Genomic DNA, 244,556 nt, shown 5'->3' with positions numbered 1-244,556 from the left:
ATAGGCTTCTTCAGGTGAAAGGGTTACTAAACTTTCAGTGTCCCTGAATGCAGCTGATCATGGTCCCTACCAGTATGAACATCAGGAAACAAATAACCTAGTTTCAGTTATCTTGCAGGAGTAATTTGCTGTTGTCCCTTATTCACTTGAAAACATACCAACACTAATGTATAGTATAACTTACTGAGCTATTATTTGGTGTTACCCATATTTCTAATGAAAGACTTGGGAATGAATTCATCCATATTGGGTTTTAAAAGATTAATAATCTCTTAGATGCACATTTCTATTAGTGATATTTCTTACTGCATGATTGTACAGACAGGCGATGTTACAAGGCATAGGTAATCCACTCTTCATGCTGAATCTCCTTACTGCATTGATTAGCCCTCTAGTAACTTCCCTTCCAAGCAGATAAAATTGTATATGGAACTAAATTACCTTTTTAAGAGCTGTATTCCTTCAGCCAAAGAACTACTTACTTCCTGAGGGGCTAACTGTTGTTAATGGTCATGCAACAGGCACAAAACATGCATATATGTCTAATCGCTACTGTGTTTGAATCAGGTACTGAACTAGGAGGAAGTAACAATAGCATGTGCTTACTTATTAGCCTGCAAAGACCTGGCAGGTAATAATAACCGGATGAGGACTTTCAGCTACTCCAGCCTGGCTTGGATTTGAGCCAGCTACCTAAAGGTGTACTTATATAATACCTGTAGTGGTTTATCCTCAGGTTACAAAGTGTGAATGCTATTCCGAGTACCAGTCACACTTGTTGGGGAGCTAGCACTAGGGAAACAACACAATCACATTTTTCACTCTCTAAACATATTACCTTCTTGATGTGCTTCCTACTTGCTGTGCTGCCATGCCTATATGTGGATTATCAGTGTTAAATAAGCAGTGGTTAGCTACTTGCCCTCCAAAATGTACCATGCTGTTAATGTCAAATCTGATTTACTTGAAAAATATTCTTGCCCAAGTGGCCACAGGGGGGCAGCATTACCTTTACAAAGAAATTACTATTTAATTGCCTCAATAAAGAACAGAAATGAATATTTGCATCTCTGTGCTTCACAGTCCCCCTTCACACCTCCCAAGAAAGACTTCAGAAACATGTGTCAGCCTGTTCTTTCATTCCAAGTCTATTTTGTGAGCATAATCTCTGCCGTGAAATGCAGTACATGGAATTTAGAGTTTTGCAATGACCAGCTTGCTAGATTCTCTGTCATTTGAATGAGTTTGACTGTATGGATTCTATCAATTTTCCCCCTTCTGTAACTTCATTTATTGTATTTTGAGGGGAGAGTTGAGAGATTTTATTTTAAAAGGAACAGGGTATTTTTTAAACAAAATGCTAAGTCACTGGAGGAGGATTAAATGGGAATTGTTTTTAAAAAGAAAACAACAAAAAACATAAGCGATGCATAACAATACAACATCAGATAAAATTGCTTGCAGAAAATCATAGAGATGGAAGAGACTTCTTCCAGTCTTCTCTTCAGTCCTTGAAAGTTCTTAAACACAATAGCTTGCCTGCTTTTGCAATTTTTGCAGTAATTGCTCAGTACTAATGTAATTTTACTCTTGGCAAGGTCTGGTTTGGTGAAAAATTGAGCAAATGAGTTATAATTACTGCATTTGGGTGATAATTTTAAGACACTTTTAGGCTCACAGCATCTTATGATCAGTATTACATTAGAGTAATTGCGCAATTAGTACTAAACTTCTGCCCACCTGTCAGCTTTTGCTAAGACAGATTTAAAGATAGGACTATGATTATGGAGTATTTGCTATTTGGTAGCAAGCTGCTGTTTTTTTTACATATTAGTAAAAGGAATGTTAGCAAGATTAGTCTGTCAAAAGCTTTTTGCTAATGCCTGTATTTGAAATCCATGTTTTTGTGATTTTCGGATAGGATGGGAAGGGGTAAAGAGCAAAATCCTTGTCTCCAAGCTGGGAAAACTATTTTGAGGATATCTTGAATCACACGGAGAAATAGATAAATTAGGTCACTAAATCTAACAAAGAATATGTCAGGGGGATTTGATGCTCCCAGGAATTAGGAATAGAATACAGAACCTATTTTCCTAAGAACATAAGAATGGCCTACTAGATCATACTAATGGTCCATCTAGTTCAGTATCCTGTCTTCTGACAGGGGCTGGTGCCAGATGCTTCAGAGGGAATGAGAACAGGGCAACTTATTGAGTGACCCATCCCTTGTTATCCAGTCTCCGCTTCTAGCAGAGGTTTAGGGACACCCAAAGCCTGGGGCTGTGTCACTAACCATCTTGGCTAAGAGCCATTGGGAGACTTGTCCTTCATGAACTTATTTAATTTTGAACTCTGGTTTATACGTTTGGCCTCACAACACCCGCTGGCAATGAGTTCCACAGGCTAATTGTGCATTATGTGAAGTATTTCCTTTTGTTGTTTTAAACCTGTTAACTTCATTGGGTGACCTTTGGTTCTGGTGTTATGTGAAGTGGTAAATAACACTTTCTCCAGACTGTTAATGGGTTTATAACTATAATATCCACCCTTAGTTCTCTCTTTTCTAAATTGAACAATCCCAGTCTTTTTAATAAAAAGAAAAGGAGTACTTGTGGCACCTTAGTGACTAACCAATTTATTTGAGCATAAGCTTTCGTGAGCTACAGTTCACTTCATCCGGTGAAGTGAGCTGTAGCTCATGAAAGCTTATGCTCAAATAAATTGGTTAGTCACTAAGGTGCCACAAGTACTCCTTTTCTTTTTGCAAATACAGACTAACATGGCTGTTACTCTGAAACCAGTCTTTTTAATCTTGTATGGAAGCTGTTCCTCTAATACCTCTAATAATTTTTGTCCTTTTCTGTACTTTATCCTATTCTAATATCTTTTCTGAGATGAGGTGACCAGAACTGCACACAGTATTCAAGGTGTGGGTTTACCATGGATTTATTTAGTAGCATTATGGTATTTTGTTTTATCTATTCCTTTACTAATGGTTCCTAACATTCTGTTAGCTTTTTTGACTGCTGCTGCACACTGAGCAGATATTTTCAGAGAAGTATCCACAATGATTCCAATCTCTTTCTTGAGTGGTAACAGCTAGACCTGTCATTTTGCATGTCTAGTTGGGATTATGTTTTCCAGTGTGGATTACCTTGGTTTTATCAACATTGAATTTCACCTCCCATTTTGTCAGCCAGTTTTATAATATCCCTTTGGAACTCTTCGCAGTCAGCTTTGGACTTCACTATCTTGAATAATTTTGTATCATCTGCAAACTTTGCCCCCTCACTGCTTACCCCTTTTTCAAAACCATTTATGAGTATGTTGAACAGCACCGGTCCCCGTTCAGATCCTTGGGGGGGACACTGCTATTTACCTCTCAACCTTTTTTTAATCAGTAAACTAGTTTTGCTAGAAAAGTCACAGAAAGTGACTACAGTCAAAGCAAATTCTTTTAAAGTCTGGAGTAATACTTGGAAATTTGTTTACAATATTTGCCCAGCTCTACTTATACTTTTAAGGAAGTTGGTGGTTATTTAGCATGGTTGGAATTTTCAGAGCAGTGTGGAAGTTCTATCACACTACACTCATCCATTGTAGAGGGAGTTGTGTGGTTAAAATTCTGCAGAAAGCTTTGAAAATCTCACCCCACATCGTATGTTTTCCCAAAACAAATCTGAATAATTCTTTAAGATAGGCAGTTTTCAGGTTGGGGACTGAAATATTTTCTAACCCATTTACCTTTGGCCTGTTACCAAGCATGTGATGTTTCAGCGCCAAAGGAAAATTTCTGAGAAATTCACAAGTGAGTGAAAACAAAATGCAAGCGAAAATTCTGAAAGTTTGCACTTACTGTTGTTACAAGTGACACCTGGTATGACCAGAACAGAAAGATCCCAGAACAGCGTCATTCTCTCATTCAGTTTTCCGCTTTTTGAACTTGTTAGCAGTTTGAGTATTGACAGCTTCACTAGTTTCCCTGTGTAGTGAGTTAGCTTGTCATTTTTGCCCCGTACTATCAGTTGTTTGTGAGAGTCTCTCCCGCTGCTACAGTGCAGAGGGAAAAGCATTTTAAAAAATAGGAAAATGTGACTGTCAAACCCGCAAGGGTTTTGGAGGGGCATAAGGGTATTGATAGACCTGAAACTACTTCAAGCTAGAGCTGGCCAAAAACCAGAACATATTTTCAGCACTCCCCCTCCACCCTCAATTGCCCTTTTGCTCGAAGGTAGAGCTGGTCAAAAATTAACCCCTTTTTAGAGTCTAACTCTAAGTTGACTGTGTTTCTTTCAGGTGGGTTTCAATTAGTAGAAAGAAAGTGATGAGAGTGAGCAAAGGAAAATTTAGGTCACAATGAGGTCAATTGGACCAGAACTAGGGAACACAGTTCTCACTGAGGGAGTTATTCATGTTTGGACCAGACAAAACCCTTAGGAATGCACTACGTGGGGCAGCTTCGCATTGACAAGGGCTGATGATCTAATTGGACTTTTCTATCTCAATTCTAATGGGAGATAACACGAAGGGTGAGGAGTGTGCATGTGTGTTCCACCTTTTAAACAAACTCTTCTAGTAGGAGCTTGTGGGTCAGCTAAGTGACCTAGCAGTTGTGCTTTGCATTGTCATGTGGGAGAACTTAGGTCCTCAGCCTTGGAACCTAAGGCTTTGCTGTGCTGAGGTGTAAAGTATGCTGCTCTGACAACATGATGAGATCTAAAATAGCAGATTTCCCCCCTGGGATACACTCTTGGGGGCTGTGGACAGATTCAGTGTAAATTAGAGCAGTACCGAGGCTGCTCTAATTTACATTGGGCTCTGACTCCAGCCCAGAACATAGGAGGTGCAAAGGTAGCTTAAAGTTGAGAATCTGGCCTTGGAGCTAAGGGTAGCACAGCCCTCAGTTATAGAGAACATTGTTTGCATTCTGGATCCAAGTAGTCTCTTGCACTCCAAAGCAGCAGAAGGTATGTCAATCCCTGAAGCCAGATCTAAGTGCAGTGCTGGATCCTCTTCCCTCACTCTGGGGCCCAGGACTTGGGACTGTTCTGCAGATCCACCAGGTGAATCCCAAGGGGGCTTTTCCCCTGGCAGACTTGCTGTGGCAGCAAGAATTCTGCCCCTTGTGCCTGGAGCCATCTTGTGATAAGATGGTTTGGGTAGCAGGGAACGCTGGCCAGGAGGCAACCTACTTGGGGATTTTCCCTACAGCCACATTCCACCCCTTCCAGCAGCGGTGGCTGGGATTTAGGATCAACATCTCCACCTAGCAAGCTGGGCTAACCCAGACCCCTGAGGGCTATGAGCTGCCCCAGCTTTTTGTACTAGGAAGTAGCTCCCCTCCATGAGAGCCAGGGGGCAGCAAGGCCCGGCCCTGCTCCAAGGCTTCCCCTTCAGCGCGCTGCACGCCAGCAGCAGACCCCTTTTACAGACGGGGAAGATGAGGCCGAAGGCGGTTGCGCTACTTGCCCCCGAGCGAGTCAGTGGCAAAACTGGGCCGCTGAGAGCCCAGCAGCAGCCCTCCTCCCCGGCCGGGGCAGGAAAGGGTTAAGCTCTCCTCCTCCTCCTCTCTTCCCCCCGGTGTACGGCTTCCCCCAGGTAGGCGTGTGGCAGCCGGGAAGGGTGATGTCATGGCAGGGCGGGGGGACCCCAGCCCGTCCGCGGCTGCTCCCGCGGCTGGCAGCTGAGCGGGGGAAGCCCCTGCCTGGGAGCAGCGCGGGGCGAAGATGCAGCCGGGCGCCGGAGGCCGATGGCCGGACCTCGGGGGGTGAGAAGGCGCCGCGGGGCCGCGCATCGCTCAGCGGCGACCTGCCAGCTCCGCTCCGGGCAGCAGCGCAGGGGGCGGGAGAAACCCGGCTGCGGCAGCCGGGATCCGCTGCTCTTGCAAAGGCGCCAGGTTGGCTCCTCCGGGGTCTCTGCGTGAGCCGCGGGGGAGAGGCCCCAGGGGCAGGGGCTTGCCCTCGGCTCTGATTCCAGCGGCCTGCCGCTGGGAAGCTCCGCCCGCTGCAGGTCGTATTTCGGGGAGCGCCAGGGGCGCTTTGGTTATTAGCATCTGCTTGGAGAACGTTATGGTGGGGTAGATGGGGAAAAAAAAAGGCTGGAAGTCTGTCGCTCACCCCTTGAGATAATGCCCCCTCTTGGCCGCCGAGGAAGGGGGTTGAAGGGTTCACGTTTTCCTGGAGGGTGCGGCGGGGCTCTCCGCGCCAAGCACAGAGCCAGCTCAGACCTGGGGGAATGCAGGCTTCTTGTCTGAGCCCCTGATAGGGGATGGGGCCAGGGCCTGAAATTCTGAACTCTCCAGACCTGGCGGGCAGACCCGGGGCTCTAGTTCAGCAGCGCCTCTCTTACCTCTGTTCCTGTGTTCCAGGTGCCCCAGAGCAGTTTCCAGCCAAGAGTTAGAGCAGGGGTCGGCAACCTTTCAGAAGTGGTGTGCCAAGTCTTCATTTATTTACCTTGATTTATGGTTTTGCGTGCCAGTAATACATTTTAACGTTTTTAGAAGGCCTCCCTCTATAAGTCTGTATTATATAGCTGAACTATTGTTGTCTGTAAAGTAAATAAGTAAAGTTTAAGAAGCTTCATTTAAAATTAAATTAAAATGCAGATCTTATCAGTTTAGTGTGAGTCTTGTCCTTGCTTTCCCTTGCTGAGTTTTCCAATGTCTGTAAATACATTATCTTCTTTTGGGAGAGAGAGGTTCCCTTCATCCAGGCAGGCTGCGGTCTGGCAAGGGGCCGGCGGCCGAGCCCCGGTCTGGCAAGGGGCCGGCGGCCGAGCCCCGGTCTGGCAAGGGGCCGGCGGCCGAGCCCCGGTCTGGCAAGGGGCCGGCGGCCGAGCCCCGGTCTGGCAAGGGGCCGGCGGCCGAGCCCCGGTCTGGCAAGGGGCCGGCGGCCGAGCCCCCGGCTGGCAAGGGGCCGGCGGCCGAGCCCCCGGCTGGCAAGGGGCCGGCGGCCGAGCCCCCGGCTGGCAAGGGGCCGGCGGCCGAGCCCCCGGCTGGCAAGGGGCCGGCGGCCGAGCCCCCGGCTGGCAAGGGGCCGGCGGCCGAGCCCCCGGCTGGCAAGGGGCCGGCGGCCGAGCCCCCGGCTGGCAAGGGGCCGGCGGCCGAGCCCCCGGCTGGCAAGGGGCCGGCGGCCGAGCCCCCGGCTGGCAGCGGGCTGAGCGGGGCCAGTGGCCAGAACCACAGGCTGGCAACAGAGTGCCTCTAAAAATCAGCTCGCCATAGGTTGCCGACCTCTGAGTTAGAAGGGTGGCAGCCCAGTAACTAGGCAGGCAAAGGTGAGAACCGTTTTGCCCTCAGCCGGCTGCTTGCAGCCATGAATGTCAGAGGGTATGCTACAGCCTGGATATTGAGGTTCTCCCCTGGGCTCTTTTTGGGAAGTGCAGTAGGAACGTTGTTTGAAAGGAAACTTTTCTTTTCCAAAGGATTAAATTCCTGGATGCAACTCTGGTGTTAATCACTAGCCTCTTTCCAGTTAACGCCTGATTTCAGATTCCCCTTTTTCTCCTAAGCCCTTCTCTTCAGGCTGCGTCTCTCGCCAAGTGACTGGGATGTCCCTGGCAGGGGAGCCAAAAATTAATAATGGAAAAGAAACCTGCCCAGAAGACTCAAAATCCCCATCTGGGGGAATTCTGGGAGGAAGGAGGCTGTGATAAGTCTGCAGATAAAGCTGAATTAAAACTGCAGAATCTCATCGAGCCTTTGCCTTTTTTCATAGGTGACTGAGGAAATGGCAGCAACAGCAGGAGGTTGAAGTCAAGCCTGGGACTGCTAAATCCTTATGCTGTCTGTATTCTCCTTGGAACAAAGGCTCTGCCCCCTCCTACTGGGTGTGATGCTGTGTCCCTGGCCTCTCTCAGCTGGGGTGCTCACTTTAGGAAACATTATCCTGCTGGAGGATGGCTATGGATGGAGTTGTTCCACGGACCGATAAGGTGAGTAGGAACTGGCAAGCTGGATTCAGGAGAATACAGGTTACATGCAGTCCTGTCATCAGGCAGAATGTGTCTGATCAAAGCATGGAGCAGTCTAAGAGTTGAAGCACAGGAGGAGGAATGATGTGGTGGGGAGCTAGTAAGTGGATGATTTCACTCCACAGAGGTAGAACAGACAATGCCCCCTAGCAATTCTCTCTGGCTAGTCCAGCAGCAGCAGCAGCAGTGACAGGGTCTAGAGAGGGCTGTGTCCAACCTTACGTCGCTGGAGTGTGTGTGAACATGACTTAGGGCATCTGAGGGTTAGAAATAAAGGGAAAACTGACAGAATCCTGGAGAGAATACAAATCTTTAAAAAAAAAATGCATTTACCCATATGGACAGTATAGTTTCATTATTCCAGACTCAGCCAATTTCCCTGAGCTGTGAGTGAGCATGTGTGTATAGTAGTAGATAGATAGATAGAACTAGATAGTTCTTGAGTCATGCAGCAAAATAAATAGTAGGAGGTTGTTAAATTGTTGGTACTTCTGGCACTGCTACACACCCATGGAATTCCCAGGCCTTCTGTTTTGGCTCAATCTGATGTTTGTGTGGGCTTGTATTTTGGAGCAGTGGAAGGGAGCTCTATGTGAATAAAAGCCCTGGAGACTGAAATCCTCTGTCTGCAAGAGAGATGCAAGATGGGCAACAGTTGTGCAAGTTTCCTCCACACCAACATGCTTCATACTTGACACAGGACCCGCTGGAGATGGAGTTTGGTCTCTGTGGCTCATTCAAACCCCTAGTTATCTCTGCTAACACTGCAAGCTAGAGAGGCAATTATTATCTGTTTTAGGTTAACTTTCCTTTTGCATGTGTATGTTATAGACCTGAGATACCATATTCTGGGTTGTGTGTGTGTTTGTCTGTGTGTCTGATGGAATGAAAGAGAACTTTCAACAGCATCCAGGTGGAACATGCCTCAACAGGACCACTCCCAACACCCTTTTACTCCCCAAGCTTCCTCACCTTGCTAGTGCACAGAACATACTCTGAAATGCTGGCTTTCTCTAAGAGGTAGGAGGAATTTTGTATTGTAAATAAGACATGTACAGCGTTAAACCCAAGTAGAAGGGAACATGGGAATTGTGACCATAAAGAAATGGCCTGTCTCCCAAAGATGAGATAATCTCAAATAGATGGGAAATAATGTTGCGAGAACGCTATACAATCATATTTATTACTACTCATTTTATGTTTCAACACATACAAGAGCACCTATCTTAAAACACTAGAGCTCCCCACCTCTGAAAGCCAGGCCACCTGTGCTTTACATGGTAAATCTAAAACCGAACCAAAACCCACCATTCACAGGATTCTTTAATTAAAAAAAGAAGCAATAAACTTGAATTTGATTGGTTGGTGTTTTGTGTACTTTGCAATGGAGAGAATGGTGATATAGGTTGTTGCTGCTTTGTTTCTCTATTTAAGAATTCTTATGAGCTCTGTTTTTGTTTTCATATTTTAAATACTCTGTGAAGCACCTACTGCCTGATTTTCAAGAGGCAGGCTTATGGTTTGCACATGTCCTTACTTTGTAACTAATTTTCCATTCTAGAAAGAGAGCAAGGGTTACTCCTGTGAGTAAAGTTACTTATGTGCAAAAGTGTTTCTGGAATTGGGGCTTATGTCTGCAGACGTGCAGCTGGATCTGTGCAGGTGAATGCTTATGACTGTGTGAAGTTCTACTCAAGTCAGTGGGGCTGTGCAAAGACCCCAGGGACAGCCCATTAGGTCTGTCTTATAGGATTGGGGCCTAATTGCCCCAACAAGGGTCTCTGCAAGGTTTGAAAGTAACAAGGATGTGAGAACATCCATAAAAGTGACTCTTACCAACTACTTTAGGTTTTGTGGGTTTGGCTGTTTTGATAGTGATGTATTTTTCATGATTAAAAAAAAAAGTAAGTGAAAAGAGACTTGGTCCCCTGCAGTGTTTACAGTACAAGCACCAGGAGCACTGAGAAAACCAGAAGGTAAAGCTAACTAAACAGCCAGTGGATAGGAAGGAAGGTCCAGTGATTAGGTGCTAGTCTTGGACTTGGGCTCAAGTTCCTGTTCCTTTCCAGAATTCCCGAGTGGCCTTAACCTGTCTGTGCCTTAGTTTCCCAGTTGTAAAATGAGGATAATGGGACTGCCCTACCTCACAGGGTGTTTAATAAATATATTGTATGTTGTGAGGTGCTCAGCTAGAACAATAAGGGGAACATATAATACCTATCTCTATAGCACTTTCCATCGGTAGGGCTCAAGGCCCTTTGCAAAGGACATCAGTACCCTTGTCCCTATTTTACAGATGGGGGAAACTGAGGCACAGAGCAGTGAAATGACTTGCTCAAGGTCACCCAGCAGACCAGTGGTGGAGCCAGGAATAGAACTCTGAGTCTCAGTTGAGTGGACTGCACTCCACAGTACCACAGATAAAGTAGTGTCCCTGTCCAAACTGAGAGAAATGGAAATAAGGAGAAAGCAGCACAGTAAAGCAAACAGATCTAAAGAAGCATTGCCAGGTGTTTTTCACTAACACAGAGAAGAACGATTGCTGAATATCTGTTTTTCATCTTGCTAGTGCCCCTTTAATCAAGTGGTAATCTCCAGTCGTGGGCCATGGATCCGAAGAATGCTAAGCACAGGAGGAAGCTGTCTTTTACCCCAGGTCAGAATGATAAGGTCCTATGTTTTGACCCTGTAGTTCGAGGTGAAGAAGGTCTCTGTGGCTTTTTCTGCATGAGGTGCAATGCATCTAATCCTGAAGAAGAGCTCGACTGTGCATTAATAGCAGATGAGTGTCCACCCGCCTCAGAAGAACTTTTCCCTGAACGGACAATAAAAATCAAACCCATGAGAGTCTTGAAGCATCATCTGAGTGCTATCATCTTCACTGAGGATTGTGTCTGGTGCAGAGGGAGCATTGTTATTGGGAATGGACTTCCCAGCAGTGCTAACATATTCATCTTTAATGGCCCTGCTCATCTGAAACGCAGACCCGGAGGTGAATGGGAGAGAAGAGATAATCCAGCCTGGCAGGTTGAACACCACAGACCAGAACTGAAGAGAGACCGATGCATTCTGCCCTGTGAGAGCAATGGAGCCAGAAAATACATATGTTCTCATACCCGCCCAGACCCCGAGGAAGTGGAGACATGGCCCTGCTGTGTGGTGAGTTCATCTTGACTTGTTTGCTGTCTTTGGGGCATATGCTCAAACAGGGCCAAGACATTCAAAAGTGACTGGTGATTTGGGGGGCCGCTTCCATCATTGGTGCCTACCTTAAGATGCCTGAAAGGGGGCCTGGTTTTCAGAGAGCAAGTGTTGAGCACTTTCTGAAACTCAGGCCCCTCCAACATGTCTCAGGAGGGGCACCCAAAATCATTAGCCACTTTTGAATCTCTCTGTCTATTCTGGGTTTCTTAGTTTCAGGCCTGTGAAGCTGCACAGCTCAACCTCTGTGTATGGAGTTGAGACTTTATAGCCTGGACTATTCTTGTATACAGAGGTCCTACAGCATGCAGGGAATTAACTCCCTGCTTAGACCTCACAGAGGTGTACAGGGTGGAATAATGAGGCACATCTGGGGACTGAAGGCCCAGTCAGGCTCTTGGAGGGTTTGCAGGAAACACTATTAAAAACAAACCAACCCCTAAATAATGGGAAGGGAGCCCTGTGCCCAGCTGTTACAGGGTTGGGCTCTACCCCGCCTGGTGTTTTCTGGGAATGCAAAACCACTTTTTTGTTTTATCATAACTAAAAGCCTGTGGAACAGAACTTGATGCTGACTTTGGGCCTGTTCTTTCGCTGCTGAGCCAGCTGCTCCACTGCAATTCTCCCCCTTATTCTAACAGTTGTTCCACTTTGGGGGCTGTGGGGAAGAGGCTTGTTCTGCTGCAGCATGGGTATGTAATAGCACAATAAAACTCGGTGCTGAGTCGGTCAATGGCTAGGGTCTCAAAATGACCATTGTTCCCTTTGCCTAACCTTTTCCCTGTTTATTACTCTAAGTTAATGATCATTTTAGTTGAATGATCAGCTGTATTCCTTTGCTCTAGAGAACTATCTGTCTTTACTAGTTTCTGCCTTTCCTGGGCCCATCTCTGTGGAATCTGAGCACCTAGTGAACAGAGTGGCCCTATTTTTTTCTATTTACAAAAGATGCTGTAGACTCTGTGTAAGCCAGAGTTGGATTGGTTGGGCAACGTGAAGAAAATGGATACCCCAAACTAAACTGAGTTCTATTTGACACCTGCCACTGCTTATGCCATGCAGTAATTTGGATCGAGCTCTATTATACACTCAGGCAGAACAAGTGGTTACCCAGGGGCTGCAAAGTGAGGCCTACTTCGGGTGACCAGATAGCAAGTGTGAAAAATGGGGACAGAGGGTGAGGGGTAATAGGAGACTATATAAAACAAAGCGCAGAATAGTGTGACTGTCCCTATAAAATCGGGACATCTGGTCACCCTACATCTGCAGGATAGAGCAAGAGGCTAGAAACTGGCAGATATAGGTGATAGCCCCAGATCTGCTGGATATGTAAAGCTCCCTGGCTCTTGTTGCTTATTACTGTGGTACTTTGTACTGTGGTAGTTTGTTTACATGAGCTAACTGGAGGGAGTAATTTACTGCATCTGATATGGCTGGGAAAGGCTGATAAGAAGCCAGGAGCTCCCTGATCTGATTCACCTGCAGGATAGCCAGCTCCTATGCTCTTCCCCCATGAAGCATGTCCTGTGGCAGGTGTTTGTGGGCTCTTTGAAGCCCTGTTATGCCTCTGAGCAGAGAGTCTGGAATGAGAAGGCTGTGTCTCCTGGGACAAGCATTTTCTTGTTGTAATGTGCGTGTTTCACAGTCTCAGGAACAGGAGCCAACTTCTCCACATGTGGGATTTCTCAGTGCTCTTGAATGCTCTGCTGCTCTGTGCACCGCACAAGGGCTGAGCTTTCATTTATGTGGTGCAAAGGGTTGGTGTCAGCTGATGGCCCAAGGTATCCCTAGGCTGAAGAAATGTGTCGGCTATGGATTAAACACCATCTCCAAGGAACAGCATTAGACTCGCATGTGAGCCTCCAACCTGTAGTGGTTCACCATTTTTTCACATGCGGGTCACCATTGTTTGTGGCCTTAATGGCATGTGAGGCCCTTTGCAGACACTCTGATGATAAGGGCTCTGCCTCAAAGGGCTTACAGTTTGAAAGTGTGTAAATATGCAGGGAGGAAACAGCAGAGAGTGTGGTAAAGATGAGTGGGAAGAGAATGTGAAAGAGGCTGTTACCCATGCAGCATGTGTGGAGCGAAAGCAAAAGTCACGTTAATAATGTATTACATATCCCGCATCACTGTGGTTATTGCTTCCAGCTGATCTCTAGTTAAACATTTCCCTCTCTGCATTTACCTAGAGCAAATGGCTTCAACTAGTATTTTCAGCTCCCTTAAACAGCCCGAAGTTGCTACCTTTTATGATTTATATTGTAGTTGTGCCCCATTGTGCTAAGTGCTGTACAAACACATAAGTGTCAGTCCCAGGCCTAGAGAGCTTATGACTCTACTACCTGCTGCCACCAGGGATGAGAGCAGGGGAGGGCAGCAGCAGGTAGGAAAGAGGAGGGCATTCAGACCCTCACTGTCTTGCTGCTTTTTGTCTCCTTCCTTCATGTGAACTGGAAAGCACTTTACTTGCCCAGTCCTGAGACTGAAGTTCTGTTTCTCCTGTGGTAACTGATGCTACCACTCCCACCTAAGGCTGAGCAGGGGACTGTGTTGATGCCATCGACTTCTGCAAGAGGTATGCAGAAACTGAAGTTCAGATCTCAGCAGGAACTGCTGAATTTCTCTTATGTTGTAATTACTGGTTCCTTTCAAGCCTGGAACCTTCATATTGTGTTACTGTCTGGGGATTATAAACCGATGGCGTAATCATTTATACAGCACGCTCATTTAAAACCTCCCTCTCCCCACAATTCAGTCCCTCTTTAAGGAGACAAACAAAGGCAGCCAAGAAAGCTGGGATGTGGTTGCTGCATATTTTCTTTCTCAGGGCTTCTGAATTCTTTGTAGTGACGGAAACAGAAGCCCTCAACAATGCAGGCTTGCAATCAGCAAAGTAACCCTTGTGGCCTGGCATCCTGCCTGCTCTCTCTGTGGGAGATTCCTGGGGAAGAGGCACCCTGTGAGGAATAGGGACCAGGCGAGTGTGTTATGGGGTGCAGAAATTTTCTCATTCATGGCAGCTGGGCTTGCATTTATCAGCCTGGGGGTGCTTTTATGATTTTAAAGTGGAAAGGATTTCTTTTCTTTTCTTTTTTTGTCAAGAGCTTTATAACTTGACTTTGAAAATTTGGTTTTGGATGAAACTTTGCTGGTGAATTTGAAACCCAGAAACAAGGGGTTTTTTAATCTAATTTTCATTAGAATCCTTTTGAGTGCTTGGAGGAAGGCAAGGCAAAGCAAATAAAGACCCCATATAACCCAGCATTGTTCTGGGTTTGGAGCAACATTGCTGTTTCAATCTCAAAACAATCAGAGTAAAGGTTCCTCTCTCAAAAAATAAAATAAAAAATTCTGTGGTCCATTTTCTTCCTCTAACTTTAGTTCTTGTTTTACTTTAGACTAGGGAGGTTGCATGGACAAAGCCAGCCCAGCCCTTTTCCAGGGTATCTGGGAGTCATTGCATTTCTAAATACAGCCACCGAGTGGCAGCATGTTCCCATCAGATAGTGCCCAGTGGCCTTCCTGCCAGCATACCCTCTAGTAAGGAAATACTGTACTCCTCTTGTGTCCTATAGAAACCATCTGAGTTGTGCGGGGGAGGGGGCATGGCTAAAGAATTTTCTGTAAATAATGCTTGTATAAAAAGAATCTGATTTCTGCAGCTCCCGCAGACTTTTCTTCTATTTCCAAAGGGTGTGAGCAGCAATGCAAATGGCCCAAATTCAGCTCTGGTGTAACTATTGACATCAGTGGAATTGGGTCCACTTACACAAGAGCTGGATTCTGCCTGACGTGTTCCTGCAGGCTTCCCGTCACCTAGAAGCTTGCATCATTCTTATAAACATCTCTGGCAATGACTGGATTTCTCATGAATATGCCAGGCTGTTGAAGGAAGCTATGAATTATGTGGGGTCATTTCAGATACCTTTTGTGATGCCCCTGAAAGCAAGAGGCTGCTAGCAATGATGGCAAGAAAAGCAGAGTGGTGAGCAGGTGTCATAAAAGTTTCATGTCTCTACTCCTAGGATGCTACACCTCAGTCCTGACCTGCAGGCCCCTGCTATGTCCTGGATCTGGCATTTCATGCAACTTTGCTGGTGTGCCTCACTTGTGACCTGCAGTCCTCTGTTACCCCAGTCCTGTGTTGCTCTTGCTAAATTATTTATTAATTAATATTCCATCCCACATGACCAAAAGCTCCTCAAGTTTTCAAGCATTGAGATAGGATAGCGATTATGTGTGGGTAATTCATGATGCACAGATTAAACTCCCAAAATCCTGGCCTAGCCTATAGTGAGCTCAGTAGATCTGACATGGATTCTCTGGATGCAGACTGCTCACTGTTAGTTAATTCAAAATCCTGCTCAGGGACATGGCTGGGATCTTCCCAGGACATTAGAACTATGTGTTAAAATGTACAGGTAGATTGATAATGTTTATTTCATGTCTTTTGCTCATGAAAGCTGGAAAGACAAAAGTCTCTCTGTTCCCTGTGTATTTTGTAGCAGATGAGAATGCTTTGGCCATCAGAGGCATATGTGGCCAAGCACTAGCAGGGACGAGCCATCATGTAGTTGACTAACTGGATTCTGTGCACTGTGCGGGTGTTTCCTGTGTTTATGGCCCTTTGTGACACACTAACCTTTCCTGGATCATTCTCAGCAGCCCTGCCAGATGTCCACGTTTTGCTGGCGTGATTTGAGTTTCCCAGCGATCTCCTGTTTTTTCTGTTTTGTGAAAGCTCTGAAGAAGCAGCTGTAGCTGCAGAGCTGTGCAGGAGAAGATCCAATAGAAAATTGGAATGGGCACAAAGGGAGTTTGTACCTTTATTAAGTGTACTCCCTGGGGCAGAGCTTTTATTTAAAGCCTTGGTGTTTGGGATGGTCATTCTAGAGGTGCGGATTGCAGGACAGAGTTAAGTCATGCCCTAGGATTGGGTCTGTCATTGGGCTGTAAATAGCGCAGGACTTTCTCTATATGTTTGCCATGTGAGATATGCTGCTATTGCTAATAATAAAAGATTCTAATAATTCTTTGCCCTTCTATGGTGCTGCTCTGCTAAGGATTTCCTAGCACCTGATAAACATTAACTAAGCCTCTCAACACACTCCTGTGCAAGTTATATTATCCCTGTTTTTAAGGCAAGCAGGTGAAAAAAAATCACCTGTCTATGCCATATTGCCCCGTTCTGCTGCTTTCTGCTGCATAAACTGTGTGTGTTCTATATTTGTTTTTTCATTTTTTTTAAAGTGCTGGCTTATTAATTTTTAGCATGATCAGTTTTGTCTTCCTGATTTTGCTGAAGGTCTCATTTGGATGCGGATAGGGAGTTGCCACAGGTCTCTACTGATAGCTGTGGGGACTGAATCTTTAACAAAGAGAGCTTTTCTTCCAACTGTTTGTCAGGTGTTCTAGTTAAAGGGGTTTCAAGAAAACAAACTCACGCCAAAGTGAGACTGCGTAACACAACAAAAGTAAAATCTACGTGCCTTTTCCATCCATTAGGATTCACATCCTTGTTATCTGGTATTACAAACCTACCTAGTTTTCCAGCCATCCATAGAGTCCTTCAGAAAAAGATTGGTCAGCAAAAACTGAATTTTATAATGCTTAAAAAAAGTCGACACCAAAACCCAAGCTACTTTGAGATCTGTCCTCCATCATGAAGGAGCATATTTGTCAAGTCCCTTTCAAATGTGGACAAACAGGCACATGCAGAGATCAAGTGACTTGATCAAGGTCACATAGTGAATCAGTGGTAGAGCTGGGAGTAGAACTCCTGAGTCCTGAATTCAGGTGTCCTCCTTTAATTACTTGGTAATGCAGCCTGCCTATTACCTGGGTCTTCATACAGGTCATTTGGAACAGACTAAAAGAGCTGTGAGGGACACATAAGAAGCTGTGACTCAGTTGGGCTGAGAATACAAAGTTGCTCTGACATGAAAAGAAACCAGGGCAGGTTGCTGGGTTAACGGTTATTAAGCACCCACAAAAGCCTTTATTTATTTATTTTTAGTTAGAAACTTTAAAAAAAATGATGTTCTCTCCTGTCCTATAGGAAAGCCCATTATCACAAGGTGTGTGACTGTCAGGGTTATGGAATGAGCTGGTTGGATTCTGAATATTCTTACGGGCATTGTCCAGGTATTAGAGTAGGGGCTGGGAGTCAGGAGACCTCAGCTTGAGTCTCAACTCTGCCATTGACTTAGGTATTAAATGACCATATTTCCAAGATCAAAAGCGGGGACATTCTTGTGGAAAAAATTTTTGGGGTCAGAAAATAGTCATTCAAAACACAAAGTACACTTTTTTTCTATAATGTGTGTGGGTGTCACTCCTGCCAGCTTCTGACTCCATAGTGACACATGCATATTTCTGAGTGGAGGATTTTTTTCCCAGTAACTTAGTATTTTCAGTGAGCTTATCATAAAATGCTGAACAAGTTGGCATTAACGTTCATGCTGAGCAAAAGAACAGCTGTGGGAGTGTCTTTGCTCACTCGACACTGTCCATCACCCTTCATGCTTATATCAATAGACTGTTTGTTCTTGCTAAACACAGAGCTAATTCTACATAGTATAGCAATGTGTCTGGAACAAACATTTGGTAGTTACTTTAAACAAAAAGTTTTGATTGATGAAATGAAAATCCTGAAAGACGTTCCTGGGACATCATTTGAAAACCCGGGCTTCTCCTAGAAATGGGAGATATGATCACTTTACTTATGTGCAACTTTGGCCACTGTTAAATCTTCAAAATTTCTCTTCATTTCGCATCTCTCTGTAAATCAGGCCTTGGATGTCTTGAATTGGGCACTCAAAAACAGGGCACCGTAATTAGTGGATGTTGGTGAAGACTGAGATTTTTTTAATTTCTCTTCCTCAGTTTCCCCATATTTACATTGAATAAAACCTTCCCCTACCACACAGGGGTGAGGAGTGTGAAGCTTCAGTTCACAGATGTTTGCAGAGCACTTTGAGATCCTAGCTGAAAAGGGCAAGTTGCAATAGGAAAACAAGTTGTTAATACTGTTGGCTATTTTGTAAGTCTATGTATCCTTTGGTATGTATGGCATGTACTGTTGGGGCTATTTAAGCCATGTGAGCTAGGGACTTATCAAAATAAAGGAAGACTAAATAGAGACCTGTAAAAAAGATATGGTTCTTGCCCCTCTGTCAGAGAGCAATATGCCACTGAATACACGCTGATGTGCCTATCCCTGCTGGCTGCTGGTGTCTGTCTTCCATCTCCATCCCTTTCTCCTGCCTTTCAGCCCTGTGCTGATCTGATTGAAAGCAGAGATTGCTTGTGAATGAGCGTGAACCCTGAGCCCCTGCTACACCTGCTGTTGTCCTGTAAGGATTGAGTCACTGTAACTTAAAGGCGGCTTGTGTAAAGGTTAGTGCAGGAAGGTTCGGGGACCTTGTCTCTCCATGCTGGGGGAGGCTGGGGTCCGATTACCCATAAATTAGATGAATATTTTTGCTACTGTGCTCCACTGATAGGGAGCTGTGTTTGTGGCTTGATGGGCAAGTGAAAGGTCTATCCGAGGTTCTTGTTGGCTCAGATGCCATTCTTGTGGGTTGTCTGCTGGTTGGACATGCACCAAGTTCTGGCTGGACATGCTGTGTTGGGGAAAATGTTAATTAAAATCAAAAGTAATCGCCCCCACCCCCTCCCTGGCATGTGTGTACAAAGTGGTTATTGCAGTTGATTGAAATATTGGGGTTATTTGTTGGGGAAGTCTGGGGCATCAGCAAATGAGATTCTGGGGGTGGTGACTTTTGCGGGGCGGGGGGACAAAGCAATTGTTCTGTGCCTGGCGCTAGCTCAGATGCTGAGAGGAGAGTGCAAAAGTTATTGCTAACTCTTCCAGTAAATTCCCTCAGATCTATAGCTTCCCTAATGACTGTCCAGATCAGTGGGCAGCCGGGAGCTTAGTTTAATGTCTCACCTGGCAAGAGCTGTAACACTTTCCACCCCTTCATATGACTGTCTTGTGGCTGCATGGAAGATGTTAGCATATATGATATAAATAAAGACTGGACCTTCCTTTGACCCTTGGGGGTGCCCGCTGGGCAAAAGCCAGGCCATTGATATGTACTGTATTCAGTCTATTTTCTACAGTGGTTCAGAGAAGCTGATGGTTCACACAGATGGTTCAGTGAAGCTGTTTTCACCCCTCACGTCACTCTCCCTGTATGCCGTACAGTGGAAGCAGAAATTAGTGAGCCACATCTCTGCAGAAGTCTTGTAGTGAGAGCCATGTGGCGTCTATGCCACCCCTCAGAAAATGCAGGACAGTAGAATTAATGCAGCACAATACATATCATGACCTTAGTGGAAGTTTTCTGTATTTACTTGCCATATTTTTTTCTGCAAGGGCCGGGGAAGAAGGTGTTTCAAACTAAGGGGACTATATTTTTCAGAATCAAAAACCCTGATTTTTTTTTGGTGACTTTTTTTTTTTAGAGTTGCAAAATACTCCTAAAAAGAGAGCAATCTACATTTTTAATTGCTGGACATATCGATCACTCATTTAAATGTATAACAACTCTATTGATATCACATTGTCTTTCTACATGCCGCACAGTGAAAACTCTGGTCATTTAAGCCTGAATCTGTAGTCCTAACTGATGCAAAACTCCCATTGTTGAATTCTATGGGTTTCCTGACTAATGGCTACGGGATTGTGTCTTACAGAACTCCATGAAATAAAGCAAGAAGGACTTATATAGTTTAGTATGAGTATTATTTATTTCGTAGCCTCATAAATAGTGTCTTTACTCTAAACTTGACAGATTTCTTTATAACTCCAATAGTCAGTTTCTTGATGGGTTTTAGCCAGCTGACCAGCACGCCACACTTCAATGAGGACTAGTCATTTGGCAAGTTTTGGCTTGAGAAAGTTCAGGCTTTTTTTCCCCTTTTAGTTATTTGTGCTAATTAAAGAAAATCTGTGTCTTTCATGAGAAAAGACTCTTAATTTTTTCTGCTGTAAAAAGGTTTGTTTTGGGGTTGGGTATTTTTTTCACAGCTTTGAATGCTTCAGACAGGGGGAATAGACTTTGCTTAACCTTTCCAAATGAGTTCTCTTTTTGGTTGAGCTCTAGGGTGGAAAATTTCAGTGTAAAGGGAGAATGTTGTTGGCATTTGAAACTGGAGATGATATGGGAATTGCCAATGCTATAAACAAATAGTGAGTGAGAGCATAGTGCTTTGCTCTTTGTTTAGCTCCATCTGTGTGAGCCTTAAAAAAATGGGGTTACTTGGTTGTAATTGGGGGCAAAGTCCCCTGGACTTTTCCTATTCAGCCTTCTGATTGTGAAGGATTATAAAGATTAAATCCTCTGTCCCAGAGGCTTGCATCTAACGTGAACTAGCCTGAGCCAGAAAAGTGGTTCTCTTTACCACAGGAGCTGACATGTGGAGGTTAAGTAATTGTCTATTTACATGTAACGTTCCCAGCAAGAGATGCTTTTCTTTGTAGAATTTGGTTTCCACTTGCAGGAATACTGGTGCCCTGAGGCACACACGTGTCTCCAACAACCCCCTTGTGCTGAACAGCACATGAAAAAGCATGCTGCAGAGAGCTGCCTGGGTTCGTAAACAGCGCCTGACTCAAGCAAGTCAGAATCTGTATGGGAGAAACAGAAAGTTTTGGGTTATTGAGAGCAATTACATAATGCTCTTGGCTCCTGATGCTACAGAACAACCTGATGGCAGTAATACTTAGTTTTCTTATTTGAAATATAAAACAAACCCTGGGTGACCAGTGCTCAGAAGGGATTGGATTTAGTACCAGATGTGTGGAGAGACGGTGCTCCGGAGCTGTTCTAATGCATGCTAATCTCTCTGCTGTTCCAGAGCACCTCTGCTAGTGCACCTCAGTCTGATCTTCAGCACCGGCTGCTGTTCCAGTCATGGGCTCTGCCCCCTTTCCCTGCAAGCACATCTTGCAGCTCTGCTAACATGCCTTAGTCCTGACCTCCAGCGCCCTCTGCTCTTCCAGAACGTGATCTTACGCGGTGGTAGTTTTTGAAGCAAGTCCCTTTTTGAACATTGTATTTCTTTCACCCTGCTGCCATTTCCAGCAGTCCAGCACAAAGGGCTGTTTTGTGGAACGGTGGCAGAATAAAGAACTGGGTTATTTGCTGGATGAATTAAATGTGACCTATTGACAGAGCCAGAATATTTTCCCTTGTTTTGGTCATAGTATGAGTTCATTTGGCATATTAATAGGCTGCCCATCATCCTTCAAAACAGGAATGGAAACTACCCCTATTGGAAATAGCTTCCTTTGCCACTTAATGGCCTTTCTCATTGTCCTCCTGTCAAATTAAGCTGTTTTGGTTTAGGCCCTCGTATAAGCAATTGTTGTCGTATTGAGCATGTCAGGGCTGTTTCTTTATCAATTATCATCTTACTGCGTCTCTTTCAGTGTCTCCTCTTTTCCTCAAGGAATTACCAGGTAGTGATGACCTAGTGTAGCCAGTCGCTTCCTGAGGTACTGGGCTACCAACCCTGCTGAAAGGAAAGTACTAGAAGTGTCATTTAGGCTATGGACAAATGGTGGTGGTAGCAGCTCGTGCTAGCTCTGCAGCAGAAGCCTAGAGCCCCTTTCTAGAGTATGAGGGACAAATCCCAAGAAATTACACTTTTATTAGCGAGAAATTGTTGTTGTTATAAGCAAAAGCTGCCAGTTACGCTCAGTAGCCATTTGTAAGGTATTTGTGTCAATTGCTGTAATGCAGTGGTTTTCAACCTTTTTTCATTTGCGGATCCCTAGAACATTTTGAATGGAGGAGCGGTACCCTTTGTAAATTCAACCTGTGGTATGCGGACCCCTTCCACAGGTGTCTAAGGCTGAAAACTGACTGAACAGAGTTCAGCTACAAATGTTGCAGGTGCTTGGCACAGTATTTGATGCAGTGTGAGAGAGGGTGCTACACTGTGGGCTTCTGTGGTAACGACAACACTTCCGGTTTTGACCTGTAGGTGGGGATATTCACATACTTTTTGATTGATCAGAAAACCAGAATGCCCTTTCTGGGATCTGAAACTTAATTTTCATAGTCATCTTTTGAGGACCCCATAGACAGACATAGTCTGCCCCCCCCCATGCCCTCAGGGATTTGCAGACCCCAGGCTGAAAACCACTGCTGCAGTGTAATACTGGAGGCTGCCAGGAAATGGTGGTAGTGTGTCTGAGGTTTATTTTAAGGAAGGACTCTATAGGAGAGAAGCATTAGAGAGCAAAGTGGAGGAACCAGGGAACTATAAAGCGTGTTGGACACAGGTTTGGTAAACATTGCCTCTCCTTGTGAAATCTAAAATTCACCTTCTTAAACCTCTGTGCTGTATGGAAATGGCCTGATACGAAGCCTAGGGGATGACGGGACCTTTCCAAAGTGAGAGGGGTTTGTGCTGATTTACTGATGAAAAGGAAAATGGAAGGAAAATGGGTCAAAGTCAGCCATGGAGTGTGTGGACTGTCTGCTCTTTCCATGTGTCTGGGGTGGGAAGAAACCTCATGCCTCTGGCTATTTGACCCCTCACCCTTAGAAGATGGGTAGGCATCTCCTCCAAAGGTCTGAACAAGCAGAGCTGGGCTGGGAGGAAACCTGGCATGTTTTGGCTCCATTCTGTCGGCAGTTTCACAAATCTCTGCCAGGAACAATTGGGTGTGTTAGACTCATTGGCTAAATCTGCTTGGCACTGAAAAAAAAAATGGGGAAAATGAGAATAAAAAGTAATCAGAGTGACCATGATATGGAGGGAATACTGGGGGGAGACTGAAGAATTCTGAGCCCAAATTCAAGACAATTTTATCCACTGTTTCTTTCCCTCAGCAAGGCAAAGCCCAAGCATTTCATATAACCCTGAGCAGATCTGGCTTGAGTGTATGCTTAATGGAGATGCCAGGTTGAGTTGTGACCCCTTGAAGGCACAGCGCACCCAGTTGTGTTCCTGCTGGAGGGCTTGTTAGTATGCAGTACGGCTCCGCACTTCTCACTGAGGCGCTAATGATGCGTGGGTATGAAACCTCACCCATGTTGTGGATCTGCAGGGGAGGGAGGAATTGAGATACATGCTTAAAGATGCCAAGGATGCGTTCTGTGGTTCAGCTCCTTACTCTCACTGGCTCTCAAGGGAGCTGAGGTTCCTGTGTTGCCAGATTTAACTCTTTGGACAGCCACTATCCTTTCTGCAGAAATGCTCCCAAATTATATTGCACGCCACAGAACGTCCTGGCTATCCAAGTCTATGGGAATGGAGAGTATACTCTGTTCCACTCTCCATCCAAGGCTCTTGGACGCTCTGCTACTGGGCGAGGGAAGTTGATTCCAAGAAGCCAATTAGAAAATCTTTCGTTAGTGGCTGTGACTCGGTGTTCTGAATTTGATGGGGCAGCACAGCACATGCGCCCATCATGCTCCTGTGTAGGCAGTGGCAGCGAGGAAGTAGGCTGTTGGCTGGATCATCAGATTGTGGTGGACCAGATGATCCAAGAACATTTGTGGCCAGCACAGTCTGAGCACACTGAGTCACTCGCAATCACATAACTGCACCGTGCAGGGTGGCTGTGCCCAAGATGGCTGGAAGCAGATGCTGAAACAGGAAGAATTTAAGTTTTCTCATGTCCCAGTGGGTTTTACATGGATCATCCACCCCAACGCCGCTTGCTTCCATCAAGGTGGAGGGGAGCCTTCATTGGTTTGGACAGCATTGTGGATCTCCAGTCCGGAAGGTCATGGAAACTGACTACCCCCGATCTGCTCATTATTCTGTGACTTGCTATTGCTGAGAGCAGCATTTCTGGGATGTTGAAATCCCTCCTGGAAATGCTAGTTTCAGGGAATAAGAAAAGAAGTACTTGTGGCACCTTATAGACTAACCAATTTATTTGAGCATAAGCTTTCGTGAGCTACAGGGAATGCCATTCACGCTGTCAGCTCGTGCTCCTGACTCGCTGTTAGATATTGGGGGCACAGATACAGCGTCAGGGAGAGAAGGTGGAAACTCCGAGTTGGCAGGGACTCTGGCTCTCTTTGCTATCCAGCCCTCTCAGCTCTGAGAGGCTTTTTGTCATTATACAGGTGACCTTGTGCAAAATGAGTTTGGTGGCTCAGTCTATGTCCCAGTGCACAGGTGCCCCCTTGGAGAGGGGAAGAGGGAGTAGCCCATGGAAGCTGAACTGCCCTTTTGCCCTTAAAGTTGCTTCCTACAGGGCAAGGGTGTAGGGGAAACTGGCGTTGCTGCTGCCTATGCTAGACCTGGTTAAACAGAGGTCACTGGCCTCCACGGCTGGCAATCCAGCACCTTCCAGTCCACACTGAAATGCACACTGAGATTGTCCACCGCCGCTAAAAACCAGCCCCACCCCATTTCATTTGCTGCTGCCTGTCCTAGCGGCACATGGCAAAGTCATCCCTTTGGTCCACTCTTTCCAGTTTATCAGGTATGTTCAAAGAGCACCCCCTGCTGTTTCCCAGAGAGGATCTGGCACAGAGGGAAGACACAGTGATCCAGTGCAGAAGGAGTTAAATGCTGTCACTCGAGAGGCATTTTCTCTAGAAATGGGTAGCATTTCTTGTGGGCAGCAGGTTTCATGCTCCTTCTTTCCCCCCCACTGCCTTGTGCCCTCCATTGCTCTGCTTCCAGTGCTGCGGCACCAGCATATCAATTCAGCCCTATTAAAATAAAAGGGTTACTGTTCCCTCTATGCTAATGGGCTGAGTGCCTGCTCCACAAGTAGCCACTCTCTGCCTGACCTCTGGGAAATGTCTGTGTGCAGCAGAAAGTGGAAAATCACTGCATGTGAATGACTTGCTGGAGCTGCTATGGAGGAACACTGAGCCCAATGTTCACACTCCTTCAGCCACTCCATGTTCCCCAACAGCACTGGAGCTGGTCCTCAGGAGAAGCCTCAGCAGCAGCAGCAGCTGCAGCTGTCAGCCTTGACAGCCCTGGACTGCGGCTGGAAGGCTGCCAGCCTGTGATTTGTTATTAATACCCTGCCTGAACACTGTGGAGCAATGGCAGTGATAATAATAGCCCATCAATGGGACAGGAATAGCTTGCTGGAGGCAGGCCTGCTTGGAGGCAACATCAGATCTTACAGTTGGTGAGCTGTTGCAAGAATATGCTGTACCCGTCAACAAAAAATAGCACTCAACAGCATGAGCAGGGCAGAAAGGGGTGATATGTTTACTTGCAGTATATGATACAGCCACTAGGTGTCTCTTTGTGCTGTATAGAGTTCTAGATAGGGTGTGGTCCCTGGTAAATGTGGGGACAAAGCTGGAAGTAGAGCTGTGTGGGAACATGTGGATTTGAGTCCACAGTCTGTAGTTTTCTTTAAGGCTTCCCATGTAAGATGGTCTCTGATTCCATCTGAGCCTTAAGGTGCTACTGAAATACAAATAATAGTATTCTTCACCATCACCAGTAGATACCATGGTAACAGGGATTGCAATAGAAATACCATAGATGGTTAGATGAGTGAGGTAAAAAGGTCTTCATGTGCTGGCATCATTTATTGGGAAGTACCCACCAGTAGAGGTGGTACTTACAAACTTCAGCCAATCATCTGCTTCTGTTGCCATGCTTTCAACAGACCTAACATTTGGGCCCCACAGTATCTGAGAGTGCCATTATTATTTGCTGAGAATCCCCCAATTTGAAAGATTGGGGGATTCCCCCAACTGGACAGGATTTGACTGTCCCAAATTCAGCATGGGACTTTCAGGGGTCTCCTGTCTGAATGCTTTGGGGGTGATGTAAGTTTTCCAGATACAAAATTGACTAGATGTACAGGTGGGTATTTGCCTCTGACTTCTGTATTCCTGCTGCTGCTCACTGAGAATGAGTGGGCTTGGGGATTGGAGCAGGAAAATGACTTAAACCCGCCTATGAAACTAGCAAAAACTAAAAGGTTGGATCTTGCCTCCTCTTTTGAAGTGTATGCTGCGGGCGGGACCTGTCCCCTTCCTCTTAAAGCTGCATGTCTCTCCCTCTTCCATGAAGGAGTTTTTTGCCCTCCCTGGGGAGAGAGGCAGTGTCACTTGGTCACTGTTAATTTGCAGCTGCCGTTTTGCTTTCCAGCTGACATTTTGCATGTGTTAACTAGAAAGCCACCATTAATAAACATCTTGGTGGCACTTTGTCATCTAAATGTAGTGCAGCCATTAACTCCAATTAAAAGAGGGACAAGGCCAAGAGAGAAACAGGGTAGGAGCCAGCACAGAATTGTCCCTGCTCTCAGGGAAGTGTTGTCCCCATGGAAAACTAGCTCAGCCCTGTCAATCTGAGAAAAATAAATTATGGTGAATATGCTGCTTGTAGCAGCGACCATACTGTAGAGTGTGTGTTCCTCAAGCACAGGTGCACACGCTCCTTTGCCCATCTCCCCCCCAACTCTTCTAATGCACCTGACCTGCAGCATACCCTACGAGTCCAGTCCTAGGCTCCCCACCCAGCTCTGCCCATGAACTTCACTGCTGTTCTAGAGCATCCCCTGCTACTAAGTGCTCTGCGGTGAATGGGTGACTAACCCCTCAAAATTGCTCCTATTCTGACAACAAAGCAGTCTGGCTTGAATAATGATGATTGTTCGAATGAGCCAGGAGGGGCAAGAGATTCACCTGTGAATTTTAAAAGCCTGATGCCACAGCCCTGAATGGGCTTTGAGTGATTTGGAAATAGGCATGCTTCCTGCCTCCTCCCTCACCAAAGAAAAATGCTTGAGAGTCACCAGTATAAAAACTCCAGCCCTTGAGGCAGGGCTATATGGACCATGAAGCCTAGAACCTTTCAGGGTATGTCTGCACAGTCTGCGGCAATGAGCCCCCAAGCCTGGGTCAGCAGACGTTGTGGCTTGGGCTCTGACCTTATGTTGGGGAGTGGGCTTCAGAGCCTGAGCTGCAAATTAAAAGTACTGTCTCCGCAGTTATTTTTAGCATGGCATACCAGCCCCAACCTGTTGACCTGGCGGGAAGGCTCACTGCCCTGGGGTGCTGCTGGCTCTGTACATGTACCCAGAGATTCCCACTGTTGGCCTGTGAATTTAGCTCCCATTTGTGACCCATGCATGTGAATGGTGCCTGTGCAGAACAGCCTGGGGCTGCTGTGTTGGGCAAAGAGCAGGCCCCTGCCCATGAAAACAAAGCATCTTCTCATCTGTGGAGATGTGGAATAAAATAAAGGGACAAAATGTGCGGGAGAGTAGTGGGGGCAGCAGGCTGAGACACTGATGGACTGGGGCTTCACAGTGCATTTGAACGACCATGTGGCTGATACTCAGGGACTGCTGGGCTCCAGCCCCCCTCCGGTGATTGATACCATGTGGGGCCATTGAGGGGCTGTAATAAGAGGATCCTGGAAGAGTCTCCCCTCTCCACCCCCAATAAAAAAATAAATGTAAACACCTACTTTATTCAGAAGAGTAAGGGATGAGGAAGCCTGGAAAATAGACTGCAGGGAGCAAGATGGTGCTACACTCCCCCTACCTCAGGATGGACTCTGAGAGTTAACAGGGCTTTTCTGCCTCTCACACGTAGCGTTGCGACTGGTGCGCAGATGCAGAGATGAGCTCTCATGCATCTCGGCGTGTCCTTGTGTTTCAGTCTCTGTGGCCCATTCAGACTGTGGTCTCTGCTGCTTCTGCGGACAAAGGCCAATTAGTGCAGAGCCGGGAGGGTGGGTTTTGTTAGTTTCTTTGCTACTTTTCTTGGCGCTGCTCTTGTTCTTGTTCCTCAGCATGAGCGATGATTTCAGGGTTGTCATGGTGCCCAGGGCAGCAGCAGTCTCCATAGCACTCATCCAGACAAAGCAAAAGGAGTCTGAAGGGAGTCCGTGAGGAGAAAGCAGCTGGCTGAAGCGCTTTAGAGCCAATTTCCCAACAAATCCCTACCAGCTCCAGGGCTAGGACAGGAGTAGTCTGCCTTATATTACTTTCCCACCCCCCTAGCTATCTGGTCCCCTAGTGATCAACAGCACTCTTGGGCATTTGGCAGAGGTTTCAGATGCTGCATGCAGCTTCCACTGGGGTTTTAAAATGTAGACAGAATCTTGTTCACACAGAGAGTTGGGTAAACTGCTTGCACCAAACAGCCTGGGTCCTGATCCTGCTGTGAGTTCCATGTGGGCCTGTACATGTGGAGCTCATTGTGGAACTGGGGCCTCTGTTGGCAAATTCGTCCGCGTTTCTGCTTGGGAATCATTTGTCAATAGACTTTTTATATTGTTTAATGATTGGTCCGTTGTTTGTTGAACTATGTCTCGGACAATGGGTGGCTCCCAACCTATTCACCAAGACCATTGCTTCATGGGTTTGCTGTTCAGAGTTTCTGATGTGATTGGGCATGTACGTCACAAGATGGTGTTTCTTCTCCCATGTTCACAGGGAGGCTTGTAGTGCAAATGCCTGTTTGCACAGTTATGTGAAAGCAGTCCCCGTCTGGAGTTGTCACTGGAATGCTGCCTCGCTCTTTGTAGTGAGGGCCAGGACCTGGTTGCATCAACTTCTGTGCGATCAAAACCCCGCTTGCTATGGGGCAGGCTGGAGTCCACAGTGGGACTGATTTGGTTCAGGATCACGCGCTCCATCACCTTGTAAGGGGTGCTCAAGAGGGATGTTGGCCTATAACTAGAAGGGTGCTCTGCATGTTTTCCAGGCTTTTCTCCACACATGGGGGATTTCACCAGTCTCCAGGATGAAAAGCTTCGTTATCAGTTTCCATGCCAGTGGACCCAGGTGATATGGGAACTCAGGACAGATACGATCTTTTCCCACTGCTTTTCCCAGTTCTGCCTCAACCTCCTTACTTGTGAATGGTGCACTGGAGTGCATGGTACTGGTAGTGCTTTAATCGATTTGGCAGCAGCATATGACACAGTCTGGAAGGACGGTCTGCTACTGAAACTGGCCAAAGTGATCCCCTGTGTGCGGCTTCTCAGGCTGCTGAACACCATGCTTAGTGGCCGAAGGATGTGTGTATATCTCGGGGGTCTAACCAGCAAGCCATGACTTTGAGTCATGGGCTACCACGGGCTCTGTACTTGCTCCAACACCCTTCAATGTATACACAAGCGATATGCCTGAAATGATAGTGCAGAAGTTTGCATATGCTGATGATTTGGCACTTGCAACTCAGGCCTATAGCTTTAGAAAACTTGCAGTAACCCTTACATCTGACCTGAAGATCATGGAGGGGTACTTTCAAAAGCGGCAGCTGAGAGTCCTAATCTGAGCAAATTTGTAGTCTGTACTTCCCATCTGGACAACAGAATCGCACAAAACACTCTAACTGTCCAAGTTTTGTGGTGGAAACAGTGTGTTATGACCCAAAGCCAATATATCTCATTGTTGTTCTTGAGCGCATCCAGACTTTTCGTGATCACCTCAAGAAAGTAGCCTCTAAAGCGAAGACTTGCATCAACATTATTCAAAAGTTAGCAGGAAGAAGCTGGGGATCAACTGGCCTGGCGCTATGACCCTGGTTCACTCAGCTACAGAGTACTGTGCACCAGTGTGGACAAGAAGCTTTGGCTAGGCAGCTGAATCAGATCATGTGAATCATCGCAGGAACTTTAAAATAAACACCTCTGCCATGGCTTTCTGTGTTAGTAAACACCGAACCTCCAGCTGTCTGATGCGATACAGCCACAGCATGAGAACTTAAAGGTGCCAAAAGCTGCCCAGACCTTCCCATCTGGCAGGTTATGGATGGCAAACCCCAACAGTGCCTGAAATCTCACAAACCACTATGGACCACACGAGACCACTTCATGTCTCTGGATCCAACCAAGGAAGGGCAAAGCATCTGGACCTCATCTACCATTCCAAACAATCGCATTATCACTGATCCAACAAGCTATCCTCCCAGTTTTGACCTGCCGTGCAGACTTGGGACCACACTGAACTGAATCTGAACAACCCATGGAAGATGCGGCTACTTGATGCACATGTAGAAAGTCCAAGACTTCCCTTTGTGTGACTGTGGTGAGAACATCCAAGCCATCGAACACATCATAACGTGGTGCCCCACATATGGATTCAAAGGTTAATTGGATGATAGCCACAGTATCACCAGGGAGGCTTTGAAATGGCTTACGGACCTACAGCTGCATCTATAGACTGTTGCTCTGCAGATGCCATACATGTGAGAGAGACAAATACGTGCATGAGTGTTCATGGCAGTCTTTCAGTGAACTTCCTTGTGAACAAATGCCTGCTCACACAAACATCTGCAGAAAGTGAATAAGAAGCTGTGAATAATGTCCAAGCAAGTTCTTGGATTGCATTTGTTTTTTCCTACGATATTCACCCAGCTCTGGTAACAATCACAAGCTTGCTTTGCTGCTGCCAAAGGTACTGCTGAGCAACTGAATTCCTCCGTGTGCTATGGAGCCTTTGCTGCAATTGGCAAATTTGAGTTTAGAGACGGTGTGGGGTGAGGGTAAAGGAGATCAATAATGAAAAGGTTAACCTAGGGTGCTGTTTACCCCTTTCTGGAGGAAATATTGAAAGCCCTTGTGTGGGGCTGATGAGCTAAGAAAGGAGGGTGGGAGTTGGATCGAAAATCTCAACCTTGTGGGGTTTGGATTTCCAATGCCCTGTGTTTGTCTTTGACACTGAAGGTCTCATTTCTTATGCTTTGTAGTTCCTTCTTTCTCTACCCTTGCGCTCTCTGGCTGCCTGGGGCTGGGAATGTGGAATGCTGAATGGTGCATTAAAGAGACAGGAAGGAAAGCCCATGTCTTTTTAAAACTCATAATGTCCGGGGAATTTCAATCGGCATCCAAGCCTATTTCTAGCCAACAGAATAACGGTGCAGGGTTTGAATCTTCCGTCCCGCCTCCCTGGGCACTGCTTCCTCCTTCTGTCCCTCCCTCTCTCCCTGTACAGCAGCTTCTCTCCTGGCTGAATCTCTCTGCCCAGCAGCTCTGTGCTGTGAGGAGCCACTTATGGATCTGACGGGAAGGGTTCTCCCCAGGGCTGGGGGTACTCCATGTTATAGCTGAGTGTGCAAGGGGGCTGGCCCACAGACTTCCCCTGCCCTGCCCATCATGCCATTATTGGATTTTTTCTGGGCTTGCTTCAAAAAAGCAAAGGTAAGAAACTGTCCATTTAAATCTTGTCCAGGCTTTCAGACTCCCTGTCAGCTGCCAGGAAAGAGGTCTGAAGGGATGGGTGGGGGGTGTCTGGCAGTGCCTGAGTTTGGGTATTGGTGTGCTCCCAGGACATCTGTACGTGTGTACACACACATACACTATATGAGTCAATGCGGATACAGTACACACAGATGCATATATGTGTGCTATGTGGAGAGAGACATGCACTGTAGCCAAATTTTCAAAAGTGCTTAGCACTCAACAGCTTCTGCAGAGAAGAATGAGAGGTGCTGGATGCTGACTGTATGTGGATAGATGCAGATATTCCACACACAGCCATGTGCAATTTATGGATTACATGCATGTGTGGGTACTCTATGCAGGCATGCATCCACTGTATGGATAGATCCAGGTATTCAGGCATATGTACAGACACACTCACATTCAGGAATTAAAATTCAGGAATTGATTTGCATGACAAGTCATACATGGAGATCTCTGTCATAGACAGGTCCGATCTGCCTACGACTTGGCTTTATCCCACCCATGTCCACTCCTGATTTGGTAGCAGATGCTATGAAGCGTGATCCCACTTCTGCGGTCTCCTTTCTCTCTGGAGTAGGCAAACTTTTTCCTCAGTTTTTTTTAATGGAAAAACCTTGGATAATTTCTGATAGTTGGACGAGATCTTTTTCTTGCCCATCCTCTGATTTTGGATATTGCTGTAGAAAATTACTCAGTCTCTCTCTTTCCTGTGTCACATTGGTTGCAGTCACTCACACTCCCTCCACCCCTAGGGAGATCCCAAATAAACACACTCTTTATGGACAGAGTCAGAGTCACACATACACTCTTTACAGTGCAGACATTTGTGAATCATTTCCTGATGCAAACCCTAAGTTGCCCCCTTGGAACAGGTGAAGACACACTCAGTGTTTGTGTGCTCAGCTCCCTCTTCTGAGAACCTGTGACTTTGAATTCCCCTATGTCTTCTTTATACTGTGCCAATATTCTATAGTTTTGTTTTCTTCCTCTAAGTCCTGTCTGAGGAGCACCTCATGTTTTCAGTAAACAGCTGGGTGGATGGCACAGAAGGAAGTTTAGGGGCACGGCCCCAGGCCATGTGTGCCACAACTGTTAGGGCCAGAATCAGATTTGGGACACGAAGGTATAAATCTGGTATAATTCAGTGACTACAATTAGAATTACGCTGGAGTAGCTGATGCCACAATCTGGCCCCTTAGTTTTTAATTTCCTGTGGCAACATTTCTTATGACGGGTAGCAGTTTTGGTTGGGTTTAGTTCTTCATCTGTCTCTTTAACACAGCTTTCTCTTCCCAAGTGTGCCATTGTGGTGCTAGACACGCTGTATTGTTGCCTGTGCAATAGAATGACAGGTCTGTCTGAGAGGTGATGGGGATACTGTCGGCGCAGGTTACAGAGGCTTCCAAACTGATTGTGGGATATACTAAAATCCTTTCCAGCCAGTACCTTATAGCAGGTAGAGCCTATGTCAAGATAAAATACACCCGCTACACATACTGCCTATGGGGCAGTTAGCGGAGTTGAAGATAACAATGATCTTTGTAGAATTCATTAATGATATTTTACAATGCCCCTCTGCCATATACATTGGCCAAACCGGACAGTCTCTACACAAAAGGATAAACGGACGCAAATCAGACATCAAGATTTATAACATTCAAAAACCAGTAGGAGAGCACTTCAGTCTCCCTGGACACTCAATAACAGACTTAAAAGTGGCAATTCTTCCCCCGACAAAAAAACCCCTTCAAAAACAGACTCCGACGAGAAACTGCAGAACTGGAATTAATTTGCAAACTGGACACCATCAAATTAGGCCGGAATAAAGACTGGGAGTGGATGGGTCACTACAAAAACTAATTTCCCCCGCTGATACTTACACCTTCTTGTCAACTGTTTGAAATGGGCCATCTTGATTACATTGTCCTCATTAGCACTACAAAAGTGATTTTCCCCCCTCCCTTGGTATTCACCCCTTCTTGTCAACTGTTGAGAATAGCCCACTTCCACCTTAATTGAATTGGGTCGTTAGCACTGACCCCCCAACTTGGTAAGGCAACTCCCATCTTTTCATGTGCTGTGTATTTATACGTGCCTCTGTATTTTCCACTCCATGCATCTGATGAAGTGGGTTTTAGCCCACGAAAGCTTATGCCCAAATAAATGTGTTAGTCTCTAAGGTGCCACAAGGACTCCTCATTGTTTTGAAAATTTCTTAGTCCTCCAAAGGGCTCTACAGGCACTCATTAATCCTGTAGTGCTAAGTAGTAGTATCCCATTTCACAGATTGAAAAACTGAGGCTTAATGAAGCAAAGTGGTTTCTCCTATGACCACACATTGGGCTTGTGCTGGAGCTGGTTGTTCTTGGGCTCTCAGCTTGCATTCAGTTCAGTAGAAACATGTTTCTCCTAAATATCAAATCAGAAATAATATAAACAGCATTAGTAGAAGCCTTCCCATGCCAACAACCTATGGGAATGTTCTTCTGTCTTCCTTAGAGGAACAAGATGCCATATCGCTTCATCCTTTTATTGCAGAGTTCAGCTGTAATAGCACATCAAAGGCCCAATCCTGTACAATGCTGAGCTACTTATGAGTAAGCTACTTGTACTGTTTGGTCACCTGAGTTGCAGGTATTGTTTTTGCTTTGATTGGAGGAATCCTGATCTCACATCGCACTTTCATGACCGCTGAACCCTTCTGGTGTGCCTGTTTGTGCAAATATTCGCACAAGTATTTGCATCACAGTCTCTTTCTGCAGGCATTTGTGAAAACCACACTTCACTTGCCTGAGTGTTGGCAACAGTTGAGTTAGAGGGACCACGATTACCATCAAATGAATTCGCTTTATCTGGAGAGTGTTCTCAGATTCTCTCTTTCTGCCTTTTCACAGCTGTAGGGAGTGGTTGATATTTTAAATATAAACCAACCTAGGCTTTTGGGGACCACCCAATGTGGTCTAACCACTAATTTATATGGGTCTGTTTCATTACTGTGCTGATCTCTTGCTGGCCTCTGAAACTTCATTACCTGTCAGGAACCTGAGTGTAGGCACATGCCCTGGCTTCACAGGAGGCAGAGCAGGACTCTGGGAAACCTGTGACCTAGGAATTTCTTTAGATAAAACCATTAGTTCAGGGGTGGCCAATATGAGCCTGAGAATGAGCCAGAATTTACCAATGTACATTGCCAAAGAGCCACAGTTATACATCAGCAGCCCCCCATCAGCTCCCCTGCCCCAGCGCCCACTGGCAGCTGCTGATCAGCACCTCGCCCTCCCTCCGGATCAGCTGTTCTGTGGCATGCAGGAGGCTCTGGGGGGGGGGGGGGGGGGAGGGGAGGAGCAAGGGCATAGCAGGCTGAGGGGAAGGGACAGGAAGGAGTGGAGTGGGGCAAGGCCTGTGGCAGAGCCAGGTGTAGAGCAGTGAGCACCCCCCGGCACATTGGAAAGTTGGTACCTGTAGCTCCAGCCCCGGAATCCGTGTCGGTACAAGGAGCAGCATATTAACTTCTGAAGAGCTGCCTGTGGCTCTGGAGCCACAGGCTGGCCACCCCTGCCCTAACAGGTGTAAGTAGAACTCCTTCCACTGCCTCTGCAGGGTGTATATTGGGAGGTGGACCAGAATTTCCCAAACAGGGAATTTATCCAGGACCCTGGGGTCAACACACCACTTCTTAGCTCCACCCTTCAATTTGATGTTGTGATGATAAATGAGCCCCTCTGCCTGAGGGTGATGCTTTTGGATGCTTCCTTGCTAGTTCAGCCCTTGAGGTTTGTGTTGAACTGGAGTGGCACAAAGCCTGTCAACAAAGAGGTTAGGATTTGTGAAGGGATCAGTATTAGACACTGCAAGTGCCTACTCCCAAACTCAAGACCTGTACGTCCACTTTGGCTGTGTTTTCCTGTCCTCGGGTGCTATCTCAACTTCCTTTCACCCCTTGCAGGGGATAACCCTGGGGCAGGGGGGTTCTCTTTTCTTTCCCCCGCCTCCATCTTTGCCCTCCTTGGGTTCACAGCCACTCGAGTCCTCTTCTCTCGCCTGTCCCCATTTTAATCACTTCCCTACCCCACAACAATAAATAAGACTTGATTTGCTACAAGCTTCAATCTAAAAATACTGAGCAAACCCTTAAAATTTAGAAGCCTGGCCGTTCCCAGGAGATGGTAGTGGGGTAAGTGCTGTTCCTGGGCCGGGCCATTGCTGCGGGCTCCTTACAGGGCAGGAGAAGGGGAGGCCAGTTCTGGGAACAGCTGTGCTTTCAGAAAGCAGAAGGGACAGAGGACACCACCTCTTGCTCAATATTTCCAACAGGAATCGCTGAGGGTCTGGGACAGGCAGTAGGGCTGAGGCTCTCTTGGTTTCATCTCATTCTCCCTGGTCCCAGGAGTCATTTGTGCTGTGTTTTTTCTAACAAGTAACCAAGCAACAGAAGAATCCCTAGAAATCCACTGACATGGAAAAAATGCACTGGGTTCGAAGGATAGAATTGTAATCCCCATTGTGTTGAGAGATGGAGCAGGAGCTGGTTGGAAGATTGCAGGAGAAGCCAGGGAACATTTGGAAGAGGGATCCTCCCAAGGTTGGAATAGCTTAATGCTTATTAGATCCTAAGGGACTGCTGTTCCCTTTTCATTGCTGTACGCTGTTCAGCCAACTACTATGCCATGCCCAGAGCTGGCTGCATTTCAGTGGGGGGTGCTAAGTGGTGTGTGTGTGTGTTTGGCTGGCTGGCTGAAGCTTGCAGGATCCTTTGAGATGAAAGCTATAGATGCCCCAGTGCTTTAACAAAGCATCCGAACCTTTTCAGCTTTGACTTTCGTTAATTCCTCTGTACTGCTACAGCAATGATGCTGCTTCTGCTTGGGCTTTTCCTGGCAGTGCAGGATTGGACAGAGGTACACAGGCTAGCGACAGCAAAGCTTGTCCCATTTCTCACCTGTGAGGGAAGGATTCAGAAATCCCGCATAAATCCAAGGACCCAGCTCTGAATGCCAGTGGGCACAGCCCTTTTCTGGAGACCCAGTGATAACCCCAAGCTCCCTGCCTCCACATCACTGTACTTTCTTGAATTTGCTGAGCCCAGCTCTTGCTGCGAGCAACACAGCAGAAATGAAGGGGTTAAGCACCTCTTCCTGTGTGCTATCCCCAAGCCCCCGGTGCCCCAGACAGGAAGAAGGGTCCCTGCTGGTTTGTGGGAAAGTCAGACTCACCAGAATGTAACATTCCTAACATTATCCCCAAGGCCCTGCAAGCACATCTGGTGTGATTTGGCCTGGGCCTCCTACTGTGATGAAGTAGCGGGGTGAGGGGGACGGGGAGGGGGCATGTGAGAATATGTGGGGACCCTAAAGGGACTGGGTAGGGGTGGGCTTTGGTGCCTCCTGGCTCGAGCCTTCCAACCCAGTCGAAGGAATGGTCATTGGGGATCACTATTTCTCTCTCATACCTTAGGGCAGTGTCATGGGTTCCCCTACCCCCTACATGCAGTACCGTGGGCAGTGCCATAGGTTCCCCTCTCCTCTCCCCTGTACCTGCAGCACTCCCACCCATCGGTCCCCCGGCCATGCCCTGTGCCTGGGGTATCTCAGGCAGAGCCATGCCATTTTGGGTCATCTCTTTTTTGTTCTGATGAGATTTAGTTACATTTATTTTTGCCTGCAGGAAGCCTCTAGCAATGAAAGGGGAGCAAGTCCTGGGCTCTTTGTGCCAGTGCCGGGGGCATCCGCCCAGCAGCGCTGGGGGGGATGTGAGAAAGCAGCATGCTGCACTCGCTCACGGCGGGCCCCTTCATCATCAAAGAGGCTGCTGCATTTCTAACAAAGCGGAGAGAACGGAATGCAGGCAAAGCCTCTCCAAGAACTGAGCCCAGCAAAGGAGGCTGGGCTGTGTTTTCCTTTCTTTGCTATTATATTTTTTATCCCTGGCTTTTTGTGCTTGGAACGTCCATTCTGCCTGCCACTTCCTGAGCCTGCTAATGTGATTAAAATGTGGCCATCCCCTGCTCACCGACTCCTGCTTGCGCAGTTGCCTGGGCCTCGGGAGACGGGCCCTGTGAGAGGCCTAACTTTTCCTCTGTGGCAGTAGGGGCCAGTCTACACTGGGCACATTTTATAACCACTCTGAAAGCCAGTGGGAGCCCTAGTGTAGACCACCTGGTTGAAGGTGGCCTGACCACTTTTTACTGAAATGGTTCAAGACCACCTAAAAGGTCCAGTCAGAATCAGATGTGTGAGTATGTGGGGGAAGAGAGACCCAAAATCCCCAGGGGAGATTTTGTCCAACACAGACACTCATGAAGACAAGGCCCCTTCCCCAAAGAGCTGGCAGCCCAAATAAATCAGAACATGGGAAGACCGTGGTCTGCTAAGGATTTTCTCACTCTCCCGGCTCGGCTTCCCCATCCGCTGGCCTCTGCAGCACAATCCTCATCCTGTGCTGGTGACCTTGGCCTGGAAACAATCAGGACATCAGCTTCGGCTTTGGTTTGGGTGTGTGAGAACTTTTGAAGTGCTCACAAAAGCTGCCAAGTGATGGTCTTGGAGGCTGATGTTCTGCGTTCAGCCCCAGGACAGGAAGAGTACGAGCAGTGGCTGGGCAAGCACCTCTTGCCATGACACTCCTCAGCCGGACTCTGAGAGCTGGAAGGGAGCTCAGCCTCTGTGGCTCATTCATTCTTTGGCCTCCGTGCTGAATCTACCAGTGAGGGAGTCAGTGTCAATTGTGCTGCTGTTTCTTGGTGCAGTGGACAAGTGTCCACAACGATCTGGGCTGAGGCCCAACAAACTCTTTTTAGACCGTCCCTCAAACCGCCATCAGATAGCAATAAATATTACAACATTTAGTTCTTCCCTGTGGGATCCATGAGAGGAGGGAAGGTGGGCTGGGGGAGAGTGAGAGTGGGGACTTGGTTAGTTCTGTTTGAGGGCCCCTGGTTTGATGCCAGTGGAGTTAGTCCAAAGCTGAGCATTTGGAGTCAGGGATTAATTGAGTCCCAGGGCTCTAGCTGTGTTGAAATTTCCTTACAGTGAAAACTGGAAGGGAAAAGGGCTCCTTAAATAGCTCAGTCCAAGTGTGCAAAGCTTGGTGGCTCAGTAGGCAAATACACAAGATTGTTCTTCATTCCATTCCAGGTGTTTCTTACTCATTTAGCACAGAGGGGTTTGGCATGGACATTGCAGCCTTTTCCCATGTGGGGTGACCCTGGTTCAGCTCCCAGGGAAGAGATGTAATGCAATGGCTCCCAGGCACTGCTTTCTGCCCAACACCAGTATTTCAGGCTTTGGGACTGCTACTCTAGCAGGCTACCATTCTTCCCAAGTTTGTCCCATGGGACTAACTTGTGCATCACGCAGTGTGGTGACATTCTGATCCAAAGCTAGGGTCAGAGTTGACAGAGGGGAGAGATATGAATCATATTTGAAGTGCTGCCTCCATGTGGTTCATCTGGTGACTGGTATCTCAGCCTGTGGCCATGGATTATTAATCCCTGCCTACCAGCAAATCAGAGCCAATCTGTGAGCGTGCCCTGGAATAAGAGCTCCTCCTGTCAGGAGGTGACTAAGATGCCGTGGAATGAGGGACCAGGGTGGGGGAGTCACTTGAGGATCCATGTATATTAATATATATTAATATATTGATATCTGGCTCAAGTGGCTAACCCCATCTTGGGGTCTGGAGTACAGAGAATGGGCCTTTCGCAGAGCCTGTGTGAGTGCAATGTCCACTCGGGTGCTGGGCACCAAAAGCCCTGGCAGGAGGAGCAGGAAAAAACAGGCAGTGTCTCTGATTGGATAGTCACATTTTCAGGGAGCAGGTGGAGGTTGCAAAGGCAGCATGCAGGAGAGAATCTGTCTGCAGCAGCGCTGGGGAGGATGGGAGATTTGCAGAGCCCTGCAAGCTGCAGCATGAGCACAGCTGCATACAGCATGGCTCACAAGCGGCACCCAGAGGCCGGAGAGACTCAGAGCAGATGAGGCTTGTCTCTTAGTTCAGAGCAATAAACCACATCCTTCCTCTTTTCTTTCACTCCCTGGCTCCCAATCTAAAGGTCTCTGTCTATTTGTCTTTCCATCCTAGGGCTAGCTTACCTCAGAAAGGCTTTTGCTGGTAGCTGTAGCCCCCTAGTGGAGACTCTGCTTGTATTGGCCAAAGGAGTTATTTTGCTGATACAGTTAAGCTGGCATAGCTATGTCAGGGGGTTGACTGACACTTCTAACTGACACAGCTATGCTGGAAAAACTTGGTAGCATACACCTGGCCGTAGAATCGGGGTTGAAAAGAATCTCCAATACAAGGGTCCACTTCCCAAATCGTTTCCCCCCTGCTGCTCCCCTCTGTTTTGCAAGTCTCTTCATTTGCTTTCTCTGTGTGGCTCATTCATCTCTAAGTCCAGCTCCAGGCCCCTTGCTGCTGCTTTTCCATGGGGGGGGGAGGAGAGGGGTCCATGCGGTGATGGAAACACTCTTAGTGGAAGTTTTGCAGGCAAATCCCATTGTAATTTTCAGACATGAAATTGAACACAATGTTTCTGAAGTCCCAAATCAGGTGTGTTCTATTCTCTATAGTTCTCCCAATGTATTGTGCCCTGTTTATTTTTGACTAATGCACTACAGTCAGTGGAATTACCCATCACTGTGAAATATCTGTCCTGTCCCTCATATTGTTCTCATTGGCTTGAGAAGGAAAATGATGCTTCCATCCCCAGTGTTTCTCCCCTTTAATGATGAATGTGTTGAGCATCCCCTATGCGCTTGACTCCACAACGCATGGAGGGGAGGTAGTCATTGGCCTCGGGGACCGATATCTCCTCCTCCCCTTCTGAAATTCAGTTCCTTTTGCGTTTGCCTGCTGAAATGATTCTGCTCTATATGGAATGTTGCCTTCTGCAATTTGTTCTCCTTCATGTGCTGGCATCTCCAGTCTGCGCTCAGATCTTGTGGGCGTTTGTTACCTGCCATAGCAAAAGCCAGTTAATGAAATCCTGCTTCTATTACAGCACCTCCTTGGGGTTCCTTTCCTTAGCTTACTTCCCCCAAACACCACTTAATTCCATCATGTAGACTAAGTTGATAATCTGATCCAAGCTGCCATCTTCTGGGAGAGCTTTAGTTGGGTTTGTGATGAAGACACAGAAATTTTAGGGGTTCATGACCAGGAATATAAGAGATTGTAAAGTGATTTATTTTTCTTTTGTTTTGTTTTTACAGTGTTTCACATTACTAGAGGATAAAAGGGACCCAGGTAAGTGGAGATGGCATGTTCTGTTTTTATCAGCAAGAATATATTCATTGTCACCTCTAGATCTGTGTTTTAGTGACGGAGCTACCAGGATATATGCAGAGGCATATAATCATGGGTGTCCTTCCCTTTCCAAGGGAGTGACTTGGGGTATTGCTGGGTTTTCAGTCTCCTTGCAAGTCTCCAGTTTCCCTTCCAAGCTCTTTCCTCCGCTCCCTTTGTCTGTTTCCCCACTTGCTTCTGTGCCTTAGGATAGTGAACCAGATTTGAAGGTTCTGTTATAAAGGTGACATGTCATCTCAAGCACAAAGCACTATGGGGGTGCTAGAGAACCTGTGTGCATCAGCGTCCCTTCTTGTTATCCCAAACTGTGCCTGTCCCTTCCCACCCGCCTAGGCCCTGCACCCCATGCCCTCCCTAAGATAAAAGATTGGTTTGCCTATAAATTTGCTTTAATTGTCAGCAAAGTGGGTGTAATCCCTTCCATTTTGTGCAAGGGGAAATCCTGATTTTAGAAGCAGGAATGGAGAAGTGGCCACCCTCTCTTATTTGTACTGCTGTATCTGCCGACACACACAGAACTATTTTGAAGTGTTAACTCTGCCTTGGTCAGCAAATGTGTGCTCCTCTTTCTTTCCCTTCTCGCTGTTCTCCGGTTCTGTTTTTGTTGGAGAGATGCTGGGTGAACATACTCCCTCAGTTCACAGTGTGCAGCATCAGTGGAAACTTCCTCACTCTGGCATTGGAGTGACTGCGTGTGGCAAACTGCATGGGGTGGTGATCAGAGGTCAGAAGCTGTGAACCTGAAGCCAGGACCCCTAAATTCTGTTTGTGGCTCTGCCACTGATTCCCTGTATGAACTAGGACAAGTCACTTTGCTTTGAGCTTCAAGTTCCCCATCTGAATAATGCGTTTGGCAAGGATGAATTCGTTATAATGTGTTTTGAGGCCCTTGGATGGACGGCACTAGAGAGGGGCCAAATATTCAGTGTTAGTTTGTATTGTCATTCCCAGGGTCCTGATGTGAGGAAGACACTGACAGACCAGAGGGGATTCTGAAATGGATAACAAATGATGATTAAGGAATTGGAGTTAGCAACCTACTGTATAAGGAAAAGGAGACGTGTTCATTTTGGGATTTTCCTGTTTGGGCTGGGTGAAGAGGGGGTGATTGAACCAGTGTCACTGGGAACCTTTGGAGTGGCCAGTTTAAAACCCTGGCTTAGTGCAAACCCGAGTTCTCATAATGAGGCCTTGATTGGGCTATCCTAGAGGAAGGGGGAGAGTCACAGATTCTAGGCTCTGTCTGCTTTGGGGGGACTTACAAAGGCATCTTAAGAGGCATTAGCTCCTCTCTGCTGCTTCTGTTGCCTTTGCCGAAGCAATGGCCAGGAAGCAGCTGTTATCAGTGTGAGCTTACAGTCGATGTTTGCTTCCATTTGCACCAGTGGGCATCCCGGCTATCTCTAGTATGAATAATGCATTGCTTCCCAGGTAATGGGAGACGCGTGCCTCTTCTCATAGTTAGGGCTTTTTGCCTCTTCTCATAGTTAGGGCTTTAAGATATTGAGTTTGTTTACAAGAGCTTTGCCTTGCCCAAGTGCTGCGCAGATACTAATGAATTTTTGTTCAGTGATTGATAGACTAGGCTTAGTGAGGGGCCCTATTGCATTGCCGCTGTCCACTCCCCATTCTGCTGTGTGCACCTTAACCTGCCTTTGGGCTTGGACTGTGCAGGAGCACAAGCAGCCTGCAGAGCTGAAAGGTGGCTAGAGCATGCTAGCTGAGACTCCTGAGGAGTTAGGGCTTGATCCTGCCAGATACTGAGCACCCTCACCTCCTTCGACTTAAATGGGAGTTGGCAATGCCCAGCACCTCATGGGAAGTCCTCAGCACCTTAAAGGCTGAGGGCCTCACCCTGATAAACTAATACTGCAGCCCAAAAATATTGAGAACCATCATTCAAGGCCTAATCCTGCATTCCTTGCACGCCCAAAATTCCTCTGGAGTCACTGGCATCTTTGGGTGTGCAAGGAGTTAGCAGCTCAGGCTAAAGGCCTGTAATGCGCCGTGCTGATAGATAGCAGGCGTGAAGAAATGCACTGCGATCACACTCCGCACTGATTTTAAAGTCCACTGATGCAGAGGAACAGCCCAGCGGTCAGTAGCTCTGTGGCTGAGATGTACATTGATTCGTTTTGTTATCATACCTGCTTCTTTTACCTTGCCAGGTTTGTGATTAAAAAAATCTCTCTTTTGTGACATGAGGGTGTTTGGCTGTATCTGCCCTCATGATAGTTGTATCTGTAATTCTCCACTGGTGCAGCTGGGAGCAAGGTTGAGTGCAGACAAGGTATGGGAGTTTTACCGTCAAGTCCTCCAAACCTGCTAGGGTGAAAACACCTGCCCCTTATCTGCAGCTTCCACCTTTGCTCCCACCTATAGAACTGTGCTGAGGGAAAATGACAGTTCAGGGATTTTTCTGGGAATAGATGTAGCTGTTGGCTCTGGCTGCATGGTGTGTTGTAAGCCCCCTGCAGCATGGGAATTCCGAGAACAAGGCTGGCGTGCACCCGCTCCTTGCCTTGTGGTTTCCTGAGACGAGGTCAGTTTTAGCAGCCCTGTAAATAGTTACAGGGGCCCTGAAGCATCCTAAAGCCACATTCTCTCCTCTTTTCTTTACACAGAAAAGGTCAAGAGAAATGCCTTTATATAATTATCCATGGGCAGCAACAGAAAAGGGGAGGGGGAGGAAGGAGCTCACTGATGACTGGAGTCTGTTCCAGAGTGAAACAGGAAACACATTACTGTTGCTAGCTCATGGTATATGGGTGGGGATCTCCAAGGTAGTTTTCATAACTGGAGGGCAATGACCTTGCTTGTTTTTCAGCCACTAAAAGATTAGATTTAGCTCTGAGCCCTAGCCGGTGAAAAGCTCCTGGTAACAAGGGTGCTTTGTGAAGGGGACTGGAGAGTAATCCTGGGTGGTCTCTATTCACCCTTTCACTGGGGAGATTAACAACATGAATCTTGAGAGCTTGTTAATGAAGGTTAAAGAGCCATGTGTGCAAGTGAAAGGGCCAGCGAGATATTTTGCCCCGCAAACAAATCACATCCACAATTAAGACTTTTGGGGGAGGGGAAAGAGGATACTGGTATTTCTTGGTTAAAGACATCTATAGTATCAGGGCTTCCTGGCAAATATGTAGTTAAACTAGAAAAGCACTACTTTTAATTTCACAGTCCTTCAGCTCTACACCTTCCCTGCCATCTCTACACATGCGGGGACATTGGAGCTATTTGGTCACCTGGAGCTGGCCACTAGAGGGACACTAATGAGGAGCTGCACAAAGTCTTTGGCTCAGAACACAGGATTAATAAAATCTCTTTCTTAGATAAGTGGTTCTTTATTTTTGTATTCGAGAATTTGCATGTGTGTTGTTTGCAATTATATGGACTGATTGAAGCCATGGTTGGTTATTTCTGTATCATTCACTCCACATCTTGTCTGCAGACAGGTATCAAATATCAAAGGGCAAGGTTAATGAAAGAAACATTGAAATCTGGCCCGTTAAAATGTAGGCTTGTGGATTTATGTCCTATATATTTACCAGAACGATACAGGTACCACTGCTGATATTTCCGGAAAGAAGAGTCAGAGTGGTGAAGCCCAGGCAGAAACCCCATGGGTTTAAGAAGACCCTGGCAATAGTAGTTCAGTCAATGTGGCAACCACAGTTACAAGAGAAGTTCCCTCCTCTGAAGAGCTTTTAATTTAATTAGAGATCCTGCCTGAACATTGGGAGAGATGGGATCTGTATCCAAACTTTGTAGCTCAGGCCCATCTGTAAATCTTAGTAGGTGTGTATGGTAGATAGGACAGCAGTTCAGAGCAAGAGGTTATGAAGGTTTTGTGGGTGAGTACAGTGTTAGAGACCTCATGAAAGAGGTAGGATTTCAAGAGGTGAGAGGCCGCTTGCTGGAGTGGGGAGGTTGTTCCATGTTTATGCCTTGTAGCTGAATAGGAAAGTGCCTGTCCTAGTCCTTCCATCCTCTGCAGAGCATGGTCACAATACTTTCTTCTCCATAATCCTGTCCATTGTCCCCTGGGAAACTACCTGGATTGACTTTCTGGGCCATTTCCTGTTCCACAACAAAAACAGTCCTCAAATTCCTTTTAAAACCCTACCTATTAACGTGCAGGATCTGAGATCAGCTGGTCATGCTGCAGTGACCCCTCTAACTGACCTCCTGTTCTGTGGAATTCCCATTGTTGTTGTTTCACAGAATAGCTGGATATGACATGATCAAAGCCCTCTGTCAGTAATGAAAATCTGTATTTTTTCCCATCTCTTTGAGGAGGGGAGGGGTTCAAGTGTCTGTGGCTCATACAATCTGGGGCCACTCTGCTAAGACTGTCCCTGCCCCTGATGGCAATCAATGCTTATTGTGATGGTGGTTTTTGTCCATTCAGAACTGAATTGAAACTCCCACTAAATTTCACACAGGCCACCAAACAGCCATTGCTACTAACCTGCCTATATAGGATCCAGAGAGATGAAACATTCCAGATATCTGTGCTAATCCCCTGAGCTCCCCAGAAAACTGGCATAATTTTATCCTGAGACTGAAATAGCTAGAACCATTCACTAACTGCCAGGATATTAGCTAAACAGAGGGGAAACCTCAGTCGTTCTGCTATGGACCCTCCCATCCCCAGACACTATTAATTAAGCCTACTGCCTCTTTGCTCCATCCCATTGGCTCCCGTCTTTCCCAGTAGAGAGTTCTCCCTCTCTCCCTTCCCTTTTGCTGTGTTCCCACCTTACACGGCAGCTCTGCCCTGTTTCTCGCACACAAAACGTGAGTACTCCCTGGCACCAAGCCTATCCTTTCAGACAGATTCTGTTCAAGGACTGAGGCTACATTTTCATAGGTGTCCTACCCCTTCACTTCCTTAATGACATTAACCAAACTTTCCATCTATTGTTCTGAGCAAAACAAGAAGGAAAGAATTACACACAGGCCACACTCTAAATACAAATACATCTATATAATGTTCGTCCAAGAAACGAGGCTTGAGAGCATTCGCTACAGGGAGGGTAATTCCTACCTGCCCTCTGCCATATTGGGGTCCAGGAAGTGGGCGGGCAAAGCCCGCCCACTGCTACAGAATCCCCCTCCAGCCTAAGGCGGGGGTTCACAGGACCTGGAAAACCAAATAATTATGGGGGACAACTAATGAATAACAGGGACAGGAGTGCAGTCAAAGGGTCAAACGAAGGGAACCAGATGAATGGCAAGAAATAGGAACCCCAGTACAGCTTGCTGAGTGGCTGATGACAAGGTGAGGTCTAACAATAATGACTTTTAAACAAAAAAATGATATCAAGCAACAGTGATTCTCCAAAGTGGGCTACCTCAGCAGAGCTCTCTGAGATAACACACATGGGGAATAGGTCAGTATGCAGTGTTTGGAGTTCCAAAATAACTCAATGAAAATGTTAGCTATCTATCATCACAGCTGGGTTACGCTCGCTTTATATTTATACATGAGCTTTCTGGAGTTGTTTTCTGTAGGTTCCAGCCTTCTGGCTCAGGGATCTGGACCTTCTATTTTTGTCCCAGACCAAGTCTGCATTCACTCCCCGGGCTGCGGCATTGTGCATTTGTTTAATTGTGTTACTGGGTTGAGTTGTCTGAAGAGAATGGTTGGGATTTGGTCTGAGTCACTGGTTGAACAGGAAGCGCCGAATAGATTGTGTTTGGGCACTGGTCTCAAGTAACTGGGAAAAGAAAGCAGTTTCTCTCTCTCTCAAAAGTTGTATTTTTAGTGCTCCCATTGCTATTGACCTACACACAGACTGAATGCAACTGGGTGATGGTTGAAGTGGGCCAGCATGGGTTGTGACTGGGCATTAGTTTAGCTGTGAAAAGAATGGAATTTGCATATTGAGACATGCTGAAAGGGCCACAGCAAAAGCTCATGGTGGCAGCAAGGTTTGCATGTAGCTGTAATGGGATGGTAAGCAATTCCACAAAAAAAGGGTTAAATCTCATTCTGACTGTCTGAGTGCCTTTGACCACTAAGCCAAGGCAACAACTGAACGGAAATGTCGCAAAAGGCGAAGTCAACTGGAAAGAGCCAACAAACTCATTACACGTGGGGATGGGAAACATGTGAAATGATGACCAGTTTCCATTTGGACTTTTGAACAATTTTTTTTAAAAATAGTGGAAAATACAGTCATCAGTCTGGGTTCCAATTGCAGAGGTAGGGAAAAAATGAGCTGAATGTGATTATTAGTGGTTTTGATGCTGCTGTTTGACTTGACATGTGATGAAAGGGAATCTCAATTCTCCTTCCTCTTCTCTCTTTCTCTCTCTTTCTCTTTCAATCTGTGTGGTCAGCCTTGTGCTCGGCTGATGAGTCATTCTGAAGCTCTGGTACCTTTTGTTAAAAAAGAAACTTCCAGACCCCTCTGTTGTGTCTCAGGCAGATTTGAAACAAGACCCTCCTGGTAAGGCTGTTTGCTCCCCCACCTGTCTTGGGCACTTTCTAACTGAAGATCTTTAAGTCTTTCTGGCTGTGTGACTGGAGTGGGGCCTCTGAGGATTTTCTGCTTTTGTTTTGTGGGGGGAAGTCACCGCTTTTTAAGTGGCCCCTTTCCTGTACCACTACAATGCCCAGCATGAAACTGCATCAGCGGAGGCTATGATCAAACAGCTGGAAAACGGGAGTGATTAGTTCAAATGCCTTAAGGAGGTAAATCCTTACTTTCTAAGTAAGAATATATGCATTAAAAATTGCCGTGCCAAGGTAGGGTGACCAGATGTCCTGTTTTTATAGGGACAGTCCTGATATTAGGGGCTTTGTCTTATATAAGCTCCTATTACTCCCCACTCCCCCCGTCCCAATTTTTCACACTTGCTGTCTGGTCACCCTATGCCAAGGCAATTTGAAAGCAAACAGGTGGCCTTTGCTTTCTTTCCTTAGGGTACGTCTTCACTACCCACCGGCTCCGCGGGCAGTGATTGATCTATCGGGGATCGATTTATCGTGTCTCATCTAGACGCGATAAATCGATCCCCAAATCGACGCCTGTACTCCACCTCGGCAGGAGGAGTAAGTGGACTTGACGGGGGAGCCGCCGTGGTCGACTCGCCACCGTGAGGACGGCCAGGTAACTCGAACTAAGATACTTCGACTTCAGCTGCGCGAATAGCTTAGCGGAAGTTGCATATCTTAGTTTGAACTACTCCATAGTGTAGCCCAGGCCTTAGATTCGTTCTGGATCTGGAGACAGTCTCCCCTCAATGGTAGGATCTTTGGAAATCCCTCTTTCTGCCCCAAAAGGAGACTCTGCGATTGTTTCTGAACTTCTAAGCACTTTCTGTTTGGTTCAGTTTATCCATGACCATTTAATTCCGCCCCCCCCCCCCCCTTGTGCAAGGTAGTTTGGTGCTGGAGACTCTGCAATTGAACCATTCGGTCCAGTTCATGATTTATAAACTCTGATAGTTTATGCCTGTCTTCCAGGGATGTTTTTATCCATGTGGGTTTTATATGTTGCTCAACTAAAATACAATTTCAAAGCTGATCTTGGAAACACGCATTTCCACGCTGCAGTTTCCATAACTCTGAATGGTCACCCAGAGGCAGATATCATTATACTGCCACTCTCAGCAGGAGTTGCCATCTCATGGTCCTGAGTGGGACTGAGGGAATGTAGCTCCCATATGAAGTCATCGGGCGTGGAGGATTTTCCAAGGCAGTTATACGGGGAGGGGTTAAATAAAAGTGTTTCTTTACTACAATTTTGAACATCTCCTGTTTGTCACCTGGCCCCTTTTAGGCCCTTAGGAGAAAGCCACAGCACAAGCAAACATAACTGAATAAAACAATCCTCATATCCATCCACCCTTTCCAGGCTAGTCCAAAAGGCAGCTTTCTGCATTCATATGGTCCTGATGCCACAGTGACTAACTCCCATGAAACAAACCAAAACTATATCATAAAAGCTGTTGCTTAGAGCAATTTGGCCACAGACATCAACTTTCCCCATAGATGGTCCCTTAGAAACTAACTCTCAGAAGCAAGAAGCATCTCCAGCTTGTTATGAAATGCCCAACTGTTTCTTGTGCAGTCATTTCTTTCTCTTCCTACCATAAACCTTCTCTGGAGTAGAGTTACTGGATTGTGGAGTTGAACTGCAGTTCCAATCCCTTGTTTTGGTTCCCACATCCTTCTGGGGTTTTAACTTCAGACTTGAAAGTTCTTCTGTGTCCTGCAGCTGACAATGTGCTGATCCCACTTTTAACACCTGATCCTATCAAACACCCTGGGATATTCTTTGTGGGACAGAATTAGAAGAATCATCACCAGGGAATGGGATTTTTCCTTGTGTTGGCCAGAATACAAATTGTTTACAAGAAGAGAGTGTGGGGAATAATTAGGCAACAAGGCCCCAATTGTCTGATACCAAAGGAATTGCTTCTTTATGTTCAATACATGGATTGTTTTTTTTTTTTCCCAAGGCTGCAAAGCCGTGATTCAAGGAAACAGGAAAGAAATTGCAGGCTAGAAAGTACACTAGTATGTACATCCTCTGGACAGCTTGTGTGAGACCAAAAGGACCATAAGACAAATGTGAGTGCATTTCTTTACTTGCATGAAATGAGAATTAAAGGAATGCACTGAAAGGCAAAGAAATTGAGCTGTGCCTATGTTTTTCTATGGTAAGAGCGTCTACAAATAATCTGCATTAAACATGCAAAAGAAACATTATGCCTCCTCTTTGGACACTGTTACTGGATCCATTCCTACTTCTGCCTGGGGAGATCGCTACAGTCTTGGCCTGCCGGTATGCAAGAGGCCGGTGGGTGCTTTGTAATACGGTAGTGCATGTGCCTAGAGCAGTGCTTTTCAATCTGTGGTCTGTGGGCCCTGGGGGTCTACAGACTATGTCTAAGATTTCCAAAGGGGTCTGCACCTCCATTTGAAATTTTTTAGGGGTCTGCAAATGAAAAAAGGTTGAAAACCACTGATCTAGAGTTATTCAGAACATTCTAATAAGATCAAAGAAAAGCAGACATTGTTAAAGTCTAGTCCAACCAGGTCTGCTCCACCAGCTTGTCAACAAAGGTATTCTGCAGTCCAATCTTAAATGTCCTGAGTGCTAAGGCTCCCACTCCTTTCCTTGGGAGATGGTTCAGTGGCCTAAGAGAGCTACGTGTTTCCTGGTATTCAGAGCGATATTAGTGTATGTCTTCACTGCAAAAATAGGTTGGATTTTAACTTGGGTTAGCTAACTCAGATTAAAATAGCAGTGAAAACACGGCAACTCTTCTTTTAATATGGTTTAGCAGCTTGAGTTCAAACCGACGGTGGAGACGGGTTGGGCTAGAGTTGCTAACCTGAGTTAAAAGACGAGTTACTGTGTCTTAATGGTTGTGTTAATCTGAGTTACCTAACTGAGGCAAGGTAACCCAAGTTAAAAACACACTTTTTTCCCTTTCAGTGGAGATGTACTCAGAGAAGCTAAAATGCTGTTGAATACACTTTGAGACAGATGGGATAATAAGAGAAATAACCTGTAAGTCACAGAGTTCTGGTGGCCCCATGATATATGCTCTAGGCTGTCATTTGGGAAACTTGGATTTGACTCCTGATCTTGCTTAGCACACTGACCTGGCAGGAGCTGAGATGATGCAGAAGCAGCATACTTTGCCTATGGGCCCTGACCCCATTTCATTGTTCTGTGAGCCCCTCACCCATGTAAGGACCTATCTTGAAAGGATGTGAAAGTTTTTCTTGGCTGCAGCAGGCACATGACTGCAATGTGGGAGCATGAGGAATTGGGGAAGCACAGCAGAGAACACTGAGGGCTGTGACTAGACGGGAAGGCTCCTCCCCATCAAAAACCCCTGTCACTGGTAAGATCCTGTAATGAAGAAGCAGCACCATCAACAATGAACTTAAGCCTACAGGAAAAAAGCAACTGGTTGCATGTTAGAAGTGATGAGGGACTTGGAGAGGGACCAAGTGATGGGAAGGAAAATTAAAAGGACATGGGCCTTGAAGTGCAGCTCTGAGTGTGTGTTATAGAGACTGGGCAGAGTTGTGTTTTTATATATATAAATATATATAAAATATATGTGTATTTATATATATAAATTTTGACTCATAATATCAATATTTGTAAGCATTTTTTTCTAATGTAAAGGTTCACCAGTGTGGGAAATGATGGGAGGGCTAGACAGTAATTATTTACTAACAGTCCAGGTTGAGATTCAAAAAGTGAAAGCTTTTAGAACTGTTAAAACACCAGTTGTTGACATCACGTCAAAATCTGCCAAGTGCCCTTAACATCCCACTGGGATAAGTTTTCAAGCAGCCTGTTTCTGGCTTTGCCGATGCGTGAGTTTTGAGTGTGATTGATGGACGTGTGTCTGTGGGTGTGGTTGGTGAAATGACATTTCCCCCTATTTACTGATGACAATGCAAGGTCTAGGGGCTGGCAGCGCACGGTCCCCCGAGAACCCCAGCTGGGAGCCCGGGCTCGGTCCCCAGAGCCCGGGGGGTACCTGCGGTTGCTCTCCAGGGCTATGCCCTGGGCTTAGTTTCCCGCGGGTGCGGACCGGCGCTCTGAAGCCGGCACAAGCAGGCGAGGCCCCGCGGGGCGCTGGGGGCGGTGCAGGGGATGGAGGATACCCCGGAAGGGGCTTTGCTGGAGGCGGGAGCCGAGGGATGCTGGAGCCCCTGGGCTGCGGGAAGGGCGAGGCGCCACGGGGATGGGCTGGCAGAAGAAGGCGGCGGCCCTGGGCCCGGGGAGATCCGGCGCCCGGCCATGCCCCATCCGCAGCCTCCGGGCGGGCCCTGGGGGTGAGCCCCAGCCGCGGGGCGGGGGCTGCCGGCGGCGGAGCCGGGGCAGAGCGTGGGCAGGAGCAGGGGAAAGGCCGGCTCGCCCTGCCCGCGCCGCGCTCTGCCCGCGGCGCCCATGGGGAGTCCGGACCGGCTGCGGGCCGAGCCCGGGCGCCCCCCGCCCTGGAGCAAACGGTCCTTCAAGCTCCGCTTCCAGCGCGCCGCGGCGCCCTGCACCTGGAGGCGGTGGGGCCTGAAAGGGGGCGGCCGAGAGCTGGGGCCAGGTGAGCAGAGGAGCTCCGCTCGCCCCTCCGTCCGTCCGTCCCTCTGTCTGTCTGTCCCTCGGCAGTGCCTGGCCTGCCGCTGCCTCACTGCCTTCCCCTGTCTGTCTCTCCGTCCTCCCCCCGCCCCAGGGTCTGTCTTCCCTTGTCTGACTGTCCTGCCCCAGGATCTCTCTTCCCTTTTCTGTCTGTCCTTCCCCCCGCCCCAGGATCTGCCTTCCCTTGTCTGTCTGCCTTCCCCTGCCTCACTGCCTTCCCCTGCCTGTCTGTCTGTCCTTCCCCCTGCCCCATGATCTGCCTAACCCTGTCTGTCCTCCCCCCTTCCCCAGGATCTGTGTTCCCTTTTCTGTCTGTCCTTCCCTCTGCCCCTTGATCTGCCTGATCCTGTCTGTCCTTCCTCTGCCCCAGGATCTTCCTGACACTGCCTCAGTGCCTTGCCCTGTCTGTTCCTCTCCCTGCCCCATGATCTGTCTTCCCCATCTGTCTGTCCTTCCCCCGCCCCAGTGCCTGTCCCTATATGGCTCAATCAATGTCTGTCCTTCCTTCTGTCCTAAGAGTAAGAGGACCTTTGTCCGTCTATCACTTTCCTGTACCTGTGTGTCCTTTCAGTGTCTGTTCATCCCTCTGTCTCTCACTCAGCATCTGCCCTTCCTTCTTCTTTCCTAGGATCTCTGTCCCCCTTTCACTCTTTTTGCCTTATTGGTGTCTGCCCTTTTCTCTGTCCCTGTGTCTGCAAGCAGCCCTGCAGTGTGACAGGGACTGGAGGTTATGTGGGCTGTTCCCTTCTCTCAGTGCCACGTGTCCGATCTGGGCACTCTCCACGTTTCCATATGTTTTAGATCTGAAGAGAGTGGGAGGCAGCAGGGGGAGGAAAATCAAAAGAAAAGTCCCAGACTTTCCAGGGATTGGGGGGTGGGGGGATGCATGTGGACACTGAGCTATGGTTTGGTTTTAAATCCCTCTTGGGAGCTGATGTTGCTAAAGCACTCCCTGTCCTAAAACAGCCTGTAATCTGGGAGCTGTTCACGTTTGGGAAGTAACAGATTTAACCTTGTGCTTGGGGTGGAGGGATTTCAGACCATTGTTCGGTTTTAAATATATTTAGATCCAGAAGAAACCTCTAGCAACTAGCTGTCAGGCTGACAAATCCATTGCGATGTAGTATGAGTCTAAGCTATAAAGTATTATGGAATGATGGCAGCTGCTCTGGAATGAAGGCGGAATGGCGTGTTTATAATAAGTTGGGCTTTTGGCACCTGGACCCCCATTCTAAAATCCCTTCCCTCCCTCCCCCCGCAAAAGAAATCATATGAGCCTCAAAGTTCCTATGTTACATCTGGGCCGAATGTAGGGGCTTTCTCGCAAACCTGAAGTGACTCAGGTGAATGGTTTCTGAATTATGGCTCCATAAAAATCGAGGTTTCGGTTCGAAAGTCTTCTGACGTCTCTGTTACTGCCGTGCATCAAATCAGAGGAAAGAAGAGAGACAGACTTCAGCAGAGATCACAAGTCCAGGACCAACATTTAATTGATTAATGGCAAATGATCAAACTTGCTAACATTCCCGTTAGGATTGTCGCTTGGGAACTTAGGCTCCAGTGGGCTCACAGACGGGTGGTTGGAATCAACACTCATTAGAATAGCCTGGACATTGTGGGCAAATTCAGGGGTGGAGTTAGAGTGGGAGGCATTGTGCACATTACACAACATCCTCCCAATGGAGATCTGATGATCTGGGGAGAAGGCGTGGGGGAGACTCAGATGTGCAGACCTCTGGAGGGTGGTATATGGGGGAAGAGGGCATGCAGACATGGCAGGTGGGTTTGTAGCTTAGAGGTATGGAGAGGCTGCAAGAGGTTTAGGGCTTAGAAGCCGTTTTAATGGTGCTGGGTTGAAAAAACAGGCTGATCTGTAAAAGAGAGAGGGCAGTGTATAGCAGGGTGTCTCTGAGACTTTGGTCTGAATTAGCTCAAATTTGGTGACTTTCTGGGCACACTGCAAAAGATAGGGTCTCTGAAGAAGGCTGAGGTTGTGTTTCCAGGATGATTAAGGGCGTGGGTGGTTGGCAGTCTGAGTTCCTGTGGAAATGATTTTAATGCTGCTGAGGTTTAATTTAATTGTATTTATTATGTGATTAATTACATCAGGGCACCTAGGTGTCTTTATTATTTGAAACCCAAATAAAATAAAAATACTAGCCCTGCTTAGCTTTTCAGGTTTTGGGGCAGGGCCAGTGTTTTTTGTTACATGTTATCCTCCCTTCTCTATACAACATATCACTCATGGATCATCGGGGGGAAGTTCTTGCAAAACATTTTGATTTTGTCAAATCAGAGTTTTCTGATAGAAAACTGTTCCGCTGGAAATGTTTGCTCCAGTTATAACTATCCACTGTACCCCTACTGAGTTTGCTATCTTGGTACCCTTCCTATAAGCATTGTATTTTGGGTATAGCTTTTCACCCAGTGAAAAACATTCTTGTAGAATACTTGATTCCTTTCCCCCGCATATATCCTGTTAGTGTATTTGTAGATGACTACGTCTCCCCTTAGTCTCTCTTTTCTAGACCGGATGCATTGTGAGATACATCATTTAGCTACCAGGATTTTCACTTCTGACAGGGAGTGTAATCAATGAATTTAGTTCACAAATTTTTACGTGTAAAGTATTTTTAAATTTTAATTATTTTTTTTAAAAAGCAAAACTTTTCATGAACAATTGTCAACATTATCAATATTTTCTGAAATGTTTTGTGACATTTTTTATCTAGCTTTTTTCAACCTTTTAAAATAATTTTTAACTTTGTGTTAGAAGTCCATTTTTTAGTCAGACATACCAACCCGCAGTTTTGGAAAACAAATTTTGATAATGATTTTGAACATTATTTGAATAAAAGTGTTGATAAAAATATATAGATGAAAAAAATAAGGGAAATTTTTTCAAAAGCCAGACAAGAATATTGATCCATGTTGACTTCTGTGCAATGGGAAAACTTTGAATTTTTTCTCAACATCTTTTTTTCCCCCTCGGTTTCTCAACTTAGTGAAGAGTCTGTGACTAGTACCTGCCCCACAGCCCCGAGGGAGAGTGAGTGACTTGTGGTGCTATCAAATGACCCCTCAGGAATGGCATAGACATGATTTGGAGGAGATTGAATACAACTTTCCTTACCTGGAAGGAAATGTTAGGTTGCCAGGGGAAAGGAGAAACAAAGGAAGGAGAATAAAGGGATCCTAAAGAAACTTGCCATTGAAATAACCAACTCTGTAAAATTGTGTGTGGACCCTGAAAGGATGTTTCCATTAATCTCTTGTGTGTCACAGGCCCAACCCTCAGAGGTGTGTCAAATGCCCAGAATGAAGGACGCGGCTATGGTCAGCAGAGAATGCAGCATGACGTGCTGTGGGCTAGGTTTCTTTGACAGGCCTTGAAGTTTCCTGCAACTTCCAGACTTGGCATTTCGGATCTCAATCATTTTTTAGTGCTAGGACTTCATCTCAGTGTGCTGGATGATGACACTGCGGTGTGAGGGCCACCTTTGCTGGTGAAGAGAGAGAGCTCAGAGGGGTAGGAGTATGTTCTGGAATGACCTGGCACTGGTGCTCCAGGGCTCAGTATGTCCATCCTTATTGAGGATATGGTATTCAGAAGCCGTCGCTGCTCCCAAGCCAGACAGACCCCGTTCAAAGATTTTTGTGGGATTAGCCAATATCTTGTCTGCTTTGTGGCTATGCCTTTTTGTTTATCTTGGTAAACATGGACTCTGCTCCCTGACCATAGCCCAGGTTTGAAAAACACTGCCTTAGACTTGCAAACGACCCCCCACTATCTTGGGAACAATACACCAGTCTCAGCCTACCTCCCTCCCAATGTTCCCCCTCTTTATCATGCCCCAGGTGGGCTTCTTTTGTGGTCACCTGATTGCAAAGCACAATAACCACTTCCCACACCAGGCTATTTTGGCTGGTCAGCTGCAGTCCGGTTGATACTGCAGGGCCCAGAGAGGTCTGAGATACTTGCTTCTTCATCATCCCCTTGCCTCTGGTGGTCCCTTTGGACTACTTGTGGCATGCAATTTCAGGGCCAGCTCACACTGAATTCAGTAGTAACCTCCCTTCCCCTTGATTTGAACAGGAGCAGGATCAAGCACTCTGGCTTTTGAAACAGATGAGTTTGGGGTGGCTGAGCTGGTTGCTTCCTGTCTCTGTTCAGTAGCTTGTCCCCCTTGCAGTGGCTGGAGACATTTGACTCTGGTTCAGCAGTGGCTGAATAATCCAGATTCCTTGGCTGAATTCCTGCTGTTTCGCTGAGATCTGTGGCTGCTGTTTCAATTGCCCTGTGCACTGGGAAAGACACAGGACCCTTGTTACATGAAATCAAATCCTATGAATGATGCTGTTGTATGTCTGTCTCTTCCCCCCGCCCACTCCTTTGGAAACTGGGGAATTAATTCTTGTCTTGACTAATTCCTGATGGAAGCAAATGGATGGGATCAAAATGCAAGTAGCTGGGATTTCCAACATATTAAGACATGGCAGTGAGAGCTCAATGAAATACCCATCACCTGATGCCATCAAAATACCCTTGGCTTGGTAAGAGCGTAACTAGGCCTGCCTGGTGTATTTCTGCAGTTGTCAATACTGCTGAAGAATGAAACTGGTGCCTATTGAATTGAGATAGAATGGACCAAATTTATGCCTGGTTCCTGGAATCCTCTGGGATAGATTTGGGCCAACACTTTCAAAGAAACAGCAGTAAATATTCCTTTCTTTTTCTGTTATTTGCTTTAGGGTCTGTGTTTGTGTCTTTGCTGTCTGGACAGCTTGTGAGGATCCTAGTGGCAATACATCCATGCCCAGCATGTGAGATCCTTGCGGTCGCAAAGTCTAATTCTTGCCCTTCTTTCCTTTGCTTTTGGGGAAGGAAATGTTACATCATTATTCTACAAAGCCAATGCGTATTGCAAAAACAAATCACTGTTGTGTGCTCTGAAAGCCACCTGTATCTGAAGGATGTAAACCTCAAGGAGAAAGAGCAATCGTAAGGGGTGCCCAAGAGGTATGGCTACATTAGAAATGCTACAGTTGCAACTGTGCCACTGTAGCTCTGTAGTGTAGACACGTACGACACCAATGGAAGGGGTTCTTCCATTGCTGTAGTAAATCCACCCTTCCGAGAGGCAGTATCTAGGGGTGTCTATGCTGGTGCTTAGTTTGGCTTCATTACGTCACACAGGGTGTAAATGTTTTCATTGCCCTTAAATTAAGGTGACCTAATTTAGTAGTGTAGACCAGCCCTAAGGAAAAGGAAATGTAGGCTTTTCCTGACATTGAGATTTCTTAGGACTGGTCTCTGCTATAGAGTTACGTCAATCTAACTGTAAGCGTCTACACTAAAACATAGCTTCCACCCATTTAACTCGCCCACTAAACCAATCTAATAACTCCATCTCCACGAGACGTGTAGGGCTTAAGTCTATGTAGTTAAGGCAACGTGTATCAGTGTAGGCAGTGCGTGGCTTACATCGGGTGTTGCTGCTTTTCAGAAACTGTCCCACAGTGCCCCACACTGGCAGTTAAACTGGTGCAAGCTCTCCTGGTGAGGACGTGCACTGCCGACACAAGGAGTGTAGCGTGGATGTGTAAAACCAATTAAATTGCTGTGGTGGCTGTAGGTTGACATAACTTAGGTCGGCTTAATTTTGAAGTGTAGACTTGCCCTAAATTGTGGAGTAGTTTCTCAAGGGAAGCAAGGAAGCTCCAACATGTGAGCCATATAAAAGCTAGAGAGGAAGCATGATATGGTGTAATAGGGCAGGTTTCTCAACCTGTGGGTCGCAACCAAAACTGGGTTGCCAGAATGTGTCAGAGTATTGTGTGGGAGGCCTGGGGGGAGAGGGTGGAAAAGGAGGTTGGGCCCTGCCCCCAGGATGTGCGAGGACTTCGGTGGTGGGTTCAGAGCCTGCCCTGGACTCTGCTCACAGCATTGGCTCCTGTGGCTCCGGTCCCATGGGGCTGGTTGGGCTTAGCATCCTGCTCCAGGTATTAGAACCTGTGCATGGGGTCACATCACCACTCAGGTTTGTCCCAGCTGCCCCTTTGTCATAATGCTGTGAGCTAGCCGGGCCAAATTTGAGTGAGTGGAGTGGAGTGGGGACAGAAACTGCCACTATGATTATGTTAATGTGCATATTAGACAGCATGGGTAAGATATATTTCATACGCCAGATGTTGGGTTTTGCACTAACATCATTTACTGGGTGGTGACGGGCCTCCAAGGTTTGCAAATGGGCCCTGAGCCCCAAACATTTGAGAACTGCTGTGTTAGGGGACTGGCTGAGGCTGAGGAAAGCTGGCTCTTTCACTGACTTTCTGTGTAACCTGTGGCATGTCACTTAACCTCTTTGCCTCTGTTTTCTCTTCTGTGTGATGGGGCTGTTGATACTGACCAACTTTCCAGGAGAATGAATTAATGTTTGCCCAGAGCTTTGAACTCCTCAAAAGGAAGGTGAGGTAGAAGTGCAGAATGTTACTGTTGTAAAACTAGCCTGGATGAAGCTTGTCCTTCTCCACCCCCGGCAATGTCTACCAGTGCAGCACAGACCTGAGAGTCTGATGAGAGAGAGAAGCAGGGGAATGTATGTAGGGGAAGAACTTCCATGTGTATTCATATGCCTGCTAGATATGGACAAGATTAGGACTGTGGCTATCAGTTAATTTCACATGAAAATATCAGGATCCCATTACCAAGTCCCTTGGTCCAAATATCCCCTCTGTAGTAGACTGTACTTTTAAGAGCCCCAGTAACTTTGTGTGTGATATCAAACCAGGCTCATTGCTCTCTTCGCTTATGAACAGTACCCCTGTTACCTGACTATTTGGCTACTTACATTTATCTGTGTGTCCGTTGCAATACAGACACATCCCTCTTGCTGTAACAAATGTCCCAGCCGTACTGCCATTGGCAGGTGTGGCGTGACGCATGTACATGGTGGTCACCTATAGTCCAGGTCCAGGGGTACTTGCAGCTTTGTTTGGGTGTCTTTGGCTTTATTGGAGATGCGCAAAAGTCCAAAGAATCACCACAATCAAAATTGGCGTCAGGGATTTTTGTAAATAAAAGCCAGCTTCAGCAAGGCTTGTGACTGGGACTATGGTGTGCAGTGGGGAGGGAGAAGGGTGAGATGTATGTTTGTGGCTGCAAATTAAGCAAGTTCCTAACAACTTCTCAGCAGTCAGATGCCTGAGGGGAAAGAAACAAATAGGGCACTTATTTGAAGGGAGAGGGGGGTCCAGCCTTAACAAGCAGTTGAGCCCTGATGCAGCTGTGCTTCCCTAGTGCTTGTGTTGACAACAGAGATTGTCTTGAAAACCTCTTTGTTCTGTGTTGGTAGCAAAATGTGAATGATAAACAGGAACAGTTGCATTACTTACCTAGTAAGCTAAGACCAAACATACATAGGTACATGGAACAGCTTAGCCCAGAACACCCACTTCTGGTTTTCTCATTCCCCCTGGCCAAGTTGTATATATACACCTGACTGAACATTTTGTAGTGTGTTTTGGTTTTGTCCCCATAATTGCAGGAGGAAAGGAGCCAGATAATGACAGTCCCAGGATTGGTGGGTGGTTTGTTTGTCGCAGACGCGTTCGTTTTGTTTTTGTTTAAAAGGGTGAGTGGCCAGATGGAGTGAAGATATGTTTCCCATGAATCTTCAGTTGTTTGTTTTGTTGATTTGTTTGTTTTGACATTTGTGTTTGTCAACTGGAAGGGAGACTGCATAGTGGGGTTCAAGGTGCAGGATATGTCTATCCTCCTTTGAATACAGCTTGTCTTTAATCATATGGAAGCTGAAGGGCAATCATCAGTAGAAACTGTACAGAAACCCAGCAGCAGACCTTTCTGCAATGTTCAGATGATTTTGACAGTGGTTAGAACACAGGAGTGGGAGTCAGGACGCCTTCATTCTACTCCTGCCTCTGCTGCTACTGACTTACTGTGTGGCTTTGGGTAAATCACTTGCCCCCTCAGTTTCCCCATCTGTAAAGTGGAGATAACAACACTGATCTACCTCCTAGAGAAGCTGGCAGCCTCAAATAATAATATTTGTAAAGTGCTGTGAGATCCTTAGTTGGAAAGTGTTTGTTTCGAAAACATTTTCTTGATTTCTCCAGGCATCTGATTATCTCTCTAGTCCTGCATGTAAGAGTTCTAAACACCTAGCCAGGACAGAGGAAATACCCTGCTAATGTTCATCATTCAGGATCATTTCTACACATAGAGAGATCGCCCCACACTGCAAGAGGGATCAGGAGGATGGGGCCTTCCTGCTCATTATAGTTTACATAGCTGACAGGTTGCTGCTAACTGGTCGTGTAAATGCCTTTGGCCTCCCTCAGTGGAGTAGCACTTTGGCAGTGGCTGCAGATTCATTTCTGACCTGAGCAGGCTGTTGTTGCACAATGATAGGGTCCCTGAGGGGATCTTGGCTTTCCTGTGAGAACATCAGCTGTTCTGTAACTTTTCATTAGGAATCTGGAGATTTCTCAGCCTGGTGCCCACCCTCACCTGACCACTCCATTTTATTAGTAACAGAGAGGGGCTCAAGTCACAGGATTAATTCCTAGATTCAGATTTGGAAGCCCCCCCTCTCACCTCAGAGCTCAGGGGTGTTTGAGTCTGGGGCTTTAGTCTGGCCAGCTGTATAATTCCAATCCCGATCTGGGTGTGGATTGTGAGCCAGCCCAAAGTTTAGGGGAGCCTGGACCCAGGGTTCTGATCCAAGCCTGTCTTTAATAATTACTGGTGCTCTGCATTTCACTAATGCCATTCTCCAAAGGATCTCAAAATGCTTTTAAAATATTACCTAAGCCTCACAGCTCCCTGGGAAGTAGGTCAGTGTGTCTGTCCCCATTTTACAGATGGGAAGCTGAGGCACAGAAAACTGAGATGACTTATCCAAGGCTACACAAAGAGTCAGTGGCAGATTTGGGGATCAATCATTAGTGTCTGATTTGCAGTCCCCTGCTCTTACCGCTACATCAAAACTGTGACAGTTGAGGGGAAGGCAACCCTCTTTAAACCCCACCATTTGCACCTTGTCCCTGCACAACCTGCCCATGGTAATGAGATATTGCTAACCACTGGTGCTGCCTCCTCAGTGTGAGGTCTGTAAACCCCAGCTGTGCTCTGGGTGCAGGGTATGGAGGTTAGCTGGGGTTGGTTGGTGATGAGGCAGAAAGCAAACTAGAATCCAGCCTGCTGTGCTGCAGTGTGAGCAGCAGGAGCTAGTTCCCCAAAAACGGTTTTACCCTCAGGCCTTTGACATGCGGTATGCTGTGTACACACTAATCTTTGCAAATGGACTCAGAATTTCACCAGGTCCGGCTGTACCTGTACAGCTGCCTGCATCCGAATGCGTTCAGTCTGTGGCGTGTCTCTCAGCCCCACAAGCCTTTCGGAGAATCAGAGACTGGCAGGCTCTGTTAGGTCCCGTCTAGTCCATCTTCTCTGAAGCCGGAGCTAGATTATTCCTTAGACCTTGTCTACACTACAGGTGACTTTGGTATAACGTACATCGCTCGGGGGTGTGAATAATCCACACCCCGAGTGACGTAGGTTAAACCGACCTATGTGCTGGTGTGGACCGTGCCATGTGGGCGGGAGAGCTTCTCCCGCCAACATAGCTACTGCCTCTTGCGGAGGCAGGAGTTATGAAGCCGATAGGAGAGCTCTCTCCCGTCTTCTTAGTGCGGCTCCACCACAAGAGCTATAGGTGCTGTAATGGAGGTGTAGCCTTTTGCTAGAGCTTTGTCCTGTCTAGCTTTGACTACCCCAAGCTACGAGGTTCCCACCCCTCCCCCAGGAGACGATTCCACAGTCTTATGGCCCCTCCGGGACATTTTGCCTGGTATTCAGCCTAAAATGTCCTTTGTTCAATGGCACCTATCGCTTCTAGTGAGGGCCCATGGACCACTCTAAACAATTGCTCTCCCTCCTTGCTATTTACACCCTCCAAATTCACATTGATCTTTATGGTACTCAGCCCCACTCCTTTGCTGCTGCTGCTGACCCACGTTTGCTCTTTCTTTTCTTTTTCTCTCGTCCCCACCACTCCACCCCTTCCCTTCCTCCCTGCCGGTCTGTCCACCATGTCTGTGCCCAACACAGCACTTCCCTCTTCTGGGGAGCTGAAGGAATTCCAGCCATGTGCATTGTTGAGCCCCCGTCCCCGTGTGTGCTTACAAGCACACTGGCCTCCTTGTCTGAACAGCAGTGCTGGCCAAGGCAGGGCCCTGGGGCTTGCCGCCGCTCCTCAGTAATGTGCTATGAACTATTAATATCTCCCTATGCGTGAGGCTTCTCAATGCCGCCCATTCATCAGTCAGGCTGGGAGGAGCATGTGGTGCACACTGTTTCCCCCTCTTTCTCCTCCCAGCATCTTGCCTCAGTAGCATCCCGGAGGTCGGCCTTTTTCAGTACAAACAGGAGTGGGTGTGTGTTGAACTGGCTGGTTTGGCGCCTCCCCCCCTTGCTTCCTTTTTATAGTTCAGTGTCTCAGAGATATTTCCTGCCCCTCCGCCCCCTTTGGTCCCTTTTTGAATGAGGACATGAGCGGAAAATGTTTGAAATCCTCCTCCGTGCTGAGCACTTTTTCCATTGGAGTTCGGAGCCGCTGGGCTCCTGGTGCTATTTGGATAGGAGAGTCCCAGCTTCCCCCACGGCCCCAGAGGGAGGGGTGTGTGATGGCTGTTTCCAGAGCAATGTCTGTTGGGCAGCTAAAGTCACTTGGCCTTTGGGGTTGGCAGGCCCCGGAGCTGATGGGAGCAGGTGCCCATTTCAGCGCTCTTGTAGCTGGAGCTCATCAGGGCTTGGTAAGCTAACCCAAAAGGGCAGCCTGTCATGGGGGATGGTGTGTGTAAACCCTGCCCCTGGTGCATGTTGTGAGTATAGGAGTCAAATGCTGGTCAGCCATCCCCTAGTCCATCTCTGACATTCCACTGTCCTGCGACTTGGGATGCTGTGTGCGGTGCGGCTCTGAACTCTGAGTGGCAGCCAGGAACTCCTGAGTTCTAGACCTGGCTCTGGTCCTCCAACTCATGTTATATGGGAAAAGCAAATCCCTTAGTATTCAGAGAGGGAGGATGATCTTGTGGTTAAAGCACAGGGCTGGGAGCCAGGAGATCTGTGCTCTAATCCAAGCTCTGCTGCTAATTAGTTGTGTGGCCTTCACCTGGGAGTCTCTGTCTTTACCTAGTCATCTGAGCTGGGGGATGGATTCCCTGTGGTTTTGCCACTGTCTGGGCACCTGTTTCTGCAGCATGTCATGGTGTGGAATTGCTGTGGCTGTCAGTGACCCTGGAAATGTAACAGCTGGTCTCCGCTATTTGTGCAGGCTCTGCTCACACACCTTGCACCAACTTGCTGTGCTGAACTGGGTGGCTGGGCATCTTGTTAGGGCCTCTTGGAGATTTGTTAATAGGAGCATGCTGTAGAGTTTGGGTGAATAAGAGTCTTGTTTTCTGAGCAGGAAAAGGCCTTTGTGGAAGAACCTTATAAAGGGCTCACTGCTGACCTTGGATATGGGGACAGAGCCAGTGCTGTGTATTGCCCGCTGGCATGTCTGATTAGCTCAGGTCTTTAGTGATGACCACACCGAAGTCATTGCAAGCACTGGGTGTGTCACTTCAATCCTCCAGATAAAGGGACATGTCAGCAAGGTCTGAGATGAGTTGAATGACTGTAACAGGGTGTGACCCTCAGCAAGATTGCAGCCCTGTAATTCAGTGCCTTGTATTCATTCAGTCTTTCTGTTTTCAGTTCAGAGGCAGATTTGTTGACACCTGGCTAGCCAGGGGGCTCACAAAATGGAGGACTGGGAAGCCCTTTGCAGATGTATATTTTTGTCACTCCCAGGTCACTCTGCTTGAGGGAATAATAACTCCAGTAATACATAGCATGTTTCAGTCTTCACACATTCTGCACATACTGTCAGCCCTTACAGCCATGCCTGTTGTTGTATTAGGGCCTACAGAACGTAGAGCAGATGCTCTGTGAAAGGCTTGGAGCATTCACATGTATAGAGGAGCAGGTGGGTGTGTGGTGGGGCTATAGCATGGTGTTTAGTTTTAATGGGTCCTGCTGCTCTGCTGGCTCCGGTGTCAGCACCGGGAGGCTTTCCTGAAGAAGCGCATTTTGAGAACAGGAGGCGGGCTCGTTCCCAACCTCCCAAGCTGTGGAACAGTGCAGATCTTTGCAGGCCTGTCACTGCTCACAGCACCCTGAGGAGGTGGGGCAGCAGCATATTAGAGATGGAGAAAATGAGGCAGAGTGAGAGTCATCGCCAAGGGGGCCGATGTCACACCGGGATCAGAACTCAGGGGTTCTTGTATTCAGGCCACATCTCTTTCTGCTGATGCCCCTGCAGGATGCTTTGGTGCTCAGAGTCTCCTTCAGATAACCCATATTTTCTTTATATTCCAATAATTGCCTCCCACCCCCATAGATAAATATCCCCTTCTCTGCAGAGACAGCCCCTTTGTGCTGAGAGGAAGCAGCAGTGACTGAATATCCTCCAGGAGTCCACAGTGTCCACCAACAGGAACCACCAGCCCCTCCTTCCCACCTCCATACCCATGGTCTGTGGCCAGTAAGGGGATCCATCGCCCAAAGCTATACAAACACTTTAGTGTCAACAACAGCTGCATGTAGGGGACTTGTTGCTCAGCAAGCCCCCTTGTCACTGTGAGACAAGATCTGCATGAATACAGGCTTCCCCTGGACTGGGTGGATGTGAGGGGTGGGGGGGAGGGTGAGGGGAGGCAGGTTATGAAAGCGGTTTTAGAGAGCATGGTTACTTCCCACTTCCTCCGACCTGGAAAGGCGCAGAGCAGGCTGGGGTCTCGGGAAGAGGCTGGGGTGGCTGACGGAAAGCTTGGGGTTGGGGACGAGGCTGTGGTTGGGGGACGCTGGAGAGGGCTATGTGTCAAGAGTTCAGCAAAGCCAGCTGAAACTGGGTGGTTAAAACTCTGGGCACTTTGGGGCACTTAGGTAAGCCCTCAGTGTCGCTGTCAATAATTCCAGGGTGGTTTCTTGACCTGGACCTTTCCTTGTTGTTCTGACCAGGGTACTCCTCTCTGCAGAATCCCTTCATTGTCTGTCTGTCTCTCCCTGCTTTGAGTCTGTGCTCCTCATCATCACTGTCAAGGCTCGCCGTGATGCTGCCCTTATTCCATTTGTGCTGTCATCTCCCGCAGTCACACTCTACACTCCTGCTCTCAGCTCTGCACCTTCCACCATCCTGCTCCTGGCATCTGGCACAGCTTCCCACTTGCCATGGGACAAGCCCCCTCCCCCACCCACATCCCTCCTTAAATGGCATTTCTTCTTCATAGCCTCCCGCATGGCTCCCCAGCACCAACTGCTGACACTTTACATTTTGCATTGTATTTGAATTGGAGTTGGGAGCCTCCCTTCTTGCAAGACCCAGGCTGGGATTTAGGGAGTCCTTGTGCTCTTACACTAGGCTGCACAGGCTGTACATCTAGTCTGTAATCTAGAGAGCCGGAGAGAACCAGGGTCTGTCTGTCTGTCTGTCCAGCAGCTTGGATAGAGTTCCCAGCACAGGGTAACCCCAGGCGTCTTTGTGCCCTGGGAGGTGCAAGGGCTCCTCTGTATTACTGCTGTCAAGCCTCTCCCTCCTGGAGGGCACACAGCACAAGAACAAATACCAAGCCAAGAAAATTCATCTGTGACCAGAGTGTTGCAGAGAATAAAAAAACCACACACAACTTGAATGCAGCTTCCTTGGCTCTGTCTTGCCTCTCTGGAATCCCTTTCCAGGGTACCTGTTATGGTTGATAAGGGGGAGTTAGGTACTGGTCTATCTTCAGTCCAAGGAATATCCAGGGGCTCAGTTTTGGAAGGGAAAAGGGAGTGAGCCACATTTATGTATCAACCAGGCCGGAGCCATTGGGAGGTTGCAGCTGTCCCATTCCTGCTGCTAATTTTCCTAAAGCTATGGAGTTCTCCTAGCCTCTCTCATGTTTCCAAGTGTCCATTTCCACCAAGTAGGGACAGGATCCAGAAGCAAACCTTGGCACGGGGCTGGAGGGGGTCTACAGTTGTTGCTGCCATTTTTCAGATGGATGGGGGAAGGAGGGTCATAGAATGAATGCTTGTTTGAGAATACAAAGCCAGAACCTGCACAGTGTTAAGTAGCAGTGCGGGTAGGTGCCAGTCTCTCTGGGATATAATAATGACACAAATCGGTGATTTGACACCTGCCTTGGGCGGCTCCCATTCTACATTACAAAGCTACTCGTGGCCTTGCTGGCTAGAGGGATTAAGAGCCTTGTCGGGATGTTTGGTGTTGCTTGTTGACATATCAGATACCCAGAACTCATGGTTACAGCAGCACTAGGATCTGGTCTCTGGGGCACACCGGACAGTTTGCGGAGCTGCTTTTGCATTTGCACTGAGCTTGTTTTACTTGTGCTTGGCGAGTGAGATTGGAGGCTCTCCCCTCTTTGAACCTCCTTCCCACTCCATATGGCTAATTAAAACTTAGGGTTCGAGACGGGTCATGCTGCAAAGTTGGGGTTTGGATTGGAACTGTCCCAAGTTTTGGATCCGGTACATTGATTTGGCCCAGTTGTAATGACATCTAGGTATCTCATTGAGCTCATGCTCTTGCTTTCTACCTCTGGAGACCTGCATTTGTATTTGTCTTGGACCTCAGGTGTAAAAAGACTGACAATCTCACAGCACAGCTGATGTGTTCACGTGACAGCCCGGTTCTGGAGTCTGGTAGTGTTCGAGACCATTAGCAGCCTCTGCTGAGGACAAAACCTTGGACTTGAGTACCTGGGTGTGCTGGTGCTCAGGACTGAGGTGCATCAGCAGAGTTTCAGCCTATTGTGTGAGCCCCAGTGCTAGAATAATGGGGTGGCGGGCTGTGGGGTAGAAGTGAGGGGCATTGGCAGAGCTGTGCGAAGGGAGCCCAGTGCTGGAATAATAGGGGGTTCTATAGGCCAGAAGTGAGAGGCATTGGCAGAGCTGTGGGAGGGAAGCTTCTGCAGTACTTGCCTTTGTTATGCCTGCCTACAGCCAATGTCTGCATTCAGTGTGCGAGCTATTTGGATGATCTGTTTTACCACCAGTGGAGTGTGAATATCTGGCAGTATGTTTCCTTCCTCATCTGCTGTAATTAATCTTTAGTTTAGAGTAAATAGATATGCTGGGCACTCCTCTGGTGCTGGAAGTACTTGGGAGATGACTTTTTGAAGTTCATTCTCTCTTCTGTGCGTGTGGGATCATCTGAAAGCAAATGCTGTGAAAGAAAGGGGCTGCTTTATGATTGGCTAAATGGGGGGAAAAAAAAGCCTCTTGAAAAAATCTTTCCAGAGGGCCCAGCTGGTTTTACTTTTCAGTGATTGGCCACGGCAGTGGAGGGCGGACACAGCCACTGCTCAAGGACCTAGGGTCTGGCCACCTGAGCGTGAAACTTACTTACACTGACAATAGCTAAGGAGCAGCAGCGCCTAAGCTAGCAAAAAAAATCCGTGCGTGTGTGTGTGTTTAAATCTATAACTTATTCAACTTCATTTTGTCATCTTCCTGCTGCAATAAAGAAAGTGATTGAACAGTTAAAGGATTCTCACCATTGAGCTGCTTGCTCGTCAGTTTTTCTGTTAGCTGATATTAGGCAGCTGTTCCCCACGGAGTGTGTTTGAGCTGAAGGAGACACGACACAACCTCAAGGTAAATCAAATACATGGATTTCAGCAATTGCTTGGTGCCTTGTCTTGGTGCTGCTCTCTCTATGCCTCTGTGTGTTGTGTGTGAGATGTGAATTATTTTGTAAGGCAGCATGTGTCAATCATCTGTTACATGTAATAGCAGATAATGCTCTTCACGGAACAATGCCAAGTGAATTTGTCTCCAGGAATAGCGAGGGGCTGTCAGCTTGAGTATTTGTTGTTCCATAACTGATATTTAAGGGACATTCATGTCCAAATAACTTGATTGACGGTGTTAGTATTGGGCTGTTGTTGTTGCACAGGGGAAGGAAAGAGAATCTCTGAGCTGCTACAGAGGTTTCCTGCCATACTCGACCTGTTACTGAATTTTGGATTTCCCAGGCTGAGTCACGGCAAAGTGTGTTGGACTAGAGGGCACATTTTCATTCTCACCGCTACGGTGTGTGTTTAACTTGGAGTTTGCAGGTTCCATGTGTGCAAGGCTTTTTGATTTGTCATGCAGTTGATCTTTTCAGTCACAGCAAACCAATCCCTAAAATGAGAAATCCCAGCGTGAAGTGGATGTGCTGGTTGTCTAATTGGGGCTACATGGATTTTTCTCTGGGTACTGCCTCACCCATCCTTTGGCTGGGACCGGCACAGCTATTTTGGTTGGGGTTCGATTGGTGACTGAAAACGCACAGATTTAGGCTCTGATCTAAAGTCCAGTGAAGTTAATGGAAAGATTCCATTGCCTTCACTGGGCTTTGGATCAGGCCCTTAGACTGAAGCGAAGGAGCAAAAAACCTAAGCTCCACATCCTGACTTCCAAACCTGCATACTTTTAAATCCTTTGCCCTGTGTTGGAGACCACTGTGTGCTGGGTAGAGGCTGATCTCTGTGTGATCTCTGTGTCACCATTCTGTTGTAGTCTATAATGTAATGATGATAAACTTAGCTCTCAAAGCACTTTACAAAGGAGGTTTCTGTGGTGGGGTTTCCAGGGCTGATTAATGCATACGCTTCTTGGAATGTCCCAATTCCATCCCATGCTAATGTTCCTCATCATGTTTGGTTTTGTAATTTATTTTTCTACAGTGGCTTTTAAAATACTGTTCTTATATTCAGGTGTAAATTGTTACATTTTAATTCAAGTGTGATTAATTTATATTGAAATATTGCTGAAAAACACAGAAATTGTCTTCATTCCTCTGTGCCCACATATGTCAGCAGTGACTGCCCCGGTTTAAGGTGGGGTATATAAAGAATATGGGCCCAACTGAATTCTAGTTGAAATCCATGGAAGTCTTTCCATTGACTTCAGCAGGAGTTGGATTAGATCCTTATACCTAAGTGAACTTGTTGTTTTTTGTAATGAGATAGAAGTCAGATACAAATACAAAGCAGATAAAAAACACAGATAAACTACATATATATTTAATGTGCCTTCACTTCCTTGAATAAACTCTTTTAATATAAATTAAAAATGCCAACTGCATATGATTTTATTAACTATTCTCCCTCCACTTTGTCCTGAATAACCAAACCTGAGCACAGGGCAGAATCTGTATGTGGTTTAGTTTTATAAACGAACAAAAGTGACTGTGGTTAAATGAAAAGGGTGCTAAGATCCTTTCACTGTTTCCCTTTGATTGTTGCACCATTTAAAGTCAACGCTGAGATTCTGAAAATGGATTTTAAGAAGAGAAAATGTTGAAGGAAGGGTGAAGGCAGGGTGCCTTTTGCCCAAGAATTATGGCAGCACTCCCGGAGTCTGCTGTGTGCCCTGCTGGTGAAAGGACAGGGCTAAGAGGCTAATCTGGACTGAGCTATTGCCTGGAGATATTAGGGGGCAGGTCACTTGACCTCTTTGTACCTAAGGCTATGTCTATAGGTCAACTTACAGACACTGCATTAATTACTGCGGTGGCTGATGTCCACACCACCCTCCCTCATAGAATCATAGAATATCAGGGTTGGAAGGGACCTCAGGAGGTCATCTAGTCCAACCCCTACTCAAATAGGACACAATCCTTTCTGTCAGTGGTGTGTGTCCTCACCAGGAGCATTCCACCAACTGAAGAGGGGCAGTGTGGGAAACTGAGAGCCAAGGCTCTCAGCTTCATGCAGCTCCCCACTGGGAGCCCAGATGTCCCTTTGGGCTTCTTGCCTCCACGCTTTCAGCCATGAGCAGGACGGGGAGCTGCCTGGAGCTTCTTACCTGTGGTGGGGAGATCCACATCGGGGGTCCAGTTGGCCGCCGTGCACCTGACGAGCAGGGAGCCGGGACCATGGGGGGCAGCAGGGCTCCCAGTGCGGAGCATGTAGCCAGGGCGGCAGCCTAAGCCGGGAGCCTTGATGGCAGCCTGGCTTGGAGAGGAGAACGGGCAGCAGCCAGTGAGGTGGCTCTCTTGTTAATGTCACAGCTACAGCAGAGCCTGGAAATCGACAAGAATGACTGCCAACAACCGATGTAAGGAACGCAGTGTAGACACTGCGTCACGCTAACTACACAGACGTAAGCCCTGCTCCTCTTGTTGAGGTGGGTTTATTATGTTGGCATAGCATGAGAATTACATCAGCAGGAAGAGCATTTCAGTGGGTACACCTCGACTGTTTTGTCAACAAAACTGTGTAGTGTAGACAAGGCCTTAGTGAATCCAGATGGGAAAGTAGGTAACAAGCAGAAACTTTGCTGAAAACCATTTGTTATCTATCCTGTGGGGAGCAATAAACTACCCCTTGCCCAGACAGGGAGGAGACTGATTCCCCCCTCTCCACATAAACCATTTATTTCCAAAAGAGCCTGGTGGAGCTTGCTAGTAGATAGAGAGTGGAATAATTGCACGTGCAGTTTCGATGGATGGATGGATGTTGGGATAACTTATCTATCTGAAGGTAGGCAGTGGCTGTTGACCGTGGCATTGCTAAGGCAGTAAATGCCATCAATACCAAGTATGCAGTGTAGTTGTAGCTGTGGTACTCCCAAGATATTAGACAAGGTGGGTGAGGTAATGTCTTTTAATGGACCAACAAAATATATTACCTCCCGCACGTCATCAATACCGAGGTCTGTTACTGTGTCTGGATGGTGCTCCACTGATGTTTCCAGGAGTTTATAGGTGCCTTCTGTGTATGGGAGCATGTTTTGTTTTTTTTTTACTCCAGGGATTGTGTCTCACTGTCTTCATTAATTCATTTGGCAGCAGAGGGGTTCTGTCTTCAGCCCCCTTGAGTTGATAAATAAAGGCCCAGGGGTCTACCTCTCTTGCCTGCAGGATCATGGGTGAAACATGCCACCCTCCAGGTGTGAAAGCAGAGCTCAGATTAGTGCAGCGCCAAGAACCATGGCACATGCCCTCAGAAGTCTTGGTGCCACACACAAGTGAATGCAGTGGCAGTGAGGACACAGCTGTTTGAGAGTTATTTCACAGTGTGGCTGCACTCACTTGAGCTTGGCTAACTCGCTAGCACAGGGGTCGGCAACCTTCAGCCCTCAGCCCATCAGGATAGTCCAAAGGCGGGCCGCGAGACATTTTGTTTATGTTGACTGTTCGGAGGCACGGCCCCCCGCAGCTCCAAGTGACCAGAAACGGCAAATCGATTTGGATTTAGCAGCGATGCAAGAGGCATGCTGGAGTGTCGAAGGAGCCTTTCCAGAGGTCTAATGGCTGGGGGTTAATGCTAGAGCTGCGAAGGCATTAATTAACCTTTGTGTCCAGCTCCAGCACAGTCTCTGGTGACAAATGTTGGCAGCAGAGTGAGGCCACATTCCGATAAAGCCAGGGTCCCCAGACTCAGTTAATGATTGAGTCACAATAACCCTCCTTGTGCTGAGTCTCTCTGAAAGTCACCTCCAGATAATTATATTAACTTTTCTAGGCTGTAGGAGCTGGGTGCAGAGATTTAAAGAGACAGGGTCTTTTTCTTTCTATGCACTTTCAACATGAAACTCTGTCATATGTATGAGGTAGTAAATACAGAGCCAGGGCCTCATTTGTTCTTAATTTTGTATTCATTTACCACAATTGTGGATGTGAAAATTGGTGGACTGCATTTGCATTTTACAATCTACAACTCCCAGACTTGCATGGAAGACTGAAGTTACTGCAGGTAAATCAGGCATTTACTTGTGTTTACACTTTTTCATGCACCTTTTTAAAACTTAGGCCTTACCAAGCTAGTTGCCTGCTTTCCTGTGCAGGTCTCCATTTCCACAGTCTGTTGCATCCTGTAAGAGTAGCTTGTGGATAGTTTAAAGTGTCCTAGGTTTCCAGCAGGACACATTAGTGATGTAGAATCCTTGAGTTGCAATGTCAATGTCACGGTGACACAGGTGCTGCTATGTGCTGGTCTGCAGGTAGAAAGCCAGAGCTCTTACTTGGGCTTCCACCCTCCTCCTGTTCATTCTCATTTTCCCCGTTCCCCCCCATATTCCTGCTCTGTCTACTCTTGGCTTGCCAGCAAAACGGCAAAGACAGTAACTTCATTGACATACAGTTTGGATCCACTCATTTGTTTTTCTGAGGGTGATGATTTTTCTAATCATGTCTGCTCTGATGTAACCCCACAGCCAATCCATGCGAGTCAGTGGAGGGCCTCTGAACTTGCACCAGAGTAACCAGACTCTGGCTCAGTCCCCAGGGGGTTCTAAACATTGTGTTCTTTACTGGTTTCTGCACATATCTCAGGCATGTGTCTCTTCGCCTCTGATTCTGCCCCTCTTCCCATCGCAAGGTGAATGCTGCCCAGCTGCCAGTTAATAAGTGACACATTACCCTTGCAGCGTGTGCCATGAACATTTATCGAACGTACAGCAACGGCCCTGTTTAACTAGCCATTTTAAAGATTCATTATCAGAAAAGGGTGCTTGCCATCCGGTGCCGGTAACAAGCTGAATAAGTGGAGGGAAATATTAACGGACAGATCTGGAAAGAGCCTTGTTGAACAAAACAGTTTGTGTGACCTTTCATAATCTGGCAGATAAGGTTCCAAAGGGCCAGGTGGCTTCACACCGCGCCGCTCCTAGGCTTGATGCCAGTTTAAGGTTCTTACCTATTAATAAAATCACCCATGTTTAGGGACCCTGTTCCCTTGCTTTTCCTGGGTTTTCTCATGGATCTGAGAACTCTTTGTCCATGTCACAAAACCAGCATACGTTTGCCAGTGCCAATTCAAGGGCAGTTCAGGAATGAAAGATCAGGTGGTTAAGGCACATTGGCTGAGCTGTGTGTAGGACGTGGGAATTGAACCTCAGGGAATGCTGCAGGTCAGGCTGGAGGTGCGGTGCTAGACCAGTCTAGGGCCGGTGTCTGTAATAGCAGGGCTGAAAGGGATCTTTGGCAGGGCTGTGCAAGGTCGTCCAATTCTGGCACTGCAGGGGAAGGGTGCAGGGAAGTATTGAAGCACACGTGTGTGTGGTGGGGGGAGGGGGCCAGCTGCAGGTCAGGACTGAGGTGCATTGGCAGAGTTGCATGGGGAGCACTTGCTCAACCTCTGCCTGTGCTTTGCTTGGTCTAGAGTGCTATCTGGTTTCCATGAACTCTGACAAAACAAATGCCATTTCTCCTAGGATGTTGAACCTCTGTGGAACTGGGGATGACTCTTTGAGAACACACACCTAGGAAGCCAGAAGCATAAAGTTTGCTCTTCCAGGCTTGTTCCTGCAAAATATTGAAAGGAGGGGCAGTTTTCTGGGCATTTCCCTCCATTCCTTCCCATTTTGTGTCCTCAGCTTCAAAGTGGGGTGATCTAGTTAAATGGGATGTCCTGAGGTGGTGAATAAAGGGGAGGAAGTCACAACGGCCAGGCACTCAATTCCTAAACAGTGCACATGAATGTTACGTTTCAGTGGGCGCCTACAGCTGCCGCTGCTGGAGCTGTCTGAAGGATTTTGAACATCTGGACCTCTTTTCCAAGGACCCTATACAAGGATGCGAGCCATACTCTGCTTAATTGGGACCAGAAACTGAGCAGCTTCTTCCAGGATGCTGTACCAATAGATCTGCTGAGTGAAGGGTGGGTCTGGGGATTTCCTGCCATTTATCTCAACAAGTGAAAAGCATTTGACTGCAAAATGTGTGCAGGATTAGGAAACAGCTTTCTCTGTCTTCTTTAGCCATAGTCTTACTGCATCCCTCTGGAGCAGTCACTGATAAATGCATTCATGGCTTCTAGGATGGAAGCTTTAAGCAGTGTTTAAAGGAAAATGCATATTCTCTCAATAGTATGTTCAGCCCCCAGTGTCTGTGAATTACTTCCTGATATGCTAATGGGAATAGTGTATGCACATACACCTCTGCAGTGTGTGTGTGTAGGGGGGGATTCTACAGATCTGCAGATCAATGAAATTGCATATATTTTGCATGCAAATATAGAATTTTTCACATAAAATTTGCAGGAATTCATTGATTCTGATTGAGGGTGAAATGATCACACTACAGCTTTTGAATGTGTTTCTTTTTCTCATGTGCAGTTCAAAGTGGTCAGATTCCCTCCTCGCTTCTTCTCAGAACAGCAACAAAGTATTGCTCCTTCTCTCCTTTTTGCTTTGGGGTGAATGTCATTGCTCATTTTTATGGAAAGCAACACCAACTTCAAAGCAATAGATTTGCAAAGCTGGGGGGTGATGTCCCAGAGCTGCATGTGTCTGTTGCAGCCTGGGGATTGTGAAAGGATGGAGCAGAAGGAGTATAAGTAATTCTCTTTCACCCACAGGAGAGCAGCTTTCCTGTAAGGATCAGGGTCTCATCTCAGATAATGACAAGATTGTGTCATTGACGTTTGAGGGCACAGGAAGCATTGAGCTTCCCTCAGGAAGAGGCCATTGCAGGAAATAACTCCTGATAACGTCTTAGTGTCTCACCTGGAGAATCATTCCTGAGACACCGGTTTGATCAGGCAGGAGGGACGGAGTGTGTGGGGCGTGCAGAGAGAGAGAATGTTGAAGGAAAAAACGTACTGAAGAAAATGAGGCTTTGTTTCAGTGTTTTTGTTTAGAAAGAGTTTGGGAGGGGGACTCTGTCAGTCTAGGTGGAGCAAGAAGATAAAATGCTCTGTAGGGCTAATGTGTGGAGATACCTCCGCCTAAGTGGGCCAGTGCCTCTGTGCTGTGTGGTACCCAGTGATGAGCTGGAGCCGGGTTTGCACTTGTTCGCTAGAACCGGTTGTTAAATTTAGAAGCCTTTTTAGAACCGGTTGTTCCATGAGGGACAACCGGTTCTAAAAGGGCTTCTAAATTTAACTGGCCAAAAGTGGCGCCTTAGGCAGAGCACCCACTGGCAGCTCCCCGCCCCACCCCCGGCCCCAGCTCACCTCCGTTCCGCCTCCTCCCCTGAATGCACCTCCCCGCTCTGCTTCTACGCCCCGCGTCCCGCGAATCAGCTGTTCGTGCAGGAAGCTGGGGCAGGCTGAGAGGCCCAGGTAGGTGGAGAGGAGGTGAGCTGGGGCAGGGGGGCGCGAGGAGGGCCGCCCATGCCACAGCAGGTAACCGGGGGGGGGGGGCAAGCAGGGGAACCGCTCCCCATCCCAGCTCACCTCCGCCACCCTCAGCCTGAGCGGGAAGCCGCGGCCTGCTTCTCAGCCCCCCCAGGCTTCCCACCGAACAGCTGATTCGCGGGAAGCCAGGGGTGGGGGCGCGGAGAAGCAGAGAGGGGTGGTGCGTTTAGGGGATGAGGCGGAGTGGAGGTGAGGTTTGCTGGGGCCGGGAGCTGCCAGTGGGTGCTCTGCACCCACCAAATTTTCCCTGTGGGTGCTCCAGCCCCGGAGCACCCAGGGAGTCGGTGCCTAAGGTGCCACTTTTGATGTGATCAGTGGGGGAGCGGCTGCTCCCCCTGCTCCCCCCCAGCTATGCTCCCCTGCCCCTAGGAGCCAGAGGGACCTGCCGGATGCTTCCTGGGAGCTGACCCAGGTAAGGACCTCTGGGACTCCCCACCTTGCTCCCCGGCAGGTGCCTCTGGCTCTTAGGGGTGGGGTGGGCACCCACTACAGTGGCCCACGAGACCCTTCTGCCCGGTTCTGGGGGCAGTCAGGGGACAGGGGAGGGGGGTGGATGAGGCAGGGGTCCTGGGGGGGGCATCAAAGAACGTGGGGGGTTGAATGGGGCAGGAGTCCCGGGGGGAGGGGGGGGTAACAACCCGCTTATGGGGTGAGGAGGGAACCCGTTGTTAAGATTTTGGCAGCTCATCACTGGTGGTACCTCTATGTAATGGAACTGTGTGTGCTGAGAGGTGGCAGTTCTTGGATTGTTTGGAAGCCAGGTGTGAAGAAAGCAGCTGGGGTTCATTCTTTCCCTGTGTTGCACCCTCAGTGACCTCAATGACGGTGTGGGGCGGAATGACTCATTTAACCTTCCCTTGGAAGGCAAAACACTGGAGAGGAGTGGGAGGGTCACAAGGCCAGACCTAGACACTGATGCATTGTGGTTGGTGACTCAAAGTTCACTTGACCCTCTTGGTGCCTGTCTTACTTCATCTGTGTAATTGGGTTAAAGCAGAACCTCTGGGTAATGAGATCCTGCATCTGCGTTTAATTTTCCTAGGTAAATAATAACCCTCCCCTCAAAGTCTGTCTTTAAGAGTCTCCTTAATGTTCCCTTTGTCCCCATCTCCTGCTTTCAACTCCATGCTGTTCATCAGACTGCCGCCTCATTTTGGAGCAGCCTCCCTCAGATCTGCCTGTCAGAGCCATTCCTGCCTGGCTTTCCAGGCCTGAGCACGGTGTCAGTGGTGTCTTTTTCTCACATGGGCAATTGTCTGTTAGCAACTGGATTGAGAACCACCAGTTCTCATCTCTCAGCACATAGAGCAGACATCATATAAGCATCATTCCTACTGACCCAAACTGGATGTGAACTCTGTGGCCTAGAGATTAAAGGCTCTCTGTAGCCTAATCCCAGTGCCTTGAGCTACGTGGGTGGGTCTGGGGTACTTCACATGGAATGAAGTCCTGAGGTTTTTATTTTACTGCCTCTCTCAACTAGAGGAGAGAGGAGAAGGGGGGAGCTGAAAACAGCCACCTCTGCAAAGTGATATTTAAAACGTACAGGAAACCCTGCAAGATGCCTAGTCATAATGTCTAGCAAAACACTACAGCGAGATCCTACAGTGGCTAAGGGCTTATATACACTTCCAGCGCCGCACCGGGGCAGCTGCGCCACTGGGGCACTTAGCTCCCTCCGGAGCGATCGATCCAGCAGGGGTTGATTGTTATTGTGTCTAGGGAAGACGCGATAAATTGACCGCCGAGCGCTCTCCTGTCGACTCCAGTACTCCACTGGAGCGAGAGGCGGAGGCGGAGTTGACGGGGGAGCGTCAGCAGTTGACCTACTGCAGTGAAGACACCGTGGTAAGTAGATCTAAGTACATTGACTTCAGCTACGCTATTCACGTAGCTGAAGTTGCGTAACTTAGATCGACACCCCTCTTCCACCCCCCCACAGTGTAGACCAGGTCTTAGTGAAGGTGCTACCTGCACCCGCGGAAGAGCTTGTTCTGTCAGCGTAGGTAATCCACCTCTCCGAGAGGCGGTAGCTATGTCCATTGCCAAAGCCCTCCTGTCCACAGAGGCAATTCGGTCAGAGTAACTACGCTCAGCGACGTAGTTATACCAACGTAAGTTTGTAGTGTAGACCAGGGCTAAGCAAATGCAAAGTCTGCAGAAATGAAAGGGAGGAATTGAATTTTAGCAGCGTCAGGATCTGAGGAATGCTTGGGAAGGAGCAGATTTCCTACCCAATTAAAAAAAAAAAGGGGGCTTAAAAAAAAGAGGGGGGGCTGCGTCGGGAATGGGAATGTGGGTCGATTGTCCTTAACTCTTTGGGTGCTGGAATTGCTTTAATTAATCTGCTCCTCCTCCTGACCTCCCTATCCCAAAAAGTTTTCCTCTGTCTGTTTATAGGAATGCACTTCCAATTCAGAGATATGGGCTGCAGTCAGTCCAGTGGGTCCTCTCACAGCGTTTTTATTGTGCTCTCCTTTTGTTTCATTCTGCATTGTTTGTGTTCATCTCTTGGAAACTGTGTGCAACAAAATATTGGCTTACAACTTCCTAATGAAGTGAGCTTTGCTTATAAGTTTTTACATGATTGTGTCTTTCGTCAGTTGCACATGTCACTGAACTTTCATTGCCAGTTTGGAGCAGACACTGTCTTTGGATAGTTGAACCCAGTTACCAGTTTCTATATATATTGGAGTGGATGCCCATCTTGTATACAGGTGTACCATGGTAATGACTGCCGTATCAGTGCCTAGAGAGAAAGAACTGTACATCTGTCATGCTTTCCATCCCAGAATCTCAGTCCTTTACAAACACTCATGAATTCTGTCACGCCACAGCAGTGAGGTAGCTGATATTATTACACCCAATATGCAGAAGATTAAACTGAGGCCCAAATGTTTTAACTAACTCTCCTAAGGTCACACTGAGTCAAGAATAGAACCCACTTTTCCCAGGCCTGAAGAAGAGTTCTGTGTAATCTCGAAAGTTTGTCTTCTTGTTCACCAACAGAAGTTGGTCCAATAAAAGATATTACCTCACCCACCCTGTCCCTCTGATTAACCCCTGGACCAACATGGCTACAGCAACACTGCAAACAACAATGGAAGATATCCCATTTCCCTGACGTTCCCGTGCCCTCCATCACCCTGATGGATAGGATTTTCAGGTATGTCTGAACTTGGTCTCTCAGGGTCTGTGAGAAGTAAGTATTTATCAGATTACTGTGTTCTGTGTATGCAGAAGGTCCGAGGGCTGCGTTGGGCATTAGGAGAATTTGGAGAACTTTGGTCTGCGGTTTCTGACGCAACTAAAGCAGCCTCAGATCTCTGGGGTTTTCTCTCCCTTGAGATGTTGTTAACTGAGGCATTTCTACAAGCCCTTGGTCGGATTGAAGTGCAATTACATGTTAACAGATCTTACTTGTCAGAATCGGTTGTTGTGGACTGCACACACCTTGCTACTCTTCTCTTTTTGAGGCTTTTCTTGCAATTCAGTTGTGAATAATTGTTTCCAGCTGACCAGGCCTCTGTTGTGGTATTTGCACAACTACATTGTAAACACTGCAAACTCTAGCTCAAGCGAGTCCTGACAGTCTTCTGCTGCTGTCATCAGGCAGTAACTTTATTGGAGAATGTGCATCTTTTTGTTTTCTCTTCCGCCACAGAATTGTCACCATTAGTGTCCCAGCTCAGGGATCTCAACTGCCAGGGAAGCCCAGCTATTAAACTATGCACGTTTAGCTAGAAAAAAGATATACCCTAAATTCCTAGATCTGCTGTTGAATTACAGCACATCGCTCTTCTCTAACACCTTCCACTGGAATACATTAGCATTGAGAAATATTAATTAATGGGTTAAATTCATAACACCCTTGTGAGGTAGAGAAGTAATATTGCTATTTTATAGATAGGGGAACTGAGGCACACAACTTGTGTAACATGCTGTGGGTTGCACAGTTCGTTTGTGTCAAAGCCGGGAATAGAATCCAGGTCTTCTGAGTCTCAGGTGGATGCTTGAATTACTAGACCATCCTGCTCCTACAATATTCTCCAAGACCTTTGCTGTTACCATCCGAAATAATATGCAGATACTATGCAGGCTCTTTTACTACAGTGTTGAGGGCCATATAACCTAAGTACCTGGATGGAAAATGTGAATGGTGTAAAATGGAACAGAAGTTTTGTCCTTTCTTGTTTGGAGAAGGGGATTATCTCTCTCTAAGCCTCTACATCCTCCTCCTGGCTCAGAACGGCCAGATATTGTTTCTTTTGGAGCCCATACGATTGCTTTAAGAGCAGATGGTGAGGCAATACAATTCTTCCCCCGCCCCCCTTGTGGCTCTATGCTCCTCTGCTGTGCAACCTTCCCAGTCTTCCCATCCTGCTGGTAATGGACACAAAAACCGTACTGGGCACTTTGCAGCACAAGCTGAATCGTATGGGACCGCCTTGTGCATTTGAAATTTAACCAGAGAGCCTAGTGTACATTTTAATGGGGCACATTTAGGAAGGCAGTGCAGTCTAGTGAACAGAACTGTAGATTTGGGAGTACGGAGACCCTGGCTCTGCCACTGGCCTGCTCTGTGGCCTTAGGCAAGTCTTGACTCAGTTTCCCCATCTGTAAAATGGAGATAACGAATACTTTCCCACCTTTGTAAAGCACTTTGACACTGATGAATGACAAGCACCTTGGAAATGCTAAATATCGTTACTGAGTAACTATTACATTACCTGCCCTTTTGTGCCTGATAACTTACTGCTGTTGCTTCGGGGGTGGGAGTGCACAATAGCCATAGTTCTAACCAAACCACCGATATTAGTGAGCTGCCGTCAGAGTGAACTTGCCTCCTTTCTATATGTCCCCAAGGGTTAAAAGCTGACATTCAAAAGGCTTCATGTAAGGGGCCTCCTGGCTTAGAGAGGGTTACCTCCCCTTCCCCTCAGTGGGTGGTAGCCAGGAAGGGGAGTTGACCTTTCCTCATGCTGAGCTGCTTTCTTTAGAACCTCCTGCAAAACCTTGGATGAGCTCTATTTAGAGACAGTTTCCTCTCTGTAGCCTGGATTTCCAGGATTTCTTTTACCTTTTCTTTCTTCTTCCATTTTTTTAAAGTAAGGATGCTGGCGTGAAAAGAGGATCTGTGTTTCCTAGGACTCCATCTGCTGCTTATTCCCCAACCCAGCTGGAGTAAATGAAACAGCTTGGAGCAAACAGGTGCTGGGAGCTGCTGAGTTCTGATCCTGGCATTACCACCAATTTGCTGCGGGGCTTGGCCAAGTCGCTTCACCTCTCTGGTCCTCTGTTTCTATCTTAGGGTTTTATGCTGCAGCCCATCACCTTAGTATCTGCACATGTCTGAAATAACATCTCTGTTTGTAAAATGGGGATGGAACTGATTCAGCTCACACGGGGGTCTGGGGCTGTAAGGATTAGTTAAGGTCCATAAAGCACTTTGGAAATGTAAAGTTCTCGTTAGGTGCCAGATACCAAGTCTGAATCCTCTGGGACATCACAATGGTTTGCTGTGGACTGCCGCTCGCAGGAAAGGTCTGCCTTCAACAGGGGAATGGGCACCAGCAGCTGGACCCAGATTCCGTTTTCATGCAGCTGTCTCTGCAAACAGGAACAGTTCCTGAATGGGGGAGATATGTGTTTCAGGGCAGGCCATTTAAACACAACTGCTTCCCGGGAGGAAAAAAGAGAAACACAGATGCAACCCTGAGTTCCCATCTGTGCCCTCTGGAGATGTTCTGTCCAAGGCTGTGAATGTGTCTGTGTGTGGTTGGACAGTGCCCAGGTGCTCTGGCACTGGAGGCTAGATACATCTAAAATTAGAGCTGTGCCTGGACCATGATGCTGGTGTGAGGATCTGAGCGTTCCTGACAGTCAGGAGGGTTCAGATCGGGGATTTGGGTTTGGGACTGTCTCCCTGCCCCTCACAACCTGCCTCCAGTAGAGATAATTTGGAATTTTACCTTGAGCTGTTGGGGGCGGGAAAGGTGGTCACCTTGGATTTTCCTTCCTCACTTAACTGGGATGTTTTAGGCCTCCCCTGCGTGCAGGAGGTGCTGAGTGCTGGCAGCTGGGACAGAAGGGGTTAAGTCCATTGTGCAGTGTGATTGAAAAAAGCCGTTTCCTTCATGTCCTGAGACAGTTTATTTTCTGGGCATTCTTCAGGATCCAGGGAGGTGCCGCTTTCTTTAAAGGCATTTCCTGAAAGCGAGTTTATATTTGGATTGGTGAGTGGGGTGAGAGGAGGGGCTGATGCAAAGGGGTCAAGAGGCAGGAGTGGAAGAATCTAATCTTTGGCCCCTTTTCCTAAATTGTCAAAATCAGTGGCAGAAGCAGCAATAATTTGGAAACTAATTCCCTGGTCTGAGTGGGACCCCTTGGAAGGGAGGCAGCTGGGTGCAGGATCTCCCAGTCCTTTATTCCAGCCATTCTGAAATCTGTTGTGGATTTGCATGAACAATAGTTCACGCCAGAGTGTTACAGATCCAAAATACACATTTGCACAGATGGATCAGACCAAACACACAGTGAAAGAGACTGTGAAAACAACTACAACACTGATTACATGTAAACCCTCAGTGTTTAAAAATAGGAACAAAAATCCATCAGCAATTTATGACATCTTAATATTTTTCTCTCTGTCTCCTTTGACATTTTAAATGGAATGTGTCTTCTCTGTTGTGCATGCACACATTTTTCCTGTATGTCATTGCTGTTATTGTATGGCACATGGATTTGTTACTGTAGAGTTGCTCATGAGTTCTGTGCTGTGGACACTGGTTTGTTGTAGGGTCACTAGTTCCATGCACGCATTGATTTCTTGTAGATTGCTCACAAGCAACTGGCAGTGCACACTTGTTTATTGTTGGAGTGCTAGAGAATTATAGACAGATAGATAGCATTGATTACTCCCTCCGCTCCCCAGTAAAAGAGTATAGGTGCATTTTATTTTTTGTAGAAAAACATAAGTAATCCAGCTTAAAAAGCAAAGTACATTTTAGGTTAGGCTAGATGATCACAATGGTCTGGTTTTTTTATAATCCTGTCAAGGTGTGTGTTTGTGTGTGTGTCACACACTCACACTCACTCTTTTACACACACACACACACACTCTCTCTCTCTCTCTGTCGGTCACAGTTTGATCAATACTAATTGATTTGGAATAATATAAGGTTAAAATAAACTCTTGTACTTCATGCTGATGCAGTGATGGGAGTTCATGTCATGCTCCCACTAGGCCTAAGATGATAGAAAGCAGCTGTCTCTCTGGCTTGGTTGTGCACTGTGCAAGCAGTTGTCTCTCTCTCCCCCCACCCCCATTAGCATCTGTCTATCTATCTAGTAACCTACTTCGATTTTCCTACAGGTTTTCCTTAGTATCTATAAGGGCTTTTAGGTGAGGATCATCCCATTTTATGTATACATTCAGAGAACAGAAGGTCCAAGGGCTCTTGAAATAGCAAAGAGTAGCTGTGTAAGCTTCCTTCACCCTAACCGGTGATCCATGCCGGCAGAAGCTGACCTGCCCTCCTTTCCCCCAAAGTTCCTACCCAGCACATCTGAGGTGATGAAGGGCATTCTGGCCGGAAATGAGAGAGGCAGTTCCATCCTGTATGTCTGAGCAATAATCATCATCACTGAGCTCCACTTTGATCCCAAGTCAATAGCTGTTGCTGCGAAACTACCCATTTTTTAAGGGCCGCATACAGTGTAATGCGTGAGGCCACAGAGAGACCAACAAATCTGCTTCACAAGTATGGTGGAGACCTAACTAATTCACTCTTAATGCTCAGTGACGCCCTTACTCTCACACAGCCCCACTGAAGTCCATGGGTGACTGTGAGAGTAGCTCATCCAGGTCAACAGGGAAGGGCAGTCTCTGAGTCTTTCTCTCTCTCAGGTGCTTCTCCCGCTTGCCAGTGCTGTTCTCCCCATTTTGTTTTCTTTGAATTACTGTGATTTCCTAACCTCGGAAGAGGCGAGTTATGAAACTGGAGTTATCCAAACACGTCTTGTCTGAAGATAGCGTTTCATCCAGCAGATGCTGTTTCCTGCCCTGTCAATAGCTTTCATTGTTTTGTTTTGGCTCCCAGCCCTGTGTCTTGTAGGGCTGGTGGTAGCACAGCTGAACTCTGGGGTCCAGCGCCATGAAAATACCACCAGAAATGAGCGGTGAAATGGGAATGTGATATTTTCTAGGTGTCTTTTGAAAACATTTTAGAGACTCAGTGGAGATGCTCCCATTGTGTGGATTTAAAAGGCTGGTGTGGTTTATTGTGGGCCAGTAGGCTGCTAACTACTGTTTGACTGTTTCTTAGATCAGTGGCTGTCAACCTTTTCCAGCATTTCTACCAGTTCATCAGATAAGACATTGTCTGTAACAGCTGGTGTCAGCTGCCTCCCCCCAAATTGTGTGCACTCTAACCCACAGTGCTCCAAATACTAGTCTTGCACATATTGCATTGCAGTTGAGACCACATGCATTTGAGTGGAAGGCAGGTACTAGGGCCCAGCACAGAGACTTGCTATTCAGGTAAGTGTATCATAGGGACAGAAGGAACAAGGACACCAATCACAGAAGCCTGTATTATTTGTATTATGATAGCACCTTGGAGCCTCATTCATGGACCACCACCCCATTGTGCTAGGTGATGAACAGACACAAAGTAAAAAGATGTCAGATGGATACTGACAGATGGAGGAGTATAAAGAAACAATGAGACAATATTGGTCAGCATCGTAGGCAGTAGTCTCAGCACATCATGGGAAAGAAGAGTTTTGAAGGTATCAGGGCTGCATAGTGTCTGGGAACCACTTTCCTAGATTCTGTCACTGAGCAATTGTTTTGTTATTAGACTTCAAGCAGGGGCATTTCAGTTAGTTGCAACCACAGATGTTTCTCTTAATGGGTTGGGATACTTCTGCAAACTATTCACAATGACACGCAAAACTTCAGAATTTCATTTGGTGGAATTTTGCAGTTTTTCCCATCTCAGTTTTGTGTCAAAGTTAGGGCCATTTTCCCTCAGAAATGCTCCTCTTTTTGATAAAAGATCTTTAAACGTGGAATTTCATTAAATTAAAAATTTGTTTGCATTGATATTTTGAAGTTTGACCCATTACTATCTGAAAACTGCCATTTCATAAAAATTTAAAAGAAAGCAAATTTTGGGGCCCATCAAGTGGTCTGAAATAAACTAGAGAGACAGGGTGGGTGAGCTAATGTTTTTTATTGGACAACTTCTGTTGGTGAGAGAGACAAGTTTTCCAGCTATACAGAGCTCTTCTTCAGGCCAACACAGCTACAGCACCAGTGCATATGTGAAATAAACTAGTCTTTTACTGAAAGTTCACAAATTAAAATGGGGAGTTTTGCACATCCCTAGTTCTGCACCCTTCTCCATGTCAAACACACATGCACACCTCTTGCTCATCATAGCTACTTCTCATTGTGCTTCAGAAGAGATTTTAGAACAAGGTCCATTTCTTCATGCTGTACAGGGAGTAGAACTTCTAGGAAAGAGGAGAGGATATCCAAGGTGTGTGTGTGTGTGTGAGAGAGAGAGAGCTATTGCTTATCAAAGGGTGATTGTTCCTAGAAGAGAGGTCACTCCAATTAGAGGGACTTTTCCAGAGTTTTCCTGGAGAAGTTCTGCTCGGTCTAGTGAGGATTAGTATTTTTCTTGACACTCAGTGGAAGGCCTTCTTGGTTCAGCTGGAATATTCTCCTGCATACGGAAAACCTGCATGGGGAAGTCGGTATCCAAGTAGCTGAACATCCTTCTGTGTCCTTAAACAGGGAGGCCAGATTGCCTGGAAGGGTGTGGAGCAAGGGAATGAAATTACTTATCGTAAAAATGGAGGGGAAGAAGAAATGAGTTGGCAGGTGCATTGTTGCACAATGCTAATTAAATGCATATTCCTCATCAAACAGATTTCTTTTAGAGCATGGCAAATAATGAACCAATAAACTTTCCATGTTTCAATTTCAAAGTGACTTTGTGTTGGCCATGTTCATGCCCCCCCCCCTTTCTCCCTTCGCTTTCTGCATCAATCAGGTTTCACTGGCTAAAATGTTTGTGGAATTTATGCTACTGTTCTTGAACACCAAATTTTAAGTTTGCATATACAGGGATTTATAGCAGAAGTATTGTGCACTTATCCAGTCAGGAAGCAGGAAAATACCACGTGACTTAATCTGAACAATCACAGCTAAGCAGCACAGTTCAAGTTTGGAATATTTACAATCAATCTGTAGAGCAAAAAAATATGAAAAGATTTTCCTGCAATACATTTGAATAACAGATTGTGACAGGGTCGGGCCAGATGGCTACAGGAGAGTGATAGAAGGCAGATATATTAGCCCCAGGTTAAGTAGGTCCCTTTTCCCTGGGTGAGGTAACAGGGAAGGTTCCAGAACAATCAGGAACCTTCTGTAAATAATTAAGACAGACAGGCTGATTAGAACACCTGCAGCCAATCAGGAAGCTGCTAGAATCAATTAAGGCAGGCTAATCAGGGCACCTGGGTTTAAAAAGGAGCTCACTTCAGTTGTGGTGCGTGTGTGAGGAGCTGGGAGCCAGAGGCACTAGGAGCTGAGAGTGAGAACGCATACTGTTGGAGGACTGAGGAGTACAAGCATTATCAGACACCAGGAGGAAGGTCCTATGATGAGGATAAAGAAGGTGTTGGGAGGAGGCCATGGGGAAGTAGCCCAGGAGTTGTAGCTGTCGCACAGCTGTTCCAGGAGGCACTCTAGACAGCTGCATTCCACAGGGTCCTGGGCTGGAACCCGGAGTAGAGGGTGGGCCTGGGTTCCCCCGAAACCTCCCAACTCCTGGTCAGACACAGGAGGTGTTGGCTTGGACTGTGGGTTCATGAAAACGGCCAAACTGAGGGCTGCCATGAAGCTCCGAGGTGAGCAAATCCACCAATAAGCACAAGACCCACCAAGATAGAGGAGGATCTTTGTCACAGGATATATCTGAGAAAATTGTGATCTGCTCCTGGCATAGCTGCTAGCCAAAGGAGAGGCTGAATTCAGTTGTCAAGTTAATTCATTGCGAATTATTATTTGCTTATCTATAGTTCTTTTTCTGTGCTGATGACCTCCTCCCAGTGAATTTCTCAGGTGCAAATGCTTGCATTTGAAAGACCATCTGCTTAGTGGTTAATAAAGCTATTGTCATTATGTAACCCACACACCTCCTGTGTGTGGTGCTGTGTCCCATCTAGTGGCAATGAGACCACTTAGAGAGAGAGATAAAATGAGTCTGCTCTACAGCCTTAGGTAACAGCCAGTTGGCTTTTAGCTCATGTGGTAGAAGCTCATGCACTAAGCTCCAGAGGTCCCCAGTTCAATCCCACCGATGACTGGGGTCTGTCGGCATTATAATTATGAAGTTGCGTGGTCCTATTCTACCATATTAAGGAGTTATTTCCAGAAACATCAAAGCCCAGTCCCATTTTTAAATGCGACCTGCAGCTGCTAAATACAAAATCCCAGTAACGGTACGAGGATATGGTGGAGGCCTCCAAAACATTGGCCTGAGCCCCTCACATTATTTCCTAATAAGAAATGAGGCAAGTAAAGTCACTGTCTGGGTAGTAAGATGCTAAAAGTTCCGCTTAGCTTGGCGTTGGAGTCAATCCTCGCATATTGGTAAAGCTGCAGGAATTTGGTACTTGACCTTTGAAGGTCACCTCTGAAGTAATGACTTTGAGCCCAGGCTCATGGAAAAAAGAAAAAGGGGATTAAAAACTTTTTCTAAAGCCAACTGCTGGCCTGCATGTCACTAAAGTCAAGACAGGAAAGGTGCAAACATAAAGGGTGGTGGTCTGGCTGATGTCGTCTGCAAATGCTATCACCTTCTACCAAAGGGGCTGCTGGATGTCTGCTGCCTTCTCTGCTCGGGGCTTGCTCTGTGAGCTTTGGGCTTTATAAGAAGCAAATAAAGCCAGTGAGTGCTTGCTTTGCTGCTGATTGGGAATGTACAGTTCTTGGAGTGGAAATGAGCAGGTATGCTTCTGGAGATGTGAATTTGCTAGGGCAGAAATACCCACAGCCATCAAAGGGGTGACAAGGGTCTTGTAAAACAAACAAAACACAAAGAGGGGAAGTTACTATTGTCCACGCAGTGTTGCCAGCACTCCTGATTTTATCGTGAGTTTCATGATGTTTGGTGTTCTTCTGACAGCCCCAGCTTCTGGAGATGTGAATAAATGAGAATCTCTGCTTTTATTTAAAAAAAGAGGTTTTGGTCCTTGCTGTTGCAGAGAAAAGCTGGGAAGTTCTAAAGGCCAAAATATTAGAAGGGAAATAAAAAGCACCCAAAATGCATCTCTTTGGCTTCAGAATCACGTCTCATGATTTTTGAGAGCTTGGGGTGGGTTACGTTGCCACGGTTCTTCACTCGGAGGACTTCATCTTGTCCTGGATGTGTCCCCTCCATGAGTATGGTGAGATTCTGGAGATGGGCCTGAGAGTAACTCCAGGAGTGATACTGCATGGAGACAGTAAGCTGACACTTAGGCTGTTACCATTTGGATGGCTGCTGGGGGCGATCTTACTGCAACCACAAGGGAATCCTAGTGGAAGAGGGTTTATTCAAACATGGTCTAAAGAACAAGCCTGCTGGTCAACAGCTGTCTGATTAGGTGAATTTTAGTAGGTTGCATTTCTCTTTTGTTAAGCTTGTGGCAGCTGTGTTTAAAAGTAACTGGGCGTGGCTTCGAAGGCTTCTTGACATGATGAACAGCTCTATGCGGGAAGAGCTGATAGGTGATGGTGCTGGCCCCTGAGATCTGGGTGCATCTTATGCCTCCTGCCAGCTGCAGCCAGTGGCAGTGAAGCTGCACACTTTGCTTCTTTCATTCTCTCCAACTTTTTCTTCAGGTTTAAATGACAGAATAAATGCTTGTGTAATGGTACTCCTACTCTGCTAGGGGACTCCAAGCTTTTCACACTCAACTAATTAAGTCCCACAGAACTCCTGAGGGATAGTGCCGGCAGCAGCACCAAGGGTGTGGCTGAGTGCTGTAGTTTGGTGGTCTTCCTTCCTGGCCCCCTCTTGAGCAATACAGATCATGAACTTGTATCCTGGCGCTACCAGCTTTCCTGACTGCTAGGGTCTGGGCCACTCAGCTCGAGATGGAATACTGCATCTTGGGACCTGTAGTCTCCGTGGGCATCATCTGCTTACTGAAGATGAAGGCAGCAATGCAGAACTCTTTAGGGCTGCACTTTGGCTACCCCTGTGCCTTTGATTACACACCCAACCAGTACATTCAGTGAAAGCATGTACTTGCTATTCTTCTTACCTGTCACTTCTTGAACAGAGACCATATTTGTAAATGGCTCTTGGCAGTGTGGCATACATAGATAGGCAGATAGATATAAGGGGATGTTGTGTAATTATATGTGCTGAAGAATATTGAAGAACTTTTGTTTCTTTGCCAGGCTCTTAAGCTCATTGGGACTCTGACTGTTACAATAGCAGCTTTGTCACTTTTTGTTTTGTTTTGTTTTCTAATGTAAGTTGTTCCAGTTTTGTCTGTTCTTCACTTTTCTCTGGGTCGTTAGGAAACACATGGTCAGCTGAAGCAGCAGGTAATCGCACAGAATTTTTTGAGAGCCCAGATATAAATGTTCTGAAGCTCCCTTCCACTAGCCAGATGAAAAGCATTTAGAGAGGTTGAATCCTACCTTGAGTGTTGGGTGAGAGCAATTCGGAAGTGGTGGGTAGGTCCTGCCCACACAGCTATTTGTGACCAGCTTCCTTTTACACTGGGAGGGTGGAGGGTAACTCTGGAAGGCTGTCGCTGAGGTTTAGATTGGTTCGGTAGCTTGGAGGATCTTTTCAGTGTGTTGCTGGGGAGCAGAGAGGCCAATATCTCTGGTAATGCCAGGTCTCCATTTTCTTATCTGCCCACCAGTTGGCATTTGTTTGAATATACTGAATGTCTTGCCATAATGCAGAAACTTCTCCTCATCCATAAGGGGGGAAAGATTAACATTAGAAACAGCTTCAAGTGTCTGTCTGATACAGCAGATGAGATATACACAGGTAAGGCAAGCAGAGGTAAATTTCCATTAGGTCTGCCTGAGGAGTAAATAAACCACTGGGGGTTTAGTTTATTGGCAGTAAAAGACAATGCTAATTCTGTCTCGCTAGTCTAGTAATGGTATTCTGACTAGAGGCGGACACATGGCTGTATAGGGACCTGAAACAGTTACAGGTTCATCATTCTGGAATGTTGGATGAATAATTTACACCTGCATGCAATGCACCTTAGCACTTCCTGTGCTAAAGTAGAGCAAAACAACGTCCATGCAAAGAAAAGCAATAACTAGTCTGGAGGAAAGGGCAGAATCAGTGGCAAATTCCCTCCTGATCCCCCAAATGCCCTTCAGGCACTCCCCCAGCACAAACCTGACTGAGTTTAATAAGTTACTTGTTAAATTCTAGTTTATTCCAAGTTTTGCATAGAAATACTAATTCTGCTCAACTCCATCAGCTTGGCTGAAGGTAGGACTGGGACAGAGGTCAGCGCTTTTTGAATACTTAAAAATGGAATGATTTTTCCTGGTGTGTTGAATTCATTGAACATCTGTGAAATTTCATAAATATTCCTCCACAACAGCCCCTCATTTTGAATGGAAATGGACCCTTGTCACTACCAACTAAGCAGCCTCCTTATTTCAATTTCAAAATTCAGAATTAGAAGTCTGCAATTTAAACTGGACAAAGATCAGTGTGTGTGATGAAACGTGGAAATTTGGGTGTTGCTTATTTGAATTTTTGTTGATAAGTTTGCAAAAAGTGAAATTCCTAGGAAATGTCTGGGAACAAAATTGCGAATATTTCTTCTCCAAATTCCATGCAGATTTTTCCTTCCTTTTCTCCCATCTCCAGATGAAAGGTCATCTCACTTTGTCATTACTCTCTGCATATAACCTCCGCAAATTCTTCATGCATGTCTTGCTCCTTAAATTCAACTATGGATATCCATGAGGGACCTGGCTTTAAGTTCTATTCACTATTATCTCTGTAAATTATCATCTCTTCAGATACTCTGTGTATGCGCGTGGGTGGGTGTGGTTAAACCTACCGTAAATCTCCTCATTCTGGTCTCTCCAATAGCCTCAAACAGATCTACACATGTACTTTTATAATAATCGTTATTTAGATTAAATATTTCAGCCAGGTGCCTCATAATCATTTTCTCTTGAATTTAAATAATCCCAGTTCCCTCAAGGTCCAGAGGTATTGCCCTAATTTGTTATGGGAACTGGCTAGTGGACAGCACTGACTGCTCTGAAAAATAAACCTTGCCATAGAAGGGAAGGTGCCTTCAAAATACTGTCCTAACAAGTGCAAAAATGACCATGCTGTAAGATCAGATATGGTTGTGTGAGGTGCTTCAGTTCAAACTCTTTAAAAGCAAGGAGGAAGCAGCCCTGTAAGGCTCCAGGCTGGGAGTGCTGCTCTCTGCAATGTTGCAAAACACGTTGGGTATTATTATTTAGCTCCGTTATCATACAGCACAGAGCACAATGTAGGCAGGAGGGTATGATCCCTGCCTCCAGGAGTTACAATGTGAATGCCTTTCCCAGTCCACCCTGAAGTCAATGGGAACTGGATCAGACCCAAAATTACAATCTCTTCCTCTGGTTTCCTCTTCTTCAAGTAATGTGTTGGTGCTCCTGCCAGTGCTCCAGCAGGTAGGAACTCAAAACCGCATACAGTGCTGGGCACTAACTGTCCCGATCAGCAAGTACTGCCAAGTTGCAGTGTAGAAGAGACCCGCTCGCTAATCATCACAGCCTGTTTGGCAACTTGTCTACCAAGCGCTCTGGATCCAACGGTATTTATTGGACTCTGTGCCTTATTGTTACCTCAGAGCAGGGTGGGCTAGAGACAGTGGTGAGCTGGAGCCGGTTTGCTGGAACCGGTTGTTAAATTTAGAAACCCTTTTAGAAGCCCACGAGGGACAACTGGTTCTAAAAGGGCTTCTAAATTTAACAACCCGCCAAAAGTGGTGCCTTAGGTGCCGACTCCATGGGTGCTCCGGGGCTGGAGCACCCTCGGGGAAAATTTGGTGGGTGCAGAGCAGCCACCGGCAGCTCCCCATGCAACGCCCGGCCCCAGCTCACCTCCCTGCTTCTTCCGCCCCTGAGTTACGCTCCGCCCTGCTCTGCTTCTCCTACCCCCTCCCCCCCCTTCAGTGGATCAGCTGTTCGTGCGGGAAGCCGGGGCGGGCTGAGAAGCAGGCGGCGGCTTCGCGCTCAGGCCCAGGGAGGCGGAGCGGAGGTGAGCTGGGGAGGGGAGGCGCGAGGAGGGCTGCCCGCACCGCAGCAGGTGACCCGGCGGGGGGGTGCAGTAGAATTGCTCCCCGCCCCAGCTCGCCTCTGCCTCCTTGGGCCTGAGCTCAAAGCGCTGCTTGCTTCTCAGCCCTCCCAGGCTTCCCTTGCAAACAGCTGATCCGCGGGAAGCCAGGGGCTGGGGCGGAGAAGCAGAGCAGGGCGGCACATTCAGGGGAGGAGGCAGAGGTGGAGCGGAGGTGAGCTGGGACCGGGCGTGGGGCGGGAAGCTGCCGGTGGGTGCTCTGCAACCACCAAATTTTCCCCGTGGGTGCTCCAGCCCCAGAGCACCCATGGCATCTGCACCTAAGGCGCCATTTTTGATGTGATCAGTGTGGGGAGCGGCTGCTCCCTTCCCCCAGCTTTGCTACCCTGTCCCTAGTAGCCAGAGGGACCTGCCGGATGCTTCCAGGGAGCCGCCCCAGGTAAGCACCGCTGGGACTCCCCACCTCGCCCTTGGGCAGGTCCCTCTGGCTCTTATGGGCGGGGCGGGGTGGTCACCCAGTACAGTGGCCCACGAGACACTCTGCCCGGTTCCGGGGGCAGTCAGGGGACAGAGGAGGGGGGTGGATGGGGCAGAGGTCCTGGGGGGGCATCAAGGAACGCAGGGGGTTGGATGGGACAGGAGTCCTGGGGGGCGGGCGCGGGCACGGGGTGAGGAGGGAACCAGTTGTTACGATTTTGGCAGCTCATCACTGGCTAGAGATGTTGATGGATGATACAAGGGACTGAATAAAAGGTTTTGCCCTGGAAATAAAAGGGAGCAGCTGTCCAGATGAATCCTTTTCTGTCCTACTTTCATGTGCCATTCTCATGGAGAGCATTTTCATGGAGAGCTGCCATTCTGATGCAGGGCAGACAGAATCTGTCACTTACAGAAATGCTACTAAAAGTCCGAGGGAGGGTCAGAGGGAGGCTTGGTGTCCTCACAAGCAGTCTTCTAGCTCTAGCCGGGCTTACAATGAACCACGGCAAAACTCAGTTTGTCTAACTGTAGGTCTAATCAGCCTTGTCAGTGTCTCTCTTTACAATGAGATGGCCCAGGCCTCCTGTAGCATGTGTCATTTTGCTTCTGTGTGCTTTGTTTATGGCCACTGCTTAAAGATGTTTTGTAGATTCATAGATTCCAAGGCAGGAAGAGATCATTGTGATCATCTAGTCTGACCTCCTGTATAGCACAGACCAGAGAACTTCCCCCAAATTCCCAGATTCATTCTTTTAGAAAAACATGCACTCCTGATTTAAAAGTTGCCAGTGATCCATGATCCACCAGTTAACTACCGTCATTGTTTAAAAACTTATGCCTTATTTCCTGTCTGAATTTGTCTATTTTCAACTTCGAGCCATTGGATCATGTTATAACTTCCTCTGCTAGATTAGAGAGCCCGTTATTAAATATTTGTTCTCGTGTAGGTACTTACAGATTGTAGTCAAGTCACTCCTTAACCTTCTCTTTGTTAAGATAAATAGATTGAGTTCCTTGAGTCTATAACTATAAAGCATGTTTTCTTATCCTTTAACCATTCCCATGGCTCTTCTATGAACATGCTCCAATTTGTTAATATCCTTCTTGAAGTGTGGCCTCCAGAACTGAACACATTAGTTGAACAGTTGTTGCACCAATGCCGAATATAGAGGTAAAAAAACCTTTCTGCGCCTACTTGAGATTCCCATTTATGCATCCCAGGATCGCATTAGTCCTTTCGGCCACAGCATTGCACTGGATGCTCATGTTCAGCTGATTATCTACCATGACCCCCAAATCTTTTTCAGAGTCACTGCTTCTCAGGATAGAGTCCCCCATCCTGTAAGTATGGCCCCCTCAGTGATTGTAATAACTGGCATGGTATAACACTTTTATCTGTGCCAAGCAAAGTATTGTGTAAGATCATAGTCCAGCGTATATCAGAGACCGTTGATAGCATTCTCAGAAAAGAGCAAGCTGGTTTCAGAAAGGGCGTGCATGCACAGACCAGATGTTCATTCTGCGAAACATAATAGAACAGTGCTTAGAATGGCAATGGCAATTCTACATAAATTTTATAGACTTTGAGAAGGCTTTTGATAGCATTCACAAGACCAGCCTATGGCGCATTATACGGAAAGGAATTCCATGTGCCCGCAAAATCAACATAATCAAAAGCTTCTGTTTCATCTTTACATGCAGTGTTGATCACAGTTAGCTCAGTTTTAAAATCAAAACAGGAGTATGTCGGGGTGTGTCATGTCTGCAATCCTCTTCAACATTGCCATCGACTGGGTAATGTAGCATACAACAGAAGACATGCCAAGACGCATTAAATGGACACTCTTCTCATCCCTTGAAGACCTGGACTTTGCAGATGATGTCGCTCTCCTACCACATACCCAACACAATATACAAGAAGAAAACAACTTGACTCAACGCATTCAGCCAGAAAATTGGACTGAAAATCAACCGCAATAGGACAGATATCATGACCTTTAATATTGCCTCACCATCACCAGTATGGATAGAGGATTATGTTCTCACCAGTGTAGAAACATTCACATACTTGGGCAGCACCATCAGTCAGGATGGTGGAACAAGCCAGGACATCCAGAACAAAATCAGTAAAGCCAGGAACACCTTCAGGAGCTTCAATACAGTCTGGAAATCATCAAAATACAACACCAAAACCAAACTCAGGATTTATCAGAGCTGCATACTTTCAACACTACAGAATGCTGGGTAATGAGAAAGTATGACATGTCCATACAACCTGCCTCAGAAAAATCCTCCGTATCTTTTGGCCTGGAACAATCTCAAACCAAGATCTATTGACACAGTGCAGCCAAGAGGATCTGAGCACCATCATTGCCAGGTGGCATTGGAGATGGATTGGTCATGTGCTTCGGATGAAAACTGATTCCATCACCAGAGTAGCAATAAGATGGACACCTGAAAACAACATGGCAAAGAGCTATGGAAGCCGAGCTGAAAAACCTGGGGCACAGCTGGGAACCACTGAAAGACTTGCCGGAAACAGACAGGAGTGGAGGAGCTTCGTTACTGCCCTAAAAGCCAAAGGTGTAATAGGAACATGATGATGATGATAGTGTTAGGGCCAAGAACTGCTGCGGGACACTATTAGAAACACACCTACTTCATGATTCCTTCTTTACAGTTCAATTTTGAGGTTTATTAGTTAGCCAGCGTTTAATCCATTTAATGTGTGTCATGCTAATTTTGTATCTTTCTAGTTTTTTTCATCAAAATGTTATGCAATACCAAGTCAAATGGCTTACAGACATCTAAGTGTATTTCATCAACACTGTTACCTTTATCAACGACACTTGTAATCTCATCAAAAGAAGATACGATATTAGTCTGATAGGCTCTATTTTCCATAAACCCTGTTGTATGGCACTGATTGTATTACCCTCTTCTAATTCTTTATTTGAGTCCTATATCAGCCACTCCATTATCTTGCCTGGGACTCGATGTCAGACTGACAGGCCTGTAATTACCCCGGTCGTAGGAGGTAGGTGCCTTTTGTATCACTGAGTAAAAATTCCCTTATGATTTTTAAGCCGAAGGCCTTACAAAGGTAACCCCTGATAAGCTGTGACTGTGGTTAGGTATCCATCTACCCCACCACAGAGCATCCACCTTATTTTCATGTGCAGGCTGCCTCCCTTTGGGCTGTGTGAATAGGCAGATCTGTTGTGTTCTTTCATGTTGATGCTCGGCTGGGCAAAAAGCCCCCAAATAAGTCCTGGTATGACAAATCTGATCCTGGAAATGGAGCTTCTTTTACTTAAAGAGGGACTGTCACACGGAGGCGAAGCTCGAAAAAACATACTCATTTCTGTGCTAGTAATTGGTGTCAGTTGCCTGTACTGCTCTTGAGGATGTTGGCGTCTTGAATAAGAACTTTCTGCACCTTCCTAACCCAGCTTCTCCTTTGGCCTGACCTTGCCGGTTCGTAGCCTTCCCGAACTTCTGGCCTTACTGTCTGCAGCCGTGGGAGGGGCTGTAATGCCACAGGTTCGGCGTTGGAATGTCCCTGCAGGTCTGAACAGGTGGCGGGGGGAGATGTACAAGCCATAGAAAGCACAAATGTATTTGGTAAATTAACAAAAATGTCAAAGGAAGCTGTCTAAAGAGCTGAGAAGTATTGCCTAATGGTTAGAGCAGGGGAACTGGGATCAGCACTCCTGGGGTCTGTGCTTGACTCTGCCACTGACTCGCTGTGTGACCACAGGCAAGTCCTAGCCCCTCCCAGTGCCTCAGTTTATCTATCTGTGAAATGGGGATAGGAACACTGACCTGCCTCCTAAGGGGTTCATTTCATTTTAGCTCCTTAAATGGAAGGCACTATAGACACAAAGAATGTTATGTGTTGTATGACAAGGCTATGATAGTGGATAGGCAGATGGGCAGAGCTTTATCCCTCCACAGACTGACCATAGCAGAGGCTGCTCGGCTGACTTCTTTGGTAGCAGAAGAAAAGGCAGAATCAGTCCAGCTGAGCTCAGCCCTTGGTTCCAAGGCAGATGCACTGATAGGTTTCCATCAGGATTCAGCATCTGATAATCAGGCCAGCATATGAGATTGTGATAGAGCTTGAGGCCAGCTTCTCTTTGCATCCTGTTTTGTAATATTCCCTGACATTCTTCACATTCCTGGCAAGGAGGTTTCTATGTTTTTTGTTTTTTTTTTAAAAAGTGTTGCTCTTTTGTCTTTCTGAAATCCTGTGATGTCCTTTAAAACCAGTTCTCAAAAGCCATTTGGCCTAGTCTCTCCAGTGGCTGCCGTTTGCTCTATAATGGAAAGGAAGCATTGGTCTTCAATTCCTTCCACCACACCATCTTCAAACGGAACAAAGAGACAAGGGGTTGTAAGTCTCAAAGTTGGCTCTGGTCACCTATATAAAATTCAGGTCCATATTCTCTGGGCTCCAACTGCATTCCAAGGGTTTACTCCTGCCTCCACATTTCCACAAGGGTTACCTGCTTGATGCCCAGCAGATTCTTAGCTCCATGTTTGCTTTGCTACTGCAGTATGTCTCCGTGAGTTTGGCTTTTGGAATAGGATTTTGTCTGGATTATGGTGATGGTTAAGTATGCAGAAATTGTCACAATGGTCCAGGTGGTCCAGTATCATATCTCTAAGAAAGCAAACCCAGTGCATCTGGCCATTTGTGCTATAGTGTATCTTCTGGGGATGGGGGGAATCCCTTTCTGTTTCCCACCGGTCATCAGCTAATACCCCAAAAGCATGGATTTGGCCTCCTTCGCTGCATTAGTGTCACCACTACAGTCTAGGGGAATGGAGACCTGCTGGAGAATTGTAGTTGGGTGTAATTGCCAATAGGTAGATGACAGTAATGTTTGGGGGGGATTATTGTCTCTTGGATCAGAACATGAATACTCTCTGCCAGGGAGGCCCTGTATCTCTAGGAAGTGAGGGGGCTGATGCTGTTGGTGGAGACATGGAGTTAAAATCTGAAGGAAGGTTCTTGGCCAGCAGTACGAAATGCCCAAGTCTTATTCTCCGTTGAGGATCTGGCATTGTTTCATGTACAGGCAGTGGGTGCTGCTCACCAGCATATCCAGCAGCTCCAGGTTCCGCGATGATTGTGGCAGCAGATGATGGTCTTTGGAGGAGACTGGTCTAGTGGCCGTGAGTCAGGAGGAGCGAATGAGGACTCACTGTGTGACTTTTGGCACATATAGGCCCACTTCATGACTCCTCCAGATTTGACTTTGAAAGTAAGATGAGAAGAGCTCCTTGAGAATGGCTGGCTGCCAGCTGAAAAGGCCAGCCTCAGATCCTGCAATATTTGTTTCTGCCTTCTTCTTTTTGCCCACATTAATGAATATTGGGGGCCCCTGACTCTTGGAAGGGTTCCTCTGGGACTGCCACCCCCCCAGGACACTTGTGGGGCCTTAGGCCTCCTAGCTCTTCTTTCTTCTGTCCCTTGCTCTCCCTTCCCTGTGCCCCAGCCAGCCTGCTCCTCTCCAGCCCTGCAGAAGAGCAGTAGCACATGGGCTACTCTGTACTTTTCTCCCTTCAGAGAAGGAGCCGTTGGCTTCCTGGACCTTCTCAGCCCTCTCTTCTGGGCAATATTTCAGCTCACTCCAGGCAAGTGGACTAACTGTCTCTTCCATCTTCTTTGGAACCAGAAAAGATTCTCTCCTCCCTTTCCCCCCACCCAGAAATACTGGCTGACTCCACACCCATGAGGCAGCTGATCGTCATTCGTTGCTGTAGGAAATTTATGGTCTGGTTTCCTTCTGTGGCGCCACTGGAGCACTAACAACAGGAAGGTCCGGCCTGGGATAATCGTGGAAGAGGCTTTTCCTGCAAAGACTTGTGCTGAGAGCCTTTTGAGTGGGGGAAAGGATCACAAATATCCTGGACACCCACACGCACACCCGCATTTCTCTGTGTATGCTGAAGGAGGAGAATTAATCTGCACACTGGTATGGATGCTCTTAGTATGAGTGTCTTATCCAAATTCCAGTTTAATTAATGTCATTCTTCCTAATCAAATCATCCTGTGGTGTTGGCAGGATATGGGATTTTTTTTTTCACGTCCTGCCCTAAACTGTTGTGCAGCAGTGCAGTGCGCTGTTTAACAGAGGTCACATTCCACTCCAGAGGTGGCTGCATGTCAGTGATGGGGAAATTTTTTCCTTGGCCCTATAAAATCTAAATATAATTATTATTTATTATTGGTGGGATATCTGTCTTTGGACCTGGCTCATCTTCAAGTGGAACAGTAGAAATACTTGATCTTCTTTCCCTGCTAGACTGACTGTATTAGCAGACTTAAGAGGATCAAGGGCACATAGTTCAGAGATTCAGCCTGCCTGTTACAGTGTTCAGAGATTATCTACATTTGAAAGTTAATTAGGATTAAGGTAGGCTGTGGATTTAAAGCACAATAGCTATTCCTGACTAACTCCATGTGTGGACAGTCTTATTCCCAAATAAGTGTGTGCCCACTTAGGCTATGTCTATACTGGCAATTGAACGACAAAACTTTTGCCTTTCAGCGGTGTTTAAAAAAAACAAACCCTGAAAGACAAAAGTTTTGCAGCGACAAGCGCCAGTGTGAACTCTTCTGCTGACAACACAAACGCCGCTCGTTGGGGGTGGAAATTAAACGAGCAGCTACACAGCGCGACTTTTAGTGGCTCGGCTGTAGCGACTTAGCCATGTCGCTAAAAGCTGTGTCATGTAGACACAGCCATAGAGTTAAGGTCATGTCTACACTGCCACTTATCTCAGCAAAACTTATGTCGCTCAGAAGTATGAAAAAACACTCTCCTGAGCAACATAAATTTTGCTGGAATAAGCTCTCACGTGCACAGTGCTATGTCGGCGGGAGAGCTTCTCCCGCCGACATAGCTTCTGCTTCTTGTTTAGGTGGTTTTACTCCTGTTGGCATAGAGCAGCTGCACAAGTGATCTTACAGTGGTGCAGCTGCATCGGTACAGCTGTTGCTGTAATTTTGCTCGTGTAGACATGGCCTAAAGCCCTGCACTTTCTTTACATTGCAAGCAAATGAGATCTCATTTGGAAGTGACCTTTGACTCCTCCTGTGTTGGTGGGAATTTTACACAGTGCCTGATAGCGTGGATTGCCGCTCAGCCACCTTTGCGTCTGCCTTCGTTCATTGTCACCTGGACCTACTCTGCTATCATGTGTACTGGTTGGGTTCATTTTAGTCCCTTTGAAGATGCAGCTACCATTGCACCTCTCCCCAATCTGTCCCCTTCATTTCAGCCCCAAATCCTCCCCTGTGGTGCCTCTCACAAACTCATTGATCTCTCAGCTCATACTGTACATTATTTATGCCACAAACACTGACTCAGGAATAGCAGAGAATGTGCTTTTTGCTGCACAGATGAATCCCATCTCTGTTGAAGGTTCCCATTTCCCACGTCTCTTGCTTTAGTCTTTGTAACACGCTTATCTGGCCTGCATCCCCATACGATCGGAGTTCCTCACCATCTTTAATGTATTTATCCTCACACTACCCTTGTGAGGCAGGGATGTGCTATCATTCCCATTAAACAGGTGGGGAACTGAGGCGCACAGAGACTAAGTGACTTGCCCAAGGTCACACCTTAATTCTGCAGCAGAGGAGGGAATTGAACTTGGGTCTCCTGAATGCCGGGTGCTAGTGCTCGGACTGCTGGACCATCCTTCCTCCATAGCCTGTGCCCCTCTCTGGGTTCTCGAGGGATTGACCAGTGTTTACCACTGTTCTGTGCGAGTGACGCAACTTACATCGACTTAACACGGTGTCTACACCACGCTATGTTGGCAGGAGACGCTCTCCCATTGACTTATCACGTCTTCAACAGAACTGCTAAGTTGATGCTGCTACATCGATCACAGCGGTGCCGATTTAGCGCAGTAGTGAAGACAAGCCCTCAGAGAGCCAGATTCAGACCTGCTCTAAGTGGGTACAGCCCAACTCTCGAGGTCTGAATCTAGCTTATAGTGCCCCCTTTTTTTAAAGCCCATATTCTGCTAATAAAAACCACCCAGCTGAAAGCGGATGTGAGAGACTTGAGTGATCAGTCTCTGGTTGAATAGGACATATTTTCATGCCTTCACTCAATTTTCCTGCACCTGGTTATGGCATTGTGTAATATCGCACGTTCCCAGTCCAGTTCCACTTTAGGAAGTTGCGTGACGGTGACAGTGAGGATGGGGGGGTGAGGAGGGGGGAGGTATGCCTGAAAAATAAGAGCCAGGCGTGCTCAGTACTTCTGTAAACTTTTATTTTGGTGTCTGATATGGGTATAGGCACCATGGTTAAGCACCCAGGTTTGAAATTTTGGCTATAGAGGTTGGAGGTCTCATCTAGTCTAGTGGACGCCCCATTTGCCAATGGAGGAGAGCTTCTATAATGTATCTCCTAGGCACCTTATTTATTTGCTGTCCTTCATGCTCGCTTTCTACTACAGTGACTCCCTTACGCCAGGAGGCCGTGTGTTCTTTTAAGCGAGTTGCTCCAGGAGAGAACGCTTCCTCCGTCAGAGGCAGAGTTTAAGAGCTTGAAATGGTTATGCTGCATGCACGTACATACGTTATTGCTCTCACTTTCTCTCTTACTCCCACCCCTGCTATTTAAACGGTTCAGCCCCCTGACTGCATAAGCTGTAGATATCCCATTAGTTCCTAGGAACGAACGAGGTGCCTCTCCGTGCAAATGAGGTCAGCGAGGGCAGATTTTATTAGTGGAGTACCGTAGGCCTGGGTGGAAGGGAACACAGATCTCCAGCTTACTGCCTGCAGGAAGGAATTTGGGTTGGGAATCCTCCCATCTCCGGTGCTCATGGTGCTCAGGCTCGCTGCAGGAGCGGATGAAGGGGGATGGTGGTCATTCTTTTTTATTTTCTTCATTTAATCTGCAATTTCCAATGAACAAAGCCCAGATTAACAATTTCAGCCATGGTGAGTCTGTTTGTGTCTGAGCTTTGCATTTCCACCCCTGTAAAAGATTTCCGTGTGCAAGTCGGCTTTACAGGGGAAGGTGGAAGTAGTTTGTAAAATGAACCTTTTTGCTGCAAAAGGGATTTTAGAAAACCGTATTTCCTCTTGCAGCTTGTTAGTTTGTTGGGGGCGGGGGGTTATGTTGTGGTGTAGGGGAAGGATTTGGAGATTTAATTCTGTTTTATGTTGAGATTTTCCTTTAGAAAAAATGTTTTTACTTTTCTTGAAACAAGTTGCAGCTGCCGCCTTGAAAGGTGATTTCCTCCACCTCATATTCTCTTTTGAGGGAGGGACCGCAGTCAGTCCATTTGCCGCTGTACCAGATGTGAGTCCTGAAAAGCGTTGATAAGCTGAGGCACTAGAATTCAGGGTGTGGGAGCAACGGAACATAGTTCAATGACCGTTACATTGTGTGTAGTTTTCATCTGCACTCCAGGCATAGTAAGACTCTCTAGCCCTTTTAATATTTGGGCTTATTTATCACACAGTCAACCCAACCGATAAAAGTTCTCTTGACTCCTTCGCATGCCAGCTCTACTAAACTTTTATTGCTTCCTGTGCGCATGCCAATATGCCTTTTTGTGCTTTCCGACCCTCCACCTTCCCTCCTGCAGAGAGAGCGGGTAGGGACAGGAGCTGGGGTTGGCAGGAAGCCTTAGAAATAACTGACGTGCCATCCATGCCATAGATGAATTCTTTTGGAGAGAGAGCGAGAGATGGAGTTATGGGGGCGAGATGCTAGGATGGAAAAGGATTCATTTGTACTCAGTGCAAATGAGAATTGCTGTGCCAGTGAGAATTATGCAGTTGTATTAATGACAAATGCAGTAATAAAGCTGATGGTGTTCAAACGAAGTGAGTGCGTTGAGAGGATTGCAAGAGAAGACCGATGATTATTTATTAATTCCATAGTGCTGCAGGTAGATAATGGCCTTTCAAATTGAAGGAAGCCAAGGTCCCTGCCACAGGGATTGAACAATCCTTTCACGGGAGCTTCTCCTACAAACGCTTATACTGTACACATGAGTAACTTTACTCACTTGAGTAGTACTATTGACTACATTTGGCTACTTATATAAGCAAAGTTACTTTCATGTGTAAGTGTTTTCAGGATCACTTCCTGATGTATACACAAAACTCACCAAGTGAAAACAACACATCAAAAGGGGCAGAGCATAATGAGGTGCCAAAATAAAAAGGGAGATGAAATCTCTTTTGTGGGTCTCCCTCCATCCACATATTCGGGTTTTAATCATCTCAATTGTCCCATTATCTGAATTGTCCTATTACATTTACTTCTTAGGCCTGGTCTACACTTAAAATTTAGGTCACCATAGCTACAGCGCTCAGGGGTATTTACTGACCCAACCTCTGGGGCAAACATAGCTAGGTCAACGGAAGAATACGTCTGTCATCCTAGCTGCCATTGCTCAGGGAGGTGGAATATGTACAGCAACAGCAAAAACCCTACCATAGCTGTCATCTGCATCCTCACTACAGGTTAGTGCCGGCATAGCTACAGGACGGCTATCCTACTACAGTCTCCATAGTGTAGACATGGCCTCTGTTGCTCATTGCTTAATTTAGTTTCTATTCATTTTTGACGCATTGCTTTCTAGCCCTCTCCCAATCATCTGTGGAAGGGTAGTGGGGTCCCACGAGCTGAGACTAGCAATGGGATGCTAACGGAAATAACGGATAGAGTGACAGAGTGTTTGCTGTAATGCTTGGTTTGCTGTAGCCAAAGGCGGTAATGTGCAACGTTACAGCTAAGGATCTGTTCTGGAGCAACTTTAAAATATCAACCGCTAATGCAGTGGAACTGGCAGCTTTCCCAGACAATACAACACAACCTTCCATCAGGCCAAAGCCTCCTAGAGCTCTTTATATTAGAATGGATACAAAATTAAGAATCACTGCTAGTGAAAGGCACAGTCTACTGTGTTGCTCCCCTCTGGGGAATAAAATCACTTCTACTCTCAAAATTTGCAGCTGGCAGACTAACACACAGTAACACACACACCACAGAGTTCACTTGAGCTTGATGGGATTACTCACATGTTTAAAGCTTAAACACGTGTCCTAGAACTTGTCTACATGTACAGCGATGCAGCTATGCTGCTGTAGCGCTTTGGTGAAGACACTACTATGCCAATGGGAGAGCTTCTGCTGTTGGTGTAGTTAATCCAGCTCCAGGAGGAGCAGTAGCTGGGTTGACGGGAGAAGCTCTCCCATTGACATAGGCTGTCTACACCAAGACTTGCTCATGGGGTGGTTTTTCACACCCATGAGCGATGTAGTCAACCAGTGTATGTTTATAGTGTAGACCTGGCCTAAATCTCTGCAGAATTGGAGCCTAAATTTGTTCATATACCTAGCTCCCAATGTACCACGTGTGATAGTCAGATGGGACTAATGGATGAGGCAAGGTTTGGGCAAAGTAAGTGCCTGTCTGGGCTACTGGCTGACAGCTCCCTGGAAGTAGTGGAGGTGGATTTGGAATTACATTTCAGGGCTTCAGAGGAACAGCCGTGTTAGTCTGTATTCGCAAAAAGAAAAGGAGTACATGTGGCACCTTAGAGACTAACCAATTTATTTGAGCATGAGCTTTCGTGAGCTACAGCTCACTTCATCAGATGTTTACCGTGGAAACTGCCACGGTAAACATCTGATGAAGTGAGCTGTAGCTCACGAAAGCTCATGCTCAAATAAATTGGTTAGTCTCTAAGGTGCCACATGTACTCCTTTTCTTATTTCAGGGCTTGTCTGTGTGAATAATTAGCTCACAGCAATCTCGGGTGTGATTCTACCTTGTGCTAGCTTGCAGCAAACGAACTCTCCATGTGGACCCTGCTGATGCTCATTAACAGTTCAATAATGTACTATGTTCTAGTCCTCTTTGAAACAGGACTCCGTTAAAACCTCACAGTTATGAGCACCTTGGGAATGGAGGCTGTTTGTAGCTCTGAAATGTTCGCAACTCGGAACGTTATGGTTCTTCTTTCAAAAGTTTACAACTGAACATTGACTTAATACAGCTTGGAAACTTTACTGTGCAGAAGAAAAATGCTGCTTTTAACCGTCTTAATTTCAGTGAAACAAGCACAGAAACAGTTTCCGCTCCTTGTCAAATCTTTTTTTAAGAACTGTTTTTTTAGTAGTTTGGTTAACAAGTACTGTACTGTATTTGCTTTTTTTTAGTTTGGTCTCTGCTGCTGCCTGATTGTGTATTTCTGGTTCCAAATGAGGTGTATGTTTGACCAGTCAGTTTGTAACTCTGGTGTTCATAACTCTGAGATTCTACTGTAGATCAAAGTGCATTAACTGTGTCATCAGGGTCCACACGGACCGTTGGTCTGCAGCAGGCTAGTGCAAGGTAGATTCCCACTCCTACTTGCTGTGAAATTAGGATTGCCAATTTTCTACCCGCACAAAACCGAACACCCTTGCCCAGTCCCTCCTCCGAGGACCCACCCCTGTTCACTCCCCACTCCCTCTGTCGCTCGTTCTCCCCACTCTCTCTCACTTACTTGCTCATTTTCACCAGGCTGGCTCAGGGGGTTGGAGTGCAGGAGGGGGTGAGGGCTCCGGCTGGGGGTGCAGGCTCTGGGGTGGGGCTGGGGCTGAGGTGTTTGGCGTGCAGGAGGGTGCTCCAGGCTGGGGGGTCTGGAGTGCGGGAGGGGGCTCTGGGCTTGGGCAGGGGGTTAGGGTGCGGGGGAGGGGGTGAGGGCTCTGGCTGGGAGTACGGGCTCTGGTGTAGGGCTGGGGATGAGGGATTTGGGGTGAAGGAGGGTGCTCCAAGCTGGGGGGGGTTGGAGTGTGAGAGGGGGCTCTGGGCTGGGGCAGGAGGTTGGGGTGCAGGGTGTGTGAGAGCTCTGGCTGGGGGTGCAGACTTTGGGCTGGGGCTGAGAGATCTGGGGTGTAGGAGGGTGCTTCAGGCTGGGACCGAGGGGTTCAGAGGACAGGAGAGGGATCAGAGTTGGTGCAGGGGTGTGTGTGAGGGCTCCGGCTGGGGGTGCGGGTTCTGGGGTGGGGCTGTAGATGAGGGGTTTGGGGTATAGGAGGGGGCTCTGGGTTGGGATTGAGGGGTTTGGAGGGTGGGAGGGACATCAGGGCTGGGGCAGGGGGTTGAGGGGTGGGAGGCTGTTGGGGGTGCAGGCTCGGGGCATCTCTTATCTCAAGCATCTCTGGAAGCAGTGGCATGTCCCCGCTCTGGCTCCTATGCAGAGGCACGGCCAGGTGGCTCTGTGCGCTGCCCTGTCTGCAGGCGCCGCCCCCGCAGCTCCCACTGGTCGCAATTCCTGGCCAACGGGAGCTGCAGAGCTGGCACTTGGGGTGGAGCAGCGTGCGTAGCTTCCCGTCTGCCCCTATGTGTAGGAGCCGGAGAGAGGACATGCTGCTGCTTCCGGGAGCCGCGCAGAGCAACAGCAGCCAGGGAGCCTGCCTTAGCTCCGTTGCACCCCCGACTGGACTTTTAACTGCTCGGTCAGTGGTGAGCTGCCAGGGTCCCTTTTTGACCAGGTGTTCCGGTCAGTAACCGGACCCCTGGCAACCCTGTGTGAACTAAATGTTCATAGAGACAAACCTGCAGTGTCTGAAGTGCAGGGATCGGTGAGATGGAGAGGAGGCAGATTGTTCCAGAGAGCTGGAGAACTATTTGGAATTGTCATTCTTTAGTGGCAGCACATTTAAAAATAAAAGGCTGGGAAATCTGTTCTTCAGGCCTGAGCCTAAAGTAGCACCTTGTTCCTCTGCTGGGAAATCAGCTTTCACTGCTCCTGGATGGTGTGTCTGGGCAGCAGTTTTCATATATGGGGATGTGAGCTTGTGCTGGCAATACTGTAGAAAGCATAGTGACCGGATGGAATCCGGTTAAGCATGCTGGCATTTAAGTTAGCAGCTGGTTATGGCAAATAATGATCTGGGTTTTCAGCTCTTCCGAACCAAGGTCCAACTCCCATTGAAGTTAGTTGGCGTCTTTACATTGCTGGCCTAGAAAATGGAGTGTTTCACAGTTCTGCAAAAAGGCTGCAGTACATTAGTTCTCTCCTAGCAACAAAAACTGACCTTTCTAAATAATTAACAAATACTTAAAAATTGAGGGAAATAGCAAGTTATTATTTTTTAATGCCTGGATTTAAGCATTTTGAGAGTGTGCCTGCTTGTCAGTGGCCTTGAGAAAAGTCGGTAGGTTTTTAGTGCAGCAAGGAAACTTCAAACAGTATATAGGGTTGGTAAGAAGTCTGGCTCTGCTGATCCCAGAGCAGCCGAAAATACCACGTTCCAGCGAGGGAAAGCAGTTCTGTGCCGTGACGACTGGCCAGAATTAGAGCTGCCACCCATTCAAACTTTTTAGCAAAATAATTGTCCTGGATCTGGCTGGCTTTGTTCACTGTCCTGACTTCACATAGGGTACAATAATGCTCTCTGGCAAAAATGGCACCCATACTTCACCACTGGTGCAGCCCCACTGGTTGTAGCCATGTTGGGAGTATTAGTGTGAGCAAGACTCAGGTGGGATCAGGTGTTATTTCCACTGCGTGGTCCATTAGTTCTCTGAGCATTAAAATTTCCTGCCCCTTGTCTACGCTATGGCTTCCACTGTTGCTAGAAGTAGTGGTGAATTATGGGTCCCATTTTTTGGTCAACATAGAGAAGGCGATCGTGTGGTGATGCTGTGTTGAACTACAGTGGCCATGATGCAATGCTGCATCCTCTCACCATCAAAGTGTCTACAGTGCAAGCATCTCAGCACTGAGATGAGCAGACTGGCCCATGGCTGACTGAGTTCAGATTAAGGTGGCGTCCCTTAGTCCAGACAACGTGTTTTTGACATCAGTAGGACGATTAACAGGAAAGTGATGGAGCAATTCCAGAGAGGGTGGGGTGTGTACATTTGTTTTGTGTAGCATCGGAGTAGCTGATTTTGTTTTGTTCTTTTGTGCCTTTAATCTTCTGTAATTAAAGCACCCACCTTCCACTGTATTAAGAGCTATAGAAATTAGTTAAATATATCAATACATTAATGGCTGGGTGGTCACGTAGGAGCATTGAGTAGGGAGAGATACATATCTGCTCACTCCTTGTGTAGTAAAGGAGCTGCTGCAATCAAAGGTGTATGTTCATGCCTTCCTTTGTGTGTGATCTTTAAGGGAGGCAGGCTGACGGAGGCACTTCTATTCCTTAACCATTGAGAAGAAGGTACCCTGAGTTACCCAACATCACTTCCACTTTGAAAGAATCTACTCTTTGGGTCAGCTCTGTAAACATTGCCTATAATTTTGCACCTGCAGTAATGTGTCCACCTTTGGGTTGTAGGTTCAAATGACAGAACATAGATGTCTAACTACCTAACAGTGGCTCCAGATTGGGTGCTAAGAAGTCGAAATGCTGCCATTTGTGCTTGTGGTTGACCATGCTGACACTGCTTATGGGTGCAACATTATGTGGGGGTAGGGGTGGGGAAAGGTAGAAATTAGAGGCCATTTTGAAAAGCAGTTGTTCTTTTTGTCTAGCCAACTGTGTGGCAGAAGTTTTGTTAAAGTTCTTGTTTCTGTATATTGCACTGGAGTGTCTTGGTGTTTTAGCTTGTTACGGGTTTGTGAACTGGAAATAGAAACTTCCCTTCACATTTGAAGGTTGTTTGTTATCCTTATTTTCCCAACACTTACCCCTTTGCCCCCTCACAAATTAGCTTCCAGCATTTCTACCAAAACCTGTTTCAGTGTGCAGCGGAGTGAGGGTAACGTTTCTGGGGATTCCTGGAATCTGTGTGATTACCACTCAGAGCAGAACTTGAACTGTTTGTGCACATCTGTGTGCGTTTCCCTCTGGTTGGGTTGTGTGTCTGTGCTTCACTCCACTTTCACTTTCGAGAGCCTGCAGGCTGGAGGGGGTCAAGGTAGGTGGGCTACTCTTCTCTTCTGAGACACAAATGCAGCGAGTTGTGTGAGTTCTAGGTTAGTCCCAGCTGGATGTTTGGTCTGGCCAAACACATTTTGAAACTCATTTTATTTTTATTGAAAAATTCAATATAACTTCTTAAAAAAGATCCTAACTGGCTACATGGGGCAAATATAGCATTAGTATAAGAGTCAGGAAGAGAATAGCTTAAAGTGTGCAGAAGAAAAACGGTAACTTTTCAGCCCAAAATCTAGATCCAGGCAAATGTAACCATCCTATGATGTAGGAGGTGGATGATCCTGCCAAACCAAAGCTCAGAGGGCCTCCGATACTGTTAGTTTGCCTTGCTATCTCCTTGTCCCAACTCCCAAGCACCACAGTGGTTAAGTTGCCCTGGTCTTTTGGGCCTCCCATCCTCAAAAAAGAACTGAGGTTTGAGTTGACTGTGTCATCCTTGGGTCAACGGGAGAGGTGTCTGTGTTGTCTCCCTGGCACAGCTCTTCATATATCTTGACCAGAAAAGCTGGTCAAATGCAGGTGGGGGAGGAGGAAAGAAGGGTTGATTGGGGTCTTGCCTGCTGTATGCCCCGTCTTTCTTTTTCCCATTAGCACCCTTCACGCTCCTTTGTTTCCGCCAGACATGTGTTATGCCCCTGCAAAGTTTAAATACGTCACATTTAACCCCTGAGCGACCGCCACGCTCTTGCTCTCAGGTACTAGCTGAGGGTCATGAGAAGAAGCATCCTGCTGTGGCCAAGGAGGAGTAAAAGAATTAAAATGCAGAGAAGGGTGGAAATGTGTGTGGGGACATGTGTATATAATTACCTGTGATGGAGGGACCGCATAGAATTTCATCCTACACACAAACACATGTGACCTACTCCTGCTAAATGCATATCTGGCTAGGTCTATCCTTGTCCACTGTATGTTCCCGATTGTAAAGCCAAAGCACAGAAAGAAGCAGACACAACCCCCCTGGTGCTGTAAACTCCATCTGCCTTACTGGCCACTTCCTCCTTTATTTAGCTAGTAAACAAGAAGGCTAAGATAACAGCTCAACAAAAGCCTAGTGGAAGGCAGCCCACAGCTGTCTTTTCCCTCAAAGCAGGCCTTCTGCAGCCCCTCTAATCTGAGCCTGCGGTGCTGCCCTGTACTCAAAGCTGCAACAGTTTGGTTGATTGAAGTAATCCCATGATCTTCAGTGCAGCATAAAGTGAGCAGTGGCTTCTCTCAAGGTGAATATCAAGATATGTTGGCCCAGTGAGGCAAAAAATTGAATGAGGAGGAGCTGGACATCAGTTTCCCACACTATAAAATGGGAAGAATAGCATGTGTCCACCTCTCAAAGGTCTAGAGTGTGACCTAATTTATTTGGGGGCCAGTTCTGCCCTTGGAAAAAGATACTTGCAATTCGCATTGAAGTCGCTGGGAGCTGCACACATGAATGTAAATCGGGCGCTTACGTTTTAAAAGGCTGCTGAGACCCATCAGTGTAAGGCATTCCAGATGTTCAAAGGACTATATTTAAAGTCTAAGGCATCATTAGGGTTGAGATTTTAAATATACAAGGTGGGAAGTGTTAAGTTATGGCAGTGGGGCTGCACAACAGGGCAGAATTTGGCCTTTCGGCCCACAGTTATATATTTCTACATATTGCATAGTGCTCACTCGTATACCGCTCTGTACCTCACTGTGACTTCAGTGCTTGTAAAATACAAGGTGTAACTTCATAGTAACTTCTGCTTTTAGTATTGAATTTCCTTTGCTTTTAAAAGAGGAAGAAAGAGAACAGTAACTGACAGCAGCTCACTGAATAGCCCAGCGTTGAAATAAAAGCTTCAGTGAATGGAGCTGCAGATGCGTGCCTGGGCATGTGGGGGAAATAGTACCCTGTGCATAGGCAGAATTTCCAAAACCAGATTTCTTCAGACTGTAGCACTGAACACTCTCCAGTCTCAGAGCCTGTTAGGTACATTACTGAATCTTCACAACCCTGCTGGGAGGTAGGGGGATTAACGCAGAGAGGGTGCAGTGATATTTTTTTACTTCTAATGTCAGTGCTTATGGGAATGAACAGGGCAAGGAACCTACAAAGGCTTGTGTGGGACAGAGGGGAGATGCCCTTGGAACTGAGAGGAGACATCAGGGGGACAAAGGAAGAAAATGTCAGGACCCTTACACATAGCTGTTCAACAGACACTTCAAGAAAAGAACTGAGCGCCTGCAAAGTCTAGGGGGCCCTTGTTGACTGCAGGTGGCTGGGAGTAAGCAAGCATCTTGTCCTGTCTGAAAACTTTGTTTTGATAATAGAACAGCAGCTTGTTAGCTTGTCAGGGCCCTTCATTCCACAACTCTCTCTGTACTGAGGAGAGCTTGCTAACTATATGGAGAGTCCTGCAACCTCTCTGAGCCTATACCTGCCAGAGCCCAGGATCAGGGCACAATTTGAGTTGGGGGTGGGGTAGCTTAGACCTCTGCTCTTCTTGTCCCTACACATTCATTTGGTGCTTGTATTCTATAATTGGTGAGTCTTTGGCTTACTGAAAAACAAAGAGCTGGTGATTAAGCAACCTCTCCTTCTTCCCCCAGTGGATTTGCAGAGGAGAAAGAGACTAGTGCCTTGACTGGGTTTGCAGGATCAGAGGGAGTGGACTGGACTGGACCATTAGTCTGGTCTGACTGCAGACCAGTGAGACTGCACTTCAGAGAGAGCAGTATCCGTCCCTCTGCAGCTGGAACAAATGTAGATGTGATCTGGGTCCTTATTGAAGGATGTTTGGGAAGAAATAAGGGTCTCCTAGAGGGAGGGACCTCCCTCACCTTCCCAAAAGATGACTGTGCCTATCCCATGAACACACACATGCACAAACAGACACATGTACACACAACACACTTGCCTGTATTTGTTAAGTAGCTCTTGTCCTCAGCTGACTCAGAGCATTCCTTCCTCCAGATCGCTCTTCTTGTTTATCCTGCACAGTACAGTAGATGTCTGGGTTGTAAACGGGAAAGTGATCCATTTCTTAAGCTGTGCAATTGTCTACATTGGTTCTGTCATTGACTCGTGAATTCTCCTCCTCCGCTGCAGCTCCAGTTCCCAGCCAGGCCCCAAACCGTGGCTGCTGTCTGTTGACTTTCTGCCTGCCAGTGCTTTAGATTCCCAAGGGTTCCTCAATTGTGACAGAATCAGTGCTGTTAAAAGCAGACAGACTATTTCAGGATTTGAATGTGATGGAGGCATTTGAACAATCCCTTGTTGGCAGTGCAGCAGGGCGCAATTTCCAAAGCTTGCAAGCCCTTGTAACTGTGTTAAGGTTAATTATGGAAACCCACTGCATCTGGGACAGTGTCCAGTGGAGTTTCTTACTCTTGTCTTCATACTCTATCTGTGCTTGTGGCTGTTAAAGTTTATGAGGTTGGCTGATTGTATTGGGAGTTACAAGAATAGACAAAATCAATTACTGTTTATCAGTGAGGTGTGCCAAACTGTGGCTGCTCTGATTCAGGTGTGGCTGATGAATGCTACTGGGATACAGGATGTAAAAACTTGACACACTTCTCCCATTCTAAAAAACTGCTCCTCAGACTGCAGGTTTATATGTGAGATGGGTCCAGAGCACAATTCAGAGCTGGGTTTCCCAACCCTTGGGTGGCTAGGGGTGAAAGCATAGGAAGGGAGATGTTTAGTGCATGGCTGGAAGCCTCTAGTGTTGGGATATCACTATTCACTTGCTTAATGTTACATGTCTCTGAGGGTCAGGGATGGAATAATTCCATTTGTGTTGCTTCCTCTGCACGTCTTGGTGTGAGCAGGAGTCATAGGAGCTAATTCCCCTCTCCCTTACATTGGTGTAAATCAAGAGTAACTCCACAGACCTCAGTAGAGTAACACTGGTGTGAGAGAGAGGAGAATCAGGCCTGCAGAATACCACCGAATTATAGAAAATGAAACTGGAAAACACGGGGATGTGGTTAAAAAAAGAAGTGAGCTGAGTTAACTAACCTAAGCCAAGCTCCACATTCCCCCCATGAGAAACAGGTGAACTCAGGTGACCCGAGTTTTACCCCTGATGGCACTGCTGCTGAAAAACACCTATTTAAACAGTATATGCTCCATACCCAACTGCTAGCATGGGATAGTTCCTAATGGTATGTTCTGCACCGCTTTTCTCCAGCTTAGCTTTATAGATATATATTTATCATCGATATCAAGGAGAGAGATGAGTGCATTCTGCACTTAACAGGTCAAATTCTGCTTTCCCTTACACTTGTGCAATCTGATTCCAGCGTCAAATTCAATGAGGTTGCAGCAGCATCAGTGAGAGCAGAGCTAGGCACCACAGGCAAAATTCATTCCTGCTATAACTCCAGTATAGTTAAAACAGGGATGAATCTGGCCCAATATGTTTAGCATAAGTAAGGATCCGAGTCCTACATGTAAATTTGCTATTTCAGAGCCCAGTCCTCTTAAGAAACAGATGTGTTCTCCACGGCCCAGCGGACATACCAGACTTTTCTGTAGGTTCCATAATAAATAGGAAGGTATTTACATTTACAGACTAGGGAGAGAAATTAAGTTCCACTTCTGCATATTTAACTTATTATGCAATCGTTTATTTTAAACCAGGATGGAAACAAAACCCACACCAAAGTGCTGCACACACTAACGCCAGAGCTGAGATGGAGTCTAATAGAAAGAGCCTGCATTCCCCCTCACATCTGCTCAGCATCTTATTTCATAGCTTTCCATGATGGGCATCTTTGTGATGTGGTTTGCTTTTCACACACTAATTGCCTGTGTGAGACTTTTTTTTTTATGAGGAATTTGGAAACTTGCTCTGAAATTCTGGAACCCTGGTTGTGTTGTGTTGTTTTGTTTTGTTTGTAAGGGGAGGTGCGGAGCTGGAGCTCTGGGAAATAGTTTTCTAGCTGCAATTAAATCTGCCTCCACTGTTTGTGCCTTGCTGGTTTTAGACTGATCCACGTTTTGTTGTACCCCACTGGTTTTTCTAGCTCTCTCTCTCTTTCTGTCACAAGGCTTAACTGAGCAGTCATTAGTGGCTTGGGGTTTTCCACAGTCCCTTAAAACACCGAGGGAGAGATTCTGCCCCCTGCTCTGGCCCCTATTTGCCACTTTAGCTGGTGTTTAGGGGCCCTAAAGGTGCCCAAAGTGACTAGAGAAGAATTGCCTCAGCACAAGCACAGCTTAGGCCAGGCCTGCATAATTATCCTGCACTTCTCTTCCTGTAAGCGCCAATGCAAACGCCGACTGTAAATGCATGCTGGGAGTGGGGTGGGGGTGTCTCTATCACCCCTGGCACTACAGAGTGTTACAGTCGAGAGACAGCTCTGGTAGGCTGCTATAATTTTGAGCAACCTCTGTGGCTGTTCTAATTTCTGTGTGGGACACGTCGGCCTACAGCTGCCCAGAATCCAGAGGGTGCAAAGGTGATTTAAAGCCATTTTTGCCCCGTTCTCCCCTTGGGTTTGCACCTTATGTGCTGCAGCTCCAAAAGGCGGAGAACTGGACCTTACATTTCACACTGCCTCTCCAAGAGAAGGCTGAAGGGCGGGGGTGATCTGATTGCTCTGCACACTCAATGTATTTTCTCTTTGCAATTCAAGTGCATGTGTTAGGATGATATCTGCTGTCATGGCCAACCCGCCTAGGATTGAACCGAGGACCCCCAGAGCTAAATGGGTGAGCTACTACAGCTCGAGCTAAATACCTAAGTTCTGCGGCTGCGGATGCAACAGACTCATATCCTCTGTGGATCAGGCTCAGAGACATATCTCACACATTCGTCAGTGGGTTACATCAACATAAAATTCCTATTTACAAAAAAAAACAAAAAAACCAATCTGCATTACTGATAACCACAGAGATTATGATAGAGTTTCTAAGGTCATTTGTGTTGCATTTGAGCAGCAGTAATTTCTGCACTTTCAGTAGTGAAACTAGAATAAATTTCACCTTGTTTCAGTTTCCCTTTATGACTCTCATTCAGTAGCTTGGTGCTGTTGTGTTTGGGTTCCCAACATGACAGCGGAGAAAATTAAAAATAAAACTTCTATTTTAATTGAAATGAAAAAGGTACCAAGAAAACACAAATGGGGCTAAATCCTGGCATCTTCTTACCCCAGCTTAGCATGTTATTTGTGGTTTATTGTTCATGGTGGATTCTCAGGAAAGCAGGAGGTTTCGGGGCAATGCTTTTATTTGACAATTCCATCAACAACATGATGAATGAAACCGTATCCAGTGTCTGACTCAGAGAACTGTGGTCTCCATGTCTCTCTCTAGCCTGCTTCTTGTTGGGAACCGCTAGAAGGCACTGTGCCACAGTTCAGCCTGAACCGTATGCAAAATAGAGAGATCCTGCATCGCGAAGTCTGGGATATGGACTCATAGCAAGTGGGACACATTGGAAATCATAGAAATGGGGTACTTTGCATGACTTTTTCTCTTTTAAATCATAACCTCATTTCTTCTGGGCCTTGTGGAAGAAGTGGATACTTTAGAGAGACTGGAAGAGGGGGTGTTGGGCTGGTGAGCTGGGTTGGGAAGGGTATTTACTCAGGCAGTAATGGCTCCCAGTGGCTTTTTTGAAGTCGAGTGGGGTTATTCTGGTTTTACGCTGGTATAATATAGAGAAGAATTTGCCCCGTTTTGGACCTCCGCTGGTGACAGTGAGCTGCTAAGCTGATCATGGTTTCAAGGCCTTTGCAGAGCTTGTGATGCGTGGGTGAGAAAGAGGAATCTGGCTGGAAATCTCGCAGGCTGTCTTGCAATCTTTGTTAATGCTGCAGCATGTGCACCTGTGACATCTCTCTGGGTGCTACTGTGATGTTGTTTTCCTTTGGTCAGGACTTTGGAATCCATTTGAGTTATTGTCGTAACTATTGTTCTACCCATTCTTCTTGCGGCTCAGAAAGATTCTTTTCAGGATTTCCGTGGGAAAGTACTTTTCATGGAAAGGGTGGGAGGGAAAGAGGAAATTGACTGCAGTCTCTTGGCCTGAACAGAAACACTTTGAAACCTTTTCGGTGCTGGGCTGGTGATGGCGGTGAGTTTACCATGGGTGGTTAGGCTGTTGGAGCTATGATCCCCATGTTCCCAGTGCAGCGGCTCTTGGGAACCCATTCTTAGAGGAACTGTTTGGGGGAAAACAAAGGAATCACCATTGAAGGCTGAACCGTTTAAAAGGCAGAGAGCTCCATTCCGACAAGCTAGAGAAAAGGCAGATTTCCCCCTCCTCCATCCAGTGCATTTTGGACTGACTCCAGTACAAGGGAAGGAAATGTCGCTCTCTGACTTCACGTTTCCATTGGTGATGTGAAGTACAGTTCATTTAGATCCCAGATCTGCCAAGTGAGCACATGCCATTCCCTGCCTTTCTGGAGGGGTAGATGGGAGCCCGCCTCTGCCGAGAATCCTTTGATTCCACGTCCTTTCCCTCTCCCGCCATCTGTCTGTCTGCAGCTAGGATAGTCTTTGGACACCATAGTGTGGCTGGTTTTGCTCCTGTGAGTCCCAGAGGTTGCATGGATGGTTGATCAGCCTGCTCGGCGTCAGTTCTGCAATGCTGTTTTATCAGTTCAATCTGCCTACTGTAAGAGGTAAGCTCAGCACAGCAGTGTGTGCTAAAAAAGGGATCACAAAACTCCCTTTGTGGCTCCTGTTTGTTTCTTAGCTTTTCTCTTTGGAAGTATTCTCACCCCGGTCAGTTCTGTTTTTAAAAAAGAAAAAGATCCAGGGTCTTGTTTGGTGACCAGAGTGGAGTTTGGAGGGTCTCCGTCTAGTTTTTGATAAATAGGTATCACCATCACAAAAACTGCCACTTTTATTGGCCTCCTTAATGGACTGCAGAAACTGATCTCCTCTTTCATTTCTAGTAGGGGTCCCTTCCAGGTCAGAGTAAGGCATGTTGGGTGAGGAGGTGTGTGGGCCGCAGCTGTTCTGCGAATAGAAGAGAGATTCATTCTCCCGGGCTGTCAACCTGGCAACTTTGATTTGACAGAAGATAATGGAGCATGGGTATTTTCCTGCAGCTGAGTTACAACATTCACATTTTTAAAAAGCATTCCCCCTGCAATGGAAGGAGGTGAAATGTCTTTTATTCTGCGATTCTGGATGGGATGTGCAGTCGGGCAGGCAAGGGTTCGTGTTCGCACGGTCTTTGCAGCGTGATCTGTGTTTAACTGGGAATGACCTGATGGCTTTCCTCCCAATGCTTGTGCTCAGCTAAGCACGGTGCCCTTAGGTTGCCAGTAAATGTTTTCTCCTTTTAAAATAGGACATAAAATACGGATTTACTCTCCTCCCTAAGATCTGGAAATACCTCCAGTGCAAGAAGGGGGAGCAGAAGTCACACCGCATGGTCCTTACGAGTGATCAGAAAATAGGGTGACCAGATAGTGAGTGTAAAAAATCGGGACAGGGAGTGTGGGGGTAATAGTTGCCTATATAAGAAAAAGCCCCCAAAATTGGGACTGTCCCTATAAAATCGGGACATCTGGTCACCTTATCAGAAAAAAGTGATCCCTTCTATCAGGCTTCTCTGAGCTCTTTATATTTTGCATATGGTGCACTTCGCTGTGTGCTGCTGTTCCAAGTCTCCTGTGTTATACAGTTTACAGCTGCGTGATGTGGGTTGGAGGAGACAAACACACACTTATGTGCACATTTTCCAAAGTAACTTTCCCTGAATTAAAATGACAACTACTTTCCAAAGTAACTTAACCTTAATTCAAATGACAGCTGGACTGGAGTGCCAAAATTTGGATCCGGATTTACATTTTGGATTTTGACTCTCAGAATTCAGGTGGATCATCCAGATCCAGGGTTTTGGTTCGGCCCAATACAGAGTTAAGGGCAGCTGAAAAATCTGGATCCTGATCTAGAATGATATTCCAAAGCCCAGAGGCATTTGAACCCAAGATTTTAGCTCAGTCCTATCTCTAAGTGAAATGTTTATTTTGTGCTTTTTTTCCATTGCTCTATAATAAATATATTGAGTGCTCCTGACAGGGGTTGTTGATGTCATTGGGGGTGCTTCCTTCCAAGATGCTCTTGCCTGAACCAGCCATTTGTCCATCTATAGGACAGCAGAGCTGCTGTTAAGGGGAAAGTGGGCGAGGAAGAATCTATGTGAATTTACAATAGGATTTTCTCTCTTGTAAAATACGTTGGTCCTGATCATAAACTTTAATCTTGCCCAGCAGTCTGATGACTGCTGACATCAGACAACAGCTTCCCTCAGCTGCATGGGATTGTGGCTGACAACCTCGGGTTCTGAAAGTTCTAGAAATTTCCTAGAAAACAAAGTGTCAGCTGTTCTATTGGCTCCCCCAGAGGATTTTCAAGCCACGTATAAGCAAATACCCATAGCACTGTCAGTAATTCAGAGCTGGGCCCCTTACTAAGTTTTGTAAGAACCTGGTCGCTGTCCTGATTTCTGTTTCACAAACACTCTCTGGCTGGTTGCTGGCAGCGGTCTGAGGTATTGCCCTGTGGCCTCATTTTCATGTTTGCTGAGTGCTCTGAATTCCCATTAAAGTCAATGGGGGCTGTGAAAATCAGACCACAGGGCAATAGCCTAGAGCAGGGGTGCAGAGGTCAGAGTTCATATCCCTCATATGTCATGAATGAGGAAGCCTGATTATATCCCCCTTGCTCATATTAAGTAGCCCCTAATTCCATGACTAGTCCCATTGATTCCAGTGGGGTTGCTAACATAGTCTCTGGTCCTAGACTTCTTTTGTGGTGGAAGCCTGCAGAGGGCCTGTCAAGTGATCAGCCCCCAAACTTTTATGAGCCCTAACTTATTTTTTAAAGATTCTTCCTCTCTCCTGGCAAATTGATATTTGAACAAATGGATATAAACTGGCCACTAGGAAATTTAGATTAGAAATTAGACGAAGGTTTCTAACCATCAGAGGAGTGAAGTTTTGGAATAGCCTTCCGAGGGAAGTAGTGGGGACAAAAGATCTATCTTGCTTTAAGATTAAACTCGATAAGTTTATGGAGGAGATGGTATGATGGGATAACATGGTTTTGGTAATTAAATATTCATGGTAAATAGGCCCAATGGCCTGTGATGGGTTTTTAGATGGGGTAAGATCCAAGTTACCCGGGAAGGAATTTTCTGTAGTATCTGGCTGATGAATCTTGCCCATATGCTCAGGGTTTAGCTGATCGCCATATTTGGGGTCGGGAAGGAATTTTCCTCCAGGGCAGATTGGAAGGCCCTGGAGGTTTTTCGCCTTCCTCTGTAGCATGGGGCACGGGTCACTTGCTGGAGGATTCTCTGCTCCTTGAGGTCTTCAAACTACAATTTGGGGACTTCAATAGCACAGATATAGATGTGAGGTCTTTTTTAGGAGTGGTGGGTGAAATTCTGTGGCCTGCATTGTGCAGGAGGTCAGACTAGATGATCATAATGGTCCCTTCTGGCCTAAATATCTATGAATCTATGAAAATTGTCACTCAGTTCAGGGAGTTTAGAAACCAAATATTTCAGCAGGAGATTAAAAGCATTTCTTGTGGTCAAATCCCTATGTTGCAACTCCATAGTCCGTTCCATACCCTTTCTGTGCTGATGCTAAGGGACAATAAGTCCTGTTAGAGGATGGGAGAAGGAGACTACATTTCTGCAGCACAGAAATAGGAACAAAGGGTGAGGGTCCAATGCCCCTCTCATAAGGTGCATTATTCTAATGCTAAAGGAGAATAGATCCTAGAATAGAATCCGTAAATGCTCCATTTGGGTTGTGCTCTCAGGGTCCTGATGTCGTCTCCTTCTAACCACTCCCCTCCCATGCATAGGTGCTAGCCCAGGCTTGTTGAATGAATGCTGCCAACGGGGGATTTGTGGGTTTTACACATCCCATTTCATGTAAATATATTTACTTTGGCTGGAGTGCATTTAAAAATGGGTTCAGGCCACGAAGGTTGGATCCAGATGTAGTTCAGAAGCTCGGGAGTGTTTGGACTGGCCCAGACCCTATGCATGTTGCCATACTTTGGAGATAATGAAGTTGAGATTCTCAAAGTAGTTCATTTGCTTTGTTTCAGAAGTCGAGGCCAAGAAAGCTTGTGACTGGCTGCGTGCAGCAGGATTTCCTCAGTATGCACAACTTTATGAAGGTAAGTGTCACCTCTCCTGCATTCTCTGGTTTGGGGGAGCGCTGGGGGGAGAGGTAGAACTCTCATTTCTCTAAGAGCATGCCTTTGAAAACAGGACTGCACCATGTGTAGAAGGGATGCCAGTCCCACCAGTCTGGGGTTCTAGTCCTGAGCTGTTACACGTGCTCCCTTAGCCAGGAAGAGCTGAGAGAACCCGTGAGACAGCACTTAACTCCCAAGAGGAAAGATGACCCCCAGCGCTCTTGGGCCAGTGCTCGATGCAGTGTTGATGAGCTCCAGGTATCGTCAGCCTTGGATGGATGGGAAAATGAGAACAAATCCAGAGTATCATCCTGTTCCTCATCAGGATGGGTTCTGCAGAGTGAGACTGGGTGTAGTTGGTTGCTCAAGTCTGGAGATGTGTCTGAACAGCAGCCTTCTTCCTATGTGATCAGGGATGGCTGCTACCCGAGAGTGGCTGCTATACTTTTGTTGTCACTGTGGTAGTGACTGTCTGTCTGATTTTGTGCTCTGATCCATGACAACATTGTCCCTGGCAGCTGTGCTTAGGGTCTTGGCTAGCTGGAGCCTGGGTTGGGGAGTAGACCTGATGGTATGGTATGCTCAGACCATGGGGCTATTCATTCCAGGCCTTCCCTATTCTTTCCAGTTTTGATGACCCAGAAATACCTGACGTGTGTGTGTGTGTGTGTCTTAACTAGATGTAGATGGCAGGGGAAGTTCTCAGATCACTGGAGCCAGACTGAAATACTGGGGAAGAGGAAGAGATGGAGGGGGCAGTTTGCTAATTGTATGCTTATATGTTACAACTTGAAGCCTTCCGACTTGATAGAGGCCTGGAGAACGAGTCTTGTTATCGGCCTTTCTGCATTCCTAAACCTCTGCCCTTCAGGCAGCACCACTAGAAAGTTCCCAGGATGCCTGACCAGGCCAGGGGGAAGACAGATTTGCATAGATGACAGTGTTGGCAGGTATTTTAATAAGCTCTTGCTGGAGTTGGTGATGCATGTGCAGCTGAGCTGGCCATGGCACAGGAGTGGGAATGAAGATTTCTTTGCTGGCAAATGCCATTCCCCAACTCAGTATGCAGGAGCCAGGTTTGTGCGCTCCCCGAGTATAGCACCTCTGTGCTGGGAGCTGCATTTCTCTATTGGGAGGTCCCAGAAGGAAGGATATTTTAGGAGAGGCGGCTGGATGAATCCAGCTGACTTGCTCATGCGTTGTGTGTTTCTCAGGGCTTGTCTACGTGTACAGTGTGGCTGTGATGATGTAGTGAAGACGCTACCTATGCCAAAAGGAGAGCTGCTCCTGTCAGCGTAGTTAATCCACCTCCCTGAGAGGCAGTAGCTACATAGATGGGAGAAGCTCTCCTGTCGACATAGCACTGTCTACACCGGATTTTCCACATCCCTGAGTGATGTAGCTATACTGACGTAAGTTTGTAGTGTAGACCAGGGTTCACAAACCCCATCTGCAAATTAACCCTTGCAGAGTGTGTTTCTGGACCTAACTTTGTTTACTAACACATGGTGAAGGCCAGTGGTCCCCATGGAGGTTGAAAAATCACAGCTTTGGCTCAGCTTAGCCTGAGGAAGGAGGAGGCTAGAACAATAGCTGGAAGCCTGGCCTCCAGGCAATGTGCAAAGCCAGCTATTGTTCAGCTGGGACACTTCCACTTGCCCCCTCCCAGCAACATAAGCACACAAAGCAAGATAGTCCCTCCTTGCTGATAGCTTTACAGCCTGCCTCTTTGTTTCTAGTTTCTATTTTAGGGGTGACCTCTGTGTGCATCCAAGTGTAAAGACTGACCAGATTTCTGGAATCTAGGCCCAGATCTGATTGCCTGTGAGCTGGTTACAGCTCACTCTCAGCGAGACAAGAATTGGGTTCTAGACACTGGAGTCTGTCAAGAAACAGTCTAAACTCAGTACTGGTCTAACAAAGCCTTCTACATCCTTCTGCAGCTTCTCTTTCTACTTCTTCCTGTTCTCTGTGGGCTCAGCATTCCCTTCATCCCTGTGTTGCAACCTGCACTGGATGGCTTCAGTTACAATCAGGCTTCTGCCCTCATGAATAGAATAAAAAGTATATATGTATGTCCCCAGCAGAGCTTCCTAGAAGAGGGAAAGAAGCAGAAAGTTCCATGTGGTTTTCTAAGGACCTTGCTATGCAGATCTAATCTACCTGGAAGGCTTGTAGATACTACAGTGATGATGTGCATTATGGAAAACCCTATGATAACTGTTTGCTAGTGATAGCTGTGTTTAAAGACATGACTCTTCTAAACATATGCTAACTTCCCTCCTCCCCCCAGCCCCTGCCCAGATGCCAGCCAACGTGTCTGTCCTCCGAAACTTGACTCATGACTTTTGAGTGAGGTCTGGGGGAGGCTGAGTGAGGTCCCGGAGCAGCCATGCTGCTGTGCACATTCCATACCACTTGATTGACACAGGCCTGGTGGGTTAGCAGAGGGAGAGTGTCTGTCTGAGAGAGTTTGCAGCACAGCTAATGAAGTCTCCCTACCCTGGCCCTTCTCACTGCTCTCCTCTTTTCCTTCCTGTGGGTGCAGGTGTGGATTTTTCCTGTGAGCCAAAGCTGTGGGCTCTTTGAATGCCAATGAAAGATATTCAAACCAGCCATTCTCAGCTGGGGACCCGTCCATGCTCGCTGGCTGAGGAGGAAGCCCTGATACATCACATCACTGCTGTGGCTACCGGATGTATAACAACTGGCTTTTCTCCAGAAAACAGGGGCCTTATTGTTTGGGTTGGGTCTAGATTTGGAGCATTGGAAACACTGTGAGCAGTGCATTTTCAGAGAGTGCAACTCTGCTGTCTGAGCCACTCATGCTTGGCTCCAAAAGTGGGTTGTTTGGTAGTGGCCTGAGAGGCTTAACAGATGATTTTGGGGATGCTGCCACACTCCAAAAAAACGGCATGGGTCCAGATCCATGTGTCTCCCCCACTCCTGACAGTGGTGCTCCAGAGGCAGGTGCCTTTAGTAAGATTATTCTTATTCTGCATACTCGAGAGAGAGTGTGATCTAACAAGTTAGAGGGAGTCAGGTGTTCGGACTTCTGTCCCCATCTCCACCAGACATACTGTGGGACCCTGGGCAAGTCATTTAGCAGGGATCATCATACCCCCACTAGTCAAGCAGGGAGAGATCCTCGCGTGGAAGAGGAGAAAGAAGCGCATAGTGTTGTGGTTATCATCACTGTCTGAAACGAATTCAGGAGCATCAGTGATTCCTGCCCTGAGGAGAATAACTTGCTGTCTTGCAGCCTCCTCTCTTGGGTAGCCACTGGGGATGGGGTCAGTTACCTGTGCTCTGACACATACATGTACCTGTTAATTTAAAGCTCCCAATGAAACCCTAAGTATTCAGGAACATGTGGCCGAACAAATTAAGCACGAAGGGGCTGTTTGAAGAGGGAAATAATACAGTAACCTATTCCCCTCCCCCTTTCCTGGTGACCTCTTCTCCCCCTGCTTTCATCCTTCAGGTACTTTCAGAAAGCTGGTCAAGTGCCAAAGGGGAAGTCAGACCCTGTGCAGGGAGAGGTTTACCCTCTGCAGTGCTCGCACTCTACCCTCCCATGGGTGTGACTGCAGCCTGTGTTCCAGATGTGGCAAGGTGGGGGAGAGATGTGCTTACCTGTGGGGGCGTGGATGCGTGAGGGCTGTGTGGGGCATTGAGTGCAGATGGGTGTTTATTTGTGAATTGGCTGATCTGTCAATACAGTTGGATGGGATAGTTTAAAAAAATGGAAAGTGTTTCCCCAGGAGGCGCGCTTGGCTCCAAGCAGCACATGCCAGGGTCATTTAACCATGGAGTATTTACCCTGCAGGGAGGAAACTGTGTCTGAGAATAAGCAGGTGAGATAGGCAGCTGCTGAGTAACGGGGTTTACATTTCTTAGTGCTCTTTTTACATCGTGCTTTGGTTTATATCCCTGGTGCTACCCTCTCGTTTTCTGTGGGCTTTGTTTCTCCCCCTCCGCCCATCTCCACAGTCTAACTCATCCTTTTCATCTCTGCATTTCTCCTGTGCCCATCACCATGACAGCTAGGCACCACTGAGTCTCCCCTCTTCCACCTCCGGGTCTCTCCCCCTTCTCCTTTTCCGGCTGCCCTACAGAAGCTGCCAAACGTGAAGCTGCAAGGGGGGAATGTCTGGCCAGCCTCCTTCCTGCGCTGTTGGAGTCTGACCCTTGAGCCCTGCCCCTTGGGAGCTCCCTTTGGCAGTTCGGGGCTGTCTGCAAAGCGGTGATATAATGCTCGCTACCTTCTGGGAAGGACAATGTTGCTTCTCCCTCCCGTTCTACCATCCCAGGAAGTGTCCGGATGTTGTCCCATGGCGAAGCTGCTCCATGTGGAACGCAGATGCACTGCCCAAGCATTAATCTTATCTTTCACCTGTTGCTCACAGTCTTCATGGCTGGGGTTCAGAAGTCTCCCACCCTCCCCCCTTCTGTGGCTCTCCCATTTTCCTCCCTGTTCTTCCCGTCTCCAGGTCACACCTCCTCTCCCTCCCCTCCCCCATATGCCCACTTTGTCTCCTGGTAGAGCTGCTGACTCAACTTGTGACTGTAATTCTCCTCTTCCCCTTCTCCCCCTCAGACTCGCTGTTCCCTATTGACATCACGTCCGTGAAGAAAGACCACAGCTTTCTGGACCAGGATTCCCTCAAATCCCTGTGCAGGTAAAGCTTCCCACAAACCAAACTAACCTCTGCAAAGAATGGAGGAACCATGCCTTGGGCTGTCTCTGTCTCTGCTGCCTTGTGCTGCGTTGTGCCAGCCCCAAGGCTAATCCTCAGAGAGCCTTCTGAGACTCTCCAGGAAAGGGGTAACATGGATGGGAGACAGCACAGGCTAGTGGGGCTCAGGGGACATAGGTTCTAACCCTGTCTCCGACACTGATTTGCTGAAAGAGACTGAGTGACTACAGCCTCACTTTCTCCATTTGTACAACAGGGTGTTGGGATGCTTTACTCATTCAGGCGTAACATGCTTTGAGCTCCCTAGATAGAAGGTGCAAGACCCAAGTATTATATTATTTATACACACACCGAGCTCTTGAACAGTAGACACATCTTCCAAAAAATGCCCTTTCTAGATTTACCTGGTGTGTTTGCCTGTGTTTTGACTTTTTGCTTGTGCAATCCCAGTCTCTTGTGGCTGTATTTCAAAGTGAAACAGGTGCTACGTGCAGAAAGTCTGGCCATCGATTATCCATCCCAAAAGGATGTGGTTGGGGTGAGCATCTCCGAGTTGGGCCATGTCTCTCAGTCTTAGCTGGACTTTATGGGACTTCAGAATTGGCCAGGGAGTACGAGGAGCACTCACTCGTAAAGACTTGTAGCCCCTTCCCTTTCCCATTCTGCCCAGATGTGCAGAGAGGAGCAGAAATTACACCAAGTCAGTTGAGGTGAAAGATAAGAGTGGGCACAGAAGTTAACCAAAGATCTCAGACTTTTCTAGAAGATTCCACTTGGGTTGGGATGTGAAAATGGGCGAACGTTCAAGGCGGGACTTGTTCTGTGTCTGAACCATCTGCCCATTCTCCACTCTTTTACCATTAACTTCTACATAGTTCTCCCTGTGCATATGGGATCCAGAAAGAAGTGAAGCACTTTCCCACTGTTCCGATCTATGTTATAGTGATGGTGCTTCATCACTTCTCTAACAATTGAAGAGTATTTGAAAATCCTCTCTCCAGGCTTCAGTGCGGGAGTTTTGTTTCTTGTTGTTCTGCTGAGACTGGATTCACAATGGGGCTCCTTATGCCAGAAACGCCATCTGTGAGCAGAATTTCACTTGGGTGACTTGTGTATGTCATGTGTAAATAAAAGAAAATGCTCCGTGAGTGATTTACTGAGCTTTTGAAAAATAAAAGATGCTATATGCATATCAGACGCTGTCAACTATCCCTTACAGTGGTTTGGGAGGAATTGGATACTCTGCAGTGGATCCTGTAGTTGTGTGTTTGTTCTGTGGTAGTGGATTCTCTTCAGCTGATTCTTTGTTTAGCCTGTAATCTGTTCTACCTTGCATTTTACTGTGGTCTGAGAGCTCTGTGTGGCTTGAAGCTTGTCTCTCTCACCAACAGAAATTGGTCCAATAAAAGATTGGACCCACCTTATCTCTCTTGGGTTCTTTACTTGTAGATTAATTTTCTTTCGCGGAATAAACAGTTGTCTGGTTGCGCCAAGTAAGGATTTCCTTTTGAAGAAGTGATTGTCTGGAAGTGTCGGTACAGTTCATATGATTAACATAGTCATCCCAAATGCGTGGGAGGAGAAACTACGGAGTCCTTGCACCAAAACACATTCTCTCTTTATACCAGCAGGGTTGAAAATAGCACCACTAGATTCTGTACATATATTTTTGGGGAGAGGAGGTGGCCTGGTCCCTATGGTGGACACTATTAATACCACTGTCATGACCAAGGGGGGGATACTTAATGGAGAGGGGCTGTCAGATCCTCTGTGGTTTGTGACTATAAATACCTAGTCCAGTCCAGGACTGTGAATGATCCAGGATTTTTAGCTCCCATGTTTTGGGTTCCCATACTCCTCTCCATAGCTACATCCCTGCAGTGAGCCTATAGCTGAGAGGTCGGGTGGATATTTACTATGATCAGTGCCCTTCTCGCTCACAGGAGCAATGGAAACATCTCTGCTAGGCTTTTACCATAATGAGGCTGCTGTAATGTTGTGATTCCTGTGGGTGGATCAGAGCTGCTTCTCCTTGCTGGGGCGGGGCAGTGCAGTGGAGGTTGTATGAAGGTTTTGAAGTTCCTGGGTGATAGTCCATCCCTGTCAAGGCTTTTATGTTTCTTTGTTTCCACTTGTGGCTTAGCATTCAGGAGGCTCGAGGAGTTTCTGGAGTTGTTTCGCTCCGGTAACCTGGAACAGGTCATTTCTGCCTGCTCAGGTGATCACTTTACATAGAGGAGCCTGCATCCTTGCCAACCCCTTTGGGAAGAGAGCACACGGTGGGTGGCATGGGTAGACCTGTGGCTTTTGGACAGGCATGCCTGGAGCCAGCTTTCCAAAGCCATCCAGCAATCTCTGGGGCATGCAAGGTGGCCACATGCAGCATTTAGCTGATTAGCAGGTCAGAAAAGGAAATTAAATGGCTCTTCCAAGAAAATGAAATCCCATACACACGTGTTCACCCCTCCTGCTCTCCCTCTCTTTCATCTTCCTTCTGCCAAAAGTTCATGAATTTAATCCCTTTGCTTTTGAACTTTCTTCTCCAGCCAGCAACAGACAAAGTGAGAGGCTGTTTGACTTATTTCCAGATGGGTGGCAGGCCAGGCGTGCGTCTGGCATTGCAGCTGCCTGTATTGGATCAAACCACTTCTTGTGCTTCCAAGTGCCCACTTGATCCCTTTGCCCCTGCCCCGGAAGGAGGCAGTTCTAGAAAATCTTCCTCCTCACCCCTGGAATCATTATGTTCTTATGAACACAGGCTCTGTCTCAGTCCCTCAGCAGCCTGCATCTCAGATTTTCTGCCCAGTTTATGAAAACGTCTGCGAATATTCACTCCAGTCTTAACCAGCTCTTCGAACTGTCAGCTGAATACTAGTTTGAGTCCTACGGGAAACCACAAACTTTTGACTGGCTTTATCTTCCCTGCAGAAATGGTGGGTTTTTTTACAGCAGGATAACTAATGACTGTTCACTGTGATTAGAAGAGATCAGTGCTATACCACCCGCCCGTGATTGACCTCTCCTTGCCATCTGGTGTGAAAAACAACTGAGCCTTATTTCCACCAGGATTTTACAATGAGATCGCTAATAGCTCATGTGTGTGAGTTACCTTGCTGTTAAAACATACCTTTCTTGGCCCTGAAGACATAGCCCTTGTGTCCTGGAACCTTTGTGTAGTGTGTATATTAACGTTGACAAAGGTGCTAATTAACTTGTGTTAATTGGCAATCTATTAAGTCAAGTTAAAGCAGGACCACAAACTCTAGTCCACACACCCCTGGAGGTGCAATGTCCAGTGGTCTCAGCTCAGCAGTGGGAGCCAGGGACTCCTGAGTTCTAATCCCAGCTCTGATTCCCTCTGTGAATTTGGCAGAGTCACTTCATGTTTCTTCGCTGAATAGCCTGCGTTTCTTTCCGTGTCAGATGTTTGAAGGTGCCCCTCTATTGTGCCTGCAGAACTTGCATGTGTAACCCCCTTCGATTATGTTACATATGCCCCCCCATTTCCATGTGCAAAACCTGCACTCATGCATGTAAATTGGCTGGTTCATAACTTTTGTGGGACCAGTTCAGGAAGCCCCTTTGAAACTATAGCCCTTTAATGCCTGTCAGTACTGGGTGGCTAACCACCACCCCCAGTGAACTCTGGGAATCTCCTCCGCATTGTGCTTTATAGACGACACCTGCCTTCTTCTCAGGGTCCTTGAAAATGCAGAGGGAATGGATGTCCTCAATAGAGGCTGGCAGAGATTTAATTAAATTAATGCCGAGGATTTGCCATCCCACCTGGTGGCTTTTCTCTCTACCTCCCTGCTTGTACACTGCCCATTATATTATTAGCTTCCTTGGGGAAACTGTTATTAAATTGCCCGGAATCTAAACAATGGGAAAAGGGAGTGAGGCTTAATCCGCTGTCAGCTAAGTGTCAAAGCCGTTTAGTCGACTGCTTTGAACAAGTTAATAACAGGCGAGCAGGTCATGTGTCTCATGCTCAGAGCAGAGACTGAGCCCAAACCAGCCAGCTTCTTCCCTCCCCCGCCTCAGAGCATTTCATTAAACGCCTTGTGAGGGGATGCAGTTCATTCCTGTTTCCTTTCACCTCCTGCCGCCACTTCCTTCCCCTGGCTTTTTAAAAGAAAGATTATTTTTTGGAGAGTTCTTTGCTGGTGAAAGGCTGGTGCTGCAGCCCTGGAGGCTGGAGTCCTCTGTTTATCATCTGAGCAGGTACGCCAGGGGCGGTGGCGAGTCAGCTCCCGCCACTGCTGTGAAGGAACCAGCTCCAGCAGAGAGACCCAGCCTCCATGGCCTCACTGCTAAGACATCTACAAGAGGCCAGCCATGACGAGCTCTTCTGTTTACTCTCTCATTTTCGTTCACACTAGCAACTTGTTTTCATGCATGGAGAGAAGCTGTCTGGATTTCTATCTCGCTTTTCAATGAGCTGCCCTTTGTTGTATTTAAGTCTATTTCCTGCAGTCATGAGCGTGAGCTGACAAACCGCAGTGTATACTCCAGTCTCTCACTCCGATTAGCTCCCACGCACACAGACATAAATCACTTCTGGACCTGGAGATTAACGGTTCTTGCAGACCAACCGCCAAGTTTAGCCTTCCCACTCCAGTGTGAGCAGATAGGCTCCTAGCCACTAAATGATGGTGGCAGATTTGTAGCTCTTCTAAAGTTTATAGGCATGTGCCCAGCAACCTTGGAAATAACGGAAACTACCTGGGTGCCCTAGAGGGAATCTCATCATGAGGTCACCACAGGGGAGGAGCAAACAGATTGAGCACTAACTGGAATGAATCGTTCTGTACCCGCTCCGAATGCAGTGCTGAACGGATGGTGAAGTCACATTGCTGGACAGAGCCCAGTGTGATGTGGCCAAGAGCAGTTCAGCTTCCTCTCTGCAATTCTGCCAAAACACCACCATGCTGACATTCTGCAGGCCCTCCTTTGTAGTCCAAGGCTGGAGTGGGGAAACTCTGCCAATTCACTTGAGTCCTGGCCTGCAGCATCACACTATTGTTTAATCTTGTGTTCTGAAGTCCTCTCAATTCACCTCATTCCTGACCTGTAGCTTCCAAGCTGGGCCCTGCCCACCTCTGCTGATGCTGCAGATTCGGATGAAGGTGCATTTGCTCCTATTCCAGTTATTCCCTTGCATTTCAATTCCAACCTTCCCTGTCCTTCACTTCTGCACAGCTATGCCAACGCACTTCCCTGTTAGTCTGCAGCACACTGTGCCATACCTGACCCGCTCCCAAAAGCACAACCAGTGCACCCTAATCCTGCTCGGCAGTACCCCCTATTACTCCAGTCCTGGATTCCTCTGGAGCGGAAGAGAAAAGATTGCCTACCAGCTAAACACATGTTCAGGTGTGGACTGAAGATCTGAGGCCTCTGGAGATGAAAATGGCCTGGGCACTAAACCCAGTGAGCCACTGACTCACCCCCCCCCCCCCCAATTACCTAGAGGTAGTTTTAGGGTTCCTATTTCTAAATCCTCTCCTTGTCATCTGAAAATCAGTGTGAGATCAGGGCTTAGTGGTGCTGTTGGAGAGGGGCTGTTCTGACTGTTAAAGGATGGATTTGTTTTATCTTGTGGGGAAAGGGCTGTTTTTGTATTTAAGATGTGTAACTCCTTCAGGGCCAGAGTGAAGTATTGGGTATTTCCATTAAATGCATTCCCCCCATCCCCAACGTGACCGGAGGTGCCTGGACCAGCCTGACATTCTATGGAGGCCAGTCACATTGCAGCAGCAGTGAACGGGGTTAACTTGTAGCCATGGGAAGGGTAAGAAACAAACTTCAAAAGGTAGGAAGTGGCTTCTGGTCCCAAGTCAAATATGGGACGTACAAAGTAATTGGAATCCACGCGAGAGTCAATCACAGGAAGGGGTGCAATGTACAGTGGGTGGCAGTGGTGAACGTGTGCAGCAGTGGGTGCTGAATCTGATGCTGGCCACAGGGATAGTAAGCTGAAGTGTAACCAGAGGAGTTGCAGGTACTTGCAATTTGGCCAGAGCATCCAGGGACTTGTATTGAAAAACAGTGGGGCATCTCTCTGACTTGGATACTTGTGAAATGGCTCTGGCCCGAGCCATTAAAGCACTCAGGCCATAGGCATGTTGGAGTGGTCTGAACTCTTCAGGGGAGATGCCGAGGCACATGTGGTTCTGCTTTCACCCTTGGGAAAAGGGAAACACGAGGAGTCCAGAGAAGCTTCTTCCCATTCTCCTTCCTGTGCCAGCTGGGCAGCGCTTGATTTGTAATGAAAGAGGTGCCCGGGCTCAAGCAATTAGGTGCTGGGGCTCAAGCAATTTTTTAACATTCATACCTGATGCAGCAAGGCCAGAGGGGCTGGGGCGGTGAACTGCCAAGCGCAAAGGTGCTGGGGCTGTGAACTGCCAAGCTTAGGGGTGCTGGGGCTAAGTCTTGGCACAAATTAAGCACTGCAGCTGGGAAATGTGCACTCGGCGGGAAATGATCTTGGGCCTGTCCCAAGCTCCACACATCCGCTTGCTCCCCAGCTGTTTGGTGACAGGTGACAATGCCGCAACACGAGCCCTTGAGAAAAAAACAAACTGCCGCAGCGAAAGCCAAACCAGACAAAAGCATCTCTTGTTTGTTTGCAGGAGGCTGATGACACTGAACACATGTGCCTCTATGAAGCTGGAAGTCCACTTTCAGCGTAAACAGGTAAGTGGTGAGGTTTCAAGGGTATAAACAAAGCCATGGTGCATTGCGGGGAAAACACATGCACACGGATGGGGCAATGAGCCTGTGTTTAAAAACGAACAATTCCAACACTGCTCATTCATGTAGAAAAGCATCGTTCCTGGATCAGATGCCTTCCCCTGCTCTGTCCTGGGTCATGGTTCTTTCTGCTTAGTACTGAGTAAAGAAGGAGCACAGCTATCTAGAATCCCTGCTTGCATGCTGCAGGGTTGAGGTGGAAGGCTTGTGTCAGTGTGTGCTCCATGGTTTGTCATACTGTGCTGAGCCTCCTCATTTCAGCTGCTAAATTACACCGAAATTTCTTTCTGAATGGTACATTTCTACATAAGCAATTGCTATCTTTTCCATGAGGATGTTCTGTGAAAGGGTGTGGGGTGGGTGGGTGAGGTGGAGTCCAGGGAATGGTTTCCTTCCCTGCAGGTGGAAGGGGGTGTGTGTGAGTCGACAAGACAATCTCTCCAGAAAGTTCAGGTGCACTCTTGGAGGGTGTTTGAGAACCCTGCTCTAGCAGATCGCCAGGGACAAGTGGCTTTGGCTGGCTTTTTAAACTGTGCTATCTGGGGTCCCGCCAGCATTGCTTTTGCTTCCCATATATTAATATCTATTTTTGTCATCCTGCTCCTGATGTCAAAGGGAGGATTTCACAGGGGAAGAACCCTGATTTTTTTTCTTTTCCCTCCCCCCCTCCTTTGTGTGTTGGTTTGTTCTGCTGAATGCCTGTATTTGTCCATGGCCAGTTCTGTGTTCCCTTTTGTCATGTTTCAGTGTAACCATTATGAGATCCAAATTGTAACCATTCCGACCATTGGAGAAGCTGCTTCAGCAAGCCCGTTTCATGAGCTCATCCAGATTTGAACTTAGGCCCCTGACTTGAGGTGAGCTCCCATCACCAGGAGACTTACTGCAGATATCTTATATGGTAACCATTAGTAGGGTCTGGTTGCAGCTGCTTCCAGGCCAGCCCTAATGCAGTGCCATGCCATTAAACGTGAACTAGAAGGGGATTTCCTTGAGCAAATGTCTGGCAGAATGGATTAGTGAGGAAACATAACCCCAGAGGGGAGTTTCCGTCAGGGGGGAATAAAATTTACCCATGTGTCTCAGACAATAAAATGCTTCTCTTAAAACATTGTTTATTGTGGTTTCATATTTTCCATTCCCACCTGCACTCTGTGGCGGCTGCAGGCTCCGCACCTTAGTGCCAAAGGTTCTCACCTGTCCTGCAGAATTGCAGGAAGGGGTCATGGTTTTGGAACATTGTTCCGGTGTCCGGATCTCTGGTTCTGCAGAACACAAACAAGAGAAAGAAAATGAAGGTGGAAAGGGGGCCAGGGCCGAGTGGATAGCTTCAAGCTATTTGCGCTAGTTTCACCGAGTACAGAAACAGTGAGGTAGCTATATTAAAAATAGAAATGCCACAGTTAGAGGAGATTGTCACTAGGACCAATGGCGTTTGGGGATAAATCTAATAGGAATTAGTAAAAATGTTGCGTGACTGACCAGATCAAGAAATCAGTATGTGGGCTGGGAGAAATGTCACAGCTGTCCCCAAAACTGTAATCCCAATACAGGTTTTGGTGGTGGCTATTTGCCCTTGCATTCCCTCTTCAGAAGGCATTGCTACTGTTAACTCCGTACATACCCTACCTCACCACCAAAGCAGCGTGATTGCTGGGGAGCTATTCGTACCACTTAACTGGAACTGTTCACAGTTTTGCTGAATATTTTTGTAAATATTGACTTTTGATAGGAAACAGTTAAAATATATCGGCCCATTTCCCCCCTATTTTTGGACCAGGTCTTACAATAAATTGCTTTAATTTTCCTACTGTAATGTACATTATGTGCTTGGTCGCTACAGTGTGGGGATACATACACATGGTGTTTTGAGTGCTTTCTGGTGGTGATTCTAATGATACTGCTCCTTACTACAGGAAATGCTTCTTGGACCAGTGGATCTCAAACGTATTTGATCGCGCCTCCCTTCTTTGTGTCTGGAGTAGTTTATGCTCTCTCTCCCTCCTGCTCCTGCCACACAAGTACATATATGGCTGCCCAGCTCTGAAGGCTGAGCCGCCGCCAGCAGCAGGTGGTATGGCACGGCATTGCCATCGTTACTTCTCCACTGCTACTGGCGATGGAGCTGTCTTCAGAACTGGCTGCCCAGCCAGCAGCCATCGCTCTCCAGCCACCCAGCTCTGAAGGCAGAGTGTCTTCTCATGCCCCCCCAGAATACATTCTGCCCCCTTCAGGGGGTGTGCATCCCAGTTTGAGAACCTCTGTGTTGGACAACACTATCTAGAATCCTTAACAGGAAGTTGAATATCCTGGTTTTAGATAGGGAACAATAAAGTCCTCTGGTCCTGTTAGCAGGAAACTTTGTGGCCTCCATATTTCCCTCAATAAATGATAAATAATGGCTCGTGTGTGTGATGTACTGCAGTTGGTATTAAAGGAATGGAAGCTGCTATTTATATGCACATCTTGCTCCAAATTCCCCTTTGTTTATGTTTAGGCAGGTGCTGCTGTATTGAAAACCAGCCCTCCATCCCGATAGCTACCTTTAGCCCCATGGTAGTGGTATGTTTCTGATAAAAGGATCAGCAGTGAAATAGTTGACCATTATTAATATTTAAGCTGTCGTCATTGGGTTTCAGAGTGAACACCCTATTTAGATGAGTGTGGTGGAAGTTCACAATTTTGCTGTCCCTCTCCCCTCCACCCCAGTCTACAGCAAAGGGCCCTTTAATTCAGCTACAGTAAGTCAGCCCAGCTGCATCATTCTTGCAGGTCTAACAGAGGCTTAAATGTTTGAAGTGAAAGCTTATATTCTGTAGCAACTCCTGGGGACACCAGAAGACAAGCTTCACCTGATCTCTGATTTGTATGTCGGCTTGGCAAGGCCATGAGCCATTTTGTCCCAGCACCTGACCGGTGGCCCCAGAAACCCTTTTCATACCAGCAAGTGTATCTACAAAGCAACAGCTTCCGTCTGTCCCCTCCCCCTTTGGTTCAGTTACAGTGGAGCAGTCTGTTCTTTGTAGGACTCAGTCCATTGTGTGGCAAGGAACCCTCTGTTCTAAGTCTAAAGGCTCTGGGATTGGCTGCATGGCAGGGACAGTGCTTTCTAATGGACAACAGTACGGTGTGCTTCTGCTGAGCTGCTTCTCCAGTGTGCCACCTGTCCTGGCAGGAGAGAGACAGGCAGAGCATCAGGACACTATTACCAATTCTGGAGTCTGTTTGCATGGGATGGTGTTTTCCCCCTGCTTCGTAACCCTGTGAACTGGCTGGATCCACCATATGAAACATTTAGAACTAGCATGGACAGAGCCCTCAGGAACGTACTGTAGAGAACTACCCTGCACTAGCCCCCAGAGACTGGACAGAATGAGACTTAATGGATCTTTTATCTCTCTCCTATGAAAAGCAATTGCACAGAAGGTGGAGTGTGCTTGCTGGGTCTCGTAAAGTGTGTTGTATATAGCACATGTCCACATCAAGAGAAGATATGGTTATGCAACTGTAAATTCCCCTACCCTAGCTGTGGTTGGTGGGTGTGAGTAGACATGCAAAACTCCGGGGGAGGGTGGTCAGACTGGCTGACCCAGCTGATTGTGTCTTACTCTGTGATCCTTATTCTTGGTTTAGAATGAAGACTCAGAGGAAGAAGATCTTTGTGCCATCAGCGACCGATGGGCCTTCCAGAGGGAAAGCAAAAGGTGGTCCAGAATTGGCTCTGTCGACTTTCTCTCCCACAGTCCAGAGGTGCTGAATTCCACCATGCGGCAGACATCCAGCCGTGAGAGCATCCTTACGGACCCCAGTGCCAGTCTGGAAGCCACTTCGCTCCGCAGCAATATCAGCACAGGCAGCACTGCTGGCACAGTTGGCATTGTGGCCACCCTGCCTGACGGGTCACCCAGCCAGGACTCTCCAAACATCACCAAATCCAGCCAGAGCTTGAGTGACCACTTCGTGACAGACCAATCCCCAAACCAGAGTGGGAGTTCTAAGGAAAAGTCCAAGACGCGGAGGTCCCTCAGCTTCCTAAAAAGGATAGAGTCTTTCCGAAAGAAGGACAAAGAGAAGTCTGACTCCAAAGCGAAGGATGGCACTAGCGGCAGGACAGTGACCAAATCAGGGTGGGACTCTGTGAATGGCAATGGGGAGCTTACTGCTGCCATGACCACCTCCCCCAAAAGAGCCATGTCCTCCTCTTTCCATGGCAACGAACGCTTTCTCTCAGTGGGCTATAGGACTAATGGCATGTCAAACTCAGGTGAGAGGAAGCCGGGCTCTGAACTGAGACGCGGTGCGGTCTATCTGGAGGACTTTGAAACGGCTCTGAAAAATAGCACCAGCTGGGCTGCTGGAGAACTGTGCCACCGGCACGTGTACCGGGGTGACTGCCTGATCCACCTCCCTGGGGACCACAAGCCGGGGACTTTCCCCAAATCTCTCTCCATCGAAAGCTTATGTCCTCTCGATGGCAGCCCTTTGGCCAACTGGAAAGCTGGGAGCAAAGCGGTGGGGCTTTCGGGGTGTGGAGAGGGCGGCAGCAGCAGCATGGACGACCCCTCGCCACGGGGCTTTGCGTGCCGGCAGAGGCGGGGCTCATGCAGCTCCGTGGGCAGCCGGACGAGCGTGTATGACAACGTGCCTGAGTTTGGCAGCAGCGAAGACTTCTTCAGCATGGATGGGGAGGTGAGCTACAAAAATCTCGATGACATCTTGCAGGACGTCTGGGGGCTGCAGCGGAAGGTGGAGCTCTGGTCTAAGGCACTCAGCCCCAACCTGGATGAGGGGGAAGGGGAGGAGGAGACGGACTCAGGAGGGGAGCCCACCTTCCCCTCCAACCTGAACTTGGAAGAGCAGTCCATATCTGACGTGGGCACCTCTGCCAGCGACTTCGACAGCACAGGGAACTCCTTGAATGAGGTGGAGGAGATCGAGATGAGAGAGCGCAGGGATTCAGGTGTGGGAGCGTCCCTCACCAGACCTTGCAGGTAAGTGGGTTGGAAGCGTCACTGAGCTCAGGTCTAGGCACAACTCCCCTCAGACACCGCTGTCCCTGGCAGCTCAGTGTCCCTTTAACGGCAGGTGTGTGACAGGTGGAGAGTTTAGTCTTGGGGCTGACTTTCTACAGGCGCAACCAGCTGGCCCCTAGTGCGCCACCAGGCTTTTCCTTTGGGAGGGTGCTCACAGGCCTCTGCTGGCTGTTTGCATTCCAGTCTCCCCCAGAGCTGGGAGCAAGCCCTGTCCGATGCCTCAGTGTTGCTCGTATGTAGATCAATCCTGAGAGGCCACTAGAGAACAATGTGAGGGGCTCTACTTCTTCTGGGAGACCCTTTGGCCCTAGATCTAAAATCATCTCCTGGATAAACCCTGGCGTTTGCTTATTGCACAGCTCCGCTGGGCCACCAGCACTTGGGAGAGGAGGGAATGTCACGGTGATGTTGGTCTCCGAGGCAGGCTGGCATTGGTGTAGGTGACAGACATTGTGAGTGTGCCATCTGTGTATGCTATTGCTTTTGCCGGGACTGAGCCAGCGTGGAACAAATGAAGACCCTGTTCAGAAGCAGTTGCTCCAGGAGCCGCTGCACTGTGTGAGACTTAGTTTGGGTCTCTAAGGGCAGCGGGTGAACGCCGCTTGAGTCTCTGGTGCCCTCTAGTGGCCTGAAGCAAGCACCAAGAGCATTCAGAAGGACCAGTATGCTCATCTACCCTTCACTACTGCCAGTTTGAAGGCAACATTAATATGGGCATATTTGTTGTGTCACACACAGACCCGGTTCCACCCCCTTGCCCCCTGGATGTGCTTTGCCACATTGACTTAAAATTATCAGTTATGAAATCAGGAAGTTACTGTCTATGGATTTGCTGTTAAACAGGCTCAAGTGGGGTAGTTTGCCTGGTATGAAAATCCCTCTGAAAAGCTCTGGCATCTGCTCAGCTTCCCACTTGCCCTAAGTTAACTGGCGCCTGCACGTTTAGATAGTGGACGGTAACTCCTCTGCTGGTAGGTGATTGATGGGTGGGGATTTAGACCCATTCAAGTCAGCAGGGAAAGTCACTCCCACCCTCTGTGCTTGGAGATTTACCCCAGTGCATTGGTGGATGTCCAGGGCCTTTCAGAACAACATGGACTTGGGAAAGTTCAGCAGGGTCAGAGCTCACCAGCAAGCTCCCTACAGCAAGTCAGTCAGGGTGTTTGATTTCCTTCGTTCTGCTGAAAGTAAGCATTGACTCGGGGTGTTTGTGTCACCCTGATTTCACAGTGATGACACAGGGTCAAATTGTGGTGTTGCTTCCCACTATCTGAACACAACAGCCTCCCACGCAAAGCAAATGTGGGGTTCTGTGAAAGACCTGCAGACTTGCGTCTCTCTCCCAGACACTGATACCCTGGATCTGGCTGTGATGTAAAGACCTGGCGGGATGGCTAGATACGAGTCTAGGCCCTTCCATGAGGCCGCCTTCGTGGAGCAGTGGGCACTGTCCGGGGTTCTCTGCTTGGTGTTCCTGTCAGGTTCCCTTCGTTTAGCCCTGTGACCTCACTCCCGTTCCTGTTATCTTTTTAGTTGTCCCCTGCAATCATTTGGAATCCCGGACCTGTGGATCCTCCCCTTAGGCTGGGGGCCGGTCCTTTAGCAGTGCCCGCCCACTTCTTAGATCCCAACAGGACTGCTTTGCTGTAGCCCTCTGGCCTGGAGGGAGGTGGGAGGCTGCTCCTCCTGCTGCTGCTGGGCCAGGCCCCTCTGCCCCTGTCCTATGCAAAAAAAAAAAATAAATAAATAAGAGAGAGAGAGACCCAGTACAGACTTGTGGAAATCAGGATCCCTTGTTACTGATGAGCTGGATGGTGGCCCTAGAGCATTGTGATTTTGCTGCGGTAGGGTTGGGTAGATAGCAGGGTTCTTTGTTACTGCCAGTGTTGTGTACTTCACTGGGGGAAGGTGTTGCTCCGGGAAGCAAAAGAAAATGCCACTGCCCTCCACCCAGTGCCCGCATTGCTCCCCAGGACAGCAGGTCTCTAAATCCCCAGGCTCAGCAGACCAGTAACCACAGCATTGGGGCTCTCAAAGGAAATGCCCCTGCTGTGTTCGTATTGCACGGGAGGGCAGCTTTGGACACTGTCATGGGCCCATCCCTCCCACGGCCTAGGGTAGTTCATATTCCAGTCCCTGCTGGAGGAGGTGGCATGAGGGTGCTACTCCTGCTGTCTCACTGCCTCTGCTGGACCCTTGCTCAGCTCTCAGGAGCACTGGGCAGTGTGGGAAGCAGGCATCCTCCTCCCCTGGGGAAGTGACATGGCTGCCAGTGTGACCTTTTGCTCCCTCACCCTGCTGTCCCCTGCAGGAAGCTACGCTGGCACAGTTTCCAGAACTCCCATCGTCCCAGCTTGAACTCTGCCTCCCTGGAGATCAACCGCCAGTCCTCCGCTCAGCTCAACCTGCTGCAGAAGTGCTCGCTGCTTCGCCTCACTGCCATCATGGAGAAGCACTCTGTGCCCCACAAGCAGGCCTGGGCTTGGTGAGTGTGGGCGAAATGGGGGTGGGGAAGGGAAGCTGCAGGGCATGATTGAGTAGGGCCAAGCATGAGCTCCCTGAAACCAGAGCTTCAGATCCCAGCAGAGTTGACTCAGCCTTTCATCCTCCTGTGGCAGAGAGTGAGGTGTGTGTGTGTGTTGGGGGATGAAGGGGGAAGCCCTCTTTGCCCTGCATGCACATGGAACATTGCCGTGGGCTCCCAGTAGGAGTTTGCTGTAGGCAGTTCCCCTGGCCCCTGCCTTCCACCCCAGAAATGACTGCATTTCAGCAGTGCTGAACGGATTGTTTGTGAAGCACTTTGGGATGGAAGGTGCTGTAGAAACACAACAGACTATGGGGGGGGGGAGGTCGGGGGGTTCTTTTGTACCTGAGAGTATCTGTACAAGGTAGAGTTGTTTGCGTGTGAGCATGTGGTTATGTGCTCATGTGTGCATGCATGCATGTGAGTGTGTGTGCACACACCATGTGTACATGTATGCATATGCTGCATATGTGCATCCCTGCATATGGTATGTAAATATGTGAGTGCATGCACATGGGGGGTGCATATGGCATGTGTGCACGTGGGCGTGCATGCACATGAGGTCTACATGCGTGCACGTGTATGTGCACATGGTGTGCGCATTTGTGTCCCCACCTCACCTCCTGCTTGCTGCTGTGAGCTTCTGCCCCAGGCAAATGGTGGTTGTTCTGACTGGCCTGTCTGCCCCCGTCCCCATCTCACAGGACTGTCCCCAAGTTCATGAAGAGGAGCAAAGCCCCCGACTACAGGGACAAAATGGTCTTTGGGGTCCCGCCAATCATCAACATGCAGAGGACAGGGCAGCCTCTGCCACAGAGCATCCAGCAGGCCATGCGCCACATCCGCAGCCAGTGCCTGGACCAGGTGAGGACCAGCCATCTGCAGTACAACCCTGACCTCCCATTCACTTGCCCACAGCTCACCCCCCCTCATTTCACCTTGTGTCAGCTGGCTGGGTCCTCTCAGCATCGCCAGAGCCCTGCAGTAGATGCAGCCATGGTAATCAGGGTGCTCACTTTCCAGGGATCTCTGTGTCTCTGTCAGGGTGCATGAGTGATGGAGGCAACCTCTTGCTTTGGCCCCACTGGCTTAACTCCGTAGGGTGCTGCTCCTTAACCCCAATGCATTCAGATTGCCGTGAGGGGGAGATACAGAGTTGCTTGCCATAGGAGCGTACTGCAGCGTTAGAACTGTGTACAGCTTCATTGCCTTTGCCCACAACCCCTGCCCTGGGCTTCAGTGTAGCTCCACAGCCCTGCAGCCCTCTCAGTGGGGCAGGAAGATTGCACTTTATTTAAGGAACCAGTGTCAGCCCCTGCTGGTACCCCTGCCTCGTCCACCAGCACAGCCGACTGGGGTATGGACCTGTCGCTGAGGGGAAGCTTGAAAGTATGTGGGCTGGTTGGAAGGCCAGCAAGGTGGTAATGAGCTTTGGGGAACTGCAGTAAACTGGGGCTTATTCTTGTCACCCCAGTCTCTGCCTGCCAAACCAGGCACCTCACCTGGGTGCCCTGGCCCAGCCCACACACAGCAGCGAGCATCTCAGGAAGGGCAACAATGTTCTTGCCATCGTGTGGGGAGTGGAGCCCACGACCTTTCACCTAGTCAGTGACTTGACACCCTTCCTCTCAGGCATTGTTGCCTCCTCGACCTTCCTTTGCCCAGGGCCCCCTTCCCAGGATGGGGGAACCCAGACATGCTGGGACGGTGTCTCCTGATGGGCACCACAGAGACTCCCTAGCCAGCTGGGTGTCCTGGCTTCTCACTGGGTAGCAGAGGCTGAGCTGAGGGCGGTCAGCACCTGCCTGAGACCGAGCTAGTTACTCTGTCTGGAGCTCAGGGCTGCCTTGGCTGACTGCTGGACTCTGTGCTTCTCCTGGGCAGATTGGCATTTTCCGGAAGTCGGGGGTGAAGTCTCGGATCCAGGTGCTCAGACACATGAACGAAGCTTCCCCCGACAATGTAAACTATGAAGGGCAGTCGGCCTACGACGTGGCTGACCTGCTGAAGCAGTATTTCCGCGACCTGCCAGAGCCCATCTTCACCAGCAAGCTCACCGACACCTTCCTGCAGATCTATCAGTGTAAGTGCCACTAAAAATCTCCCTGGGAGAGGCCCCCATCGGGGCAGAGCTAGACAGGGCCCTCAGGGCTGGGAGTGGGTCCAGGCTCAGTAGGGAGTTGGGTCAAAGCTGCAGGAGGTGCTGTGGTGGCCGCTGGGCTGGGCTGCCTAGCTTGGGAGGAAAATCAAGGACTTAGGAGCTCACCCATGGGAGTTGGGAAGAGGCGTCTGCTTGAGAGATGGGGAAACGGAGAGGAGAGAGACGATCTGTGGAGTAAGGGGGCTGATTTGTTGGACCTAGGCTCTATTTAGCCTTATTCTAGCTCTGCGTCCTGAGGGGACTTCCCACTGCTATAGCCTCACCCCGTTGCAAATGCTCTGCCAGCAGCAGTGGAGTAAAACTGACTGGTCGGCATAGGCTTCTAACCAGGGAGCAGAGCCGGAGCAGTGAGGGGTGCTTCAGAGCATGGCTGGGCCCTTTCCTCAGTCCCCACTGCTTGGCACCATTGAGGTGGTTGTCGGCATGCAGTTGCACGGCTCTTAGTTGTGACCGAGTGCTGCCCTCAGAGGAATACATGGGCTGTGGTCCGTCCCAGGCCCTGTGAACATGCTGCTAGGAGAGAAGTGTCACCAGGGGAGATTTTCGCTGTGAAATGGCCTACGAACAAATCTTGCTGTGACCAGCTCCACACAATGAGAGGCCGGCAGTAAGGTGTCCTGGGGCTCTTTGACTGGACAGCAGTTTCGGTATGAGGAGAGCAAGTACCCTTATTTTCTGGGGCCACACCTAGCTGCCACTTGGTCCAATCAGCCAAGTCTAGAGGAGCTCCTAATGTGTAGGGTCCCAGAGCCTGGCTGACCACAGGCTCCTTCACTTTGCCTTCAGTTGTCCCAAAAGAGCAGAGGCTGCAAGCTGTCCAGGCAGCCATCATCCTGATGCCAGATGAGAACCGGGAGGTGCTCCAGACATTGTTGTACTTCCTGAGTGACATTGCCTCAGCTGAGGAGAACCAGATGACATCCGGGAACCTGGCGGTGTGTCTGGCTCCATCCATTTTCCACCTCAACGTGTCCAAAAAGGAGAGCACCTCACCCAGGTAATGCACAGTCAATTCAGACTCCCAGCGCTCCCCTCCACAATCCCTCTCCCTGTCTTCCGTACTGGAGACACAGCCTGGTGGTACCCTGGCTAGCCCAGTTACATTTGGGTGCACTCGCTGTGCCATCTATACTGAGGCTGGGTCAGACAAAGGGGGGAAAGGGCTTCCATTCCAACGGGTTCCCTCTGCTCATGCTCTCCATCAGGGGCTGCGAGGGACTCCTAGAGGACATGCTAGGGGGAGGAGCTTCCAGCTAAGGTCCTAACTCTCAAGCCCAGTGCTGTTGGAGTCCCTCTGAGAGCCATGGCACAGGCACACAGTTATGCCTTATGCCAGGCCTTATGCCACATGGGCACAGTGGACGAGTGGCATAAGGCCTGGGCCACAAGGAGCTTACAGCCTAATCTTCCTCCTGGGCTGAGCACAGCAGTAACAGAGTAATCACCCTGATGGTAGTACAGCAGCATACAGTCCCCAGTGAGGGACATAGTGAGGTTCCCAATGTGAGGGCAGGAGGGGAAGGAGTCTACGGCCAGCCCAGCTCTGCTGAAAACTGATAGGATTAGGAAGCTGCAGTACTGATGTTTCACCACAGGGTGTCAGCAGGACTCTCCTTAGGGCTCCATCTTTTCAATTAGTACAATACAGTGATTCCTCCCCTGCCAGTATCCCTCCCTGTTGCAAGGATGCATAGGGTGCCTCCGGCTGAACCCTTACTCCCAGGTCTCTCGCGGCCGTCACTCCCTCTGCTGGGTCTCACTAGTCTGCATTCTCTTGGGCAGAATGATTCAGAAGAGAGGCACCATAGGAAAGCCTGACCAGAAGGACCTGAATGAAAACATGGCTGCCACCCAGGGGCTCTCCCATATGATCACAGACTGTAAGAAGCTGTTCCAGGTAGGTAGCTGCAGCTCCAGGTGAGCGATTCTTCGTTGTATAGGTACTTACCTGGCCCCTCCTTGCTGTACAATCTGAGCACCCCTGGATTTTGTCCTCACAGAACCCCTGCTCAGTAGGGCAGTGCTGCCTTCCGCCCGGTACAGCTGAGGTACACGATAGATGAAGTGACTTGCCCAAGTCACATGGCAGGTCCTTGGCTGGGTTGATAAGTGAGCTCAGTTCTTCCAAGTTCTGGGCATTAAACCATCCTTCTGCCATTGCCGTACAGAAGCTAGCCAGCAGCAGGCCCTGTCTCGCCTGTGATCGTGTAACAATGAAACCCTTCTCCTCTCGGCAAGTCAAATGACTGTGGAAAGGGTCTGGGAGGAGATGTGTAGAAGTAGCAGGTGCCCGGGCACTTTCCCTGTGTGCTCTGGGGACTGGCGTACAACTGGAGAGGAATCTGACAGAAACGGTGCCAGTCTGTGTAGAATGCTGCTCTGAGGGAATTCAACTCTCACAGCAGAGTCTGCCTTCATCCCAATGTACTCCTCCCCGACACCCCTCAGCGCCTTGTCATGGTACCTGGGAAAGGCCAAGATTCTCTTTTGAAACCACTCACTGTTACTCATTGCCTGCCCTAGGAAAACTCTATGAAGTGCGATAGAATCAGAGAAGTGTAGGACCGGAAGGGACCTCAGTAGGTCATCTAGTTCAGTCCCCTGCACTCATGGCAGGACTAAGTATAACTAGACCATTCCTGACAGAGGATTGTCTAATCTGTTCTTAAAAACCTCCAATGACGGAGATTCCACAACCTCTCTAGCCAATTTATTCCAGTGCTTACCCACCCTGACAGAAAGTTTTTCCTAATATCCAACCTAAACCGCCCTTGCTGCAATTTAAGCCCATTGCTTTTTGTCCTATCCTAAGGGGTTAATAAGAACAATATTTCACCCTCCTCCTTGTAACTACCTTTTATGTACTTGAAAAGTGTTATCATGTCCCCTCTCAGTCTTCTCTTCTCCAGACTAAACAAACCCAATTTTTTTGATCTTCCCTCAGAGCTCATGTTTTCTAGACCTTTCATCATTTTTGTTGCTCTCCTCTGGACTTCATCCAGTTTCTCCACATCCTTCCTGAAATGTGGCACCCAGAACTGGACACAATGCTCCAGCTGAGGCCTTATCAGCGTGGAGTAGAGCAGAAGAATTACTTCTCCTGTCTTGCTTACAGCACTTCCACTAATACATCCCAGAAGGATGTTTGCTTTTTTTGCAAGTGTTACACTGTTGACTCATATTTAGCTTGTGGTCCACTATGACCCCCAGATTTCTTTCTGCAGTACTCCTTCCTAGGCAGTCATTTCCCATTTTATGTATGCAACTGATTGTTCCTTCCTAAGTGGAGTACTTTGCATTTGTCCCTTATTGAATTTCATCCTATTTACTTCAGGCCATTTCTCCCGTTTGTCCAGCGGGGCTCCCCTTCCCCACATGCTCCTGAGCACACACTGTGCTGCTACGCAGCAATCCCAGCTTGGGGAGCAATAGGCCAGGCCTGCTAACCAATCCCAGGTGTGTCTCGAGTGGCATTGCAGAGCACTTATCACAGGGCACAGACCCAGACAGGATGGCTGTGCTGTATCATGCTCATTCATCCACTGTCCAGGTGGAATTTCCTCAGTGTTCCAGGGACCTAGTAATTGCACTGGATTGGCCCAAGAATCCATCTGGTCCAGTTTCCTTTTGCCAACAGTGCCCAGGACCAGATGCTCTAGAGGAATGTGCAAGAAGCCCCCAGTGAGCAGTTATGGAATAACCTGCTTCCCGCAGGGGATGTTTCTGTCTAACTCCCAAAGTTAATAGCTTATGTCCCTGAAGCAGGGAGGCTTATCTCCCTTGTAGAAATACTTTTTTACCCTCCCTAAATTGACTGCTCCCATCTTAACATTTGGGACATCAGGTGATAGGTGGGGGAGGTGTGACGACACCCAATGAGCCCCGATGTCACTGGACCTAATCTGTCCTGCTGGTTGGTGTGCAGCATTGTTTGGGCTATTGGTATTGGCATCCCAGAGTCAGTCTGGGTCAGAGAGGTGAGCTCAGGGTTTGTTGTGGAGTGATTTCAGGAGACAGAGTGGGTGAGCAATTACTAGTGACCACTCTTGGGTTTTTAAACTTCTCAGTCCCATGTATCTGGTTTCTAGATACCCCCCGACATGATGCTTCAGCTGGGCAACTCCTACGTGGCAGCAGACGCCCACCCGCTCTCCCTGGCTGAGCTACTGAGCCACAGCTTGCAAGGGGAGGGCAAGGATGTCCAGGCTTACTTGGAAGACAATGTGCAGAACCTGCTCAAAGAGTCCTCCGAGAGGTTCAAAGGGTGGCTCAGCACCGCAGGGCCCCAGAACACAGAGCTCTCTTGCAAAAAGGTAATGTCCATGCTGGGAAGGCTTTGCACATGCAGGTGTATTTAGAGTATATGGAGATATTCAGCATCAGACTAATCAGTGGACATGCATCCTGGTAGATTTCTTCATGAGCCATAGATACACACAGACACACAGCATGGCTGACAGCTAAACTGCTCTGTCAACTAGACCTCATACCCTTTGGCTAGGTAGTGTTCCTTCCATGGCAGTGTGATGACGCTAACTAGCAGAAGCCAAGGAACTGGATAACCAGAGACAAGCACAGAGTACTCTGTGCCAGGAGGCCCAATAAAGAATCCCCTTTATATTCACTGCAGATGAGCTGGTTCAGACATAGAGGCCTCTCACCTGTGAGCCAATGGAGTAAGCCCAGTGAGCTGCTAACACCTGAGCAGGTCTCCCCTGTTCCATCCAGTAGGGGGCAGGCTGCACATAGTCACCAGCCCATGTAAGGCAGTTCCCCTGCTCCTATGGCAGGGAGGCCTCAAGGGGCCACTTGTTGCCCTTAGGTTTCTTGGCTTGAAAGCCTGACTGAGTTCCTCCACTACGGGCTTCCACAGGTTGGTGACGGACATCCACTGCGTTTGTGGAAGGTCTCCACAGAGATGAAGGCCCCTCCCTACATGGTGCTGCAAAGGGTACTTCGGGAGCGTCACTTTTGGGATGAGGACCTGCTGCAAGGCGAAGTGATAGAGGCCCTGGACAAGAACATGGAGGTTTATCACTACGTCACGGACAGCATGGCGCCCCATCCCCGCAGGGACTTCATCGTTCTCAGGTGAGGTGGGAGGAAGAAGCACTTCAGGGGGAGGGAATCTGGACCAGCATGGAGGCAAGGTGCAATCTCTCCAACTCCCCTATCTAGGCAGGGAGCTATTGGTCCTGGTGTGGAATGTCCCGTGCCTTTATATCAGAGGGTGGTCAACATACCCACCCGCAATTTACCCAGACAGACTACAGACCAAAGGAGGTCCCCGGAGGTCTGCGGTGTGGCTGCCCTGAGGCGTGTGGAGATTCCAGGTCCTGGCTGGGAATGCTCCCTCTCCATCAGCGACAACATACTGCTCTCAGGGGTTGGGCAGCCTGAAAATGCCTTAGACAGACACAGATCAAGGAGGCGTGTTTCCTTCTGGGAAGCGTATTTTCTGTGGGCTGCACCTTTGTGTTAAAGGTGAGGGTGGCTGCAGCATCCTGCTCTGTTTTCTCTCAAGTGACGATGGGGTGGTCTTATGTCCCATTTTGGCCAGGACAGTCCCTTTTTTAAGCCCTGTCCCGGCCATCCTGACTTGTTTGGCAAAAGTGGGCATTTGTCCTGTTTGCTCTTGCCAACAAATGCCCACTTTTGTCAAAATAGTGAGTGATGCCAGCCCCCTCAGGGGGAAAGCAGGGTTGGGGAGGGGCGCAGGCAGGGCTTGAGCAAGCAGTGACACCAGCCTTGTGGGGGGAGCAGGCAGGGCTTGTGAGCAGCGACGTCAGCCCTGCATGGGGAGGGGAGGGGAGGGGGGCTCGGGTGAGCGGTTTGGGCCCACGCACTGTCCTGTTTTCCCTTGGGGAAATATGGACACCCTAGCTTTGCTTGTTCCCTCCTACAGGAAGTGGCACACGGACCTACTGCGAGGGGCTTGCCTGTTGGTCTCCATGTCACTGGAACATGAAAAGCTGCAGGTGGAAGGAGGGGTCAGGGCCGTGGTGTTAACATCTCAGTATCTGATTGAACCGTGTGGGTTGGGTCAGTCCAAAGTGACCCACGTCTGCAGAGCTGATCTCAGGTAAAGGCCTTTTACTCTGTTTCTTGCCAAATGCTGGTCCAGTGTGAGATGTGATCTGAGCACAGACTGGGAGTGAGGAAGCTGTGGGTACCAATGCTGGCTCCGACAGTGACTCACTGTGACCTCTCTGGTCTGCACAATGGGGAGCATACACACTTACTTGCAGGGGGGCTGGGAGGTGTAATTAGTTTCCGCACGGTGCCGTATACATACAGTCATTGCTAGCACTCCCTACCCCTCCATCAATTATCATTTATTATTTAACACCTCCCCCACACAAGCACACTAGATGGCTCACAGGCAGGTAAATTATTAGTTGCGCTGCAGTAACACCAAGGAATCATGGGCCAGGACCCATTGTGCTAGGCACTATCCAAACCGAGAACACAAAGATGATCCCTGCCCCGAAGAGCTTACAATCTAAGTTCAACATGGTGCAGCAAAACACAAGTGTGGGAGTGGTGGAGGCTGGAGAAGGGTTGCAACCTAGGGTCAGAAGGATGGTCTAGGGATAGGGCACTGGCCTAGGACCCAGGAGATCTACATCCATTCCCAGCTCAGACACGGCCTTCATGTGTGACCTTAATTACCCCGTCCCTCATCTGTAAATTGGGGGTGTTGCTTCCCTAGCTCACATGGATAAAATCCATGTCATGGCTGAGAGACACTCACTCGGCTACTACCATAGTCTATGTAGAAAATAGGAAGATTGTGAGGCTTCTCAGCCTCTTCTAGAGGAATATGACTGGTGAGAGAGAGGCCTTGTGACCCAGCTCAGAAGGGGAAGTTTAGTAGATTGCACAGAGATGGTGGTGGGAGGAATGGGGCCTCGAGGCCACGCCTGCACTGCCAAAGTGATCTGAAGGATGGAAAGTAGGAGGGGTCAGAGTTATGTAGGACCTCAAAGGTTACAGGGGTATCCTCTAGCAATTTGGTTTACCCCAGCAGGTCCCCAGGGAGCTGGCCGGACAAGTTACTGCTGGCTCACAGCTTCCAGTCTGTCCAAGATCACTATTGATCCACAGTCATTCCCGTCAGATGGCTGTCCAGGTGCCTGTGTGTAACATGCTGGTGATCCCAGTCCAATTCCTTGGAGGCTGCTGGTATCCCATAGTATCACTGGTAGGAGTCCCTCCAGGTTGGGATGAGATACACTGGCAGGCTGCAGTGTTAGGGGCTCATGTGTCTCTGTTGGGAGTGCTAATTGTACCATATATCTGGGAAAAACAAGACCCTCTGCATTATCCCTTAATTTTCTGCAGCAAACTAGACTAGGGTGGAGCAGCCTTAGCTAGGAAAGGGAGCCAGTGCAGCGTTCAGTCTTGCTTTATAATCATGCCCATGCCTTGCATGGCATATGCAGTGTGGGAGAATGGGGAAGGGAATATTCCCTATGATGTCTGCTGGTGCTTGCTCACACTGCCCCACAGCATGTATGTTGATAGTCCCTTTTATCCTGAAATGGGCCCTGCTGTTCATGAAAAAACATGTTATTCTCCAGCATTTGACAATGGCTTCTTCTCTGTGCTGTTGTCTCTCCAGGGGCCGGTCTCCCGAGTGGTACAGCAAGGTCTTTGGACAACTTTGTGCCATGGAGCTGGCAAGGATACGAGAGTCTTTCTCGGTGCTTAACCCATGTGGCCCTGAGACAAAGATCTGAGGAGACTGGAAGATGCTCGCTCCTGTTTGATCATGAACCTCCCAGACAACGTGGGGTGGAGCATGGAGAGGGAACATGGCCATCGGCAGGCTGTTGGCATCTGGTTGGGTGGGGGCAGCGCCTTTCCAGGCACCTGAGCATGAGCCTTCCTTTGAACCAACCACCAACCCTGAACGAGCCAATTGTTTTTTCCATCTTTGTGTGATCCCTTTTCTCTTACACACCAGGGACCTTCAGAGCTGTGCCCAGCGACATGCCCTCCTGGGCACCAGGGGCCAAACGGAAGCCATCATTTCCTGCTTCCAGAATGCCCGTTGCTGGTTGGAAGGCAGCGAGTCTCCGCCCTAAAGCTCTGAAGAGCAGCTTTGCAGAAACGAACCAGTGTGCTGCTTGTGGGACAGCTCTCTCCAGCAATCGCCCGCCCACCCTGGGGAGAGTGGGGCTGGGGAGTCCATACAGCAGGCTGAGCAACTGGACCAGAGTCAGACCCATTAACCCCCTTTGCCAAACTGACCGTGGGCTCACCCGCTCAGCCCAGGTGCTGGACTCAGCCACAAGAGTGATGGTGCTTGAAGTGACCAAGGATGATGCTGATGTGTAGGAGAAGTGAGAGACGGCGGAGCTGGTGCAGTGTCTGTATGGCCGGGTGTGGTGTTAGGAGGAGCATCTGCTGGGGATGTTACAGTGTGTGTGAGCTGTACCTAGCAGCGTGGCGCACAGGCAATCGTAGTCTGAGGAGCTGGTTAATGTCAGATGGATGCTGTTGTTATTTTGGTTTATAATTAATGACTGCCATGTGTTGAATGGCAAAAAGGAAGCTATTTTACTCTGGGTGCTGAATTTCACTGGGGAAGGAACTCCAGGTCAGTGCTTTCTACTTGATCAGACACAGGGAATCTCTAGCACCCCTGTTTTTAGAACAGGGCCATGTGGACTGATGAATGAGGGTGCAAATGCTTTGCTAACCAGGGGCCCAGTCCTAATCCCCATTGAATCCAGTGGGAGCTTAGCCATTCATTTTAATGAATTGGATCAGATCCGAGTTTGATGAGTCCAAATTCCAAAGCATACACCCTTGTCCTTGTATCTGTGTGTCAGCTGTACATGGAGGGTTGCCATTACAAGGCTGGGGGTGAGACCAAAATGGCACAGTGCAGCTCCCTGATCCCCCTTTGGCTGGGTTTAGTAAGCATCAAGGTACTCTGAGGGTCAGAGTTCCATTTGCCTTGGGGTGTGGGGGAGGTGAAGAACACCCCCTCCATTACATGAAGACACCCTAAAAATGTATCATCCTGCTGGCAAACTATAGCCTGCATGCAGGGGAGGTTTAATAGCGTTGGCCAATGAGGTGTGACCAGAGGGAGTGCAGGGGGCCTGGTCTCATAACTCCACTGTGCAGAGTCTGCTTCCACTAAGAGAGTAATGTGAGTTGCCCCAAACTATTCTACATTAGTGCCATTTTAGTCAACCAGATGGGCAGGGATTGGGTTAGTACAGTCTAGTTTGCTCATATTGTTATGGACACTTGATCTCCCCTTAATTCCCTCCCCCCAGAGAAGCAGTGCTGGCTGCACTGCAGAGGGGGGGGAAAGGCAACGCCATAACTCTTGATCCAAGGATCCCACTTCTGTGATTGTGTCACTCCCCCACTTTCCCTCCAAGCTCAAAAACAATCTGACCATGACATGCACTTGACGGGGTTTCTTTTTTAACCAGAGACCCAAACAACTGGACATTGTTCCAATTGGAAGGCAACAAAACCCACTGGCAGTAGAAATTGTCCGTTTCCCCAGTAACAAACTTTCCCTCTTCCTAGTGCACACCAGCTATATTCTGTTTGTGTTTGGTTTTGTATAACTAACGTTTGGGACTGATTCTTGCCTCATTTTTTTATGTTTCTTTTTCTATCTATAAATACTGTACAGTTGGAATATTAATATATAACTCAGGCGGTAAGAGCTTGGTGCTAGATGTTGAACACCAGAGCGATGTGTGTTTTCTATTTAAGGGACTTCTTTTTTGTATCAGATGCAGCCGCTGCAGATTGTCTGACTTCAAAGGGGGCAGCGGTTTCCCCGCCGTGTAATAATAAAGTACTAATGGCATCCGCTGGCTGATGATGAAACCTTGATGGACCCTTACTGCTGAGGTCTGTGCTTCCTTCTTACCCAGCACCAGTCTGACACAGGTTCCAGGGCTGTAGAGCGGGGGTTTGAAGCCACCTGACCACAGCCCCGTGTCATGACAGAATGAGGCGCAGTGTGTAATTCATTAGTGTTTTGTAAAGCATGTGGCAGGCAAAAAGAAATGGACAAGGGCTATTATTATTATTATTGCTGCAGTTGGGGGGCAGTTGCTATGGGTCTCACACAAGTTAGCTTCACACCTATCAGAGGACCCTTCCCGTTGCTCCCAAACAATCTGATTTTCCCCGTTGACTTTCCCTCTGGCCCCAGAGTACAAATGGCCAGCCCTCCTTTCTATTCCTCTGAGCTGCTGGCAGGGGCTGGGCTGTCCTTCCTCCAGATTCCCTGCCTGGCTCAGCATCAGGCTCTGATCAGCACCAACTGAGACAGCAAGGACCCTAGGGTGGACTGACGGAGTAGGCAGTGTGTTTGCTAAGCAATGGAAATTCCTTCTGGGCCCAGGCTGCCAGTATGCTACCAGGAACGAGGCTGGTGTTATCTGAACTGCTGGCCTCACAGGAGGGCTGAAAGGAGTTAGGGGCGGAGGACAGACCGGCAAGCAGTGCATTAAATGGTCATATCCATGCCTCAAGGGGTGGGTCGGCCTGTCAATTTAAGGCCTCCATGTGTTAATCTCATTCTCTCAAAGCCCCACTGTTCTTGGTAGCTAATGCAGAGTTTCATCGAGCTCACAGAATGGTACCCTCTGGGTTTGTAGCCTACCTGGAGCCCTGCAGTGTTGTCCACAGCTACCAGCTGCCCCCATCGCTTAGCACAAGATGTGTACAAACATAGCCCTCCAGAAGAATCACAGTGTCATTAAGCAGCATTTCTGATGCACTCTCCCCGATCCCCTTTTCTTTCCTCCTCCCTGCTACCAGCACTTGGTATCTACCTGGTCACCTGCCCAGGGCTCCTACCCTGCAGCTGCAAGTGCCTTGGCTTCAACCAGATGCTAGCTCCTCCCAAAGGAGCTGTGGCATCCAACATGCAAAACTAGGGCAGACGGTTTCTGGGTTCCCTGAGAGTAGAAGCACTGCCCGTCTCTCCTGCTCGCCGTTCTGTGCACCTCACACACCCCAGTGCAGGGGGTAACGCACATGGAGGTGGCTCCCTTGGGATTCCAGGCCATAGTCACAATGTGCAGCATGCTGTGGTCCTAAGGCTGTGCCCAAAGAGAACCCCAGCGAGCTGAGAGCTGTTAACTTTCAATCCCTTGCTCTGTTCCTTCTCCCCGCCCCACCGCAGAGCGAGCCGTGCCCCAAGAGCCTGCTGCTCCAGCGCTGGGATCATTCCAAAACCAAACAGGGGACGTCAGTAACTCCGGCCCTGGGGGTGGCTGAAACAAACTCCACTGGCTCTTGGCCACCAGTGGAGCTCGGGGTGGTACGCCCTGCCAGGTTATTCTCACCTGGGATTGGGGGTGGGGCTAGCCAGCCCACGCAGCGTATGGCAGGGAGACAGAACTGCTATTGCCAAGGCAGAGCCCAGCCACCCCCTGGAGAAGGGCAATTCTTGCCTCCTTCCCAGGAGTAAATCAGAGAGCAGCAGAGGCTAGGGAAGGAACACCAACCGGCCCCCCAGGTTGCTATTTTACTGCTGGCAGCAGTTCCCTAGGAATGGTTTGGGGCACAGGCTGCATTAGCCCTGGGGAGTTGGTGCCTCAGTTGCAAGGATTCATTTTCTAAAGGTGCGAGCCCAGGTATGACTGGAGAACAGGGCGTGGCCGTGAGTCCCTGCTGAACGTAGTGGCTGGGGTAGCAGGCCCTGAATGGGGACATCTGCCCTGAACACGGGCCTAGCGGTCAGGGTGGTGTAGGAAGTATCAGGGGACAGCACCACCTTCCTTTCCTTGTGCAGCATTTCACCCACAATAGCAGCTGCTGCCTGGGTCCCACAGCCAAGGCTTCCCCAAGGGCTGAGGGCAGCCTCAATAGTTCATCACTCCACGTGGCAGAACCAGTGGCCCACAACTTTCGCCAGGATCACGCTGGCATCTGCTCGAGCTGCCTCTGGCCCCAAATCAAAGCGCTGAAGGCTTCTCATCCCACCTTCCTTCCCCTGGACCCAGACTTGCTTCCGGCAATGCAGAAAACACCTCCCTGGGGCTCTGCAGTGGGGGCAGCGGTTCCAAAGGCTGCTGCAGCAGCTGCCCCTGCGGCTTCTCTCCAGGGCGAAGGGGCAGGGAGCTACAAGGACCATGCAACAGAGGCAGAGGGTTAGGATGAAATACAACATCCCTTTCACAGCAGCTGGTTAATCCTTGTGCTGAACCAGCATCAGCTAAACCCACAGCCCCAAAGTGCTGACGCACAGCAATGAGCCTGCATGGGGCAGGCAGCATTCCAGTGCTTTCAACCGTGGGGCACACGAGCGGAGTTCAGGCCCCATCTGCTGTCTGTGACCATTTCGTCTGTAGCTCTCTATATAACACCAGTTGGAAAGTGGTAGCAGCTCCCCTTTGGCATCTTCTGCCCCCACGATGGCTATAATTGGGGCGGGCAATGAACCAGCCAGGGGAGGCTCCTGGGGAAGACAGAGACATGGTCCTTCATAGCTACATGCATGAAGCAGAGAGGCCTTTCACCAATCCCAGGCTAAGCTGCTGGGGACTGTCAGGAGCTGCTGGTGTGTATGGATACCAGGGTAAAGCTCTTTCTGGACTCTTCTGGGTCCTGAAGTGACAACTGCTGCAGCTGCTTCTTCTGCAAATACAGCTTGAGCTTCTCCTGGAAGGGGGTGGTGGTCATGGTGTACAGAATGGGGTTCAAGGCACTGTTGATGGGCAGGATGAAAATGACCACCCAAGACGTCACGGTGTCTGTTCCAATAAGGAGAGTATGTTAGTAATCATGGGGGTTGGTTGCCCACTTCCTAGGAAATAATTCAGCCAGAGGCTTTTAGCCTGGAGCCTCAGGGCCACAGTCTGCTCTCAGACACACAGGCATAAAGCCAGAAGAACCCCATTTAAGTCAGAGCTACTCCAGATCTCACACCTACGTGAGTGCAGAGGCTGGCTCTCCCCAGGCATGAGTGGTAGCTGACAATGCACAGCCTCTCTAGCCGGTCTGCAGGCTGCGGTTTTGTGATGTGAGCAAACAGGGACCAGGATGGGAGAGGCACCAAACTCATTACCACCTGTGAGCTGAGCTGGGATTCAAACCCAGGGCGCCAAAGCTCAAAGAAAAATGCATTAACCTGCTCGGACACCTCTAGCACCGAACACATTACACACTGAGGAGGATCATTTATAGACACGTCACCCCATTGTGCAATAAGAGGCTCTCAGCTAAAGGACATTTACAGCAAGGGGCTGAATTACTCAGGCATAATGGGGGAGAGCTAAGGATCTAGGGCGAGTGCAACTCCCATCTCTGGGCTGAATTCAGCGGTGACACATGGCAGAGAAAGTAACACACTGGGTGTACTTTGATCACAAAGCAAGTGCTGATGTAACTTCCACCTATCTGGTGTTCAGCAGGGGTGCAAACCAGGTGTGCCTTGCACACTGAGCTGGGAGTGTGCATGGCAGGAAAAGCCACTAAAGGAGGTCAGTGAGATCAACTGCTCCCACTCTGTTCCCTCCCCCCCCCCCCCCCCCGCCCCGCCGCCATCGCATACTCTCTCTCTCTCACCTTTACCTAGCTTGCCCCATCCCCAGCATATCTGCAATCAAATTCAGCCATGAGAAAGCAGACTCAACTCCCCACATCACAGGAGGCTGCCCCTACCCACCACAGACCTGGGCCTAGAGACTGAACCTCTGCTTCCCCAGCCCCAGCCTCTCTGAGCTGCAGGCTGGGAGCCAGCTCCAATGCACTGGCAGGCCAGAACTGGAGAGGAACCTGCCTAGACTCCAGGGCATCTCTGTATGGGAAGATGAGGCTGGTGGCAAGAGACTGTCAACTAACAGGAGATGGAAGGTGCTGCCTGGGCTCAGCAGGGGGCCAAGAGACAGAAGTGACGTGAGTTTGTCTGGCTTTCGTCTCTCAGCTTTTACCTCTCAGGGTTGGAGCATTTTGAGCATGGGTGTCAGAAGCTGCAGGCCAGCTCTGCACAGATTTTGGGCCTAATGAGGTGCCCCCTGCTGTAAGCAGGGGGGATTGCATTGGCAAGATGGGGTAGTATGAAACCGGTAAGAGGCCAGGATTAGCATGGCATTTGTTGTACAGCTTCATTATAAGGCAGGTGCTCTGGGGTGCCTACTCAGTGCATGAGGGACACATGCAGGGAGCCACCACATGGCACTGCTCTGCATATCAAGGCCTCTCTGTACAGAAAGGCTGAGGCTGGCGTGGGCCCCGGCTTAGCCAGGTCAGTCACCTGGTATTTCCACTTGCAGCAGGGAGAGAAGCTTCAGGAGGAAGATGGGGATCCAGCAGAGGGCGTCAGTGAAGACGATGAAGAAGAATCTCTTGGCGATGGCCACTTCCCTGGAGAAGACACTGCGCTCAGCCGTCTTGGTGGCTGTGGTGTGGATGGAGTAGAACATGCTGGTGTAGGCGAACACGATGGTGACGAAGGCAATGAGGTTCAGACCTGGGGTGGGGGAGGGGGGACGACAACCAGCTATGAGTGTGTCAGCGAGCCAGCCCTTCTAATAAAGCAGCCTCTTAGGGCCACTGACCCCTTTCTTCCCCAAGGCAGCAGTGAGAGCCACGTGGACACAGCCAACCTGAGCCGTAATGTGATTAAACAGTAAGCTTCTGCCCCGCTAACATAACAGGCAAGCTTTGGTGAAGCACTCAAGGGCAGCAGCGCTGCGGGCGTCCTGCTGCCTGGCTAGGACTCATTGCCCCACCTGCTCCTCAGATGTGTCTGCACCATGCTAATCTTCTAGCCCTTGCGTGCATGAGGCCCTGGTCTCCTAGGGTCTGAGTCTGGCCCTGCTCTCCCAGGAGTGCTTTGGCTGGAGGTGGCCTCGGGCCTGTGGAGTGGCAGGAGGTTTGTTAAGCCACTTTCCCTCTACTGCAGTAACAAGCAGGTGAGCAGTGATTTATAACAGCAGCCTGGGTCTGCCTTAAAGCTCCTGGATCTACACAGCGATACTCAGCATCTCCCTGACGCTGGCACTGCATGGCTGCACACCCTCAGCTCTGCTGCCACAGGCATGGATGTGTGCCGTGCCTTTCCTTACACCACCCCTCCCACGGAGAGCATGGAAATGCACCAGGCTTGGGGGCCTTGTGGGACCACGAAGGGGTCAAGAGGGAAGGTCAAAAAAAATCCAACGTTTTGCATAATGTTTCTCGTCAGCCTTCGGGTGTGTACCGGGGCCAACATGCTACCAGCCCTAAGGGGCAAACTTCCCTGGTCCCCTGGCAGCAATGTTCCTTAAGGGGCTAGTTTGCTGATTGCTCTCCCCCACTATCCCTTCATCTCTAGCAACAGCAACAGCATCCTATCTGCCCTCCCTTCCCCACACACCTAGGGCTGCTGCTTTCCTTAGCTGTGCGGGATCAACCCTATTTCAGCCCCTGGCACCCAGGTTGCAGATTGAACTGAGCCAGATGATAACAACAAGCAGCAGCCTGTTGATGGAATCATGTGACCAATCACCATCAGCTGTCCTGCTGCGGCCCCTATCACTGCAGGGCCTGAGCATCTCCTGCTGTAATGCATTTATCCTCACAGCAGCCCTGTGAGGTGTGGTATCCCCGTTGGAGATGGGGAACAGAGGCACAGAGAGACTAAGCAATTTGCCCAAGGTCACACAGGCCCCTGTGGTGCAGCAAAAAAATTGACCTTGTGTGTCCCAAGCTAGCACCGGGCCCACTGGACCATCCTGCCTCTCACTGCACCTTTTCATTACACTGACTTTCCTGTTTGACTCTGGGGCAGAGCACACATCAGGGAAAGCAAGTTCCAGACCCCTGTCTACAGCTGCATGGTGCCTATCATCCCCAAGGCTTGGTGGTGCTGCTGTAGCGGAGCAGTCATGCCCCATGTCCTGATGATTCCTTACCCAGAAATATCCCGGTGGAGTAGCCCCTGGCTCCTGGTCTCTCCGTCTCGTCAGACTGGAGTGGGAAACACATCCCGTTCCTCCCGTAGTAGTCCCCAAAGGACTCCTTGCACCAGAAGGGGACAAGGGTGAGAGAAAAGCCCAACAACCAGATGACGACCAGCATGGAGAGGGTCTGCTTCTTGCCCGCCCCATAATGGCTGAATGGGAAGACGATGCAGAGGTACTTCTCCAGGGTCATGTACGTCAGCAGCAGCACAGACACCTCCGAGGACAGCATAGCCAGGCTGCCTACCAGCTGGCACTGGATGCTTGCCATCCACACCTGGGCGTGCTTGTTGTACTCGCCGGAGAACTTGAGATCAAAGGCTCCAATGAAGAAGAGATAGATTCCCATCAGACAATCTGCACCTGGGACGGAGACAATGGTGGAGCATCAACCCACGAGGGTAACCCTTGGCAACAGGCCCATAGGCGCAATAAGCCCTTATACAGCTGCTGTTAACAGAAGGCCAAATGTTGCCCTTGGACGGATGGACGGACACACGGACGCACGCACGGACACACGCTCTTGCCTGACATCATCCTAGCCAGCCCCTCCATCCCCACTCCTGACTCACAGCAGAGTGATTTGATGGCCATGGTGTGCTGGCTGTTCTCCATGACAACGAAGGACCTCATGAAGATGACAAAGAGGTTCCCAAAGCAGGTGACACATGCGATGACCCAGACGAAGACCCTGAGGATGATGTTGGCCAGGAGGTTCTCGAAGGAGGAGATGCCATCGGTGTTGGGCTTGCAGCTGCGCACGTGCGGAGAGTAGCTGCAGTATTGGAACTTCTTAAAGTAGCTGCCAGACAAAGGGATACGGCCTGCCTTAGGTCCACGCCCAGGCCAGGGGCTCCGTCCCGAGAGGCTAACTTGGGAAGAGGGTTGCCCGCCTGGCACAGAGCCTCATGCACCTCCCCAATCTCATCCCCTTGTGCTCCTCTTTCCTCTCCCCACCTCATCTCTCCCAAACAGTCTCCATGCCCTTCTCCTTCCATTTCCTGAGCCACTCTTTTCATCTCCTTGGAGCAGATTCAATCTAAACGGATCATAAATGTCTAAACACCGAGTGAGATGTGCCAGCATGGGCGAGGGGAACAGGGCAGGAGCTGGGAACGTGTCAGCAGAGCTCGCGATGGATGAGCACCAAGGACTTTGCAAGGCTCTAGCCAGCATATACAGCCCTTTAGGCTCACGAGCACTGAATCCCCTCAGGATCAAGGATGGGGTTGAAAATCGCAGGCCATCCCTTAAGGGGGAGTGATGGCTCTGCACCACCCATGGGCCAATTTCCTTGTTTGGGATGCCCACGTTCGTACAAGATCACAACTGCTTTTTATCCCAAAATGCAAGGTCAACGTGTAAGCAATCGCCCTCACCATGCAATGCACTTAGGCATCTGCAGAACTTTAAGCATGTACCTAAGTGCTTTGTTGAATCATGTACTATGTAATGATGCATTTTAATCAATAACTATTCAGTACTTTAAACTAATGTGTACAGAGATTCACTCCAACTCAGGACCTCTATCAACATACAACATTTCAAAATCAATACATCATTAAAACCTTTAAAATTCCAGTAACAGGGATTCACATTTTATCCAAGGGTTATTTCATATAAATCCTGTCTTTTAAAACCTCATAAAAGTAATCCTATATCAGCTTAGCAAAACTCTGCATTTTAAAAGGACGGCAAACTTCAAAGCAAGGCTCATTTCAGTTCTAATTTTACACTTAAAGGGGGGAGAAAATGATGTCCTTTGCTATTGCTCATTAACATTACCCAGGTTTTTAATCGAAACAGAGCAATGACAGAAAGTGAAATGTACAGTTACCTTGCACTGTGTATGCTTAAACATTTATAATTGGAGAAAACTAACTGCTTTGTTCTCTGCAAGAAAAGACAAAGCAGCTCACAGCTGGCTGGTTAGTGAAATTTGCCCCCATTTTCCAAGATGCCTGTCCAGTTTGTGTATCAATACATCAGTCTTGTTCTTAACTCCTTATGCCCAAGCAGTGTGCCAAAAGGACCACTCATTTGGGTTATTTAGCAGTTGTTTGCAGAGAACTAAACAACAGCTTTATACTATCTGGCCTGAAAACGTCCCTTTTTCAGTTTCACTGTCAACTATAATCTAACTCTATAACCTTCACAGCTACACATCATTACACAAACACACACACGGATTAATGCTGGATAAAACACCTTTAAATATTGTGGCATTTGTGTGTCCCCAGACCTGGAACTTGTTCCCCCATCTCTCTTGGCACACAGACTGTGGCTGCTCTAAACTAAGCCTTGTTGGCTATGACCCTCCAGAGGCCTTTCTGCCAGCTAGGGATTCCCAGAAAGCAGTGTCTTGATCCTGGCACACCCTCTGTGTGGGGTGCCATAGGAATATCTATCTGGGGAGATCCAGCTGTTTTCTGGTCATGGCAGAAGGACATATCAACTGAGGATTGAGCAGGGGTTGTTTAATTTTTCCTGGCACTAACTTCTACCACTGCAACAGAAGCTCCCCCTCCCAATCCTTTTCCCCACTCCCAAGTACTCACATGTGAGACAGATTGGTGAGTTTCTGGAACATGCGGGTCTGGACATTGGGGATCTCCAGACCTTCAATACTCCTGTAAAAATCAATGCAACAGAAGACATGAGCTAGGTTGGCTCTCCACCTGGCCTGAGGCGACAGGCTCAAGGGGCCTGAGGGGAGGCAGAGCTATTCAGTGTCTGTGCTGCTGTTCACACTTACAGAGAGCGCAGGTGGGGCAGGCTGTCAAATTGGTTGGCAAAGATCTGCCTCAGGGGGTTGTAGGAAATATTCCTGCAAATGGAAAAAACAGAGTCTTTCTTCCTAGAAACGCCCCACACTACCTGAAAGCAGAGATCTCCCCAGTGCAGCCCATAGAGATGATGCTTGCTTATGTTAAATAGAAATATGCTGAAATGTGAGTAGAGAGCAGTTTGTGGGCCTAAATTTTGGCTTGGTAATAATAAGGCCTAGTAATATATGAGGGAAGTGAGACAATTCAGAGACAAGTTAGAGATAAGCTAGGATATAACCTCAGGTCATGTTGTAAACATATTTTGGTTTTAACAAGTGGTTTAGACAAAATGTGAATGTGTTGGCAGCATGTTATCTGTATTGATAGTTATCAGAGTGGTATTTACGCAGATGTTAATTAAAATGATGTTTAGTGTTAAATCACCAATAAGAAAATAAAAATATTTAATTATGGCAGCAGAAATATAGATATGGTAAAAGGGAGGCTTAATGCTAATTGATTACGGGGTGTTCGTATAATTGATTATAAAAGGGTAGTGCTCTGCTTTTAGGTTAGCATGCTCATCCACCATCAAGGTACCATTAGAGAAAGGATTATACACCCCTTCTTCTCATGCAGGGAGTGAGACCTCCCCACCCCATGCGACGCACCAGTTCATCTTGGACTGCGGGGACCACTGCAGTGTGAGGTTATAGTGTAATGGCTGTTGGTTTGAACTGATTATTTTATTTTGATTCTATCCCCCACTGGGTCAGTCACAGTTCTTCACTAAATCTGTAACTGCCCTGGAGGCTTGAACCCGAACGTGTTCAGTCTGGTTCTATGCCTTAGCTGCAAACTATTAACTGGGAACACATAAACCAAGGCCACACGAGGAGCAAACCCATGGCAGACCTTCCCCTGGCCTCAGACTCCCCTGCCTCCCTTGAAACAGTAACATACCAGCAGTTACATACTGGCTGCCACTGTCATGGTCAACCTAGGGAGACCACCTGCAAGTATGAGGGAATGCACTGTGCCTTGGAAGGCAGAGCAGTCTAATGGACTGATGAACAGCACAAGATAAGAGCTGCATACTGTTATTGTTCCTCTGCTGAAGCTGCCAGAACAGGGCCTAGCAGTGCTGTGGGCCCAGACCACTGGTTCCTTTCAATTAGGCCAACCAACAACTGGCCGCTATCGCGGGTGTCACTTATCTGGGTTGGATTTGACGCAGTGACTCAGAAGCAAAAGGTTGGTTAGCACCTGTGAGGCATGGCCAGAAAGGGTTAAACATCCTGCAAAACAAATAACCCTCAAAAGACATATGGGGAGATAATGTTTGTGGTTTTGTGTATTTACATATGTATGAATAGGGTCCAGAATGTAATCAACAGTCCCTGTCTATGCTGTATTCTGAATCAAAAGAACATCCTAGCATTTAAATGAATTGTAAACACGGGATATCTCAGTATTCATCACTCTTTGAAATGTACTGTGAATGGTGGAGAAACAAGCAAATTGCCTTATGTTAATTCCCTAGCTAAGTACCAGTGATGAACTTCCTTCAAAGTCATCCTAATTATCTTTTGTTCCCCAAGGAACTCCCAACTTGTCAAAGAGGACATGAAATTGTATAAAAGACTCTTGGGTCCTGATTCTTTCATCTCAGATTTGCTTGAGGCTTCATACAGGGGGAGCTTAGGCAAAAGGATTGAGATCCCAGTCTTAAACTGGAACATCCTGCAGTGACTTTGGACTATAACCTATGAACTATTTCTGAAAGAACTCTTTGCAGCTACAAAGCTCACCATCCTGCTATGAATCTGAACCTCAATGAATTGAACTCATGTCTGTATGTATACTGATCTTTTTACCATTCTCGCTCTCTGGTTTGTTTTTTAATAAATTTTAGTCTAGTTAATAAGAATCGGCTGTAGTGTGTATTTGGGTAAGATCTGGAATATTCATTAGCCTGGGAGGTAATGTGTCCGATCCTTTGGGATTGGTAGAACCTTTTCTTTTATATGATGAAATAAGATTTACAGAAATTTTCATCATATTTGACGTGGGTGCCTGGATGGAGGCCTAAGGCTGGATCACTTTAAGGGAACTGTGTTGTTTGGACTTCTGAGTAACCAGTGAGGTAATAAAGAAGCTGTTTTAGGCTGGCTTGGTAAATCTAAGTATTGGACTATCCACCAGCTTTTTGGGGTTTGGCTGCCCCATTCTTTGTAGTTCACCCTAATTGAGTGACCACAGCTGGCCCCCACTGGGACTCTGGTCACAGCCCATTAACAATTCCCTGAGCCAGGTGCTCCCCCTACAGCTGCACTCTGAGCACCCCTCATGGACAGCTGGCTGCCTATGCTGCTCCCTATGGTACCCCTTGAAGACCCTTTATAGTAACAAATGCCAGAGGGTCAGCTCAGTTTAAGGCTTGGGAAGCTCCAATACAGTACTCACAGCTGCTGGAGGTCTTGCAGGTTACTGAATAAAGATGGCGGAAGTTCCTCCAGTCTATTGTTAGACAGGTCACTGTGTAAACAGAAGCAAGATTTCAGACAGCTGGTTGCTGGGGTTCGGGGGGGCACTATATGCACACATCATAAAACTGTTACAACTGGGTAGCAAATGATAGTCCCAAGAATGGCTCAGAGCTGGAGTAACTAGAACGTTGCAGGTCTGTGCATGTTAAGGTGCTTGCAGAGTTCTGTGTAAATGGGCAGGATTGGGGGCAGGTGAAGCATAGCAGAAGGCATGCAGATTAGGGCAGAGGTGCTTGGCAGAGCTAAGGGGGGACCCCAGGACTGGAATAGCAGGCAGTGCTGCTGGTTATGCTTGTGGTGCATTAGAACATAACATAAGAACGGCCATCCTGGGTCAGACCAATGGTCCATCTAGCCCAGTATCCTGTCTTCCAACAGGGCCCAGTGCCAGATTCTGCAGACGGAATGAACAGAAGAGGGAAATTAGCAAGTGATCCATCCTCTGTCATACAGTCCCCTCTTTTGGCAGAGACTTAATGACACCCAGAGCATTGGACTGCATCACTGATAATTTTGCCTAATAGCCATTGATGGACCTATCCTCCATGAATTTATCGAATTCTTTTTTTCCACCCAGTTATACTTTGGGCCTTCACAACATTCCCTGGCAACAAGTTCCACAGGCTGACTGTGTGTTGTGTGAAGAAATACTTCCTTATGTTTGTTAGAAACCTGTTGCCTATTAATTTAATTGGGTGATCCTGGTGCTTGTGTTATGTGAAGGGGTAAATAACACTTCCTTAGTCACTTTCTCCACACCAGTCATGATTTTATAGCCCTCTGTTGTCTCCCTCCCTTAACTGTCTCTTTTCTAAGTTGAAAAGTCCCAGTCTTTTAAATCTCTCCTCATACGGAAGCCGTTCCATACCCCTCATCATTTTTGTTGCCCTTCACTGTATTTTTTCCAAAGTCTTTCCAATACATTTTTTGAGATGGGGTGAGAGATCCCTTTGGAATTCTTCCTAGATTTAACTATCTTCAGTAATTTTGTATCATCTGCAAATTTTGCACCTCATTTTCCAGATCACTTATGAACATGCTGATATTGCCCAGCCTGTGTGGGAGTGCAGGACAGGAACAGGAAAGGGTGCAGAGCTGGGAGAAGGGGAAGCTTGGACCCACCTACCAGCACTATATCTAGCAACATCAGCGTTCCACTTTCATAAGCATCAAATAGATGTAGAGGTTATTAAAAGCTACCTGTAGGTGGAGCAGCCAAGCACATCAAGTGTCAGGAAACTATTCACTAAGGGAAGAAGAATAGATTCCCGCACAGGATCATGAGCAAATGATCACAGTCAAGACAGTGACACAATCACAACAACCACTGACATGCCGTTGATCACGAGAGGTGGGGGAGGGGCACTGCAGCTGGGCAAATCAACAGTGAGACTTACAGCTCCACCAGTCTGTTCAGTTTGGAAAACGCCCCTTCCTGGATCCATTTGATCTTGTTTCTGCGCAGAATCCTGACGGAGGAGAGAGAAGCTCTATTGAAAAGCAGCCTTTCATTTCCCAGTTACTTCCGGGGACTCTGATGACCTTAGAACTGAGCATGGCATGAAGGAGATCTTAACATTGGAATTCTGAGAGGCTTGTTTGAGGCCACGCACCCAGGCCTGCTCTATTTCTTACATAGCACGTGTTTACTGCTAAACTTGTGACAGTCCCACTGATACACTCACATGGCCCCAAACTCCACATCCAAACACTTATATTTGGGGAAGAGCAGCTCCAGGGTTGAACTGTGGGGTTCAGGGACAGCTCACAACTAAACACAGAATCAGATGAGTCCATAAGAATCTGTCAGAACCTCCAGCCTGAGCTGGGGAGACTCTGTCAGAGACCATTTGGGTAGCCAGAGAGAGAGAGAGATGCAATGAATGTAAACCAAACAGAGCTGACAGTGCAACCCAACACTACACAAAGTTCAGCTGGCTCCAAGACAAATTCAGAACTCAGGAGGGTTCGTTGTCTGCGATTTGGGCACCTTTGGTATGACCATCTGTATCCAGTATTGAATGAACCATGGTTTTTCCAGTGCAGCCCCACATTGTGTCACTTAATGAGGTGGCAGTTTGGAGGGAGTTTCAGTGCAATCTCTGGATTTGACCCCTAGGCCCTCAGTGAAAAATCAAGGGAGGGATATAACTGCACGACATGCTCAGACAACTTCCTGAAGCCCTGAACATTCGTTCATGGCTCTGGCGAGGAAGTGGAACTGCTGCCCCTGCCACATGGAGGATATTTCTAGACCCCTCAAACCTATATATCAGCTACTCCTTTTACTAGCTGAACTATGGCGCTCAGCTCCCCAGGTTGGGAGTTGTGGTACAGGAGGTCCTGCCCTGGATGGAGTGAGTGAGTGAGAGTGAGAGAGAGAGTGTGTGTGTGTGTGTGTGATATTCTCCAGCCAGGCTGTGGCTGCCCTAATTGTGGGGGAGTGAATGGGAATGCTGCACTGAGAGAGGCTCAAGTCCTTGCCAAATATTTAATATAGGAATATCCACCCTCAAATGCTTAGTTGTCAGATCCTCACTATCACCAGACCTAGGCTAGGCTGGGATAGTCGCAGAGAGAAGACGGAGTGAGGGAAGGAGCGCTGGGCTGGGGAGGTTCTTCCCGCTGTCTCACACTACCCCACATATTAGCCTCTTCTTGTCTGTTTCATCTCCTCATAAAGCTGTCACTTGTGCTGGTGTCAATGGCAGGGCGTGTTTATGCTCCCGTCTTGCCCCGGCTTATGTTTCCATGACGCTGACATAACTGTTCTTAGAAACACATTCCTGATCAAAGCCAAAAGTGCTTGGCTGCTTGGCTTGAAGGAAGCATTGCATTGTGGGGAGGGAGCCACTCACTCTCCTCCCATCTTTGGCAGCATGGGACAGGGAGAGTTCTTGCTAAGGGAACACAGGGCTCAGCCTCTTGGGATAAAATGTCTCATAGCCTCCTCTGTGACCCATACAGGCTGGTTCAAGGAGCTGTACCCAGCTTTCTGTGGCTGAAAATAGGTCCTTCCAAAGCATTCATTCCTTTGAGAAGGTACCAAGGGGGAGCTGAGGGTGGATCATTGACAGCGTCCCCTGGAAATCACTGCAAAATACAAACGTGTCTTCAGTCTGCAATCCAGCCCCCATGCGACACACGCACGAGTCTCTGTCTCAGTCCCTTTGTTAATGGCTGCTCACTTCTTACTTTCCCTGGGAGTAATCAGTGTTGGCAGTCCCCACAAATGGGTTATAGAGGGCAGGGAAGTCTGAAGCGCCCTGCTCCAAAGCTGCATGCCAAAGACGGGCCGGAGCCCAGCAAGGAAAGTGAAATGCTGTAAGGCTGCTACTTCAGTGAAGACTGTACTGCTCCCTGCTTTGCGGTTCCCACAATGCCCACACGCTACAAAGCCATCAGGCTCACTTCAGGTACGTCTACACTGCAAGCAAACACCCCCGCTGGCCTGTTTCAGGGGCTGGCAAGGCTGGGCTAAGGGACTGTTTAATTTCAGTGTAGATGTTTAGGCTCTTCTTGGACCCTCCCACTTCACAGGGTCCTAGAGACCATGCGCCAACCGAATGGCTACACTGAAATTAAACAATCCCTTAGCCCGAGCCACGTGAGCCCAAGTCAGCTGGCATGGGCCAGCCACGGGTGTCTAGTTGCCGTGTAGACATTTCCTCAGTTGCAGGGAGCTGAACCCCAGCTCTAGAGGGGGTAGGAGCATACAGGGGCAGAGTCCGGGCACCATACCCAGAGAGAGCAGGAACTCCTGGGTATTGAGTTCTGGACTGTGCTGCCGATACTCCATCAGCGGCAGGCTTGTTCCCAGGGGGTCTGGGGAAGCTCAGAATTACAAGGTTTCATAGACTCATAGAAATGTAGGGCTGGCGGGACCTCGAGAGCTCATCTAGTCCAGTCCCCTGGGCTGAGGCATTTGGAAACACCTGGGATCACTCGAGGATGAAATGCATCAATTGGAATCAGCGTAGCAGCCGTGTTAGTCTGGATCCGTAAAAAGAACAGGAGTACTTGTGGCACCTTAGAGACTAACAAATTTATTCGAGCATAAGCTTTCGTGAGCTGCAGCTCACTTCATCGGATGCATTCAGTGGAAAATATAGTGGGGAGATTTTATATATACAGAGAACATGAAACAATGGGTGTTACCATACACACTGTAACGAGAGTGATCAGGAAAGGTGAGCTATTTCCAGGAGGAGAGCCGGGGCGGGGGGGGGGGGGGTTAACCTTTAGTAGTGATAATCAAGGTGGGCCATTTCCAGCAGTTTACAAGGACAGTAGGAGGGGAAATAAACAAGGGGAAATAGTTTTACTTTGTGTAATGACCCATCCACTCCCAGTCTTTATTCAAGCCTAAATTAATTGTATCTAGTTTGCAAATTAATTCCAATTCAGCAGTCTCTCGTTGGAGTCTGTTTTTGAAGTTTTTTTGTGGAAGAATTGCCACTTTTAGGTCTGTAATCGAGTGACCAAAGAGATTGAAGTGTTCTCCGACTGGTTTTTGAATGTTATAATTCTTGACGTCTGATTTGTGTCCATTTATTCTTTTACGTAGAGACTGTCCAGTCTGGCCAATGTACATGGCAGAGGGGCATTGCTGGCACATGATGGCATATATCACATTGGTAGATGCGCAGGTGAATGAGCCTCCGATAGTGTGGCTGATGTGATTAGGCCCTATGAAATACTCACCAGCAACCACACACCATACAACAAAAACACTAACCCAGGAACCTATCCTTGCAACAAAGCCCGTTGCCAACTGTGTCCACATATCTATTCAGGGGACACCATCATAGGGCCTAATCACATCAGCCGCACTATCAGAGGCTCTATGATTAATTATTTAAGCCTTCCAAATCCCTTCCGGGTGAGTGAGTAACTGGGTGCGTCAAGCTTTCTTGGGGATTATACCATTGTTAACACAGCATCATAACTATGCTTGGGGAATGGGGAAATCTTCCTATGGATACAGGATGGGATCCTGCCAAAGCCACTATCAGCTACTGTTCGGATAAGCCTTGGATTTACTCACCTACTCCAATCTGACAGCTTTGGGAAAGGATCCAGTGCCCTGGATAATAATCACCCCTCACTTTGGGAGGACAGGCTTGACTGCACATTCCATTCCTTCCTTTCATGCCACTGTCCCATGGACAATTTGTAGCTTGTGTATATGAATAACATATACATGGCATGCAAGTTTATTATCCTTATCTTGCAGGCTCCAGAGGCTGAGCCTTCTGGGAAATATATCAACATCATGTTTAGGAAAACTAGACTCTAGGACAGGGCTGCATCGTCTCTGGGAGAATTCTTTGGCTGTGTGAGCTCCTGGAAAGCACTAGTGCTATAACGTGATACTGTAAACGAACACTGCAGGCCAGATATTAAATTGACCAAAAATAGGCTTTAGGAATGAAGGGCAAAAAAAAAGAACTCGCAGGTGTTTAACAGGCTGAGAACCTGCTAGGCAGGCTAACAGACGAATGTAAAAGGGATGTTAGTGCTAGTGAAAGGTTTTGGGTGGAGAGCAAATCACTTTACCCACACGGCACCTACAGCGTGGGCAGCAGAAAGGTGAGCTGTCTCCACATACCACCCTCTGCCTTAGCCCTGCATCCAGGGGTACTAGCTCACTCTCCATGGTTTGTGATGTGGACAGGTGTTAGCCAGGCACTGGACTGACACTCACCAGCTCATGTCTTGTTGGTCACCAAATGTCCATCAATGGTTTTTGCTCATTACTAACCTGAGCAGATGTCAAAGCAGCAAACTAGAGGTGAAATCTCTGGACCCCATTATCAAGTATAAATGCAGATGTACAACCGATATTTAAAATACCATGAAATTGTCTCTATTGTTGCTGTTTATAAACATAGCTTGTGTGCCATAAAATGGATTCAAGATGCAAGCGCTGCAGTAGGGACAAAGCAGCCTAGCTCTGTTGAAGTCATTGGAATTGCACTGATTTATACCAGCTGAGAACCTGGCCCAGAATTGCTGGTGTTACACCCAATTCATAGCGTCCCTTCCAGTGACTGTACATGCATGACCCAGCTGAGAGATGGGGTCCCTGGCAATTTCGCCCATGCAGGTGAGGGTTGAAGGTGTGACTCCATAGCCACGCTAGATCCCACTCCCCCCCTGCCCTCCCCCACCTTAGTGTTCAGCCGGTGGAGGGTTGGTACTCACAGCACAGTGAAGGTGCTGCATTCCTGGAACACTGAGCTTCTCAGAGTATGGATCTGGTTTCCTTCCAGCTCCCTAGAGAAAGAGCAGTAGTTGAGTTTTCTTGGATAGCAATCCTTCACCTTATTGATTCCCCTCCGACCTAGATGTCCTCAGCCAGACAAATTGTCATTTCCCCCTGGACAGAAGGGAGCCTATCCCGATGCCACCCATGAGAGCAGAGCTCCTGACCCCAGTTGCCTGGCAGGGGTGTGAAAACTGACCCCAAAGATCGTAGCCTCCTGTCCTGCTTTCTGCGTCACTGTCAAAAATTCCACTATCCCCTCGTCTCCCAGGCTCATGACCTCCCTAGCCTTATTGTTTCCTTTCTCTGATCCAGGCTCTCACTCTGGCCTTTCCTTGCTTCCTATCTAATATCCACCCTTTCCCCTCCCTCCCTTCTGTTAAAACACCTTTGCTTGTCTCCTGCAGCTTTCTCCTCTCTGGCCTCCTTGCCCCCGCCCCCTTTCAAGTCCAGCCAAATCACCGCAAGCTAACCCCTGCTCTGATCTGGTCTGCCCCGCTGCCCTGCAGAATACCAAGAGAGACACAGCTGCTTCTCCTCTCCCCTAGCCTGCACTGGAAAAACCCCCACCCAACCTGCTCACAAGAATGCCATTGGCGGGGGTGGACTGAGTAATGTTGTAATGCTTGTGCATTACTCTGGCTAACCCAATGCCACAGCCTTTGCCAGACCTCCACACCAGGGCAGGTACTCACAGCCAGCTGAGCTTTGGCATCTCTGCACAAATGGAAGTGTTGGGCATGCTACTCAAGGAGTTGTTCAGCATGTACCTGGTTGGGAAGCAATAAGGAAACCTATATTAATGCCTAGTACATGTGCCTAGTACACAGACAGTCACTAATGCCTCTGAGCCTGAAATGCAGTTACTCATCTATGCAGAATACAGTACGTGCAACATGTCACTAGGCCTGTCCTCGCAGTCTGTCTGTCATAGATAGCGCTCCAGTGGCTCCCGCGGTAGGAGGGAGTCACATCCACTGTGTCCAGAGATGACAGATCATTGAGCCCATCCATGGCACAGATATTAGTGGTTGCTCTTAGTTTCACTCATTTTCTTTAGGGTACTGACACAGATAACCACAATTTATAGATAAGACTATCTTCAGCCAAGGCTGAACTGCAAACCTGGCAAAGTAGGGTGCGGGGTTCCTGTGGAAATGATGGCATATGATCGTGTAGTGGCAGACCGTATCCTAATGCAGGCATACAGGAGGGCCAAAATCAGGTTGCACAGGCAACCCACAGCAATCGCAGGGAAAGGCCTGCTCAGTCTGGGTAGCCCTGGCTGGAGCATGCTTGCTGCAGACAGCAGTTTCAGAGAATGTAGCTCCCTAACCCTAGCAAGGCTCTGCCAAGCTGGTGGGAACTTAGATTTTTCCAAAGGTTTACAACGTGGCCAAACGTAGGTAGTTTTCCCCAAGAACAACGAAAGACACATCCCTGCCAAGTCCCTGCTCCAGGGCAAGGAGGTGCTCGAGCATCTCAACAAAATGGCTGTAGAATTTTTTTTAACAGGAGCAAAACAAAGCATTCCCCCCTAATCTTGTTCCGATTGAACCATTTTTGCTGAAATATCCCAAAACCATTCAGCCTGAGGCACATGCCTGGCACGGAAAATGTCAGACAAACAATTAAAGTTTGGCAAAATTGTAAGAAAATGAAAACAGGGCCATAGACTGTGAAGCGTTGGGCAACATCATGTATAGGGGGCCGTAGCAGCTCTGCCTATAATTAAGTGCCAGACACTGAGATCTTTATTCAGGCAAAACTCCCACTGGAGATTTGCCTGCATGAGGACAGAATAATAGGTGTAAGATTTGGCCTTAAATACAGTGCAGCAAGGGAAAGGAATGGTATAGATCAGGGGTGGTCAGCCTGAGAAGGGGCCAGAGTTTACCCATGTACATTGCCAAAGAGCCACAGTTATACGTCAGCAGTGCCCCCAACAGCTCCCTACCCCCCGCTCCCAGTGCCTCCCACCCACCAGCATCCCTGCTGATCAATGCTTCCCCATCCCTCCCTGAACCTCCCGATCAGCTGTTTTGTGGTGTGCAGGAGGCTCTGGGGGAGTGGGAGAGGGGCGAGGGCATGGCAGGCTCAGGGGAAGGGGTGGGAAGGGGTGGAGTGGGGGCAGGGTCTGTGTCAGTGTCAGGGGTTGAGCAGTGAGCCACCCCCCCCTCCCCCGGCACATTGGAAAGTTGGCACCTATAGCTCCAGCCCCAGAGTCGGTGCCTATACAAGGAGCCACATATTAATTTCTGAAGAACCGCATGTGGCTCCGGAGCCACAGGTTGGCCACCCCAGGTGTAGATCAGTGTTTCTCAACCGGTGAGTCACAAGCATTGTGCGGTGGGAGTCATTCACAAATGACAATTCGGGGGAGGAAGGGAAGTCCAAAGCATTAAAACTTTTATTACTATCTCAAGCAAAGAAAATCCTGCTTTCCCGATCCCCACACTCCCTTTTCCTTCAGAGTAACACATTCTGTCAACCTCTTGAAACATACACATCAATTGTATAGCCTTGGCGTTATCGTTATACATTTTTTTCATTCTTATTTTTATAGTAAATGTAATGAGGTCATGAAAAATGTTCACTTTAAGTAAGGGATCACCAGCCTGAAATGGTTCAGAAACACTGGCCTAGGGGATGGGAATGAGATATGCAGCATCAAGGACATTATGGCAGTGGGACCCCCAGAGACCCCAGAGGACTGGCTCCAGACTTACAGGAAGTACAGAGATTTCAACCCCACAAAAGTCGCTGGGAAGATCTTGGCAATTCTGTTGTTATCCAGCATTCTGAAAGGAGAAGAGGGAAAGGTGGTGCCCCAGAAGAACAGACTTTAGATGGAGAGGCAACTCCATAGGAACAAAGTTGGGGCTCTACTAGGTTAGGAAGGAGAGACCATCTCACAGGCTAACATTTAGCTCTAAATTGTCCCTGAAGGAGGTGGTTTCTTCCCTTTCTCCCTGACAGCAGAAATCCAAGTAACATCAGTTTCCTCCTCTCCTTCACTGCCTGGTCCCTCCCCTGTCCATTTTCACCCCCTGCCCAAGCCAGAGGAGATGAGTACATAGACCACCCCTTTGAATTTCTACCCAGAGCGTTCTGGCTGATGTGCTTGCTCCGAGATCAGAATCTGGTTTCTTTCACAATCAGGGGGCTGCTGGATTTTTTTCTTTTGCTAGAAAAATAAATGATAAATTAAAAGTCCACTTGGGGAATTTGAGAGTTAAGGGCAAATCCAGCTCCCCCAAAGATTTGGTGGCTGATTGGACCACCCTGAGTGAGCTGCTCCTCAGGTTTTGTCTAGGCTATTTAAGGGAGAGGTTGGTTGATCATGTGGCAAATTATGAGGATGGGACTCTGAAGGGCTGGGAGCCTGGGAAGTTCTCTCTCCAGACTGAGCTAAGCTCAGGAAGGCAGCCATCTTGCAAAGCAGACATCATTGTTCCACTTCGCTAGTGACCCCCTGTATGGGGTCCCTATGCAGCACCACAGACCTGAGGAAGAACTGCCTGGGTGCCCATACAGGGGTCATGAGTGAAGAGGAACAATAATATCTGCTTTGCAAGATGGCTGCCTTACTGAGCTTAGCTCAGCCTGGAAAGAGAACTTCCCAGCCCTTCAGAGTCCCATCCTCACAATTTGTCACATGATCAACCAACCTCTCCCTTAAATAGCCTAGACAAAACCTAAGGAGCAGCTCACTCACGGTGGTCCAGGGTGCCAATCTGCCACCAAATCTTTGTGGGGAGCCACACTGATATATGCACATGCACACACCCTGCCCTGTCTGATCAGACCAGTATTTGGTCCACCTAGGCCAGTATCCTGTCTCCAGTAGCAGCCAGCAATGGATGCTTCAGAAGGTGCAAGAAACCCCATTGTGGGCAATTACGGATTAACCTGCCCAGAGAGAATGTTTCTTCCTAACCCCATAGGTTACCAATTGTCTTATGCCCTATTGCAGGAGGGTTTATATCTCTGATATGCTTAATCCTGTCTACTATCACCGTGATGTTCTCCTTATCCATATAGAGGTCTAATCCATGTGGGAATCTTTCTAAACTCTTGGCCTCAACAAAATCTTGTGGTGTGGGGAGAGACAATTGCCCAGCCTAATGAATCCCACTGTGCGAGTATTATCCCTGATATTCAGGCAAACCTGGCCTTAAACTCAATTCCATCCCCTTACTCCTCATTGGACCCCGGTGGGCCACCCAGTGGAAAGAGGCACTTACAGCCATTCAAGATGACGCAGATCCTGGAAGACTCTTGGCTTCAGCTCAGTGATGTTATTGTGACTCAGGAACCTGGAATTGTTAAAGAGAAGAGAAGAAAAGTGACCTTGGGTTGATGCTGTTGGTTAAACTGGTTTTTATTCATCATCCATTTCCCCCCAGCAGCTCCCCTAAGCCTTATTTTAGGGATGTGAATGGGGATATCCTCAAGTCATCTGCATTTTGCAGGGGCAAGCCTGATTTGGAATGAATGATGGGGGGAGGGGAATGTGAGGGAGAAACATTTGTAAGAGCCAGAAGTCCTCCCTCCCCTATAACATGGTGCTGTAATTTCAAACATAGTTCTTGCTGGGGATGGCAGGTATATTTTGTTCAGCCACATGTCTCCAGAGGTGCTGCTAGACCATGTGCGTTCAGACTGCATTAATCATAGACTATCAGGGTTGGAAGGGACCTCAGCGGGTCATCTAGTCCACCCCCCCACCAATCCCCAATATTTACCCCAGATCCCAAACAGCCCCCTCAAGGATTGAACTCACAACCCGGGGTTTAGCAGGCCAGTGCTCAAACCACTGAGCTATCCCTCCCTTCCATTCCTTCTGTGCTAAGAGGGCTGAAGCACAGAGACTGTCAATAACCCCCTCGCCCCTGTGACCCACAACATGAAAACCTTTTACTCACAGCATTTTAAGCTTGGAAAGTCCAGCAAAAGCATGGGGCAGTATTGCCTGGATTTCGTTGTGTTGTAAGAGGCTGTTTACAAACAGAACAGAAATATCTCAGGGTTAATACGGTTTCCATAGTGCTCCCAGCCCCTCCTGGTCCCCAGGAATGAATCAAACCTGTATCACTTCTGCACAGAAGTACAGAGTGCTAGCAGCTCTTCCCCTCCCTCCCCCCAGATTGATCAGGACTAAGAAATGAAACCGTCTGTTGCACAGCAATGTACAGCACTCCCATCCCCAGTAGCCCAGGGAGTGAGAAACCAGCACCGGGAATGAACCACAGTGAAGGGGAAGATGTTTTTATGGACAAAAGAACAGGACTGGGAGTCAGGAGTTGGGGGTTTGAGTCCTGGCCCTGCTAACAGACTTTCTGTGTAACTTTGGGAAAGTCACTTCTGCATTCTCTGCCTCAGTTTCCCCATCCGAGGGGCATGAAGATGAAAGAACAAATGCTTGGAAATCATTAATGGCAGCTCTGAGATCCTGGTGCACTAGAGACAAGCACGCTACTATTATTATTATTACAAGCAAGGGCGCTAGGCCAGGCTCCAACCTGAAAGAACAAAATCTGTTCTCTTGCGTTCCGAGTGATCTCAGATCATAAACACGCCTATGTGTCAGGCTGGAAAGATCTTGTTTACCCAAGTGAAATGACTTGTAGAAAAGGTGCTGGAGTCTTCCAGAACAGAAAGCTGTTTGCTGTTCTCCCCTCTGTCATTTAATAGTCATGCTGGACTCTGAACCTTCCAGACCCCACGTTATGCAAGCAAAAGGTCACTTTGATTCCTCACCGCTCACTTAGCACATTATAATGGAAGCAGTGCAGTATGGGTCCGTGATATCTATGACAGATACCCACTGACTTCCATGGGCCACATATGAAGTAACACAAGCACTGACAGTCAGCCAACCATGGCCCAGTGATAACTAACTAAGGAACAATTGTAAACAAGGGGTTACCCAACCCTCCCGTTTTCTCTGCTCCTTTGACTCTGAAGCCGAACGCTCAAGAGATGTGATGGTGGATTATTAAAATGAGAAAAGCCGCAGCCTCTGAGGACACAGGGCCCTGCCAGGCTGAAGAAGTCAAGGTCATCATCTCTTGCCCAGCCAAAGCTGGCCCTGCAGAATATGGGTGTAGTCTTTTAAATGTGGTGCTGCTACTCTTCCCCCCCCACACACCCCCCGTGCCCTTGTCGATGAGCCGGCCGCTCTGAGGGGGTGGTACTAACAGCTTCTCCAGACTTCTGCGTATGATGCACTGGCTCAGTTTGCTACGATAACGGGCACAAACATTTCTCTGCATTGTCACCTTTGGAACTAGCGTCCTCTGCAGCCTTACCACTAGGTGGCACTACCCCCTTGATGACGGATGCGAGGCAGCACAGTCAGGCTAAAAATGGGAATCACCAGGGCGAATTTCCTACTGGCTCCAATTTTGCAGAGAAAGGGGCACATTTACCCCATGGTGGCCCCTGTTACTCACAGCTTCGTCACGTTGGAGGAAACCCAGGGGACGGTGCGCAAGTTCTGGCCGGTGCAGTCTATCGTCCTTCCCCAACACTGGCATTCCTTTGGGAACCGGTCAAGCTCTGGGGACAAGCACAAAGGAAACAGTGAGACTGGAGACAGACAGGATCTCAGTGTATGGCTGGGCAGGTGAGCAGATAAAAGGACACACTGGTGCACAGAGAAGGGTCAGGGCTGGCTGGATATGTCGGGGTCAAAGGGGCAGGCAGGGGACAGCAGACACACTCCTAAAGAGCAATGCGGTAGCAGTGGAAGAATGGAGGAGGTGATGAGAGGAGAGGGAGGGTGTGTGAAGGGAGAGGAGAGCAGAAGGGGAGAGATGCTTTCTTGAACTTCTCAGGCCTGGGCTGGGAATCTCGCAGGGCCAACCTTGGTCAGGGTATTTCAGCACATCCAGGCCTGGACAGAACCAAGAAAACCAAAAATCTGATTCACCCTGGTGGGAGTGAGGGAGGGTGAGTCGAACTCCCCCAAACCTGAACAAAGCTCAGTCTGAATTTTGGGTGGGGCTCCAGGGTGAAATTTTATCAACTTCCCAGGATCCCACCTTTAGGGCTGGGTTCAAACCTTTGGGCAACCCTATCCCACTGCAGAGGGAGGGGCGTAAGAGAAAGGAGTGAACCAGAGGGATGATGAGAGGGGAAAGGGGGCAGAAAGAGCACAAAAGGGGAGGAAGAGGGGGAGACAGGAGGGCTTGGTCAGTAGCATGGGGAGGCTGGGGAAGACACAGTAGAAGAGGAGGGAATACAAAGCCAGCCCCAGGAATGGAAGTACTCACCACAGACTGGGGTCTTCTCTTCCTCAGTGGCTCTGCTGCCCTTGGTCTGCTGCATGTCATCCAAAATCTGCAGCCACCCGCTATTATCCACTAGAAAAGAGAAGGCGGAAGTCATGAAGGTTTGTCCGCCCCCCTGCTCACAGCAGACTCACTCACTGCTCCTCCCCATGCCCAGCCTCCCCCAGACTCGCTCACCCCCACTCTGATTCCTGATCGTACCGCTAGCATGAGAGATGCTGGGCCTGGGCCTGAACCAAGCACCTGGATCAGAATACCCCTGCATTCAGAGCGTGGGAATTCAGAATTGGAGCTGAAGCTGGTTCTTGCCGTTGGAGCCCATTTTTATAAGCCTTAGATCTGACTCCCCTGAAACATGGGGTGTTCAAAACCTGCCTCCAGCCCCATATTTGGTGACTTCAGCCCATCTCTAGTTTACGTTAGCTCCTGCCCCCTGCCCCTTTGACTCTCTACTGTGTCCTGACAGAATATTCCTCTTCTGCTGGGTCCTACACTCCTACATGTAAGGCTGGGGTGATCTCTGTCCAGCAACCCCTTACCTAGACATCTGTATCATTATTAGAAGGTCAGAGGAAATTTCATAGATTTCATAGATATTTAGGTCAGAAGGGACCATTATGATCATCTAGTCTGACCTCCTGCACAATGCAGGCCACAGAATTTCATCCACCACTCCTACAAAAAAAACCTCACACCTATATCTGTGCTATTGAAGTCCTCAAATCGTAGCTTAAAGACTTCAAGGAGCAGAGAATCCTCCAGCAAGTGACCCGTGCCCCATGCTACAGAGGAAGGCGAAAAACCTTCAGGGCCTCTTCCAATGTGCCCTGGAGGAAAATTCCTTCCCGACCCCAAATATGGCGATCAGCTAAACCCTGAGCATATGGGCAAGATTCAAAATTGTACTCTCCCAGTAAGAGGTTTATACCTTCAGTGATAGCTGCAAGGCAGCCAGGTAACCATAAGTGACCCTTAAAGTCCGCCCCGTGTTCATGTTCCCAGAATCCCTTTGACAATATTGCTGGTTCTGGATCTGGGGTTTCCAGGTCCACATGGTTTATTAACTACAGGGCATCTGCCTTTCGTCTGGCAGCAAGAAGAAATGGAAAGAGGGGGCAGGCTGTGAGGTTAGCTAATTACCGCAGTTCTCTTCATCGGCTCCGTTGTCGCAGTCCTTCTCTCCGTTGCAGTGCAGGAGCTGGGGTAAACAGACAGACAGGTTGCCACAGGGGAACTGTCCCAAAGGGCAGGCATAGCTGTCCAGCCTGGAATGAACCAGAAGAGACTCTGCCAAAGGAAAGCAAGACACAGTCAGAAAGCTTCATTGAACAGGCCAGTCCCCTGTCCCTGCCTATGGCTGGTTTAAGAACTACCTCTCACCCTTGGCTTACTAGTGCTGATCTTGCCAGGACACGGTAACCCATTACTGTATGGTACCCTGTTACTGCACATTAACCCAGTCCCATCTGGCATGACTAATCAGTGGGATTGTATCAACACCAGTCCATCTGGACCATGCTCCTTGATTGTTCAGCTGTCTCCCAGCGCTCTGGCAGGGTCTGAGAGCTGCAAAGAGGAGACATGCCCTGACATTGTAACAGCATGAGGCAATGTCTCACCATAGCCAAGAGACATTTCCCCTCCTCCCTCTCAAATGAGAGAATACGAAACAGAAGCAGTAGCAAATTCTACGCCGCCATCCGACAATTCCATCTGGGACAGTGGAGGCATCTCAGAAAAACGCATGCAGAAAAATCATCATTATGAAAAAGAATCCAGCACAGGTCAGCAGTGACAGCAAGACGTGCCCATCAAACAGCTGTTCTGTGGCCGACGTGAAAGACATGCCACAAAATCACCAGGACGTTAATGCTAATAGGTTCTGCCACCGGCTTATTGCTATTTACTGAGCACCATACAGCTTGCTGCTGTACGTTATGTAAGGGGAGAGTTGGTTCTTGTGGTACAAAGCCCACAGTGGCACTAAGTTTGATACAGCCACAGACACATGGTCTCCTCTTGTAACTTGGTTAATTTAGTTTTTAAATCCTCATTATCTGCTGGGTGAATGTCCCTTGAAATGCCTGACAGAAGAGGGGTGAGGTTCAGGAGGGATTTGGTTGGTCTTTGAGACTGAAGTCCCCTAGGGAGTTGGGTCTCATGGGGGTGGATAAGGCACATTGAGGGGGATGAAGAGGGGGCGCCGTGCTGTGTCTGCTCTGAGGAGAAATTGAGGCCATCGGTCTCCAGGGCTGTCAATCCAGCATCTTTCCCCACCACAAGAAAACTACAAAGGACACGAGACACGTCACTGACTTCTCGCCTGCATGTCCCAGCTGTCCAAAGTGTCCTCCCTCTGGGTTTCGGGTGGCAGGACTGCTCCGCATTCTCACTGCACGTGGGCCATGCTGTGTGGGGTATGTATGAGGTGACGGGGTGCCAGTGACAATCAAGAGAAGGGCCTTCAGGCAGGAGGTCGCTGTCACTTCTATTCTGTTTGGAGCTGAAACCCTCTTATGTTCCAAGGGGAGTAAAATAAGTCCTGCTGGGTTAGACATCAGATCTTCAGGGCTGGCCAGGTTACTTCCAGCCAACGTTGGGTCACTCCCTAATGAGACACAAAGGAGCTGGAGATCTATTAGACTGTGAAATGGTGGCTGCTGCATTCTTTATGTCATTAAAAATCAGACTGGAGAATAGACGGTAGGGGCCAAACCTGCACTGGCCAGGGGGCTGGACTAGATGGGACCTCGGCAGAGGAGCAGGAGGTGGCTTGACTCACACTGACTGCTCCTCCAATATGGCAGCAACCTAAGGAAGAGGCGGAGAGGGACCCCCTGGTGTGGGGAGTGGCAGCCCCTTCTCTGAGTGGTCCCAGGCAGCAGAGCAGAGAGGCAGCTTGGTGTACAAGCAGAACTGGGAACAGGAGGTCTTTCCATGGAGTTATATACACGAAGGAAAGCAGAAGAGACTTAGACACATTATTAACTACAGTATAACAAACCAACTCCATAGCCCTCTGGAAAAGCCACCCTCCCCTGAGGTGCAGTTCACTCCCTGTGATCATTAGCCTCAGTAACTTAAACCTCCACTTTGCTGAGCCCTTTCCATCAGGCAGCTCTGAAACGTCAGTCAGAGCTTCAAACCACCCCAGCCACTCAGCTTTGTTCATTAATATCCTACAATTAGCTGTGTCAAAAGCACTCTCCAGATCAAGCAAAATGTTTCCATGCACTCGCCTTTGATCAGGGCCCGGGGAAGCTATCACAGTCTATGTCTGTGACAGAACAGCGTGAACAGCCCAGGCTTGTCATTCAAGGTTTTCTGCTGATGCTAACATTCCCACAGATTAGTGGCTGACGGTCTGTGTTTATCACTGAAGACGAATCTATTAGATGATTTCCCACTGAACGCATCCGATGAAGTGAGCTGTAGCTCACGAAAGCTTACGCTCAAATAAATTGGTTAGTCTCTAAGCCCTGGTCTACACTAGGACTTTAGGTCGAATTTAGCAGCGTTAAATCGATGTAAACCTGCACCCGTCCACACGATGAAGCCCTTTATTTCAACTTAAAGGGCTCTTAAAATCGATTTCCTTACTCCACCCCTGACAAGTGGATTAGTGCTTAAATCGGCCTTGCCGGGTCGAATTTGGGGTACTGTGGACACAATTAGATGGTATTGGCCTCCGGAAGCTATCCCAGAGTGCTCCATTGTGACCGCTCTGGACAGCACTTTCAACTCAGATGCACTGGCCAGGTAGACAGGAAAAGAACCGCAAACTTTTGAATCTCATTTCCTGTTTGGCCAGCATGGCAAGCTGCAGGTGATCATGCAGAGCTCATCAGAAGAGGTGACCATGCAGAGCTCATCAGCAGAGGTGACCATGATGGAGTCCCAGAATCGCAAAAGAGCTCCAGCATGGACTGAACGGGAGGTACGGGATCTGATCGCTGTATGGGGAGAGGAATCCGTGCTATCAGAACTCCATTCCAGTTTTTGAAATGCCAAAACCTTTGTCAAAATCTCCCAGGGCATGAAGGACAGAGGCCATAACAGGGACCCGAAGCAGTGCCATGTGAAACTTAAGGAGCTGAGGCAAGCCTACCAGAAAACCAGAGAGGCGAACGGCCGCTCCGGGTCAGAGCCCCAAACATGCCGCTTCTATGATGAGCTGCATGCAATTTTAGGGGGTTCAGCCACCACTACCCTAGCCATGTTGTTTGACTCCTTCAATGGAGATGGAGGCAACACGGAAGCAGGTTTTGGGGACAAAGAAGATGATGAGGAGGAGGAGGTTGTAGATAGCTCACAGCAAGCAAGCAGAGAAACCGGTTTTCCCGACAGCCAGGAAGTGTTTCTCATCCTGGACCTGGAGCCAGTACCCTCCGAACCCACCCAAGGCTGCCTCCTGGACCCGGCAGGCGGAGAAGGGACCTCTGGTGAGTGTACCTTTTAAAATACTATACATGGTTTAAAAGCAAGCATGTGAAAGGATTAATTTGCCCTGGCATTCGCGGTTCTCCTGGATGTACTCCCAAAGCCTTTGCAAAAGGTTTCTGGGGAGGGCAGCCTTATTACATCCTCCATGGTAGGACACTTTACCACTCCAGGCCAGTAGCACTTACTCGGGAATCATTGTACAACAAAGCATTGCAGTGTATGTTTGCTGGCGTTCAAACAACATCCGTTCTTTATCTCTCTGTGTTATCCTCAGGAGAGTGATATATCATTCATGGTCACCTGGTTGAAATAGGGTGCTTTTCTTCAGGGGACACTCAGAGGAGCCCCTTCCTGCTGGGCTGTTTGCCTGTGGCTGAACAGAAATTTTCCCCACTGTTAGCCACGGGGAGGGGGGAGGGTTGAGGGGGTAGCCACGCAGTGGGGGAAGGCAAAATGCGACCTTGTAACGAAAGCACATGTGCTATGTATGTAATGTTAACAGCAAGGTTTACCCTGAAAGAGTGTACCCACTGTTTTATAAAATGTGTCTTTTTAAATACCGCTGTCCCTTTTTTTTTCTCCACCAGCTGCATGTGTTTCAATGATCACAGGATCTTCTCCTTCCCAGAGGCTAGTGAAGATTAGAAAGAAAAAAAAACACACTCGTGATGAAATGTTCTCTGAGCTCCTGCTGTCCTCCCACACTGACAGAGCACAGACGAATGCGTGGAGGCAAATAATGTCAGAGTGCAGGAAAGCACAAAATGACCGGGAGGAGAGGTGGCGGGCTGAAGAGAGTAAGTGGCGGGCTGAAGACAGGGCTGAAGCTCAAATGTGGCGGCAGCGTGATGAGAGGAGGCAGGATTCAATGCTGAGGCTGCTGGAGGATCAAACCAGTATGCTCCAGTGTATGGTTGAGCTGCAGCAAAGGCAGCTGGAGCACAGACTGCCACTGCAGCCCCTCTGTAACCAACCGCCCTCCTCCCCAAGTTCCATAGCCTCCACACCCAGATGCCCAAGAATGCGGTGGGGGGGCCTCTGGCCAACCAGCCACTCCACCACAGAGGATTGCCCAAAAAACAGAAGGCTGGCATTCAATAAATTTTAAAGTTGTAAACTTTTAAAGTGCTGTGTGGCATTTTCCTTCCCTCCTCCACCACCCCTCCTGGGCTACCTTGGTCGTCATCCCCCTATTTGTGAGATGAATGAATAAAGAATGCATGAATGTGAAGCAACAATGACTTTATTGCCTCTACAAGCGGTGATCGAAGGGAGGAGGGGAGGGTGGTTAGCTTACAGGGAAGTAGAGTGAACCAAGGGGCGGGGGGTTTCATCAAGCAGAAACAAACAGAACTTTCACGCGGTAGCCTGGCCAGTCATGAAACTGGTTTTCAAAGCTTCTCTGATGCGTACCGCGCCCTCCTGTGCTCTTCTAACCGCCCTGGTGTCTGACTGCGCGTAACCAGCAGCCAGGCGATTTGCCTCAACCTCCCACCCCGCCATAAACGTCTCCCCCTTACTCTCACAGATATTGTGGAGTGCACAGCAAGCAGTAATAACAGTGGGAATATTGGTTTCGCTGAGGTCTAACCGAGTCAGAACACTGCGCCAGCGCGCCTTTAAACGTCCAAATGCACATTCTACCACCATTCTGCACTTGCTCAGCCTGTAGTTGAACAGCTCCTGACTACTGTCCAGGCTGCCTGTGTACGGCTTCATGAGCCATGGCATTAAGGGGTAGGCTGGGTCCCCAAGGATACATATAGGCATTTCAACATCCCCAACAGTTATTTTCTGGTCTGGGAATAAAGTCCCTTCCTGCAGCTTTTGAAACAGACCAGAGTTCCTGAAGATGCGAGCGTCATGTACCTTTCCTGGCCATCCCACGTTGATGTTGGTGAAACATCCCTTGTGATCCACCAGAGCTTGCAGCACTATTGAAAAGTACCCCTTGCGGTTTATGTACTCGCCGGCTTGGTGCTCCGGTGCCAAGATAGGGATATGGGTTCCGTCTATGGCCCCACCACAGTTAGGGAATCCCATTGCAGCAAAGCCATCCACTATGACCTGCACATTTCACAGGGTCACTACCCTTGATATCAGCAGAACTTTGATTGCACGGGCTACTTGCATCACAGCAGCCCCCACAGTAGATTTGCCCACTCCAAATTGATTCCCAACTGACCAGTAGCTGTCTGGCGTTGCAAGCTTCCACAGGGCTATCGCCACTCGCTTCTCAACTGTGCGGGCTGCTCTCATTTTGGTATTCATGCACTTCAGGGCAGGGGAAAGCAAGTCACAAAGTTCCATGAAAGTGCCCTTACGCATTTGAAAGTTTCGCAGCCACTGGGAATCGTCCCAGACCTGCAACACTATGCGGTCCCACCAGTCTGTGCTTGTTTCCCGAGCCCAGAATCGGCGTTCCACCGCATGAACCTGCCCCATTAGCACCATGATGCATGCATTGGCAGGGCCCACGCTTTCAGAGAAATCTGTGTCCATGTCCTGATCACTCACGTGACCGCGCTGACGTCACCTCCTCGCCCGGTATCGCTCTGCCAGGTTCTGGTGCTGCATATACTGCTGGACAATGCGTGTGGTGTTTAATGTGCTCCTAATTGCCAAAGTGAGCTGAGCGGCCTCCATGCTTGCCTTGGTATGGCGTCCGCACAGAAAAAAGGCGCGGAATGATTGTCTGCTGTTGCTCTGACAGAGGGAGGGGCAACTGACGACATGGCTTACAGGGTTGGCTTACAGGGAATTAAAATCAACAAAGGGGGTGGTTTTATATCAATGAGTATTTCAGGCAGGACTTCACGGAGGGTTCCAATAAGAAATGGTGCACCTAAGTAATTGTTCTTATTGGAACAAGGAGGTTGGTCTGGCCTCTGATTGATACATGGCTAGATTTATCTCGCTGCATCTTCTCTGTGAGTGACTGCAGTGTTACCTAGAGGAATGAGTCCCCTAGATGGGGGAGGGGGGAAAGCAAATGAGTACAAAACAAATCTGGTCTATTTCTTGTTTTGATCCACTCCATCTATCTTTTACATCTTTGGCTGGCAGCAGATGGTGCAGAAGGGCTGCAAGGCATCCACATCTCATGGCTGCTCGGCAGAAGACGGTGCAATAGGACTGTTAGCCATCCTCATCTCTTGCCTGCCTGGCAGAAGATGGTACAGTAGGACTGCTAGCAATCCGTATCGCCTGCCTGCTCACCATAAGATGGTTCAATAGGACTGACTGCAGGACTAAAGAGAATGACCTGGTCAAGTCACTCCAAATTTAGTCCCTGCGCCCATGTCTGCCCAGGCGCTCCTGGCTGATGTGGCCAGGAGCACCTCGGACATGACGATGACGGCTACCAGTCGTATTGCACCGTCTGCTACCACAAGGCAATGGGTTGATGCTGCTGTGTAGCAATGCAGTACCACGTCTGCCAGCACCCAGGAGACATACGGTGACGGTTACCTGAGCGGGCTCCATGCTTGCCCGTCAATGGCGTCTGCACAGGTAACTCAGGAAAAAAGACGCGAAATGATTGTCTGCCCTTGCTTTCATAGAGGGAGGGAAGGAATGGGGGCCTGACGATATGTACCCAGAACCACCCGTGACAATGTTTTAGCCCCAACAGGCATTGGGATCTCAACCCAGAATTCCAATGGGCAGCGGAGACTGCGGGAACTGTGGGATAGCTACCCACAGTGCAACACTCTGGAAGTCGACTCTAGCCTCGGTACTGTGGAAGCACTCCGCCGAGTTAATGCACTTAGAGCATTTTCTGTGGGGACACAAACACTCGAATATATAAAACCAATTTCTAAAAAAACGACTTCTATAAATTCTACCTAATTTCATAGTGTAGACATACCCTAAGGTGCCACAAGTACTCCTTTTCTTTTTTCATAATGTGGGGCAGTGAGTGTCATTTCTACCACTCACCGTTTCACCTGGCAATGGATGTGTTTTGGGTGGTTGGGTCATTCCTCCGCTCTCCCCCCTCCCCTGCCGCTCCCCGAGTCCCAAGGATTCAAGCTGGTGCATTTTACCGAGACTATTATGACCCCCAGAGGCAAGCTGTAATAAAAGGAAGAGGAACATAGAGACAGGACTGGCTGCAAGTTCAGGAGTAAGTGATGACACATGGTATACGTCAGTGTGAAGCTGGCACTTAGTCTAAAGCAGTCCCTGCCCCAAGCAGCTTGCAGTTTAGCTTAGACAGCTATAGTCCAAACAGTCAGAGATGGGAGAGAGGCACCAGTCACAGTCAAAGTTGGCCCGTGGTGGAAGGCAAGGGGAATGAGTTTTAAAGGGAGATCTGTGAGTCTCAAAGAGGAGCTGCAGGAGAAGTGAGAGACTGTTCCAAGTATAGGGGCATATGGCAATCTATACGGGCAGCAGGATGCAATGGAATCACAGACAGCATGCTATGTGCTTGGAAAGCTGCCACAGCTGCAGGATAGCAGAGAGGGCGGTGACCCTTTCCTCCCTTCCAAGTGCCCCTCTGCACATGGCTTTATTCTGGGTCAGTCACAGGGTTATCAGATTCTTAGGGGCTAACTGAATTTCTTCTACTGGTGGTGAGGGGAGTTCACAGACCATCAGGGTCACCACAATCCTGTTCACGGCACCCCTCTCCCTTGTGACTCTTGGGGAAGATTGCAGCTGGGTTTTGCAGCAGGAGTCACTGAACTCTTCGGCAGCAAAGATCCCAATTTCTTGCCACTGCCCTTCGTGACCAGAGAAATGCAGAGAGCGTGTTTTAGCGCCCCAAAATGGATTCTAATCAGGACGGTCCTTCCATGAAGCATACAAACCTCTCTAGATGACCCATTTCTAGAGAGGTGCTCCAGAAGACAAGGAAAAGGAACAGCTGGAACTCAAAGCGGTTTGCAGTCAACAGGCTACGCCCTCGAAGCTGCCTCTGATTTACGACCCCAGTGGCTAACAGCAGGGAACACACAATGTGCACAGTAACATCCTTTATAGTACAAAACAGAACCCAAAAGCGCCTACGCCCTGGACAGATGCAGTCCCTGTCCTGAACAGTATACAGCCTCACAGTTCGTCTGACCCAAAGGCTCATCTGCATGAATGCCCTATCTTTTCACAGCTGACACTGCCTGGATCGGAAGTATTTTTCCACATTAGCTCAGCGTTTCAGCAGCCTCTCTGTAACAACTGGTTGGAGCAGCAAAACAGCAAACCCTGGCCGGGTCCCCAGCCGTATATCTTCCACATGGACCCTGGGGACCCGCTAGCCTTTTATCAGATTTATTGGTGCGTCTGGGATGTTTGTTCTGAGGGAAACAAGGGCCCAAAATGCCTGCAACACCCGCTGGAGCTTATCAACATGATTCAAAGTGTTTAAGATTTGGAGCAGCAATAGACTTTGAATCCATGAATCTTTCCCTAAAAACTGGAGCTTTCCCAAAAACTGCTGGAGAGAGCTACATCCATCTTAGGCCATAAAACTGATCCGAACAACATTTCTAACAGCCACAGCCCGCCCTTGTCCGCCTTGCTGCATCTTAAGTTACAACACAGAGCCATTTGTGGGGAAAGTTACAACTTCCTAGAACTGTTCTAGGTGCAGTGTGGGCACTTCGGGCACGGTCCAGCACCTGAGAATTAATCCAGTAACTGGGATCAAACGGACATCTCCCTGCCCCGCTGCCCTGAGCTCTTTCTTTCCCGTTTTGAAGGCAGCATCTGATGTTAGCTGGGGACTATTCAGTATCACACATCAATGTCTGGGCATCTCCAACAGCTGGGCTTGCTCTCCTTCCATCAGAACTGGAGGCATCCCAGGATTCCATTTCAGGCTCTTTGCCTTGGGTCAGCGTCTCCATTGCAGAGCGCTGAATATGTAGTTCTCTTATTTGAAGTGAATGTATTTATTTAGGCTCATAACAGACATCAAGACGCGTCTATCCTGAGCTTCAGACACCTCATCTGCCCCAAAAGCCTGGGGAGATAGATGGGTCTTGTACCCTGCCCTGAAAATCAGCAGGATCAAGCCATTTCAGCCCAAGCGAGGAGTCCATTCCAAAGTGGAGGGCTCCTCACAGAGAACACTGCAATCAATCAGCCTCCTCTCTCCTATATAAAGGGGGCTCCAGCTTGAGTACCCCCAATGCCACAGAAGGAGAGGGCTGTTTCTGCAGCATACAGGTCCCAAGCTATTCAGGGGGACTTTGGAGGAAAACACACAATGCCGTAGACTGCACCTGGAAGCCAACAGGTAGCAGCCAATGCTGACTCTGGAGCCCTTGTGCCATTCCAACAAAATAGACCACCATTGCAGTCTGCAGAAGTTCCCCGTGTAGGCCACGTTGCAGCAGTGTAGTCTGGAGGAGACAAAGACTTGGCTTTCAGTAGCAAAGTTCATGTCAATAGCAACGATCACATGCTCCAGGCCAAACAAGGATGAAAAAAGCCATTTTGGTCACTGCAGCTCCACCAGCCTCTAACAGCAACTCTGGACCAGCGCTCACCCCAGACGGCAAACTCTGACCACACCAGGCAGACACACCTGGCAAAAGAAGGACTTCCCCTGCCAACCAACTCCACCATAGTTTTATCTGCATGGACTTCAGGCATGTAGCTCTCATCCATGCCCTGGTCTCAGACCCTGGGCTAGGCTTTCAACAGCACTGATTGGGTCAGATGAGCTGGATATATAGCTGGGTGTCGTCACCATACAGAAACCTCTTAGCCCACATCTCCCCATCAGCCCTCCCAACAGACCCATATACTCATTGAACAGGAGGGGAGGCAAGGTGGAACCCAGCTCCCTTACAGATGCTGAGCAATTGCTCATCACCAGCCATTGGGAACTTTCAGTAAGGAATAAACAGAGCCACCAAGATCATCCTTGTCCGCTCCTGCTACTTTCTTCAGGAGTCTAAAGCCTCTCTCAGTCAACAGTATCAGAGATAGAGCTAACAGTGCCAGTATGGACATCTACTCTTCATACAACATGATGGTGAAAATCTGCTGGACTGATAGCCCTGGAGACTGACGGTCCACAAAAGAAGGACAGCCCAGGTAGCAGCAGGGCAAGTGTCCCTCACCAGTGTGACCAGCAGGAGAGTTCAAACTCCATGGTTCGGTCAGTCCATAACTTCTGTACTAAACATGCCTACTGGGGAGTCGAGAGGTGTTAGTTGTGTTTTCAGTGATGCAGATGCCTGCCCACTGGGAGATGGGCCGAGACTAGGCATTTATTTCACTGAGGGGATGGTCTAGCTGTTGAAGCACAGAACTGGGGGCCAGAATTCCTGAGTCCTAGGCTTGCCTCTGACTTAGGGGAAATCATTTCTCTCCAGAAAATGGGTAATAATATTTCCCTCCCCCATAGACAGACTGAAGATTAATTTGCTAATGTTTAGAAAGGGCTTTGAGGTGAAAGGCTCCATGACTTACTGACAACCGTCAAGCCTTCTCTAGTTCCTGATCCCGGAAATGAATATGAAGTGCTCTCCCAGCACATTCGAATAGATCTTGAATTTCACATCCACAGAAATTCACCGATAGTCACATTAGGATCCCTTTCAGTCCCTGCTAATGACACCTCTGTCTTAATCATTGGCTGTGACCGGCTGGGAGGCTGGTGTCAATCTGAGTAGAAGAGAACAAACTTATTTGGGTTCCTTCACTTCAGCGCCTGAGATACACTCATGGCTAGAAGAAAAGGAGTACTTGTGGCACCTTAGAGACTAACCAATTAAGGAGTACTTACAGACTAACACGGCTGTTCCTCTGAAAAATGACTCATGGCTAGAACATCCAGAGTAGTTCCCACAGACTGAATCCAATCGTAATGCACCACCATGTTTCCCTTCAAATACAGTGGAGTGTACCAGATGTAAAAAATACTATTAAAGAGCAACAGGAAAAAACTGCAGTGGCCGATTACAGCCTTGTGCTCCTGGGGTTAAAACACTGCAGTCAGGAGCTCTGGGCTGTACTCCCACCTCTGCCAGGCCTGATCTCAACACAGCTATGAACAGCTGCCCATGCACGTTTGTGGAAAGCTAGAGACAGCAAACAAATGGACAAACGTTTCAAAGGACGGTTTGCAGATATGAACTACATTCAGGGAAACCACTGCCCGTTGGACGGGGCTCCAATCACGGCAAAGGCGGCGCCAAGTTGTATTCAAGTGAGTCAAAAGGTGAGGCTCTCTCTCCTCTCTCTTACTTTCCACGCTGCACCTTTTGTTACACTCTCCCTGTATTTGAAAGCCAGGAGTTTTCTGCAGGAGATGAACAGAGTTGCTGCAACAAATACCAGAGGGATTAATAATGGCCTGGGACACAGATGCTGACAATGGGGATCACGTGGCCCTTTCTGTAAGAGTCAGGGCTTACCCCAGTCTCCATGGCCAAAATTTCTTCCAATTTTGTGCAGTACACTGTGCTTCTGGGCCCTGTTGCCCACCACCCCAGAGGTGGCTGCATTTCTGTGGGCTCTTTGTAAATTGCTTTGACATCTTTGGGGATGACAGCGGCAAATATATCTAAGCAAACCAAAGGTACGCAAAACAAATACGGAGGTGTTTTGTACACATTCACAACCCATGAAAAGAACTTCAGCTAATGTTTCTCTGGAACTTTTAAAATATATCCCTCATCTTATATTAATTTTTGCAAGCTTTGTAATTTCACTTATGTTTTATTACTACATTATCTGAAGTGGCTCGCACAAATAGTTGTGTTAATTGTGTGTTTGGCACAACTTGTGCTCCTGGTGAGGTTGTAGTATATTTATTACGTGTCACTGTGCAGAAGAAGCTTGAAAACATACAGATCAATACCTCATGAAACAGCACGACTGTGTCTCACCACTCTCTCTCTCTCTATGAATGAAGCAAATCTGTGTGTCACCTCTAGTCCGATGAGTTGGACAAAGAATATCTTTTCTCTTCTTATAATACAACAGATGTAAAACAAACACATGGCGCAAGAGTCGATGGATGAGTGGGGCAAGCATATTTTGTATGTGCTAAAGGTCTTCTTTTTCTTTTCAGGGTACTAGAAGAAGATCAGAGATTCCTAAAGATGCAAAGATTCAAGATGTCATCTCACCTTCTCGCTTGTTCTATAAAACACACCGACATCATCTAGAAAACCTTCCATCTCTGTCTCTGTCTTTCTCTCTTGAGTCATGCCCTCCTGTATCAACGAATGGCTAGCAGTAAAGGTTTAATTTTCTAAGGATGCTCCCTACCCTTAAATACAGAGGGGAACAATACTAGGATTTGATTGCTAGCATAGAGCCCAATGCTAGAACTCTTACAAATGCATGTAGGCCCAGGGAGTTAAATTCTTATATGGTGCTTACATACCAAGGTGCTAGTCACCCTGTGAATACCATAGATAGATTATAGACACAGACTTCCTGCGTGCGCTTGGGTAAGTCACTTAACCTTTCTGTGCTGCAGTTCTCCATCTGTAAAAATGGGGATAATAGACTTCCCTACCACACAGGGCCATCGTGAGGATAAATACATCAAAGATTGTGAGGCACTCAGGTACTTATATGGCCCTCATTACTATAGTATCAAAGATAGACAGGATGTGTAATACCTTAAATCACCAAGTGGACTGAGCTATTAAGGACAATCTTACAAACTCTGTTGCACTCACTGTACAGGTAGTTAGATCTTGGACAAATATTCAGTTTTAGCTGTGGAGAAGTTCTTTCTATATGCTGAACAGACCACCAGTACATTTTAATCCTTGCCTGAATCTCTCTGATTTGAATAGTTTCTAGGTAAACAGCTGCTGCCTTCAGGAAAACAAACACAAATATTGCATTGTGAGTTAAATTATTTGTGTGGAACACTCAAATTGTCTGGAACACTATCTTACTCAGGGACATAGCTTTGTCAGTGACAGTCTCCTTCACGTACCTCAGATGGTGCTTGTGTGAACAGGCCAGATTCAACAGACTTTGCTGGGCTGGGCAGCTGGCCACAGTTTTGGGGGGGAAATAAATGCAATTCATGATTGCTTCTGACACTAAAAGTTTTAAGTGAGCTGGAAAGAAAGCTTGAGCAGATGGGACTCTGGAATATAGTCACAGAAATAGTTTTATATTATAAAATGAGGAAACTCCCCCCAAAAGTCAAAACTGTTAATCACAGTTCTTCTTCAAGAAACTATAGCCTTACCACTGAAGGTGCAACATGGGGTCTGGATCAACGATCTTGGAAAACTCAAGAAGTTAGTAATAATAAGTAACAAAAAACTTTGTTAAATGTACGTGTCAAATGCGGACTATTGTAAGAAGCTATTGCAAGATACAAAACAACACGTGCTAAAGCATTGACAAAGGCATACCCAAGTTCAGACTGCTCCCTTAATTTTCTGCAGCACCTGCCCATTTGTAAGGTTGGAGCCTGGAATAAAACTAAATGTAAGTCAGGTGGAAAATGTAAGGGTCTCTTTCTAGTGGCTCTCGTGTGTTAATGTATTTCATTAAGAGTTTTATTTATTAAAAATATTTGATGTTGGCAGATCATAGGCCATAATAAACAGCAGTGCAAAGTTACATAAAAACAAGACGTTGTGTCAAAACAGTACAGATTTGTGACATATATTGCTGTAAAGCTTCTCAAGGCAGCTGGAAGTTGTGCCTTGAAATGAGTCCTCAGCTAAGGCCTGCTTATGTTACTTAAGCCAATCATCCCCTCCATTTACATGGGCCCATTCTTACGAGCGAGACAAGAGGGATTTGGCCTTGTATATAGGGTGATGTTTGTGTGTGGCCCCTCCAGGAGGTACAGAACACACAAGCTCTGCCCCAGGGCCCTACCAATGCTCTCTCGGAATTCTCGGCTGGTAGGGGGCAAAACTAGCTCCCAGCGTAACTCAAGCAGCAAGGGACCTGCTCTCAGTTCCAGCAGCCCTACGTACATGAATGGGTCTGCCCTAGGTGGTGCCTGCACCAGAGTCATTCTTGCCTGACTTCCTTCCAGCCCCAGCCTGGAAGTCGAAGCAGCCCTGCAGCCCAAGCCCTGCGAGCCTGAATTGGCTGCCACAGGCCAGGCGCAGGTGTCTAGTTGCTGTGTAGACATAGGGGCTTTCAAAAGCTCTATTTGCTGCTGCAGAGCTGCTAAAAACTAATGACCCTTGTGCACCTCTTCTACACTGTCCTGGGGACTCAGCTGGTCCCTTCTCAGCATCACTCACATGACGAGGTGCTGGCAATGGTTCGAGGGGGTCCGACAGCAGCGTCTGTGATGTCGTGACCAGTACTAGGAAATCCCCAAACCCTTTCAGAGACAGCGCCTTCAGGCTGCACAGAATGTGGACAAGTTGGGGGTTAGCTGACCTGCTTGCTAGATTCGATGCTCCCTGGTCTATTTAAGGAGGCTTTAAAAACACAGTCACAATGGGTCTGTTACTACCTCTGTCACATCACGGGTTAACACAGTTGTTACCATTTTCCTCCCCTAATGCCGATCACACACTGTACTTTGACACTACCAGGCACGGCTATACAGGTACCCTGCAAGACAAACAATTCAGGCGTGAATTAAAACACCAACAAAGATAAAGTGCAGATAAAGGGTTTAAAATAGCAATCAGGCTGCCAGGATCTGCCAAATGGAAAACCTTTTAAATGCACCAGCGCAGGAGCCCTGAGATCTGGGGCAGAGGGCATGTCAAAGACCCAGGGCCAGAGAGGCCGCATGGAACCAGTGGGAGGGGGAAGAGAGACTTTCCTTCCCTCAAAAATCCACTCCTTAGGTCTAAACTGCAGGAACTTCCCAGTCAGGTGACAGATTCCCCCCTTCTCCTCCTGTGAGGATTGTGCTATCATTTGCATTCATGAGACTTTCATATTGACCTTAGTCAGCAGCTGTAGAGGCATCTGTCGCCTGCCCTTCGCAGCCAATGAGTATCACAAATGTACCACTGAATGGACCTGTCACTGGCATTGTGATACTAGAGCCAAATTCTGAGCTCCTTGTTCAGTTCCTACCCAGGGCTGACTCAGGAATAACTCCTGCCACAGCCCATGAGAGGTTTGTCCCAGTGAAGACATAAGGATCTGAGCCATGAGGATGCTGATAGGCAGCACTCTGAACGCCACGTGCATCCATTCTGAGTGAGAGCCAGAGAGCTAAGACTTAGGCCCTAGGCCATCATTCCCATGAAAAGCCCTTTCCCCCTCTGTTAAAGAATAGAGGATGACCTGGCTCAGGGAAGGGTTTGCTGCATCCTGGATGTGCCTGGAGCCACAGCACAAATGAGCCCCTCTGGAGCCAATTCCACTTTCTCAACACACGGGTTCTTTATGCTGGGCTCTGGATTTCAGAGCAACCGCAGATAAAACCTAATGAAACAAGCGCAGAAAAAGGACAAGTGGGTAATTAAAGGGAGGAGGAGAGAGGTCCCGAGGGAGCGATGGAGGAAATGGTAACATTTAACTCATCCCTTAATACGGCTATTGCTTTCCCTTTTACATTTCTGGCATAAGGCTACATTTGGAGGAGAGTGTATCCAGAGATAAAAGGGAGAGCAAGAAAAGAGAAATAATGTAGAGAAACAGTGCTTAACTCTTTATTCTTCTCCTCTCTCCCCTCTTCTATGAAGCCTTGCAGCTAGAGGACCACATATCATCCGCTCTTTGCCCTGGATTTAAAGATGGGTCCAATTCCAAATATGAATCTTGGATCCACTCCGCCCCTGGACTTTGTGTCTAAGGCCCATCTCGACGTACACAGTGAGGTGTTATTGAACTGCACTCACACATCGAGTGGGGTCCCTGCTATTTCTTTGTTTCAGTTCATTTAGGGCTCAGTGCAGTCAATGAGAATCTTTCCACTGACTTCACTGGGTATTGGATCAGGCCCCAGTTGCACAGCTCCTATCCCTATATGGAGCTGTGTAAACAACAACGAAGAGTTTATTCACATAGGCTTTCCCAAGAGATGGTATCAAGTCACAAATTCACAGCCAAACTCAAGCTTTTGAGCTGTCCCTTGTGGATCCGGGTTTGGATTATGAATAGCACAAAGTTTGGGGTTTCCCTATGCAGAGACCAAGAACATGATTATTATGCAGCATAAGAAAATCTGATGGCGGTAAAAGAACTGGAGAAATGCAGGAAAAGCAGGAAAGAACTAATGGAGAGAAGGAAGGGAAAAGAGATGGTAAAGAACTAATCCAAGGAAGCAGATACATTCTGTGTTTAAGAGGACAGCAGATAATACATGCGACCAGATTTGCAGTGCTGTGTATTAGACAGTTCCTTCCTGGCATCTCGACTGATCTGCTTGCATTCTGAAGCTGTAATTCTATTGCCTGGATTGTTATACCAACCTGCAGAACTAGCAGTATTTTTGAGGTCACATCCTGATTTTTGCCTTGGTGGCAAGCTCACTAGCACTGCATGACATCCCATGGTCTCAGGCTGCAGGCAGTGTCAGGCTAGGGGAGCCCTTTATCAGTTCTGGTTCATGCAGGGCTTGCACCCTGAGGGCTGGGCTTTGGGTCTGGAGTTTGAGCAATCCAAACAGTCCAAGTGACACACAGGAGAAGTTACCAATCTTTGCCTGGTTTCAAATCTGAAACTGCTGCATTCCATGTGTTGTCCACCCAAAACCATAAACTAACCCCAATCAGCCCAAAACTCAGCCCCAGCCTCAATCCAAATTCAGCCCTGGCTTTCCCTAAAACAGTATGCGGCTGTCACGTAGAGGAACCAAGTTAGAGAGTTGCATTCCTCTCCTGATTCCCAGAGCCAGGATCAAAGGGTGTGGGTTAGCAACAAACTCAACCACGAGCAATTGTTGAACAGAAGTATGGTCTAATGGACTAAGCACTGGTCTGGGAGCCACACACACCTGAATTCTTGGTCTGGCCCTGACTTCCCCTTATTGCATGCTCTCGGGCAAATCATTTGACTTCTCTGCGCTTCAGTCATTCCATTTGTAGAATGGTGATGCTACTGACCTACTTCACAGGAAGTTGTGATGATTAAGTTACTGTTTCTCCAAGAATAGAAAGCACTATATATAATCATCTCAGTGTACAGTTCCCTAGCACAGTTTTCCATCTCCTGGGCCTTCAGCCAGATTTTCCTGGTCTTAAAACAAACATTAGAACTCTACATTGCAAAGGCAGATATGTGACTTGGGGGACCTCTTTCTTTCCCATCAGAAAATCTTTCCCCTCAGATCAGAACCCGGAGCTGGTTTTAAGCTTATTGTACACTTAGTTCAATAAATCAATTCCCCAACAGAATCCTCTCACTTGGTGAAACGTTCCCTTAATCCCCACATCCCCCTGAAATAAAACAGATAATGCAACAGGTAAATACAAAACCAGCAGCACAGATACAGGACCAGAACTTGCAGCCCCTGGGCGGGACGTCTTCTTACACAGAGCCCTTTGGGCCCCTTGGCATGTACCCCTGCTCTTGAGGTCTGGGTATCCCCTTTTGGCCCAGGTACCTGCCTGGCACACACGCTCAGACTCATATACAACATGCACATATAATACACACACCCCTCCCGCTATTAACAGCAAGTTACTCACTGTTGAGGTGCGATGGGCTGCTCCAAAACCAAATCATTTGAAGGGAGATGCTAATAAAAAGCTATTTGATTTGGGGGAATTGGAGGGGGGGGTAAAGGCCTTCTCACTGGGTTCAATATCTTTCTGCTCTCCCCACCACAGGTGGAGACAGGGAAAAGTTTCCATTGTCATTGGTAAACAGCAAAACAACAAATCACAGTAAAACTGGCACACTGAAGAACTTCTGGCTTTGCCACCTTATCCTTTTCTAAAATCCAGCTTTAAGGGTCCCTTTTTCATCCTTTCTTTGTCCACTCTGGCCACAAAACTTATACCTGTGTCTGTCAGCTCACCTTAAGACAATGAAATTAACATGGCTTCTCGATCTGCTGTCATTCAAATCTACCATCTCTCTTCCTGTTGGACAAGCAACAGAATTGTAATTTGTCATTGTTTCTCCTTCCCTCTCAGACTCCAGGTAACATGGAAGCCCAGAACAGATGACAGAACGGGCAGAGGTATGCACAGGCATACAGACCCAAAGACATTCTGCTTCAACTAAAGAACTGATGCAGCAAGGAAATAAGGAGACACCAACAGTGGTGCAGATTTTGACAGAAATTAGCATTCCGCTCTCCAAGCTATCCATCCATCCCAGTTAACATGTGCTAGATCTACCCCCAAAACCCTCATTCATAAAACCCACAACCAAACATTTTGATTTTCTCCCCACTTTGAATAAAGGGAACTGCAAGCACGGACACTTACTTGTAACAGCTTGGAAAAGAGAAGGCATAATAATGAGGAAAAGCTTCATGCCGGCAGCTCTTGAGACTATAATCCCAGGCTAGTAAAGATTGAGAAGTCTTCTGGGTTACTGTAAAGCAATAAGAGGAAGGGGAGGAGAGGAGGGAATTCTGGAGAAGATGTGGCTCTTCTTCTGCTAATAGGTGCACATGTGCTCTGCTCTCCCAGAACTGCACACACCAGCCCAGGAGATGCTGCAGGCTCCTCTCTGCAAGGTGCTGGTGGCCTCCATCAAGCCTCGTTTCTTCCTGCACCCCAAACTAGTGAAAGTGGCAAGCGGCCCCAGGACCAGAAGATATTTGCAGTTCCTCTCACCCTCACATTTAAGTTTGCGGGTGGGGAATCTTCCTTCACCACGGGAGTTAGCTGGTTGACTTTTTTTTCCCCACTTGCACCTGGCTCACCTACCTCTAGGGAAATGGCACATGAACCTGAGAGGATCTGGCTTAAAATGCAGCAGGCTTGTTCGCTTTGTTTCACTTGCCTCTGCTGAGGAGGATTCCAAAGGCAAACAACCCTTTAGTCCTTGCTGCGTGTCTGCTGATTCACATGGTTGTGCAGTTGAGGGGAGCTGAGTCTCTGAGTGGCTTCCCTGCAGGATGCCCAGGTCCTGAGTAGGAGATGAGAGGAGGGGGTGATTTTTTTCAATGGTACAGCGAGGACCTGGCAAGGGGGCCCTCTGCTGGACATGACGTCTAATGAGCACTGCTTCAGATCAGCAATTTTCTCTCTTCCATCCGGTTGGCCTACACACAGAGTTGTACTGCTTTACCTATAACAGATGAGTGAAGTGGTACAACCACCCTAGCATGGACTCAGTTATATCCATATAAAATTGCTTATACCAGTATGGCTATTCCCATAGTGGAGGAGGAATTGACCCCTTTATACTGATATCTCTGGTTCCACACTAGCAGACATACTAGGACGGGGTGGGCAAACCTTTTGGCCCGAGGGCCACATTGCGGTTCCAAAACTGTATGGAGGGCCGTGTAGGGAAGGCTGTGCCTCCCCAAACAGCCTGGCCCCTGCCCCCTATCCGCCCCCTGACTGCCCCCCTCAGAACCTCTACCCCATCCAACCATGCTCTGCTCCCTGTCCCCTGACTGCCCGCCAGGACCACCTGCCCCTTATCCAACCCCCCCGCTCTCCGCCCCCTTACCATGCCGCTCAGAGCATCAGGACTGGCAGCCGTGCTGCCCAGCCGGAGCCAGCCCCGCCGCCGCGCTGCCTGGCAGGAGCTCACAGCCCCGCCTCCCAGATCGCTGGTGGCACGGCGAGCTGAGGCTGCGGGGGTTAGGGGAGAGCAGGAGAGGGGCGGGGGTGAGCCTCCCCAGCCGGGAGCTCAAGGGCCAGGCAGGACGGTCCCGCGGGCTGGATGTGACCTGCTGGCCATAGTTTGCCCACCTCTGTACTAGGATAACTAACTGTAAAATTTCACACACACACATGCCCAACTGAAATAGTAGTTACCCTGCTACAAAACTTGTGTGTAAACCAGGCCTTAGAGATGGATTCCAGCTAGTGCTGGGGAAAATAGCAGCAGTGCATGGTTTGCTCAAAGAAAGACACCTGGTTTTGAATTAATGAAACTTTTGAGCATCTGTAGCGTTTCCTGCAAACTGCTTTGCATTTGTGAAAAGGTGTCTCGGGTTCTGAGCCCAGCGCTGGGAGCCAGCCTGGGCTGAGCTCTATTCCTGTCTTTGCCACTAGCTTCAATAATAAGGTTCATGTATAGAGCAATTTATATACATTGCTTATTTATGGCTCATAAGACCCCAATGAACTGGAAGTGACAACTGACTTCTGGGACTTGTGTGCCTGGGGATCTGTGAGGCAATTGCTGGAAGGAGATTTCTGAGGATGATGAAGCAGAGAAATTGTTGTACTATATAGGGGCTGGAGTAGAGATGTAACCGGAAATCAGGCCTCTCTCCATAGCCACTGCTTATCTTCCTGCCTGCTGTAACAACCTCCTAATGGGCCAGGTTATTCTCGATGGGCACAGGACCAAACTGGGGACAGCATGGAGTTGTACCATCCTTGGGGAGCTCTGGGATGGATTGTGCCTCATGTCTCCTGCACACATCACGTTGCATCACACTCCATTTTCCATGGGCTCACTTTCACTCCTCCTCTCATTCCTTCCTTTCGGGCCTGCTAGTTCCCTTGCGGGCCCTAAGAGACAGCTGTCTCTCTGCACATAGAAGTCAAAATTGTGCCTGGTCTTTGCAGGAGGAGGAAGTGGGGAGAGACTGGCAAGGTTCTTTGCACCTTCCTCTGTGCACCAACAAAAGGGCCAGGTACTCACTTCCTCAGTGAAAGGAATAGGGTAGCGATCTAGGCTCTGGACAGGTGTCCAGCAGAACTGAAGACAAGACAGATTAGGTTCCTGATGCTCCCATTACTGTAACTGCCCCCATTCTCAAAAAGAAAAGGAGGACTTGTGGCACCTTAGAGACTAACCAATTTATTTGAGCATAAGCTTTCGTGAGCTACAGCTCACATGCATCCAATGCATCCAATGAAGTGAGCTGTAGCTCACGAAAGCTTATGCTCAAATAAATTGGTTAGTCTCTAAGGTGCCACAAGTACTCCTTTTCTTTTTGCGAACACAGACTAACACGGCTGTTACTCTGAAACTGTCCCCATTCTGTAGCTGTAGGGGGTGCCATTGCGGGGTGGCCCACCCTGATCAACGTCTCTTGCATCGTTCCCCAAAAGCAAAACCCTGTACCAAGGTGACCTTAAAATGGCAAAGAATTCAGCCAGCCATCACTCAGGTACTGGTATCTTGAAGGACAGTGCTTGTCTGTGGAATTGATATACTATGTACAGTATCTTGTCACAATCTGCCTTCCATCCTTCCTGGACATAGACCCATTCGCAGCAAAATTTGCAGGAAGAAAACCTCTCTTCAGCCTGCTTGTGCATCTGTTTCAGTCACTGGGGGCAGGAGCAGGCCCCTAGTCTTCTATTGATCTATCAGCAGCCAAGGTACAGGCTTTGTTTATAATTTAGCCATGTTACTTTGTCCATCTCTAGCACCTTTCATTCTATGGTCCCAATACACTTCACAAACCTTAATGACTGAGCCTCACAACAACCCCTAGCAGGCAATCTGAGTTTTCCAAATGGACTAGCTGAGGCAAAGAGAGGCAAAGAAACTTGCTCAAGGTCAGACAGCAAATGCCTGCTAGTGTTGGGATTAGAACCCAGCAGTCCAATCTACACAAGTTGCTGCTCTAACCCCCTAGGTCAAAACATTTCTGAGAAATGTCTGCTTCCTTGGCCTTTCCCCTTTTGGGCAGGAAAGTCACAAGGGCTGATATATTCCAAATGCCACCCAATTAAAGCATGGCCCACAGTAAATTGTGCAGATTTTTGTGCCCCCCCCCCACACTTTCTCACATAACCAATGAAATTGTTACAGTTTTGAGACTGAAATCATGCTCACTGTCCATCTGAGTTAACCCCTCCCTGAAATGAATGGGCAGATGCCTCTCTGCATTAGTTACACTCGGTTCACGTCTTCAGAGGTTTCTCTACAATCATAACACCTAGATTCTTGCTTTCTATTTTACATGACAGCTGAGATTCTGGAGAACAGGGGGCAACTGCTTCAGAGAGGTGCCAGTGAGGTGTATATAGGCATGTACCTGCTGTTTCCAAGCCCTGGGACGTGTCCTGTTTGAAATCAGGGTGAACCGTATCAGCACAAATCCTGTTGCACTAGTGTGAATCATGTCTGTATTGGGGGTTTGCACTGGAGCAGCTATTCCAGTGCCTAACAATCTAATAGCGATAAGGCCACCATGTAGGCTGGTGCCATTAGAAATTGGGCAAACAAAATTGGCATGTCAAGGTGGGATCAAAAAACAGTTTGCAGCCGGTTGAACAGTGACAACATTTGTTCACAGATCTATTAGACTGAAGGGCAAAATTCATGAAATACACTTTTCTCCAAACGTTATTCAAGTCTCTGTAGAGCCAGCTGACTAAAGACCAAAATTAGCCAGGAATGGTTTATACACACAAAAACATGGCAGATAAATGATTTGGAAAAGGAAACCAAACCAGCTTTAGCAGTAGGTGAAGGAGAGGGAAGGCAATACTGACACTTCTTGTCCCGAGGAGCCTCCTCCACTGGTGTCATTCAGGTTTCTATCTAAATCTAATCTAATCTATGGGTTTTATACTGCTGCCCCTCACCTAGTATATGAGCATGTTCCACATAAAATCAATAGCAAAAGCAAAGCTTCTAGAGCGAACTCTGTGCAGTCTCTGGATCACCTCCTTTTTTAGGGCAAAGCCGAAAAACTCTGGTTGGGGTGTTTTGGGGTTTGTTGCAGTGTGAGGGTTTTTTGGGGGTGCAGGGGTGCAATACACTTGCAGTCATTCTGAGTCCTGGCAATCTTAGTTCATAAAGGAAAACAATCTTCAAGCGACATTGCTTTGGGCCTGCAGTTCCAGAAGTGCAGCCTGGTCAAAGCTGTGTGTGAAACTTCCCTGATTTACAGATCACTATTTACATGAAATAATAGCCTGACGTAACACCTCCTCCCTCATGAGACCCCAGCCAATGGGCTTCTGCTGCATGCAAAGAAGTCCAATGCATTGCTAATTGCAATTTGCATGGTAACACATTTCCTCCTTTATCTCCAATTTTCAAGGAATGAAATCCCTGGAAGAAGACTTCCCCCCTCACGCTTCCCCTCTGATATTGACTAGGTCAATCATTCTTACCGCAATATCATAAGGAAGCAGAGAGGAGCTTTCAAAGGTCCAGGCATAAAATGTGTATGGCTCTATATCAAATTTATTTAAAATCTAAGGGTACTTTGAAGCTAAAAACTGACCAGGGTGAGAATGCAGCAGGGGAAAAAACACAGAGAATCAAAATGTTTCTTTTTCAAACAGAAACTAAAGTAGTTGGGAAAGCAGTTGTGTTTCCCTGGGATGGGGAACTTTTAAGGGTTTAAAAATGGTTTAGCCTGGTGAAAATTCTTTGGAGAAGAGGAGTGTAAATTTCATTCTCTTTGTGGAGGTTTCAGATTTGCACCATCAAAGCTAGAAGCTTGGCTTGCCGTACTAGAAGCTAGATTGGGGCTTGATATCACAGGGCAAGCTGGCTTTTCATCACTACACAATGAAGTTTAAACCCTGGAACACTGGGGACACTGCACTAGGATCTCAAAATGACAGATATTATCAGCTGCTTAAACTTCAAAACCATAGCTACTTATTTAAAAGACAAATCAAAGATCCAAAATGAAAATCCATGTTGAGGGTTCACAAAACACAATGATGCTTCAACCCTGTAATTCCCAGAGACCCAGCAGTGTGACTTGTGACTAGCTATTAGGCTGTGAGGAAAGCTGTCCTGACTACACATGGGAAGGTAAAATACGAAGATCTTGTAAAGAGAAAATTCTCAGTGTCTGGCTGAAATGAAATCCTGTGGGCATGCAGCCTGCTGCAAAAATAATACAAAAATAATACAGAGGCCTGTGCTGCAAAAATAACACAAAAATGGCAGAATTAGTCCAGAATGAATATTATGAAAATACTTCAGGGTCTGGTATGTCAGACATCTGCATGGAGTTACACATATGCAGCATTGCATGCAACATCAAAGAAGAATCAATCACTCAAAGTTACACCACCACAATATTCCAAGTTGGGCCTGAGCTGCAGAAATTGGATCCAGACTTGTAACTCTCCTAAAGATCAGGGGTGTTTGGAATTTTGGTTTGGTTCAAGAACAGACAAAACTGGAATGGGATCAAGTTTTGGCTTGTGAAATTCCACCAAAGATTTGAGGGTTCCTAGTCAGGATTTTGACTTGGACCTCTCCTCTCCAGGGAGCTACGGAATCAGAAATAAGAGAGAGGCTCATCTCCGATTAGGTCTGATCTATAGAGAACTGGGAAACTTCAGGTTTATTTGTATTAAAGAAATTTGTGACTCAGTTTCCTTTCTCATCTTGTATTGTCACCCAGGACAAAGGAGTTAATTTCTTTCTCTTCTGATGAGGGAGATGTGGAGATGAGACCCAGAAAGCATGGAAACGTCAAAGACTGTTACATTGACATGTCCCAGATGTTATGGTTACAGGGGCTGTTCACAGACTTCGGTATCAATAAGTATGATATGTATCTTTGTGTTCCTGGCTCGCTGGGTGGCTTGCCTGTGGAATCTGGAACCACTGGGGAGAGATTAAGGCAGAGTCCCAATGCCAGTTATGCAGATACCCAACCCTTTCAAGTGTTGCTCTCTGGGGAAAGTGACAATGAGGGGTTTTACCTGTTTCAGGAGGCCTGGGGAACAAAGCCTGTGACATATCAGCCTGAAACAACTCAGGGTTGACTCTCTCTTGATTTAAGAACTGACATGAGACTTTAACCAAGAGGGCAGAGACCTGCTGGATGGGTTTGAAGCAGCATTTGTGTCATGCTGGAAGACTCCAGAACATCATTCCAGCACTTTTTTGGGGAGCTGGAGTGGCCTCTTGTGGTGTTTCCAGCACTGCCGGTACTTTTTCGTTCTGATACTTAGAGTGCTGCTCTCACCCACAGGTCTGAAGGATTCTGAAATCTACCAGGGTCTCCATGTAGAAAATGAATAATGGCTGGTAAATTTAGCATGTTTGTAGACTGTTTATTGTTTTATGATGTTATTCTCTGTTTTATGATGTTTTCTCTGTTCTGTTTTTGTCCCAAATTTGTGGTTTGTGAAAGCTGGCTGCTCGCCCGTAAGCTTGTCCTAGCCTCTGGGAGATAACAAACAGCAACTGCTGAACTCAGCCCTCCTAAGATGATTACTGTGAAGGGCAGGAGAAACTGCAGCCTAAATCCCTGGTTTGGAGGGAGAGACATGCAGGTTCCTGCCCTGAGAAAGGAGATGGCTGGAGGCTGGAGACCTGTTTGCAGTGCCCTCAAGGAGGCCACGAAGGGCTCAGAGGTGCCGTGTGTCCTAACTCTACATTTTCAAGTACTTTCTTCAATGTAGTTTTAAATATTCCTGTGATGCTGGCAGGCCAGGTGCCAGCTCATGCCAAGATCCGCATGTCTCCAATGAACTTTGACACACACATAGCTGGAATCACCTGCTATGGCTCACCTATGTGTTAGTATTGGTAAAATAGGTACTAGAATAAGAATGTATTTAGTGTTTAGGCTTTAATAATTGCAGCCACTCACAAGCATTCAATAATCTCATTTACAACATTGTATCCCATGTAAAGTAATATTTGAGCAGCTGTATCAGGATCCTCTGTGACTGTAAATCAGGAGACAGGAAAGAGACATTACTTAGGGTGAAAGGCTGATCTTCAACAGAAGGTGTTATGCCCTTCCCAAAAAAAAAGTCCCATAGATACCCAACAGACTATTGTGGCACATTGCACCTGGAATTTCCCTATGTAGCATCAACATGGGGACAAAAGACTTTTGTTGTTATTCTGCCTCCTGCCCATGAAGATGAATCATGCAAAGTACTTCTCCCATCAGCTGAATATTGCAGCCAAAAGCATGCAAGAAGAAAGGAATAAACCCCTAATTTACAGGAACTATTACCCCTATGCTGCTTAGACTTTGGGGGACAAGGTGTTTCTAGGCATAAGCAAGAGATCCCCAGCTGCTTAGCCTGGATTAGCCCTAAGGGACATATAGAGCTTGCTTATTATACAAGCTTCTATTATCTCTTGAAACTTAAGACTGTAACGCATTTGTGTATCAATGTTTGCCTGCTTTAACTTTGTAAATAACTCTCGTTTCCTTTTCTTATTTAATAAATCTTTATAGAGTTTATTATAGGATTGTCTACAAGCATAGTCGGGGGGGGACGACGACGGAGGAATAGCTCAGTGGTTTGAGCATTGGCCTGCTAAACCCAGGGTTGTGAGTTCAATCCTTGAGGAGGCCATTTAGGGATCTGGGGCAAAAAAAAATTGAGATTGGTCCTGCTTTGAGCAGGGGGGGGTTGGACTAGATGACCTCCTGAGGTCTCTTCCAACCCTGATAGTCTTTAGGTGAGATCTAAGGTGCAACTGACCTGGGGCAAGCGATTGGTCCCTTGGGGCTGGGAGAAATCTGAATATTGTTGTGATGCTTGGTGAAAGGGACCAGCTGTCACAAAGGTACACTCACCTGGGTGGCAAGATAAATCAGTGACCCAAGAAGACTGTCTGTGACTCCATGCTATTATAATGACTGAGAAGTTGACATTTGATAATTGATTGGTGAAATCTAAGTACAGAACTTACAACCAATTTGCGGTTTGTGCCCTGGTTCCTAACAGTCTGCCCTGAGGTTCGTACCAACATGCCCCCAAGCAACGGGGCTTCTGCTCCTTCCTTTGGGGATCCTAACCGATGTCGGTGACTACATATGTTTCCTGACAGTAAGCCTAAATTTCCCTCTTATTTATTTCATCCTATTTCTTCCAGTTGCACACTTGTGGGACCCCACAAGATCCCACCCTTAGTGTTTTTACCCCCCACATCATAGGCACCAACTCCATAGGTGTTCCAGGGCAGGGCTGGAGCACCCACAGAAAACAATTAGGGGGTGCTTAGCACCTACCGGCAGCCAGCTCCCCCTCCTCTCCCCAGCACCTCCCCCCACCAGCGGCCCTGCTGATCAACTCCTCCCCATCCCTCCCAGTGCCTCCTGCCCGCTGTGATCAGTGGTCTGCGACATGCAGAAGGTGCTGGGAGGAACGGGGAGGAGCAGGGATGCGGCGTGCTCGAGGGAGGGGACAGAACTGCGTGGGAAGAGGCAGGGAAGAGGTGGGGTGGGGACAGAGAGGGGCAGGAAGAGGTGGCGTGGGGGCTTGAGGGAAGGGGTGGAGTGGGGTGGGCCTGGGGCTGCATGGGGGTTGAGCATCCCTGGGGAAAGTTGGAAGCTGGCGCCTGTGCCCCAAATAGTTATAGATCTCTCTATCCCCCACCACTCATCACTTACACGCGCCTGTAATTTTTGTGTGCATGGCATCCACACAGAGAGGCGAAGATACAAACACATTACTTTTGCTGGGAGTTTGCAATGTAACATGACTTCATTTCTTAAAATTCAGAACGATAACACATAAGAACCCCTGAACAGAGAGACAAAGCAAGCTGCTCCCTAAAGCCGAGATATGACTCACCCCACCTTCTAGGCTGGCTCTGGGCAGGAGGACTCCTTTTGCACACTTCCCTGCAAACCCCCTAAGTCTGCAAGCAGGACTGGGAAACCCCTTACAAATTAAAATGATAGCTTGTAATTTTATCACCGTTTTCAATACCTCACAGGAATCTTTTCTTATAAATTGCTCCCTCCAGTCACAATCATTCATGTTGCTTTCTTTTAAAGTTTCTTCAATTTGTCGACCTCTTTTGTAGTGATACATTAAGGCTGCATTTGTTAGACATGGGCTTTGCATAATGCTACTGTTTACTCCAGGAACTAAAACGTTAATGATCTCTGAGTCTATTGCACTTGGGTCAACAAAAACATGGGGTGTCTGTTGAGGTCCTGTTGACTGGAATTGTGAGCATGTGGGGGGGGGGGGGGAAGATGCTTCATTGCAGCTAATGCTCTACCCTGCACCTGTGTCTGTCTACAGAAGAGCTCTAATGAGAGCTGCTCCAAAGGCATTTAAGCTGATAAAATGCTGTTATTTCTATTATGCCATGGAAATCTTTGCATTATTTAATAAGTCAAGCATTTTGTTGGAAATCCAGCTGGGTGCTTTGTGATTCTTTAATACACAACAGGATTTGCATTAAACTCTTCTCTGCCTCTTATTGATTCTTCCCCTGCAGTAGTTCCAAAATCCATTCTCTTTCTTCTCCAGCCCTATGGCAATAACCATAATCTCTCACACTGACTGCTGCAACCTCCTGAAATTATGCCTGAATGCTGGACATTTTGCACACACACACTAAATGCTTTGTACATACCTAACTTTGACAGCCTGGCTCAGTGTGTCTAATGCAGGGGTGGGCAAACTTTTTGGCCCAAGGGCCACATCGGGGATGTGAAACAGTATGGAGGGCCAGGTTGAGAAGGCTGTGCCTCCGCAAACATCCTGGCCCCCACCCCCTATCCACCCCCGACTGCCCCCCTCAGAATCCCCGACCCATCCAACCCCCCTGCTCCTTGTCCCCTGACCGCCCCCTCCCAGGACCCCCCGCCCCTAACCACCCCCCCGGGACCCCACGCCCTATCCAACCCCCTCTGCTCCTTGTCCCCTGACTGCCCCCTCCCGGGACGCCACGCCCTATCCGACCCCCCTCTCCCTGTCCCCTGACTGCCCTGACCCCATCCACACCTCCATCCCCCGAAAGGTCCCTGAACCATCCAACCCCCACTCCTTGTTCCCTGACCGCCCCCCCTCCCGGGGGACCCCCTGCCCCTAACTGCCCCCCCAGGACCCCAACCCCTATCCAAACCCCCCTGCTCCCTGTCTCCTGACAGCCCTCCCCCAGAACCTCTGCCTCATCTAACCGCCCCCTGTCCCCTGACTGTCCCCCGGGACCTCCTGCCCCCCTCTGCCTTACCATGCCGCTCAGAGTGGCAGGACTGGCTTATTGGAAAGCCTGGGAGGTGGGCGGGCGCAAGCGGTGCTGCCCGCCCAACGGCATAGCTGCAGGGGAAGGGAAATAGCAGGGGAGGGGCCAGGGGCTGGCCTCCCTGGCTGGGAGCTTAGGGGCCAGGCAGGATGGGCCCACGGGCCATAGTTTGCCCACCTCTGGTCTAATGTATTGCTTGGCTTTACAGAATGGATGCAGAGACTTATGTCTTTCTACTTGTTCTGTACAGAGCTGAACACATATAATTACTAAAGTCACGATGCAGTAAAGAAGCAAAGAACTTCCCTGTGGGCTTTGGAAAAAGAATGGAGCAGGTTTGCCACTGTGAGAGAATCATTGTGACTTTCACTTTGGATCAAAAGCGCACACAGCATTATGGGCCAGTGTCTCCCATAATCTCAGTGACTCAGCGAAATTGCACAGCTGCAGTGGGGGACAGCATCTGATCCTGTGATAGGAACATCCGCCTACTAAGTGAGGACTCTCTGGGAGAACTTCAGGAAGAGCTCATGGACAGAGGCAAAGGGAGAGCTTAGCTTACATAGAAACTCACTCAGAATGTGCCTTGGGACTCTTTGACACAGAGACGACAGAGAGCTGGGAAATCAGGAACTGCAGACACAGAAGGCTAGGGGATTACAGGTCACATTGAGAAGGATCAAATGAAAAGGTGACATGATCTGTGAGCAGCCCAACATGACTGATAAGGCGTTTTAGATTATTTTCAGGATGACAGAGTCAGCCACTTTGCTCCCTGTGCAACTACGGCTCCGGAGAGTTAGAGGCCTTGACAGGCATTGCACCTCACGCTCTGAGCAGACGTGTCCTTGCATCACTTGTAAGCATGCTGCTGAATGGAGGAGGAAGAGCCTTGGGTCTGGGATGCCCATTTAGCTGTGCTTACCGACACTAAGTCATACAAAGTGTAGCCTGATTATTAGCTGCATGAGAAGCCATTTATTACTCTGAAGACTGCTTCTCAGGGGGACAGGCTGGGAAGCTGCTAGATTTAAAGAGCTAAGGACTCCCCCTGAAAGCTTACTATTTAGAGACAGTTTTGCCTACTAGCAGGCACTTTAGGCATTGCTCTTCCCTGTTTATTTTATTACAAGGAGTATCTGACATGGAAACAGGATCTTTGGTGCTACAGAGTTCTGGCTATTGCCCAGGTAAGGTTAGACTCCTCTGAGTGGCACCACAATGGTGAGGTAGCAATGATTGTGATGTCAGACAGATAAGGATTATGGTTTCAGGTTGTGGCATAAGAATAAATTAATTAATTACTACTACTGATGTCCTGCTGTCTAGTGCCTTATGTCTGAGGAGCTCATTGGCTTTTACACACATTAATATTAACCCCAGGTGTTATTATCTGCACTGAATGGATGGGGAAACTGAAGCGCAGAGGGATTAAGTGACTTGGCCAAAACTGCACAGGAAGTCAGTGGCAGAGGTAGAAACCGAACCCAGACTCCCAATCCTGGTCCTATAGCCCCAGGCCCAACCTTTCCCACACCATGTCCTGCAGGATGCTGGGGGACAGGTCCTCATTCTAGTCTCGTCAACAAGTCCACAGTGCCTTTCGAAGCTAGCCACAGGGTGAGACTGGCACTCTTCCTCTGGAGTAAACTTGAAATCATATCTTAAAATCAAAAGTGCAGGTGAACTCCTGGCTGAGCTCCATAACTGGTGACATGCATGTCCCGTGGGGTCTTGGACTAAGTGCAGTCATACACAATAACTCCAAGTGGATATTTTTCTAGCAGGAGTTTTCTTTATTCTCTCCTTGTTTTATTATTGAAGAGATTTCTACTTTGATCTACCTCGCTCTTCAATACACCAAGCCAGTTTTCCCCTCTTTTTTTGTCTAGAGTTCAAGAGATTTTTTAGCTCTCAGGAGCACTATCCTCATATACAGAGCTGGGCACCCGCTGCCCCAGCCCATTGTCATGTGTGGTTAAAATAGCAGGATTCTTTCACTTTTCATTATATTGCTAACGCTCGCCATTAGCATCCTGCTTTTCCAGCACTGCTGCCAATCAAAATGAATTTGCCCAGAAAGACCAGGGAAGAGATGAAATATTAAATTCCTGGCCAGTTCTAGTTATGATCATCTTCTTCCATGCTGTTTGTGCCACAATATTTTCACCTCATTGTTTATTATGGTCCAGGCTCACAGAAGAGAATTTGTTTTCTCTAGTGCTGTTTCATTACTGCAGCAATCCCAAAGCACTTTACACAGCAGGGAGCTAGATATCTGTGTGCCACCTTGGTTACTGCATCACTGAGGATCTTGGCTGGGAAACCAAAATTTAGAGAATGCGACAGTTTCTCTGATGTGCCAGGACAGACCATTGGAAATAGACTGGAGGGAGCTTGCTTAAATGTCTACTCCGAAGGAATTATTTTTCCCACGTCAGTCACTAGCTTGCTACAGGAATTCCAAACCCCTTGAGAATATGGCTTCAAAGTCCCGTTTCATAGACAGCAGGTGGTGAGATATGTAGCTGGTATGGCAAACCCTGCTGGGCTGTTCCAGCATTTCCTGCTTCTGTGAGGGATCCCAGCAAACAGGCTCAGTCCATATTCCCTCAACCTTCCTATTAAGAAGAGAGTGGGGGGACCTTTTGGAAGGTTGCTGTGAGAAACACACAGGTACTATCTGGCCATTAGGCATGTGGGAGGATCAGTGTGTCTTTCATGAGCTGCTGCTATTTAGAGCCTGGGAGGATGTAGACTCCCAAGAGTATTCACAATCAGCTGGGCATTCTTGATTGTTCATGTTTAATTTGCCATCTTAACACTGGCATATCGATTTGCACTTGTACCTCTGTCTGTTTGGAAGGTACTGAGCAGCAGTGAATTCAGGTAAGGATGGAAGATCTTTCACAAGTTTCAAGAATTCAGTAGGAATTTTACCTGAGTAAGGACATGGTAAAACCTGAAGGGCTTCAGAATCTGTAATAATTGCAGTAACAATATTTAGGATTTATAGTGCATGGTATAATCGTGTGTACAAATATTAACTAACTTTCATGCTCCATAGCCTGTTTGGAAGATGACTTCAGTGCAAAGTTAAAGAACTGCTTTATTTAGAACATCTGCCAGCATTTGCAGCAGTGGATTTTCGTGCTGTCTTTTTGTGTATGTTTATCCAGGGCTTCCGGTGTCTGGTTATGTGTTTTCCGTACTAGCTGAAATGCCTGTCAGGGACACAACAATTAAAAGCAGCTAAGTGCTGTGATGGGAAATTGTTGTTTAAAAAGTCCCACACATGGAGCTGTAGGACAGAGACTTTTTCTGCTCTAAGAAAAGGAGTACTTGTGGCACCTTAGATACTAACCAATTTATTTGAGCATGAGCTTTCGTGAGCTACAGCTCACTTCATCAGATGTATACCGTGGAAACTGCAGCAGACTTTATATACACACAGAGAATATGAAACAATACCTCCTCCCACCCCACTGTCCTGCTGGTAATAGCTTATCTAAAGTGATCAACAGGTGGGCCATTTCCAGCACAAATCCAGGTTTTCTCACCCTCCACCCCCCCACACAAATTCACTCTCCTGCTGGTGCTAGCCCATCCAAAGTGACAACTCTTTACATAATCAAGTCGGGCTATTTCCTGCATAGATCCAGGTTTACCGGAAACCTACTGACCGCTATTCCTACCTGCATACCTCCAGCTTTCACCCTGACCACACCACACGATCCATCGTCTACAGCCAAGCTCTGCGATACAACCGCATTTGCTCCAACCCCTCAGACAGAGACAAACACCTACAAGATCTCTGTCAAGCTTTCTTACAACTACAATACCCACCTGCAGAAGTAAAGAAACAGATTGATAGAGCCAGAAGAGTTCCCAGAAGTTACCTACTACAGGACAGGCCTAACAAAGAAAATAACAGAACGCCACTAGCGGTCACCTTCAGCCCCCAACTAAAACCCCTCCAACGCATTATTAAGGATCTACAACCTATCCTAAAGGATGACCCAACACTCTCACAAGTCTTGGGAGACAGGCCAGTCCTTGCCTACAGACAGCCCCGCAACCTGAAGCAAATACTCACCAACAACCACATACCACACAACAGAACCACTAACCCAGGAACTTATCCTTGCAACAAAGCCCGTTGCCAATTGTGCCCACATATCTATTCAGGGGACACCATCACAGGGCCTAATAACATCAGCCACACTGTCAGAGGCTCGTTCACCTGCACATCCACCAATGTGATATATGCCATCATGTGCCAGCAATGCCCCTCTGCCATGTACATTGGTCAAACTGGACAGTCTCTACGTAAAAGAATAAATGGACACAAATCAGATGTCAAGAATTCTAACATTCATAAACCAGTCGGAGAACACTTCAATCTCTCTGGTCACGCAATCACAGACATGAAGGTCGCTATCTTAAAACAAAAAAACTTCAAATCCAGACTCCAGCGAGAAACTGCTGAATTGGAATTCATTTGCAAATTGGATACTATTAATTTAGGCTTAAATAGAGACTGGGAGTGGCTAAGTCATTATGCAAGGTAGCCTGTTTCCTCTTGTTTTTTCCTACCCCCCCCCCCAGATGTTCTGGTTTAACTTGGATTTAAACTTGGAGAGTGGTCAGTTTAGATGAGCTATTACCAGCAGGAGAGTGAGTTTGTGTGTGTATGGGGGTGGGGGGGATGTGAGAAAACCTGGATCTATGCAGGAAATAGCCCGACTTGATTATGTAAAGAGTTGTCACTTTGGATGGGCTAGCACCAGCAGGAGAGTGAATTTGTGTGGGGGGGTGGAGGGTGAGAAAACCTGGATTTGTGCTGGAAATGGCCCACCTGTTGATCACTTTAGATAAGCTATTACCAGCAGGACAGTGGGGTGGGAGGAGGTATTGTTTCATATTCTCTGTGTGTATATAAAGTCTGCTGCAGTTTCCACGGTATACATCTGATGAAGTGAGCTGTAGCTCACGAAAGCTCATGCTCAAATAAATTGGTTAGTCTCTAAGGTGCCACAAGTACTCCTTTTCTTTTTGCGAATACAGACTAACACGGCTGTTCCTCTGAAACCTGTCATTTTTCTGCTCTGTGGATGAACCAGAGAGCCGTTAATTATTCTTCTCTGAGGCAGATGCTTACACGTTGGAAATTACTGGGTTAATCAGTCACCTTCTGATTCACTGCCAAGGTCTGGAACATGGCAGTTGTAACAAGGGGCGTCATCTTTAAAAAGGTATTAGAGCTTAATTTACAATTCATCAGATGGGCCAACGGGTGTCTTCTATTGACTTTGGTGGAAGTTAGGGCCTGATCTTATGTTCTGAAAGGGCACACTCAACTGTTCTGTTTCCAGAATTTGACTGCTCTTAACACTGTTTTGAGCTCATGGAAAATGACATCCACAGTCCAAACAGATATATTTTTAAAGCTATCACTGCATCACCAAGCAATTAATAGGGACCCCTCCCCCACAGCCACTCGGTATACAGCCCTTTGACACATTCCCAGCAGCTGGAGCAGAAGTAAATCAACATTATCCCCAGAACTGGGATGATGATACTGATGACAGATGGGGAGGTTAAACAATGGCAGAGCCATATAATAATCAGTGTGGTCGATAAGAAATACAGGGGGTTGTGGGGGGATGCTTGTTAAATAAGGCAAAGGAAGAAATCTGGGACAGAGATGTTATTCTCATGCTTTTATGAGGAAAATCAAAGCTCTGTGGGGGCGGGGGCGGGCAACTACAAGTGGAAATATTTCTGTGCACAGGATGCGGATGCCTCGATTCTCAGATTTATCAACTTTTTTGACGATAACTCTCATGGGTGGATTAAGGATAATGAAATCAGTCCTGACTCACTGTGTAGCGAATGGCCTAGGGTTACCACAGCCTATGGCATTATGACTGGTACACTGCGTCCAGTTCGGGTGTCCATGCTTTAAACATGATGTTCACAGATTGAGAAGGGTTCATAAAAGAACTACAGGAATGATTTGCCATCTGGAAAACTTGTCTTACAGTGAAAGACTTCAGAGGCCCTCTTTGATAAACTAAACTGATGGAAGTTAAGAGGTGAGCTGAATATGGGCTAGAAGAACCTACATGGGGAGAAGATTTTGGATAGTTGAGTGTTCTTTAATCTAGCAAGCAAAGGCATAGCAAGATCCGATGGCTGGAAGCTGAAGTTAGATAAATTCAGGCTACAATTAAGGCACACATTTCTTAACAGCGAGGGTAATTACTCATTGTAACAATTTACCAAGGAACCTGGTGCATTGTCTATCACCTGAAGTCTTCAAATCAAAATTGAATGCCTTTCTAGAAGATACTCATCAGCTCAGCCTCAAATTATGGGCTTGATGCAGGAGTCACTGGATTAATTTCCGTGGTTTGAGTTAAGCAGGTCAGACTAGCTGATCACAATGGTCCCTTCTGGCCCTATGGGCTGCACATCTATGACACTGAGAAGCCTCTTCCCTGTGTAGTAATGCTGGGAGTATAGCTCAAGGTGTCTTCATTTCAAGAAAGCATCCTTGTTTCTGGAAAGGAACTTTAAAAGCCTTGCATAGCAGAGAATTCCAGCCAGCTGGCATGGCTGCCTGAATCTTAAACATGCACTTGCTTTGCACTGGCTTTAAATGTAAATTGAATCAGATGAATTTCATCTTCCATGAATTCTATTATCGACATGCTCCCCCACAGTGAAGGGCCATTGAGCAGTAATTGGATTTTCTGTCACCATGCTAGGCGCCAGCAGCAGCAATCATCTTCCTGTGTGGGGAGGAGACGGTGGTCTTATTATAAGATTGTTTCTTTAGTGAACCCCAGTGATAAACTAATTACAGGCATAAATTAAACTAGCCTACAAAGGCAATGAAATAGCAAGTAGTTATACACACACACAGACACACAGAGTATTTGTAGATTGCGTGAAATCTTATTTGAGTTTTGGAATAAAGTTGCTAAATGCAGCATTTAAAAATGAACGATGAAGCTTATGCTTTTGATTGTCCCCTCTTACGGGCTTTTTGAATGTAGCTTGTTATTAAACCACGTATGTGTATTTGAAGGAGAAGAAGAAGTGGTTAGGGTGTTGAATTGAGGTATAACTAAGGATTAATGGAACAAAATGAAGAAAGGTAAAAACTTAGACAGACAGGAGAAACTTCCTGACCATGTGATGTGCTGGGTTGAGGACAGTCTCCCAAGAGAATGAATGGAAGGTTCAGCTCTTAGGAATTCTCTAAGAAGACTGGGCAAAGCATTAGAAAACGTTGGTACCTATTCTGCAATGACCCCTGAGACAGAAACTGGAAGATTTTGTTTATTTATGTAAATGCTTATGCCCCTCATCATGGTAGTATCAATGCCTTCCAGCATCCAAGCGCTACATCCAACGTGACCAACATCCGTCATAGGTAGGTTCATTCTCTGTCATCCTCATGCTCTAATAAGTCTCCAGTCTCTAAACTCTGTCATTTATGAAGAGGGCAACATCGGGTCTCAAACAGCAGATTGAAGGTGTCCCTTTACAAGCCTATAGATTGCCATTTGTTGACTTGATCTGTTAGCTAGAGACGTCTGCTCTAGTCTACAGGATGGCAGAGTTTCACTTCGGCTTAACTTCAGTATTCATTTGGCTGGCTGGCAAACACCAGCATGCTAAAGAGTTAACATCTCTGCTGACTGTGGATGACTGGACATGAGAGATGTCTTATCATAGTCTGATGTGAAACAAAGAAGATGCCACAATCCATAGGTGTGCTGGGGTGGGGGAGGGGGTGTTCCCTGCAAAGGGAAAAAAGGGGAGGGGAGGTACTGAGACTGACCGTGGGGAGCTGGTTCCAGGCTGGGAAGGGGCGTCCTGGGGGTTCCTCTCTGCTCCCAGGCCCATTCCAGCCTCTCTTGGTCCACTGTGGCCACTGCAGCCTTCCTAGGTCTCGTTCTTGCTTCGGCTCCCTGTCTCTCCCCAGGGCATGAATGAGTTTGCATGGGGGGTGGATCTTCCACAATATTTCCATTGCGAGGGCGCTAGCCCCGCAAGCCCCCTTGATTTTGCCACCCTGGCACACACAGGCATGCCATGGTGTGCCCACTTGTGTGCACCGTCTCAGAGTGTGCCTGCACGCATGTGTAGTGCTACACGTCTCACAACAAAAAGAGGCATGTATGCTGCAGTGTGTATGTGTGTAACCAAAAGAATTATGAGTTGGCTAGATTCAAAGCTGGGCAGGAGTAGATCTTTAGTTAGATAAGAGTCCAAAAAACCCCTGGCCCTTTTCTCTTTCCTGGACCTATCTCCCAGTCCTGAGTTCAGGCTCCATGCCTCCATTTGGGTCTGCTATGTCCCAGCAGAAGCAGCAAGCACACCTACCTCTGCTGAATCCTGTGATCTCTTCTGAAACGGCACTCCCACCCTCCCAGGGGAGTAGCGGGCTGGCTGCAAGGACTCAGGGGTCTGATTTCCTGCCCGGTTTTATCGAGATATTGACCCTGCTAAATGAGGGGAAAATACACCAAGCACAGTCTTTGTTCAACTGGATGTGTCACAAACCAGCTAATAATGGTCACAGCAGCTGCCGCCACTGGAAAATATTTACACTCATAGATCGAGTGGGGAACAATTGTGTGAGGGCCCCCCGAAGTGGAGCTGGCTCAGGTAGGGAACCCTGTCCTTGTCAGCCAGTGCCTAGTCTGTTCTCACACAGCCCTATCTCTGGGAAAAGAGACTAATGGTTTCTATTGCTCAGGGGAATAGATCGCTTACAAGTAATCATTGTTAATCTGTGTAATTTCTGGGCATCTTCATTGCCCTAGCAACAGTAACATATATGGCTGCCTTGCTCTGAAGTGAAATGCTGCTTCTCAGTAAGGCTTTTCTGCTTCAAAAAAGAGAATGCGTTCATCAGCCATTACACAGGGGAAACGGATCTCTTTAACGACGTTAAATGGGGGTGTGGCTAGTGCGGGGAGCAGAGGCTGAACTGATCTATCTTTTTATAGACAGACAATTGGCAGCCCCTTGTTCCCACCCTCCTGTGGTATTCATACTCGCCCCAGAAGGAAGGTGTCCCGTCTAGTTCAAACCTCAGTGCAGCGATGCCAGAGCTTCCGGATCCATTATGTCCCTAGGTGACCAGCAGGTGTCAGGAGCAGAAGCAACGCTACTCGGGAAGGTTGAACCTCAGAAGGTGCAGAGATTAGCTTGCGTGAGTGTTGGAAGCATTCAGCCACCTTCACCTTCAGAGGTCTCCTCGGTGGAGGGCAACCCAGCTCAGTTCCGCTCCCCTATTACATTCACCCTCACAAAGCTCTAGCTGGTACAAAACACTCCTATTCAGTATCATAGATTGCTGTGAGCTCATCACCCCAGTGCTCTGCTAGTTACACTGGCTCCCCATTGACTACAGAATCCAGTTCAAGAGCTCTGCCTTCATATTCCAAGCCCTCTGGGGACTGAGCCTAGCCATCCAAGAGATCATCCTTCCCTCCACTGCCGTGACATCCCACATCACAGGACTCCCTATCCCAAGTGGCTCCAATTGGTCCCCTTGACAGTCTCAGCTTTGGGCCTAGGAATGAATGGGAGCCTGAACTCCCCTTTCACCACTAGAGGTGGGCCCTCCAGGGCAGGGCATGCATACACATTGGTGCTGAACCATGGGAGAAGCTGGCAGTGCCTGTTCTGTAGCTAAGCAGAGGCTGTCATTCTGGCACCTTTCAACCAGCACCAGATTCACTTTCAGAAAGCTGACCACTGAACCCACTTATCTTAGGAGCTTTGCTTCACATTCATGGCTTGCCTAACTCCAGCGCTGTCAGATGAGTTAAGCCAGTGACAAATTTGGTCCAGCTGATATAGATCTAGACTATATATTTAGTATAACACACCATCAGTATGCCCAGCAACTTACAAATCCAAATCATGTTTTGATCTGATCACTGCAGGTGACTGTGCACGAGCTCTGGGGGTTTTACTCAAGGTTTACAGCAGGGTAATTCAAACAAACCTAACTGGATACTTTGAACACCTCTCCCAGCAGAAAACAACCACCCTGCTCTGCTTTATCTATTTCATATCTCAGGACTGCTCCCCTCTGTAAATATATTTTCACTGTCAGGTTGAAGTCAAGTACAAAGAAAGGTAATGGCAGTTTAAGTAGCTGTTACAATGACCTGCTCTTTGATCTCATCTCTGGGCAGTAGTTGAAAGCCTGCACTTTTTGGTGGGGAAAAGAATCTTTAAACTAGTAGTTGATTTATTTTTTTAAAAAGGCAGCTATTTGAAGTGACACAGATGTTTGGAAGGTCAGAATAGCTTCCAGGGAGCTGGATTGCTGGGCAGAGGGTAGGTGATGTGATCAAAGGTGAGGCACTGATCTCATGCCAGTGCCATTTATCATTTTTATCTCCAATTTATGATTTCGATATCACCTCCACATACCTAGCATAGATATATAATATTTGTGTGGTGCATAAATAGGTGGCATTATTTGTATTGTGGTCATACCTAGGAGCTTCAGTCATGGACCAGGGCCTGTTGTGCTAGGTACAGTACAAACACAGAATGAAAAAAATGGTCTCTGCCCAGAACAGCTTACCCTGTGTGCGTGCATCTATCTGGAAGATGGCAAGTAATACTGTTTTATATCTCAGCAGCAAACTTGTTCCACAGAAGATGAACTACGCTGTAATTGACTGGCAGTGAAATGGTGCAACACTTCCCCCTACCCCACACACACACACAAACAGTTTTTATGAAGTGGATGGGGTTTTCCTGATCATTATGTTCAGCTTTTGTTTAATTTTATGCAAGATTGCTTAGTATTCCAAATGCTGCAAAGAAAGATGGGCACTTAGAATTAATACATAAGGCACTGGTTCTGCAAACACTTACACCATGTGCTTAACTTTACAAAACCTATACAGCTTCAGCTCACAGACACATACTGTCCAATGATGTGTGCATGTATTGTATAACATTTATTCGCTAAAGAAATCCCTCTTGGACTGATTCATCATTGTATTAAGAGGACCTTGTGCAAGAAGGATTCTGTTTAGCTTACAAAGGTTCTGATCAGAAGAATTCAGCCAGGATTCATTAGACAATTTCTATGCAAGCGTAAAACACCCAATTTTACTTAAAGGAATAATACAAGCTAGCAGTATTATCCTTAAGGGTGGAGGTATCTAGCTGGTATAAGTTTATACCTGGTGTGATTATTGCCCCTAGGTAGGAGTATATCTGGTCCATCCATGAACCCAGACATAAATTATGCAACCGGTATAACCATACACCTTGCTATGTGTTAATCTTGATTTATAATCTATTCTGGGTTCCACTATGTCCATTAGGCCCCGGGGTGCTGCTTTGTCAGCTATACAAACTCCCTTAGCTTCACTTGAAAGCCCTTCATCTCAGTGTCTGAGCTGTTCCCCCAAGCACCACCCTCCTGTTCCAAGTGAGGCACTAAGAAGCAGTTTATAGGACTGATCAAGAAGAATCCATACACCTTCACTGCCTGACCTTGGCAAGGTAACCTGTTCTGATTTCAGCCTGGCAGCTTGTTACATAGATTCAAAGTACATTTACTTGATGCTGGGTTAGGACAAGTGCTGCAATATTTATAAGCCTGCTAAGTTATCCTGAGAGGCCCAAAGGGAGGGAACTGACCTCTTGCCAATGAGAGAAAATACCCAGCAGCCAAGTCTATGTTGCAAGGCTATTCGGGCTTCAAGACATGGGAGAAGGGATGCTAGATAACCCTGGGGCCTATATGGGGATATTGCATGACACTGTAAACACTTAGTGTGGATGCAGATCAAGTGTGACATGCCAGGGGAAATGAACTCTGGTGGTTTAAATAGAAATGGAAGGCAGATACTGCTTCTCCATCAGCAGATACTGCTGAATACTGAAGGGGCCAGGAAGTGTGAAATGGGATGGGCTGTAATGTTTATTTGCCAACATGGGAGAGCATATTCACTTGTGATAACTATAAAATGGTAGCTAAATGTTTCAGAACATATGTAGCATTTTAGGTTTTCAGAGAACACTATGATATTAATCTATTCATCATCATGGTGTCCCTCCCAGGTCAATATTATTGTATCTATGTTACAGAGCAGAGCAGGAGGGACTTTGCCAAGCTGTCACAGTGAATCTGTGGCAGAACCAGGACTAGAAGTCAGGGGTTCCTGTCCCCCACTCCTGTGATCAGCCCAGTAACTGTGTTCTTGTCTGCTGATGTCTGGTGTAGAGGAAGTTGTGGGGATGACAGGGCATTTCTATCACTAGATTTTCTCATGCAGCTCATCCTGGGAGAGCTCCGATTGGGTTTGCCAAATGCAGAACTCGAGATTATATATGCACAAGTAATGTCGTGCCAGGAACAGCCCCTGGTACCTGTAACCCTCTGTTTCCACTGATGCTCTTCTCTAGTATCAGTGGATGTCATTTTCAGAATCTTGGGGGGAATGGGAGGGGACCCCCGTTTTGGTGTTCACAGGAAGGCCCCAGCTGGCCTTGGCCCAGTTTTGCCTACCAATACCACTCCCCAGCCAGCCTGCAAGCTACATTTGCTCAGGCTACTGGTTTCGCAGTGTCCACCCTGGGCCCAGCAAAACCCCAGAGTTCATTTGATTATGCTGCCAGCATAGCTAAGGTAGAGTCCTCTATTCCTAGCCCTGAGCACTTGGAAAGAATAAAGCAGAGGACAAGGCTCCAGGGGAGGCATGCTTACTTCGGACATGTGAGGTAAAGATGAACAAAAGGCCTGAGGTCATAGGCAAGTTCAGTCCAGCTATCAGCTCTGTTACGGATGAAGAAGAAGCTGAAGTAATGAGCTTTGGGAGCACCTTCCTTGAGGAGAATTCATTGACTGGCATGAGAGGAAGGGGAGAAGGAGATCACCGCAAAAATCAACCTACCGTGCAGCGAGTAAGCGGGCGAGAATGCCTGCTCTCTGCTGAACTCCAGAATGAAAGAACAGTAACAATTAATACAACTCTCATTCACGCCGGAGAAACCCCTAAAAACACATTATTTCATGTGCCATGCTAACGCTGTCCTCTCTGGTGCTGAAGGTGGGAACGGATTAACAATTCCTAGCCACACAAGGTACATAAGTGACAAGTAACGAATTCAGCTGGGACTGCAGGGGGAAGTGAGACAGAATGTGAATACCCAAAATGAAAAGGAGTACTTGTGGCACCTTAGAGACTAACCAATGCATCTGATGAAGTGAGCTGTAGCTCACGAAAGCTCATGCTCAGATAAATTGGTTAGTCTCTAAGGTGCCACAAGTCCTCCTTTTCTTTTTGCGAATACAGACTAACACGGCTGTTACTCTGAATACCCAAAATGGAATATGTCCAGAATGTCAGGGTGAACGCCCCCGCTCTCTTGGGAAAGCGCCAGGGGATATTTAATGAACACGTGTTGGAGTGGAGTTTTACATCTCATCCCCAGGGCACTGTGGCAGGATGTTGATTCATTACTACCTCAGTGGGAAGACCACTCCATGTGAGAATTGATAACCCCACTCTCATTCCAGTTGGGCTCTGTTGCTTCATTCTGAGATAGTTATGCATAAACATTGCAATCTGGAGGTTGTCTGTTTCACCTGTAATTAAAAAAAACTAACAACTGAACCTTCCTCTGTCCCTTCCCCTTCAGCAAAGGAGCTGGATTTACTTATCTCTCTTGGCCACCTGCAGTACATTCCTTACCACAACATTAAAATGCTGTTCGTATCTTCATTCCCTAAGCTCGGATTCTGCTCCTCATTCAAAACTGTAATGAAATAAAATCTAGAGGAGCAGACAGAATACTGTGGTGCTAAACAGGATTTTTTATTCTTATCAAGTAGATAAGAAGGGAGAAAAAAGAAGAAACAAAGGGTTTGTTTCTACCATTCTCTTCATTGCCAGTGCTGCCCTGAGCAAATGGGGCCCTCGGTCAGCTAGTCAGAGCAACATCTTATAGTCAGCCCCGTCCTGCCTCTGCAGAGACCCCTTCAGCTGGCGCAGCACCTATTTACCATCAATACCTGCTTCATCAGGCAATGGAAAGCTCACTGCAGCCCTCGCCTGTGCTCTGCTTTGGCAAAGTCCCTCAGGCTCCTCTGCTAAAGATAACAGACTATCCTGCAGACCCTCACATGAGGAGCTGAAGGTGGACTCAAGCTGAAAAGCTGTCTGGTATCCAGCCACCTGCAAAGCCCCAAGGATTCACATCTGGTGTTTTCCTTCAGGACAATCTTTAACAGCAAGACCCTACCCCCACCCATCTCTAGCATCATCTGCTTGAGGATCTCAAAGCATTTACAAATATCAATAATTCAAGCTCACTACTCAGACCAGAAGTGTTATAATCCCCATTTTATAGATGGGGAAACTGAGGCACAAAGGTGAAGTGACTTGTCCAAGGACAGACACTGAATCGGTGGCAGAACCAGGAACAGACCCCAAGTTTCCTGACTCACAGTTCTAAGCATCACACTACCTGTATAAACACTTGCAGCAGCACTGTGTCCAGCTGAAGATGGAACATGTCTACCTTCAGGAAATTCTCAACCCTCTTCCAGCTAACGTAGCCCACCCAGACCAGCAAACCACCTCTCTTCTCCCACGACTAGAACGGTAAGCAACTGCTCATCCTGGGAAAGGAGATTTCATAATGAGCATTCAAACTCTGCCTCCCTTGGTTTATACTCTTTTTAAAAAGTGTTTACACAATGCAGATGACAATTCTGGATATGCAATAGGATGTGGTTCTCCAGCTCTCATCTAAGTGTTCCCAGATTCAACTCTTGCAACCACCACAACTGGAATCCAGGAAAGGATTGTGACTATCGTAAATCTAAAGAGCGCCGAGATCCCAAAACCTGCTGCATGCAGCTGGGAAGACTAGGAGTTCGAAGAAGCCAGGGGCAAGACAGAGGAGAACATATTAAACGTAAGGACAGGCCAATAAATTTAGTTGGTCTAAAGGAATCAGTGGAATGCAGTGTGATTTCAAGAGAGGTTGCTGCCAAAGAACGATGACTCTGAACCTTCTCATACCAATGAGGCCTTCCTCCTTCTGCTGCTCATGCAGTGTTTTTTCCATGTCTGTGTTTTCTCCAGCACCAGGGCTCTGCTTACCTGTTCCTGCTTCTCTATGCACCAGTATCTGCAGTGCTCAGCCCACAGGATCGGCCAGGCTTTCCCTGCTGGGATGGACATAGCACAGAATTAAACTCCGCCCAGGCGCTGCTCACGTTTTCCTTTTGTGCATGTTAGTTTCTCAGGGACAGCAGGGTGGGCGTTTGGCATGGGGAAGGGATCTGCCTCCTTAGCAGTACCCCTTTAATACCTTGGCGTGGCCCAAACTGTTTCCGGGGACAGGAATGGGTGGAAATGCATCACTAGTAAATGCTGCACAAAGAGATTCTTGCCACCAGCAAAGAAGCAATGTTTCCATGAAAATCAGTCTGCCCTGAGCCACATCAGCAGGCAAACCCCACTGTTTTGCTAATCGTTTTCTGCTGACCTTCTCCTTGTGCTGCAGTTGATCCTCTCTCTCTAGCAGGGTTAGGAATGCAGCAGGAACAACGAGAAGCGGTTGCACTCAATGTGTGAATTCCTGCGCTGTACTATTTGTGGGTTGTGACTCTCTACCATCCTGGGGAGGAGGCTTGGGGAAACTAGCCTTACCACCTTGGGTGGGGAGCTCTTCTAGACCCGAGAGCCAAGTAGAGTCAAGCTGGGCCCAATCTGGGTGGGAAAATCCAGGGGGCATCAGGAACTGGAAGAAGTGCCTGTGATTCAAAGGGGAGGGGTTTCTCCTCTCTGGGTGAGCGCCGAGCTATGGTGCTGTGGCACGGCACTGGTGGAGGTGCCATCTTTTGATGGAGATGTAGACCCAATGGCCTGCTCAGCTGTGATCATTAAACTCTGGTAGGCCTGAAAGCCCTGTTCTCTGTTTCTGTTCTGTTAAGTAGGGCAAATGCTAAGAGATTGCAGCCCTGTGTTCCAAACCAATAGGCTTCTTCCATGTTTTTCTCATTTTATTCAGAGCGGACACCCTACTTCTGCACGGCAGGATCTGCTGTGTGCGCCATTCAAGCCTGGGAAAGCAAAACCTCTATAGAGAATTCCCAAGCCTCCTTCCCAGCAGCTGCACTGGCACTAATTAGGAGCCAGCCAAACTTCACTGGGATTCATTTGTGAGTTGTAGCAGTATCTCATTCCACACTCATGAAGTCTGCTAGGGAAGTGGGAGGATGGGTGCACATAAAGGCATGGAACAATTTAACATATGAAAACAGAGAAGCAAAATAGCCTAGGATTAGTGAGGGCAAAACCCTGATAGGGCCACACAGCAGGGAGTTGAAATATTCCACCCATAACTACCTTTAGAAACAGAGTTTCACTGTTTGTCCAAAGAACGAGAAGGGGTTTGTGTGATATGGTTCCTCCAGCTTGGCCTCAAAAGCCAACCTGGGGCACTGAGCCGTGTCAGGGTTTGTTTCATTAGACTAGAGCTGGGCAAAAACATGTAGAACATTTTCTTCATTTATGTATTCAGATTATTAATGAATTTGCTCCAGGCCCATTCACACCCCTTCTGGGAATTTCAAAGTCTACTCAGGACAGGGAAACTGCCAACGCTGCTCATGTACAAGTCTGTTTATTCCTGGGGAGAAGAATTCTGAGGCTGCATGGCTCTTTAATCTAGCAGAGATAGGCATCAAATCCCACGGCTGAGAGTTGTAGCTAGAAAAATTCTGGAAATAAGGTGCAAGTGTGTAACAGTGAGGATAATTAACTGCTGGAAAAGCTTACCAAGCAGTGTGGGGTAGTCTCCATCACTTGAATTGGATGTCTGTCTAAAACATACACTCTATTATTGCCCACCAGATAGTTGGTCTTGAGGCAGGAATTACTGGGTGAAATTCTAGGGCCTGTGTCTTATACAAGAGGTCAGACTAGATGTCAATAGTCCTTTCTGGCATTAAAATTGATGCACAATCCATCCCCTTTTCACCATTCAGCTGAATGCTGTACCCAGGTCTCAGGATCTTCCCCATGACTGGTCACCTGCACACTTTGCATCACTCCTTTGCATTCCCACCATCCACTGTAATGGCTAAAGAGTCATGACAGAAACATGCCCTATTAACCAGTGGGGATGGATCTGTATATGTCAGATTATGTGGGACAAGCCTTATTTAAAAAGAACAAATAGTGGTGTCCTCAGTCATTGGGTAAATATACTAAAATTCAGCAGAACTAACAGATAAAGGTAGGCAAAACTGAGGTGGTGTTGAAAAGAAGCAGGAAGTGCTCCACAGGCCTGGCCCTCTCTAGGTCAACTTCCACTGGTAAAGCCACCTGCCTTGTCCACAGCCTTGGGGTCCTTTTGGATTGCTCAGTAGGTGTAAAAAAAAAAAAAGTCACCCACATACCATCTTTTATTGACCAAAAGATGGTGCTCCTCCTATTAGACTCAGACCTGGTCACAATGATCCACACATTCATTACCTCCAGGCTTGATTATTGCAAATCATGTCAAAGAATGAAGCCACACACAGTAAAGAAAACACCTCCCCAACATATGCAGGTCCTAGCAGCCCACCTGCTAAACACATAAATCACAAGATCACTCTGAATAGGCGCCCCTCCCTGACCCAATGAATGCAGAGCCCAATTCAAGGTCTTCGTCCTGAAATGTAAAGTTCTCCATGGGATTGGCCCTAGCAACCTTAGAGACTGCCTCACCCTCTTCAAGTATGTATGAACTCCCATGAAAGCCACTATGAAAACTCCCATGACAGTATGTTGCACCTGAACAATCAAATGATCAACCCATAGGATAAGGCTGTCAAGTGTGGGAGACAGAAAGGTTGTAGAAGGTGGATTCTTGAAAGAGATAAGAATGATCAGGGGCCCCATCGCCTTTGGAACTGAATGTGAAGCCCATCTCTTTCTGAGTCAGCTTTCTTTCAATATGTTCTTTTTGCAGAACAGGAACACAGCACCCTCTCTCCCCAAAAAGAATTCAACTAACTATTCAATTTTTTACTGCTACGGGTGAAGAAAGAAAGGAGAGGTTGATTTTCACTTCTGTATTAACACTGAGGAAGTGCTCGGATAAGGGGAGGGAGGAAGGAACGAGATAGAGTGGATACATGTGTAGATGGACAGACTGGCCTAGCCAGCCTTTCATGGCTTGAAAAAAAACAAAAACAAAACAGCCCAAGGTGCTATGGCAGCAGGCAGAAAAGTTACACAATTTGAAGAGCAAAGAACTAGCCCATTGATTAAATTTTTAGGCTCTGCCAGGGAAACAGAAAGTGCTACACTGTGAACTGACTAGACAGAGATGCAACAGCCTTTGAATGATCCAAGCTGTGCAACAACCTTAAAAGCAGAACTAATTTCTGATGCCATTGAAACCAGGTGAGACACACGCTGCAGTTTGTCACATTCTGCAAATGTAGATGCTTCTTATTTCTTCAGATCATGCATGAGGTGATGCTTTCTTGGGGTGCCCAGGACCTGCCCCCCCTTCTAGTGAGAGGAAGACAAGCCAGTGCGTAACTGACAATCAGTTCCCTGATGCCACCACCCTGTTAGCCACCCAAACAATATCCCCATGGCTCTGCCAGTCCTTACTTTGCCTTGAAGGATAACAATAGGTGCACCCCGATTGCTGAGCCCCCAGAAGGGTTCCCCTGCAGTGTCTAGCCCTTAATCACTAGACACTCACAGAAATTACCAAAGTTGTCCCCAAAGGAACAGTGCACACATCAGCTTGTTTAGTTCAAGTGCAGATCAGATCCAGTGTCACATAGTAACACTATAGCAGCACTGAGATATATTTATAGTGCAAACAATAAGTTTATTATCAAAGGCCAAGATTTCCGAGACAGTGAATAAGGATAATGATGGAAACAGAAACGAACGGTTACATATAAAAAAAAAGTATAACATGATTCCTAGAGTCTCAGCTGAATTTAGAAAAGGGATTTAACCTGTTAAAAGTAGTTTCTCTCACCTAAAGCAATCTCCCAACATCTCCAACCAACATGGCTGAGGTGCCCCTTTCATGAACGCAAAATGTGCTGTCCTTTTTGCTTCCTCAGGGAAGATGAAGGGGAGCCTTTTTGCCTTCTCCATATATTCCCCAAAGTCCTCGTTTTGTCCCCAGAGTTTGGATGACCCCTTTGGTTTATGCCATGGTGTGCTGGCTCCAGGTTGCCTTCACAGCATCATCTTGACACTGTATACAAACTGGCTTCCATTGTGTTGGCTTCCAATGCTTATTTTACACATGAACCAAGGCAGGCAGGGGACTATACATCCTCTGTCTGGTCAAAACCTGGTTGTCAGTACTGCTTTGATTCAGACTTTAAAACATATTTTTCAGTATATATACACACAACTCTTAAATACCATCCATATGTACATCTCACAATGATTATGATCAGGGAGACATAAGCTTTTGTTAGATGCCTCACCTGTCCCTCTTTGTATAAATACCATGAAAGCAGTGTGTTGGGTGTAATGAGTTTGGCAGGAGTTATTGGTTCAGAACAGTGAACCCTTTGCCAGTTTACACTGAGCGGTTCTTAGGGTCACAATGCAGAATAAGCCAAGTGAGAGCACTTGGGCTACAGTAGCCTTTGCCTTCTAGCAATCGTGCTGAAGTTGCATGACATGACACACCTTAAAGCATCCAAAAGCATGATAAATATGACTTTCTTGCATTGGGTTTTAGGATAAGTGCCAAGCCTTGCTGTAATTAAGAATTTATTTTCTCCTCACACTGTATTATCTTTAAGTATCTGCTTAAAAGATGCAGCTTGTTAAATACCAACGCTGGTTTTCTCCCGGCAACCAAGTTTGGAACAGATTCTGTTTGAATATCATTTAAGGATTCAAATGTCCAGTTCTGAGGATCTAAAGGAACTTGCTTCCTGAAGGTAACCAAGCACTGAGGAGTAATCAGCCAGTTCAGTGGCTTGACTGGATGAACTAACCCTCAAATAAGTGCTGTAGCATTGCATGTGGACCAGAGTATGAATTCCAGAGACTAGTCCCCTCCAGCTCTGCTGCCCGGCCCCACTGATGCAGAAAATCCCTCTTCCTTGGTCTTGGGTAGATCTCTCATTGGGACCTGGTACTCCCAGTGCTGAGCTCTGGGTGGCAATTGTCTTGAAATTTCTCTGTTTCTGGTGCATTCCTGGTCACAGATTCCCTAGAATGGGTTAGTCCTTTCTGCCACTCTGGGCAGCCCCAGTCTCCTGGGATTTGAAGACAGTGCCCACCTAAGCAGAGATCACCAGACTGAAGATGAATTTGTACAATGCAGGAGGCCTGCTAGGGGAAGAGAACCATAAAACCAAAGATGGACAAGACCTATTGAGGGAGAGGGTTTGTCCAGAGTAGATCCCTATTTTGCATTCCAGAGTGCTTTTTGCTCAAAGATTCCTACAGTGACAAACACTAATTCGCAAAGCTGAATCCTGACCCTGTGCGGTAGGTAAGTAATGTCTTGCCCATTTTACAGATGTGTAAAGGTTAGGTGACTCACTTTGCAAACGTCACTCAGCAAGTCATCCATTCAGCAAGGGCTGGGCAAAGAATGCAGCAGTCTCCTGTTCTAGCCACGGCAGTGCCCGCCTATGATCCATGATCGAGGGAGAATAACTGGGAGTAAGAGAGCTACTGAGCAAACAAAAGTATAGGTTGAAGATTAAGGGGAATTTCTTGACTGTGCCCTCGATTAGACTATGGAATAGTTTCCTCAGGAAAGTGGTGAGTCATTTTGCACTAGAGCAGAGCGAGCAATGGAGAGTGCTCTATAGACAGCAATTTTGCAGAGGGATTAGTTGAGCTAATAGTTTTCTCCAACTCTCATGTTAGTATTTCTAGTAAGTCATTTAGTCCATTGCCCTGCTGATGCAGGAAGTCCTGCTTATCCTGTAATGGCTTCCTAGCATTCACAGAGGAGGTAAAGCTGCCCCAAGGTTGATTTATGAACAGTGTATGTAAGTACATAACCAATGGCTTGTGCCCATTTCTGAGCAGGTCTGAGAGGCACATCAGCTGCAGTGACAGATGCTACTCTGCTATTGCATGTGATTGATTTTTATTGCATCCCATTTTGCTTAAGCCCCTGGTAAGTGGAATCCATTATTTGAACATGAATACCATCACCTTACCTCATAAAGGTTATGGGCACTGTCATAAGAACATAAGAACTGCCAGACAACAAGAGACTAATGCGCTGTCTACTGTGAGTCTGGTCTTTTCCCTGCAGCAGTGGCAAGCTGGATCCGTCAGAGGAAGGTGTACACCCTCCATAGTGCCCCTACATGTGTAATACTGCCCCATAGGGTCTAAGGATACATACCTAATGCCAGCAGCGTCTCTGCTGATAGCCCAGGTGATTTTATCCTCCCCACCTTTTCATACACACAGAGCAGTACAGTCAGATCACCCCATCCTCAAACAACTCCACTTCCCCATTCATGGCAGGGTCAAAATTGTCCTCTATCTTTAAAACCCTTCAAGGATTCTGGCCCACCTCAAAAGCCTTCTCTCTCTTCCCTCCCCCCCTGCACCACTTGTCTGGTTCAAGCTTTGTCTCTGCCCTTCTGTGTGTCTCCTCTCTTGTTTTTGTCCATGCCCATTCCCACAGTGCAAGAAGTTTCCCTGCCTGACCTGGACATCTGGAATAGGTTTCTTGTTTCTGACCAGCTGTGACTGGAGGTCCAGGGAATTTCCATCCCTTCCTCTCCCTCGCCTGTTCCTCTTCCCTTTCACTCTCATTTTATATTTTCTCTCTGTTGCATTGGGGACACAGTATGTAGGGATAATGCATTGCAAAATAAAGCAGTGTTGATTCCATCCTAGCCAGGTGACTGCCCATGCTTGTCGTGTGTATTTAATCTATATCTACAAATGCTTGTTTCTCCCCACCTCTCCCCTCAAGGTGGAAGCAGACAGTGGAATGAAACACTGCCTTCTATTTCTTCAACCTTCCCTCCCTTCTCTTTGCCATCTTATTCACAGTGACCTCCTGGATGTTCAGCATTTGGTGGCTCATTTTGTACGTGTAAGCAGTGTCAGGATGAGCTCCACCCTGACATCTGGTGGTGAGGTCTGGCAAGTTGTGGAAAAGAACTTCAGGGGCCGATCTCATTTGCATAGGCACACCCACCCTGCCTAGAATGAGGCCATAGCTGCCCAAATGGTCACTTTGGCTGCTGTGGGATCCCCAGTGTCTCTGTTACTGGGGCAGGAAGAATAAATTGTTATTACCCTGATTATGGGAACTGTGCTTGGCCTTTTGTTATGATGGAGGGACTCACCATCAACTAAGTAGCACTCGCTAGGCAAGGGTCATGGGTTCCAAAACTCTGTGAATTGAGAGAGGCTGGGGACAAGTATTAATACTTGGTGGCATGGGCCCCTGGGTGAGGGCCTTACATACTAATTGCACTTCCTCCTCTCTCCACTGTGGAATATCAGAGCTAATTTTGATTCCATTAGGAGTCTAGTTACAGGCTGCTGAGCTCACTTTGGGTTAATGGTGCACCAGCACTGAGGCTCCCCTACTACAAGCTGAATTCACCAAAGAGCTGAACTGACTAAGAGCTGAAATCACTGAGCATTGTGTTAAGTAGTGGGAGAGCCTGAAGATATATTGTGGAGCAGTTTGTGGGATGGCTGGAGTGCCTTGTGGACAGGCTGGTGGAGCAGTTCATTGGACGGCGGGAGCTGCTGGTGGGATGTGGAGCGGAGCGGAGCCGAGCTGGTGGAGCGAAGGCCTATGGAGCTGTGGGGCGGTCAGCTTCAGATCATGTAAGGTGCCCCTTACCTCCCCATCTCCACCCAGGTTGGGAGGTAAACCTCTGCAGATAAACTTTCGAACTCTGGGGCTGCCCTGACCAGGGACAGAGACTTTTGGGACTTTGGGTGATTTAGGGTTGCTGGACTCAAGAACCAGAGGGAAAGGACACGCCCCAATTTGCTTGGGGTGTTTTTTTTTTGCTCATGGGTTGTGTTACGAATCCTGTTGGTGGTGTTTCCCCAACATAATGCCATATTGTTTCTCTGTGTTATTAAAAGGCTTTTTGCTACACTCAGACTATGTGCTTGCGAGAGGGGAAGTATTGCCTCTTAGAGGCGCCCAGCGGGGGTGGTATATATTTGTCCCAGGTCACTGGGTGGGGGCTCGAGCCAGTTTGCATTGTGTTATTGGAATGAATCCCCTAGATATTGAACCCGGCCCTTGTTGCCAACTCTGACGGGCAGAAGGGTTACATACGTCTCCTGGCTCTTCCAGCCACGGCTGCTTTCACAGCAACATGCGGCAATGTGAGAAAAGCTCTTGTTCCTTTGAACAGCTATTAGCGAAGGAAAATTCCTTGGTTAAGTGAGAGTCCTCTCAGCCATCTCCCATTGCCTATAGCTCCTGTCCTAGGGTAGGGATTGTAGTAAATCATCAGAAAAGACTTTAACAGAATCTCATGAGCTCTGCACAATGCTCTCTGGGCAAAATCAGGGATTGGAAAGGGGATTTTCCTAGCGGAGAGTGAATTGATCTGTTCCAAATGATGTCTAAAATTGCAGGCTCAAGCAGCAGTGGCTGTTCTGAGCTGGTTTAAAAAGGGGCTCAGGCTCTCTTCCTTTGGCTAGCAGGAACTGCACTGAGCCAGTTTCCTCTGGTAGTCACCCCCCACCCCGCCCGAGCTGGTAGGAGCCATAGAATCATAGAAGATTAAGGTTGGAAGAGACCTCAGGAGGTAATCTAGTCCAACCCCCTACTCAAAGCAGGGCCTAATCCCCAACTAAATCAACCGAGCCAGCGCTTTGTCAAGCCAGACCTTAAAAACCTCTAAGGAAGGAGATTCCACCACCTCCCTAGGTAACACATTCCAGTGCTTCACCACCCTCCTAGTGGAAACATTTTTCCTAATATTCAACTTAAACCTCCCTGTAGTATCGTGATGACTCACCAGTGCAGCACCTCCTGCTGGTCGTCTTGGGAATTAGCTCTCCAGCTTCAGAGCACCCTCTGCTGGCCTGTGTCTCGCCTGCCACCAGCCCCCCCATGTCCCTCCCTGACCCCGGTGCCCCTTACAGGGTTCTGCCCTCTGCAGTACCCCTGCAGTCTCTGGGTCTCCCCTCCCCGGGGAACCCCCACCCTCTATCCCCATCTTGCCTCAGTGGCTACTGCCAGTCATCATCTAACCTCCGCTCACTGGGGCAGACTGCAGTGTAATGGCCACTCATCATTGGCAAGGGGTTAGGACCAACTGCCTCTGCCTATTCCCAGGCTGCCCCTCTGCAGCCCCAGTACCTTTCTGGGCCTTTATCAAGGCCTGCAGCCGGGGGGGTTTACCAGGCTGGAGCTCCTCAGCTCCCTTTGCCCTTCCTCAGCACTGCTCCACTTAAGGTACCTCACTCTCAGGCAGCTATCCCTTCCCACTCCAGGGCTAGAGTGAGACTCCTCCAGTCTCTGGTCCACAGCCCTCTTTTAGAGCCAGCTGTGGCTTGATTGGGGCATGGCCCCAGCTGTGGCTGCTTCCCCAATCAGCCTAGCCTTTTGGCTCCCCAGGGCTGTTTTAACCCCTTCAGGGCCGGAGTGGGTGACCACCCCACTACACTCCCCCAGTGTAACTTGAAACCATTACTCCTCGTTCTATCATCTGCTACCACTGAGAACAGTCTAGAGCCATCCTCTTTGGAACCCCCTTTCAGGTAGTTGAAAGCAGCTATCAAATCCCCCCTCATTCTTCTCTTCTGCAGACTAAACAATCCCAGTTCCCTCAGCCTCTCCTCACAAATCATGTGCTCCAGCCCCCTAATAATTTTTGTTGCCCTCCGCTGGACTCTTTCCAATTTTTCCACATCCTTCTTGTAGTGTGGGGCCCAAAACTGGACACAGTACTCCAGATGAGGCCTCACCAATGCCGAATAAAGGGGAATGATCACGTCCCTCGATCTGCTGGCAATGCTCCTACTTATACAGCCCAAAATGCCATTAGCCTTCTTGGCAACAAGGGCACACTGTTGACTCATATCCAGCTTCTCGTCCACCATAATCCCTAGGCAGTGGTGAGCTGGAGCCGGTTCGCACCGGTTTGCTAGAACCGGTTGTTAAATTTAGAAGTCCTTTTAGAACCGGTTGTCCTGCGAGGGACAACCGGTTCTAAAAGGCTGGAGCACCCTCAGGGAAAATTTGATGGGTGCAGAGCACCCACTGGCAGCTCCCCGCCCGCCCCCATCCCGCGCCCGGCCCCAGCTCACCTCACCTCCACTCCGCCTCCTCCCCCGAACGCGCTGTCCCGCTCTGCTTCTCTGCCCCCACCCCGCAAATCAGCTGTTCGCATGGGAAGCCTGGGAGGGCTGAGAAGCAGGCCGCGGCTTCCCGTTCAGGCCCAGGGAGGCGGAGCGGAGGGGAGCTGGGGCAGGGGGAGGGGCGTGAGGAAGGCCACCTGAGCCACAGCAGGTAACCTGGGGGGGCACAGGGGAACCGCTCCCCACCCCAGCTCACCTCCGCCACCCTCAGCCAGAGCGGGAAGCCTCCGCCTGCTCCTCAGCCCTCCCAGGCTTCCCACCGAACAGCTGATTCACGGGAAGCTGGGGAAGGGGGCGGAAAAGCAGAGCGGGGCGGTGCGTTCAGGGGAGGAGGTGGAGCAGAACAGAGGTGATCTGGGGCGCGGGGTGGGGGCAGAGCCAGGCAGGGAGCTGCCTAAGGTGCCACTTTTGATGTGATCAGTGGGGGGAGCGGCCGCTCTCCCTGCCCTCCCTAGCTATGCTCCCCTGCCCCTAGGAGCCAGAGGGACCTGCCGGATGCTTTCTGGGAGCTGCCCCAGGAAAGCACCGCTAGGACTCCCCACCTTGCCCCCTGGCAGGTCCCTCTGGCTCTTAGGGGCAGGGTGGGCACCCAGTACGGTGGCCCATGAGACCCTCCTGCCCAGTTCTGGGGGCAGTCAGGGAACAGGGGAGAGGGGTGGATGGGGCAGGGATCCCCGGGGGGGCAGGGGTGGGCCACGACCCCCTCGTGGGTTGAGGAGGGAACAGGTTGTTAAAATTTTGGCAGCTCATCACTGCCCTTAGGTCCTTTTCTGCAGAACTGCTGCCTAGCCACTCGGTCCCTAGTCTGTAGCAGTGCATGGGATTCTTCCTTCCTAAGTGCAGGACTCTGCACTTGTCCTTGTTGAACCTCATCAGATTTCTTTTGGCCCAATCCTCTAATTCGTCTAGGTCCCTCTGTATCCTATCCCGTCCCTCCAGCGTATCTACCTCTCCTCCCAGTTTAGTGTCATCTGCAAACTTGCTGAGTGTGCAATCCACACCATCCTCCAGATCATTAATGAAAATATTGAACAAAACTGGCCCCAGGACCGACGCTTGGGGCACTCCGCTTGATACCAGCTGCCAACTAGACATGGAGCCATTGATCACTACCTATTAAGCCAGATGATCTAGCCAGCTTTCTATCTACCTCATAGTCCATTCATCCAGCCCATACTTCTTTACCTTGCTGGCAAGCATACTGTGGGAGACCATATCAAAAGCCTTGCTAAAGTCAAGGAATAACACGTCCATTGCTTTCCCCTCATCCACAGAGCCACTTATCTCATCATAGAAGGCAATAGGTTAGTCAGGCACGTCTTGCCCTTGGTGAGTCACTTATCTCTGGCCAAGCTGGTAGGAGCTATACTGAGATGGGCTCTGTTGGGAGTCGCTGCCAGCTGGCTGAGCTGAGAGATGACATGGTGAGAAACCCTTTCAGTGAACACTTGAACATCTTCATGGAAGGTGAACTTTGAATGCACCCTCATGAGCATTCTCACCATACAGCCACTTCACAGGGTGACGCTCATCCTGTCAGGAACAGATATGTATCATGTGATTTAAGTGTCCCACCAGCACAGCTCAAATGTGTAATTCCAGGTACTGAAATCTCAGTGCTTGCAAGCAGCTCCTAGGCTAGGACAATGACAAATGTGCAGAGCAGTAATCTTCACCATTTGTGAATGGAAAAAGGGCTAAAACCAATGGAGAAATTGTTTACTGAGAATAATGTGACAAGCTCTGCCAGTCTCAGAGCAGCAGAGAATCATTTCTTAGGGGAGCCTCTCACTTTTATTGGCCGTCGTTTACAGGTGTATCCATTTCTTATGCTTTTTCTTGCTTTCAGATAAAATGTCAGAAATGTCCTGGGCTCCTGCATCCTGTGTCTTCCACCTGCTGCTCGCCCCTTCCCACAGAACCTGCCTGCTTCCTCGCTGTGGAGGGATACTTTATAGAGAGTTCTGGCTGTCTAAATAAAATGCTTTTCCTTGGTATAACTGAAAAAGTTGCTCCCCGCACTGCAGCTAAGTGTGGTCTCAGGAATGGAAGGCCTGTTCCAGTCAGCAATTGGGATGGATCGTGTTCTGTTGCCAGCACAGATCCCTGCAGCAGAGGTTAGAGGGCCAGACAGGAACCGAGCCTTCACTCCCTGTGCTTTTCACAGGCTATTTTGTAAGTCATCATTTAATACCATTTTTCTCTGCCAGTAGCAACTGATCTGTTTATACCAACACCCAGAAATCCTAGCTCTGATTAGTGATGTCTCCAAACCATAATCTTGGCTCCAAAGAGCCCCAAATTAGGGATTTTTCTTTTTTAAAATGACCTTGGATCCAGATCTAAAATTGCATTGTTGCCCCTACCCCTTAATTATGAATAATAAAATACTTAGCAAGTATCAATATAGCTAACTTCTCAATTAGTACAATTACAATTAACAAACAATCACTTGACTCATAACACTCAGGGAAGTTAGGGCTAGTGTTTTCTTTGTCTTAAAGATGGGTTAATAGAAGCACAGAGAGGCAAAATGACTTGCCTATGGCCCACAAGTGAGTTAGTGGCAGAGGCAGACTTGAAGTCCCATGTCTGTTCTCATCCTTGCTGGCCACACCACCATCCTCATGTTTATAGCCAACCAAACCAAAACCCCCAGATATGAACAACCCCAAACATTTTGGAGGGGTTCAAAAGCTTGCACCAGACCCCAAATTTTTGGCTCTGGTCCCTCTCTTTTTGATACACCCTGGTGCCTTGTGCACAATATGAACTGGCATCATCTCCACTTCCCCTGTTCCTTTGTGCCTGCTCAGGCGTTAATGTCGGCCTGTCCCCACTCACCTGGAACATATTTGCAGTACATTTGCTTCAGCGACAGACAACGCACAAGGCAAATATTTGTCGGCTGCTCACATTTCAGGGCAGATTCAAAACACCTGTGCAATTGCCCAGGGATTGGTATTAGCTGAGCAGGCTCATTATCTTCCTGTTACACCACTTCTTAGGGTAATTTGGCACTGATTGGTCTCCCTAGAGTTCCCTTTAAAAATCAGTCTGAAGAGGGATCCCCCCACCCAGACTCTGATGGAATTGTTGTTGCACAGTGAGTATATGTGCTGTGGGGCTTTGCGAGAGATAAATCACACTAAGCCTTGAACAAAATCCCTGCCTCCAAGCTTGCTATTGACTTTGGCGTGGCCAGGATTACACTCATGGTTTCTGTGGCCGGAATGCTGCAGGGGACACGTGGGGATGGAGAAGTTTCAAGCAGTAACAGGGAAAGGTAGTTTGGTGCAGGTAACAGGTTACCTGGGAGGCTGCTCCATGCAGAAGGCATGAAAGAGATCATAACATGAGGAAAGGTTGAAGGGAACAAAGGCCTTGTCTACACTAGGGTTTTAGTTTTTCCCACTGCTGCCACTGGGGTGAAGCTCTATGAGTGTTAGGAGTGGTTTTGGCTCTAGCATAGGCAAGGGGCTGCCATTTTAACCTCTCTAGGCCTGCGATGAACCTGAGAAAAGGCAAGTGTAAGGCACAGCCATCGAGAGGGGTCAGGAGAGCACCTTGGATGGAGAAGGGCATGGGATGGGCATATGAGAAGACAAAGGGAGAGAGGAGCAGACGGTGACAGAGTTGTGGGAACAAGCCTAAAGAACAGAGCAGCTTGTGTCTAAGCCAACCACCAGCCTCCTTCTGGCACCTCCCTCAGAAGTCTGGTTCCTCCTCAGGTCTTGGTAAACTTCACAACAAACCCCACAGGCCAATGCATCCAGGCCCATTTGTACAACACAAAATGAGCTGCTCCTGAGACCGAGGGGAGGGAGCTAGCTTTCCTTTGAGACGCAGGCAATTTCAGTACTGCCGCGGCCACGTGGCTTTGCTGTCGTGTCAGCCGCAGAAGAGCCTGCGTGATTTCCACCCGATCTGCATATTGCATGGAGGTGACATGGGCCTGGAAATGCAAGGAAATGTTTGCTGACAGCTTTGACAGGCTCTTTCCCATGGGCACAGCCTCTAAAGCACACAGTGAAAACAAAGCATTAAATCTGGGATCAGCCTGCGACAGCAGAGGTGCCTCTGATACTTCCTTGTTCCCCTCACAGAGCCCCACAAACCGCAGAGCAATAGATAGATTGGCAGCTTCGTGACTGGGATGAGTTTGGAGCTAAGAGAAGGAGGGTGAGAAATTCCCTTGGAAAATATCTCAGACCCCCTCTCTCTGGCTAAGGCCTTTTGACTAGTGTCTGATAAACTGTCTGAGGCAGCCAGTCTACGTGTAGTGTCATGCTCTTGTCTGGCTGTGCTTCCTGTTCCAGTTGCCAGTACATTCATAACCTGATGGTGGCCTGAGGCGGGTCTGGTATTTTTCCACCACAATGCTGGGATGCAATTTCATACATCCTGAAGCTGCATCACAAGGACCTGAAAAAAATATGGAGGCTTAATTGTCCTGCAAGCTCAGTCTGTAGCAGGCAAGACAGTGTGTGAAAATCAGGCCAGGTGGTGACCCCAAATCCTGACTCTACCAGCCCTCAGTTAGGGCGGGCTGGCTCCAAGGCAATCTCGCACGATGGTTTGGTTCAATAGGTCACTCAGAAAAATGGAGAAGTACCACGTCCTCTTCTGATTGCCTCCATACCCCAAGTTCAGCTAGGCAAGCGTTCCTGCCCTGGCAAAACTACAGCTGGGCAACCACTCCTGGAGGGGCCTCCTGAGTGGGTGAGGAGCATTGGAAGGAGAGTCCCAGCTACGGAGCTAGTCCCTCCTTTCCACCTCTCAGCAGTGGCCTTGTCATTAATGGAACATCATTCAGAAATATAACCCTTGGCCAGGTCCTCCTGTCCATACACAGGCAAATTCCCCTTTACTCCCCTGTCCTTGCAGAAGAAGAACAGGGGAGGAATCACTGAAGTTAAAGGCAGCAAATTTTAAAGAGGGTAAAAGGAAACACTATAGTATTTGACTCAGCGTATTCATTTACCTATGGAACTCACTGCTTCAGGACATTATTGTGACAAACAGCTAGGTCAGAGCCAAACGATAAGACGCCACAATGAATTTCACTTGCGATCATGCTAAAAGATAAAAGACACAGATGCTTTGGAGTTTCAGGCTTCAAGTCATATGCATATCACCCACTGGAGTCAAGAAGAAAACTGTTCCCTCTTTGCCCGCCATGGAACTACAAACCTAGGTAAGTCCTGTGGGTTTTATACCATAGATGGGGATGGTCTAGCTCACTAGAAGGCCTGTCTGGGTTGGGCAGGGAAACAGAATGCCTGGCCAGATGGAACTTTGCTCTGCTGTGGCTTGTCCCTATATAACAGTGCATTAGATGGATCAAACCTGCACGAGGAGGAAGAAAGTTTGGGTTAATTGCTTGACTTTGGTTTGTCCCAACTGTTAATCAACTTGCAGGGCCTTCTGTGCTCTCTGACTCCGTGATTAACTCAAAGGAGTCTTTCTCCGGGAGATGGGCTGAGTTTCCACGGTGCTAAAAGGCAGCCAGTGTTTGTATTTGGATGCTGGTTCCCTATCTCCATGGCAGTGATAGCTGCTAATAGTGATAGCTGCTCACTTGTCTGCAATGTCGCAGATACCTCACTCTTCATCCTCAATAAATGCAATGGGCCAAAGCCACCCTGGGTGCAACCCCAGTGACTTCAATAGAGATTTTTCCTGAAGAGAGTACATGGGGCTGGGCACATAATGGCTTTTACATACGACTTTCTATCTTGTACTGATGTGATTAATATCTACTGCTGATGGCTGTATCACTGCTTCCTCTGAAGATCCAGAGACCAGGGCGTAGGGCTCGAAAAGCCATAGATCCAGAGGTGCTAAAACAACTACTCAATTTTTTATGACCCCTTGAACTTGCTTAGTGAAACAGCTCTCTCGCCTTCTAAAAAGACCATTACTTGTTTGGGAGGGGGATGGAACTGACATAACATCTTCTGCACAAAAGACATTGGTATCCCAGGACAGGGGAGAGAGAGAGAGAGCGCGCGAGTGGGGTGCCGTCACAGCCTTCCTAGTGGTAGGCTGGGAGTCAGAGGAACATTTATAGGGATTGCCATTTGATAGCCCCTGGGTAGTGTCCTTCCTTCCCAAAGCACGTTTTACACATTAACAAATCCTCCGAACCCCCTGCAAATTGATAAATATCCTCAGGAAACAGAGGTACAGAGTTGCTCAAAGATGGCTTACATGGCACCCCATCAGAGTTGGGCTTATAAATCAGGATTCCAGGTTCCCACTCTGCCTCCTTTATTGACAGAGAAGCAAACCACTGTCTTTCAGGAAACTCCTCAGCGCCCTTTGCATGTCAACAGAGAAGTCTGCTGGGCTCTACATATTGACCAGACTGAGAAGGGATTGGTTATGTTGAAAGCTGTTGCAAAATGACACAGAATTCTGATGTAACAGTTGTTTGGTGTTTGACACAGCCCAAAGGAGAAGGATCATCACATCCCTAGGATGATGGAAACTGCCCAATCTCATGATATTTCATATCCTGCATTGCTTCATATATGTTGCATATATGAAAAATAATGTAACAAATACTGGGTCTTAAAGGTTGCCAGTAAGCTACATGACATGGTCACATGGACATTGAAAGTGATAACAGGAACATTACTCGGATCCTTCTGCTTCAAAATGTGAGTGAGTTAGTGCCTAACACATTAGCCTAGAGGAGAATCTCCTTGAGTGTTAGCAATATTGGGCATATGATACACAGCTGAGCAACTCTGATTCCATTCAATAGAGGGCAGTGGTATATGCATTAGCCAGCTTATGGCAGTTCGCCATATCAGACACATGGATTGATATCATGTCAGATGATTCCATGGAAAGCATTCCTTTCTCATGTTGGTTATTGCTTTGGCTATGACACATGAAGATGGCATTTATAATTCTGTTGGAAGCAAACATGCTAGCATTAGTGCAGGTGAAATGTGTAGTGCTGACAGCCCTGGAGGCATGACTCATGGCAGCATCCTCCACGCTGCCCTTCCAAAGTGACTTATTCCTGGCTTTCTTAACTTCCCTAGAGAGTCCCAACAAGGCATCCAGTTGTGATGGTGTTTTTCATGATGTGAACAGTTATCCATTAAGAACTGGGCTGGGACCCAACCACTCTCTTCACACAGGCCACCAAACAGCTATCAGATGCTAACTACTATTGGTCACCGCTGGTCTGAAATCAAAGCGGTGACCTAGAAGCAAAAGTGACTCTCTGAGCCAGCCAGTCTCCCATGGCTGTTTTTGAAGAGCTGGTTCAGAAAAGCAATCCACTGGGGTTTCGAGACGAGGAGGCAGAGACATTTACTGATGAAATGTCCTTTCAAGCTCAGGATCTCATTAACTCTGAGCCACGCTGGCTTTGTAACGCACTCAGACACAGTCAGCGACATCAGAAGGCTTAAGAAAAAGTCTCAGCAAGAGAGGAGATGAAGGAACCCTTCCTGGAGCAGCAATCCCTCCCTCCCTCCCAGGATTAGCATCCAATATTTTGAGGAAACGTAGCAGACACTCCAAGGCAGAGAAAGGGGAAACACGGGGAGACAGGACCTTGCTGAACGAATGGCTGGTTTCAGAGAGGCCACTCTTTCCTACAGCTGGGCTCACTGTCCCTCTACAGCTGTTCTAACTACCACTTTGGCCCCAGGAGGGTGTGCAACGTGCCAGAGGTCCTGCAGTGAGATGGGAACGGTGTGGACGTATTCAGGAGAGGTGGGACCATGGACCCTGAAATTTCAGCCGCTTAGCTGGGCATTAGGGACTTTGCTAAGAGCAGGCAAGGATGCTTTTGCCTCTTGGACAGAATCTGACTGGAGTAAGACATGTTGTAGACAATCAGACTGTAGCTTAGAAGTATCCAGGGAGGACTAACTCACTCACATGCATGTAGTGACTTGGCTTTCTTGGTTACATACCCTGCAAAGGATTTACTTTGACTACGCAGCTGTGAGGCTTGCTGAGCCTCCCTCTTGGAAAGAGCACCATCCTGGATGCCCCCCATCTAAGACAGACAGAGTAGCTCTAAAAGCACTGAATGACCAAGAGCTCCATAGGAAGCAGGCAGAGTTCTCTCTTTTCTCCCTACACAGTATAATGGCCAAACTTCTCTACTTCCTGGGGTTTGGCTATAATGGATCACCCAGACACAACCCTCGGTCTAGCTGTCTCCCTGTGCTTGGCAGCTCCAACACTTTCCCTGCAGAAGCTCTGCCCCAGACCCTAGTTTCCTTTGCTCCCAAGAGAGTCGCTCATCCCCTTTTACACCCAGGTTGGAGCTAACTGAACCAACCTGCTCATACGACTGCAGCATTCCACTACACCTTCCTGCAGGGGTCAGCACCTGGATAAGTAGATGGGCAGGATCTTAGGGTCTGTTACCTGTGCACATCTCCTTCCCAAGATAGCCCATGTGCCTTGGTAGATTTGCATAAATGATCACTTACCAGTTTTCAGTGCCAGCAGCGCCATCTAGGGGTAATTTCCTTGAAGTGTTTTTTAAAAGAAACTTTATGCTTTGCAGTTATCAGATTATGCAAATGAGGTCATTAGCTTTAATTGCATTCCAATAATTTTGGTCAAATGTAATTACCCTCCTTCTCCCCTTGCCCCTCCCCCCCAAACCAAACTGAAACAAACAAGCCCCTGGCAGAGTGCTTGAGACAGGAATTGTATTTTAACCTAATTAAAATCTGATGATAGTCACTGAAATGAGACTGACTGACATCTGCTTCAGATGGCAAGGACGACACATGGCAGGGCTGGTGTGGAACACCCCAAGGGCATTTCACTTGTGCTAATGAGCTGCAATCATTTCTCACTGGGCATCTTCCCATGAGTTGCCGGCTAATATTGAGCAAGGTGCTTCAGGGGAACACACAGGTCCCAATTAGCTGCAAAAAAAATGTGTGCAGCAGCTTTTGTATCGCTGCCAAGTACGAATGGGCAGGAACCGCAGTGAGGGCCAGAGACTCCCACTGAAGGGGCTGGAGGTCATGAGCAAACCTGAGACAAGGGGATGTTTAGACAAAGAGCAGTTCAGTGCCTGCTTGTCACTGTCTGCACCACTTGCCTCTGAAGCTGCGTGTGGCTCGGCATTCGTGAGAGCACAGAATGCTCTTATTGGCTTAAGCCTCGCAATGTCATAGCGAGGGGGTGGGCATGTAGCCTCTTCCCCCACATAGCCTCCACCCCTCAGTCCTGACCGGCAGCACCCCCACTATTCTGTTTCTGGGCTCCACTAATACAGCTCTGCCAATGCATCTCCATGCTGATGTGAAGGAACCCCCGTTAGTTCAGGTCAGCCACACACAGCTCTGCCGGGGCACCTTACTTCTGACCTACAGCATCGCCTGCTTTTCCAGACCTGGGCTCCTCACTCAGCTCTGCTAATGCCCCCCAAGCTTGACCTGCATCACCCCTTGCTACTCAAGCTCTGCCAAATGTTTGTACACCTCATGGAGGGAGACATCCAGCAGGTGCAATATTGAGGGCAAAAATCACTGCACTTTTGGGCTCAACCCCACATTCACACCCAGGTGTTCAGAGTCATAAAGCTTTCATTGTCTGCTATGATGAGGCCTGGCCCCATGGATCTCTTAACGCCCACCTGCCCTTGCCTTTGTTAATGGAGAATTAGGGCAGAAGATTCCTGCAGGCTGCTTTTAGAGTGTCTGTGAGCCCTGCATATAGGGCATCTGCCAGTGATGGAAAGCAGGGCCATAACAGTCCCTGCTTCCACTTACTCATCCTGTCAGCTACCTGCTGCTAGCCTCCTCCCTCCCCCTGTGCAGCAGTGGTTTGTCCTCAGGCAGGTTCATCATTACAACTGTGAAGGATGAGATGCACTGAAGCCCTTCTGTCCTTGCAGCCCAACTTTAGCCTGAGCTCCTGTACGGCGTGGCAATAGTCTACACACTGGATTTACCACTGCTCAGGGGGCCACCAAGTCTAATTTCTGGGGCTGCAGCAGTACTCCCTCCCAGTTAGAAGGGGCCTATCACCTGGTAGACTCTGATGGCGTGCAAAAGTCCAGAAGGAAGGGGGTCTTCTTGCTCTGGGCAGGTCCAGGATCCCATCATTTATATACACACACAGCAGTGCTAGAAGGGGCGTTGTGCTGTATACATGCCCTGGGCAGCCGTGCTAGGATGTTTTCAGGGGAGTCTCCCAAGAGCCATGGATGAGAAATATTTAAGGAGGTGGTATACCTCTAACCCGTAGGTTTCTGAATCAGCCTTCCTCTGTATTTGGAGTTCTTTGCTTTGGGTCTCTCAGTTTACAGTACACCTGTGCTCACCCTGCTGGGTCTGGTCATGTCATTCCCTGCCCCTCTGGCCATATGTTTTCTCTCTCCTTCCACACTGTGCTCATCCTTGTGCTCTCCCTCTCCTCTCTTATCCCCCCAACCTGCTGCCTTCACTTGTGCCTTGCCTCATCACCCTCTCCAGTCTCTGCACACTGCCTCTTCAGACTGTGAGCGCCCTGGGGCGAGGACCCTCCCTTTCTGTGTGATACAAACCTGGCCCACATGAAGGCCACGATCTCGAAGTGGAATCCGTGGCCAGGAGCAAAAGCTGGCCCTGTGGGTGCAGTGCACAGCATCATGCTTTATATATGGTTTTGTGGGAGGCAGGGAGTCTCAGATCTGAGGGCAGTGATTTTGGGGAGGGACAGTTCCATCAACATGATGGGTAAAGCTGATTCAGGTGTCTGGCATAGAGAATCCCTATAGTTTGCCTGTCTCCGTTTCTCTCTCTAGCTTACTACCTGTTAGATACCTGCAGGGTCCATGAGCTGGATTCTGACCATTTCCTCTCCCCACTTCCCCTCACTGATGCTCCACCTAGTCTTGCTGGAATGCACTGTATTTACCCCCTTCTCTATTCAGTGAGACTGGGATATAACCAATCCCCTGCAAGCCCCACAGTTCATACACCTGAAAGGATAAAAGCATCTTGTTGGGGGCGAGAGGAGCGCCTGTCTTCAGGGCTCTCAGTCAGGCACTAAATTCACTGCTAACACACATGCCCCTTTCCCACACACACTGTCACACAATCCAAACCTTGGGGAGGGCACAGCTCACCCTCTCCTGTCCATTTCCATTCTCCATTCCTCTGAGTTCATAGCGCCCTCAAGTGACCATTTCGCTTTGTACAGCCCCTTTGTACAGCACCTTGTACAGCAATGGTGCAGAGAACTGTGCTCTTAGAAGAGGAATGAACACGTTGCAGGCTTCAGCGGGTGGTGTGCAGTGCTGCCTAGGAGGATGTCACCTGGGGAGTCTCTCTCACCCTGACCGGCTGGGAAGGATGTAAACAGACATGCCAGTGGTTTCAACCAGGCAGTCGCAAAGAACTGCGCCTTATACCGCAGGTTCCTGTCCTGGGGTTAGAGCTCCGTTCGCATGCAGGAGTGCACTGGCAACAGCTGAACCTGCCTGGCCCAGAGTTTGTGCAGAGATCAGGAAGTTGTGCCCAGCACTACAGAGAAATGCTGACTTGCCCCTCCCCAGGTGACCCACCTGCCTGGGGGACTGTCTTGCGGTGGTGTCATGAGCACAAGGGATGTGCCGACTGGGTACCCCAGCTGAGACTTTCCTGGCTTCCCCAGGGCCCCTAAGTAGCCTCCACTCCCTGACTTTGCCATGAGTAGTCTCCTGCAGCTTTCAGGTGTGAAGGGATCATGACAGGCTGCCAAAGGCTCTGTTTACATCCCTGCAGAAGGGGTGTTTCTTTTAAGATGCCGTATGATGCCACATGACCTGCAGTGCCGCTGCCCACTTCAGATATACAGTGGGCAATTCATGTCACCCAGACTCAGCCACATCCACTGGCTTCCATATCTGAGGGGACAATTCAATATGGTCTTCCAACAAATTACTCCAACCGCCCTCAAAGACCTGTTTCCTCTGCATCACCTTGCATGATCCTCTGTCCCTTCACAGAGTGTGAAAGCCTTCTCCTCTGCAACGCCTGCTGCCTGAAAAAACTTCTCAGTCATTCTCTGCCTTTCCAACAGTCTCTACTGAAAATGGTTTCTTTCCATTATCTGTTCCACTGAATCTGTCTCTCTCCCCTGTGCTCCCAGCCCCAGCCTCTATTGATCTTGTGACTGAGTGCTTGAATTCATTTGGAGAAAATAAGAACCCAGCCAGCCATCTACTAGTTTCTGAACCTCAGCCCCAAATGATCAGAGTCCTGAATCTCTGCAAGTGTCTGTGTGTGGGGGGGGGGGGACCACACCCAAACCCCACTTTCCTTTTTACCCTCTCCACATCATTTTTGATATGCCGGCGAGTTCCTTGAATCCCACCAGAAAGGAGCAGGAAGCCACAGCTCCTCTCTCTGGTGATTGCATTTCAGCAGCACCTGTTTCCACACTGGCTTTCTGTCTCACACAACTAAGGAGCAAGCTAGGCAGAAGGGAAGCAAAGACATGTGTCCTGTCTGTAGGGAGCTCATGGCTGAGCAGTGAAGACGAGGGGATGTAGTGTAATGCAAGCTGTGAGCCAGCACCTGCTCTGCCTTTCCTGCTCCTGCTGGTTTATTCTTGTCATAGAATCAGTGAGTTTATTCAATTTCTCATTGCCTTGTATTGTTTACATCACCACTGTAGCTGCAGTATAAAAAGGACCTGGTTTTGTATTATCATAGGACCCGTCTCCGAGAGAAGACAGTCTCATTAATTAGATCCATTTAATCAATCTGGCCTACAAGGGCCTTAGTTATTTATCTGTCATAGGCGGCACTGCGTAAGCCTGATGATCTGAATGGCAGTAAATAAACATGTAAATGAAGAGCTCAGGTGGGGCAGCCCATTGGGGCCCTGGAGATTTCAGGCCTTGGGTCAGATAATGCACGATCATATGTTAAACAGAACAAAATCCAATTAGAAATACAGAGGCAATTAGCAGCGCCAGGTAGGGCAGGAAGAGGGTCGGCCTGAAGGAGCAAGGAAAGACCAGGCACAGAGGGGAGACTTAACAGTGCTCGCATTTATGGGACACGTTAGGATTCTCACTTCAAAAGGCTGGGTTGTGCTAGGATCTTGTCCCCAAAATGCCACCAGCCTCAGAGGCAACTTGAGCCTGATTGCAATGACTGCCTCTAGCAGGTCTAAACCCGCATTCACATAGCTGGTGCCCACCTCAATCAGTCCATCAGTCTGGCACTGGACGATCAGACTACTTAGAAGGGGTGAGACCTGTCCCGGGAGTGGGGGTGTCTAAGGAGGGCATCCCAGGGATGGGCAGAGGATGCTGAAATGAAGGGGGAGAACACTGCGCTACAGGAGCCCTGTGGATTCAGCCCTGTTGCCATGGAACCTCCTCCCACCGTCTCCTGTGTTGGATGGAAGTCACCCTTCGGCTGTTCCGTGTGGTGCTCTGCCCCGCCCCCCGCTTTGGTGTGAGTTAGGCCACATAGAAAGGTTGATGAAGCTGCTACAGCCTTTGCTACCACAGCTGGGGGCTTTGGCTCAGGCAGCAGAGACTCATGCATTTAGATCTAGAGGTCCTAAATGCAATCTAGGCTGCCAACCACCCATCCAGGCATGTGGCATAACACTACCCAGGCCAAGTGAGAGGTGAGGACCTCCTGGGCGTCAATCCCTACCCCAGCTAAATGACATCCTGCTTCTGCATTCCCCACTGCAAGGGGTCACCTGATCTGGGGGAGAGGGAGGAGTGTTGGCTCTTGCATCTGCCTGCTGGTTCTTCACTCCAATATTCCTCTCCTGTTGCCTGAGCAAGGCTCCCACTGCAACTGCAGAATATCTGAGCTGGAGCCAGGCAGGGCTGTGAACAGAACGCTGCCCTTGGCCTGTCATGCATCCCACTGGCCTGTGCCTTGAGAGGCTGGCCAAGGTCTAGCAGGAAGGTGTTTGGTCACTCAAACAGCTGGTCTGTACCAAA

At 48.0% G+C, this 244,556-nt stretch overlaps 3 protein-coding genes and 1 long non-coding RNA gene across 14 annotated transcripts; 2 read left to right on the top strand and 2 right to left on the bottom strand.

Annotated features, from left to right (window-relative positions):
- The first annotated feature begins 5,631 nt into the window (after positions 1–5,631).
- On the top strand, positions 5,632–149,907 carry STARD8 (StAR related lipid transfer domain containing 8). Of its 11 annotated transcripts, none has more exons than XM_048865023.2 (17): positions 5,632–5,767; positions 7,716–7,932; positions 10,541–11,130; positions 40,548–40,581; positions 118,794–118,865; positions 123,487–123,568; positions 130,222–130,285; positions 133,976–135,333; positions 137,687–137,860; positions 138,604–138,763; positions 139,784–139,982; positions 140,847–141,057; positions 141,843–141,957; positions 144,149–144,373; positions 144,934–145,151; positions 145,966–146,142; positions 147,685–149,907. In XM_048865023.2, exons 3-17 carry the CDS (start codon positions 10,579–10,581, stop codon positions 147,800–147,802), a joined length of 3,759 nt encoding a protein of 1,252 aa, XP_048720980.1. In that variant the 5' UTR covers positions 5,632–5,767; positions 7,716–7,932; positions 10,541–10,578; the 3' UTR covers positions 147,803–149,907. The 11 variants fall into 11 exon arrangements, with proteins under 11 accessions (XP_048720980.1, XP_074988564.1, XP_048720981.1 ...); XM_075132463.1 differs by lacking the exon at positions 5,632–5,767 and adding an exon at positions 5,792–5,896; XM_048865028.2 differs by lacking the exons at positions 5,632–5,767; positions 7,716–7,932; positions 10,541–11,130; positions 40,548–40,581 and adding exons at positions 67,227–67,485; positions 121,435–121,584; positions 122,651–122,743.
- On the bottom strand, positions 84,181–110,898 carry LOC142073225 (uncharacterized). Its single transcript, XR_012669991.1, has 2 exons — positions 110,614–110,898; positions 84,181–84,782 (listed from the first exon to the last, which is right to left on the bottom strand). It is a non-coding gene; the product is annotated as an uncharacterized LOC142073225 (long non-coding RNA).
- A 2,295-nt stretch (positions 149,908–152,202) lies between the features above and the next one.
- LOC125642993 (relaxin receptor 1-like) lies at positions 152,203–195,248 on the bottom strand. The gene is made up of 17 exons (XM_075132465.1): positions 194,633–195,248; positions 176,025–176,171; positions 174,867–174,956; positions 174,045–174,150; positions 172,515–172,586; positions 171,834–171,905; positions 170,316–170,387; positions 168,282–168,356; positions 167,526–167,597; positions 162,716–162,787; positions 161,236–161,307; positions 158,757–158,828; positions 158,560–158,631; positions 156,574–156,803; positions 155,954–156,364; positions 154,312–154,527; positions 152,203–152,809 (listed from the first exon to the last, which is right to left on the bottom strand). Exons 1-17 carry the CDS (start codon positions 194,679–194,681, stop codon positions 152,604–152,606), a joined length of 2,106 nt encoding a protein of 701 aa, XP_074988566.1. The 5' UTR covers positions 194,682–195,248; the 3' UTR covers positions 152,203–152,603.
- Positions 177,152–180,452, top strand: LOC125642992 (uncharacterized). Its single transcript, XM_048865035.2, has 2 exons — positions 177,152–179,326; positions 179,915–180,452. Exons 1-2 carry the CDS (start codon positions 178,921–178,923, stop codon positions 180,433–180,435), a joined length of 927 nt encoding a protein of 308 aa, XP_048720992.2. The 5' UTR covers positions 177,152–178,920; the 3' UTR covers positions 180,436–180,452.
- Positions 195,249–244,556: the final 49,308 nt, after the last annotated feature.

This window comes from Caretta caretta, chromosome 9, assembly GCF_965140235.1.
Source record: "Caretta caretta isolate rCarCar2 chromosome 9, rCarCar1.hap1, whole genome shotgun sequence".
Classification (NCBI taxonomy): Eukaryota; Metazoa; Chordata; order Testudines; family Cheloniidae; genus Caretta; species Caretta caretta.
This window is presented reverse-complemented; position numbering and strand designations above follow the sequence as displayed.

Bases quoted from the DNA above. Each gene is read 5' to 3' on its own strand.
- LOC125642992 (XM_048865035.2), top strand. From the start codon at position 178,921: ATGAAGGACAGAGGCCATAACAGGGACCCGAAGCAGTGCCATGTGAAA. The intron at 179,327-179,914 runs GTGAGTGTACCT...TTTCTCCACCAG, and splicing joins AGGCGGAGAAGGGACCTCTG to CTGCATGTGTTTCAATGATC.
- STARD8 (XM_048865023.2), top strand. From the start codon at position 10,579: ATGGATCCGAAGAATGCTAAGCACAGGAGGAAGCTGTCTTTTACCCCA. The intron at 141,058-141,842 runs GTAATGCACAGT...TCTCTTGGGCAG, and splicing joins AAGGAGAGCACCTCACCCAG to AATGATTCAGAAGAGAGGCA. The intron at 145,152-145,965 runs GTGAGGTGGGAG...TCCCTCCTACAG, and splicing joins AGGGACTTCATCGTTCTCAG to GAAGTGGCACACGGACCTAC.
- LOC125642993 (XM_075132465.1), bottom strand. From the start codon at position 194,681: ATGAAGCTTTTCCTCATTATTATGCCTTCTCTTTTCCAAGCTGTTACA. The intron at 174,957-176,024 runs GTAATTAGCTAA...TCTCTTTTCTAG, and splicing joins AGCCGATGAAGAGAACTGCG to TGGATAATAGCGGGTGGCTG. The intron at 156,365-156,573 runs GTGAGTCAGGAG...TCTCCGTCCCAG, and splicing joins GGCCATCAAATCACTCTGCT to GTGCAGATTGTCTGATGGGA.